General features: G+C 44.8%; 4 protein-coding genes and 3 non-coding genes across 8 annotated transcripts; 3 read left to right on the forward strand and 4 right to left on the reverse strand.

Annotated features, from left to right (window-relative positions):
- Positions 1-4,113: 4,113 nt before the first annotated feature.
- Positions 4,114-23,573, reverse strand: C2H2orf49 (chromosome 2 C2orf49 homolog). The gene is made up of 4 exons (XM_029057273.2): positions 23,445-23,573; positions 16,538-16,704; positions 12,287-12,653; positions 4,114-8,300 (listed from the first exon to the last, which is right to left on the reverse strand). Exons 1-4 carry the CDS (start codon positions 23,538-23,540, stop codon positions 8,244-8,246), a joined length of 687 nt encoding a protein of 228 aa, XP_028913106.1. The 5' UTR covers positions 23,541-23,573; the 3' UTR covers positions 4,114-8,243.
- Positions 23,574-26,204: 2,631 nt separating this feature from the next.
- On the forward strand, positions 26,205-92,485 carry TGFBRAP1 (transforming growth factor beta receptor associated protein 1). The gene is made up of 13 exons (XM_029056609.1): positions 26,205-26,268; positions 45,304-45,465; positions 50,176-50,874; positions 59,840-60,034; positions 61,161-61,315; positions 70,173-70,255; positions 71,026-71,367; positions 77,398-77,455; positions 79,805-79,948; positions 82,753-82,899; positions 84,220-84,379; positions 87,541-87,974; positions 89,571-92,485. The coding sequence occupies exons 3-13, from the start codon at positions 50,193-50,195 to the stop codon at positions 89,745-89,747; spliced, it is 2,577 nt and encodes an 858-aa protein (XP_028912442.1). The 5' UTR covers positions 26,205-26,268; positions 45,304-45,465; positions 50,176-50,192; the 3' UTR covers positions 89,748-92,485.
- Positions 92,486-105,146: 12,661 nt separating this feature from the next.
- GPR45 (G protein-coupled receptor 45) lies at positions 105,147-142,208 on the reverse strand. Of its 2 annotated transcripts, XR_005659785.1 has the most exons (4): positions 142,000-142,208; positions 135,063-135,177; positions 107,409-109,003; positions 105,147-106,301 (listed from the first exon to the last, which is right to left on the reverse strand). XR_005659785.1 is itself a non-coding variant. In XM_029048759.2 (3 exons), the coding sequence occupies exon 3, from the start codon at positions 108,733-108,735 to the stop codon at positions 107,602-107,604; it is 1,134 nt and encodes a 377-aa protein (XP_028904592.1). In that variant the 5' UTR covers positions 108,736-109,003; positions 135,063-135,177; positions 142,000-142,208; the 3' UTR covers positions 106,548-107,601. The 2 variants fall into 2 exon arrangements, 1 of the variants encoding a protein (XP_028904592.1); XM_029048759.2 differs by lacking the exon at positions 105,147-106,301 and having other exon boundaries at positions 106,548-109,003.
- LOC114809723 lies at positions 131,528-131,665 on the reverse strand. The gene has a single exon (XR_003757500.1). It is a non-coding gene; the product is annotated as a small nucleolar RNA SNORA7 (small nucleolar RNA).
- A 30,748-nt stretch (positions 142,209-172,956) lies between the features above and the next one.
- On the forward strand, positions 172,957-173,094 carry LOC114809682. The gene has a single exon (XR_003757459.1). It is a non-coding gene; the product is annotated as a small nucleolar RNA SNORA7 (small nucleolar RNA).
- Positions 173,095-177,744: 4,650 nt separating this feature from the next.
- Positions 177,745-255,525, reverse strand: MRPS9 (mitochondrial ribosomal protein S9). Its single transcript, XM_029057776.2, has 11 exons — positions 255,361-255,525; positions 238,914-239,093; positions 215,345-215,407; positions 215,220-215,250; positions 210,003-210,082; positions 198,376-198,461; positions 193,570-193,645; positions 190,829-190,988; positions 189,848-189,956; positions 184,002-184,171; positions 177,745-177,945 (listed from the first exon to the last, which is right to left on the reverse strand). The coding sequence occupies exons 1-11, from the start codon at positions 255,508-255,510 to the stop codon at positions 177,854-177,856; spliced, it is 1,197 nt and encodes a 398-aa protein (XP_028913609.1). The 5' UTR covers positions 255,511-255,525; the 3' UTR covers positions 177,745-177,853.
- A 30,121-nt stretch (positions 255,526-285,646) lies between these two features.
- LOC114809945 lies at positions 285,647-285,784 on the forward strand. Its single transcript, XR_003757716.1, has one exon. It is a non-coding gene; the product is annotated as a small nucleolar RNA SNORA7 (small nucleolar RNA).
- The last annotated feature ends 2,574 nt before the right edge of the window (positions 285,785-288,358 follow it).

The following is a 288,358-nucleotide window of genomic DNA, read 5'->3' on the forward strand; positions in this document are numbered from 1 at the left end:
CTGTTCTAAGCACTGGGGTACATAGAAAGCTGATTAGGTTCGACACAGTCCGTCCCACGTGAAGCTCAGTCTTAATCTCGATTTGAGGTAACTGAGGTGTAGAGAAGTGACTTGCCCAAGGTCACCCAGCTCACAAGTGGTGGAACCGGAGTTAGAATCCAGGTCCTTCTGACCCTCAGGCCTATGTTCTATCCACTAGGCCACACTGCTTCTCATCACACTTCCTTGCTGTGTGACCTTGGGTGAGTCACAACCTCTCTGCCTCAGTTTCCTCATCTGTAAAATGGAGTCACGACCTGATCTCTTTTATTTTAAGCCAGGTAGGACAGGAGCTGTTTCCAATCTGCATATACTTCAGTACCCCAATGCTCAGTACAGTGTTTGGCACAAAGTAAGGGCTTAACAAATTCCATAATTATCATTCATTTGGGAAAAACGAAGCCACCAGTATCTTCAAGGTAGACCCGGCAGCGGCCTCTTTTCGATCAAATGCTGTTTCTGTCATCTTATTTTGGACTGCTGTGAGCTTGAACCCATAGGCCTGCCCTCAAACCTACCTTGAGGATGCAGTCATTGATATTGCTGCTCATTCTAACCAATTTTCTTTCAAGATTTGCGGTCAGCTGGTCTTGCTGACTGTTGCCATCAGAAAGCGGAACATTCCTGGGTCTTGCCTTTCAAGCAGCTTCAGTCTAAGAGGTGCAAGGATGGGTGAAAAGCCTGATGTGTGCAATCGGGCAGGAGTCCAGGCTTCCCCGGGACAGCGCTCATAAAAAGCGAGGGGTACATGCCTCTAGGTGCCTGAGACCAGCCCTGAGCATCTGAGATGGGTTTGTCTTGCCCCAGTTTGGGGAAAAACTACAAAATATGACCTCACCTGAGTATTGAATCAAAATCTGGTTTTTCTATCGGCATGCATTACACATATCTGCTAAAACGAACTGTCCTGGAACTACTGTGAATCCTAACACCGTCGGATATTTTCCTGAAGAAATGCTTATTCTGTGAGGCATTACCCCATACACATCTGCTACAGAAGGCGGCCGGTGGTGGAAGTGAATGGCAGGAAAACCCTGTATTTATCATAAACATAAAAGGGAGCTACGGGAGAAGTGCAGACTCAGTTAAGTGTCCCAGATGGAAGTAATCTGTTACTAGGGGGCCTCCTCAAGAAGCAATTTGGGCTGGTAATTACCCCTCATGTTCTTTTAAAAGGACAAGAATGTTCTGGTTCTGCGGCACTGTGGAGAGGCGTACAATCTTTGGAATGCTTTGGCTTTTACAGACTTAAGAGTTTAAAGGTTATTTCCAAATCATCCTCTTTTCCAAGCACGACTTGTTTTGGAAGTTGACAGTCTCAAGCTTATTCATAGTAATCTCTGTCTCCCCCTCTAGATGGTAAACTCGTTATAGGCACGGAATCTGTTTGCTAATTCTTTTGAATTGCACTCTCCCAAGCGCTTTGTACCATGCTCTACACATAGTGAACGCCTAAGAAATATCGATTGAATCATTTCATCCCAGAGCTTAGTACAGTGCTCTGCACAACACAGTAAGCACTCAAAAAAAGAGTGATTTATGGGTCAGAAGTTTCCGCGTGACAGGAATGAAAACCGATGGAGGTTTTTGAGAAGGGGGAAGATGTGTACAGAATGTTGAGAAGCAGCGTGGCTCAGTGGAAAGAGCATGGGCTTTGGAGTCAGGGCTCATGAGTTCGAATCCCAGCTCTGCCACTTGTCGGCTGTGTGACTGTGGGCAAGTCACTTAACTTCTCTGTGCCTCAGTTCCCTCATCTGTAAAATGGGGATGAAGACTGTGAGCCCCACGTGGGACAACCTGATTCCCCTGTGTCTACCCCAGCGCTTAGAACAGTGCTCGGCACATAGTAAGCGCTTAACAAATACCAACATTATTATTATCATTATTATTATGTTTTCAAAAAGTGATCCTGACAACAGTGAAGTGTAGACTAGGGAGAGAGCCTGGAGGCAAGGAGGATGGCCACAGTAGTCAAGCCAGGACAATTGCCTGGACCGGAGTGGGGGCCTTTTGGAAGAAGAAGGGGAAGTTTCTGGAAATGTTAAAGGAGAACCGACAGGATTTGGTGACAGACTGAATTTGGGCTTGAAAGAGAGGTAGGGGTCAAAGACATAGCTACAATTCCAGGTTTGAGATGAGGGAGGATTAGGGTGCTGTAATCAATCAATGATATTTACCCCTCAAGACCGTAAACCCCCAGCAGGCAGGGAACATGCGTACAATTGTTGTACTGTACTCTCCCAAGCACTTATTACAGGGCTCTGCACATAGTAAGAAGAGGCAGCGTGGCTCAGTGGAAAGAACCCGGGCTTTGGAGTCAGAGGTCATGAGTTTGAATCCCAGCTCTGCCACTTGTCAGCTGTGTGACTGTGGGCAAGTCACTTAACTTCTCTGTGCCTCAGTTACCTCATCTGTAAAATGGGGATTAAGAGTGTGAGCCCCACATGGGACATCCTGATTCCCCTGTCTCTACCCCAGCGCTTAGAACAGTGCTAGGCACATAGTAAGCGCTTAACAAATACCAACATTATTATTATTATTATTAGTAAGCACTCAACAAGTACCACTGACTACCTGACCCCTTACTGAGTACAACCCACTGCCCTAAGCACTTGGGAGAGAACAATGTAATAGAGTTGGTAGGAGCTTACAATCTAGGAAGAGTATTCATTCAACTGTATTTATTGAGTGCTTACTCTGTGCAGAGCACTGTACTAGGTGCTTGGAAAGTACAATTCAGAAACAGAGACAATCCCTGCCCACAATGGGCTCGAGGTCTAGGAGCGGGGAGACAGAGATCAAAACAAGTAAACAGGCAAAGAAGAGTACAATATAATAGAGTTGGTAGACATGATCTCAGTCCCCAAGAAACTTACAATCCAGTGGAGAGAAATACAGACTTTAAAATAAGTTACAAACGGGAAGTGCAAGAGTACTAGGATTTGTACAAAAGTGCTGTGTCACAGAGGGGTATCAAAGTGTTCAAAAGCAAAGCAATGAGGAAATTAGATGGAGGAAAGGACTTGCGGGAAAAGATGAGTTCAGTTTTGGACATATGAGCTTGAGGAGGTGGATGGACAGCCAGAGATATCCTTTATATTAATGCCTGTTGACTTGTTTTTGATATGTATAGATCTGTAATTCTATTTATATCAATGCCTGCTTACTTGTTTTAATGTCTGTCTCCCCTCTTCTAGACTGTAAACCCCAATTTGGGCAGGGAATGCCTCTTGTTGAACTGTACTTTCCAAGCTCTTAGTACAGTGTGTTGCACACAGTAAGTGCTCAATAAATATGACTGAATGAAGGCAGGAGGAAATACAAGGTGGCAGAGAGGGTCCAGGGTTAACAGGACAGATTTGGGAGTCATCACAGAGAGGTCGTAGTTGAATCTGCAAGAGTGGATCAACTCCCCAGGGAAGTGAGTGTAAACTGAGTTCCAAAGGAGACCCACAGTTGGGGAGTGGGAGAGCAGGGGAAGAGATGGTATTTGACAAAGATGATATGCCGCGGAGGTAAGATGAATCTCTGCAATATATGCCTATCGGGAACCACAAGTAAAATGAGGAATTTTTAAATCTCCTTTAGTAACCCACAAAGGCCTTCACAAATTAGCAGAGTGTAAAATCTGCGGGGGAAAACTTGAATTGTTAAAGAAGAAAATGAAAAGAATCCCAAAGGAATCACATTGTCCATGTTTTTTAGGCTTTATACCAAACTAAAATAATCAAGTTTCAGTAATAAAGTGATCAAGAGAATACAGCAATGTCTCAAATTGAACTAGTATACCAAGAGATTTTCACTTTTTTATGTAGGCAAATGAAACACTCCTATATGCTCAGTTATAATCTTTCAGGATACATAGAACACTGGCAGCTTTAGTGTCTCCTAGGACTATCCCAAGGTAGAAACCTTCCAAAGAAGTGGGACAAAAACCACTTTTAGATATTGAGGTGTAAATGTATTAAACTAGATGAAAAGAAACACTTCCGAGCATCTTAAATAAAGGGGATATTCCAAGTAGTTATTCATGTCGCTCTAGCAACTGCTCTTCAAATAAATCTGTCCCCAAGATTATTTTTGTTCATTTTATTTAAATAAGGATATGGCTACTTAAAAGACAGCTCTTTACATACAAAAATGTACATTACAGTGTTAAACTTTGCTGTACAAAACCTGTGCAAGGGTTAAAAGAGCACACTGAAAAATAAGAAAGAATAACCCAACCACTTTTTACAGCATCTAAAATAAACTGAACTCCACAGTTGTGAACAGGGAAGCTCTTTGGGACATCTCTCTCTACAATCTACTGTCTGATACTTTCACTTCATGTAACTTCCAAATAGGTCGTTTCTGAACAAATTTTCAGACCACCTGTCCATGCTACCTTCTGGCGCTTAAGTCAAGGAAAAAGTTAGTGCAAAAAGGAAGTTCAATGATGAAAAGCTCAAGTAGTGACAATCACATCATCTTGTTGGAACTCCTCAATGAGCCAGATTTTCCCAAGCCTAAGCTCTCATAAATTTGGGGCCACAGACGATACAGGTTAACAGTTTCAGGCCATGACGGAAATTTATGCAATGAAACTGGAATTTACTAAATGGTTGCCGGGGGCTTAAAGGAGGCGGGTGGGGGGGAGGTGGGGCAACATGAGCTGAGCCAGGGTTTTCCTCCCTAGGAGAAGGATGGGACTTTCAGCTTTGAGGTAGGAGGGGAAAGGGGGCTTCTGTCCTCCTCTGACAGTCCTGAGCACTAGTCCAAGCCAAGGCCTTTTATCTACCAATAACCCAGGGATGGCTAGAAACTGGGAGGATCTGCCTCATAATGGCCCACAGGGTTTAGCAGTGAGACCCGATAAAACTGGCTACTGGGGGGAAAAAAAAGAGCTGGAGGCCTAAACCAAATTGTTTTGGAGCTTGTTTCAGCCATCACAAGGAGAGGTGAAAGCACACTGCAGAGAGGTTCCAGACGTGACTTCCCTCTTCACTTTTCTCCCTCACTCTGTCCTTTTATAGGTACCCTCAGGAGAAAAAGTTCTCTATTGACTTCAAGAGAAACAGCAGGCAAAAGTGGTAAGATGTGGTGAGTGTCTTGTGTTCAGTTTATGAAGAGAAGGGCATGACACGCATTTCCATTTTGACTTCACCACTAAGATTCAATCAGGAACAAAAAATACACATAAAGAGTTCATCAATGAGCTCCCAGTTGAGCATTTACCTTCGAATGACCATAACAGCAACTTCAATGTGAAGCAAAGTTTTGTTACACAGTTCAGCTGTTTATTACCAACTTAATCTGCATGTTAAATACACGAATAAAAAATGAATTTCATTTTGAATAATAAAAGCAATAGAAAAATGTTTTTCCCGGCCAAGAACTGCCGGCGGGCTAACTTTCACTGAAATGGCCAAGAGAACAATGCAGCTGAGAGGAGCAGGTCTACGGCACACAAAATATAACGTATCCTTCTCTCTGAGCTCACTGCCAATCTCAGGATCCCTAAATGTCTAGGGTTGCAACAGATCCTTGAAAGCCAGATATCACCTTTCAGATATTCACGGCCCGTCTTCGAGACTGTTGATTACCGAATGGACCAGGAACTGAACCCAGTTGGTAGCAGTGCCGTTTGGAGGGAGGCAGGCAATGGGGGATGGGACGACAAGCAGTTCTTTGGCCATTTCCTTGCAGTTTGAGGTACCCGGTCCCAATATCTGATAGGGGCAGAGCAGAACCTCCACTTCTCAACCACTTGGTCATGGTAATGGCCAGGCCTGCAGTTTAAAACAGAACACCGCCAGATGCCGGAGTAGCACGTGGGTAAGTGGCCTAAACCGCAGTGCCTGCTTCCCTGCTTCCTCTGCCTTGGACTGTTTGAAAAAAGACCCTTCTTGCCCCGGGGTACATCCAGCAGCCTCAGCGTCCACCGTCACCCTCAGATGCCATTTTTTAAAAATCCGAAGGCGATCATACGGACATTTCGTCACCCCCCCCACAATCTGGAAGACAAATCGACTTTAAAAGAAAAATGAAAGTGGGTTAGGGGCTTGCACTTACCTGCCAAGCTACTCGTTAAATATTTTACAAGACTTCTTAAGAGCCACCCACCTCGGATATAGCAGAGAAAGAAGCTTCTCTACAAAATTTGGAAAAGCCAACTTTGAGTTGAAAGTGAATTCTACCAAGCAGAAGACTCAAAGGGTGAGACCCAAGATCAGGCGTGGAAATGCAAGTCACCATGGGAAGCTTGGGGGGAAAAAAACCTCCCCACAGCAACGAAAAATGAAGGTGATGGGTGATTATAAATTCTCTAAAACCATATTTAGTCACTAATTGCCCCACTTTTTTTATAGAATTTTGGCATCTCCCAAACAAAGGGAGGGCTACTTCACAGGGAATTAAGTCTTACAATAGAGGGAGCAGTAAAATATAGAGTAAAAAAAAAAAAAAAGAGGTAAGGAGGGGAGACTGCCTCTCCTCTACTGCACTCTGAAAAGTACTGCATACAATGAATCAATCAGTGGCATTTACTGAGCTGTTACTGGGTGCAGAACACTGCACTAAGCACTTGGGGGAGTACACTACAACAGAGTTGAAAGACCTTTTCCTTGCCTACAAGGAACTCCAATAATACCGCCCTCCTTCCTCTCTGAGTGCAGTTTTAAATAATAAACTCCCCATCTCCTGCCTGCCTCGATCTTGACTTTATGGGTTTTTCACACTCTGGTCCTTTCTACTCCCACCACAAATGTGCACATTAAAGAAAAAACAAAAAACCTTTCAATAAACAAAAAAACCCTCAATAAACCAAAAAAAACCCCTTCCCCTATGGATGAGCCTAATTCCATGGCATTAGTTCACTCTGACCCCTCTCGTCTTCCTTCCTTGGGGTGCACGTCTATCACTGCTTACAAAAATACTTTCTTTCCTTCAAAATTTGGGGATGGAGGGGGTCTACAAAGAGGGAGAGGGGAGTGAGGGGGTTATTTGGTGGAGGAAATTAGACAAGTATGGTCATTTTTCAAGAGGGCAATTACCACATGGTTCCTCCAACATCCTGTTGCCACTGTTGGAGACGGAATCCTGGGCTGAATGGACCGCTGGGATCCGACCCAGGACTGGCACGGCTCATGGGTTTATATTATCATCCGGATCACAGAGACGGGGGTCTGTACTACCACCAGCAACTCCTTCAGTGATAGAATCACCCCCATGGGGGGCTATAGAAGAAACAAGATCTTATTGGCATCTGATTTTCCAGTGGTGCTGCTCATCTATTCTCCTTATTATCAATTCTGATATTCGCTCTTGTGTTATTTGCTCTTATTCTGAGGAAAAAAACGCATTATTCTGCACCCCTGTATTTTTTCATTCTGACTATACCCTGTGGGAAAAAGTCCACCAAATTAAGCAGGGGAAAAAAGGGAGAAGAGTGAAAATTCCAAGACACTGTTTCCAAAACGATTTCCAAGCTTCGGCCGGATGTGACTGTTGACAACCTCATTTTTGTGAATGCCACAGAAGTGAACAATTTACTGGAAAGAAAAAGTTCCAGAATGCTCTCAGAAACCTTATTTCTAACTAAATCGCCATAAAGCGAGTCTCGGGAGCTTGTTTAGAACAAGCTTTCGCTGTCCAATAGTCTCGGAAGTATGCGATTGGGTGCTGGAAAGCTTTTCAAATCTGTTCTTCCTGGTTGAGGGAGGCGAGAAGGGACCGACTTTGGCAAAAGCCAAGAAAAACGAGCTGAGCGAAGGGGTGACCGGAACAACTGAGGCAATCAAGTCAGGGGACGGGGGCCCGATTAACTTTTGACTTGCCTGTTGGATGCTGTAATGGATATGGGTGGCTCCCTTGAGGGAATGTTAAAATGGATGCTCGCTGAAGAATATGAGGAGGCTTTATGACAGATGTGCAGGGGCTACTAACTGAAAGTCATTAGTTATGTATTATTTTTAGGTGAGTAATAAAGAGAACACCAATCTTATCTTATTTACTACCGGTGAACAAGGCAGGCTGGTTAAAAGAGAGTTATGGACTGTTATATTTCTTCGTACTTATCCGCAAGGTTGTTTTAAACCTCTGAGGAAAATTCACGGCACTCTATCCCTGCAAATGTGGTATTTTCTGCGGTCAATAAAACCTGACCTATTCCTTCTGAAACCTACTGCTACAGAGTATATTTACATTCCCGGAAGCCCACTCGTTTAGGGCCACGTGACATGTTGAATCTTCCTCTTGGCTTCCGTGGGCTTCAGGTCATTCTGGAAAAGAAGGGAGTCACAGGAGAGAGTCAGTCACATTCCAAGAGCAGAATGCTCCAGAATTCCATATTTACTGCAGCTCTCTCCCGCCGCCTGGTGGGGAAAACTGTTCTGGAATGCTGGGAACCCGTTGATCCCGATCTCCTAATACGGTGGAGATTGTGTGATGCCTTCATTTAACTTGGTGTAAAGGAAAACTGGCACAGCGCTCACCGTGTCCAACGCTGCGCACACATACAGCTGCTCCTCCTGACACCATGCCTTGCTGTAACCAGACGTACCTGCGCTTTCATTCATTCATTTAATCGTATTTACTGAGCGTTTACTGTGTGCGGAGCACTGTACTAAGCGCTTGGAGGGTTCAATTCGGCAACAATCCCTACCCCACAATGGGCTCACAGTCTAAAAGCGGGGAGACAGACAAAACAAGTAGACAGGCATCAAGAGCATAAATATAAACAGAATTATAGATATAACAGTCAGAGAAATGCTCCCTAATTCTACTGCCCATTCCAGCCGAAATGCTATAAAGCATGTTTTCTGGGCTTTTCCATCGTATTTCTTAAGAGCTCACTATGTGCCAGACACTGAACTGTGCACTGAGGTAGATAATCCGGTTGGACACAGTCCCTGTCCCAAATAGGGCCCCCAGTCTTAATCCCCATTTTACAGATAAACTCCCTGAAGCATAGAGAAGTTAACTGACTTGCCCAAGGACACCCCCAGCAGAAGACTGGCGGAACCAGCATTACAACCCAGGTCCTCTGACTCCCAGGCTCATGCTCTTTCCCCCAGCAGAAGACTGGCAGAGCCAGCATTAGAACCCAGGTCCTCTGACTCCCAGGCTCATGCTCTTTCCCCTAGGCCACACTGCTTCTCTAAAACAACGGAATGTACTGTATTAGCCTCCTCTCGGGGTCGCACCGGGAGAGTTTCCAGTACTCTACCAGGGTCAACTATGGGAGGGAGAGTCAAGCAGAGCCATTTCCACTCCTAGCTTGGGCAGTGGCTAGCGAGTGGAAGGCGATCTGCTACAAGTCAAAACTCACCTGTGCTGGGCAGCAGCGGCACAGGAGAGAGTCGAGGGCAGAGACTCAAATTTACCACGCAGAAGGTGGCAACGGTAAACTACTTCCGCATTTTTACCAAGAAAACTCTATGGAGGTGGAACATTCTGGGAGAGATGTGTCCTTGGCGTCACTATGGGTTGGATACGATTCGAAAGCGTAAGACGACAACTGTATTAGCAGAAGGCGACCCTCGTACCTAAAATCTGGACAGTAGACGTTCACTAAATATCATTGATGGAGTAACTGAACTCACAGCTTCCCCCCACGCATCTGGTCTTGTACCAGAAGAAGCCGCACTTTTCAGCCACTGCTGTTTTCAGGCATGCCAACTCCCAAACAAAATGAAACAGAGGCCCAACACCTCTAACCGAAGGTGCAAGGGATACAAGAAGCAGTGTGGATTAGTGGAAAGAGCCTGGGCCTGGGAGTCAGAGGACATGGGTTCGAATCCCAGCTCTGCCACATGTCTGCTGTGTGATTCTGGGCAAGTCTCTTCACTTCTCTGTGACTCAGTTACTTCATCGGTAAAAGGGGGATCGAGACTGTGAACTCCATGTGGGACAGGGACGGTATCCAACCTGATTATCTTGTATCTACTCCAGCAATTAGAAGAGTACTTGGCACATAGTAAGCATTTATCTACAAGAATTTTAAGAATGATTATTATCATATGAAAATGAGCTTCCATAGGCACACCAACAAGGAAAGCTCCTTTTTCAGAAAAGCACCGTTTCCTTCCATTTAAAAGAAAGAAATCAATCGTATTTATGGAGCGCTTACTGTGTACAGAGCACTGTGTGCTTGGGAGAGACCAGTATGACAGAGTTAGTATGTGGATTGACTCTTCTAAAGGGAGAAGCTGGCCAGAAACTCTTATCAATGGGAAAAGTGGTAAGCACCCAGGAGAGCTTCAGTAAAGGCCAAGGGCCTGAAAGCAAACAATCTCAATCAGTTGATGGTACTTATTGAGTGCTTACTGCGTGCTAAGCACTGTACTAGGCAGCTGGGAGGGAGCAGTACTGTAGACAGACACGGTTCTGTGGCCTAGGGGGAAAGATAACGGGCCTGGGAGTCAGAGGAGCTGTGTTCTATGGTTTCTAACCCCGGCTCTGCCACTTGTCCGTTGTGTGATCTCGGGAGAGTCACTTCACTTCTCTGGGTTTCAGTTACCTATATGTAAAATTAATCGATCACTTGTATTTATTGAGCGCTTAGTGTGTGCAAAGCACTGTACTAAGCACTTGGGAGAGTACAACAGAACAGAGTTGGTAGACACATTCCCTGCCCACAACTTGGGGATTGAGACTGTGAGGCCCATGTGGGACAGGGACCACACCCACCCTGATTAGCTTCTATCTAACCCAGTGCTTAGTACACTGCTTGGCACATACTAAGCACTTAAATACCATTTGAGAAAAAAAGGTAAATTGGAAGGCAGAAACTTATTAGTCATCCAGTCCTCAAACTTTGGTCTCTGGACAAATATTTTAGATTAATGTCCTATTATTTAAACTAACATTTTAGATTAAATGACATGCAGCAGACAAGTGGCGGAGTGCCCCCTCCCCGCCCCACAGCACTTGTGTGCGTTACATATTTATAATTCTATATATTCTATTAATGATGTGTATATATCTATAATTCTCTTTATTTTAATTGATGCTATTGATGCCTGTTTACTTGTTTTGATGCTGTCTCCCCACTTCTAAACTGTGAGCCTGCTGTGGGCAGGGACTGTCTCTACCTGTTGCTGAATTGTACTTTCCAAGTGCTTAGTACAGTTCTCTGCACACAGTAAGCGCAGAATATATACGAATGAATGAATGAACCCATGAGCTTCTGGCTCCCAGGCCCGTGCCCTTCCCACTACCCCAAGCTGTTCCTCATACACCCACTCTAAATATAGCCAGGCTAGAGAGTGAATGAGGAATGGTGTGCAGCTTGACCTCTTTGCCTTCAGGACTGGGCCATATGGGGGGCTAATAGCCTCAGAGTCATCCCAACAGCCCAGCCCTATGACTGGAGAAGAGGTGGGTGACAGAGGGAGCAGGAACTTTCAAAATACACTCGGTCCTACTGAAATACATGCATTCTTACTCACTGTGGAAAAAAAAATCCGCCACGGCAGATTTAAGGAATATGTGACCATGGAGCACATCTGTCTAGATACAGCACGATGTGGTGTCGGAAGAAATGCTTGCATGTAGGTATGTAGATTTGCTCATGGGGCGGTGTGGGGGTGGGGGTGGGAAGCCTCCAAGTGAACATTCCTTCACTTGGGGTTCTTTATAGGAGAATTGGGTGTATTTAGGTTGGGAGAAATACTGCTGTACCTGGACCAGAGACATATTTTTAAGTTAGATTTTAGTATGTTTGTTCTCGCTCTGGATTGGAAACCACTTGAAGGAAGAGACTGTCAATTTCCACATTTTGGCATTAATACCAAGCACCTAGTACTTGCCCAAAGAAGGTGATCAACAAATATTAGTGATCACAATGTAATTACAAGTGGGTTACATTTTGAGGAGCCAAAGGACAGCTGAAACCCAGAACTCACACCTCATAAATCTAGACATCCAGCACTAGGAACTCTGGATATTAAAACCAAAATATCCAAGTAGGTACAACTCCAGGCAGAACAAAAAATCTGTGCAAAAAAGAGGGAGGTCTAGAGAGCAAGTTTTCTGTAACTTTTCGCATGGTGTTCCATTTTAAAGGAAACTGGAAACTTCTGAGTTAGTCACACTGACAAAAGAGACACTAAACACAAAGTTTAACAGGAGGCCCTTGTGAAAGCGTGATGGGAAAAATGAAGAGATAAAAAGTGACGCAAAGGGAACCAGGGGTGCCTTTTCTCCTGCCCTCGTCCCTTCAGGGACCCCACCCTGGCCCGGCCAGAGCTCCTCTCGCACGTACCACTGACTCTACTTCTTCTTTGGGAGCGGCCCTCTTCAATTTCACGACGGCAGGGCTGCCGACCGGAGACGATGGAGGGGATTTCACATTAGCCAGCGAACTCCTTCCAGTCCCTACGTCGTGGTTCTGTTCGCTGCCGTTTGGGGTTGGCACTTTAACGTCCGTAGGTAAGACGGAGGGCGAAACGGAAGGTGACGAGGGATGAGAGAGCTTGCGGAGGGGGTGGCTGGTGGTGTGCGTCGAAGGTGGAGGCTTCAGGCGATCGTTGGCCCCGTTCTCTGTCTTTTTCACTTTAATGCTTGTACTGGTTGAGCTTCCATCGAAGACGATGAGAGGTCGCTTCCGCAGGCCTCCCACTGCCACGTCGCTGAAAGGAACGAGATAATGAGTATTATTCTCCTTACAGTCCCTGATATAGCGTATTATTTCAGTAGTGGTTAAGCACCTACTATGTGCCAAGCGCTGGACTAGCCACAAGACAATCAGGTTGTGTCCGACCTGATCAGCCCATATCTGCCCCAGCGCTCAGAACAGAGCCTGACCCATAGTAGCGCTTAACAAATACCATCATCATTATTATTAGACACAGTCCCTGTCCCCCATGGGGCCGGGAGAAACAGGCACTGAATTCCCATCTCACAGATAAAGAAACTGGAGCACAGACAAGTGACTTGTCCAAGGTCATGCAACAGGCAAATGGATGAACACCTGAAAAATTGCATCCCGGATAGGGAGTTGTTTCATTGAAATAGCTAAAACACCTGTCCAGCACAGAAGCCCAAGCAGAGCCAGCACAAATTAAAACAGGCATAGAAAACTAGTTGTACTAGCTTCAAACCTATGAAAAATCCTCACTCTGAGCCTGAGAAACCACCAAATACAGCACCTTATACCCTTCTGCTAACTGTGGTGGACCAACTTGAGAAGACCCAATTTGACAAGTCAAATATAAGCCCAACTCTGCTGGTGGTTAATCTGGGGTAAAACAGATGGAAATAAAGAATCAACCATTCCTTCTGTAGGCTCAGGGCTTAAAATATACATGGGGCAGGAGAGTTGGGTTGCAGTTCGTTTCTTTAAAAAAAGGTTTGAAAAACCTGAACTATTATTTTTCCAAAGATTCAGGGGTTCCTAAGAAGTAATTTTCTAAAACTACCCAGTGCTAGGTGCAGTTTACTGAATATGGGGTAAAGGCAATGCTGTTTCCTTGATGCTCAGCTAAAGAGCATGAGCCTGGAAGTCAGAGGATGCTCCGCCACATGTCTGCTGTGTGACCTTGGGCATGTCACAATTTCTCTGTACCTCAGTTCCCCCATCTGCAAAATGGGGATTAATACTGTGAGCCCCATGTGGGACAGGGACTATGTCTGACCTGACTGCCTCCTATCTACCCCAGTGCTTCGAACAGTGGTTGGCACAGAGCGAGCATTTAACAAATACCACTATTATTATTATTACTACTAAAAATACTCATGAACAAACTGGGTCCTGAAAACAGTGGCAGAAGACATGGAGGGGGAGGGGAACCAAGCAGGGCAAGCGAGTCAGCTGTTGAGGATGCAGCTGAGAGAGGGGAGAGTAGAAGCTTTCCCAACATCCCCGCTGCCCTTCCCACTTCCTGGGCTGTTGGGAAAGGGGAGGGATCAGTCGGAGACCCCCAAGGCTCAGGGGAAGATGCCCCGGCCGTGGAGGATATTCCTAGTAAGGACCCCCACCCACTCTGGGGCACCTCTGGCAGTCAGGGCTATGGCTGAGCAGAAAGGGGTGGGGTGGAGACCCCAGGTCAGCCACCGGGCCCCATCGCCTCTTCCCTCCGACGTCCCAGGTTACAGAGGTTAGGCCCAACACTTTGGCCACAGGCACAAGACTCCCTTGAGCATAAGGTGCTCAGTCTCACTTACAAAGGGAGTCAGAAGAGCTGGGATTTAATTCCAGCTCCGCCAATTCTGTGCTGTGTGATCTCGGGCAAGTCACTTAACTTCTCTGGATCTCAGTTGCTTTATTGGAAAAATGGAGATTCAAAACCTGTTCTCCCTCCTACTTAGACTATGACTAGCCTCATGGGGCAGGTAATTGTCGTGTATCTGTCCCAGGGCTTAATGCTGAACAAATACCATAATAATAATTTTGATTATTTTTCATCAAAATTCTACCCTGTAGTAAGGCCTCTGGATTTGCAATGGGTTGCCAATATCCCACCCCTCCAAAAATGATATTCTACACCTATTCTTTCTTCTCCAATTTTGAGACATTTAAATAGTGTAAACGTTCGGGATGCTGATATTTGCCCAACTGGCAGCACTGAGGAATGACTGCTAAGGTGTGGTGGGGGAGGAGTGGGGTGTTCCATTTTTTTTTTATGTTGCTGTAGTATTGGAGAAGCAGCGTGGCTCAGTGGAAAGAGCCTGGGCTTGGGAGTCAGAGGTCATGGGTTCTCATCCCGGCTCTGCCACTTGTCAGCTGTGTGACTGTGGGCAAGTCACTTCACTTCTCTGGGCCTCAGTTCCCTCATCTGTAAAATGGGGATGAAGACTGTGAGCCCCATGAGGGACAACCTGATCACCTTGTGTCCCTCCAGTGCTTAGAACAGTGCTTTGCACATAGTAAGCACTTAACAAATACCAACATTATTATTATTATTTATTTAAACACTGATTCATGAACCATGCTAAGCAATGGGGCTGATACATGATAATCAGATGAGACGCAGTTCCTATCCTACAAGAGGTTCTCCATCTAAAAAGGTTGGGTACACCTGAAAACAGCCATACATTTTTTATCTCAATGTCTGTCTCACCCTGTAGACTGTAAGTTCCTTTGTTGGCAGGGAGCGTATCTATCAGCTCTGTTGTACTGATCCCCCCAAAGTGCTCAGTCCAGTGCTCTGCACACAGTAAGTGCTCGATAAATGACACTGGTTGATACGGTGACCAGGGATCCCACCCTCATTTTGCAGACGGTGACAAGGCAGGCCAGGGAGAGCTGGAATTCTACTCTAGGCCTCCAGATTCCCGTGCTCTACTAGCCAACCCCCTCTTCCCTGTGGCTGGACTCAGGGTGAAGGGACTGGAGGTTCCCAGATGAACGTGCATGTGCCAGCAATAACCACAGACACTGTCCACTGAGCATCAGGGGCCTTTCGCTTACCTGACCAAGTGGATCTGGAATTCCCATTGTACAGATGAGATAACTGAGGCACAGAGAAGGTAAATGACATGCCCAAGGTCACACAGCAGACAAGTGGCAGAGCCCAGGACCTTCTGACCCCCAAGTCTGTGCTCTAACCACTAGGCCATGCTCCTTCTCCAGTTTTGATTAATAATAATGACAGCATTTGTTAAGTGCCTACTAATAATGTTGGTATTTGTTAAGCGCTTACTATGTGCAAAGCACTGTTCTAAGTGCTGGGGGGATACAAGGTGATCAGGTTGTCCCATGTGGTGCTCAGTCTTAATCCCCATTTTACAGGGGAACTGAGGCCCAGAGAAGTGAAGTGACTTGCCCACAGTCACACAGCTGGCAAGCGGCAGAACGGGGATTCAAACCCATGACTATGTGCTATGTGCCAAGCACTGTTCTAAGCACTGGGGTAGATACAGTGTAATCAGGCTGTCCCACGTGGGGCTCACAATTTTAATCCCCATTTTACAGATGAGGTAACAGGCACAGAGAAGTGAAGTGAAGTGATTTGCCCAAAAATCACACAGCTGACAAGTGGTGGAGCTGGGATTAGAACCCACGTCCTCTGACTCCCAAGCCTGGGCTCTTTCCACTAAGCCACACTGCTCCTACAATGTGATGTAATGTGATTCAGAGGTGTGACTACACCTGAGGGAACCTAACAGGAAATTTTCTCTAAAAGACATGAAGCCCCTCCAGTTGGATTAAAAATGATTTTGTAATTTTTTTCCTCAGGGAATTTTTCACCTCCAAGAAGTAAAGGCTCTGTTCTACAAACCCCCTAGACTACCTGCTTTCAGTCATTCAATCGTATTTAGTGAGCACTTACTCTGGGAAGAAGACTGTACTAAGCGCTTACGAAAGTACAATACAACAATAAACAGTGACATTCCCTGCCCACAACGAGCTTTCGGGCTAGTTGGTAGATTCTAGAAAAACCGTTGCCACTCATGATGAAACTCAATGTAGCATTTTTTGTCCCAGTTATTGCCGAGTGGATGGATAAATGTGAAACTAGAGTGATTTACATGGCCCAAACTGTAATAGGATGAACAAACGAACAGACAGTACCTTTTACTCTCATTTTTCGATTCCTTTTGCTCTCTTTTCTTTTCCATCATTTTACCCCATCTACTCTTCGGCAGATCCCTCTGCGGCAAAGGGATTGCGTGCTGAACGTAAAGGTCCGTAAGTCCATCTTTACTGCTCTTCGTATCGTTTTCCACAACTATGTTCTTCTGTGGGCCAGAAAACAAAGCCATGACTTTAGAGAGAGAGACTGCCAAGTCAGTTCTCTTCATTCAACAGAAACACTAGGTAACATGAACAGAAACAAGTTGAAGACTCTTTCATAATGAACCCAGAAGCGATCTTCCTAATTGCTACCACGCAGACCATCCTTCCTGCCAGGAGGCAAATACCACCCAAAAGGCACTGAGTGAAGAGATCCTATTCCTGAATGTTCAAAGGATTTGAGGGGGAAGGGGTTTCCCACTAAGGGGAAAGGCATGAAAAAGCTCCAGGGATGCCCACCCACCTCCACATCAAAGAGAAACTCCTCACCAACTGCTCAAAGCGCTCGATCAGCTCGCCCCCTCTTACCTCACCCCATCACCCACTACAACCCAGCCCGTTATACTCCGTTCTTCTAATTCCAACCAACTCACCGTATCTCGATCTCATCTATCTCACTGATGACCCTTAGCTCACTTTTTACCTCTGCCCTGGAACTCCCTCCCCCTCCGTATAAGCCAGACCACCACTCTCCCCACAATCAAAGCCCTCCTAAAATTACATCACCTCCAAGAGGCCTTCCCCGACGAAGCCCTCGTTTCTCCTACGCCTTCTCTCCTGTGTCACCTATGTATGCTCTTGAATCTGCACCCTCAGCCTCACATCACTTATGTACACATCCTTACACCCTGCCATTCACCCATCTGTAATTTATTTCAGGGTCTATCAACCCTTCTAGACCGTAAGCCCCTTCTGGCGGGGATCGTGTCCACCGATCCTATTGCATTGTATTCTCCCAAGTACTTTGTACAATGCTCTGTACACTGTAAGCACTTTTTAATATTATTCAATCAGCGGGTAGAGACCGGCGAGATACCTTGGAAAGTTTCACCTTCGAAGGGTGCGAACTGAGGGTCACGAAATCGTGGCGGTTCTATCTTCACAACGTCTCCAGGATCCACCCCTTCTTCTCCACCCAAACTACCATGACGAGCCAAGCGCTTATCGTATCCTGCTTGGACTTCTCAACAGCCTCCTCGCTGACCTCCCCGCTTCCAGTCTCTCCTCGCTCTAACCATCTGCTGCCGGGCTCATTTTTCAAAAACTCATTCGGTCCACATCTCCCCACTCCTCAAAAACTTCCCATGGTCGCCCGTCCACCTCCGTATCAAGCGCCTAACCTCAGCTTTAAGGTACTCAATCAGTTCTCCCCTACTCTCTTACCTTGCCGATCGCCTACGACTCAACTCGAACACTTTGCTCCTCCAGCACCAACCTACTGACTGTAACTGGATCCCATCCATTTTGTCACTAATCTCTTGCCTTCATCCTCCCTTCCATTTATATCTAATAGACCATCTTTTTCCCCACCTTCAAGCCCAAACTACAACCATATCTTCCAAAGGTCTTTCCTGACTAAGCCCTTATTTCCCCTATTTCTCCTGTGATCTAGGCACTAGGATTTACATCCCTTAAGAACTAGAAGGGAACTTGAGAATCTAGGCGCTAAGATTTACATCCCTTAAGAACTAGAAGGGAACTTGAGAACCCCATTCTCAGTCCCACAGCACTGATGCTCATTGCCATAATAATGTCTGTCCCCACGCTAGACTGTAAGTGCCTTGTGAGAAGTCAGTGGGCCTAAATAAATAAATGTGCCAAGCACTGTACTAAGTACTGAGGTAGATACAGGATAATCATGGGGGATCCAGTCCCTGTCTCGCATAGGGCTAACACTCTAAGTAGGAGGGAGTAGGAGTTCATCTCCATTTTACAGATGAGGAAACTGAGGCCCAGAGAAGTTCAGTAACTTGCCTGTGGTCCAACAGCAGACAAGTGGCAGAGCCAGGAGTAGAACCCAAGTCTTCTGCCTCGCAGGCCCACACTCTTTCCACGAAGCCATGGTACATCTCTATTGTACTGTACTCTCCCAAGCACTCGGTACAGTGTTCTGCGTACAGTAAGAGCTCACTAAACACCTAACCCTAACCCGACCTCACAGGGGTATTGTGAGGAGTAAATAACTAAGTAATGTAAGGTGCTTGGGTAATAAAAGCGGCCCCCGGAAACACAGGTGTTAAACACCAGTGACTGATTGAAGTGTGCGCTTTGGAGTCAGAGGTCATGAGTTCGAATCCCAGATCTGCCACTTGTCAGTTGACTGTGGGCAAGTCACTTCACTTCTCTGAGCCTCAGTTCCCTCATCTGTCAAATGGGGATGAAGACTGTGAGCCCCCCGTGGGACAACCTGATTCCCCTGTGTCTACCTCAGCGCTTAGAACAGTGCTCTGCACATAGTAAGCGTTTAACAAATACCAACATTATTATTATGATAAATGGTTTTGATTTCTGACACGCAAATCTGTGGTCTCCATCTTCCAGCGTCTGGTGTTGCAATGTTGCAACTGGGCCTTGATGTTTATTACTTCACTCCCACAGCTTTAACAATCACTTTTACTTGGCTGACTCCCAAATCCACCTTGCTGGTCCAACCTCTTTCTCAAAAATCTTGCACCTCCTCCTACTTCTGTACATTAATAGCCCACTGACACCTCAAGCTCGACGTGTCTGAAACCGAACTCAAGTTGCTTCCCAAATTCTCTCTCCATCTACCTTTCCCATCACAGTTGACGACACCCCCACCTCCCATCTCAAGCCTGTTAACTTTGGAATTATCCTCGCTCTTTCAGGCCCCAAATTCAATCCTGTCGCCAAACCTTGTCAGTTTTTTCTCCCCCAAACTTCCCGCATCCATTCCTTCCTCATTAACCAAACTGGCCCAAGCACTTATCTCCCAACTAAATTACTGTACCAACCTCCTCAGTGACCTCCCTGCTTTCAGTCCATACTTCACTCTGCTGCCCAGACCAATTCCCCACACCTGTTCTCCCTCCTACTTAAGACTGTGAGCCCCCATAAGGGACAGGACTGTGTCCAACCTTATTAACTTATAGCTACACTAGTGCTTGACACATAGTAAGCGCTTAACAAGTACCATAAAATTAACAAACAAGTCTCCTGCCTCCTCTAATATTTCCAACATTTGCTCATTCCGCTCAGCAGCGAGCAAAATTTCCCATCCCATGGACTTTAAAGGCACTAATAGCCTGGAAGCTCCTTTTGGGCAGGGAATATGTCTGCCAACTCTGTTGTACTACACTCCCAGGCGCTCAGAAAACACCGCTGATGATGAAATCAGCAGTCTCCCCTGCCCCCCACCACGTAAAGATAATAATGATGATGGTATTTGTTAAGCGCCTACTATGTGCCGAGCGCTGTTCTAAGTGCTGGGGTAGACAGAAGGTAATTAGGTTGTCCCACGTCACAGTCTTCATCCACATTTTACAGATGAGGTAACTGAGGCACCGAGAAGTCAAGTGACTTGCCCAGAGTCGGGATCAGAACCCACGACCTCCGACTCCCAAGCCCACGCTCTTTCCCCTAAGCCACGCTGCTTCCACATTCCCCTGCTTAGTTCCTTTCACGGCAAATCCCACTTTGGCCTTCTTCTTCATCCCTCCAACAGCTGAGCTCTTGTTCCCGTCCAACTTTCTGCCTTAATTAATTAATGTTGGTATTTGTTATGCGCTTACTATATGCCGAGCACTATTCCAAGTGCTGGGGCAGATCCAGGGTAATCAGGTTGTCCCATGTGAGGCTCACAGTTAATCCCCATTTTACAGATGAGGTGACTGAGGCACAGAGAAGTGAAGTGACTTGCCCACAGTCACACAGCTGACAAGTGGCAGAGCGGGGACTCGAACTCATGACCTCTGACTCCCAAGCCCATGTTCTTTCCACTGAGCCACGCTGCCTTCCCCCTTGACGGCCGGTTCTGCCCATCTTCAAAACCCTTCTGAAATCGCATCCCTTTCAGGAGGCCTTTCCTGATTAATCTCTCATTCCCCACTCTATTCACCCCCACCTAAATTCCCGCTTCGGCCCCTCTGTGCACGCCCTCCCGTTGCCCTTAAGAAGGTATCTTTTCAGAGAAGTGGCGTGGCTCAGTGGAAAGAGCCCGGGCTTGGGAGTCGGAGGTCATGGGTTCGAATTCCAGATCTGCCCCTTGTCAGCTGTGTGACTGTGGGCAAGTCACTTAACTTCTCCGTGCCTCCGTTCCCTCATCTGTAAAATGGGGATGAAGACTGTGAGCCTCATGTGGGACGACCTGATGACCCAGTATCTACCCCAGCGCTTAGAACAGTGCTCTGCACATAGTAAGCACTGAACAAATACCAACATTATTATTATTATTATTTTCACTTTACCCCTTCCCACCGAGGGCAGCCACCCACACCCACTGGCATGGAGGGAGTGTGCTGAGGGGCATGGGGAGGCTACATGGGCTGGGGGAAGGGAGGAAGGATGTCACACGGGCAGGGAGAGGCCTCAATTAGAGAAGCAGTGTGGCTCAGTGGCAAGAGCCCGGGCTTGGGAGTCAGAGGTCATGGGTTCGAATCTCAGCTCTGCCACTTGTCAGCTGTGTGACTGTGGGCAAGTCACTTCACTGGGCCTCAGGTCCCTCATCTGTAAAATGGGGATTAACTGTGAGCCTCACGAGGGACAACCTGATTACCCTGTATCTACCCCAGCGCATAGTGAGCATTTAAATACCAATATTATTATTATGAAGGAAGGGCAACCGGCTGGGCGACCTGTGGAGGGTGAAGATTCACTTAACTTTCCCGTGCCACTTAACTTCACTTTTCTTCAACTCCCTTCTGCGTTGCCCTGACTTGCTCCCTTCATCCTTCACCCCCCTCCCTGGCCCATAGCGTTTATGCACACACCTGTCGCTCACTTATAGTAGCGTCTCTCTCCCTCCACCTCTCTAGAATGTCAGCTCGATGTGGGCAGGGACCGTGTCTGTTGTATCGTTACACTGTCCTCTCCCGAGCACTCAATCCAGCGCTCTGCTCCCAGACTGAGCTCCCCCTTTTTTCCCTCGGCTCCCTCTACCCCCCCTTCACCTCTCCGCAGCTAAACCCTCTTTTCCCCCCTTTCCCTCTCCTCCTCCCCCTCTCCCGTCCCCTCCCCTCAGCACTGTACTCGTCCGCTGGACTGTCTCTATCTTCATCCCCCTATTTATTTTGTTTAATGAGATGTACATCACCCTGATTCTATTTATTTGCCATTGTTTTCATGAGATGTTCTTCCCTTGACTCTATTTATTGCCATTGTTCTTGTCTGCCCGTCTCCCCCGATTAGACTGTAAGCCTGTCAAACGGCAGGGACTGTATCTGTTGCCGACTTGTCCATTCCAAGCGCTTAGTCCAGTGCTCTGCACATAGGAAGCGCTCAATAAATACTACTGAATGAAAGTAAGCGCTAATACCACTGACCGACGGAGCCTCCGTCACCTCACCTGTAAAAATGGGGATTAAGATTGAGAAGGGGATGGGACCAACTTGTCTTGACTCGCGCTTAGTACGGCGCCCGGCAGAAAGGAAGGGCTTAATAAATAGCATTTAAAAAAAAAGGGGGGAAAGGGACTGTGTCCAACCTAATTACCTTACAGCTACACCAGCGCTTAAAACAGGGCTTGGCACATAGTAAGCGCTTAACAGATACCATGAAATAAACAAACGAGTCTCCTGCCTCCTCTAATACTTTTAATGGTCGCTCATTCCTCTCGGCCACGAGCAAAACTTCCTGTCCCGTGGACTTTAAGGCATTAAATGTCCCCCTCTCGCCTGGAAGCTCCTTCTGGGCAGGGAATATGTACAACTCTGGTGCACTACACTCCCAAGTGCTCAGTAATAATAATAACGTTGGTATTTGTTAAATGCTTACTAGGTGCCAAGCACTGTTCTAAGCGCTGGGATAGATAAAAGGTAATCAGGTTGTCCTACGAAGGGCTCACAGTCTTCATCCCCATTTTACAGATGAGGAAACTGAGGCACAGAGAATACTAATGATGGTATTTAAGCGCTTCCTATGCGCCGAGCACTGTTCTAAGCGCTGGGGGAGACAGAAGGTAATCAGGTTGTCCCAGGTGGGGCTCACAATCTTCATGCCCATTTTCCAGATGAGGAAACTGAGGCACAGAGAATCATCATCACAATGATGATGATGGGATTTGTTAAGCGCTTCCTAGGTGCCAAGCACTGTTCTAAGCGCTGGGATAGATAGAAGGGAATCAGGTTGTCCCAGGTGGGGCTCCCAGGCTCCACCCACATTTTCCAGATGAGGAAACTGAGGCACAGAGAATCATCATCACAATGATGATGATGGTATCTGTTAAGCGCTTCCTAGGTGCCGAGCGCTGTTCTAAGCGCTGGGACAGATAGAAGGTAATCAGGTTGTCCCAGGTGGGGCTGACAGTCTTCATGCCCATTTTCCAGATGAGGAAACTGAGGCACAGAGAATAACCATAATAATGGTGATGGGATTTGTTAAGCGCTTCCTAGGTGCCAAGCATTGTTCTAAGCGCTGGGATAGATAGAAGGTAATCAGGTTGCCCCGGTGGGGCTCCCGGGCTTCACGCCCATTTTCCAGATGAGGAAACTGAGGCACAGAGAACCATCCTCACGACGATGATGATGATGGGATTTGTTAAGCGCTTCCTAGGGGCCAAGCACGGTTCTAAGCGCTGGGATAGATAGAAGGTAATCAGGTCGTCCCAGGTGGGGCTCCCGGGCTTCGCGCCCATTTCCCAGATGAGGCGGTTGCGGCGGAGAGGATGATCACCGTAACGGAGGCGATGGTGCCTGTTAAGCGCCCGGTGCCCCCGTCGGCCCCTCACCTGCTCCAGGGTGAGCAGCAGGAAATCGTGCGACAGCAGCTCCGGGTGCAGCAGCAGCTCGGCCGCCGGGACCGCCCGGCTCCAGCACGACGCCATCGGCCCCTCCGCCGCCCTCCCCTCCCTCCCACAAGGCACCGCGCCAGCCCCCTTCCCCCCCCCCCCCGCCCTTCACAGGGCCGCGCGCCCGCCGGCCTGTGCGCGCGCCCGCCCCCTCTCCCCTCCCACAAGGCCCCGCGCCAGCCCCCCCCCGCCCTTCACAGGGCCGCGCGCCCGCCGGCCTGTGCGCGCGCCCGCCCCCTCTCCCCTCCCACAGGGCCGCGCGCCCGCCGGCCTGTGCGCGCGCCCCCTCTCCCCACCCACAAGGCCGCGCGCCCGCCCCCTATCCCCTCCCGCCAGGCCGCGCGCCCGTCCCCTCTCCCCTCCCACAAGGCCCCGCGCCCGCCAGCCTGTGCGCGAGCCCGGCCCGCCAGGCCGCGCGCCCGCCCCCTATCCCCTCCCACCAGGCCGCGCGCCCGGCCGGCCCGCCCTCCCCTCCTTCAAGGCCTCGGGCCCGCCCCCTCTCCCCTCAGGGCCGCGCGCCCGGCCGCCCTCCCCTCCTTCGAAGCCGCGCGCCAGCCAGCCCGCCCCCCCCCCCCCTTCATACAGGGCCGCGCGCCCGCCCTCCCCGCCAGGCTGTGCGCGAGCCCGGCCCCCCTTCCCACAAGGCCGCGCGCCCGCCCGGCCCGCCCTCCCCGCCGCCAGGCTGTGCGCGAGCCCGGCCTATCCTCCCATAAGGCCGCGCGCCAGCCCGCCCTCTTCCCCTCCTCCCTCCCCTCACAGGGCCGCGCGCCCGGTGGCCCGCCCTTCCATAATAATAATGTTGGTATTTGTTAGCACTTACTATGTGCAGGGCACTGTTCTAAGCGCTGGGGGAGATCCAGGGTCATCAGGTGGTCCCACGTGAGGCTCACAATCTAAATGCCCATTTTACAGGTGAGGGAACTGAGGCACGGAGAAGCGACGTGACTTGCCCACAGTCACACAGCTGACAAGGGGCGGAGCCGGGAGAGAGGAAAGGGGCAACTCAACCCGAAACGATTGGAGGAATCAGAGAAGACATAAACAAATGAGGAATAACATATAACATATAAACAAATTGGAGGAATCAGATAAATAAAATGCTGCAAAAGGGGAGAGGTGATCGGCTGTGCGGGCTGGGCCTCCACAGGCGAACGGTCCTGCATTCATCCATTCATCCATCCATTCATTCAATCGTATTCATTGAGCGCTTAATGATGATGATGGCATTTGTTAAGCGCTTCCTATGTGCCAAGCACTGTTCTAAGCGCTGGGGGGATACAAGGTCATCAGGCCGTCCCACGTGGGGCTCACAGCCTGAATCCCTATTCTACAGATGAGGTAACTGAGGCCCAGAGAAGTGAAGTGACTTGCCCAAAGTCACACAGCTGACAAGTGGCAGAGTCGGGATTCGAACCCATGACTCCCAAGCCCGGCCTCTTTCCACTGACCCACGCTGCTTCTCGCTGCGTTTACTATTCATTCAATAGTATTTATTGAGCGCTTATTATTCATTCAATAGTATTTATTGAGCGCTCACTATGTGCAGAGCACTGGACTAAGCGCTTGGAATGGACAATTCGGCAATAGGGGCCACCCCTGTCCAATGGCGGGCTTACAGTCTAATTGGGGGAGACGGACAAAAACAAGACAACATAATCACCACAAAAAGAATCAAAGGGATGTACAGCTCATTAACAAAATAAATAGAGTAATAAAAATATACACAAATGAGCACAGTGCTGGGGGGAAGGGAAGGAGCAGAAGGTGGGGAGAGGGACGCATGCGCGCACGCCTCCCTCAGGCCTCTTCGTCTTGGGGACGGGGGGAGAGGGAGGACGCATGCGCACACGCCTCCCTCAGCCCTCTTCGTCCTTTCTCCCGGCGCTGCGGTGGGGCGCATGCGCACACACCTCCCTCAGCCCTCTTCGTCCTTCCTCCCGGCGCTGCAGTGGGGGGACGCATGCGCACACGCCTCCCTCAGCCCTCTTCGTCCTTCCTCCCGGCGCTGCAGTGGGGGGACGCATGCGCACACGCCTCCCTCAGCCCTCGTCGTCCTTCCTCCCGGTTCTGCGGGGGGACGCATGCGCACACGCTTCCCTCAGGCCTCTTCGTCCTTCCCGTTGCTGCGGGGGGGACGCATGCGCACACGCCTCCCTCAGACCTCCGTCCTTCCGCCCGGCCCTGCGGGGGGCGGGGCGCATGCGCGCGGGCTTCCCTCAGCCCTCTTCGTACTTCCTCCAGGCGCTGCTGGAGGGAGCGCATGCGCACACGCCTCCCTCAGCCCCCTCCGTCCTTCCTCCCGGCGCTGCGGGAAGGAGCGCATGCGCACACGCCTCCCTCAGCCCCCTCCGTCCTTCCTCCCGGCGCTGCGGGAAGGAGCGCATGCGCACACGCCTCCCTCAGCCCCCTCCGTCCTTCCTCCCGGCGCTGCGGGAAGGAGCGCATGCGCACACGCCTCCCTCAGACCGTCCTTCCTCCCGGCGCGGCGGGAAGGAGCGCATGCGCACACGCCTCCCTCAGACCTCCGTCCTTCCGCCCGGCCCTGCGGGGTGGCAAGGCGCATGCGCGCGGGCTTCCCTCCTTCCTTCCGCCCGGCCCTGCGGGGGTCGGGGCGCATGCGCGCACGCAGCCGACCGGAAGTGAAGGCGGCGATGACGGGCAGGGGCGGGGGGTCGAAGCCTCCTGAGGAGAGGCGGCGGTGGCGGCGGAGGAGGAGCCGGGCCTGAGGCGGCGGGAGCCTAGAGCGACGGCAGGCGGAGGCCCGGTGAGTCTACTGAGACCTCACCTCCTCCCAGAGGCCTTCCCAGACTGAGCTCCCCTTCTCCCTCTACTCCCTCTACCACCCCCCCTTCACCTCTCCGCAGCTTAACCCTCTTTTCCCCCCATTTCCCTCTGCTCCTCCCCCTCTCCCTTCCCCTCCCCTCAGCACTGTACTCGTCCGCTCAACTGTATATATTTCCATTACCCTATTTATTTTGTTAATGAATTGTACATCGCCTCGATTCTATTTAGTTGCCATTGTTTTTACGAGATGTTCTTCCCCTTGACTCTATTTATTGCCATTGTTCTCGTCTGTCTGTCTCCCCCGATTAGACTGTGAGCCCGTCAAACGGCAGGGACTGTCTCTATCTGTTGCCGACTTGTTCATCCCAAGCGCTTAGTACAGTGCTCCGCACATAGTCAGCGCTCAATAAATGCAATTGAATGAATTGTCCCCCCCAAGCGCTTAGTACAGTGCTCCGCACATAGTAATCGCTCAACAAATACTATTAAATGAATGAATTGTCCATGCTAAGCGCTTAGTCCAGTGCTCTGCACATAGTAAGCGCTCAATAAATACTATTGAATGAAGGAATCGTCCATTCCAGGCACTTAGTCCAGTGCTCTGCACATAGTAAGCGCTCATAAAGACTATTGAATGAAGGAATTGTCCATTCCAAGCGCTTAGTCCAGTGCTCTGCACATAGTAAGCGCTCAATAAATATTGAACGAAGGAATTGTCCATTCCAAGTGCTTAGCACAGTGCTCTGCACAGTCAACCCTCAATAAATACTATTGAATGAATGAATTGTCCATTCCAAGCGCTTAGCATAGTGCTCTGCATATAGTCAGCGCTCAATAAATTTATTGAATGAAGGAATTGTCCATTCCAAGCGCTTAGTCCAGTGCTTTGCACATAGTCAGCGCTCAATAAATACTATTGAATGAAGGAATTGTCCACTCCAAGCGCTTAGCACACTGCTCTGCACATAGCGCTCAATAAATACTACTGAATGACTGAATTGTCCATTCAAGCGTTTACTATACAGTGCTCTGCACATAGCGCTCAGTAAATACTATTGAATGAATGAACTGTCCATTCCAAGCGCTTAGTACAATGCTCTGCACATAGCGCTCAATAAATGCCATTGAATGAATTGTCCATTCCAAGCGCTTAGCACAGTGCTCTGCCCATAGTCAGCACTCAATAAATACTATTGGATGAATGTCGCCGTCTTGGTGTGGCCAGTCCCCCTCTCCCCTCTGCGCCTCACACACCTTCCTTTGCTCATCCAGTTGAATTTCTTCAGCGCTCCCTCCCTGCAATCCCACAGCAGCTCACCTCCTCCAGGAGGCCTTCCCAGACTGAGCCCTCCCTTCCCTCTGTTCCTCCTCCCCTCCCCCTTCTCCCTCTGCTCTGCCCCCTTCCCCTCCCCACAGCACTTGTCTATATTATTTATTACTCTATTCTGTTAATGATGTGACGAGATCTATGATTCTACTTATCTTGATGATAGTCATTCATTCAGTAGTATTTATTGAGCGCAATTTGCAGAGCACTGTACTAAGCACCTGGAATGGACAATTCCTTCATTCAATAGTCTTTATTGAGCGCTTACTATGTGCAGAGCACTGTGCTAAGCGCCTGAAATGGACAATTCCTTCATTCAATAGCATTCATTGAGCGCTTACTATGTGCAGAGCACTGTGCTAAGCGCCTGGAATGGACAATTCCTTCATTCAATAGTCTTTATGAGCGCTTACTATGGGCAGAGCACTGGACTAAGCACTTGGCATGAACGATTCCTTCATTCAATAGTATTTATTGAGCGCTTACTATGTGCAGAGCACTGGACTAAGTGCTTGGCATGGACAATTCATTCATTTAATAGTATTTATTGAGTGATTACTATGTGCGGAGCACTGTACTAAGCGCTTGGAATGGACAATTCCTTCGTTCAGTAGTCTTTATGCGTGCTTACTATGGGCAGAGCACTGGTCTAAGCACTTGGAATGGACGATTCCTTCATTCAATAGTATTTATTGAGCACTTACTATGGGCAGAGCACTGGACTAAGTGCTTAGGATGGACAAATTGGCAACAATTAGAGACAGTCCCTGCCCACTGACGGGCTTACAGTCTAATCGGGGGAGACAGACAAAAACAATAGCAATAAATAGAATCAAGGGGATGTACATCTCATTAAAACAATAGCAATAAATAGAAACAAGGGGATGTACATCTCATTAAAACAATAGTAATAAATAGAATCAAGGGGATGTTAATGAGTGGTACATCCCGACATCCAACTACTGGTTTTGCTCTGCTGTCCGTCTCCCCCGATTAGACTGTGAGCCCATCCCTGGGCAGGGATTGTCTCTATCTGTTGCCCAATTGTCCATTCCAAGCGCTTAGTACAGCGCTCTGCACAGAGTAAGCGCTCAATAAATATGATTGAGTGAATGTCTCTGCCCAACAACGGGCTCCCAGGCCCATGGGGGGAGGCAGCCAGCAAAAGAAAACCAGTATTCGGAGCTGGTTGGAGGGGGACGTGGGGGGCGGGCGGCTGTTGGGGCTGGAGGGGAGGAGGGGACAGGATGGACGGTCAGCCGCCGGACAGTCCTCCGGCCGGCCCTGCTAATCACAGACCACACCGCTACGGGACTCCCTGCCGTCATCTTAGCCCCCGAGCCCCTTGTGGGGCACGGATTGGTACTCTCCGTCCCCCAATTGTACATTCCAAGCACTTAGTACAGTGTGCCGCACACAGGAAGCGCTCAATAAATATGACTGATGGATCTGCACACAGTAAGCGCTCAATAAATACGATGGCTCGATTGATCTGCACACGGGAAGCGCTCAGTAAATACGATGGATCGATTGGTCTGCTCTCGGGAAGCGCTCAGTAAATACGATGGATCGATTGGTCTGCGCACGGGAAGCGCTCAGTAAATACGATGGATCGATTGGTCTGCGCAAGGGAAGCGCTCAGTAAATACGATGGATCGATTGATCTGCGCAAGGGAAGCGCTCAGTAAATACGATGGATCGATTGGTCTGCGCATGGGAAGCGCTTAATAAATACAATGGATCGATTGAGCTGCACACTGGAAGCGCTCAGTAAATATGATTGATCTGCTCACAGGAAGCGCTCAAAAAGTACGATGGATCGATTGATCTGCACACTGGAAGCGCTCAGTAAATACAGTTGATCTGCTCACAGGAAGCGCTCAATAAATACGATGGATTGATTGATCTGCACACTGGAAGCGCTAAGTGAACACCACTGGTGCCTTGGTGCTGATCTGGGCTCTGCCACTTACCTGCTCTGTGACTTGGGCAAGTCTCCTCACTTCTCCGGGCCTCGGGTTCCTCATATGCAGAATGGGAATCCTATACTAGTTGCTATGGTTATTATGGTATGTGTGAGGCGCTTACTATGGGCCAAGCACTGTGCTAAGCGCTGGGGTAGTTACAAGGTAATCGGGTTGTCCCACACGAGGCTCATAATCTTAAGCTCCATTTTACAGATGAGGGAACTGAGGCACAGAGAGGTTGTGGCTCGCCCAAGGTCACAGCAGACAATGGATCGGCTCTGTTGCCGAACTGTCCATTCCAAGCGCTTAGTACAGTGCTCTGCACATAGTAGGCGCACCATAAATACGATTGAACAGGCAGCCAAGCTGGGATTAGAACCCACGTCCTCTGACTCCCAAGCCCGTGCTCTTGCCTCTAAGCCTCGCTGCTTCTCCTCCAGTGCTTGGCACATAGTAAGCGCTTAACAAATACCAACATTATTATTATTATTACAGTTCTCCCTCATACTTCGATGGTCAGCCCCAGGGGGGGCCTGATGATCTGCTCTAGTCTTGGCTCTGCCACTTCATCTGCTGCGTGACCTTGGGCAAGCCACTTCTCTTCTCTGGGCCTCAGTTGCCTCGGCTGCAAAATGGGGACTCAATACCCGTTCTCCCTCATACCTGGATGGTGAGCCCCGTGTGGAACCAGATGGTCTTGTATCTATCCCAGGGCTTGGCACACAGCACGTGCTTAAATACTTATTAGTTACAGTACTATTTATTAATAATGTATATTTATCGCCACTCGCCTGTCGTGTGACCACGGGCAAGTCACTGAACGTCTCTGGGATTCAGTTTCCTCATCTGCGAAATGGGGATTCGGTACCTCTTCTCCTTCCTCTTTAGAGTGGGAGCCGCATGTGAGCCCTGATTATCTTCTCCTCCAGGGCTTAGTACAGTGCTTGACAGATAGTAAGCAGCCTGGCTCAGTGGAAAGAGCCCGGGCTTGGGAGTCAGAGGTCATGGGTTCGAATCCCGGCTCCACCACTTGTCAGCTGGGTGACTGTGGGCAAGTCACTTCACTGTTCTGTGCCTCAGTGACCTCATCTGTAAAATGGGGGTGAACTGTGAGCCTCACGTGGGACAACCTGATGACCCTGGATCTCCCCCAGCGCTTAGAACAGTGCTCTGCACATAGTAAGTGCTTAACAAATCCCAACATTATTAAGTGCTTAACATACCACAACTATATTTGCAGAGAAAATAAGTGCAGTTGGTTGCTGGGTTGAAATTTGTTTGAGAGGGAGAGTATTGCACTAGGAGGTGTTTCGTCCCTTTGTTTACAGGGAAGGCAAATGTTTGAGCGTGATTTTAGTTATCCAAGTGCCAGAGTGTAGCCTGAGCAAGAAAGTGACTGCCTGATGCTTTAGATCGCCGGTCGGATCTATCCGGTTGGATTTTTAATGTGGAGGCGGTGGAATTTTATGACCCAAAGAGTTTTCCCTTTTCCTGATGGACTGAGGCCTATTCTTCCCAACTATTCCCCACATAATCTCAAAAGCCAGTCATAGTTCTCAGCTCTCCAGGATCTCTTGCATGCGTACTTGTCTTGACAAAAGGAAAATATTCTACTTCTGAATTTATGTATTTGTATTGATGTCTCTCTCTCCCCTCTAATACTAATAATAATGATATCTAAGTGCTTACTATGTGCCGAGCACTGTTCTGAGCGTTGGAGTACATGCAAGATAATCAGGTCATCCCACCTGGGGCACACAGTCTTAGTCCCCATTTTACAAGTGAGGTAACTAAGGCACGGGGAAGTTAAGTGACTTGGCCAAAGTCAGACAGTTAAGTGGCAGAGCCGGGATTAGAACCCACAACCTCTGACTTCCAAGCCCGTGCTCTTGGCCACTAAACCACGCTCTAGTCTGTAAGCTCATTGTGGGCAGAGAATGTGTCTATTGTTTTATTGTCCTCTCCCAAGTTCAGTTAGGGCTCCATAAATCTGATCGATTGAACTGTATTAAGCCTCTGAGAGAGAACAGTGAAATTAGCAGTTATAATCCCTGTCCTCCAGAAACTAGCAGGGGAGACTAGAGATAGGAGGAATTAATAGAGTATATAAGCTCTGTGGCATAGTGGGTAGAGCACAGGCCTGGGAGTCAGAAGGTCATGGGTTCTAATCCCTGTTCTGCTACTTATCTGCCATGTGGCTTCGGGCAACTCACTTCACTTCTCTGTACCTCAGTTACCTCATCTGTAAAATGGGAGGCTGTGAGCCCCGTGTGGGAAAGGGACCGTGTCTAACCCAATTTGCTTGTATTCATCCCAGCGATTAGTACGGTGCCTGGCACATAGTAAGCACTTAACAAATACCATTATTATTATTATTATTGCTATGTATACAAGCGTTCCAGGACAGTTGCGAGAACTGAAGGGCTTTAGGCAGCAGTTGGGGGTTGCAAGATGGAGAGGTGAGAAAATGGGGAAGGCCTCCTAGAGGAGACGCAATTTCAGAAGGGTTCTGGAGATGGGGAGAGCTGCAGCTTGTCAGATTTGAAGAGGAGGGAGCTCCAGGGAGAGGGACTGGCTTGAGCAAGTGAGGTTGGTTTTGGGGAGAGCCAAGAACTCAGAGCAGTGAGAAGGAGAGCTTGAGAATGAATGGAAGGTGCCTCAAGAAAAGAGCCGGCTCTGGTTGCATATTTGGAAATGTCACATAGGTCTCGAAACTTATTTATTTTTATTAGTAGCTGCTTGCTAGCAGTTGTGCCAGGTCAAAGATAGAAGCCAAGTGTAAACTCCCTGTAGGCAGGGAGTGCGACTTGGTGCTTCAGTTCTGCTTTCACAGACATTTGGTAGAGTCCATTGCTCCGTGGGAGCTCAATAAATATCGCTTCCAGCTATATATACAACTGCTTCTCCTACTGCTGAAAGATCCTCATGGGCAGGGAACGTGGCTACGAACTCCGTTTCCTACGATATTTCTAAAGTGCTTATTATGGGCCAGGCGCTTTACTAAGTGCCGGAGTAGACTACTGAATACAGCCCATGTAGGATTTATGATATTAATCCCTATTTTACAACAGTTATGTTTACTCCCCTACTAAGCTCTCAGTACAGTTTTCTGCAAGCAGTAAGCGTTGAATAAATGCCACTGATTGATTAAGCATACTTATGGACTTGGCTCCATTTCAGAGGCTAGTAGAGTTGCAGGTCAGCTCCTAACAGTGTGGGCCTTGAACTGAATTCACTTCCAGGAAAGGAATTCGCGGGACAGAGGGTCATGAATCAGTCTCTAATGCCACATAGTAAGCCTGTAAACGGCAGCATTTGCGGTTACCAATCAACAGGTGAAAGTCAGAGGGCAGTCTGAGCTCCCAAGCATCGGAGCCAGGTTATATGGGACAGAGAAGTTCTGTTTACTAAAAAGGAGAGTGGGCATTGTGAAAACTCTAAAGCCTTGATCCCTGGAATGGATTCTGTGTGGTTGTTCTGGTGTTTTGAATAATTGTTTAATGTGAAATCTTTCAATAACTGTTTCTAAATTGCCTACCCACCCCCTTAAGCTCTTTGAGAGCCTGGGCCATGTATAATTAATTTCTCTGTATATTTCCATTGTCCGTTACTTTGCACAAAGTGGCTATGCGATAAATAATTGGCAGCACTAAAAAGGTAGATCTCTATAAAACGATACCTTTAGAGATGGTAGGAGTCAGTTATTCTGAGTTCTGGAATATAAGCAGAGCACAGTAAAACTGTGTTCGTTGATAATCTCTAAATTTCATTTAGCAGCATTATTTATTAAGAAGAATTGTATTGGTTAAACACTCTGTGCTAAGCTCAGCAGTAGGCATAATCAGATCAAAGATAGTTCCTATCCCACATGGAGCCGAGGGTCTAATGAGGAGAGAGAACAGGTATTTAGTCCCCATTTTACAGAAGAGGAAACTGAGTCACAGAAAAGTTGCATCTTGCCCAAGCTCACACAGCAGGCAAGTGGCAGAGCCAGAGTGAGAATCCAGGTCTCCTGATACCAAGTGCTGTACTTTTTTAAAAAAAATGTACTTGTTAAGTGCTTACTCTGTGCCAGGAACTGTATTAAGCGCTGGGATAGATACAAAATAACCAGGTTGGACACCGTCCATGTCCCACATGGGGCTCAAAGTCTTAATTCCCATTTTACAGATAAGGTAACTGAGACACAGAGGAGTTAAGTGACTTTCCCGAGGTCACACAGCAAGACAAGTGGCAGAGTCAGGATTAGGACCCAGGTTCTGCGATCCCCAAGCCCATGCTCCTTCCACTAGACCACGCTGCTTCCCCTAGACCTGCTGAGAAGCGCAACATTAATTGCGTTAAATTTCACTTTTATTTCTTTCCTTACCTTCTTGGTAGTGGACTTAATGGGCATTAAAATGGCCCCAAAACAGGCCACAAAAGAGTGAGAAATTAATACAATCAGCCCTAATAATTCTCTTTTTCAGGCTACTCCTCTGCCTCCCATTCTCTATAGGAGTCCCTCAGATCTGGGTTTCCTTCTATTGCGCATCTACCCCCACTCCCTTAGAGAACTCATCCACTCCCACAACTTCAGCCACCATCCCTATGTGAATCATTCCCAAGTCTACCTCTCTCCTTCTCTGCAGTCTCACATTTCCTCCTGCCTACAGGACATCTCCACCTGGATGTCCTGCCGACACCTCAGATTTAACACGTCCGAAACAGAGCTCCTCAGCTTCCTGCCCAAACCCTGTCCTCCCCATCTTTCCCATCACAGTAGACAGCATCACCATCCTCTGTCTCACAGGTACATAACGTTGGCATTATCCTCAACTTATTTCTCTCATTCATCCCACATGTTCAATCTGCCTCCCTCCACGTCACTAAAAATCTTCCCTTTCCTGTCCATCCAAACTGCCACAGTGCTGATCCAAGCACTCATCCTATCCCATATTGACTACTGCATTAGCCTCTTCACTGATCTCCTTGCCTCCTCTCCCTCCCCACTGCAGTCCTTATTTTACTCAGTTTCTCCACTCAGGAACCTGTAGTGGCTGCCCATCCACCTCCTCATCCAACAGGAACTCGTCGGCTTTTAAGTACTCAGTCAGCCTGCCCCCTTTAGCTTGCTGATTTCCTACTACAACCCAGCCCACACACTTTGCTCCTCTAACTCCAACCTACTCAACTGTACCTCAGTTTTGTCTACTTCATCGGCGACCCCCTTGTCCACGTCCTCCCTCTGGCCTGGAGCTCCCTCTCTCTCCATATACGACAGACCACCGCGCTCTCCACCTTCAAAGCCGTATTAAAATTATATCCCCTACAAGAGGCGTTCCCCAACCAAACCCTCATTGCCCCTGTTTCCCTCTCTTCAACATCACTTATGTGCGCTTGAATCTGTATCTTTTAGCACTCGATATTCACCCCACCCTCTGTACTTATGTACATGTCCATAAATTATTGTGATGTCTCTCTTCCCCTTTATATTGTAAGCTCCTTGTGGGCAGGGAATATGTCTACCAAATTCATTCATTCAGTGGTATTTATTGAGCGTTTACTGTGTGCAGAGCCCTGTTCTAAGCGCTTGGGACAATACAGCAATAAAGAGAGACAGTTCATGCCCACAGTGAGCTCACAGTCTTTTATTGTACTCTCCCAAGTGCTTAGTACCCCTCCCCATCCCCAGGCCAACCAATACTTATTTACAAACATACATAGAAATATGTTTACGTGGAGCATCCCACGAAGATCTTAGGCTGGGGTACATTCAAGGATACCCAGAAACCCACCTAGGAACAGACATCACGCAGACTGGAATACAGGGGAACACATCCACAGCAACACACACAGCCACAGAAAAACACGCATGAACACATGCATGCACATGGAGACAGTAGTAGTGTAGGGCCAACAACCTGTGCAATAAAAATAAGGAGAAAAGCCACTAGAGTTCAGGAAACCCGAGAGAGAGAGAAAAGTCACTCATGCTAACCCTGGGCAGAGAAGGGCATCCTCAGATCCAATAAGCCTCAAGATTCAGATTTCTATTGTTCATTCATTCAATAGTATTTATTGAGCGCTTACTATGTGCAGAGCACTGTACTAAGCGCTTGGGATGAACAAGTCGGCAACAGATAGAGACAGTCCCTGCCGTTTGACGGGCTTACAGTCTAATCGGGGGAGACGGACAGACAAGAACAATGGCACTAAACAGCGTCAAGGGGAAGAACATCTCGTAAAAGATTGTGTGCATAGGCCCCTATGATTGGAAAATATTTTCCATTCTGCTGGTTCTTAGTGGGATATGATTTTTGATGAGAATGAGGAAAGCTGTTATAACTGAATTTATTTAAAAATTGCATTCTACCACAATCTTTTGCACACTCGGCGATTTCAAGTCAGTGAGTTATCATGAATTGTATTAAAGCAGAAGTGCTGTGACTCAAGGGATTTCCTGGCCACCTGTCTACTTTCTTCCTCCCTCTACCCCCCATTCATTACCTACTTCTCTTCCCTGCCTTTACAATTTACAAGCTGACTTGATCATGCTGAAATGAGCCTAGCAAGAATGTCAACAAATCAGTGGTATTTATTCAGCATCTACTGTGTTCAGAGCACTGTACCAGGGGCTTGGGGGAGTACAGTGCAATAGAATTGGTAGACACATTCCTTGTCCGCAAGGTGAAATGAGGCCAGCAAGAATGTCAGTCAGTAGTATTTACTGAGTGCTTACTGTGTGCAGAGCACTGTGCTAAGCACATGACTCAATCAAGCAAATCTTCTTACCAACACTGGTCTCCATGTCATTATAAGGCTTCATTTCCCCCACCCAGAAGTCCACTCTCTTGGCCACGTATCATGTCCCTTTTCTTCAGAACTCTATTAAAAAGCCAACTTCCCAGATTTTCTTCTGTTTCCCAAATTCCAGTTACACAGTAACATTTGCACGTAGCATCTAGGCTGTATATCGATATTGTTGCATTTCGTGACTTCTGTCATTTTGTCATGTTGCTGCCACTCTCTCCCAAAGGATGTGTGGGCTGCAGCAACTCAGTTTTCTCTCTCTCTGTCTCTCTGTCTCCTTGCATCTTTTGTTTCCTCCTCTTGAAGTCCATTGATGATCCATGCCATCCATCCTGATCTAGCCCACCTTTATGATTAGTAGTCCCATAGTAGAAAACCTCAATTTTATTTAACCACTAAATCCCTGCAAAGAAATGTGGTGAGGCAAGATGGGTGCTTTTCTCTGTATCCGTTTCAGGTTGTGGATTAGTATATGATTATTATCTTTCCTGTGTAATTTAATTCTCACTGGTGAAGGAGAGTTGGGTTAGTGGATGGAAGAAATATTTGTCCAGTGTAGCCAGACTCATGGAAGACTCCTGGCTTCTGGCGAGTGATCAATCCAGCTTTCTGGGGCTTCCTATCTAAGCCTTTTTGTTGAGCTCAATTCCTTTTCATTATGCTGGCAGTTTGATTCTATGTAGGATGCCAGTTGTATTTCCTGCTGGCTTAGATCATGCTTTGAGGACTAGGTGTCATCAAGGAAGTCAAAGTAGAACCTATTCCTGTTTATGACCAAAGTAGAAAAACAAAACCAGTCCTGTAGTGTGGTAAACAAGGAGAGTATAGACTGTGCACAAATAACTTGAGTTCAAATGAAACAGAAATGCCATTCTACTTGTTTCAAGGGCTCGAAAAAGTGATTCTCCATTTCTAGAAAATTATCATCGGCAGTGGTGACGAGTGCTTGCTATGTGCAGAGCATCAGACTATTTGGGAGAGTACAGGAATAATAATAATGTTGGTATTTGTTAAGTGCTTACTATGTACAAAGCACTGTTCTAAGCGTTGGGGTAGATACAGGGTAATCAGATTGTCCCACGTGAGGCTCACAGTTTTAATCCCCATTTTACAGATGAGGGAACTGAGGCCCAGAGAAGTTAAGTGACTCGCCCACAGGCACACAGCTGACAAGCGACAGAGCCGCGATTAGAGCCCCTGACCTCTGACTCCCAAGCCCGGGCTCTTTCCACGGAGCCACGCTGCTTCTCCTGTACTGCTGTCCTGTACAGTAGTTGTACTGCTGCTACAGTACAACTGAGTTGTCATGCACATTTCCTGCTCACCACGGGCGTAGTCTAGAGGAGAGAAAACATTACTCATGGGCATCTGAAGTTAAGCGAAAAAAGAGAAAATAGCAATCTGGCTCTCTTTGAAAGGGAGAGTGACCTACCTGCAAGGTACCCCCAGAGGCTACTGTCCTTAGGATGCTGTGTTTCTTTTAAATCTTATTGAAAACAAGATTTCAATAAGGGAAGACTTTCCCTCCTGTTAGTCTGAACGGTTGCAGAGGCCAGTCGTGACACTGTGATTTCATCATAATTTATTATTATTCGCCTTTGTCTTCCTTTCTTTCCTTCAATCTGTGATCCCTCCTCCTGCTCACCTCATCCCTCTCTCTCACAAGCTACCAACTTTTCCTCTGGACTCCCATTAGAATTTGCAGGGGAACAGCAGGAGTAACACTGGTGAGATGGTCTGAGTATGCTACACTTAGTAAAGCTATGGGCAGCAGCAAGATGCCAGCGTGCTTGCCTCCCTCCCTTTGCTGCTTGTAAGCTACGATATAAATCCCCTTATTTCACATCCTACTTTGGTGCTGTTTCTGTGTGCTTCAGTCCCTAAATTGCCATGTTGTCCTACCATAGGGTCTTAGATATTTCTGAGGAACCTGCTGCATATAAACAAAGCCCAAGCCTGGTTTCTGTAAAATCCACAATTCCAGTCAATCATTTCAAAACCTAATTTTGCCAATAACCACTGCAGTTTTAATTAATACCAAGCTTCTTCTCAGATTGAGTGGTCTCTAGGAAAATTCTCATTTGTTCTTTCCTGATTTTAAGGTGTTCTGGTTTTACATTATAATCCGTCATTCAGGTTGGCACAAGAACAGATAACTGAACAGCAAATCACAGTTTTCTCTAGCATAGTTATTGCAGTTCAGCGAGATTTACTTCTGTGGGTGCTGCTTAAATTGTGCAGTTGTTCTTGTATTTTCACTAAGGACATTACGTCAGGCTATTGAGGAGCTAAAATTCTTCTGTCATTTACCAGAAGTGAGGATCCCTTTCTTAACTCACTGTCCCCTGAATTCTTGGTAATTGGAAATTGCGAAACCTTCTCAGTTTTTTCTCCCTATTAGAAAATCTGAAGGATATAATTTTGCATTCCCCAGAAATGCTAAGCTACAACTCTTTGGAGGCCTTATGGGAGCCTTTTCTAGAAATCCTGTTACTTCTCTCCTATGGAGATGTTCATTCAATAGTATTTATTAAGCGCTTACTATGTGCAGAGCACTGTACTAAGCGCTTGGAATGAACAAGTCGGCAACAGATAGAGACAGTCCCTGCCGTTTGACGGGCTTACGGTCTAATGGGGGGAGACGGACAGACAAGAACAATAGCAATAAATAGAGTCGAGGGGAAGAACATCTCGTAAAAACAATGGCAACTAAACAGAATCAAGGCGATGTACATTTCATTAACAAAATAAATAGGGTAATGGAAATATATACAGTTGAGCGGACAAGTACAGTGCCGAGGGGATGGGAAGGGAGAGGGGGAGGAGCAGAGGGAAAGGGGGAAAAGAGGGTTTAGCTGCGGAGAGGTGAAGGGGGGTGGTAGAGGGAGTAGAGGGAGAAGAAGAGCTCAGTCTGGGAAGGCCTCTTGGAGGAGGTGAGTTTTAAGTAGGGTTTTGAAGAGGGGAAGAGAATCAGTTTGGCGGAGGTGAGGAGGGAGGGCGTTCCAGGACCACGGGAGGACGTGGCCCAGGGGTCGACGGTGGGATAGGCGAGACCGAGGGACGGTGAGGAGGTGGGCGGCGGAGCAGCGGAGCGTGCGGGGTGGGCGGTAGAAAGAAGGGAGGAGAGGTAGGAAGGGGCAAGGTGATGGAGAGCCTCGAAGCCTAGAGTGAGGAGTTTTTGTTTGGAGCAGAGGTTGATAGGCAACCACTGGAGGTGTTTAAGAAGGGGAGTGACATGCCCAGATCGTTTCTGCAGGAAGATGAGCCGGGCAGCGGAGTGAAGAATAGACCGGAGCGGGGCGAGAGAGGAGGAAGGGAGGTCAGAGAGAAGGCTGACACAGTAGTCTAGCCGGGATATGACGAGAGCCCGTAGCAGTAAGGTAGCCGTTTGAGTGGAGAGGAAAGGGCGGATCTTGGCGATATTGTAAAGGTGAAACCGGCAGGTCTCGGTAACGGATAGGATGTGTGGGGTGAATGAGAGAGACGAGTCAAGGATGACACCGAGATTGTGGGCCTGAGAGACGGGAAGGATGGTCGTGCCATCCACGGTGATAGAGAAGTCTGGGAGAGGACCGGGTTTGGGAGGGAAGATGAGGAGCTCAGTCTTGCTCATGTTGAGTTTTAGGTGGCGGGCCGACATCCAGGTGGAGACGTCCCGGAGGCAGGAGGAGATGCGAGCCTGAAGGGAGGGGGAGAGGACGGGCGGAGATGTAGATCTGCGTGTCATCTGCGTAGAGATGGTAGTCAAAGCCGTGAGAGCGAATGAGTTCACCGAGGGAGTGAGTGCAAATGGATAACAGAAGAGGGCCAAGAACTGACCCTTGAGGAACTCCAACAGTTAAAGGATGGGAGGGGGAGGAGGCGCCAGCGAAGGAGACCGAGAATGACCGGCCAGAGAGGTAAGAGGAGAACCGGGAGAGGACGGAGTCCGTGAAGCCAAGGTGAGATAAGGTATGGAGGAGGAGGGGATGGTCGACAGTGTCAAAGGCAGCAGAGAGGTCAAGGAGGATCAGAATGGAGAAGGAGCCATTGGATTTGGCAAGAAGGAGGTCATGGGTTACCTTAGAGAGAGCAGTCTCGGTAGAGTGGAGGGGACGGAATCCAGATTGGAGGGGGGCTAGGAGAGAATGGGAGTTAAGGAATTCTAAGCATCGATTGTAGACGACTCGTTCTAGGATTTTGGAAAGGAAGGGTAGTAGGGAGATAGGGCGATAACTGGAGGGGGACGTGGGGTCAAGAACGGGTTTTTTTAGGATGGGGGAGACGTGGGCATGTTTGAAGGCAGAGGGGAAGGAGCCATTGGAGATTGAGTGGTTAAAAATAGAAGTTAAAGAAGGGAGGAGGGCAGGGGCGATGGTGATGTGTATTTCTGAGGCTTATTTTTAGTGTAGCCTTGCAAATCAATGTATTCTCCTGGCTGCACTTTGCCAAATCTCCAATGCCTGTGCCATGCCACTGAAGAAGGAGACCTGGCTGGCAGGGCAGTGGTACCAGGCAGAACGGTAGCCATATTCCAGAAGTTATGCCCCTTGGGCAAGGAGGAGAAAGGGGAAAAAAAATTGATGGATATGGGTTTGGTGTTTTGATTCCTGAAGAGACAGATAGCCTGTACCTGTGGAAAAAGCTCATCGGACTGTCACCTGGGAGGTTTAGTAAAGGGGGGATATTTTGGTAAGGGAGTGGGCATCGGGGTAAATGTTTGATTTCAGTGAAACAAAGTCCTTGATCCACTGGAAGCAGTGGAAAGGTCTGTAGCATGAAGGTTTGACTAAATAGCAGTAATGATAATTATGGTATTTAAGCACTTACTTTGTGCCGAGCACTGCACGAAGCTCTGGGAGAGATACAAGATAAGCAGGCCGGACACATCCCTGACCCATTTGGGGCTCATAGTCCAAGTAGACTGGGGGGGTAGGATTCAACCATCGTTTTACAGATGAGGAAACTGAGGCCCGGAACTTTCCCTGGGTCACACAGGCAAGTGCCGAATCGTTCATTCCAAGCGCTTAGTACAGTGCTCTGCACATAGTAAGCACTCAATAAATACTATTGAATGAATGCATGAAAAGGGGCAGATCCGGAATTAGAACCCAAGCCCTCTGACTCACAGGTCTACACTCTTATCATCTAGGCCACGCTGTTTCTCGAGCCATTCAAGATGGAGTTCTGAGGACTGACTTGTGCTATTCAGTCGTGTCTCCTGCCAAAAACAAAGTGAGCATCAATCAGTCTGTGGTATTTATTGAGCACTTTATTGTGTGCCGAGCCCTGTACTAAGCACAGGGGAGAGTGCAGTACCACAAGAGTTGGTAGACTCATTCCCTGCCCTCAAGGACCTCAGAGTCTAGACAGGAAGACAGGCCTTAATATAAATAAATTACAGATATGTATGTAAGCGGACTCTATGTATGTAAATCAAAGGACTGAGAGGCAAGACAATGGGGGTCAAATGATGGAACCAAGATAAACTTAGATAGCCTTTCATTCAATACTAATAGATTATTAGTATTATTATATTATAGTATATTATAATATACTACTAATAGTATAGTAACTAGTAGAGATAGACTCTCTGAAATACAATGTTAAAATTCAAGGGCACTGTCAAGAAAGAGTGCTAAATGAAGAGCATTGTAGGTGGCATCCATGTAGTAGGGGAGAAACATGTTTTCAGTCAGGACCAGTGAGTATCTAAAATGATTCTTTTGTTGTTGTTGTATTCAGCACTTACTATGTGCCAGACACTGGGGTAGATACAAAGTAATCAGGTTGGACACAGTCCATGTCCTACATGGGGATCACGATCTTAATCCACATTTTACAGATGAGGTAACTGAAGCACAGAAAAGTGAAGTGACTTGACCAAGGTCACACAGCAGACAGTCCCTGGCACATAGTAAGAGCTTAACAAATACCATAAAAAAATTATAAACAAAAACAAACAAAAAACCCCAGCAGAATATTCAAGGAACTGCTCTATCTGGAGTTGAAATTGGATAACTATAAACAGAGCCAGAAGAAATGCTTTAATGATGCAGTTCTGCAAACATCAATGATAGAGCAGCGGCATTTGAAGGAAAATAACAAGCAGGTCATCTTGGCTTGTAGCATACAGAATGAGGTGACTGCCTTGGAGAAAAGATTTTGAGAAAATCATGGCACCAAGGAGAAACAAAATGAAAACAGCATCAGCATCAGATACTATAGGTAACAAATGGAGTAACATAACGGGGAATAATTTTACATACCCATTGCAAACAGGTCATAGCCACACAGCAGACAAGTGGTGGAGCCGGGATTAGAACCCAGTTCCTTCTGACTCCCAGGCCTGTACTCCATCCACCGGTGGTTGCCTATCCATCTCCTTATCAAACAAAAACTCCTCACTATTGACTTTAAAGCTCTCCATCACTTTGCCCCCTCCTACCTCACTTCCCTTCTCTCCTTTAACATCCCATCTCACACAGTTCGGTCCTCTGGTGCTGACCTTATCATCGTTCTTCGATCTCGCCTGTTTCATCACTGACCCTTGGCCCACGTCCTATCTCTGGCCTGCAACGCCTTCTCTTCTCAAATCCGCCAAACAATCACTCTTCCCCCCTGCTTCAAAGCCCTACTGAAGGCTCACCTCCTTCAAGAGGCCTTCCCAGACTAAGCCCACCTTTCCTTAGCACCCCCTCCCTTCTGTGTCACCACAACTGACTCCTTTTGTTCCCCCCCCAATCCCCACCCCATGGTACTTATGTATATGTGCATACTTCTATAATTCTGTTTATGTTGATGCCTGTTTACTTGTATTGATGTCAGTCTCCCCTCCTCAGACTGTGAGTTCATCGTAGGCAGGGATTGTCTCTCTTTATTGCTGTACTTTCCAAGTGCTTAGTACAGTGCTCTGCACACAGTAAGTGCTCAATAAATACAACTGAATGAATGAACTAAGGTCACACTGCTTGTTGTTCACCCGGCTTAGTGGATAGAGCATGGGCCTGGGAGACAGGTCATGGGTTCTGGTCCCGGCTCTACCACAGGTCTGCTCTGTGACCTTGGACAAGTCACTTCACTTCTCTCTGCCTCTGTTACCTCATCTGTAAAATGGGGATTGAGACTGAGAGCCTCCATGTGGGACAGGGACTCTGTCCAACCTGATTTCATTGTATACACCCCAGCACTTAGTACAGTACCTAGCAGATACTAAGCACTTAACAGATACCGCAACAATTATTATTATTATTATTATTAATCAGAGCTTTTTTCATTTGTCAGTTTACCTTCAAGGGCCTGGGCTCATCACTTCGTTATTCTTCATCCTGCCCATCAGCTTGAGTCTTTGGTTCGCTTTCTCGCAACAGCAGTTTTTGATCCCCTCTCTCCTTTATAAGCGTAATACTTTAGGCTGGGTGGCAGGTCAAGCAAGATGGGTGAGTCATTGGGTGTGTGCACTGTTAGTTTGCTTTCAGAGCCCATGAGTTACATACGGGAGAGATTCAATCGAGATTATCATACTGGAATTTTCCTCATTCGTGTTCACGTTTCCTGTCCCTGATTCAGCCCCAAAAGTCATGTTTTATCTTCCCCCAGGAGTATAGTGGCTCATTGCTTCCAACTACTCAGGCCCTCCCATCCAAGTCCACATTGGCCGTTGTTCATAAGAGACCAGAGCAAAGGTGGGTGGGTGGAAGTGACATTGGGGTGGGGAAATTGGTCTCAGTGTTGGGTGGCCCTAAAAAAGGGGTGACTTTCCTAAGGAGAGTAGTGTAGTACAGTTTATCGGGACTATTGTGTGCTATTTATTTTGTGCTGCCACAACAAATAAAGGTTAGAAGAGGCCTGGAGAAGGTATAAAACAGGGCAGTTAAAATAAAGGGGGTGTGGGTCAAGTTCCATGTGAAGAGTCTGAAAAGGTTAGGACTGTGGTCTGGAATTTGTTCCCAAAGGAAGTTGCTCTAGTAGAAAGTATCTGGTTCAAGGGGGATTTGGATAAATTCATGAATGATTAATCTGTAATGGGCACTCATTAGATGGGGTCGTTCATCCATCTCTAACCCGAGAATGGAGGTCCAGACCATCATACTGTCCTCCAAGCATAAAAGCAGCATGGCCTAGCGGAAAGAGTGCTGGCCTGCGAGTCAGAGGGACCTGGGTTCTAATCCCAGCTCCACAACTTGTCTGATGTGTGACCTTGGGCAAATCCCTTAATTTCTGTGCCTTAGTTAACTCATTTGTAAAGTGGAGATTAAGACGGTGAGCCCCGAGTGGGACATGGACCATGTCCAACCTGATTAGTTTGTGTCTATCCCAGGGCTTAGAACAATGGCACACAGTAAGCACTTAATAAATATCAATTTTTTTTTAAGCCATTGTCTTTCCAAGTTAAGGGCTGAACCCTGAGCTGACTCCGCCATCCTTCTGACTTAAATGGCGTTCGTGTTATGGTACTACGTTTGTGGCACTAGAATAGCACTGTTCTGGGAACTGGAAAATTTTCATTCTATTCTTTATCTGTCGTGTTGTTTCTGGTCAGTGAACGTGTATCTCACACACATTCTCTTCACAAATCTATGGGCTCTGTTAGACAGGGATCATATCTACTAACTGTACTGAACTCTCGCAAGAAGTACAGCGCTCTGCACACGGGAAGCACTCAATGAATGCCCCTGATAATGTGCTTTGTCCCTTCCACTTACTCACTGGTTGTACCCCACACCCTCAGAGGAGCATGGCTTGCATGGAAGAGAGTGGATGAGCAAGCCACTAGCACCGTTATCCATTTCCCTGTATGTCTTCTTGGTCCCGAAATCTCAAGAGGTGAGGCTCGGGTGCCTTTCCCGATGGTGGCTCCATTATCGTTATCCTGTTTTTTGTTCTAGGATTTTCTATTTCACCAGTAAAATGTACCCATATTGTTTATCCTGGCTATTTCTGTTTTTAGTCTGCGGAAGAACTGTCTGGGGTGGAACCCATGCCACAGTTTGGATCACCGAACTCCAGGTGAAGCTTGAAGCTTCCCTCCTGACGATGGGCAGCTTTCAGCTACAGTGACTTGGAAAGGCAAGACTGCAAGAAATTGATTTTTCCCAGCTCCGATTCCTAGGTAATTAAAATTATTTCAAGTTGAACAAGCAGTGAAAAAACGGACATGGGTAAACTGGCTGGTGAAGAAACGTTGTGGTCCCTTGCATTGATTAGCAGAGACGTTCTTCTTGTAAGGCTTTTCTTTGGAATCTATTAGCTCACTCGCTGGCATGGCTTCAACTGGAATATAAAACAGTGTCATTTGACTACTTTTCCTGTTGTAGTGGGCTATTCCACAGCAAAATAAAGAACTCATTCAGTATAAAACTTTAATCTCCCAAATCTGCCCTGAGGAGGATAGCTGATGGGGGAAAAGGGTTTTTTTTCCTTTCTTTCTTTCAATCTGCCCTTAGAAAATTGTGTTTTTTATTCTATATCATTAATACCCATAGATGGATCTTCCTGCTTTGACTGCATCCCTGTGATGCTTGTACACTTTTGGACTCTTGGTGTAAACTGTGGAGTTCTTCGGTTCAGAGGTGACACTGAAGCCTGTGAGATTGTGTTCTCCAATGAACGTGTCACCAAGAGACTTTTTCACACTTGCACCCTGTGTCCATAAAGATTGAGCAGTGCACATTTTCAGACTGCGTGTCATTTGTGGTGAGCATTGCTGAACCAGTGGCTCAGTGGGGAAAGGTTTGTCCTTCTTCTATAGGAAGGACACATTAGGAATCTTAATCCCATGGCCTTGCCAAGTGAGGTGGAAGAGAGCTGAAGCAGCAGGGGTGAGATGTAAAAGAAGAGGCTTGGACTAGGTTAGCAGAAAAATTCTTTGGACCAGAAAATCTGTCTATATGCGGGGCACTTGAAAAAGCTTTAAGTGGAGTCAAATACAGTGGGGTCAGTTACAGAGCTCCATCATACCTGCAGCCTGAAGATACAGCCCTTATGATTCGGTACTTCGACAATCCAATGCATCAGTGCAAGATGCCAAAACAGGTGAATTAAGTTATGATCTCTCCAGCACCGGTTGAAACTTCAAGATTAAAAAGTGTTGCATCAAGTTTTCATTCATTCATTCAGTAGTATTTATTGAGCGCTTACTATGTGCAGAGCACTGTACTAAGCGCTTGGGATGAACAAGTCGGCAACAGATAGAGACAGTCCCTGCCGTTTGATGGGCTTACAGTCTAATCGACGGGCTTACAGTCTAATTTAAAAAGGCAGGTGAATTTTAATAAAATAATTGAAGAAGACTGAGTAGTTCAGAGGGATGAAGAGGTGTTCAGAAGGAGCTGGTCTGCTTCAAGACACCTTATGAAGATAAAACAAAGGCTGTTGTGCTCAACACACAGTAAGTGCTCGATAAATATGACTGAATGAATCTAAATTGGATAGACGACTTTTCCCTTAAGGTTGAAAAGCACCATCACAGTCAACAGAACGGCAAATTTTGCAGTCTCCTGAAGAGAAACTGTAACTCCGCCTTTAACATTGTGATGTTGCATATGTGAATTTCCACAGTAAAGATTACGCAATAGTGGTGGTTAATGTCTAACTTTATAAGTACATAAAGGAATTGAATATTTTTCCAGAGTTTTGGATTGGATTGCAACATGTAACTTATGGGAAAGCACATTCCACGATTTTGCCGTTCGTGATACGAGGACCGTATCGGCTTTATCGTGATATGACTCTACTTTCTTTTCAGTGATAAAATGTTAATTAAGCGGATTATGAAATTCATTCTTCTTTGGCCTGTTTTTCCCTTTTTGGTGTGTATTAGGCCCTAAGTGGTGAGATAAATGCAAGATAATGAGATTGGCCCCAGTCCCTGAGGTAGGCAAAGTGGATTTCTTATCCCCATTTTACAGGAGAGGAAACTGAGGCTCAGGCGAATGAAGTGATTTGCCCAGGATCACCCAGCAGATCAGTGGCAGAGCTGGGAGTAGAACTCAAGCCTCTTGACTCCCAGCCCTGAGCTCCTTTCACTAGCCTTTGCTGACTCCCTTGTGCCCATATCTTCCTCAGTATGAATAAGAACTACTCATTGACTCTTAGAAAATTAATCACAGGGTCTATTGATTTCTACTTTCTTTGTTTTAGTAAATGAAGATCTTTCTCGATATTGATACAGGAAACCATACTTCTTCTCTTCAGGACTATCTCTGCATAATAAATGACAGTTTTACCTTTACTTTGCATCAGTTGTCAAATTACATCCCTGAACTTAATTATCAGGCTAATCTATGTAAATAGGATTGTCAGCAGGTTGGTGTTAACCATATATGTCCAGTTCCACTCATGCTCACTCACCTCTTGTGAGTCCCCTTTATCAGTCAATCATTCAGTCAGTTGTATTGATTGAGCACCGGTTGTGAGTGCAGGGCATTGTACTAAGGATGTGGGAGAAAACACATTGGAATAGAAGACCTAATCCCTGCCCTCAAGGAGTGTACAGTCTAGCTGGTGGAGACCAACATTAAAATAAATTACGAATAAGAGGACCAACAGAGTATAAGGAAAGGTACATAAGTGTTGAGGGGGATGGAGGTATGGTGAGTACATAAGCGCTTAGGGGGTGGGGCTGAATGGACTGCACAGAGACCTTAGGCAGGAAAGGGTTCTTGGGGGAGATGTGATTTTAGCAGGGCTTTGAAGATGGGAAGAGAGCTATTCTATTGGCTGTGAAGGGGAAGGAGTTTCAGGCGGGGCATGAGCAAACGGTCAGTCAAAGTGAGGAATATTGAACAGGTTGCTGCAAGAGGGTTAGAGTTTGCCGGCTGGATTATACCAGGTGAGGAGCAAGGATAAGTAATGGGGAGAGAGCTGATTGAGTGTCTTAAAGCTTTTACCTCTACTTATTGGGAACTGCTGCCAACCACTCTGCCTCTGAGCAGTGCCTCCAGACTGTGCCACCCGCCCCTCAGGTCTGGCAAGTCATGCCCCTTCTCAGTTGCCCTGGAATTTCAGCCCAGACCCTCAGGCTTGGCACCTACCTGGAGCAGATGATCCAAGCCCAGGGAGTCTTGGCATCCCCACCTAGGCTTCTGGCCACCAGCAGCTAGCTCCTCAGCCTCCGCCTCACATCCAGACCATCTATCTAGGGCTGAAGTTCCAGTGCTCCTGGGTCCACCTTTTCTAGCCATTACCCCTCAGCCTGTCATGCCAGTTCCCAGGACCACACCCCACTGCCTCTGCTCCCAGTTGTAAGCAAGAGCTGCGGCAACCTAGATAGCGAGCCTCGGCTGCCTCTTCCACATTATATTCATTCAGTAGTATTTATTGAGAGCTTACTATGTGCAGAGCACTGTACTAAGCACTTGGAATGGACAAATCGGTAACAGAGAGAGACAGTCCCTGCCCTTTGACGGGCTTACAGTCTAATCGGGGGAGACAGAGAGACAAAAACAATAGCAATAAATAGAATCAAGGGGATGAACCTCTCATTAAAGCAATTATACTAGTGTGACTGCTTCTTTGTGAAGTATGACGAAGGAGACCAGGAATCATCACCATTAGCTGCATTTATTGAACACCGACCGTGCACAGAACTGTCCTTGTCATTTATTTTGTTTCATGTTTTTCCCCGGGTGTCCGTGGCCCGTCTTATCTCCCCCAGGCTTTGTTCTAAGACTGTGAGCCTCTTGAGGCCCAGAAGACCACATCTAGACTCACACCTGTACATTTTTCAAAGTGCTTTGCAAACAGGCTCTTAATAAGTGCTATTAGTATTATTACTACAACCGCTTCTCTAGGCGCTTGAGAAGTACTCAAAAGAAGATTATAATACAATCTATGTTCTTAGGAAGTTTATTTAATAAGGGAGATGTGGATAGAAATTGGCTCTTCTACAGTAGTGAGAAAATGAATGAAGTGATAAATGCCTGGAAAGTACAGATGAGTGCTAAGGGGGCTGGACCTGGCAGAGAAGGCTTCCTGGAGGAGGCGACTCTTCTTAGAAGATCTTTCAAGGAGCATAAAGATGTGATTTGGTGAAACCGAAGGGGTTGAGTGGTCTCAACAAGGGAAGGGTGTGAGGAAGAACTGTGAGCGAGGTAAAGTTAGGAGGTGTGTTTCGGTGTATTGAAGGAGAATCTTATATGTGGATTTCAATTTGGGTATAAAAGGAACAGATTAAAACTTGTTGGTACACTGGTATTTACTCTCTGCTCTTCTAAACTCCACTTTTGCTTGCAGATTATTTACTAAATTGTTATGTCTACCAGGCTCAATTGTAAACTCTTTGAGGGAAGGAATCATGACTCCTGTTTCTGTTGTACTCTCCCAAACTTTTAATACACTAATCTGCACTCAGTAAATACAACTGATTGGTTGACCAACAAAGGAGCTGGAATTTTGTGGTGTTCAAGAATGGGGTATGAGCCGCTATTAGACTAATTTAATAGGGATGGGGGGAAGGGGAGACTGCTACCCCTTGCTCCTCTGTTTCTGGAAAGCTAACTGGATTCTGTCCAACAGAATTTGCCCTTTTGGTGATTCTGAAAGGAATCGGGTCCTCTCCCTGAAAGGGAGAGGGTGGGAAAGGCAGGATTCTCCTTTCAGAGAATCAAAACTGTAATTATATCCCCTGCTCCTTTGAAACTTAAGCAGAAAAGGGCCCGTTCTTGGAATATTCAGCTTTATTTAGCCCTTAAAAGTGGGACGAGTGTTTCTAGCGGCGCCTGTAACCGTGGAGAGAGGATGTACCTGAATCTTGATCCAAAAGTTAGCATTTAAATCTGGGTTGCTGCTGCTTACGCCTTTTGCATTTCTCTCCTCGCAGATCCCCCTGTCGGCAAAATGAGCGTCAAGGCCTTTAAGCTGGTTTCTGTCATCGAGCGGGAGCTGCTGATGGGCGACAAAGATCGCATCAACATCGAGTGCATCGAGTGCTGCGGGAAGAACCTTTACATCGGAACTAACGACTGCTTTATCTATCATTTTCTGCTGGAGGAGACATCGGCCACCGGGAAAGTCACTTTTTCTGCCACAAAGCAACGGCACAAATACCTGGGCTTCAAGAAGCCGGTGAACGAACTGAAGGCAGCGTCGGCCCTTAACCGTCTGTTGGTGCTCTGTGACAACACCATCATGTTGGTGAACATGATGAACCTGGAACCCATTCCTACGGGGGCTAGAATCAAAGGCGCGGTGACGTTTGCGCTGAACGAAAACCCCGTGAGCGGAGATCCCTTCTGCGTGGAGGTGTGCATCATCTCTGCCAAACGCAGGACCATCCAGATGTTCATGGTCTATGAGGACCGGGTCCAGATCGTCAAGGAGGTGTCCACCCCGGAGCAGCCCTTCGCCGTGGCCGTGGATGGCCACTTTCTGTGTCTGGCGCTCACCACGCAGTACATCATTCTGAATTATAACACCGGAGTCTCCCAGGACCTCTTCCCGTATAGCAGTGAAGAAAAGCGACCCATCGTGAAACGGATCGGGAGGCAAGAGTTTCTGTTGGCAGGACCAGGAGGGTTAGGTGAGATCCATTTTGGCTGCTTACCTGCTTGGGGCTGGGCTTGAATGGCTCCCCCCCGCAGGGGTGCACTAGTTCAGTGGGAAATCGAGTAAGCATCAGTCTTCAGGGCACTTGGTATCATTGAACCCTGAAATTGGTACCATTTGTCCTAGCTAATTGGACGTGTTTCTCTGTGAACACTGGAGTACATTAAGTTCCAGATGTTCTCCTTTATGGTTTGGATCTGTTTGTGTTTGATTTGGCTGCTAAAATCAGATTACAGGAGGAGGAGAATTAGGCTCAAGAGTCAAGTCACTTATCCGTCTAAGTTAAGCACCTTGGGAAGAGCATTCAGTCTCACACAGTTGGGGGTTTAAACTCCTACGAAGCACTTGAATAATCCTCTGGTGGTGTGAAAGAGTTAAGACTTTTCCTTTTGAGTGTAAAACTTATTTCCAGGGAGTAAGAGTCTTGTACAACCCTTTAGTTTCCATTTTCATTCTCATATTTTTTCCAGCCAGAAATTTTTTAGTAACGAGTCTCTTAAAAATGTCCTGAGAGTGTTATTCTGTGTATCTGAATGTTATCTTGCCCTCGTACAAAGTGTTCCTCGGAAAGGAAGGGCTGTTGTGGCAGTTATTGGGAGGTTTGTTGGGTAAACTGAGTTGACCAGCGCAGGGAATTAGCGGAAGTTAGCCTGGAGGGGAAGTCTGCTTAGTATCGTAAACGTTTGGAAAAGCAGAAGGATATCAAATGAACAGGGTACAAAATCATTTTTGAGTGAGCAATGGTTGCATCTTCTTTGTGCGTGTTCCTTGTTCTCGTTGAAGAATTACACTTCAGGTGCTTTGTTCCATATTTACCTTTCTTGATAATTTGGAGGCTCATGGGTCCCGAGCGGTAATTTCAGTTGCAGATGTCTCATTCACTCTCCAGCCATAAAATCCATGAAGTCTAAATTAATAGTCAATCACAGTCAAAAGTATGTATTGAAGACCTATTATGTGCAGAGTGCTGTACTGAGAGCTTGAGAGTGCAGTGGCAATTAGTAGACATGATCCCTGCCTTCATGGGTGTTAGAATCTAGCCAGGGAGACAGACGTTAAATAAGCAACAGGCTGGGAGTGTAATAGAGAATAATCAGTCAATGAGTGGTGTTTATTGAGTACTTACAGTGTGCAGAGAACTGAACTAAGCGCTTGGGAGAGGACCGTACAAAAGAGTAGCCGTAGGCGAAGCCTACCTACAAGGAGCTGACACACATGTACCCACAAGAGTTTGCAGGTCTCCAAGTGCTTAGGTGTCCTTAAAAGTAATGAAGTGGAAGTTGAAAGGGAAGGGGAAAATGGTCATAAAATAGGGAGATTAGGAATGAATTGGGGGAAGGCCTCCTGAAGGCTATGGGATTTCAGAAGGGGGAGATTAGAAATTAATTGGGGAAGGCATCCTGGAAGCATATGATTTCAGAAGGTCTCTGAAGCTAGGGAGAGCTGTGGTCTGCTAGATGTGAAGGGCACAGGGAGTTTCAGGCAGGGGGTAAGATGGGAGCAAGAGATTGTCGGGTGAGAGAGGAGAGTGAGTAGGTTGGCTTGAAAAAAATGAAGCGTGCTAATAGGGGTGAATTGAGAGAAGAGCAAGGTTAAGAAGCAGTGACAGAGCTGATTGCGTGTCGTAAACCCGTAGTCAGGAGTTTTCACTTGATGTGGAGCTGGTGAGCAGCCATTGAAGATTTTTGAAGGGCGGGGTGGGATGGAGGTGGAGGGTGGCAAAATGCTGTTTTAGAAAAACGATGTGGACAGAAGAATGAAGCATGGACTGGACTGGAAATGGGAGAGACCAAAGACTGGGATGTCAGCAAGGAGACTGATGTTCAGTTGCCTGGGGCCAACTTGGTACCCATCTGGATGGAGACAGAAGGGCAGATTCTGGAAATGTTGTGAGGGAAGACCCAACAAGTTATGGAGACAGGTTGATTATGGGAGTGGAAAGAAAGAGATGATATCATGGTTTCGAGGCTTGAGAGATGGGAGATGGTGGTGGTGTCAGTTGTAATGGGAAAGTTTCAATAGCTATCTTCCCTGTTCACGTGAGGGGAGTTAGTAAAGCAGTTTCATTTTCATGGTACTATTCCTTTTCATGTTGCGGTGTCACTTTAAGTGTTCCCTGTAATGCTTTGGGCCTAAGATGAATATTTTTACCAAAAAACACTCATCAGAAAACAGTCGACCCATGTAGACCCACCTACCACCCAGCGTGGACAATTTCTTTTCTTCTTTCCACCTCACTTTTCTGCATGGTTAACATTTACATTTTATGAAACTGGAATAGGAGACTAATGTAAAATTGGTAAAATAGCTTTATGGGTAATTAGTACAGTTTTGCTAGTTAATTTCTTTTTACTTGTGCTCTGTCTCCTCTGAGGTTTAATCACCATTAAATTAATATTTTCAGAACTCTTGTTTCCCCTTAAATAAACTATTGTTAAATGGAGGCGGCAGTATTACCTAGTGGAAAGACCCTGAGATTGGGCATCCAGAGAACAAGTTCCAATCTTAGCTCTGCCACCCCTGCTGGGTCTATTTGAACAAGTCTTTTAGCCTCAGCTTCCTCCTCTGTAAAATGGATATCAAATAGATTATGAGCCCCTGTGGGGACAGTGACCGAGTCCAATATTCTCTCTACCCCAGAGCTTACCACAGAGTAAGCTCTTAATATATGCCATCATTAAATAGCAATCATATGGTAGTTCTTAATCTCCTTTTTATTTTCATGTACTTAAGCCTCATAAAAATGCACCATTTTCTCGTCATGAACGAACAAATCGCATTGTTGTCTCCCTGTCCAAGTTACTCAGATGTGCCAGGCAAAACATTTCTATCCTTTATTCTGGCTCACTTGATTCCCCCTTCGCTTGAAAGTTCTCCCTCTTACAATTTCTCGCTTTCGGGTGAAGTTTTCCTGATTTCCTTTGAGATTAATTCTTGTGATCATTTTGTTGGCTACTGGCCCAGTGAAGCACACTTTCTCCTACACTTGATTTTGTGATGCTCTGTCTTGCCCGCCCTCCTCCTCCTCCCAGCTTGGATAGTTATTGAGACGTGTTTATCCTTATCTTTGCCCTTCTGGACTTTTTCTTGTATAAGGATGTCCTGTTAGAAGCTTGCTTTAGTACTCTTTCAATCAGTTGTATTTATTGGGCACTTACTGTGGGCAGAACACTCTCCTAAGTGCTTGGGAAAGTATAGTTGTCAGAGCTTCTTCTGTTCTACCCCCCCCCCCCCCAAGCCCCCTGCAGTTGTGTATATAGGTACACATCTATAATTCTATTTGTTTACATTAATGCCTGTTTTACTTGTTGTGTTGTGTGTGAGTATACAGCTCTAATTCTATGTATTTTTATTGATGCTATTGATGACTGTTTACTTGTTTTGATGTCTGTCTCCCTTCTAGACTGAGAGCCCTTTGGGGCAGGGATTATCTCTCTGTGTTGCTGAATTGTACTTTCCAAGCGCTTAGTACAGCGATCTGCATACAGTAAGCGCTCGATAAATACGATTGAATGAATGAATGCAATCAAAGAATGTAACAGATTTGGTAGACACATTCCCTGCCTATAAGGCGCTTGCAGTCTAGAGGGCGAGACTGATGTTAATATGAGAAAATAAATTACAGATATGGACAGAAGTGCTGTGGGGATGAGGAAGGAGTGAGTAGTAGGAGCAAATCCAGGTTTAAGGGCCACGCAGAATGGTGTGGGAGAAGAGGAAATGAGGGCTTAGTCAAGGAAGGCCTTTTGAAGGTGGGGAAAGTAATTGTCTGTGGGATTTGAAGAGGGAGGGAATTCCAGGCCAGAGGCAAGATGCTGGCGAGAGGTCAGAGATTGAGATACACTGAGTAGGCTGGCATTAGAGGAACAAAGTATGCAGGCTGGCTTGTGTAGGAGAGCTGCAAGGTGAGGCAGGAGGGAGTAAGGTGAATGAGTGCTTTAAATTCATTCAGTCGTAGTTATTGAGCACTTACTGTGTGCAGAGTACTGTAAGGAGATTCTGCTTGATGCAGTAGTGGGTGGGCAACTCCTGGAGACTCTTGAGGAGTGAGGAAACATGGCCTGAACGTTTTTGTAGAAAAATGATCCGGTCTGTAGAGGGAAGTATGGACTGGAAGAGGGAGGCTGACACAGTAATCAAGGTGGGATAGAGTAAGGGTTTGGATTCATTCATTCATTCAATAGTATTTATTGAGAGCTTACTATGTGCAGAGCACTGTACTAAGCACTTGGAATGTACAAATCGGCAACAGATAGAGACCATCCCTGCCCATTGATGGGCTTACAGTCTAATCGGGGGAGACAGACAAAAACAATAGAAAAAAATAGAATCAAGGGGATGTACATCTCATTAAAACAATAGCAATAAATAGAATCAAGGTGATGTACATCTCATTAACAAAATAAATAGGGTAATAAAAAATATTGGCAGATGAGCGGACGAGCACAGTGCTGGGGGAGGGGAGAGGAGCAAAGGGAAAGGGGGGGGAAAGGGGGCTTAGCTGAGGGGAGGTGAAGTGGGGGGTAGAGAGGCAGCAGAGGGAAAAGGGGAAGCTCGGTCTGGGAAGGCCTCAGATTAATGTGGTAGCAGGTTGGCTGGCTGGAGAGGAAAGGGGGGATTTTAGGATGTCACAAAGGTTGAATAGACAGGGTTTGGTGACCAATTGAATACGTCGTTTGAGTGAGCGAGAGAAGTTGAGGATAATGCCAAGGGCTTGTGAGACAGGAAGGGTGGTGGTGCTCGTCTGCAGTGAAGGGAAATCATGGGGAGGACAGACTTTGGTCAGGAAGACAAGGAGTTCTGTTTTGGACATGTTAAGTTTGAGGTGTTGGGACATCCAGGTAGAGATGTCTTGAAGGCAGGAGGAAATGCAAAACCGCAGAGAGGGAGAGAGATCAGGGCTGGAGATGAAGCTTGGGAAATCATCTGTATAAAGGTGGTAGTTGAAGCCATGGGAGCAAAGGAGTTCTCCAAGGGAGTGGGTGTAGAGGGAGAGTAGAAGGGGACACAGAACTGTGGCTTGAGGAACTCCCTCAGTGGGTGGAAGGCAGAGGGGGAGCCCGCGAAAGAGACTGAGGAGTGGCCAGAGAGAGAGGAGGAGAACCAGGAGAGGACACTGTTAGTGAAGCCAAGGTTCAATTAATGTTTCCAGGAGAATGGGATGGTCGACTATGAAAAACGCATCTTAAAGGTCAAGGAGGATTAGGATGGAGTCAAGGCCGTTGGATTTGGCTTTCTTTGCCACGCTTCTGTATTTTAATTTCAGTATTGCTTACAACTTTCTCTCAGTTGGAGATAATGCTCATGCCCACTTTACCCTGACTTCAAGCACCTTCCTTCCCCTCCCCCTCAACCTTTGAAGTATCTTGACCGAATTAACCAGCAATATTAAAGCCCAGTCCAATTAGCAATAGATAATGACATTTCAATTTAGCGTTAGAGAGAATTCTGTTAGCACAAAGTGCCCTTTTTCCTATGAGTGTAGCAGATAATACTTTGAAAATTAAGTACTCCTGGTAGTCCTATAGCACGAGGGTTGCAGTCTTACATAAAAATCAATGTGTGAAGTCCAAAAGGATCATGTGGTCAGGAGAATGCTCCCTCATGCTCCTAATCGCTTTCTAGCAAAAAAATAAAATGTATACATAGATATATATGTATATATATATATATATAAGATATGCCTTAAGGCTAAATTGAGTGTCTTTACATATGTACATGTAAAAACAATCATCTAATTCAAAGTATTTTCTTAGTGATGCATATTACTATTTGATCATGTTACCATATTGTGTCTATCCCTTTTCAAATATATTTATATTTTGGTCCAATTTTTTGGATTTAGGGACCACATTCATGCACTTTACATGATTTCCTTTGGAAACTATACTTCATTAAGTGCTCTTTTAATATTCTTTCCTTGGAACCAATTAAGAGCACAATTGGGGTAGAGCTAAAGGGTCTACCCATTGGTTCCATTCTTGGTGCTCGTCTTTTTATTCTTTTGCACTTTCTTCAGTTTTCTGCTATTTCTCTGTACATTTGGTTACCAGTTTAAGCCTGAGCCAATTTGGCAGGGAATGAGGGGAGGGGGTGAAGATGACTTGCAGAACTCAATTGCTCTTGGTGTTTTCTTTTTTGTCGGGGCATTCCTGTTTTCATAGTACCATAATTAGATTCCAAAGAGTGATAATTTGAAAACCTGTTTTCATTTCCTAAAACTCTGCTCAGTCTTCGAAAGCCCAACTCAGTCCTGTGTGTTGCTTCCAACATCTTAGGTATCCTTAACAGAATATTTTTCTCTCCCTTTCTCCCTCTATACTGCCTTTTAATGAATAACTCTTTGCCTCCACTTTATAATTTCTGCCATTTACTCCAGTTGCTTTCATGTTTCTTAAATCTTCACTTTGTTCCTCTGCCTCTCTATCTCCTAGAAGCAGGGCCAAATTTATTCTTAACAATCACTGTTTTTCTGATCTTAATACCTTGTCTCCCTTCCTGTCACAAGCAGGGATGGTACTTTCCTGTGTTTAGTCTTTTCTACCAAATCAGCAAAATAGCTTCCTCCTTTCATTTTTGTCTCCAAACGGTTTAAAGAGAAAGTTCAGTGTCTCTTTCCCTCAGACCTTCACCTATGTTCTTTCCTCTACCCTCCTACATTACTAGATTGAAAAAAAAACAATTTGTTCTCATTTTTGCTTCATCTTTTTCTCCACTTAGTTTAAATATCTACTGTAGCATGTTTGGTCTTTCATTTTTTTTTTTAATTGGCATTTGTTTATCAGTTAGTGGTATTTATTGAGCACTTGCTGTGTGAAGTGACATCCTCCCTTTTCATATTGGACAGATAATTACTTTCCCCACCTTCAAGGCCTTATTGTAAACCAGTGAGAGCAGGGATTTTCTCTCTTTAATGCTGAATTGTTCTTTCCAAGCTCTTAGTACAGTGCTCTGCACATAGCAAGCACTCAATAAATACGATTGAATGAATGAATGAAGGCGCAGCTCCTCCAACTATCCCCACCTTCAAGGCCTTATTGTAAGTCCAGTGAGGGCCGGAATTTTCTCTCTTTAGTGCTCAATTGTTCTTTCCAAGCTCTTAGTACAGTGCTCTGCACATAGTAAGTGCTCAATAAATACGATTGAATGAATGAAGGTGCAGCTCCTCCAAGAGGATTTCCCTGAATAGGCCCTCCTTTCCTCTTCTCCCATTCCCTTCTACGTCACTCTAACTTGCTCCCTTTATTCACCACCTACTCCCTCCAGCCCCACAGCACTTATATACATATGCATCATTTTTTCTGTATTAATGTCTGTTTCATCCTCAAGACCCAAGCTCACTGTGGGCAGGTTATGTGTCTGTTGTGTTGTACTCTCCCGAGCACTTAGTATTTATTTATTTAAAATAAATGCCCTATTTATTTTGTTAATAAGGTGTATATCTCCTTGATTCAGTTTATCTTGATGTTGTCTTGTTTTTGTTTTGTTCTGTTTTGCTTTGCTCTCTGTCTCGCCTGTTTAGACTGTGAGCCCGTCATTGGACGAGGATTGTCTCTATCTGTTGCCGAATTGTATATTCCAAGCACTTAGTACTGTGCTCTGCACATAATAAGTGCTCAAAAAGTACTATTGAATGAATGAATTCAGTACAGTACCCTGCACACAGTAAGCCCTCAGTAAATACAACTGATTGCAGGGCTCTATACTAAGTGCTTGGGAGAGTACAGTACAGTAGAGTTGGTAGGCATGTTCCCTGTCCACAACAAATTTACAATAATAATCTGGGTATTTCTTAAACACTTGCTGTGTTCCAAGCACTATGGCAGATACAAAATAATTGGGTCCCAATGTGAGGCTCATAGTCTAAATAGGAGAGAACAGATGTTGAATCCCCATTTTACAGATGAGGGAACTGAGGCACAGAGAAGTTAAGTAATTTGCCCAAGGTCACACAAAGAAGGTAAGTGATGCAACTGGGATTAGAACCCAGGCCCTCTGGCTCCCAGGACATGTCCCTGAGCAGTCAAGCACTTACTGCATGCCAGGCACCGTATTAAACGCCTTCTACAAGTTAATCAGGTTGGACAAAGTTCATGTCCCATGTGGGGCTCACAGTCCTAATCCCCATTTTACAGACAAGGTAACCGAGGGACAGAGAAGTGAAGTGACTTGCCCAAGGTCACAGAGCAGACAAGTGCCAGAGCCGAGATTAGAACGCAGATCTTCTGACTCCCAGACTCAAGCTCTCTCCATTAGGCCACACTGCTTCTCTTTTGTGGAAAAGTGCTTATGTGTATTTCAGGTGTATCCTTTATGTGGGCCAAGTGCAGATTACTGTGGATTTTCTGCATGCTGGTTATCTATGATGCAGTTCCTTCCCTGCTGCGAGATTGTGAGCTAAAGTTTTCTAGCTTGGGTGGTGAGTGGAGCTTGTGATGTGCCGCTCTGCTAAGCACAGTGGGAAGGTTGGAGACTTTTCAACCTCCATTCAGTCATTTTTATTGAGCTCTTGCTGTGTGCAGAGCCCTGTACTAAGCGCGTGGGAGAGTACAACACGACAATAAGCAGGTACTTGCCCTGTCCGCAAGAAGAGTGTCACCTGTGCCCAAGGCTCAGGCATCTCGCCCGGTCAGCCGAGCACCCCCAAAACAGTCACTATCATCACGAAAGTTATTCTTCAATTTTCTGTGCTCTTTACTTTTTTTTCCCACTCACCTGGACTAGAGTAAGGCCAGATAATTGAGTACACTCCTTTTGGATTTGCTGACTGCTACTAAAAATATGACTTGTTTTGGGTGCGTGATCGTTGATTGTTCTTTACAGTCGCTAACATTTGGCAGATATATCCTAAAGAGGAAAAATGGCTAGTTGGAAGACTTGGAAAGAACTCAAACTGCTCTTCTGGGTTCCGATTGACCTTTTTCTCTTTCTCTCCCTAGGCATGTTTGCAACTGTAGCTGGGATTTCCCAACGTGCCCCCGTTCATTGGTCAGAGAATGTGATTGGTGCCGCCATATGCTTTCCGTATGTAGTAGCTCTAGACGAGGAATTTATTACAGTGCATAGCATGTTGGACCAGCAGCAAAAACAGACCCTGCCTTTTAAAGAAGGCCACATTTTGCAGGATTTCGAAGGTATTAGACAATACACAATGAATGCCAAAAAACTGATTTCTTTTGGAAGAACAGTTGGCTTCTCTGGGGGCCCAAGTTTGCCTGATAGAAATGATCATATGTATTCACTATTCACTTTCTTCCCAAGGTTGGGAGGATACACAAATTATGTGATCTTATGACTGTAACTTCTTCTATGCTCTGCTGTTATCATTTATAATGCACCTTGATTGGATTCCAAATCCTTCTTTGACTTAGCAGCATATGGTTTATGAATAACTCACATCCTATAAATCAACCTTAAATATAGCAGCAGCATTTACTAAAATAAAAATATTCTGATTCCCCAATCTTCTTAATCACCTTGTAGAGTGTATCCTGTACACAATATTTAAGGTTTCAGTAGCTGGGGATTTTGAATTTGTCATCATTTGTGGCTCATTTTGCACAATGATACCGTGTCTTATGCTTCCCTATGTTCTAGGGGAAAAAGACCTTCACGGGGATGGAAATCAAACTTTAATGCGATCAAATTGGTATTCTCTTTCTACGTGGATAAACTAGAGACCTGCCCAGATAGTCCGTTAAGAACACACGCTGAACCCATAGACCACCCACCTGTACCAGCACCAGCCCTGCAAAAATAAAAGACCTGCTTGTGTGAGCCCCAACTTTGCTGTGGGCCCTCACACGTGGCTGGGTAAACTGTTGGTCTATCTGGGTGGGGCAGCTGCCTCTTCCCTCCTACCTGTTCCCCTTGGCAGCATAGAGCTGCCAGGCCCTGACCTCTAGGGTAAAGTGCTTGGACGGGCTGGGGGTGGGAAGGAAGAGGTGGAAAAAAAAGAAGTCCGGCCATGACTTACCCTGGGCATCCTGGCAGCAGCAGCTGTTCTTTAATTCATTCCACACGGGCGACCTTACCCGCACCCAGCCCGGATCCGCATCTCGGTATTAATTAACCGACGTGACCCACAGCTTTGCTTCCCAGTACCTGTGGATCAGGTGAAGTATGATATGCAGTCTTCTGGTATGAACTTGAAGTTAAAGCGAAATTAACCCGTTTGAATCAAAGGCTCTTCAGCGTTATATAAAATATCTTTTCCCCCTTTTCCATACCAATTCCTCCTTCCTTTGCTTTCTCCATTAGGAAGAGTAATTGTAGCCACCAGTAAAGGAGTATACCTCTTGGTTCCATTGCCCCTGGAAAGGCAAATTCAGGACCTGCTGGCAAGCCGGCGAGTGGAAGAAGCTTTAGTTTTAGCAAAAGGAGCAAGAAGAAACATTCCAAAAGAGAAATTTCAGGTGGGTGGAGCCCAGATGGATAGGAAAATATGTCTACAACCCTAATGAAACCTAAATCGGAAAGCATTCTGCTCCTAATAATACTGAGAATAATTGTATTTGTTAGACACCCACTATGTGTCAAACCACTCTTCTGGGATAGATAAAAGGTAATTAGGTCAGACCCCATCTCTGTCCAATATGGGGCTCACAGTTTAAGTGGGAGGTGGAACAGATATTGATTCCCATTTCATTCATTCAATCATATTTATTGAGCACTTACTGTGTGCAGAGAACCGTCAATCCATGGTATTGGAACGCTTACTGTGTTCCACTGTAACAAGCACTTGGGAAGGTAAAATACAACAAACTGATGGTCTTGTTCTCTGCCCACAAGGAACTTGCGGTCTAGAAGGGGAGTATTCTCTTTTACAGATGAGGAAACTCAGGGACAGAGCAGTAAAGTGACTTGCCCAAGGTCACACAGCAGGCAAGTGGTGGAATCAGAGTTAGAACCCAGCTCCTCTGATTCCCAGGCCTGTGCTCTCTCCTCTAGGCTCTATTGTTTTTCGTTCTCCTCATTCTTTTGTTGGACTCTCAGGGACTTTTCAGTGCAGGTTGGGTATGTCAGAGGGGAAAATCAATCAACCACTGGTATTTATTAAGCACTAATTGTGGGCAGAGTGCTGTACTAAGCACTTAGAATACAATACAACAGAATTGGTTGACTTGTTCCCTCCCCACAGTGAACTTGCAGTGTAGAGCCAGACATTAAATAAAAAAGTTAGACTGTGAACTTGTTGTGAGCGGGGATTGCTATATTGTACTTTCCCAAGCACTTAGTACAGTGCTCTGCATACAATAATCTCTCAATAAATACGACTGAATGAATTACGGATCTGTAGGTAAGTGTTGTAGAGCTGAGGATGGGGTGAGCACCAAGTGCCTAGATGACGCAGGAGGAGGAAATATTTATGGCAGCTATGGAAAAAATGTAATGTTTGGCTTGGTATATCCGAGGGTAGAAACTGAAAAGGGGAATTAAAATGAAGGAAGAAATTAGGGAGAAGGCCTGTTGGTTTGTAGAATGAAACTCCCAGTTTTGAGCTGAGGCTAAAGGTAGAAGTTAAGGGTTATACCTCCCTAGAGTGAAATGTTGGTCAGCACCTTTCAGTTTTGGCAGCTGTGGGAGTTGGAAATCTCACAAAAACGTTTTGTGGCCAAACTTGTCACATTAGCATTCAGCAGCCATCACCATGCTTACAGTTTGAAGCACGTCACTTTCTCAAGGTTACAATTGCCTGCCTTACACCATTCTTGCCGAACTTCCTCTCCTCCAGCATGCGCTCGGCAGCACCATTAGTCATTTGCTCCCCTGACCGATGCAGGAGATGGTGTCCTCTTCAGCTTCCCAGAAGTCTGAATTGCATTCCGAGCAGCGAACTGAGGAGCAGCACAGCGAAAGAATTAATTGGAGAGTAGGACAAGGCTGTGTCAAATCTATGAAAATAGGAATGAAAGAGAAATATATAAAACGGAAACGGAGTAGGCAAAGCCAGGGAGAATCATTTTTCCTGAGCATGAATAGGCTTCTTTATTGTTTAAATCTCTTAATGCCCATCATGCACTGCTCAACTTTGTTTTAAGATCCTTTTACTGTAATACTAGCCTAAAACATAAGGATTGTGGATTTCCATGTTATATTTTATAAACAGGTGCCACTCTTCATTGGTCTTCCAGTAGAGGAGAATAGACCCGTTCATGAATACCTAATTGGGAAAAATAAAAAGTAGATCTTAGAAGGATTCGTCCTGGCCTGGGGGGAACTGAAAGATAGGGTTTCACTAAAGAAGACTGGCTCTCTGCCGCCTAGTCACAGGGGCTGTCGACCTTCTTGTAGAGAAGAGCAAAAAAAAAAAAATGACATCGCACTGTGCCCCGCATAAGGTAATGGTACGTGGCCATTTCATAACAACAACCGATGCTGCCGGTGCGACCAGCTCTGTCACGTTGCCCTGTCCCCACACTCTTTCAGTCTGAGCTAGGAAGAGGAAGGAAAAGGGGAAGGAAGCAGAAGGGAGCGGTGGGCAACAACCCTGTATTAGCGTCAGCATCCACATTAAAAGCTTCCCTCATCCTCACCTGGTCTCTTATAGCTGGAGCTATAATGGGACGGGCTGGACGGTGTCACAAAGCATGCCATAATAAAGCATTTGAACTCCAGACAAATCTGAAACTGCAACGCCCCCCCCCCACCCATCCCACAGGAGTGGATGAGAGGATGCAGCCCTTCCTCCCCTTGCCCCAGGCTTTCACAGAGAGAGCATTAGGGTGGGGGACAGGTGGAAGGGAAGTAGAAGGGAGGTGCCCAAATCCGTCTCGCAAGTGAGTGGCAACTGCTCTCTTGGGACCAGAACAGGTCCAGCGCTCTTTGCGACCGTCGCCCAAGGGGGCGGGACCGTGGCCGGCCAGTCCGAGGGAGCTCTGGCCTCAAAATCGTCGACCAAGTACTTCCCACGGGAGAGGCGGGGAGAGAGACTCTCTTAGCCACGTTTGGTTTCAGAGAGAGCCAGCTACGGCTCCCGGGCCTTAAGTTGGCAGCCCCTGGCCGAGGAGAGGGAACCCGAAGATAGATCCAGGAGAACAGGAAAAGCTTCAGAGATCTCTGAGCCAGTTTTCTTTTGCAGCAATCGGTAGTGTTTATCGAGCACTTACTTTTTGCAGAGCACAGTACTAAGCAGTTTAGAGAATAAAACACAGTTGTATTGTACCGTTTCTACCTTTGAAAATCTTACAGTCTAATAAGGAAGACAGTCATTAACATAAAGGGAAGCTACAGAAAGGTACATAAAGTCAGTGGGGGTGGGGACTAAGTCTATGGGTGTGATAGTAGTCAAGGAGAGCTTCTTGGAAGGAGATGATTTTAGAAGGGCTTTTAAGATAGGGAAAGTGCTGGACTTCTGGATATGTAGTGGGAGGGAGTTTTAGGCAAAAGGGAGGGTGTGCTCAAGGGATCGGAAGCAAGCTAGGTGAGTAGGCTGTATTATTGGAGGAATGATTACAACCCAGTGCAGGCTGGGTTGTAGCGGGAGAGGAATGAGGACAAGGGGGAGAAAGCCTATTGAATGCCTTGAATTTCCTAGTAAGGAATTTCTGCTTGATATGGAATTGGTAGGCAACTATTGGAGACCTTTGAGGAGTGGGGAAATGTCCACAGAGCTTTTTGTTGTTGTGTCTGGTTTTCTTAGGACAGTGATTTGGGAAGTAGAGTGAAGTGTGGACCGGAGAAGAGAGAGAGAGGGGCTGGAGGCAGGGAGGCCAGCAAGGAGTGGTCGAGGTAGGATATGACAAGTGCTTGAACCAGTGTGGTAATTTGTTTGTGTCACTGCTGAAGCAGTGATAATGTAGCAGCACATGGAGAACTTATTTTGGTTTAGAGAAAGGCCAGAAGGTAGTTGTGCAGAGCCAAAGAAAACCAGGCTGAAAATAGCAGTAAATTTAAGAGCAGCTGGGTCGATCGAGTGGCTAGATGTGATAATGGGTGATGAAGAAAGTTAGAGTATTGAGAAAGGGAAGTTGGAGATTTAGGTGGTACATTTGTTTTTCTCCCTTTTTAGGTTGAATACTGAATGCAATTCAGATTTCTCATCCCTTGCAGCAAACTGAAGCGCATATGTAGGTTCCACGGTAAAATAATCCTTTTTGAAAAGCTCAGTAGGAAATCTTTAAAAAGCCTCATCTCTTGCCAGGATTTGGGCATAATGTGTTAAACACAGAGGCTAGCACACCACTTAAAGACTCAGTCTTTTGACTGCAGTACCATTCAGAGAAATACTATTAAAATCTTAAAAAAAAAAAAAAATCCTGGCATACCGCCAAGACCCCAGGCAAGGCATTGCAGAAGTGGTGAAGTTATAGTATTTAGTCTCATGGAATAGAAATTTTACCCCTTTGCATTTATAGAAAGTACATTTTGTTAAGTCATTCAGTCAATTGTATTTGTCGAGCGCTTACTGTGAGCAGAGCACTCTACAAAGCACTTGGGAGAATATAATATACAGACACATTGCCTGCCCAAAGGGAGCTTACAGCCTATTAGTGAATATGGTGGATTTCTTTTTGGCCGTTTCGATCTTCACGTGAAACGCTTCTTAAATAGTTTCCAACACAAGCTTCAATATGCATTTCCTGGGCTTGACAGATCAAGTCATAAGTTACTGTGAATTTTTAAAATTTACTTTGTCCATAAATCTTGCACCCTGTTTTACAACCATCTTACCCAATTTCCCCCCCAAAAATACCATTCTTTGCAAGTTCAAGCCTGTCAAATCAAGTCTGTGGAAATAATTATCCCACCCATTCCTCCCCTCCCCTCCCTCAACACCCACATTATTAGCTTTAGATTGAACCAGAGATGCTAAGTGTGTGCATGGCTGGATGTAGCTCTTCCTGTGACATGCCTGAATCTGTTAATCTTCTAAATCTCTCCCTTCTTCCTCCTCCCTTACCTGGTCTTTGCTCTCCTCTCCCCCAACCATCCAGAGGTATTTTAAAATAGTTTCAGTTATGGACTCAAAAATTCTTCTGCACCTTTTTAAACCCTCTACTCCCTGGGCTCACTTTTCTCTCCAAACAGTGGTATTTATTGAGCACTTACTATTGCTGCGGGCAGGGAATGTGTTTGTTATATTGTAGTGTTGTACAGTAAGCACTCGGTAAATATGATCGATAGTAAGCACTTTAAACCAACCTTTAATAATAGTGATGTTTAAGAGCTTACAGTGTGCTTAGAAGCACGAGGGTAGATACAAGATAATCCAACTGGACCCAGTCCTTGTCCCACAAGGGGCTCACAGTCTAAGTAGGAGGGAATAGGATTTCTTCCCTATTTTATAGGTTAGGAAACCAAGTGCCAGATAGGTTGTGACTTGCCCAAGTTCACACAGCAAGCAAATGGCAGAGCCACGATGAGACCCCAGGTCCTCTGACTCCCAGGCCCGTGCTCTTTCCACGAGGCCGCACTGCTGCTGCTTCTAACCCTTTCGTCCCCTTGTATTTTATGAAAACTGCCACGCTTTTTCAGTTATTCTTTCTGTATCTTCCAAAATAAATATCCCGAGAAACCTGCATGCTAATTTCCTCGTGGAAAATTCACTTTTAGCTCCCGAGAGCATTTGACAGGGCAGGTGGGGAAGGTATCCTGCTTCATCGCCTTGCCATCATCTAGAATGCAAGGTGCTCAGGAGCATGAATTAACAAGTGTGTTACCAGGAAAGGATTCCTTAGCTCATGCTGCCATCGTGTGGCTGTTGTATGTGCCCCTTGGAAATTCACAGTCCTTGCTTCTGAATATCTGAGTTGAAATATCCAGTTCCCCAATTCTTTACCAGTTTCATTACCAATATTTAGCTGCACCATTTTGAACTGGGTTTCGGGTTCCATCTAAAAACAATAGAAGAAAGCATTCCTGAACTTAACAGTAAGCAACAAAACACAAAAACAGCCTCATGTGTAGCATACAGAACCTTGTAAGTCCGCTCCAAAACTCTTCAGGGAAAATTTATTTTTCCTGTATTTTTTCAAGCTTCCACTGCCCTCACTGAGACTGTAAGTCTCTGACCCTTTCAGGTATACTTTAGCCACCCCAATACCCTTTCAGTAGCAGTATCCCGACTCTTGAGGATTATTCTCTTCATTTAGTGAGGGTTTGTTTGCTTATGGTATTTGTTAAGCACTTACCTTGTGCTGGGCACTGTAGTAAGTGCTGGGGTGGATGCAGGCTAGTCAGGTTGGGCAAAGCCCATGTCACACACAGCTTTAACCCCCATTTTACAGAAGAGGTATCTGAGGCCTAAAGAAATGAAGTGATTTGCCCAAGGTCACAAAGCAGACATATGGAAGAGCAGACATATGGAAGAGCAAGGATTAGAACCCAGATCCTCTGCCTCGCAGGTCCGTCCATGCTCTCTTTACACTAGGCCACTCTGCTTCTCTGGGTCTGTTTCTAAATCTGGAATATCACTGTATTCCCGCAGTATGAACAGTAAGTAAAGATAGTGGGTAAAGTCGCATTTATTGCAGACATATCTTTTGCCTTATTTTGGGAGAGAGAGGAGGGAATTAAGGTGACACTTCAAAGTGCTTAAGATTGACGCCTCTCAAGATAAATGGATCTGCTGAATAAATGAGCATTTTCCAGCATATCCTAGAAAATAATGCAACAATACAAGGCCCAGGCATAGTAGAATTTAATCAAATCCTGTTTTGGAGAGGGAGAAGTATGTGGCTGTAATCACTGAGCTTGCCATGGAGAACAGTATTCCTCCCACCTTGTTTTCTCTGTAACCCTAAATTGAATGATCACTCTTACATATTTATGGGCACTTAAATCTGCAGGCTAATAAGTCTGAACCCACCAGGCAAGTTCCTCAAAAATATGGTCATCCTCCTCAGTGGTATTTATTGACCGCCTATTAAAATGTGAAAAGCTGTGTAATCAATCACTCAATCAGTCATATATATTGAGCGCTAAGTGCAGAGCAGTGGACTAAGAGCTTGAGAGAGTGCTGTGCAATAAAGTTGGTAGACATGTTCCCCATCCACAAGGAGCTTACAGTCTTCCGAGGGAGAGGGATATGTACATAAGTGCTGTGGAGTGAATAATAGGTGCAAATCCAAGTGGAAGAGTGACACAAAAAGAAGTGGGAGAAGAGATGAGGGCTTAGTTAGGGAAGGTTTCTTGGAGATGTGCTTTGACTAAGTCTTTGAAGGTGGGGAGAGTGATCGTCTGTCGGATACAAAGCGCGAAGGAGTTCCAGGCCGGAGGCAGGATGTGGGCAAGGAGTTGGCGGTGAGATAGATGATTGAGGTCCAGTGAGTAGGTTGGCATGGAGGAGTGAAGTGTGTGGGCTGGATCGTAGTGGGAAATTGGGGGGCAAGATAGGGAGCAAAGTGGTTGAGTGCTTTAAAGTTCATTCATTCATTCAGTAGTATTTACTGAGCACTTACTATGTGCAGAACATTGTACTAAGTGCTTGGAATGTACAGTTCCGCAACAGATAGAGACAATCCCTGCCCAATCACGGGCTTATAGTCTAAACAGGGGAGACAGACAGCAAAGCAAAACAGAACAAAAAAAACAAGACAACATCATTAAGAAGAATAGAATCAAGGGGATGTACATCCCATTAACAAAATAGGGTAATAAATAATACGCACAAATGAGCACAGTGCTGAGGGGAAGGGGAGGAGAGGGGGAGCAGGGGGAAAGGGGGGGCTCAGTCTGGGAAGGCCCCCTGGAGGAAGGGAGCTCTCAGTAGGGCTTTGAAGAGGGGAAGAGAGCTTGGCAGAGATGAGGAGGGAGGGCATTCCAGGACAGCGGTAGGATGTGGGCCAGGGGTTGACGGCAGGATAGATAGGTGTGAAGGGGGACAGTGAGGAGGTGAGCAGCAGTGGAGCAGAGTGTATGGGCTGGATAAAGAGAGAAGGGAAGTGAGTTAGGAGGGGGAAAGGTGATGGAGAGCTTTGAAGCCAAAGAGCTCTGAAGCCAAAAAAGTATTAAAGTCTATGGTAAGGGATTTCTGTTTGATGTGGAGGTGGATGAGCAACCACTGAAGGTTCTTGAGGAGTGGGGAAATATGGAGTGAATGTGTTATAGAAAAATGATCTGGGAAGCATTCCCGCCCAATCTCTGTTCTCCCCGTGACTTTCCCATCACTCTAGACAGCATGACCATCCTCCCTATCTCACAAGCCCATAACCTTGGCATTATCCTCTACACATCTCATTCAACCCACGTATTCCATCTGTCACTTAGTCATGTCAGTTCAGCCTTTACAGTATTGCTAAAATCCTCCCCTTCTTCTCCATCCAACCTGCTACCACGTTAATCCAAGCACTTTTCCCATCCCACCTTGACTGCTGTATCTGCCTGCCTTCGGTCTTTCCGCACTTCAGTCCATACTTCACTCCGCTGCCCAGATCACTGTTCTACAAAACCATTCAGTCCAAGTTTCCCCCCTCCTCAGGAACCTCTGGGGATTTGCCCATCCACCTCCACATCAAACAGAAACTCGGTACCATTGGCTTTAAAGCACTCAGTTGCTTTGCCCCCTTCTACAACCCAGACACACTTTGCTGCTCTAATGCCAACCTACTCACTATACCTTGATCTTGTCTGTCTCACCCCCGACCTCTCGTCCTACCTCTGGCCTGGAACTCCCTCCCTCTTCATATCCAACAAATGTTCACTCGTTCACTCTCCCCACCTTTAAGGCCATATTAAAAACACATCTCAGAGGCCTTCCCCCACTGAGTCTTCACTTCTTCTCCTCCCAGGCCCTTCTGTGTCACCCTAGGATCTGCGCCCTTTAATCACCCTACCTTCAGCTCAATAAATACTGTTGAGCTCAATAACAGTGCTCAATAAATACTGTTGGTTGGCTGGAAGACAGAAGACAGGGAGGTCAGCAAGGAGGCTGATGCAGTAATCAAGGCGGGATAGGATAACTGCTTTTATCAACAAAGTAACAGTTTGGATGGAGAGGCAAGGGTAGATTTTCATGCTGCTTTGAAGATAGAACCAACAGGATTTGGTGACAGATTGAATATGTGGGTTGAATGAGAGAGATGTGTCAAGGATAATGCCAATACTGTGAGATGGGGAGGATGATTGTGCTGCCTACAAGCTACGGGAAAGACAGGGAGGTCAGAGTTTGGGTGAGAAGACGACAAGTTCTATTTTGGGCATGGTAAATGGGAGGTGTCGGCAGGACATCCAAGTAGAGATGTCCCAAAGGCGGAAGGAAATTTGAGACTGAAGAGAAGGAAAGTTTTGTCATGAGCTTAAAATTAAAGTAACCTCCTTTTTTTCCCCTAGGTAATGTACCGAAGGATCCTGCAGCAGGCAGGATTTATACAGTTTGCCCAGCTTCAGTTCCTAGAAGCTAAAGAACTCTTCAGGTAATTGTAGGTGCTGGAAACAAAACTCTCCTCCCACTGACCCCTACTGAAATAAGTGGGTTCCACTGTTCCGAAACAAAAGGTAGTTATTCCTGAAATGCCAGAAGGAAGTCGCAGGACTTAAATATTAGTAGAATTGCTTAAAGTTGCTCACCTACAGCACCAGGGAAGTAAAGACACTCATCCTCCACCCCCGAACCTTTTTCAGCTTTTCCCACGAGGAATATAAATAAAGGTGACTCTGGTCTTGAGAAAAGGCTCTAGGAGTTGAGATTGTAGCGAGAAGACTAAAGAATTATTTTGCCATGGTTTATCATAGAACATGAACACATTTTCTTTAACCTGAAGGCCACCGTTCACAGAGTTCAGAGCAAAAGGAAGCAGACATAGTTGCAATGAGAGAGTTCCATTCTTAATAAGGAAGAGCTTCCTGACCTTCAGTGTGAAACCCGTATGGCTTCTAAGGGAAGTCTTAATGGCTCCACCTTCTAGAGATGTTTAAAAATGACTTGGGCGCCAGCATGCTCAGAGACGTGGGAATGGGTCAAATGATCTGGTCCTTCCAGAACATACAGTTTCATACTCCAGTTTTGAAAGGGTGTGAGGTGATTGCCTCACAAAAAGTCTCTGTGAGGTGGGCCCCTTTTAAACACATTTTTGAGGGCCATAACAATGTGCACGACTGCACGCCGCCTCAGAGTTATTTTTGTGTGCCTATGTATACTCTCTCTTTCTTTTTTGCTTCATTTAGTTTGACACTGTAATTGCAGAACCAGCCAGCTTGATGTCCGGGAGCTGATCTCTCTCTACCCCTTCCTGTTGCCCACTTCCTCTTCATTCACCCGGTCTCACCCCCCCCTTCACGACTACGCAGACCTGAACCAGCTGACTCAAGGGGACCAGGAGAAGGTGACCAAGTGCAAGAAGTTCCTCATGAGCTACCTGAACGAGGTCCGCAGCACGGAAGTGGCCAACGGCTACAAGGAAGAGGTGGATACGGCGCTGCTCAAGCTCTACGCCGAGGCGGACCACGAGAGCCTCCTGGACCTTCTCGTCACAGAGAACTTCTGCCTTTTAACGGACAGCGTGGCCTGGCTGGAGAAGCACGGGAAGTGAGTGCTTTCTGCCAAGGGGTTTCTCCTGCCACTCCTACGTGTCAGGGACCAGAGGCCCCGGGTGGAGGAAGGGTCGGTGCCTCGTCGCTCGCTCAGAGGACAGGTTTCCGGACTCGATGGGATCACCGAGCGGAGCAGCTGGCTCGGCTCAGTAGTACTCCCGAGATGGCAGAAGGGCCATGTTGGTGATTCAGGTGGAGCCGAGCGCAGGTGGGAGGGGATGGCTTCACGGTGGGTCTGACGTCTTCAGTTACAGGGGTCCGTTGCCCGGGCAATCAGTCTGCCTGGCCAAGACCTTTGGTCATTCAGTCACCTCTCTGTCTAGGACTTAATTCCTCCCAAAGATTTAAAGGGAGGGACAGGTGATGAAGAGCAGATGCCTGCCGTAGGCCACCAATTTCGGGGACTAGCTTGTATTTATTTGTCTTGTCTTATGCTGTCGAGTCATCTCCGACCTATAGTGACACCATGGACACACCCCTCCCAGAACACCCCACCTCCATCTGCCATTATTCTGGTAGTGTATCCATAAGTTCTCTTCATAAAAATCCGGAAGCGGTTTACCACTGCCTCCTTCCGGCAAGTAAAATTGAGTCTCTGCCCTCGACTCTCTCCCATGTCACTGCTCCCCAGCACAAGGGAGTCTTGACTTGTATCAGGTTGCCTTCCACTCGCCCTCTATATAATACATCCTTTTAGCCTTACTTTTTCAGAATGGTGAAGGTTGCTTTAGGAGATAGTTTGGAATCATGTTATTGAAGAGCCCTTAAGACAGTGCTTTGCACACAGCATGCGCTCAGTAAATACAGTTGAATGAAGAGATAGTTCATTGTTAGTGCTAACATTTATTCAGGCTTACTCTGTGCAAAGCCCTAGAACAAGGGAGAACTCCACAATCAATCAATCTATATAAAATGAGCCCTCATTGTGTGCGGGCCACTGTCCTAAGTGCTTGGGAAAGCGCAATACAATAGAGTCTGTAGATACGTTCCCTGCCCACAGGCCAGTTTACAGTTTAGAGGGGGAGACAGACATTAATCGAAATAAATAAATGACGGGTATGTACGGAAATGCTGTGGGACTGAGGGAGGGGTGAATAAAGGGTGCAAATCCAAGTGCAATCCACAGAAATCAACTGAGATCAGGTCCCTGGTTCCCGGTGGTCTGCCAGCATAAGGAGGGTCCAGAGGAGAAAGGGGGCAAGAGCCCTCATCCGACAGTCCAACGGTCTGAGTTTTCATCCCAGCCATGTCCCAGGCCCAAAGGCCTGGTCTGCCTGGGACAGGAGCGGGTTTGAAAGAAACTTTCCGGTGAGAAAAATTCCCCCTTTGGCTCAGACCCCAACATGAAGACCCCACCTAGGATCTCAGCAGTCAGGTCGGGCAGAGAGCACCAAGTGTATTGGAGTCGTGTTCCACTGGCCAAGCTCAGAGTCCATCCCGCAGCCTTGCTGTTGCTGTATCTGCCTGCTTTGACAGAGAGCATCCCGGGCCTTTTAGCCCCCAGCCTGGGTTCGTGTCCTGCCGGTCCCCAGGAGAGGTCTCAAAAAAATTCCCAGAGCCCGGGCAGACAGATTTGGCAACACCTACTGGGCAGACTCTCACCTCCATCAGGACATATACCCAGAAACGTAGTCTCCCAGCAAAATACCTCATCTCCACCAGTTCAGATGAACTACTGCAGTAGTGACCTGAAACGAAGCTGTAGTATAACAATAATGATGATGGCATTTAAGTGCTTACTGTGTGCAAAGCCTGTTCTGAGCGCTCAGGAAGATACAAGGTTATCGGGGTGTCCCAAGTAGGATTCACAGGCTTTTTTTTACAGATGAGGCAACTGAGGCACAGAGAAGTGAAATGTCTTGTTCAAAGTCACAGAGCTGATAAATGGCAGAAGCGAAATTAGAACCCACGACCTCTGACTCCCAAGCCCAGGCTATTTGCATGAACAAGTGTGTGTGAATTCTGTAAGAATTTTTTCAACTTGCTTCCTTGCAGCTCTGCTTGTCCAGTTCTGGCCAGTGGGTAGCTTTTGAGAAGCAGCGTGGTACAGTGGAAAGAGCGCGGGCTTGGGAGTCAGAGTTCATGGGTTCGAATCCCAGCTCTGCCACTTGCCAGCTGTGTGACTTTGGGCAAGTCACTTAACTTCTCTGTGCCTCAGTTACCTCATCTGTAAAATGGGGATTAAAACTATGAGCCCCTCGTGGGACAGCCTGATTACCTTGTATCCCCCAGCGCTTAGAACAGTGCTTTGCACATAGTAAGTGCTTAAAAAATACCATCATTTATTTATGTAAGAGAAGCAGCGTGGCTCAGTGGAAAGAGCATGGGCTTGGGAGTCAGAGGTCATGGGTTCCAATCTCGGCTCTGCCACTTGTCAGCTGTGTGGTCTTGGGCAAGTCACTTAACTTCTCTGTGCCTCAGTTCCCTCATCTGTAAAATGAGGGTGAAGTCTGTGAGTCCTATGTGGGACAACCTGATTACCTTGTATCTACCCCAGCGCTTAGAACAGTGCTCGGCACATAGCGCTTAACGGATACCAGCATTATTATTATTATTATTATTGTCTTTTCATCTCTGTCTCTCACTCCCCCTCCAGGAAGAGTTGATCAATCAGTGATATTTATCGAGCGCTATACTAAGTGAATGTTGGTATTTGTTAAGCGCTTACTATGTGCCGAGCACTGTTCTAAGCGCTGGGGTAGACACAGGGGAATCAGGTTGTCCCACGTGGGGCTCACGGTCTTAATCCCCATTTTACAGATGAGGGAACTGAGGCACCGAGAAGTTAAGTGACTTGCCCAAAGTCACACAGCCGACAAGTGGTAGAGCCGGGGTTCGAACCCATGACCTCTGACTCCAAAGCCCGTGCTCTTTCCAGTGAGCCACGCTGCTTCTCGTGCTTGGGAGAGTACAATGTGACAGAATTAGCAGACCCGTTTCCTGCCCAAAACAAGCTTATAGTCTAGAAGAGGCGGTGAGGAAGCTCCTACACCCTACCTAACTCTTGAGGATGCTGAGGGGAAACCTCTGTGAAAAAGTTCTAAAGTTTTCAGAAGTAAAGTGATCCAAAAATTTTCTCAAATTTTTCAAATTTTCAAAATTTTCTCAAGCTGTTCTCTGGAATCTATCACTGAATAATAGTAATAATAATGGTATTTGTTAAGCTCTTATTGTTGGCCAAGCATTTTATTAAGCACTGGGGTAGATATAAGAGATGAGAAGCAGCACGACATAGTGGATAGAGCTCAGCCTTGGGAGTCAGGTCATGGGTTCTAATCTCTGCTCCACCACTTTCTGCTACATGACCTTGGGCAGTCACTTAACTCACTATGCCTCAGTTACTTCATTTGTAAAGTGAGAATTGAGACAGCCCCACAGAAGACAGGGGCTGTCTTCTCGATTTGCTTGTATCCACCCCAGCACTTTAGTACGGTGCCTGGCACACAGACCCAGTCCCTGTCCCATATGGGACTCCGTTATTTATATTAGCGTCTGTTTCCCCTTCATAACTGAAAGCTCATTGTGGGCAGGGAATGTGTCTATTAAACTCTTACTATGGTGTTCTGCACACAAGTGCTCAATGAATACAATTGACTGACTCACTCACTCACTCTAAGGGGGAGGGAAAACAGGTATTTCCTCATTTTACAGATGAGGGAACTGAGACACAAAAGGTAATAATTTTTGTTTTTAAGCACTTACTATGTGCAAGACACTTTTCCAAGGCCACAGAACAGACAAGTGGCAGAGCCAGAACGTAGGTCTCTGCTTCCCAGTCCTGTGTTCTTTCCACTAGGCTATGAGGCTTCACCTTACTCATCCCTCATTTATACAATATAAAAATTTGTGCAATTCCATTTCTGGATCAGATTGTCTTTTCCAGCTCAGATTTTGTCTCTGGCAATGTCATCAGGTAACCATTTAATGCTGGACTTCCAACATAACTGATTATAGATCATTCAGCTCTTCTCTAGACGGTAAACTGGTTGTGGGAAGGGAACATATCTACCAACTCTTTTGTATTGTACTCTCCCAAGTGCTACACAGTGCTCTTCATTCAGCACTCAATTTATACCATTGATTGATCCATGAATATATCGAAACCCCTTGGATTTGCTGATAGTTTCTGCCTGAACAGTGTCACATGGAAACAAATATTTATCTTCCACCCATTGGGGGAAAAAAAAGTAACTTTTTTTTTTTTTTTAAACCTTCCACCTTCAAACTTTGTCCTGGTGATGTGGGATTTGATGTTTTGAGTTGGCCCCCAACCCTTCATAATTTTGTATACTCTAATCATGTCTCTCCCTTCTTAGCCTTCATATTTCCTGACTGAACAGTCCTAATCTTTTTAGTACATCCCCATTTGGAAGAGCCAGATGGTGCTTCCTGTTGTTAATAATGACTGACAAAAGGTTCTTTGTTTCTGAAATGAGTTGTGATATTTCTTTGGCTAAGGAGAGTTTTATGGTTCAAGATTCTAAAGATCCACAGATGAAGGAAACTGTATATTTAAACTATTAAAACTAATACTGTAATGATAGATTCCGTCGGTTATTAAACCTAGTTCGGGGGAAGAGAAAGTAATATTTCTAAAACTGTAGCTTGTGGTTCATATTCTGTGAATGGAATGCAATTTTTTCTGAGTTATTGAAGAATATCTAATGCTTATACTTTGTTGGGGGGGGGGGGCGAGTGTTTTTTGTTTTATGGTATTTGTTAAGCACTTACTATGTGTCAAACACTGTTCTAAGTGCTGAGGTAGATGCAAGTTAATCAGTCCAGATATAGACAGGCTTGTCCCACATGGGACTTACAGTCAAGTAAGAGAGAGAACAGATATTGAAACTCCATTTTACACAGTTGAGGAAACTGAGGCACAGAGAAGTTGTTATTTGCCCAAGGTCACACAGCAGGCTATGATGGAGTGTGGGTTAGAACTTAGGTCCTCTAGGTCCTGTACTGTCTTTGAAAATGGGAGGTTAGATTGACAAGTGACAGGATTATGTGTAAAATACTCTGAAGCTTTAAGGCAGGTTAAAATGATTCTTATAGCTATTTTAAGTGGCATCTAATTAATAAACGTCAATGAAGCTGAGGTTAGATAATGTTTCCTGCAGAAGGGGGTATAGATGACCTCCTCCTACAACTCATTCCTCACACTCTTCTCCCCTAACACCACTGATATTGTCTGTACCTTGGTCTCGTCCATCCCCCCTCCGACCCCACATCCTCCCTTTGGTCTGAAACTCCCTCCCGCTTTGTATCCAACAGTCCACCACTCTCCCCAACTTCAGAACCCTTCTAAAATCATGTCCTCCAGGATGCCTTTCCAGACTAATCCCTTAACTTCCCCATCCACCCTCCCCTCTGCGTTTACTAGGAACTTGTACCCCTTAAGCACTTTGATACCCTAGCCCCACAGTACATATATAAATATTCATATTCTCTATTACCCCATCCCTAATCTGTTTAATATATGTCTTCCCCTGTAGACTGTAAGTTCCTTGTGGGCAGGGATCATGTCTACCAACCAGGTTGTACTTTCCCAAGTGCTTAGTACAGTGCTCAGCACACAGTAAGCACTCAATAAATACCACTGATTGATTGTGACATTCAAGATTGAGTTTGTGTGTCCCATATGTTGCTCGGAGAGGATTGATATTTATCATCTCTATTCAGATTAAGGGAAGAATTCTAAGGAAAAGTGATATGGCGTAGTGGTTGGTGCTTGTTGGGGCTTAAACTTTTAAACCAATCCCTACCTAGTACACGACAGGCGATATATTTTTAAAATAACAGATGGCACTGGGATTTGGTGGTTTTCTCCAACAGTTCATAATCAAAGCTGAAGAAAGCTCAGTCTGTGGTATTGATCACCCGTTCTGTGTCAGAATGATAGGCCGTAGTCTGTATGTCACACTCATTCAAATTATTTTAACTCGTAAACTTCTGTAAACCCAGGTTAGGTCGGAGTAATTTCGTAGCATCACAAATAATTTATGCCACCTGTTTTTTCTTTCAGATATTTTGCACTTGGACTCCTGTATCATTATAATGGTCAGGATGCTGCAGCAGTTCAGGTTAGTTTAGAATGAGAACACAGCCTTATGATGTGTTTTTCCTAAACCTCCAAGCTTTAGTTTATATTGCTTGAAAGTAGGGATAAAACCCATGTCCTTTTTTAGTTTTAAGGTATTATTTTTGTCTCACAAGACTTGAAAATTCCTAGAAAAATAAGGCCCAGCTTGTCTTCCCTCTAACTATGCCCACCACATATTTTTTAATTCCCAGCGATAGTAAATGGAAATGGAGCCAGTGAAAGCAGAACTGTGAACTTCAAAGTGTTATTTCTACCTTGTGTAAAGACTTGGGACAGCCCTATTGTAGCAAAGCTGAAGTCCCTGAATAACAATTTTCAAACATCCACTGTGCAGTGCAAAAGGTTGTCATACCTGTGAGTGTCAATTCCCAGGATATTTCTGATGCTCCCATCATAGAACTCCTCTTTTTCAAAAAAACATAAAACAAAAAACCACCCTCCAGTTCCACACTAATATTTATTGGATATGGCGTCCTTTGTCGGAACTGTATTCTTGCCTCTGATATGGAGAGGGATAGTTAAATTTCAAGTAGGCATCCAGGGGATCTCATTTGCTTTCTTTTGCAACAAAGAGAGGATTACAACTTTCCGATTCTCAGGGGAGAACAGTACATGTTTGAATAGTTTCATGTCCTTACAAAACCTTTCTTTTTAGTAGGCAGATATTTGACTCTCCTGATCCAAGGTTTAGTAATTTGTCCACATTAATTTTTTAAAGGAAAGAGTGGGAGGGGCACTAACATCAGGTAGCAAGATTTTTTTTTAATTACTTCCTGAAAGGTAGATTATAGGTCTCGTCTTATGCCGTCGAGTTGATTCCGAGCCATAGCGACACCACATCACATCTCTCCCAGAACGCCCAGCTCTCCTTCTGCAATCTTTTTGGTAGTCTGTCCATAGAGTTTTCTTGGTAAAAATATGGAAATGGTTTACCATTGTCGCCTTCTGCGCAGTGCCAATGCTGCCCAGCATGGGTAAGTTTTGATTTGTAGCATATTGCCTTCCACTTGCTAGCCACTGCCCAAGCTAGGAATGGAATGGTTAGGCCTCTGCTTGACTCTTTCTTCCGTAGCCGAGACCGGTAGAGTACTAGAAACTCTCCATGTACGACCCTGAGAGAGATAGATTATAGGTTCCGTGCGCATGTGTTCCGGCTTAATTGAGACCACTCTGGATGTCCCAGAGGATTTTAGGAAAATAGATGTATCGTGGAATTTGGATTGCTTTTTGTTAAATTGGGGAGTTTACTTTTTACTTTGCCCTGATCGTGTTTGAGTGGGCTGGAACATGCCCAGTTTTGTTCCTGTGGCATTCTGGGACTTGAAGTATCTCTTTCTACATCCTGGGAAACCTTAAACCCATACCCCCCTCACCCCTGCCCACTAACTCTCACCCTGCACCATTCCCATAGTTGCTGAAGGGAAAGGATAGACATTGGAAGGTTGGATGATGTCCCAGACGCCACTTTCAACAAAAATAACCTAATCAGTATAATCAAATAAAATATCATCACCTCACAGTGCATGTCTCACCGAAGTCATACCTAGAGGGCTCAGAGCTACAAAGCTTTCAACCACAGCCTGCTAAAGACCTGGTGTTGGGCTCAAGAGGTCACAGCCCCTTGCTCCTCCTTCCCTCCAAATCTATTTTGTGAGTCATCCCGGCTCCTAAGTCAAGTCCCACTAGGAAGATGAGTAGTTCCTGAAATAAACCTGAAGAGCTGAAGCAAAGTTTCCTCCCTCTTTTCCCCATCTCTGATCATTTTTTTGGCTTTCATGTTAACATGAGTTGGGAAAAGATGAGATAGCAGCACTCTGCCATTCCTACACCCATTTAGATGTTGATGATTTCACCCAAATGCTCGGAGTTTGAGTGTTGGAAGAAACATTACCTACTAGTAGTTGACTAAAATTAGCAAACTTGGGAGACAAAAACCAAGTTATTCTCTAAACTTCTAAAGCCTCTTGCTTGCATCAGCAAAGGGTGGGCTTTGGTTTTTAAGGTCAGACTTTTTATCCAAAAGCCAAACACCCATCCACTCTCATCAGCCATAGCAAGAGCACCTATTGCGGGCAGATCACTCCTTTGGGCAGCTGCTGTTGGCTGCGCTGGGAGCCCAAATCAGAAGTAAGACCGTTCTTTCCTCTTGAGGAGTGGGTTAGCAATTTTTGCTAACCCTAGAATGTTAGAGAGTTCATGGGAAGACTTGCAGGTTTATAATAGAACTATCCAATATGGTAATCCCAGTTTTTCCGAGCTGGGGAAAAAAGTAGGCAGGTGTGGGCTATTGACTGCAGAGATTTCACTAGGTATTTTCTTTCTTTCCCAGTTATGGGTGAACATCGTTAATGGTGACATTCATGATGCGACCCGTCCAGACCTCTACGAGTACATCGTTGACTTCCTTACCTTCTGCTTAGACCAAGAACTCGTGTGGAAATACGCCGAATGGGTGTTGCAGAAAAGCGAGGAGGTTTGTGGAGTTTTTTTTTCACTCAGTAGAATTGATTAGGCACCTACCGTATGCAGAGCACTGCGGCATTTGGGAGAGGACAATGAAAGTAAAATTCCTGGGCCCTTGCCCTGTAGGATTTTACAGTCTGAGAATAAGGAGGGGGTGGATGGGGCAGAGGGTTGAGGGTGGGTACAGAAATAAAGATGAAATGATAAAAAGTAGAATAAGAGAAAAACCAAGAGTGATAGTAAAGTACAGATAGGGGAGCAGTTTTCAGGCTTCTCACTGCTCTGGCCAGCTAGTCCAGAGTGTAGCAGTCAAATAGGTACAATTTCCCCGACTTCCACATGTTTCTCTACTCTTCCTGCCCCTATGTGGTGGCCGCCGGGCTGTTTCTGGGAAGGGGTGGGCCTCGATGGGCTGCACACTCCGTTAGTTAAAGGAGCAACGGAGCCCAGGTGGTGATCCAGCTTCTCCTCTTCCTGCCCAGATATTGAGATTGAGGGTAGAAAGGGGAAACTCCTCAAGTCTCTGCAGGCACAGGCAGGCCAGAGGTTAGGAAGCAGCCCAGCCTGGATGGCCCAACCACCTAGCTGCACGTTTGATTTCTTTTGGGGTATGGGAGTGGGGAAAACAAATTTATTTCAAGAAAGTCAGTTGGGGTGTTAAAGTCATAAGTTATTTTCTGGCTACTTGTTTCATTCTCTTTTTTTCTTATCAATCTGTCATATTTATTAAGCACTTACTATATGTTGAGTACTGAACTGAGCTTGGAAGAGTACAGTACAACAGAATTGGCAGACATGTTCCTTTCCCATAACTAGTTTACATTTAATGCCTTTTTTAGCACATACTATGTGCCAGGCACTCTACTAAGCACTGGGATAGATACAAGATAATCAGTTTGGACACAGTCCATATCCCATATGGGGCTCACTGTCTTAATCCCCATTTCGTAGATGACATAACTGAGGCACAGAGAAGTCAAGTGACTTGCCCATGGTCACACGGCAGAAGAGTGACAGAACCAGGAATAGAACCCAGGTCCCGTGACGCCCAGGCTCTTTCTACTAGTCTCTGCTGCTTGTCACCTTCTTCTGTGCAGTGATCTCCAGTGCTTGTTTTAGAGAGACTTGGGTGGACTTACTGGCAATTTTTGACCCAAATCTGCAGACTGTGCCTGTCTTGTCATTTGCCCTCCCAAATCACTTTCTTGTAAAATATTTAAAAATACTGTACTCTGACTTTCCTTTATTGAGATCAGAGGCCAGAAGAAACCCTGCAGTAATAATGGTAATTATGGTACTTATTAAGTGCTTACTATGTGCCAAGCATTGGGGTAGATACAGGTTAAGCAGGTTGGGCACAGTCTCTGTCCCACATGAGCCTCACAGTCTTAATCCCCATTTTACAAATGAGGTAACTGAGTTCCAGAGAAATTAAGTGGTTTGCCCAAGCTCACACAGCAGACATGAGGGAGAGCTGGCATTAGATCCCAGGTCCTTCTGACTCCCGGGCCCATGCTCTATGTACTAAGCCACCCTGTTCTCAAAGGGTGCGCAAGTTCAGACTGATTGAGCAAAAATTACCTTACTGAGAAGGGGACAAAGATCTGAATTCTTTAGCATGAGGGTTTTCTGCTGTCTTTTAAAATAATAAATGTAACACTGGTGTTTATTAAGCACTTATAATAATAATAATAGTGGTACTTAAGTGCTTACTGTGTGCCAGATACCATGCTAAGCACTAAGGTAGATACAAGATAATCAGATGGGACACCATCCCTGTCCATGCAGGGCTCAAGCCAGGAGGGAGGGAGAACACGTATTTTGTCTCCAAACGAGGGCACGGAGGGAAAGAGAAGAAAGTGACTTGTTTAAGGTCATACAGAAGGCAAGAAAGAGCTGAGCTGGGGCTAGAATCCAGGTTTCATGACTCCCGCACTCATGCTCTAGACCACTAGACCACGCTGCCTCCTAACTACACAGTATTCGCTATTTCTCACTATGCACTGAGGAATTGCACCACCTTTGGCTGGAGCACACTGATAACGCATCCCACATACCAAGTGTTGTAATGCAGATCTGGCCCCCCCACCTCCTCTCTCTGACTTTGCAGATAACACTTTTCGCCTTTCCCGTTAGTGGGCTCTAGGAGGAAAGGTCCCCATTCTGAAGGCTGAGCCCTCAGGCCACAGTAATGGGGCGGGGAAGATGAGGCAGAGTAGATCCTCTCTTCCCGCCCACTTCCTAATCAGTGGCAGCCCCTTCCCGCAGACATCATTGCGGAAAAAAACCGCCAGTCCTGGTGGTGGAGTCAAATGCAGTCCCACTGCCGTAGCAGGTGATACAGCAGTGTATGTTTAACTGTAATTTTCCAATCTGTGCTTCAGCTGCCCAGTCGGTTCACAGGCACAGGGGAGCACCCCTCATCGGCATTCCCGGTTGGCAGATGAAATGCTCTGGGAATGTTTTACTCAAACTCCTGACTAGAGAAGAAAGTGTAGGAAGGGGGTTGGTAGCGCCATCCTGACAAACCCAGGGTCATTACAACTAGCGCATTTGGAAATGACACTCTGATTCTTTGCCGGTGATCTCTTTTCTGGGCTTCTCTCCTTGCCTTTATGAGATTCCATTTAGAGACTCTCCAGCTTCCTTCAAACCTGAGGGTTTTGTGTGTTTGTGCATGTGTTTGAAGTAGTCTTCCTACATAATTTTTAATGCCACATCTGTGCGATTCAGGAATTTTGAACTCTAATGCTGTAGGACTGTTTTAGAGGCTCTTGTGGCTCATACAGTGTCTAAAATGCAGTTTCATTTCAGGTTGGCGTTCAGATTTTCACCAAGAGACCTTTGGAAGAACAGCACAAGAACAGTTTTAACCCAGACGATATCATCCACTGCCTTAAAAAATTTCCTAAATCTATTATAAAATATTTGGAACATCTAGTTGTGGAAAGAAAAGTACAGGTAGGTATGCAAAACTCTTAAAATCAAGCTCCCCTCATCGAAGAGGAATAGGGAGATTTTACTAGATGACATTTCCGTGAAACCACTTGTGGGAAAATTGACTCCAGGAGACTTAGTGTGACATCCGGTCTTGGGTGGATGAGTTTTCCAGTCTCTCTTCTTCTTTGCTCAGCCTACCTGTTTTTCTTCTTCTCTCTCTTTCCCTAGATGTTATTTCAAAGGAGGAGAGTGGTAGTGTCTCTCAGCCAATGAGTGGTAGTGTCTTCAGCCAAGTCACCGTAGCCTTCCATTGTTCTACTGAGCCATTTTAAGGGCATTCATTATGGGTAGGGCAAAGGTGCCTTTGGGGCCATAAGAGCCTTCCCTTCCCCCACTGCTGTGGGCTGGGGGTCGCATGGGAATGAGCTCAGGAGGGGCACCACCGAGGCCCTGACCAAGATCCAGGCCTTTCCCTCTCCTCCATTTTCATGCACACTGGGGTCCAGCTGGTCAGTGACCCACTAAAAGCTGGGAAGACCAGCCACAGGTGTGGGGGTTGCCCAAGATCTTTTACATCAACCCTATTTCCTCCAGGTTCTCCCTGTCCCATTACTGCCAGACACACTGCTACTCTGGGCAGCCTTACTGAAAACCTCAGCACCATCGAAAGCGGGAAGAGTCGGGGATGTGACCAGACCCCTGCCCTGGAGCTTAAAATGCCCTACCTTCATTCCAGCTAATCCCTTTCAAAGGAAACATTTCTCCCAACAGTGTTTCTTTTTAAGTTTTTTTAATGTTACTTGTTAAACGTTTGCTATGTGCCAGGCACGGTACTAAGAGCTGGGGAAGGAACAAGGCAATCAGGTTGGGCACAGTCCCTATCCCACTTGGGGCTCACAGTCTTAATCCCCATTTTACAGGTGAGCTAAACAAAGCACAGAGAAGTCAGTCAGTTGTATTTAGTGAGTGCTTACAGGATGCAGAGCACTGTACTGAGTGCTTGGGAGAGTAGAATATAACAATAAACAGACACATTCCCTGCCTACCGTGAGCTTACAGTCTAGAGTTTAATTGACTTGTCTAGGGCCTTCTGACTCCCAGACCCACACTCTATCCACTAAGCCATGCTGGGCATCTCAGTTTTGGAGCTTGTGGAAGATGTATGGTCCCAAGGTTTGGGTTCATTGTGTTTTATCACACCCAGTCCACATTTTATTGCAGGCTCTTAATAAAAGTTAATTAGTTGAAGATGAAATGCACTTGAACTATGGGGACTTTTTTCTTTCAGTTCATTCTGCGGTTGGTCATTCCTCTAATACTTTGGGTTTTCGATGGTTGCAGAAGGAAGAGTATCACACCCACTTAGCTGTTCTGTACCTGGAAGAGGTACTTCGTCAGGCACCCATGGCCAACGGCAACTCCGTGGAAGTGAGTGAAATGCAGGTGAAACTACGCAGTCTGCTTCAGAAATCGGATCTGTACCGCGTTCACTTCCTGTTAGGTAAGAGCAATCCGTACCCTCTTTATGAATAGGTCTTTTCGTGGAATGGAGGAGTAGGGAGGGCAGACAATCCAGGGAGTCTTGTTCAGCATTTGCACAACATTACTCTAAATGCCAGCATCGTGGTTAAATGTGTGGAGCTCCTATTTTGGGGTTTTTCTGACATTTCCCCTTTCTCGTGCACACTGGCGATATTGAGCGAGAAACAGTATCAGATGCTTCATAAGAGCAACATGGCAGCACAACAAAGGACGGTCTTTGTTGGTGCCTGGTGTTGTCAGCACTGTCTTCCTCAGCTAGGCAGGCACCCATGGATGAACTTCATTGTCAGTCCCATTTCCTTCGAAGATATGTTCCATGACTACAAGAGTGAAAAATAAATGAGCTTTGGTGCTTTCGATTTGTCAATCAGTCATATTTAGCACTTACTGTGTGCAGAGCACTGTACTAAGCATTTGGCAGAGTACAATATAACAGAGTTGATAGATGCCCTACCTATAAGGAGTTTATAATCTAGAGGGGAGGAGCGTACATTGTAGACGGCCTGCTTGTCCAAAAGGAAAGCTGTAGTATGAAGATTTGGGAACATTTAGCTGTTGTGGATATTGCCAATTTTTTTTTTTTTTTTTTTTTTTGCCTTTTTAACAACAGGTATTTAAAGCACTTTGGATTATGTTTGGGGACTGGAAAAGAGTTAGAAGGGACATGACCAACCCCATCCAGATCATCTGTCCCCTTTCCTGACAAACAGTGGTTACTTAGGCATCATTCATTCATTCATATTTATTGAACGCTTACTCTGTGCAGAGCACTGTACTAAGCACTTGGGAGAGTACAATACAACAATAAACAGACACAAGGTGGATGCTTCAGTGGGAAGAAGATCCCATAATAATAATGGTGGTATTTGCTAAATGCTTATTATCTATGACGGACTATTCAAAGCACTGTCTGGGGTAGATTAAAGTCAGTCGGGTTAGACATAGTCCCGGTCCCACATGGGCCTCACTCTCTAGGGAGGAAGGAGAGCAGGTATCAAATTATCCTTATTTTACAGGGGAGTAAGCTGAGGCACAGAAAAGCTACATGACTTGCCCTAAGTCACACAGAAGAGAAATAAAATGGCAGAGCTGGGATTAGACCCCAGGGCCTCTACCTTCCAGACTCTTTCCCTTAGGCCATACCTCATTTTTTGTCAGGTTTACAAAGTTGGTCGTATAAAGGTTATGGTGCCATGCCTCTGTTGAGCTCCCAATAAAGATAAGCCTCATAATGTCAGGTTGCACGGATTTCAATTATTATTGCTTATCCAGATTACAATAAAGTTATTGCCTTTATGGTGTTTATTTCCTCATTTATATTCTAGTATCCTTTGAAATGGGAAGAAGGCAGGTAACCTACCTCTGTTACGTAGAACATAAATCCATAAAGCAGTGCAGTTCCTGGGACAAATAAATGATTCAGCTGGCCCGTGATTTGACTTCCAACAGGGATAACAGGATGAAAGAAGCAACGTGGCTTAGTGGATGGAGCAAGGGCCTGGGAGTTAGAAGATCATGGGTTCCAATCCCAGCTCCACCACTTGTCTGCTGTGTGACCTTGGGCAAGTCGCTTCATTTCTCTGGGCCTCAGTTCCCTCATCTGTAAAATGGGGATTGAAAAAAATGGGGATCGAAACTGTGAGCCCTACATGAGACTGGGACTGTGTCCAACTCAATTTGCTTGTATCCACCCCAGCGCTTAGTATAGTGTCTGGCACATAGTAAGTGTTAAATACCATTTTAAAAAAAATGTGATGGGTGGTTTCCTGGAGAGTTATTCTCTTGGCACCTGTACCGTTTTTTCCTGTAGCCCCCCCGAGCCTTTTGTCTATAGACAGATCCAAACTCCGTGGGTAAAAAAGAGCTTCCTTTAGTTCCAAACTTACAACCATCAACTTTCAGTGGGTTCCTTCTTGGGGTAGTGGGATTTGGGGAATAATTCTGTGTTTGAACTTCACAAAATCATGATAGGTGAGAGCAGAGCCATCCTAAATGCCCTGAATCTTCACCATTCCCCTGATCATTTGGGTCCCGCTTCTCCGTTCCTTCTGCAGCTGTAGTCTCCCCTTTAAGATGCAGCAGTCAGGACTGCTGGCACTCTTCCATCAGCTGGTGTTCCACAATGTTCGCCAGTGGCAGACTTGAGACTGTGAGCCCCATGTAGGACGGGGACCGTATCCAACCCGATTCTCTTGTATCCACCCCAGTGTTTAGTGCAGTGTCTAGCACATATTAAGAGCTTAACAAATGCCATTACTATTATAATATGCTTATAATTATTATTAAGAATAACTCTTGTGTTTTCTTTTGGCTTCTGCCTCCTCCCTGAGGATGGCCAGGACTTCGTTGGCCTTTTAGGCTCATGCCAAACAACCTCCAAAGCCTAGAGATGGTTTGTTCAAAGCCCCCAGCTAGTTGCTTCTGGATTAAAAAACGAATTTCTCCTTTTTTCCATTAGACTCTAAAAGCATAGGCGCTATAGGAACCGAGACCATCTTGGGAAACAATGTGGGAATAAATGTCTAAAATCATTGTTATTTCCTCCAGACAAAAGTGTCCACTCAAAATCACCAGAATGGGAGCCTCAAGCTTCTTTGGTTCTCCCTGAGAACCATGGAGAATTTTTTTACCCTTCTGGTTTGGGGGAATGGAGGAGAGTTTTGGGTTCTGGAGAAACCAGGTGAAGGGCCGAATGAGCTGGGGAAGGAAAATTGTCCATCTGAGATCAGGAAGGAGCTGCACAAAGAGCTCATGGTTTATTTTGGGGGCCTAGACTCCAAGCACAAAAAAAAGTACAGGAAAACTTTTGGCTTGGTCATCTAGACGGTGTTGTTGTTGTCTCATGCTGTCAAGTCGCGTCCGAGCCACAGCGACACCATGGACATATTTCTCCCAGAACACCCCACCTCTGTCTGCAGTCATTCTGGTAGTGTAGCTGTAGAGCTTTAGGACTTAGCATTATGAGTGGTCTTCCCGAGGGACAGATTTCCCACTCGTCTAATCCTGAAAAAGTTGACCTGCGGGCAGTTTGAGTTGGCTCCAGGGAGAACAGAAAAGTGGATATTGTCCAGTTAAAGTATTGCTTGCTGCTGTTTAAAAAAAGCTGGTTTTCTTTGTCAGATAAAATTCAGGGAACCAGTCTCCACCTAGAAGGCGCCATATTGCACGGGAAGTTGGAAGAGCACGACAAAGCTCTGCACATTCTAGTCCACAAGCTAAAGGACTTCTCCGCTGCTGAAGATTATTGCTTGTGGCGCTCGGAAAGCAAAGATCCACCCTACCGACAGCGGCTCTTCCACATGCTGCTGTCCGTGTACCTCGCCCCAGGACCTTCTGCCTCGGAGCTGGTCCAGACTGCCGTCGACCTCCTGAATCACCATGCCGCCGAGTTCAACGCAGAACAGGTCTTACAGCTGATTCCCGACACCTGGTCCATACAGCTCCTCTCTCCCTTCCTGGCCGGAGCCATGAGGGAAAACATTCACACCCAGAGAATGACTCAGGTGGCAGCGGGCTTGGCCAAATCTGAAAACTTAATCTACAAGCATGAGAAGGTGGGTGGGTTGTCTCCTCAGCAGCTATTATCAGCTTCTTGAACAGAGGGCTTCTTTGTTTTGGGTTAAAAATGCTGAGTGTTGAGAGAACCCGATCCTCGGATAGTTAAAGAATGGGTTCCCCCCAAAAAGGGACAGTGGGGTGATGAGAAAAGAGCATGGCAGAATCATCGTCATAAAAATAGTAATACTTTCAATAGGGTATTTGTTCACCGCTTGCTATGTGCCAAGCACTGTACTAGATAATCGGATAAGCAGATTAAGCACAGACCCTGTCCTGCGTGGATTTATAGTCTAAATTGGACTATAGAACAGGTATTTAATCCTCATTTCACAGGTGAGAAAATTGAGGCCCAGAGAAATTAAGTGATTTGCCCAGCAGATAGCATAACTGGGATTAGAACCCAGGTCATTTGACTCCCAAGCCTGAGCTCTTCCCACTAGACCGCGCTACATCAGGATGGCATGGCAGGCAGAGTCACAGACATCTGCTAGGCCAAAATGACTCCAGGGGAACAGCGGGTGGAAGTCCCCGATTTATGTCAGCCATTCTCTCTCCACACGTGGACTCCCCAGAAGCAGCGTGGCTTAGTGGAAGGAGCCTGAGCTTGGGAGTCAGAGGTCATGGATTTTAATCCCGGCTCCGCCACTTGTCAGCTATGTGACTTTGGGCAGTCATTTAACTTCTCTGTGCCTCAGGTTCCTCATCTATAAAATAGGGATTAAGACTGTGAGCCCCACATGGGACAACCTGATAACCTTGTATCTACCCTAGCGCTTAAGAAGAGTGCTTGGCACAAAGTAAGCACTTAACAAATGCCATCATTATTATTATACCTGATGCTTCTCTGGTAGGAGTCAGTCGGTGAGGCTAGTGGACCGGTTTTCCATCTCTGGGAACCTCAAATTAAGATTTTCCAAGGAGCAAATGAACAGACTGAACTCAGTTTCCTTAGTTTTCTCTCTTACTAGGGTCCCAACCTTTCCTGATTAGGGCTCCACCAGCAGCCTGACCAGTAATGTAATGTACCTTATAAAAATAGCAGGTACTGATACAGTGGTGTTTTGTGTGTATGTGTGGTACGCATTCTTGTTCATCAAACCTAAAGTGTTTGAAGGAGAAGCACTGTGGTTTAATGAATAGAGCACAGGCCCAGGAGTGAGAAGGATCTGGGTTCTAATGCCGGCTCCGCCACTTGTTCGCTGTGTGACCTTTGGCAAGTCTCTTCCCTTCTCTTCAGCTCAGTCACCTCATCAGTAAAATGGGGATTAAGAAAGACCATGAGCCCCAGATGGGACCTGGGCTTTGTCCAACCTGATAAACTCGTATCTGCCCCAGCACTTAGTACAGTGCCTGGCACATAGAGCTTGACAAATAACAGTAAACAAAAGAAAATGCAATAGAATTAGTAGGTGAGATCAAGCCAACAATCTAGACACTGAAATGCCTTGCAGATGGAAGGAGAAGTGACTATGGTATCTGAATTAGTGTTTATTTGGAAGATTTGATGAGAAAGCAACCCACAGTATCTAAGAGGTAAATCAGAGGTAATAATGAGATCACACAAGGTGTCGGACTTTGTTTCTTCTTTGCAGATAAAGCTGAAGGGAAGTCCAGTTCTGCTCTCAGAGAAGAAGCTCTGTCAGATGTGCCAGAATCCCTTCCACGAGCCTGTTTTTGTGAGATACCCAAACGGGACTGTGGTCCACACCCACTGTGCTGCGAGCAGACACACGAACCCTAGCTTGAACACATCCAGCAATCGGACTTGAAAGCCACGGCCCAGGATGCTCTGGATGTGGGAATTCTCCCTTTTTACCTGTGTGCCGTTCAAAGGGAGCGAATGGCCGTGGTTCCCAACGAGGATGAAGAGATCACACCCGAGGTTTATGGGAGGATTTCAGGAAATGTGAAACGTGGGCCCTTAGCTGCTGGTCCATTTCTATGAATGTAAATGAAAAAACACTTTAGCATTAATGGAAACATTCAGGAGTTTACCCGTCCATAGTCATCAAATGCAAACAATTACTTTCTTCTAGAAAAAGAAAATGAGCCTTTCCTTTGCTATTACAGCAAACAGTGGGGAGTTGGGATTGACACACACAAATCTCATGGGGTTTTTTGTTCGGTGGTTTTTTTTGTTTTGTTTTTTGAGGGGCGGGGCAAAGAAATCTGCATTTGCACTGAAAACATCTGGCTTGTAATGTGACCTTAATGATGGGAAAGTTAATCTCTCTGACCCAACTAATGGTCACTGAGACTCCCATAAAGGAATCTGGGCTCCCAGTGTGCTTACTGATCATGCTAGCAGTGGGGTGTCGGCCATGCTCGAGGACCATATCAATTTTTCCAGGAGTGCGTTCAGGCTCCTTCTGGACTCTACATAAGGTTGGCCCTTGGCAAGCCCCTTTCTTCTTTCTTCACTCTCCCGCTCCCTTCTCTTCCTTCCACATCCCTGCCCACCATCCTCCGTTGTGTAGTCTGACCAACCCAGTTATCCACGGTCCTGTTTCTGACCCCTGAGTAATTTATCATTGAGTGCTGCAGGTAAGAGGTGAGAGTTGGTGGAAATGGATTCACTTACAGTGAAGTGGCTTTCAGTATTCATAAAGATAACAGCGCTAATATGGCCATGTTATAGTGCAGTCAAAGCCCTAATGGTATTACTTCATTTACTATCAACTAATCTCTTGATGATTCCCAAGTTTGATGGGAAGACTTTGCTTTGTCTTTAGGTCATGTGGGCTTTAAGTGTTTCTTCTGCTCCACACCAATCTGATGGAACTTGTTAGTCAAATTAGGGGTGACTCTTCTTGCTTGCCTCCTCGCCATCGCTTTGAAAATTAAAAGGAAAGCACTCGATGGGGCCAACCCCATATTGTTTCCGTGGGATGCCGGTTTTGACCTGGGAAAAACATCTCCCGGAGGCTGCACTTGCACAGATGGAGAAATATTTACCGTGAGCATTTTGCCCCCAACACCGTAGAAAAATATCACAGCCTTACCTCTCAGTAGCTCGACACTTTTCTTAAATTTATTAATAAAGCATGGAAATGTCTATTTTATTCAAAAAGGATTTGTAATTCATTGTGTGTTCCTTCACTAACATAACTGGTGGTCTGAAACAATGATTATAACACCCCCTTGACCTTATTCCGGATTTATGACACTAAAAGGACCTGGTAATAAAGAAAATTATGCACCATTATTCTGTTCTGTAAATATTAATCTACTATTTGAGACACATGATACTGAGAAACCTTTTTTTATATTTTAGACCGTGTTTGAGTTATAGCAAATTTGTTCCCTGTAACGCTGAAGGCAAATTTCTAATCATGGTTGATATTTCCCCATCTTGTTAATGTCTGCCCATTCTGTGATTTTCCCCCTTCCCCCAATACACACACACACACACTCCCCCACCCCCCGGTTATACTGAATAGACCAAAATTAGCTGCTATTATGTTCTCCCTAGCTGTAGCCCCTTTCTCTGTAGAATAAATGATTAAGAATTTTGCTCTGCAGCTTTGACTTGGACACTTTGTAAATTGATTTTGTGATGAATTCAGAGCCCGTCTGTGACTTTTTGCCCAGCTGATGACTAGGTAGCATACCAAATGGTCATATCTTAGCACTGCACCCTGGTTAGGATTCGTGGATTTGAATGCATATTTCTAGAAGAACCAGTGGTGGCATATGCCTCATTGCACCAGGAAGTCCTCTTCTTGTACATGAAATCAGAGTGTTGAAAAGCCTTTTGCGGTTGTACAGCCAGATCTGACTGGAGGCTGCCCCCTTCAATGGTCACGGGGCATCATCCATCTTCACAACATCCCTTGGGGTGTGAAGGACAGAAAACCATCGCAAGTTCTTCGATTTTAAAATTTCAAGTCTTGGCAGGAAGAATGTTGCCTTTTTACGTTGGAAGTACCATTCGCTCTCACTCCTGGTAGTATCCTCTCTCATATTTTTTAAATTAACGAGGCAATACTTTCCAACAGGATACCTGCTGCTTTGCTGCTGCCGCCCCTGCTGTTCCAGAGCAATTAGAGCCATCCGTCACTTGTTTCAATTACTGTCTAGGAAGCCATTCTGGGTCAGGCAGCCCAGTCTGAATCTGTTTAGGTGAATATTACAGAGGCAGTGGCGTGTAAGTGTGTGTCAGTGGCCGCTTATTTGCTCTCCCCCGGGGAAGTACTACTGTTAAAATATCACACGTTTGCTGTTGAGCATCTGATTCGACGGTAAGAGCTTATGCCAAAGAACATTTTATAACGCACGGCTAGACTTTTAGAAAGAGGGGGAAGGGGCGGCTGCTAGCTGTGATGTGTTTGTACATTTCTGCCTGATGGCACGACTCAACTCCTGTGTTATGCTTGCTCTGCTTATATCCTTTACCTGAACGCTCTGCTTCTCAATAACAGCCTGGTTGTGTTGGTGCTTAGAGCTGAAAGTATGTAGGATGTACTAATGCTCACTTTTGGGTTTTATTAAAAGTCGTCTAATTCTTGTTTTTTTCTGAAACCTTTCCTTCTGGGGGCAGTAATATTTTTTTCCTTTCCAGGGCACCTCTAAGGAGTTAATGTTGAGCCTTTATTGGCCTTAGGGTGAGAGAGGTTGATTGGAACTAATTAGCCTGGCTCTATACCTTGTATTCAGTGTCAAAGACATGTAAAGAACTTAGGAAAGAATAGTCTAGACTAGCCTCACCAGCATTTATTGAGTGCCTCTGGTGGGTCTAATGCCTTGGAGGCATTTGAGAACAGCAGAGAAAACTAAGATGCAATCCTTGCTCTTGAGGTGCTGACAATCTGAACATGTTACCGTTTCCGTGGTTCTGGGTCCTTTTATTCCCAGAGCTCACCAGTTAGGGTCACGTGATAAAGAAATACTTCCTTGAATTCTGTGGTACCTTTCCTTCCAAGTAAATCGAGCTTTTTCACCATCTGTTCTTCATGCCAACTATGGGAGGGAGGCACAGAGGTATCGTCAGCATTGTACGGGAGACAAAGTTGGGATCCAGAGAGGTGGTGGAGTAATGGGCCCAAGGCTTGTTGGTTAGGCTGTCAAGAGGCAGAACTGGATCTAAAATCTAGCTCTCCTGATTTTTCTGATCCAGGTGTCTATTCTTTTGGATTTAGGAATCCCACAGGGGATGGGGAAAAACATTGGAAACTAATGGTTGCTTTTCCTCTGGAGTCAGATTGCTCGAGTCTTTCTGCTTTGACTCCTTTTTAGAAAACAGAAAAACCTGGTTTGTGTATCTTGTCTTGGTATTTCTGGAATGGTTTTCCAGGACAGGCAGGGCAGAGCCTCCATAGGCTCCTGGGCTTTCTTTGCCGTGGATCCATTGGTAGGAGCACAGCTTGGACTAGTGGAAAGAGCAGGAGTCTGAGAGTCAGAAGGACTTGGACTCTAATCCCGGCTTTGCCAGTTGCTTGCTGGGTGACCTTGGGTGAGTCACTTCACTTCTGGGTACCTCAGTTTCCTCAACTGTAAAATGGGTTTGATTATGAGCCCCATGTGGAACGAGAACTGTGTCCGACCTAATTAATCCGTAGTACCTACACTCAGAGCGGTGTTTGACACATAGTAAGTGCTTAGCAAATACCATTAAAAAAAATCAGGAGACCAAGGCCCTAGTTCCAGCTCTATAGGGCGCTGCCGCACTGCTGGGGCAGTGCATCTACTGAGGGTTTCTGAACAAAGAACCACCTAGGGCACTCTGCAAGGTGGACAGACCCAATAAGAACCTGAAAAGCAGCTGGCTAATGTGGGCAGGGAAGACTGCAAATGTTACCAAGACGACCACCCATCTCCTCGGTTGGCACTGGCACATGCTATGGTCACTTCAGCCATAAATGGGTTCCCTATGGTGCTTTTGCTTTAGGCTCCATCACTACCTGCTTGCTACTCTGAGACCCAATGGGAACATGGAAGCAGCATTGTGTAGTGGATAGAGGCTGGACCCCGGAGTCAGAAGGACCTGGGTTCTAATGCCAGCTCCTCAGCTTGTCTGCTGCATGATCTTGGGCAAGTCACTTAACTTCTCTGTGCCTCAGTTACCTCATCTGTGAAATGGGGATTAAAACTGTGAGCCTCTAAGTGGAACAGGGACTGTGGCCAGCCTGATTAGCTTGTATCTACCCCAGCGCTTAGTACAGTGCCTGGCACGTAGTAAGCATTTAACACATATCACGTTTTTCTTAACAGATTCCACAAATTGAGTGGCAGGGGCAAGAGCGGGCCATTCGTGCTGCGCAAACTACTAAAGCTCTCATCAGCTCCCCGATGCGGGTTCTTTGTTCTGCAGTCCCAGGATAAAGGCTCGGCTCCATCTTTACAGCCGTGGGAAGAGTATCGGGGGGTGGGGGCACCTCCAACCAGAAAAAAGGTGGAAGGCTTCGATTAGCCAGGAGGGCGTGGGGTGGAGGGAGAGAAGGAGGGAGGGGAATTTACTGCAAGGGAGAGTCCCTTACAAACACAGCACGCCTCTCCTGTCCGCAGCAAACGTGGCTGTCAAACTAGTTGGATTAGACTCTAGAAAAGAGAAGCCCGAGAGGGAACTGATAACCAAGGATTCCACGGGAGGATGCTGGTTCAGTTAATAATAATAATAATAATGTTGGTATTTGTTAAGCGCTTACTATGTGCCGAGCACTGTTCTAAGCGCTGGGGTAGACATAGGGGAATCAGGTTGTCCCACGTGGGGCTCACAGTCTTAATCCCCATTTTACAGATGAGGGAACTGAGGCACAGAGAAGTTAAGTGACTTGCCCACAGTCACACAGCTGACAAGTGGCAGAGCTGGGATTCGAACTCATGAACCCTGACTCCAAAGCCCGCGCTCTTTCCACTGAGCCACGCTGCTTCTCCAGTTGCACTCCATGTGTAGTGGGAATTCTTCAAGAGGCCCTGGAGTTAAAAGCAGGAAAGATTTCCATTGGACATAAGGGTTTTCACATCAGGTGGATACATCAGATTTAGAGACAGCGATGTGGAGCATCCTTTCCCTGCGGATATTTAAAAAGAGAAGAGAAACCTATCTGTCCTGGATGCTTTAGTTTCAGCCCCTGTCTAGAGGCAGCGGGCTGGAACAGATGACCCCTTGACCCCCTACCCAATCCTATTATAGGGAGGAATGAAAGAGGACCAGGTTGAGATATAGAAAAGGAAAATATCTCAAGGAAATCTCACGCCGCTTCTCAAAATCTACCCCCTCTACCTGAGCCTCCAACCCCATCCCTTCATACCTTATCAAAACATTCACCCCCTCCCTGACTGTCATCTTCAACTGTTCACTTGCTAATGGCTTCCTCCTCACTGATTTCAAATATACTCATGTATCCCTGTAACCTAAAAAAAAAAAACACCCTTGACCCCCACTTCTCCCTTCACTTACCCCCCCCATGCCTCCCTTCTTCCATTCATCACTCCTTAAGTGAGCTGTCGGCTTCTGTTCCCTCCACTTCCTCTCCAGTTCTCTCCTTGACTCCTATCTGGCTTCCGGCCCCTTTGCTCCACGGAAACTGCCATCTCAAAGGTCACCAGTGATCTTGCCAAATCCAATGGCTTCTACTCTATTTTAATCCTCGTCGACCTTTCACCTGCCTTCAGTCCTGTCACCCACCCTCTTCTGGAACCACTATCCAACCTTGGCTTCACCAATACTGCCTTCTCCTGGTTCTATCTCTCTGGGTGCTAATTTTCTGTCACTTTTGTGGGCTACTCCTCTGATTCCCACCTCCCAACTCTGGAAATCCCTCAAAACTCGGTTCTGGGTCCCTTTTATTCTCCAACTACACCAACCCCTTTGAGGAACTCACTCATGTCCATGGCTTCAATTACCATCTCTATATGCATGATTCTCAAAGCTACATCTCCAGCCCTGATCTTTCTCCTTCCCTACTATCTCATGATTCCTCTTGCCTTCTGGATATCTCTATTTGGTAATCATGCCAACCCCTCAAAGTTAACTTATAAAAAAACAAAACTCCTCATTTTCCCATCCAAACCCTGACTTCCCCTGACTTTCCCATCTCTGTAAACACCACCACCTTTCCTGCCTCACAAGCCTGTAACTTTGCATCCTCCTTGACTCATACCTGTCATTCAACCCATATTCATTCATTCAATAGTATTTATTGAGTGCTTACTATGTGCAGAGCACTGTACTAAGTGCTTGGGATGTACAAATCGCTAGCAGAGACAGGCCCTGCCCTTTGATGGGCTTACAGTCTAATCATAATGTTGGTATTTGTTAAGCGCTTACTACGTGCAGAGCACTGCTAAGCGCTGGGGTAGATACAGGGGAATGAGGTTGTCCCACATGAGGTTCACAGTCTTCATCCCCATTTTACAGATGAGGGAACAGGCACAGAGAAGTGAAATGACTTGCCCACAGTCACACAGCTGACAAGAGGCCCAAATCACCAAATCCTCTGAGTTGTACCTTCACAGCATCACTAAAATCTGCACTTTCCTTCCATCCAAACTGCTACCACATTGATCCAAACACTTACCCTACCCCATCCTGACTACTGCATCAGCCTCCTTGCTGACCTCCCTCCTCTTGTCTTCTCCCCCACCCCCCATATCCTTACTTCACTCTGCTGCCTGGACAATTTTTCTAAGAAACTCTTCAGTCCCCATGTATCCCCACTCCTCAGAAACTTCCAGTGGCTGCCTATCCACCTCCACATCCAGTGGAAACTCCTTACCATTGGCTTTAAAGCACTCAATCAATCAACTTCCCCCCTCTTATGTTACCTCACTAAAATTCCTTCTACAGCCCAGCATGTTCACTTTGCTCCTCTAAACACCACCCTATTCACTGGTTTCAGATCTCGTCTATCTCTCTGCCGACCCCTCACCCACATCCTACCTCTGTCCTGGAAATTCCTCCTCTTTCATAACCAAGAGATGATCACTTTTCCTTCCTTCAAGGTCTTATTAAAATCACATCTCCTCCAAGAGGTCTTACAATTGATTGACTGTGGGCAGGGAACATATAATAATAATGGTATTCGTTAAGTGCTTACTATGTGCCAGGCACTGTACTGAACCCTGGGGTGGATACAAGCAAATCAGGTTGGACACAGTCTCTGTCCCACACAGCGCTCACAGTCTCAATCCTCATTGTACAGATGAGGAAACTGAGGCAGAGAGAAGTGATATCTCCAAGGTCACATAGCAGATAAGCAGTGGAGCCGGAATTAGAACCCATGACCTTCTGACTCCCAGGCCTGTGCTCTACCAGCTACGCCATGCTGCTTCTCACTCCATGTCTACCAACTACATGTCTACTAACTCTGTTTGTACTCTCCTAAGCACTTAGGACAATATTCTGCACATAGAAAACTCTCAATAAATATGATTGAGAACAGAATCTCCGGTGAGCAGGAGATGCTCAAGCCAGAGTTTACATAGCCTTTGTGCTCTATTTCCCCAGTAAAACCTGATATTTGGAATCTTGGAAATAATGCTCCTGCAAATTAAGGAATACCCAAGCTTCCTCCAAAAAGCACCTGTTTTTACTTCTGCCAAACTACCTCATTGCTGCTGGGTTTGCTAATATGTTTATGCACCTGCAATGCACCTCTGTGTCCTTGGTTAATCTGCCATTGATCAGACCACATTAAGGGTTCTTTAATTAGACGTGGGACTCTTTCTGTACATCAATATATCCGAGGCAGTTAATTAACAATAAAACACGTCATTGTATCCACCACCTTATCTGTGATTTCACAAAACAAATTGGGAAATGAATCTAGGGACAGGAACACTCTCCCATTGCTGTTTGGAACTTACATAATGAAGCAATTTTCAACCATCTCATTTTTATTCAGCTGTTAGGGAAAGTCATCTCTGGCCTTTTCGTTCCTTATGCTCTCGTGCCAATGTGAGTCCTCAGAACATGCTACCTATATAACGAACGTATTTATTAAGCACTTACCATGTGCCCAGCACTGCTAAGTACCAAGATAATCAGATCAATCATTCCATGGTATTTATGGGGCAGTTACTGTGTGCAGAGCACTGCACTAGAGTTGGTAGACACCATCCCTGCTCACAAAAAGCTTTCAGACAAGAGAAGCAGCATGGTGTAGTGGATAGAGCGTGGGCCTTGGAATCAGAAGATCATGGGTTCCAATCCCATCTCCACCACTGGTCTGCTGTGTGACCTTGTGCAAGTCATTTCACTTCTCTGGGCCTCAGTTCCCTCATCTGCAAAATGGGGATCCAAACTGTGAGTCCCACATGGGATAGGGACTGTGTCAAACTCAATTGCTTGTATCCACCCCAGCACTTAGTACAGTGCCTGGCACATAGTAAGTCCTTTACAAATAACACAAGTATTATTATTATTATTATTAGAGAGGGAGACAATAAAATCAATCACAGATAAGTGCTGTGGGGCTGAGGATGAGTTGGATGTTGAAGAGATGAAGGGGTGCAGAGCCAAGTCCGTGATGGACAAATAGGGAAGTGAGGGGTTAATGAGGAAAGGACTCTTGAAAGAGATATGATTTTAGCAGGGCTTTGCAGATGGAGAGTGAAGTGTTGAATATGAAAGGGGAGAGAAGTAATGGGTCCATAGCAAGACACACAAGATGGAGATATGATGAGTAGGCTGGTTCCAGGTCTGAGGTGTGTGGGTTGGCTTTTAGGAGATCAGGGAGACAAGGCAGGAGGGGGCTGATTAAGTGCCTTAAAGCCAACGGTAAGGTGTTTCTATTTGATGCAGAGGAGGATGGGTGACCACCGGAGGTTTTTGAGGCATGCAGACATGTGGACTGAATTTTTGTTTGGTTTGTTTGAAGAATCTTGCAAGCAGCAGGAATGAAGTATGGACTGGAGAGGGGAGAGACAGAAGGCAGGAAGGTCAGCAAGAAGGTTGATGCATTAGTTGGGGGAAATGAGAGGTAGCAGTTTGGTAGAAGATCAGATCCAATCCCTCTTCCACACAGGACCCACAATCTAAGAGGTATCTGCATTTTATAGATGAGGAAGCTGAGGAAAGTCAAGCTAGGTCTAGGGCCAGGTTGCTTCACTTTAGGAGGCACAGAAAGGCAACGTTTCATGAACGGAGAAGAAAGAATCCTCCCACAGTCCTCCCAGTGAGTAAATGCTGGTAATATGCTCTAGCTCTCCAGCCTCCAAGGATGAGGCATTGACCCACAAAGGCTAGGCTGGCCCCTGCCTCAGTTTGATTAAATGGGTTCTAATCCCATTGGGTTCTAATCCCGGCTCTGCCACTTGTCAGCTATGTGATCTTGGGCAAGTCACTTCACTTCTCTGGGCTTCAGTTCCCTCATCTGTAAAATGGGGATTGAGACTGTGAGCTCCACGTGGGACCTGTTGGGTAGGGATCATCAAGCACTTAGTACAGTACTCTGTACACAATAAGCGCTCAGTGAATATGATTGAATGAATTTGTTACCGAATTGTACTTTTCAAGCACTTTGTACAGAGCTCTGCATACAGTAAGCGTTCAATAAATACAACTGAATGAATGAATGAACCCAATCTGCTTGTATCCACCCCAGCGCTTAATACAGTGCTTGACACATAGTTAAGTGTTTAACAAATACCATTATTATTATTATTATTATTAAAGATTAAATTGAGTTGGAACATCCGATTGGGTCTAAAGCTTCTTCAGCCCAGGGGCAGACTCATTCAGGGGCAGTAGGGTTCTTATCGATGAATATTTGAGGCATTGTTGAATTTGGTACTTGGAGAATTTGGCAGTTGACCAAGGGAAAAATCTCCTAGTAACTGCTAATAAGGTTGGATCTGTAGTGATGCAGTCATTTGTCTAACCCAGGGGTGATGTTATTGACGAACTCTATGTTAAGAAAACTCTACATTGTATAAAGTGTACATGTACTTTAGCCAGGTCTTCACGTGTGCATCTAATCATTTCTTCGAGCACCACATTGTGTTCCATCCTGAGAAGCAGCATGGCTTAGTGGAAAGAGCATGGGCTTGGGAGTCAGAGGTCACTCACTCATTCATTCAATAGTATTTATTGAGCGCTTACTATGTGCAGAGCACTGTACTAAGCTCTTGGAATGTACAAATCGGCAACAGATAGAGACGTGGGTTCTAATCCTGGCTCCGTCACTGATCAGCTGTATGACTTTGGGCAAGTCACGTAACTTCTCTGTGCATCAGTTACCTCATCTGTAGAATGGGGATTAAGACTGTGAGCCCCATGTGGGACAACTTAATTACCATGTGTCTCCCCCAGTGCTTAGAACAGTGCTTGTCACATAGTGAGTGCTTAACAAATACCATCGTTATTATTATTGTTATTATCCAGGTAGAGATGTATTGTTGGAAGAACAGTCCCTGATTTGGCTGTCACGTTCTCAACAAATATCACTCGGAAAGCAATCATTCCGGCAGCACTATGCTAATCTGGGGGAGAGAAAACACAGCTTTTGATGGCAGAGATCTCTTCCTAACCACTAGGCAGTTCCCACTGCTCCTGGTCATGAAGGATTTTCTTCATCCTAGGAGTGCCACTGTTTCATTTCAACCTCCAGTGTCATTTTGTGTCCAACCCACTTTTCTAAAGCAATATGGCCCTGTGGTTAGAGCACGGACCTGGGAGTCAGAGGCAATGGGTTCTAATCCCGGCTCTGCCGCTTGTCTGCCTCATGACCTTGGGCTATTCACTTAACTTCTCTGGGCCTCAGTTCCCTCATCTGTAACGCTGTAAGACTGTGAGCCCTATGTGGGATAGGGACTGTGTCCAACCCAACTTCCTTGGACCTACCCCAGTATTTAGAACAGTGCCTGGCACATAGCGCTTAACAAATACCATAATTATTATTACTTTTATTTTGCCACCTAGAGGAAAATCCATGAAGAATTGAAAGGGATCTAAGTGCTTGTTTATTATTTCCCTTTCAGAGTTTTTGAAAGATTCCCCCACCTCCACCCTCAAAGACTGGAGATGGGATGGTGTGGCTTCGATTTGTGTAATGCCTAATTTTTTTAGCAGTGAGCCTTTCAAATTAAATCAGCTTTCAATCATGAAATTTATTGTGCTGATACTAGGGGCCAAGCCCATGAGGGACAAGGACCATGTCCAGTCAATCAGTGGTATTTATTGAGTGCTTACCGTGTACCGAACACTGTACTAAGCGCTGGGAAGAGTAGAATACAACAAAGTTGGTACACATTCCCTGCCCAAAACGAGCTTACAGTCTAGAGGTATTTATAGTCTTACTAGAGGGACTTGGAATCATGGTCTAAGGCCTCTTGAAGGAAGTCCTCTCCCAGTGCTTAGTGCAGTGTTCTGCCCACATTAAGTACTTAATAAATACTATTACTACTACTAGTAAGTCCTGGCATGGATGCAAGGTAATCAAATTGAAACGAGCCTGCCTTGGGAATTCCTTCAGAAGCTACAACTTCTCAATATCGAAATCGGGCCAGTTTCTTATTTCATGCCAGCCCTCTGAGGAGGAGATGGTTAAAGACTGGAACTGCTAGTGACTGAAAACAGAGTAGGCCTTCGATAAGTTGGGCAACATGAAAACGGAAGCCATATGTGCTAAAGCGAATGCCACCAAAGCTGTACTCGGAGTTTGCCAAGGACTTGGAATAGCCTCCCTGACGTCACCACAACGGGAAAGGAAGGTAAGATATGGGCAGGAATGATTAGCTCCCATTTTAGAGGTCAGGAAACCAAAAAACATAGAGAAGCTAAGGGATTGCCCAGAACTCTTTTGCAAATTGACAGGGAGCCATATGTGTCCTGGATGCTCTGTCTCATGTCAAGTTCGGGGCAGATATTTCCTCAGATTTGACACCAGGGCTTCTAGAGGAAACAGGTGGCACCTGTTGGAGCAGGGCCGTTTCTAATCCACGTAAGGCCAACCTGGGCACACTTGTCGGGGGCTTCACTCACAGACTCCCAAGATATAGTCTGGCACTGGGTAAGTAATAAATGTCTACAGAGCCAACCTCCCCCTGATAGGAACTGTCCTGGATCAGAGGATATTCAATCAATCAGTCAATCAATCATATTTATTGAGTGCTTACTGTGTGCAGAGCACCATATTAAGTCCTTGGGAGAGTGATAGTCTGTCGGATATGAAGAGACAGGGCGTATTAGGCTAGAGGCAGGACACAGGCGAGAGGTCAGCCATGAGATAGACGAGATCAAGGTACGGTGACTAGGATGGCTTTAGAGGAGTGAAGTGTGTGGGCTGGGTTGTGGTAGGAAATCAGGGAGCTAAGGTACGAGGTGGCGAGGTGTTTGAGTGCTTAAAAGCCTTTAATGAGGAGTTTCTGTTTGATGCGGAGGTGGATGGTCATCCATTGGAGGTTCTTGAGGAGTGGGAAAACACTGGCTGAACGTTTTTCTAGAAAAATAATCCAGGAAGCTGAGTGACATAAGGACTGAAGTTGGGAGAAACAGGAGGCAGGGAGGTCAGCAAGGAAGCTGTATTTTTTAAATGGCATTTGTTAAGTGTTTATTATATGCCAGACACTGTACTGAGTTCTGGGATAGATACAAGCAAATCAGTTTCGACACAGTCCCTGTCCCTCATGGAGCTCAAAGATTTACTCCCCATTTTACTGTAAGCTGTGGGCAGAGAACTTGTCTACCAACTCTGTTATATTGCACTCTCCCAAGCGCTTAGTACAGTGTTCTGCACTCAGTAAGTGTTTAATAAATATGATTGATGCAGTCATCAAGACGGCATAAGATAAGTGCTTGCTAAGTGCTTACTTTGTGCCAGGCATTGTACTAAGTACTCGAGTGGATACCGTTTGGTGGTAGCAGTTTGGATGGAGAGGAAAGGGTGGATTTTAGCGATGTGATGGTTGAACTGACAGGATTTGGTGGCAAATTAAATATGTGGGTAGAATGAGAAAGATAAGTCGAGGATAACTCCAAGGTTATGGGTTTGTGAGACAAGGAGGATGGTGGTGCTGTTTACAGTCATGGAAAAGTCAAGGGGAGAACAGGGTTTGGTTGGGAAGATAAGGAGTTCTGTTTTGGACATGTTTAATTTAAGGTGTCAGTGGAACATCCAAGTAGAGATGTCCTGAAGGCAGGAGGAAGTGTGAGACTGCAGAGAAGGAGGGAATCATCTGCAACAAATGGTACCTGAAGCTCTGAAGCTATTGGAGGAAATGATTAGGGAGATGACACTTGATGGTTTCAATTTAATCAATAAAATATGTGGTCAGGTCACTGGGGCAAGAGATGAGGGAGGCAGTCGAATGTCTGAAACAACCGACCTGGGAAACAGGCATGGGAGTCAATAAGGATGGAGAAATAATGTTGCTGGATTGAGGAGAGGGCAGAATTAAAGTGGACAAGGATGAATTTGAGGAGGACGAAGTTGGCCTGATATCTGGATTTCTGCCAGCGGCGCTCTGCAGCTTATGCACAGGAGCAGGGGAAGGGGACTGTGGAGGTGATCCGGAGCCGTGGGTACAAGATGAAGGGACACTTTCTCATACTGGAGCCAGGGATTCCATAGGCCACACTTGGCTGAGGCTGTGCAGGAGTGAGATGGGGAGGGGATGGCCCGGGGGGCAGGGAATCGTTGGATGGGAGTGAGCTGATTGGGGCTGCTTCACCCTTGCTATCTCTTCAGGGAATAATAACTCTGGCCTGTGTGCCCCAAAAATGTCCAGGTAAAATATTACCCTCATCCCATGGATTTAAGGTGTTCGGCCTCCTTAGAGGATTGAAAAACTTTCAGTGGGTCCATTGCTGACTTGCACTCTAAGAGCTCAGCCACTGGTTGAGATCTGTCCTTTCTGGCTCCCCTTCTTAACCTTTCCATCTCAATTCCCCTTTATCCCAGCCCTGTCTCGGCTGGAATCAGCTGTGTTCTAGCAGATAATTATAATTCTGGTATTTGTTAAGCGCTTACTGTGAGCCAGGAACTGTACTAAGCACTGTGGGGGATACAAGCAATGTCATCCTGAGGAGTGCTGGGCCCTGCAAGACTGATTGACAGGGCATGTAACTGGATCTCCAATTACCAGCCTGCACCTCATGGTGGAACACATGTGTGGGAGAAGCAACATGGCCTAGTGGATAGAGTACGGCCTGAGAGTCACAAGAACCTGGGTTCTAATCCTGCCTCCATCACTTGCCTTCTGTGTGACCATGGGCAAGTCACTTCACTTCTCTGTGGTTCAGTTCCTTCACCTGTAAAATGGGGATTAAGACTGTGAGCCCCATGTGGGACATGGACTGTGTCCAACCTGATTAGCTTGTAACTACCCCAGCGCTTAGTACAGTGCCTGGCATGTAGTAAGCACTTAACAAATACCATTTTTAAAAAAACAAGAAAAAAAGGCCTGCGCTCCCACCTTGTGGTACTCTATGAGATCTAGGCAGACAGATTGTCACAAAACCATGCTACTTGGATCCTCTCAATCCTGTCTCTGACTCCTTGTCTTATGCCATCGAGTTGTTTCCGAGCCATAGCAACACCACGGACACATCTCTCCCAGAACGACCCGCTCTCCATCTGCAATCATTCTGGTAATGCATCCATAGGTATTTCTTGGTAAAAAATAAGAAAGTGGTTTACCACTGCCTCCTTCCATGCAGTAAATTTGAGCTCTGCCCTTGACTCTCTCCCATGCCCCTGCTGCCCAGCACAGGTGAGTTTTGACTTGTAACAGATTGCCTTCCACTCACTAGCCACTGGCCAAGCTAGGAATGGAATGAGTAAGTCTCTGCTTGACTCTCCTTCCCATAGCCGAGACTGGTAGAGGACTGGAAACTCGCCAGGTGTTTCCCTGAGAGGGGCTCTGACTCTTAGTCATAATATAATAGCATACTATTAAACTAGTATACTATATTAGTGTACTAGTATACTACTAATACAGAGCACTGTATTAAGTGTGGAAGAAAACATACAAGTGGGATTTAGATACAGCCCCTATCTCTCTGGGGGGTGGGTGCTCACAACCTACTGAACCACACTGTCTCAGTAGGTATCCATCCATCCTCTTAGCTTAGTCCATCTTCCCTCTTGGTCTGCTGGTTGTGCATAGTCTCAAATTGTGATTTGCCTGTGTTATAAAAAAGTATGGCATCGGATGATCCCAGTGCTGCCTTTATATTTGGACGGATAGGTAAGTAGGACATTTTTAATAAAACATTTTAGACATAGTGTTAGAACAACAATACTTTACTCAAAATGTATACAAAAGTATTTATTCTAGACAAAAGTGTTACTCTGAACGTCTTTTACCAATACATCTCAGAACATCACTTGTTGGAAAAAACAGAATTTCCCTTACTCTCCATGGACACTGTTTGTTTTTTTAATGTCCTGTATGTCCTATTCTCTTTTGCAGTCTATCTCTAGAGAATAAGGACACTGAAATTGGCATCATTCTAAACATCTCTGTGCCTCAGTTCCCTCACTGTGAAATGGGGATTAAATCCTACTGCCTCGTACTTAGACTGTGAGTCCTCTGTGGGATGGGGATTGTATCCAATCTGGTGATCTAGTAACCTCAGTGCTTAGTACAGTGCTTGGCACATAGCAAGAGCTTAACATAGTAACAATTCTGAATGCTGGTGCTCTTCCAGAATGCCTAAGCTCAGCCCACTGGCAGGATTAGAAGGGAGAGCTGGAGAAGTACATAGTTATGTTTCAGTCACTCATTCAAAGGACTTGAACCGAATGTATTTGGGTCAGTAGGTAGAGGTAAAGATATGCTAGTAAGGATGGTATTTTTAGAGGTAAAAGTATGCGAGGTCTCTATCTTTCTGAGGGTTCTGCCATTTTGTGTGGATATAGCCAGAGGGGGGCCTAGGAGCGGGGAAACAGCAACTGAGAATTTTTATCCGGAGTCCCACAAGCTTAGATGAGGCTAAATGAAATCCTTTTCTTTATAAAGAAACATAAAATCCCCACTGGATCTTGTTTATTGCCCAACCTTTCCTGCCTTCTCCTAGGAGAGAGGATAAAGTGATTAAGAATACTTTTGGATTACCACTTAAAAAAGGGCAATATTCCTACTTGAATTCCTATTTCATTTTATCATTTGATTCCTATTTGAGGGCTAATCATGGCCACAAGTTACGTCTAAAAGAGCACTTTTATGACAAGTTCTGGAAAACTAGGTGAAGCTTTGTGGCTGCATGCTAAGCCCTTTTGGAACTACATTTTAAGTACATCCAAATAGGTGTGAGTCCTTGTGACCCAAACCCAGAAATGCACAATCCAACCTCTGAATCTCTTGCAGCCCAGGGGTGAGGGGCGAAGAACTCCTTGGCAGGTGGCCTCTTAGGGTCCTCCAGGGGTCGAGTGGGATTCCTGCAGGAGGAACAGCAGGCTGTGATTTGGCCTAGGCAGGGAGGAGCTGAGCGAGGCAGGCAAATCGTATGAGTTAGACAATGAGGGTTCTAATTTCAGCTCCACAATGTGTCTGTGTGACCTTCGGCAAGTCACTTAACTTCTCTGTGCTTCACTTACCTCATCTCTAAAATGGAAATTAATACTGTGAGCCCAACGTGGGACTTGGACTGTGTCCAACTTGGACTAGCTTCTATCTACCCCAGCACTCAGTACCGTGCCTGGCCTATAGTAAGCACTTAGCAAATATTATTTTTTAAAAAAATAATATCCCCATAGTAGTAGTTTCTCATGTGACATGAATTTGGAGCTCATCAATGACTCAGGGTGCAAGACCAGGACTCAAGGACTGTCACCCCTGAGAGCTGAAGGGATGGATCATGTATGTCAGCTGGGCAGCGTTCACATAGAGGATCATGGATTCGTCCCTCTTGAGAATCAGGAATGGCTTCAAATACAAAGAGTTCTAATAGTGTGGGTAACAGGTATTTGAGGATAATTAGGGAAGGAAGCAGGAGAAGAAAGTGGAAGGGAAGGAAAAACATGGGGGAAAGAAGAGCGGGGGAGAGGAGGAGGAGGAAAGGAGAGAAGGGAGGGGATCGGTGTACTCTGAAAGCAGGCAGTGAGGGACTGTGTACCTACCTCAGCTTTCCCCAGATGTTGGAGAGGGCACAAGGAGGTGTGTGTGTGTTTGCATGTGCGCACATGCATTTGTGTGAAAACAGTTTCTACTGAGGTAAACATGTAGCTGAATGTGATGGGCCTTATTTCATTGGTTTCAAGGAAAAAATAACCCTTTCAAAAATTCTCCATCTTGGGCATCCTAGGTGAGGAACTGGAGAAGGAGGAGGTTGAGTCATCTTCTCCACTGAGAGAAAAGATGGAAAATAATGAGAAAGGGATTAGTACCCTGTAACGGCCCTGACTATACTGAGCTCCTCCACGATTTTCAGCTTATTACAACTGGGCACCAACTGTCCTGTTTGGCTGAGAATTTACGTGACATCTCTGCAGATGGGGCAGGGATCTAGCATTTAACCATTCTCTTCCCCCAAAACCATGTGTTACCTCTCTGGGGTGAGCCCAGTGAGACCAATGCTCCTCAGGTCCGGCACAGGGGGCAGTGAGATGAACTGAGAGCCCAGAGAGGGCTCTGGGCGTAAACGGCCATGGCGGAGACCGCTCTTAAGGTGTTCAGGGAATGAGGAGAACCAGAGTGAAATGGCTCCTCTGCCTCGCCGCCTCCACCCCGGCTCTTTTCCTAAACGGCCGACTGGTGCTCCCCACACACGTAGATGGTACTTGGGTGGATCCTCCTCTTGGTCCTCCCAGGCACCCTGGGAGAGATTCTGAATGTATTGGGCAGGAACTCCACACAGGCCTCCCGGAATTTTTTAATTCTCCAACAGTAGATCACGGGGTTGAAGACGGACTTGAGGTAACTGAGCCCCAGCATGTACGTGCCAGTAGCGTAGAAAGAAGAACCATAGTAAAATCTCTGGCTGAACACGGACAGCAGGCTGAACACCGTGTGAGGCAGCCAGCAGAGGGAGAACCCCACAAAGAGGATCAGGATCGTCATGAAGGCCCTGGTTTTGAAGCTCACGTCCACAGCCGTCCGGCGAGACCGCCGCAGGCCGGTCGGGCTGGCGGGGCCCAGGTGGAGGCCGTCAGGCGCGTGGCGGCTTAGGGGATGGTGGTGGTGGATCCGGACCACATTCCTCCGCACGGTGTTCAGGATGCACAGGTAGGTGTACAGCATGATGCCGAAGGGCACGAAGAACACAGCCGTCACCAACGTCACCGCGTAGGCTCTGTTGGCGGGGAGCTCTGTGTACCCGAGGACGCACTGGGGAGCCCGGGCCGGCACTTCCACGAACGCCCAGCCCGCGAGCGAGGGGAAGGAGATGCAGAAAGACAGGGCCCAGGAGCCGGCGATCAATACCTTGGCCCGGCGTGGGGTGAGCCTGTCTTGGTGCTGGACGATGATGAGGAAGCGGTCCACGCTGATGATCAGGAGTATGGCCACCCCTTCCAAGACGAAGAACCAGAAGAGCGTGGCTGAGATGCGGCAGTAGGGTGCCCCAAAGTTCCAGGTACCCGTGATGAGGGTGATGGCGGTGAAGGGCAGGCAGAATAAGGAGAGCAGGATGTCTGAGAAAGCCAACGTGCCCAGGAGGAGGTTGATGGCTGAGCGCATGGCGGGCTTCTGGTACACGAGGAGGCAGACGATCGCATTGCCGAGGAATCCAACCGCGATCATCACCAGCATGATTATTGCCATAGGTATCCGGAGCGGAGCGGGCAAAGTGGAGGATCCGAAGTCTGGCGGGGGGGTGCTACCATTCAGGGGGAAGGAAGCGTGTGTCTCTAAGAAAGTGCTGTTGCAGGCCATCACTGGGATGAATCCGTCCTCAGGATGGCAAAGGGGGAGAGTTTTCCCATGATCCTTTGGGCAGCTGCCATTATCTTGTCTTGCCTGTTGGCTCTTTTGGAGGGTCTAAGTTTAGGGAGCTCTATGGTCTCTTCACCGTTAAAAGAACTCTCTCTCTCTCCTTCTCTCTTCCAGAGCTGTTTCAATCTCTGGAGATTTCAAATCACAAACCTTAGCAAGACTTAGCAGGATTGATTGTTGAGGCATCCTCAGCTCCTTTCTCTGGAACCTGGAGATGAGAAGAATGAGAAGAGGAGGTTCCATTCAGAGTGCACAGTTACCTCATTTCTCTGCCTAATGAGCTCGGGGCCTTCGTGGAAGCCCAGCAGTGGAGTGGAGAAAAGACATGTTTGCTTAAGATACTCCCACCTCCTTACAGTGTGAGTCCCACAAAATTCAGTTTTGGAGCCTCTTCTAATTCATCTACATTCAATCAGTGGTATTTATTAAACACTCTGGACAGAGCACTGTACTAAACGCTTAAAAAAGTACAATATAACAGAGTTGGTAGAGATGTTCCCTGGCCACAACAAGGATACAGGATAGAGTTCTCCCTTGGAGAACTCATTTGCTCCCACAGCTTCAACTACCCTCTCTACACAGATGATTTCCAAATCTTCCTTTCCAGCTCTGACTTCTCTCCTTCTCTGCAGTCTTGCATTTTCTTCTGCCTTCAGGACATCTCTACTTGAATGTTCTGCTGACAACTTAAACATGTCAAAAACAGAATCCCTCATCTTTCTGCCTCATATCCTGTCCTCCTCTCGACTTCCCCATCACTGTAGACACCACCACCACCCTCCATCTCTCACAAGCCTGTAACCTCGGCGTTAGCTTTGACTCATATCACTCAGTCAGTTTGCACATTCAACCGGTCACCAAATCCAAATACAAGGTCTGTAGAAGTCGGATTGTTTGCCTCAGAAGAGAAGGCTGAGGATATGGAAAATAAGTCCACCAGTTATCTTCCCTGGGTGGAGAGCAAGGATTCCTATTTATGGGGGAATATCTAAACAGGGAAGGCTGCTGACTGTTCAGAATGGGCTCCCAAGGCAGTTTAGCAATCTTCTGTTTCAAAAAGCCTTTAAGAGGAGAATTAGCTTTCCAAGCATCCAGAATCATTTAGGTTAGGTTCTAACCTAGAACCTAGAAGGAGACAGGTGGATGGATTAGATGATCTGTCCCAACCCCTAATCCTTTGGGAAGGCCAAAGACAGACACTTTATTGGTTCTTTGGCTCAAGATGAAGACTCGATATTAAACTCAGGACAGTGCACAACTATGAATGCCTGAGACCCTCATCACCAAAGAGCAAAATTCCCTAACACCTTCTAAAAATTAATCTTCTGGGCCTCCTGGAAAATTATGGAACACCAGCATCTCTGTTTCTTTGGAGAGGTCTTGACATTTTCTACGACCTTGTCCAATAATACCTGTCTTGGGCCCATACTGGAGTAAATGGAGAACGAGGGGGACCAGGCGGTAAGATCAGGAGAAAGTTTACTGCCTGAAACAGTACCATTTAATGGCCAATTAGCGATGTTGCTACCAAAGTCACCTCAAGTGCTCTTTCAAAAGTTATTGATTTGAAAATGCCAAACTTACAAAATACTGCTGACAAGTTTTGGGCAGATGAGAATGACAGAATCAGCTCTTTGTTCCGGAAACAGCTTGAATCTGTCATTACCTGCAACCCCATCACCTGCTTTACTCACACAAATGATCAACCAGATGGCCTTTTTCAATTTCAATAACTTTATTGGCAATGAAAAGGTGTCCAAGAGCTGCCAAAAGTCGTACATTGAGTAGCTGTGTTTAGGAACAGGTGTTATGCCATGTGTCCCAACTTGCAGTGGAGGGCTGATTCTACATTCCTTAACTGAGACGAAACTCCTAGAGGCAAATTTTCTTAAGAAAGGCCAATGAACCAGGCCTTATAAATTGACTTCTATTCCGTACTCCAAAAGCTTATTTAAATATCAGCTCAAAAAGCAAAACAACACAAGTATAAGAAAGGAACCTAGATTAGAGCAGATTGAAGAGGTGTGTGGCCTGTAGGGGCCATATAGGGAAGGCTATTTCAGCCTTTGAATTTAGGACTGAGTAGCTATTTACCATTCGACTTCTACTGCAGTTACCACCTGCAAACAGCATGGCCTTTCATTCAATAGTATTTATTGAGCGCTTACTATGTGCAGAGCACTGTACTAAGCGCTTGGGATGAACAAGTCGGCAACAGATAGAGACAGTCCCTGCCGTTTGACGGGCTTACAGTCTAATCGGGGGAGACGGACAGACAAGAACAATGGCACTAAACAGCGTCAAGGGGAAGAACATCTCGTAAAAACAATGGCAACTAAATAGAATCAAGGCGATGTACAATTCATTAACAAAATAAATAGGGTAACGAAAATATATACAGTTGAGCGGACGAGTACAGTGCTGTGGGGATGGGAAGGGAGAGGTGGAGGAGCAGAGGGAAAAGGGGAAATGAGGCTTTAGCTGCGGAGAGGTAAAGGGGGGATGGCAGAGGGAGTAGAGGGGGAAGAGGAGCTCAGTCTGGGAAGGCCTCTTGGAGGAGGTGATTTTTAAGTAAGGTTTTGAAGAGGGAAAGAGAATCAGTTTGGCGGAGGTGAGGAGGGAGGGCGTTCCAGGACCGCGGGAGGACGTGACCCAGGGGTCGACGGCGGGATAGGCGAGACCGAGGGACGGCGAGGAGGTGGGCGGCAGAGGAGCGGAGCGTGCGGGGTGGGCGGTAGAAAGAGAGAAGGGAGGAGAGGTAGGAAGGGGCAAGGTGATGGAGAGCCTTGAAGCCTAGAGTGAGGAGTTTTTGTTTGGAGCGGAGGTCGATAGGCAACCACTGGAGTTGTTTAAGAAGGGGAGTGACATGCCCAGATCGTTTCTGCAGGAAGATGAGCCGGGCAGCGGAGTGAAGAATAGACCGGAGCGGGGCGAGAGAGGAGGAAGGGAGGTCAGAGAGAAGGCTGACACAGTAGTCTAGCCGGGATATAACGAGAGCCCGTAATAGTAAGGTAGCCGTTTGGGTGGAGAGGAAAGGGCGGATCTTGGCGATATTGTAGAGGTGAAACCGGCAGGTCTTGGTAACGGATAGGATGTGTGGGGTGAACGAGAGGGACGAGTCAAGGATGACACCGAGATTGCGGGCCTGCGGGACGGGAAGGATGGTCGTGCCATCCACGGTGACGGAGAAGTCTGGGAGCGGACCGGGCTTGGGAGGGAAGATGAGGAGCTCAGTCTTGCTCATGTTGAGTTTTAGGTGGCGGGCCGACATCCAGGTGGAGACGTCCCGGAGGCAGGAGGAGATGCGAGCCTGAAGGGAGGGGGAGAGGACAGGGGCGGAGATGTAGATCTGAGTGTCATCAGCGTAGAGATGGTAGTCAAAGCCATGAGAGGGGATGAGTTCACCGAGGGAGTGAGTGTAAATGGAGAACAGAAGAGGGCCAAGAACTGACCCTTGAGGAACTCCAACAGTTAAAGGATGGGAGGGGGAGGAGGCTCCAGCGTAGGAGACCGAGAATGATCGGCCAGAGAGGTAAGAGGAGAACCAGGAGAGGACAGAGTCCGTGAAGCCAAGGTGAGATAAGGTATGGAGGAGGAGGGGATGGTCGACAGTGTCAAAGGCAGCAGAGAGGTCAAGGAGGATCAGAATGGAGTAGGAGCCATTGGATTTGGCAAGAAGGAGGTCATGGGTGACCTTAGAGAGAGCAGTCTCGGTAGAGTGGAGGGGACGGAAGCCAGATTGGAGGGGGTCTAGGAGAGAATGGGAGTTAAGGAATTCTAGGCATCGATTGTAGACGACTCGTTCTAAGATTTTGGAAAGGAAGGGTAGTAGGGAGATAGGACGATAACTGGAGGGGGAAGTGGGGTCGAGAGCGGGTTTTTTTAGGATGGGGGAGACGTGGGCATGTTTGAAGGCAGAGGGGAAGGAGCCCTTGGAGATTGAGTGGTTAAAAATAGAAGTTAAGGAAGGGAGGAGGGCAGGGGCGATGGTTTTAAGAAGGTGAGAGGGAATGGGGTCCGAGGCGCAGGTGGAGGGGGTGGCACTTGCGAGGAGGGAGGAGATCTCCTCTGAGGATACTGCAGGGAAGGATGGGAAAGTAGGGGATGGGGCTGTTGGGGGGGAGGGGAGAGGCGGAGGGGTGACTTTGGGGAGCTCAGACCTGATCGTGTTGATTTTCGTGAGGAAATAGGTGGCCAGATCATTAGGGGTGAGAGATGGGGGAGGGGGAGGAACAGGGGGCCTAAGGAGAGAGTTAAAGGTCCGGAACAATCAGCGGGGGTGACGGGCATGGGTGTCGATGAGGGAGGAGAAGAAGCTTTGCCTGGCGGAGGAGAGGGCAGAGTTAAGGCAGGAAAGGATAAATTTGAAGTGTGTGAGGTCGGCTTGGTGCTTGGACTTTCACCAGCAGCGCTCAGCAGCTCGAGCATAGGAGCGTAGGAGGCGGACGGAGGAGGTGATCCAGGGCTGTGGGTTAGTGGAGCGAGAGCGGCGGAGGGAAAGGGGGGCGAGAGAGTCGAGATGAGTAGAGAGGGTGGAGTTGAGAGCGGAGACCTGATCGTCGAGAGTGGGAAGAGAGGACAGGGCGGCAAGGTGAGGAGAGATGCTATTGGAAAGACGGATGGGATCGAGAGAGCGGAGGTCTCTGTGGGGCCGTAGCGAAGATTTGCAGGGGGAGGGAGTGTGAGAGATGAGGCAGGTGAGAAGGTTATGATGGTCCGAGAGAGGGATTTCAGAGTTGGTGAGTGAGGAGATAGTGCAGCGGTAGGAGATGACGAGATCGAGGGTGTGACCGAGTCGGTGAGTGGGCGCGGTATGGTGGAGGAGGAGGTCGGCAGAGTTGAGGAGGGATAGCAGGCGGGCGGTAGAGGAGTCGTCGGGTACATCCGTATGGATGTTGAAGTCTCCAAGGATCAGAGTGGGCAGAGAGAAGGAGAGGAGGAAGGTGAGAAAGGGGTCAAGGTGGTTGAAGAAGTCGGAGGTGGGACCGGGAGGGCGGTAGATGACGGCGACAAGTAACTGGAGTGGGTGGTAGAGGCGAATGATATGGGCTTCGAAGGAGGGGAAGGAGAGGGAGGGGGGAGGAGGGATAGTGCGGAAGCGGCATCGGGGCAAGAGGAGGAAGCCGACGCCTCCTCCCTTACCGGTGAGTCTGGGGGAGTGGGAGAAGGAGAGGCCTCCGCTGGAGAGAGTGGCGGCGGAGACCGTGTCTTCGGGAGAGAGCCACATTTCCGAAAGGGCGAGGAGGAGGAGAGAGCGGGAGAGGAAAAGGTCATGGATGAAAGGTAGCTTGCCTGTAATAGAGCGGGGGTTCCAGAGGCCACACTTGAAAGTAGCTGTGGGTGCAAGGGGAGGAGGGGGGAAGGGCGGGGGGAGGGGAGGGTTTGGATGGGAAGGAGGTGGCGGGGCCCTGGACGAGGAGAGGGGGATGAGGGGTGGCGGTGGGACAAGAGGACTGGGATGGGGCATGGGTGGGGAAGAGAGAAGGGGGGAGGATGTGAAGAGGGGGATTGGTGGGGGGAAGAGTAGGGGGAGGGGGAAGAGGGGTAGCGCTGGTAAAGTGGGGTTCTAGGGCGGGAGAGAGGAGGGGGGGAGGAGACAGAGGAGAGAGCGGGAAAGAGCTGAGCGAGACAGGGGAAGGGGAAGGGGAAGGGGAGGATAGGAAGGGGCGGGAGGGGGGAGGGAGGGAGGAGGGACATGGCGAGGCCAGAGAGGTGGGTGGCAGCACTGACAACAATAAACAGTAATAAACGAAATCGGTAATATAGCAACATGATACAATATGATACAATACAGTGGTGCTAATATAGCAACATGATACAGTATGATACAATATAGTCGTGTTAATAAAAGGGGGTGATGACCAGGGTCGGGGGTAGACTCGATTAAGGGGCGACCTGATCAAATTCAAAATCTGACGACAATAATAAAAAGCGAGATCGCAAATATAGCAATATGCTACAGTAAGGCACACTACAATAGTGTTAATAAGCAGGCGATGACCAGGGTCGGGGGACGAGCCGACCCTACCCAATCAGACTCAAAGTCAAGCGGCCAGTGGCCGAGAGAGTCCCAGAGCTCATGACCAAATAACCCTGTGGCGGCGGGGGAGCCCTGAGGTTGTCCGGGGTGGGTGGCGGCCGTAGGCGGCGGCTAAGGTAAGGTAACATGGTGAGAACAAGGACGTCGTCGCCCGGGGCGGGGGCGGGAGGGATGAATCACCTCAAGAGGGAAGAGGGAGTGAGGCCTTCCCAAAATGGCCGCCTCAGGCAGAGTGGGGGCTTCCTAAAATGGCCGCCTCGGGCGGAGTGGGGGAGCGGTTGGGGAGCACAATGTCCCCGGGCCCGAGCAGGGGGACACAATGTCCCCCGAGGACACAATGTCCTTGGGGCCGAGAAGGGGAGCACAATGTCCCCAGGATCGAGAAGGGGAGCGCAATGTTCCCGGGCCCGAGCGGCGGCCTTGTGGGTAGAGCATGGGTCTGGAAGTCAGAAGGACCTGGATTCTAATCCCCGCTCTGCCACTCATCTGCTGCATGACCTTGAGCAAGTCACTTCACTTCTCTGTGCCTCAGTTACCTCGTCTGCAAAATGGGGATTAAGACTTTGAAGCCCATGCGGGAAGGGACTGCATGCGGCTCACAGTCTTAATCCCCATTTTGCAGATGAGGTAAGTGAGGCACAGAGAAGTTAAATATCTACCCCAGCACTTAGTTCAGTGCCTGGCACATGATAAGCACTTAACAAATACCACTATTATTATTATTGTTACTCTCAACATCGAAGGGCAAGGCAAGATCACAAAGAATGAGATCTTGGGACTCAGAACACTAGCACCTAAACAACACCAACCTTTCTAGGTGGGGTGGGTGGAGAATGTACAACAGCAGGACACTGAAACAGCCACTCTATGGTGAGCTGAAATGGGGTGGCCATGTGCAAGGTGGACAGGAGCCCTTAATGACAGAAAACAAGACCTCAAGTATCATCAGCAAAATATCAATCAACCAAAAGTATCTATTGAGTGCTTACTCTATGCAGAACACTGAACTAAGCATTTGGGAAAGTTCAATAAAACAGAGTTGGTAGACGTGATCCACAAGGAGCTTTACAGGCTACAGGGGGAGACAGGCATTAAAATAGATTAGGGAGAGGGGAAATAGTAGCGTATATTCATTCATTCGTTCAATCGTATTTATTGAGCGCTTACTTTGTGCGGAGCACTGTACTAAGCGCTTGGAAAGTACAATTCAGCAATAAAGAGAGACAATCCTTGCCCACATAGGGCTTACAATCTGGAATCTGTTGCCAAATTGTACATGTGCTGTGCACATAGTAAGTGTTCAATAAATACTATTGAATGAATGAATGGAAAATTTACCTAAGTATTGTGGGGTTAGGGATGAGTATAGAAGTTTTTAAGGGGTACACATCCAGAGGGGAGAGTGGATAGGGGAAATAAAAGGCTGAGTGTGGGAAGGCCTCTTTTAGTAGATGTGATTTTTTAGGAGGGTTTTGAAAGTAGGGAGAGTGGTGGACAGTCAGACAGGAGTCAGAAGAGGAGACAGTTGGGCCGAGTCAGAAATATTTTAGACGGGAGGCTCTAACCATAGTGAGCACTCAAATATCATTGAGTGACTCCCGGAGATTGTGACATCAAGAAGACAAAATGATACTAATACCAGCTGCTTCAGTTAGCAAATTGAAGCCTTAGAGTAAAGAGAAATCATTACGTGCACACGGCTGGGAATGTACCATTAGTCACACACTATTGCCATTGGCCACTGATAGCATCACAGTAATGACCTCTTCCGACCTCTTTAGCCTCCTCAAACCTAAATGATTTTATTTATATCATAAAATATTTCCCTCATATCAGTAGGCTTACATTATTTATTGTGCCCCAAACAACCTTATTTTTATCCTATTTTTTAAAAAATATAGTATTTGTTAAGCTCTTACTATGTGCTATGTACTAAGCACTGAGGTAGATGCAAGGTGGTCAGGTTGGATACAGTCCCTGTCCCGCATGGGGCTCACAGTTTTAATCCTCCTTTGACAGATGAGGTTACTGAAGCACAGTGAAGTGTCTTGCCTAGGGTCACACAGCAGACACATGGCAGAGCCAGCATTAGAACCCAAGTCTTTCTGAATTCCAGGCCCTTGCTCTAATCCATTAGGCCATGCTCCTTCTCTATCTTATGGACCAAGAAGTCATTTCAATGGCTTAGCTTACTGTATTGTACAATGAGGCTTGAACAGAACAGAGCTGCTTAGTGTACATAGCCTCAACAAGAATCAATCTAGAAATCAGGGGAAATCTAAAACAGCTCCTCCTTTTTTTAAAATGGTATTTGTTAAGTGCCTGCTACATGCCAGGTGCTGTTCTAAGCGCTAAACTCCTTTTCAGAGGAGTTAAATAGAACAAATTTATTGGATTTAAAGGTGTGCCTTTTCCAATTTTACTTCGGCCTTCTTATGGTGAATGGCTAATCTGGAAGACAATTTTCCCTTCTGAACTCTTTTAGAAGGTGCATGGTGGAGTGTTTTTAAAAATCTCCAAATCGTGTATGAAGATCCCCAAACAAGAACAAAGCATATGGTACTTGCTTAAAAATGGAATTAGCTTCACGTTTGAAACAAAATCTGAGACAATTAGCACCTCCCCAAGATCTTGAAAAGTCAGAGCTGCCAACGTCCTGTTTCTGCTGGCAGAAAGCACCCCGAAAGGAAGGGAGAGCTTAGGACAGCTGCAATGTCACTTATTCTGGCAAAGAAACTAGGGTATTGGCAGCACAATCTTCTCAGGACTTCAGAGGAGTCATTTTGGGAAAGTAGGAGCTTTTTACCTCTTCAAAGGAACAGCTGTGGATTCCTCTCCCTCTTCATTGAGCCTTTCCAAAAAAAATAATTTTTGAATTATAAAGGCCAACTGAAAAAGTTTTGATATTTCTGAACGGAATCCACATATGGCACTTATTTTTCATGTGTCCTGGTAAAAAGTAGGCACTGCGGCACATAGTAAAGTAGTTCTATCACATTCAGGAGTGGTCTTATCGGGGCAAAGTTCCCCATCAACACCAATGCCTATGTTTGCTAAGTGTTCACAGTGAGGAGAGCACTGAAAGGGGTGGAGGGAATGCCAGGGGGAGGAAGAGAGAGCTCTGAATTGAGCACTTACAAAACAAACACTAGAAGTCAAAGATTCCTCCCTTAGACCAAAATTTCCTTTGCGCCTAAGAAACTATGAGCATCTGCAGTGCTATTACTAACCAGGATTCAGTGTCAGAATGGCAACCCACTCGTTACATCATGTGAAGCTGACCTTACAGGAAGCAGGGGCAATTGTCTCTTTCCTTCCCATACATGAAAATCTTCCATGGATGTATGCAGCTCCTAGGGAGAATCAAGACCATTTATATTTCCATGTCTTTCTCCTTAGAAATGCCTTTGCCAGTTACTTCAATCAATCAATGGTATCTATTGAACGGTTACTGTGTGCAGAGCACTATACTAAGTGTTGGAATCAATCGATCGATCGATGGTGTTTATTGAGCACTTACTATGTGCAGAGCACTATACTAAACGTTTGGGAGTGTAAAATACAACAGAATTAGCAGACAAGTTACCTGCCCATAACAAGCTTCTAGAAGGAGAGTGCAATAGGGAAGGTAGACATGATACCTGCCCACAAGGAACTTACAATTTATTGGTGGAGATAGACATTGTTACTAACAAACCTGCTGAATTATCTGTTGCTAGACCAAATTTTAAAAAGGCTAACTGAAGTAATGTAATTTCCTAATATTCTGTCAACAGTTTTTTCTTAACATGATGCATTGAAGCAAAAATACATCTAATGATAATTATTTCCACTAAACCATTATTGGATGGAGAACACAGATAATATATATTGGGGAGGAAAACAAAATTGTTTCCCAAAAAACTTTACTTTTTTTGTTCCTTTCTGACCCCTCTTGCTTTGCTTAGCATCCTTACTTTATCCCTCTAGATCGTAAGTTTGTTGTGGGCAAGGAATGTGTTATATATAACAATAATAATAATAATTATGATGATGGTATTTGTTAAGCACATACTATGTTCCAAGCACTGTTCTAAGCTCTGGGAGGTGGGATAAAAGATAATCAGGTTGTCACACATGGGGCTCACAATCTTAATCCCTATTTTACAGATGAGGGAACTGAGTCCCAGAGAAGTGAAGTGACTTGCTCAGAGTCACACAACTGACAAGTGGCATAGCCAGGATTAGAACCCATAACCTCTGACTCTCAAGCCAGTGCTCTTTCCACTGAGCTATGCTATACCCTCCCAAGCACTTAGTACAGTGCTCTGCACTTAGTAAGCGCTCAATAAGAATGATTGATTATCACAGAGAGGAACTTAAATAGGGGTATTTCTCCAAAACAAAAATGGTCATGTTTGAGTCTTCTATTCCACATGACAGGATGAAACACTGTAAGATCGTTATGGACAGGGAATGAGTCTGCTAATTCTCTTGTACCATGCTCTCCCATGTGCTTAGTACAGTGCTCTGTATATAGTAAGCAGTACAGTGCTCTGTATATAGTAAGCAGTCATTAAATGCCAATAATTGAAAGGTTCACCACTGAAGAATGTTTTCCTATTCTCAGGTCTCCAAAACTGCTCTAATGAAGTGTTCTGGTCATGACTGCATTTTCTCCAGTTTCATACAGTTGTATTCAGTTCTAGGCCTCTCCTTGAATTACTGAGGACTCTGAGGCACATTATTCCACCTAATAAGGTTCATTCCTCTGGAACATAAGAGTAACTCTGTTGTACTCTACTCTCTCAAACATTTAATACACTGCTCTGCACACAGTTAGTGCTCAATAAATACTACCGATTGACTGATTGCTCTGCCTGGAGCAGTGCTCAAATACTATCAAATGATTGGAGATAGCAATGACTGCCTAAACACTTAAAGAAAAAAGAGTAAATATCCACTGTTCGGAAAAGTACTAAAACCAGGAACTGTGTCATTCATAATCATAATAATAATTTTGGTATTTGTAAGCACTTCCTATGTGCAAAGCGCTGTACTAGGCACAGGGGTAGATACAAGATAATCGGGTTGGACACAGTCCCTGTCCCACATGGAGCTCATAGTCTAAGTAGATGGGGAAACCGGTACTGAAAGCCCATTTTACAGATGAGAAAACTGAGGCCTTTGCCTCAGATCACTCAGCAGGGAAGTGGTAGATCTCTAATTAGAACCCAGATCCTCCAACTCTCAGGCCCGTGATCTTTCTAGTAGGCAAAGCTGCTCAGCTTCTCATCATTTTAGAACTCAGGAAACCACCTAAGCCATTAATTATGAGCTCTTCTCTCAACTGCATTCTATCCAGCATTTGAATTGACCCCTGCCACAGCTACAAAAGAAAAGAGACCTAAAAATGCATAGTTCAAATCACCCCAGGTCCACCGTTATGCCCTAGCCAGGAAGGGTTCTGTTCTCCTTTGGGTCAGAGTCTAGGCAGGGAATGTGTCTGTTTATTGTTGCATCGTACTCTCCCAAGTGCTTAGTACAGTGTTCTCACATGGTAAGGCCTCAATAAATACAACAGAATAAACAAATCTTCAGGATTCATCACCCCATTAAGGATTGACCAGGGACGGGAAAGAGAGCCAAAACGCTGCCTAAGGTGGCCGGAATCTACAATCTGGGATTGATTGCCTGCAGTAGTCACACTGGGTTAAGGACGATATATTTCAGTAGACTGTCTCCGCAGCCCCCTCAAGGTGATGGTGAGATTTGAATGGAGTGGAAACTGAGAGTGTCTTCCTTTCCTGACCCCATTTTTTTTTCATTTGCAATACTTATCCAGGAATCCAGCTTCCTGAGCCCAACATAGAACTAGGGCATTTGAGAGTCAGATGCTCAGATTTCTAATAATGCAAAACATATTTCTCATACTCAGCTTTCCTTCGGGGAGCCTCAAACACATTTCTTCCTGAGCACGCACAGGTCATTTTGTTCAGAAATGGACTTGATTCAAAACAGTTGAAACATTCGGCCAAGCTGCAGGGAACCTCCACTGCTTTCTGTTTTGGTGATTTCCTGTCAGGCTGCATCAGGTTGCCAGTTCTCACATCCTCAAATAGGAGGAAAGGTTTGCTATCATCCTGGCAACTTGGGCAGATCTCCCTGAAATAACTTCAAGGCTTTAACTTTAGACTTCAATAACTTTAGGCTTCAAGGTTCTCCATCACCTTGCCCCCTCCTACCTCTCTCCTCCCTTCTCTCTTTCTACTCCCCACCCCGCACGCTCCGCTCCTCTGCCGCCCACCTCCTCACTGTCCCCCGTTCTTGCCTATCCCACCATCGACCCTTGGGCCACGTCCTCCCGCTGTCCTGGAATGCCCTCCCTCCTCACCTCCGCCAAACTAATTATCTTCCTCTCTCCAAAGTCCTCCTGAGAGCTCACCTCCTCCAAGAGGCCTTCCCAGACTGAGCTTCCCCTTTTCCCTCTGCTCCCTCTGCTGTCCCTCTACCCCCCCCTCACCTCCCCTCAGCTAAGCTCCCTTTTCCCCCCCTTTCCCTCTGCTCCTCCCCCTCTCCCTTTCCCTTCTCCTCCCCTCAGCACTGTGCTTGTCCGCTCAATTGTATATATTTTTTATTACCCTATTTATTTTGTTAATGAGATGTTCATCACCTTGATTCTATTTATTGCTATTGTTTAGTCTTTCCCTCCCGATTAGACTGTAATCAGTGGGCAGAGACTGTCTATCTGTTGCCAATTTGTACATTCCAAGCGCTTAGTACAGTGGTCTCCACATAGTAAGTGCTCAAATACTACTGAATGAATGAATAACACTTTATTGCCTGGCTAATCATCATTTCATAGCCTGGACTTTTCCTCTCTTCCAACAGTACTGATTCAAGAGTACTTTATTGCGCACCTCATGGGTGAGAAACACTATAATGAAAAAGCATGGCCAGCACCTTTAATAGGTTCCATCAAAATACAATGTTGAGAGAGAACTTAAAAGCTTCAATTCTCAGAGGGAATAATGCAAAGGACGCTGAGTTCCCAAGATTGCATCAAATTGACTCAAAATATAAATCTATTGTTTAAAAACGATAAAATAAGAAAGCAGCAGGGCCTAGTAGAAGGAACATGGGCCTGGGAGCCAGAGGACCTGAGTCCCAGTCCTGGCTTCTGCACCTGCCTTCAGTGTGACTTTTGAAACTCATTTAGCTTCTCTGAGCCTCAGTTACCTCAACTGTGAAATGGGAATTAAGACTGTGAGCCCCATGTGGGACAGAGACTGTTATTATTAATAAAGATGGATGAACAACCTTTGAAGGTTTTTGAAGAGTGGGGAGTTGAGGACTGAACTTTTTTTAGAAAAAGAATGAAATAAGGATTGGAGTAGAGACAGGAAGTACAGAGGTCAGCAAGGAGGCTGATTAACTAATCAAGGCACAATAGGATAAATGCTTTGATCAATATGGTAGTATTTTGGGTGGAGAGGAAAGGGCTTATTTTAGTGATGTTGTGAAAGTAGAACTGACGGGATTTAGTGCCAAATGTGTGGATTGAATGAGAGAGAGGAGCCAAGAATAATGCCAAGGCTTTTGAGACTGAGAGGACGGTGGTGATATCTACAATGACGGAAAAGTCATGGGGAGATTAGGGTTTGGGTGGGAAGATGATAAACTCTGTTTCGAACATGTTGAATTTGAGGTGTCAGCAGGGCATTCAAGAAGAGATGTCTTGAAGACAGAAAGAAATGCAAGATTGAAGAGAAGGAGAAAGATCAAGGTTGGAGATGCAGATTTGAGAATCAATCTCTTAGAGATGGTAGTTGAAGCCATGGGAGTGAATGAGTTCTCTAAGAGAATGCATGTGGATGGAGAATAGACGGGAACACAGAACTATGCCTTGAAGTACTCCCCGAGTTAAGGGGTGAGCAGCAGAGGAACCCACAAAAGAGACTACTCTCCCAAGCATTTAGTGCAGTGCTTTGCACATAGTAAGTGATCATAAATACCACTGACTGATTGAGACTGAAATGAGCAGCTAAAAAGGTAAGAGGAGAACCAGGAGAGGATGGTGTCAATAAAGACAAGATTGGATAATGTTTCCAGGACTAGGGGGTGGTCGATAGGGGAAGCAGAATAGCCTAGTGGAAAGAGCATGGGCCTGGAAGTCGGAGGACATGTGTTCTAATTCCGGCTCCACCACTTGTCTGCTGTGTGACTTTGGACAAGTCATGTCACTTCTCCATGCCTCAGTTACCTCATCTATAAAATGGGGATTAAGTCTGTGAGCCCCATGTGGGAAAGGGACCGTGTCCAATCTGATTACCTTGTGTACCTCAGCGCTTAGAATAGTGCCTGGCCCGTAGTAAACACTTAACAAATGCAGCAATTATTATTATTATTAGTGTTGAAGTGTGCTGAGAGGTCAAGGTGGATTAAGGTGAAGTAGAGGCTGTTGGATTTAACAAGAAGGAAATCATTTTTGGCCTTTGAGAGGGCAGTTTCAGTGAAGTGAAGGGGGTGGAAGCCAGTTTGGAGAGGGTCAAGGAGAGAATTGTATGCTTAGAAACTCTCTAATGAAGTTCAGACAAGAAAATTGCTGGGAAGGAAAAAAAAAAAACATGAATCAATAAGCAGAGGCCAATGGGGCAAGTCATTTAACTTTGTTGTGCACCAGTTACCTTATGTATAAAATAGGGATTAAGACCGTAAGCCCTATGTGAGACAGGGATTGTGTCCAGATAATCATGTATCTACCCTAGTGCTTAACAATGGCACTTGACACATTGTAAGCCCTTAAAAATACCATTAAAAAAAAGCAAACAAACAAAAACCTTAATCTAGGTAGACAAATGCTTTGGTGGTCTGGTCTAAGCACTTGGTATAAAGTTGCCTTATTCCCTAAACAATCCAGGCAAATACAACTCTGTCAGAAAATCTCTATTTGACTCTATCTGAATTTCTTTAAATTGTAGTATCAATTAAAGTCTAACTCTGGCCATTACTCTGTCTGGGAAACTCTCTCAACCTTGATTACCATGGCTTTTGAGAGCTTCTACTGGATCTTGGCCTCATTTAATAATAATAATGTTGGTATTTGTTAAGCGCTTACTATGTGCAGAGCACTGTTCTAAGAGCTGGGGTAGATACAGGGTAATCAGATTGTTCCACGTGAGGCTCACAGTTAATCCCCACTTTACAGATGAGGTAACTGAGGCCCAGAGAAGTGAAGTGACTTGCCCACAGTCACACAGCTGACAAGTGGCAGAGCTGGGATTCGAACTCATGACCTCCCAAGCCCAGGCTCTTTCCACTGAGCCACGCTGCAACCCACTTGGTTGTTTTGGGCTGAATTGGGTATGAGAAGTTCACCTGTTTTTCTTGCCCAGTGCATAAGAACAGGATGTACCCATTTGTTCAATCATTTTTATTGAGCACTTACTATGTACAAGGCATGTGACTCACAAAGCATGTGATTCTAACAATAGTTACCCCTATTTGCTAATGTGATCAAATAGCATTGCAATTTGTGACAATAATAAAGAATTCTGGATTTAAACAAATGTTAACATGCATATACTTAAAAAGAGTTATTCTCACCACAAACTTTGCCTATGTCCACTTGGTGCTCACCCAAATCCAGATGCATCAGCACTTCTAACTTTATAGTCAGATTTAAGTTCTTGCAATGTTTGCTGCTTGCCGCACCTGACTCTGAGTAAAGAGACAACAGGTGGCTATATGCCAGGCTTTGGATTAATTAATAATGGTATTTGTTAAGGGCTTACTATATGTCAGGCACTGTAGAAGGTGCTGGGGTGGATACAAGCAAATCGGGTTGAACACTGTCCCTGTCCCAAATGGGGCTCACAGTCTTAATCCCCATTTTACAGATGAGGTAATTGAGGCTTGGGCCTCAGAAGTGACTTGCCCAAGGTCATATAGCAGACAATTGACAGAGTCAGAATTAGAACCCATGGCCTTTAGATTCCGAAGCCCGGACATTTTTGAAGAGTGGGGAGATGTGCAGAAAATGTTTTAGAAAAATGATCTGGGCAAAAGAGTGAAGCATTACAGACTGGAGAAGGGAGAGACCAGGGGCAGGAAGATAAAGAGGTTGCTGGGGTAATCAAGGTGAATAACAAAAGTGCCTGGACTAGCATAGTAGCCATTTGGATGGAGAGCAAAGGGTTTGGTCTGGAAATATTGTCGCGGAAACACTAACTGGATATGGCGATAGAGTGGGGTGGCAGCATGGCTTAGTGGAAAGGGCATGACATTGAGTGACAGGAGAGCCAAGATCTACTACCAGCTCCGTTATTTGCCTGCTGTGTGACCTTGGGCAAGTCACTTCACTTCTCTAGGCTTCAGTTGTCTCATCTGCAAAATGGGGATAAGATGTCCATTCTCCTCCCATCTTAGACTGTGAGGTCCCTGGGGGACAGGGCCATGTTTACTCTGATAATCTTGTATCTACTCAACGGCTTGGGACATGGTATGCACTTAATGAATAATATTATTTATTATTACTGTTATTGATTATGGAGCGTGAAAGAAAGGAAGGCATCAAGGGTAATGCTAAGATGAGGAGTTCTGTTCTGGACTTAACTGAGTTTGAGATATCTGTGAGATATCCATGTACAAATGGCCCAGAAGAAGGAAGAAATGCGAGATCACAGTGGAGAGAAGTGGGGCTAGCAACTCATCAATATAGAGATGGATTAGCTCCCCAAGGAAGCGATTGTAGATGGAGAATAGAAGAGGGTCCAGAACTGAACCCTGAGGGACTCCTACAGTTGAAGATATGGGAGGCAGAAGAGCTAGAGAAAGCAACTAAGAATTGACCAGAGGTAGGAAAACCAAGGCTAAAACCATGGTGAAATGGTGTTTCCAGAAGAAGGGAATGGTCCACAGAGTCGAAGATAGGGCAAGGAAGATTAGAGTAAAGTAGAGCCAAATTAGGTTGGGTGATGAAGAGGTAATTGTGACCTTGGAGAAAGTGGTCTCAGTGGAGTGAAGAAGAAAGAATGTGAATTAAAAGGATTCCTCATTCTTTACTCTCCAGTTTATAATAATTTTTAAAAGATATTTGTTATGGGTTTACTATGTGTCAAGCAGTGCACTAAGAGGTTGGACACAGTCCATGTCCCAGCATGGGGCTCACATTCTGATTTATATTAATGTCTGCCTCCCCCTCTAGACTGTAAACTCATGGGCAGGGAATGTTTCTACCAACTCTCTATTTTATACCCTCCCAAATGCTTAGTTCACTCCTCTGCACACATAAAGTGCTCAATAAATGTGACTGACTGATTAATTAATCCCCATTTTATTGATGAGGTAACCAAGGTACAGAGAAATGAAGGTACTTGCCCAAGATAACACAATAGACAAATGGCAGAGCCAGAATTAGAACTCAAGACCTCTGACTCCCAGGCCTGCAGTCTTTCCACTAGGTCACACTGCTTCTCACAAAGATAACTGGGTTGGACACAGTCCCTGTTCCACAAAGAGCTCAAGTCTTAATCCACATTTTATAGATGAGGTAACTGAGGTGCAGAGAAGTGAAATGACTTTCCCAAGGTCACACAACAGACAAGTGGCAGAGCCAGGTTTAGAACCTAGGTCCTCTGATTCCCAGATCTGTGCTCTATCCACTAGACCATGTTGCTACTTGAATATTTATCAACATTTCCCCCTATAGAATTCTCCCACCTCAGTTTCACAGAACTTTCCCTTCCTTTAAAATGCTTCCCCAAACCACCTCCTCTAGGAGTCTTCCCTGATAATCTCCTGGGAATGTCTTTTCCTCGGCCACTTATTAGTGACTCACCCACCGATGTTTATGATTTGTGTCTACTCGTTACATTTTATTCTACTGATTTTTTAATCCATTTATATCTGCTCTCTTTCCCGGTAGACCATAATCTCCCCTAGGGCAGAGAAAATGTTTTAATCTTGTTCTGTGTGCCCTCAAGCACCCAGTACAGACCTCTGCACCCAGTAGCTGTTCTATCAATGCTGCTGACACAGATGTTGATAATCAGCGCTGCAACTATGCATTTTAGGGCCCAGGGAAGGAGAACTTCCCTCCTCGCCTCCACATCCCGACTACAAGGAATTTGATGAGTCCAAGGAGGGAGACAGTTCAAGGAGTGGAATGACTGAGCCAGCAGATAGCTCTGCTCTCTCTCTGCACGCCCACTTAACATGAGGGTTTCTAAATGCCAACTATTCTACCTCCTTGTCTTCAGATCTTCTTTCCAATTACTCGATCAATTAGTCAATCAGTGGTATTTATTAGTGCTGACTGTATGAAGAGCACTGCATAAGTTGCTTGAGAGAGTAAAATACAATAGAGCTAGAAGACACAACCCCTCTCAGGGTCACACCTGGAGAGTTTCCAATACTCTACCAGTCTCAACTATAGGAGGGAGAGTCAAGCAGAGCCATTTCCATTCCTATCTTGGGCAGTGGCTAGCGAATGGAAGGCGATTTGCTACAGGCCAAAAATCACCTGTGCTGGGCAGCAGCGGCATGGGAGAGAGTCGAGAGTGAAGATTAAAGTTTACTGCACGGGAGAAAGCAATGGTAAACCACTTATGGATAAACTTTATGGATACACTACCAGAATGATTGCAGATGGAGGTGGGGCGTACTGGGAGAGATGCGTCCATGGCATTGCTATGGCTCAGAGATGACTCGACAGCATAAGACAAGACGACAGGATGCCTTCGCTCAAGGAGCTAACAGTCTTTGTGTGCAGAGTTCCACATCCCTGGTTTGGGCATCGCTGACGGAATAGATTTCGGTTCAAGTCAAGTAGCAACAACCGAACACACATGGCACGGTAAACTGAGAAGCAGAGGTAGAAAAAACCAAGTTGAAATATATCTAAGGAAGAGAGGGGAGTAAATAAGCTGCACGACTTTGCAGAAAGAGCATGGGCCTGGGAGTCGGGGATCTGGGTTCTAATCCTGGCTCCACCACTTGCCTGCTAGGTGACCTTGGACAAGTCATTTAATTTCTCTGGGTCTCAGTTTCATCTGTAAAATACGTCTTCTACTTAGACCGTGAGCCCCAATGGGACAGGGATGACATCTATTCTGATGATCTTGTAACTGCCCCACTGATTCATACAGCACTTGGAACATAGTAAGCACTTAACAAATACCATTATTATGGCTAGTTATTATTGAACAAACTCCATAGATTTTGACCTTTTGGGAGCCAATCCTGAAATGCGGAGTTCTCTTGCCCCCCAGCCTCTCCTCTTGGGGCACATTGGTGACTGTTGGAGCCATGACAGACCTCAATGGGATCCCTTTGAAACGATTCAAGTCCTGGTTTTTTTTTATGGTGTTTGTTAAGTTTTTACTCTTCTCAGGCACTCTACTAAGTGCTGGGGTAGATACAAGCTAATTAGGTTAGACAAACTACCTCTCCCCACATGTGACTCACAGCCTTACTTATCATTTTATAGACAAGTTAACTAAAGCCTAAAGCTCGCCCAAGGTCATACAGCAGACAAGTGGCATAGCCGGGATTAGAACCCAGGTCCTTCTGACTCCCAGGCTTGTGCTCTGTCCACTGGGCCTCACTGTTTCTCTATCACTGAGGGCAGTAGACCTGACGAGTGCTACTCTTTTGACTGGATGGCACTGACCACTGCCGAGAGGTAAAGAGGGTTTTTGATTACAGAGAATTATAATAGTGGTACCTGTGATTTGCAGAGCACTTGGATTTTTCCAAAGCGTTTTCATGTCTATCTCATTTTATCCTTAGAACACAGGTGAACTAGGGAAAAGATGGGAGAATAATAGAGATGAGGACACTGAGGTTCAAAGATGCTAAATGATCAATCAATAGTATCTATTGATCATTGATTATGCAGAGCACTATACTAAGCCCTTGGGAAAGTATGGGGGAGTTGGTAGACATGATCCCTGCCCTCAAGGAGCTTGCAATCCAGTGGAGGAGACAGACATTAAAATAAATTATAGAAAGGGGGAAAGCAAGAGTGTAAAGCTATGTATTGGTTTAAGGGGAAGTGGGTGTGAATACCCAAGCCAGTCAGCCAGACAATCGAACTTATTGAGCACTTACTGAGAGCAGACCACTATACTAAGCACTTGGGAGGTACAATATAACAATAAACAGACACTGTCCCTGCCCAAAACTATCTTACAGTCTAGAGGAGCTTGGAGTCTCCAGGGCTTAAGTAATGTACAAGGACCCGAGTGTCAGTTACGGGGGAAAATGGAATTGAAGGGAGGATGAAAGATAAATGAAAGAAGGCTTCCAGGAAGAGATGGGAATTGCTCCAGGACCCAGGGCAGATAAAAGACAGAGCTGGGGCCGGAACCCAAGCCTCCGAACTCTCAGACCCACGCATTTTCCACAAGGTCAAAGACTAAATTGCTTAGGGGCAGATCGAACAGGTTGAACAGAGTGTAATGGTTGATTTCTGAGCTCCTTTCATCAACAACATCATCACCATCAATGGTATTTACTGAGCACTTAGATTGCGCAGAGCACTGTACTAAGTGCTTGGGAAGGTATAATATAAAGAGTTGGTATGATGCTTTTATTTTCCCAAAGTGGGCATTTGTGCATCAATTTGCATTTTATCATCAATTTGTGCATTTTATCCCCACCACATGCCTGAGGTATGGAGAGGCAGCTATTACTCTCCCCACTGTAAAGGTGAGGAAAGTGAGGTGCAGAGTAGTCAAGTGGCTTGCCGGAGGTCACTCAGCAGGCAAGCGGCAAAACTGGAACTGGTATCCAGGCCTCTTAACCCCTCAGACCCATAATCCTTCCATTAGACCAGGCTGCACGTAATGGGCAGAGAAGATATCTGCTAATTCTGTTGTAGTATACTCTCCCAAGCACTTAGTACAGTGCTCTGCACATAGTAAGCACTCAATAAAAATGACTGATGGATTGACCTCACTGACCATTGACAGTTTGGGTTTTTCCAGTCTCCAGATCTCCCTCCTCCCTGGCCCCAGGAATCCTCACAGCGGCCCCCAAAGTCCTGTCAGGATGTCAGCCAAGTGGCAAGAGCAGCATAGGAAGCTCCCAGCAATCCAGAGAAGAAGCTGCCAATCAGGTGAACTCCAGGTCAGTCAAGAGCCTTGCAGGAGAACGAAATCTCCTGATCAAAGATCTTATTTTTCAGGGGGTGAAGCAAATGACTTTTCAGCTAAACTGGATATAGTAGGGTCATAAATGAAAACGGTATGGTGGAGAACCTATGTGGCCCAGTGGAAAGGCCTAGGAGTCAGAGAGCTTGGGTTCTAACCCCACCTCTGCCACTTGCCCGCTGTATGATCTTGAGCAAGTTACTTAATTTCTCTGAGCCTCAGTTTTCTCAACTGTAAGATAGGGATTAAAGGCCTGCTCTCCCTCCTACTTAGACTGTGAGCCTCTAGATCTGATCTGATTAACTTGTAACTGCCCCAGCATTTAATACAGTCCTTGGCACATGGTACGCACTTAACAAATACCACAACAATAACAATAATAATAACAATTCTAGTTTTTATTACTAGGATTTGGTGGTTTGAGGGTCAAAGATTGTCTTGGCCTGGGAAGACTAGGTTCCAGTTGCATTTCATTGGGCTGCTTGGGATTTCCCCCGCATCATCAGGCATGACCCAGTCCCGACAACGGGCCTGCCTAGAGCTCCATACAAATGATGACAGTTATCCATAAGAAAGCTAAGAGCAGACGGCACCTGCACTTTTTCTGTGCCTCTCTCCCTCCCCCTGCCACCCCTCCCGAAAGAAGCCATCTTCCATCATTTGGGCCAGGCACCACATTTCTGGATCCTGATAGTTCTGCTGTCTCCTACCTTGCCTCCCTCCCAAAAAGCTACCAGAGGGGGACCTCAGGGCTATACCTTGATCATAATAATGATAATAATAATAATAATAATGGCATTTGTTAAGCACTTACTATGTGCAAAGCACTGTTCTAAGCGCTGGGGAGGATACAAAGTGATCAGGTTGTCCCACGTGGGGCTCACAGTCTTAATGCACATTTTACAGATGAGGTAACTGAGGCACAGAGAAGTTAAGTGACTTGCCCAAAGTCACACAGCTGACAAGCGGCAGAGCCGGGATTTGAACCCATATGGCCTCCACTAAGATATTCAGAGGGTCCCAAAAGGGAGTTAGAATTGGTCAGAAGGCATCTTTGTATTTGCATGCCATCTGAATATGCTACAAAGAGGTAGTGCCTTCTATCTGTTAGTGATATTCAAGTTCAAATGGTGTTTGTTTAGCCCTTACTTTGTGCTAGGCACTGTACTATGCGCTGGGGTAAATACAAGGTAATCAGGTTAGACAAAGTCCCTGCCCCACATGGGGCTCACATTCTTAATCCTCCTTTTCCAGTTAACTAAGGTACAGTGAAGTGACTTGTCCAAGGTCACACAGCAGACCAGTAGCAAAGCCAGAATTAGAACCCAGGTCCTTTTGACTCCCAGAGCCGTGCTCTAACTACTAGGCAACACTGCTTCTCTATCACCGAGGGAAGTCGACCCTACAAGTGCTTAGGATTTCATTTTCTTCTTTCTTTTTTCCCCTCTCTTTGTCACCAGTGATAACTGTCTTATCTTATGCTGTCGAGTCATTTTCGACCCATAACACCCCTCCTCTGTCTGCAAACGTTCTGGAGTCTATGTATGGGTGAGTTTTGACTTGTAGCAGATGGCCTTCCACTCGCTTGCCACTGGCCAAGCTAGCAATGGAATGGGTAGGCCTCTGCTTGCCTCTTCCTCTTGTAGCCGAGACTAGTAGAGTACTAGAAACTCTCCAGGTGCCATCCTGAGAGGGATGATAACTGACCCAAATCCATTAAACCAAAAGACTGAGAGAAGGATAGTGGGACAATAAGAGCAAGGAAGCAGAAAGTTACCACCCTCATCCTCTTGCCAACCTTCACTGCGCCAAAGAATACACTTTACATTTTACTTTTCATCAGCTTCAGAGGGATTAGCCTTCATCAATTCAGCTCAAAAAAAAAATACACCAAGGTGCTGAAATTGTTGAGTTCAGCCTAACCCCTTTTTTGTGCTTTACCCAGGCAAAGAGACCATGAAATCAAGCACCAGAATCCTGCACAATTAGTAAATGGAGGGACAATGAAAAGCCTATTAATAAACTTGAGACAGACTTAATACCACATAATTGGTACGCTTGAACCAAAGGCAGAAGAAAACATGTAATTAAATTTGAATACATTAGGCAGAGATAAAAATGATCTAATAATAGCTCAATCTGTCCTAAACAGAAAGATTATAAAATGCCATCCTTTGGTTTGGGACAAGGAGAGGAGGCAGAAGGAAAAATATTCAAGAACAGGAGTGAAGTGCTAACTCACCCATCTAATCCTGGACGGGCACAGAATCTTTTTACTCTGTCATGGTGACCACAGAGAATACAGGGAAGAAGTGTTGGTCTGTGTCTAATCTCATACCGCCCTTTGCTATCATTTAACTCTCACATTAAAATCTACTGCCAAATCCTGCTGGTTCTCCTGCATATCTTCCTGTTCCATCCTTTCCACTCCACCTAAATTACTTACCTTCCTCCTCCCTCTCCCCCTGCCCCCACCTTCCAGTACAGGTTCTGGTCAGTCTGGTCAGTTGCAAGTAGTGAAAGAGTTGGGGGAAAAAGTCAGTTAAAATATGTGAATTCTCATACTCTTCTCCATGGTAGCCAAGGGAAACAGCATGTCTTAGTGAATAGGGCACAGGCCTGGGAGTCAGAAGGACCTCGGTTCTAATCCCCGCTTCACCATTTATCTGTTGTGAGACCTTGGGCAAGTCAATTCACTTCTCTGTGCCTCAATTACCTCATCTGTAAAATGGCCATTATGACCATGAGCCCCATTTGGGACAGGGATGGTGTCCAATCTGATGCTTATTCATTCATTCATTCATTCATTCAATAGCATTTATTGAGCACTTACTATGTGCAGAACACTGTACTAAGCACTTGGAATGTACAAATCAGTAACAGATAGAGACAGTCCCTGACCTTTGACGGGCTTATAATTACTCCAGAACTTAGAACAGTGCTTGACACATAGTAAGTGCTTTACAAATTCCATTTTTTAAAAAGTAATAATAATGATGGTATTTGTTAAGCGCTTACTATGTGCCAGTCACTGTACTAGGCACCGGAGTGATACAAGCAAATCGAGTTGGACACAGTCCCTGTCCCACATGGGGCTCCCAGTCTCAATCCTCATTCTACAGATGAGATATCTGAGGCACAGAGAAATGAAGTGACTTGCCCATGATCACACAGCAGACAAGTGGCGGAGTCAGGATTAGAACCCAGGTCCTTCTGATTCCCAGGTCTGTACTCTATCCACAATGCCATGCTGCTTCTCTACTTAGACTGTCAGCCCCATAGGGCACCTGATCATCTTGTATCTACTCCAGTGCTTAGTACAGTGCTTGGCACATAATAAACATTTAACAAATACTATAATTATAATAATATTAAGAACCATATTTCCCCAGAAGCCGCCATTCACCAATCTCCTTAAAGTCAAATCTACTGGGCTCTATTATGTTCTATTCCTCTTTGACCATTCTTCCTCCTGCATCGCTATGGACTTTTTTCTCCTTGAACCATTTTTAGCCCTTGGTTTTATGAATACAGTACTCAACTGGCACTCCTCCTAGTACCTAGTACGCTGCTCCAAGAAGCAGCGTGGCTCAGTGGAAAGAGCATGGGCTTTGGAGTCAGAGTTCATGAGTTCGAATCCCAGCTCTGCCACTTGTCAGCTGTGTGACTGTGGGCAAGTCACTTAACTTCTCTGTGCCTCAGTTCCCTCATCTCTAAAATGGGGATTAAGACCGTGAGCCCCACGTGGGACAATCTGATTCCCCTGTGTCTACCCCAGCGCTTAGAACAGTGCTCGGCACATAGTAAGCTCTTAACAAATACCAACATTATTATTATTCCTACTTCACTGACTGTTCCCTCTCAGTCCGGATTTCTCTTACACCTCGAATTCCCTAACTGTGGGTTAGCTGGGTTGTAGGACTCCATCTCTTCTCACTCTCCACTCACTCAGTAGGTTCATCTGCTCCCATAGCCTCAACTATCCCATAGTGAAGTGGATAGAGCATGGGCCTAGGAGTCAGAAGCTCATGGGTTCTAATCCTGGCTCCGCCACTTGTCTGCTGTGTGACCTTGCACAAGTCACTTCACTTCCCTGTGCCTCCGTTACCTCATCTGTAAAATGGGGATTGAGACTGTGAGCCCCATATGGAACAGGGACTGTGTCCAACTCAATTTGTTTGTATCCGCCCCATTGCTTAGTATAGTGTCTGGCACATAGTAAGCGCTGAACAAACACCATAATTATTATTGTTATTATTATAATTATTAACTACTACCTCTACATGGACAACTCTCAAAATCAACCACTTCATCGCCAACCTCTCACTTGATCAACAATTCCATGTTTCCTCTTCCCTCTAGCACATTGTTGAGCACATATGCTATGCATGGCACTGTACGATATGCTGGAGAAAGTTACAAAGATGCTGAATCAGTCATGGGCTCTGGCTTAGAGTCTAGGAGTGGGGAAGGAAGAGGAAGATACAAAAAGGAAAGCAATGACAGTTGAGAACTTTCTCAGTTACCTCCCTTCAAGGTTTTATGATGTTTAGTGAAGGAACGTGACTAAGTCTAGGAGATTAAAAAAAAAAAGAGTCAAACCCTACAGCTCAGGGAACATGTCTACCACCTCCATTGTACTGTACTCCCCCAAGTGCTTAGTACAGTGCTCTGCACACAGTAAGCACTCAATAAACATCATTGATTGATTGAAACAAAAGTATCTTAAGTGTCACTCAAGTAGCGCTCGACAAATTATTAAAACAGCAGCATATAAACCCCAAAATGGTGTGGCGATTCTGAGATAGCTCTATTCTGGGCATTACTTTTGCTAAACAAAGAACCTTAGTTTGGAAGCACAGATGCCTGGAAGAGCAGCATGGCTGTCGAACTGTTTTTTGCTCTTTATAGAAGCAGCAGCCGAACTATATAGCAACTTCTCTTCCCATAAAGAGTGCTAGAAAATTCCTTCATCCTATTGAAAGACAAGAGACACCACTGACAGATTGTCGGGAATATATAGGCAGCTATCTTTTCCATTTAGCCTTTACATAGTTGCTTCCATACTCATCTGTCAGGAGAGGAAAACTTACCCGGGATGAGGATGAAAAGTTTTCAGCCTCCTGGGTTTCTGAGCTATAAATATCTGTGGAGTCAGCTACCATCCATGTGTAGGAGATGGGGGAATGATGAAGAAAGCAGGAAACTCTAGTGACAAAAACAGAAAATTTCTGCTGTGAGTAGGATTCCAATTATTTTCCACCCTTTTCTGTAGGCCCCATGATGCAGGCTTCTTACAGTCTACCTTCTCACCAAATGATCGGCAAGGAGTTACCGTTTTCCCTCTTGTTGTGCTTACTGTGGTGGCTGTGATCCCAGCACCTGAAGGCGACAAGAGAAGGCCCAGATTCACTCCTTTGCCACCAGGTACCGTCAACAAGAAGTGTTACACTTTCCCAACCTTCAAAGTCTTAATAAAATCACTTCTCCTCCAAGAGAAGGCCTCCAAGAGACCTTCTCCAACTAGGTCCTCATTTCCCCTACTCCCTTTCCTGTTTGCATTGTCTGTGCACTTGAATCTGTATACTTTAAGGACTTGATATTCACCCTACCCTCAGTCCTCCAGCATTTATGTAATGTGGCCTAGTAGATTGATAGAGCACGGGCCTGGGGGTCCGAAAGACCTGAGTTCTAAGGCCGGCTCCGCCTCTTGTCTGCCATATGACCTTGGGCCACTCAATAATAATTAATAATGTTGGTAAGTGTTAAGTGCTTACTATGTGCAGAGCACTGTTCTAAGCTCTGGGGTAGATAGAGGTTGCCCCACATGAGGCTCACAGTCTTCATCCAATTTTACAGATGAGGTAACTGAGGCCCAGAGAAGTTAAGTGACTTGCCCACAGTCACACAGCTGACAAGGGGCAGAGCCCCATGTGGAACCTGATTCCATGTGGAGCCCCATATGGAATCATGTGGAACCTGAGTCTCTTGTATGTAACCCCAGCATTTAGAATAATAATAATAGTAATGATGATGGCATTTGTTAAGCGCTTACTATGTGCCGAGCACGGTTCTAAGCGCTGGGATCGATACGAGGTAATCAGGTTGTCCCACGAGGGGCACACAGTCTTAATCCCCACTTTACAGATGAGATAACTGAGGCACAGAGAAGTGACTCGCCCAAAGTCACATAGCTGATCAGTGGCAGAGCCAGGATTAGAACCCACGATTCCTGACTCCCAAGGCCGTGCTCTTTCCACTAAGCCATGCTGCAGAACAGTGCCTGGTACACAGTAAGCACATAAATACCATTTTTAAAAATCCAAAGTTTATTTTAATGTCCATCACTCCCCTTTAGACTGTAAGCTTGTTGTGGACAGGGAAAGTGTCTACCAGTACTGTTGTCTCATAAAACCCCAAGGCCAGAGTTCAGTGCTCTGCCCACGGTAAGCACTCAGTAAATTCCATTAATTGATTGATTCCCTTTCCAGCCTCTGAATCTTTTCAGCTGTGGGTCAACTGAAAGAAAAGTTTGAATGAAAAGTGGAATGGGATTGATTGAGCCTTCCAGGATACTGCTGGGCCAGTATTGTTTGTTGTTATATTGAACTCTCCCAAGCGCTTAGTACTGTGATTCGCACACAGTAAGTGTTCAATAAATACGATTGAATGAACAAGTGAATGGTGATAGATTCAATCACAAGTCCCACCCCAGGTTGGCTCCCCGAACCCCGTCCTGGTTCAGTGCCATGAGGTGAGGATGACCACTTCTACAGGTTAGCTCTTCCCCCTCCATTCTCACCGTGCGGCTGGGAAGACTTTGTGGGCAGCCCTATCCACGACTCAACATTTCGCAAATGATCCTTCAAAATAATTATCCATCAGTGGCATTTATTGAGCATTTACTGTGTGCAGGGAGCACTGTACTGAGCACTTGGGAGAGTACAGTACAAGAGAGGTTGTAGACATGATCTCTGCCCACAAGGAGCTAACCGTCTAGAGACCCCCTTTGCCCTAAGGGAAAACCATCAATCAATCAGTGATATTTATTGAGTGCTTACTATGTGCAGATCACTGTACTAAGTGCTAGGGAGACACTTAGTACAACACAACTTGGTTGGCAGACATGTTCCCTGATCAAAATGAGCTTACAGTCTAGAGGACAGGAAATAGGAAATGGGCCGGGGAATATCACAAATGGCAAATAGGACTTCTTGAAAGTTTTCCTCACCAAAAACAGATTGTGTTAGTTCTAGTGGATGCTTCGAGGAAAACATACATACAATTTTTCTCAACATATGGAACACTGAGGAGATCTCAAGAATGCCTCTGCCATCTCCACCTTCAATAAGAAAAAGGAAAGAGATCAGGTTGGGACAATTATCACTGCCAACAAGATCCTAGCCAGGGTGGGCCTGGATCAGTTACTAAAGAATTCCTTTAACTGAAAGCTCCTGAAATCACAATGTGGTTTCAGACCATTTGGCCACTTGTCTGACGTGTGATCTTGGGCAAGTCACTTGACTTCTCTGTGCCACAGTTACCTTGTCAGAAAAATGGGGATTAAGATTGTGAGCCCCATGTGGAACATGGACTGCGCCCAACCTTTTACGTACCCCAGCACTTAATATAGTGTTTGGCACATTGTAAGTGCTTAATGAATGCCATTTTTTTTTAAAAAAGACCACAGAATGGCACAGCGGGCATGATGATAATAATTGTGCTATTTTTTAAGCTTAACAAATACCATAAAAAAAGAAAGTAGCACCCAGCATTGCAAGTCTCAAAACATATCAATACAACAATGGATGGAATTTTTGTTTGCACGATTTGACATAGATTATGTCTCCACATTGACCTACTTCATAGGGGAATTTCATCGTCAGGGATATCTTCTCAAAAAACGACAGCTGCACTGAGCACTGCACTGCCCTGCTCTTTGTATCTGACTGGTCTTCCTGAAGGTAGTCTGGACCCAAGTAGGGGAGCCAAATGGATTTCTCTGTAATAATAATAATAATAATAATAATAATTATGGTAATTATTAAGCGCTTACTATGTGCTGAGCACTGTTCTACACGCTGAGGTAGATACAGGGTAATCAGATTGCCCCATTTGAGGCTCACATTTTTTAATCCCCATTTTTATAGATGAGGTAGATGAGGCACAGAGAAGTTAAGTGACTTGTCCAAGGTCACACAGCAGACAAGTGGTGGAGACAGGATTAGAACCCACGACCTCTGACTCCCAAGCCCAGGCTCTGTAGAGCTCCAGGCCCTAAGGACTTCTTCAAGTAGTAGTGGTTGTAATAGTACTTATTAAGCAATTACTGTGTGCAGAGCAATGAAGTAAGCACTGGGAAGAAGAAAACTACTCAGGTGAGAATTAGATGTGGTACCTGGCCTTCCGGAGGGTTACAATCCAGTCAGTCAATTATATTTATTGAGCACTTACTGTGTGCGGAGCACTGTACTAAGCACTTAAGAGAGTACAATATAACAATAAGCAGACACATTTCCCTGCTCATAACGAACTTAGAGCGGGAGACAGACATTGATATAAATAAATAAATTACAGATATGTACATTAGTGCTGTGGGGCTGGGAGGGGGAAATGAATAAAAGGAGCAAGTCAGCATGGCACAGAAGGGAGTGGGAGAAGAGGAAAGGGAGGCTTAGTCAGGGAAGGCCTCTTGGAGGAGATGTGCTTTCAATAAGTCTTTGAAGCAGGGGTGGGGAGAGTCTCTAATAAGGCAGGAAGGGATTTGGTGCAAACCTAATAGAAAAGATGGAATACTATGAATGCAAAACAGCATGTAAAAGATAAAGCCCTAGATACATTTTTCCTCATCCAACACAGTCTTTTCTTTCAGGATTCATACTGATGGTCTTCCCAAATGCTCCCTTTCATGTCAGGATCGGGGGACTGTTTTGAATCAAGGATCATACATGAGTTTTACCACTCCACTACTACTAATAATATTAGTGGCATTTGTTAAGCACTTACTATGTTCCAGGCACTGTTCTAAGCAGTGGAGTGGATACAAGCAAATCAGGTTGGACATAGTCCTTCTCCCATGTTGGGCTCACAGTCTAAATCCCCATTTTACAGATGAGGGAACTGAGGCCCAGAGAAGTGAAGTGACTTGCCCAAGGTCACACAGCAGACAAGTGGCAGAGAGCCAGTCACATAAAGTATGGGTGTGATGGGCAGGTGCCAGGATAGGGTGGTGAAGACCAGCCTCCTGCCCCTTGGTGTCAAGATTGTCCTAGCTAAGAAGGCAGGAAGACTTGGGGAAAGGGGGTAAGAGAGGCAGAAGTAGCTGAATATCTGCCCCTGGCAGTTACTCAGTCAATGAGGTTGCTGTCCACTTGATTCCCCCCACAGCAGACCGGGTTTTGTTCAACATCCCTAACTCTGTCCTTTGGCTACCTGCTCGCCCATGAATTTATCTAAATCCCACTGATATTTTCTGCTGCACAGCTTCCTGTAGGAATGGATTTCACATATGTACCCCCATGCTGGCTGGCCAATCTAGGTTCAAAACAACTCAACGGGGAAATCTTGATCTAGTCCTCCCAGAAAACGAAGTCTTATCCTGGAAATATTTTCAACGTCACCTGGTCAGACTTCAAAAGTTGTCCTCATCAAGCACCTTTTGGAGGAACAATCTCCAGGGTTTTCTTTCATATAAAGTCACTGATTTCCTACTGCAACCCAAACAGCATACTTTGCTCCTCTAATTGCCAACCTACTCAACGTACCTTGATCTTGTCTATCTCACCACTCACCCTCTTGTCCATGTTATCTCTCAGACCTGGAACTCTCTCCCCCTGCATATCAGGCAGACCACCACTCTTCCTGCTTCAAAACCTGCTTTCAAAACCATCCTAAAATCACATCTCTTCCAAGGGGCATTCCCCAGCTGTGTTCTCATTTCCCCTACTTCCTCTTTTCTGTGTTGCTATTAACTTTGTTCCGTACCCTTTAGGCACTTGATATGCATCCCTCCCTCAGAACTATGTACCTATCCTTATTCTCGGCCATTTCTCCTAACCATAATTCATTTTTAATATCCGTCTCTATACTATAAGCTCTTTGTGGGCAGGGAACATGCCACCAACTATATTATATTGCCTAAGTACTAAGTACAGGTCTCACTAAATTCCACTGATTGATCTAAGACAAAATTAAGCACATTTGCAGCTTTAGGAAAACACAATGCAATCTTTCTGAATGATAATCATAAGCTATGAGAAGAAATAATTCAGTTGGATAGGTTCTTGAGCCTAAAAATAAAATAATTAGTAAGTAGTCATTTCCTGGACAATGACCCAATGGCCACATTAATTTGGAGGGAAAACAAGGTGAAACTCATGATTTCTGAAATACTAATGCACAGGGAAAAGCCTTGACTTGCACGGTTTGCCAGTCAACCATTTTTCTTTTAGTACTGCAACTGATTACTAGTTGGATTTCGTTTTATGATATTTGTTCAGCGCTTACTATGTGCCAAGCACTGTACTAAGCTGTGGGGTGGGTACAACCTAATCACATCCCACATGGGACTCGCAGCTTTAATCCCCATTTTACGGATGAGATATGTGAAGCACAGAGGCGTTAAGTGACTTGCCCAAGGTCACGCAGCTGACAAATGGAGCTGGGATTAGAATCCAGGTCACACTGACTCCTGGGCCGTGTTCTATCCAGGCAATTCTGACTCCCAGGCCCGTGCTCTATACACTAGGCCATGCTGCTTGTCGAAATTCAATCACTGTCGGATGAAACAATACAGTCAGATAACATGGCTCAGGGATGTGCCCTTTGTTCTCCATTTCTCTCCAGTAATCATGAGAATCAACAGCTCTCTGAATGCCCAGCACAGGTTCTCGGCCTCCGATACCAATCAATCGATCAACCATATCTATTGAGCGCTTACTGTGGGCAGAACACTGTACGAAGCGCTAGCCCAGACAGGTCCCGAAAGTGATGATGCTATTTGTTAAGCGCTTACTACGTGACAAGCACTAAGCATTGGAGTTGATACGAGGTAATCAGGTTGTCCCACGTGGGGCTCACAGTCTTCGTCTTATTTGAGAAGCAGCGTGGCTCAGAGGAAAGAGCCCGGGCTTGGGAGTCAGAGGTCATGGGTTCTAATCCCAGCTCTGCCACTTGTCGGCTGTGTGACTGTGGGCAAGTCACTTAACTTCTCTGTGCCTCAGTTCCCTCATCTGTAAAATGGGGATTAAGACTGTGAGCCCCACGTGGGACAACCTGATTCCCCTATGTCTACCCCAGCGCTTAGAACAGTGCTCGGCACATAGTAAGCGCTTAACAAATACCAACATTATTATTATTATTAATCCCGGCTCTGCCGCTTGTCAGCTGTGTGATCTTGGGCAAGTCACTTCACTTCTCTGTGCCTCAGTTACCTCATCTGTAAAATGGGGATGAAGACTGTGTATCTACCTTGTATCTACCCCAGCGCTTAGAACAGTGGTTGGTATATAGTGAGCGCTTAACAAATACCAACATTATTATTATTATTGTTATCCCCATTTTACAGATGAGGGACCTGAGGCACAGAGAAGTTAAGTGACTTGCCCAAAGTCACACAGCTGCTGAGTTGCTGGAGCTGGGATTAGAACCCACGACCTCCGACTCCCAAGCCCGGGCTCTTGCCACTGAGTCACGCTGCTTCTCCATGGCTCAGCATACTGACGGGCTCAGATCATCATTCATTCCACCGTATTTATTGAGCCCTTACTGTGTGCAGAGCACTGTTCTAAGAGCATCGGATCCCCGAAGCAGGACCCGCTCTCTGAGATCCCTCTAGACCGTGAGCTCTTTGTGGGCAGGGATCGTCACCGTTTATTGCTCTGTTGTACTTTCGCAAGCGCTTAGCACAGTATCCTGCCTATAGTAAGCGCTCAACGAATACGATGGAATGAATGACTTCTCTCGGTAGGCTAGGAGAGTTGGTCGCGTAAGCTCCCTGGCGCATCCCCCACCCTCCATCATATAACGAACCTCTCGATTTTTCAGGCCTATTTAGCGGTCCCCGGTCCTGTCGGGTCCGTTCCTGTCCCGCCCCGTCCCGGAGGGAATCCCGGGCCCCGAGGATGGGCGCAGGCCCTGGGGGGGGGCCCGGGTCCCCCCCCAATCCCGGGGCTGGGGGCGCGCCATACACTCGGCTTGGATGCTGCCCGGGATGGGCATCAGCCGCCCCGGAGGACGGAGGGGGAGGACGAGGAGGAGGGAGAGGAAGAGGGGGAAGAGAGGAGGAGGAGGGGGAGGAGGGGGAGGAGAGGAGGGGAGAAGAGGGGAAAGAGGAGGAGGAGGGGAAGGGGGAGGAAAGGAAGAAAGGAAAGAGGAAGGGGAGGAGAGGAAGGAAAGGAAGAGGGGAAAGAGGAGGAGGAGGGAGGGGGGAAGAGAGGGGGAGAAGGGGAAGAGGGGGAAGGGAAAGGGGAGGAGAGGAGGAGGAGAGGGAAGAGAGGAGGGGGAAGAAGGGAAAGAGGAGGAGGAAGAGAGGAAAGGGGGAGGAGAGAAGGAGGAGGAGGAGAGGATGGGGGAAGGAGAGGATGGGGGAAGGGGGGAAGGGGGGAGGAGGAGGGGAAGAGGAAGGAGGAGGAGAGGGAGGGGAAGAGGGGAAAGAGGAGGAGGAAGAGAGGAAAGGGAGAGGAGGAGGGGAAGGAGAGAAGGGAGGAAGAGGGGAAAGGGGGGAGAGGGGGAGGAGGAGGGGGAAGAGAGAGGAGGAAGAGGGAGGAGAGAGGAGGAGGGGGAAGAGGGAAAAGAGGGCGAGGAAAGGAGGAGGAGGGAGAGGAGGAGGGGAAGGAGAGGAAGGGGGAAGAGGGGAAAGAGGAGGAGGAGGAAGAGAAGAGTAGGGGAGGAGAGGAAAAGGAGGAGGGAGAGGCGGGGGAAGAGGAGGAGGTAAGAGAAGAGAGGAGGAGGGGAGAAGAGGAAAAGGAGGAGAGAGAGGAGGAGGGGAGAAGAGGAAAAGGAGGAGAGAGAGGAGGAGGGGAAGGGGGGGTGGGGAGGGGAAGATGGGAAAGAAGAGGAGGAAGGAGGGAGGGCGGGGCTACATCCCATTAGCCCTCTGCTGCGGCCCGGGCCTCCGACCCCCCCAACCCCCCATCCCTCGGGCTCTTACCGGCCTTGCGGGGGCAGGGACCAGGGGGCAGGGGCAGGGGGCACGGTGGGTCCGGGCGGCGGGGCCAAGGGAGACCCAGGGGGGCGCCAAGCCCGATGCTCCGGAACCCCCAAGCCCACCAGCACCCGCAGGAGCTGGAGGAAAAGGAGCAAAAGGAGGAGGAGGATGGGGAGGAGAGACAGGGGGAGGGGGGAAAGATGGGGAGAGAGGTGGGGGGGACTAGAGGGAGGAGGGAGAAGGGAAGGCGGATGGGAGGGGAAGGGGAGGAGGAGGAGGGAGAAGGGAAGGAGGAGGAAAGGGAAAGGGAAGGAGGAGGAGGAAGGAGTGGGAGGAAGGGGAGGAGGAGGAGGGAGAAGGGAAGGAGGAGGAAAGGAAAAGAGAAGGAGGAGGAGGAAGGAGTGGGAGGAAGGGAAGGAGGACGAGGGAGAAGGGAAGGAGGAGAGAGAGGGAAGGGAGAGAGGAGGGTAAGGAAGAGGGAGGGAGAGAAGGAGGGAAAAGAGAGGGTAAGAAGGTGGGTAAGGGTAAGGAGGGTAAGAAGGGAGGAGGAAGGAAGGAAGGACTGGCGACAGTCTCCGTTACTCCCCCTGCAGAGATCCCGGGAGGGGCCACGGGGATCCCACCCTTCTCAACGGTTTCCCCCGGGCATCCACATCCCCCTGGGGACCCTGAGGGTACTGGGGCGGGACAGAGGGGGAGGGAGAGAGGCCTGGAGGGGAGGGTCTAGACTGTAAGCTCCTTGAGGGCAGGGAATGTGTCTATTTTTTGTTGTATTCTATTCTCGCAAGCACTTAGTACAGTGCTCTGCACACGGTAAGCAAGCAATAAATACAACCGAATAAAGGGAGTGAATGCTACCATCTCCTCAGCATCAGCATCAACCCTAGTGTCCCCCCTTACCCCATCCCCTGCTAGCTCGGGGGTCTGAGAAGCCAAGGGCAACCCAGGGTGCCAGCCTCATGGGTGTGGGAGAGACTAGAGGTTAGTCATGGGGCATGAGGAAGAGGGCAAATAGTTGGACAAGTAGACTTTAGGGTGGTCGGGGGTGGAAAAACTTCCACATGAGGAGACTGAAAAGGGCTCTGGAGGCCCGGAAACAGGAACATTGAAGGGGAAAGGGGTGGGAGTTTAGGGAACCGGGAGTGCCAGGGGAAGGGGAGAAAAACACAGAATTACTCTTCCCCAAATCCCACAGCACCAGGAGGAGGGGTCACAGACAGAAGATAAGGTTGGATGAGATTCACCATCAAGAAGTCCTAGAGTGAAAATTAGCTGTCTTGGGCTGCTTGGTCCATTCCTAACTATGAGGGTGGATGTCCAGGGTGGCAACCTCCAAGGTGTCCTGTCAAAGGCAGAGTCCCAGACTGCACTGGCCTTGGGGCTGACCCAGAACAGAGCTCTATATTCTTATGTATTACATGCACACATCAGTTATCTCAGGTTTGAGATTGGCAGCAATTGATTTGGGCATCTCCTCCCAGTAGACTGTAATCTTGTGGGGAGTGAATGTGTCTGCTAACTCTATAGTACTATACTCACCCAAGAGCTTAGTTCAGTGCTCTGCACATAGTTAATCCTCAATAAATACCACTGATGATGATAATGATGATGATGAAGATGTATCTGGAAAGAATTCTGAGACAACTGGGACAATACAGATCTGACCTAGTGTAGCCCTACCAACTAGAGGAATAGTTTTCACTAGGATTTACCAATGGGCATGCAATAGAGAGGTTAGCCAATGATAACTCACATGAAAATCTGCACAATGGCGGAAGGTGGTCTCAGTGCCCTGTGGTATGGAGTCTAAAGTTCAATACTTTTCAGAACCAATCAATCCATCAGTGATTTCTATTGAGCACTTCTGTAGAGCACTATACTAAGAACTTGGAAGAATATAATAAAATGGTTCAATAAATCAATCATATGTAACTGTAAGCCCTCTCTAGGCTGTAAACTCAATGTGGGCAGGTGGACGCTTCTACCAACTCTAACAAGTGGTTATATTGTACTCTCTCAAGCATTTAGTACAGTGGTTCTCCACACAGTGAGTGCTCAATAAATACAACTGATTGATTGAAAGCTTACTGTGTGCAGAATCACTATACTAAGTCCTTGGAAGAGCACAGTATAACAGAGTTGGTAGACACATTCCTTGCCCACAAGGAGTTTACACGAACTGATGTTATTGGTCAGCACTGCTTGATCTTTCTTTTTACTTTTCCTTTTTACTTCCTTCAAATGACCAGATCCTGACCCCAAGACTGAGGTAGATATGCTGAGACTCAGAAGGCATGTCCCAATTCTTACACTGGCCTGCTGGAGAACCTTGGACAAGTCACTTTCCCTCTCTGGGCTTCAATTTCCCATCTATAGAATGAAGAGAAAAATGCCTATCTCTCACAACCTCACGGACTTGGGAGTCTGAGGACCTTGGTTCTAATTCCAGATTTGCCAATTGCTTGCTGTGTGACATTGGGCAAGTCACTTAACTTCTTTGTGCCTCTGTTTCCTCAACTGCAAAATGGGGATTAAATTCTACTGCCTCCTCCTGAGACCATGAGCCACATGCGGGTGAGGGACAGTGTCCAACCTCATTGACTTGTATCTACCCCAGCGCTTAGAACAGTGTTTGACGCAACATAAAAGTACCATAAAAAAAAACCCCTCACAGGATGACCTGAGGACAAAATGAGATAACGGATTTTAAAGTATTTGGGCAAAATTCAAGGGATTGTAGGATAAGAGTAAGAAATTGCCACTGAGATTACAGAGAAATGAGAAGGGGAAATGACAAGGCTTTCTAAGGCTGTTAAATTTCCCAGTTAAATGTTGCTACCAAAACCAACTGAAAAAGCAGGTACAGTAGTAAGTGCCTTCATACATGAGGTGCTGGGTCCCAGATCCTGTATAAAGCGTATGAGATTGACAATTTTTTTTCTGTAGAAACTACCCAGCAACAAGAGTGTTAGAAATTGGAAGGACAAAGCCAGAGGATTCAGGTGGAGTGCACTATAATAGGATATCAGCAGTTAGAATGAAGACAAACAAAATTTTGGGTGTCCTTTATAAGGGTATTTGTTAAATGCTAACTAGGCATCAAACACCATTCTAAACTATTGGGTAGGTTCCAATTAATTAGTTTGGACACAGTCCCTGCTCCACATGAAGCTCACAATCTAAGTAGGAGGGAGAACAGGTATTTAATCCCCATTTTAGAGTTGAAGAAAGTGGAGCACAGATAAATTAAGTGACTGGTCCAAGATTACATGGCAAACTCGGGTTCAGATTAGAACCCGAGTCTCTATATCCCAGGCTCATGCTCTTTCTACTAGGCCATGATGCTTACATCATCTCTTTGAAGACAGAAGCTGACCCTCTCAAGGATAGCTTAATTTCTAGCACAATATGGGCCCATCTAGCTAGACATTTTTGATGAAATCTTGGACACTGAGACCTTCTAAATTGGAAAATCCTCAAGAGCAAACACTGTCCTGGATTTAGGTTGTGCTCACCAAAGCATATTGTGCAGTGCTGAACACACAGTGGGAGTCCAATACACAGTAGGCCCTTAAAAAATACGATTAAATGAATAATCCCAAGATTGTATGATTTTTCCTTTTCTCCTGTGACTTTGAGAGGCGGGGTTAGAAGGGAAAGTAGTTTGGGGATTAAAGCCCCCAGCATCTGAGACATCTGAGTCCCAGAATGCAAAGAGTCTTGTATGAAGCGCAAACCAGCCTGGGCATTAGTAAGGGTAACTGGGATCCATTTAGGAATGTTCTTTTCCTTTCAAGGCCCAACTTGCCACAGTCACAAGAGAAATGAGCAATGTTTGGTAACAATAATAACAATTATAGTAGCAATAATAATAATAAAATTGACTTACTTTGTGCCAAGCAACAACAGACAAGTGGCAGAGCTGGGATTAGAACCAAAGTCCTCTGACTCTCAGGCCAGTTCTCTTTCCACTAGGCTATGCTGCTTCTGTGTTCATCCACATCTATGCCCTGGGCTGAATTTACCATCCATGGATCCTTGTTGAACCAATTAATTGGTGTTATTTATTAAGAGCTTATTATGTGCAGAGTACTGAATTAAGCTCTTGGGAAAATGCTATACAATAAAGTTGGTAGACTCAAACCCTGCCCTTGAGGAACTTACAGTGTAGTCGAGGAGACAGAGAATAAAATAAATTACAGGTAAGAGAAATAATAGAGTATAAGGGAATGTGCATAAGTGCTCTAGGATTGTGGGACTGTGGATGAGGTGACCATCAAAGTGCTCAAGGTTTACAAACCCAAATGCATAGGTGACACATAAAGGAGGGTGAATAGGGTGAATAGATTAATCAAGGAAGGCTATTTTTTGGTGAAGATATGACTTTAATAGGGTTTAAAAGATGGGGAGAGAGATGGACTGTCGGATACAAAGAGGGGAGGGAGTTCCAGGACGGAGTGGGGATGTGAGCAAAGGATCGAGGACGAGAGAGATGAGATCTAGGCACAGTGAGCAGGTTATTGTTAGAGATGCAAGTCGTAGTGGGACAAGATCAAGTTAGGTAGGAGGGGCATAGTGCTTATTGTGCTTAACCCATGGGGGACACTTTATCCAAAGAACCATTTCCTGGACACCAAGAACAGGAAACAGGTGGGCAGGAACAAGTCCAACAACCAATCAAGCAATCATATTTATTTAAAGCCTACTGTGTGCAGAGCACGGTACACTAAGTGCTTGGGAGAATACACTAAAGCAGAGTGGGTAGACACATTCCCTGCCCACAAAGAGCTTATATTCTAGAGGTTACCAACTCTGATATATTGTGCTCTCCCAAGTGTTCAGTACAGTGCTCTGCACATAGAAAGCACTCAATATATCACATTAATCGATTGAAAACACATGCGGAGGAACTGAAAACACTGGAAAGATTTAAGTTCATCTGAAAAAAAAGATAAAAGTTACCATAACCCTTTCAGCAGCTCTATTATTTTCCACATGCACTAATTCAGCATCTTTAAAGGTCCGACCTCAGGGCCAAAGGCAGATTTTCTGAATATCTGTCATAGAACTCGGAGATTGTTACCTCAACAACAAAAAATTCATTGTGCTTGGCTGACTGTCTGCCTAATGTGCTAAGAACAAATCTGAGAAGTAATAAAAATGTAATAATAAACCAGTTCCCATTTGGAGAAATTCAGAGGCGAGACCCATTTCAAACCAGCCTTGCGCTAGAATCACACACATGTACACAAATAAACTCCGTCTCGGCTTAATGTTATTTGAACAGGACACTTAAAATCACATTGAGGAAAATGTGACTCACAATTAAAATTTTACATTGTACTTTAGCCTGCCAGATTTGTTAGTGGGTTTTTCACGGCTACTCATTATAAATAATGACTCTAAGGCACATTCTGTAACTAGAGCACGTTAACGGAGAGACCATTTTGTTCCAAAGATACTCTCTGCACATGAGCTGAGGTGCTGATTTGGACCTTTTTTCCCCTTGATTTTTCTGCTGCTCATCTTGGCACAGAGCAATAAAATGAGTAAATGGAATGTGGAGGGAAATGGAAGTTACAGCTGCTGCTCATTCAGAAAAGGGTCTAAAATTCAACTCTGATCAAAATACCTTTTTTCCTCCTCCCTTCAGACATCTGCACTAGCAAAGTGACTTTTAAACTTGCAAAAGAGAACTCTTAACTCTACTGTTTCATTTTTAAAGGCAATTTCCAATGTGTAGAACCATGCCACATTCACACCTAGAAGGATGAGGACAGTCAGAGGTGCCTTACATCCATGAGAGCCAGAGGGACAATGACTTCCATAGCTTTTAGAGCTGAATTCTCAGTCTCACTCAACCCAGGTCTCTGAGAAGGCCTGAGAGTTTCCAAACTGTGCCAAAATGGCAGTTTTTAGTATGCTGGCTCCTTCATTCATATTATGTGATCCTCCTAAAATCCTTGCTTATTTTTCAAGCAGTTCTGATCTCTTCATCTTAGGGTGGATGGAACTGAGTAGGAGAAGGAACACAGAAGGGCCCCAAGGATGATCAAGAGGAAGGAAAAGATTCTGAGTGAGGGTAAACTGAAGAGATGACAGTGGGAGGGGTCATGATTGAAGTTTACAGAATCATGAAGGATGACGTCAGGGCAAAGATGGAATTATTAACCAAATCTTACTACAACAGAATGAGTGGACACATATGGAAACTTGAAAGTCAGAGGTTCAAATAAAGCTAAGGAGACACAAAGGGTGGTAAACACATGTAATTCATTCCCTCAGTCAATCAATGGTACTTATGGAGCACTTACTGTGTGCAGAACACTGCACTAAGCACTTGGGAAAGTCCAAGACAACACAGTTAGTAGACACGTTCCTGTGTGCAGAGCACTGTACTAAGCGCTTTGGAGAGTCCAATACAACACAGTTAATAGACACGTTCCTTGCCCACAGTGAGCCAATAGGAAACACATAGGATTTTCAACTCGGAGTTAGACTAATGGAAATGATTTCTGCTAGTTTGCCTAACTAATGCCATTTAGTAGTTTTCATCATTCTTAAAGACAGAGACAGAGACAAAGAGAAGGTGGAGAGGCATAGAAAATCAAAATTTGATTCTGGTCAATTAGACACCAACCAATTCTGCTTTAGCTCTTAACATGACTTCTTGAGTGCATTAGATCAGACCTTAATTCTGTTTGCCTTTCTTATTAAATTACCTTTGCGGGGAAAAACTGGGTGGGTTTTTCTCAAGGTGGGAAATGATGAGTGTTTGGATCAATGAAGCTGCAGTTTGGTTAGAGAGGAAGGGTAGAATAGCCAGATCAAATGTGTGGGTTGAATGAGACAGATGAGTAGAGGAAAATGCCAAGATTACAGATATGTGAGACTAGGAGGATGGTGGTGTTGTCTAGGGTGACAGGAAAGCTAATGTAAGGACTAGAGCTGTATGGGAAGATGAGGAGTTCTGTTTTGGACCTATTAAGTCTGACATGTCGGCGGGACATCCAGGTAGAGATATCCTGAAGACAGGAGGAAAGGCAAAACTGCAGAGAAGGAGAGGGGTCGAAGCTGAAGAGATAGATTTGGGAATCAACTGCATAGAGCTGGTACTTGGAGCCATGGGAGTAAATGAGTTCTCCGAGGGAGTGGGTGAAGATGGAGAATAGAAGGGGACTCAGAACTGAGCCTTGAAGTATCCCTAGTAGGAGGGTGGGAGGTAGAGGAGGAGCTTGCAAAACAGACTATGATGGAGTGATCAGAGAGATAGGAGGAGATACAGAAGAGAACAGTTTTAGTGAAGCCAAGGTTAGATAATGTCTCCAGGAGAAAAAGGTAAAAAGGTGAGGAGCAGTGTGGCCTAGTAGAAAGAGCACTGACCTGGGAGTCAGAGGACCTGGTTTATAATCCCTGTTCTGCCAGGTGCTGGCTGTAGGACCTTGGATAAGTCACTTAACCTCTCTATGCTTCAGTTTTCTCATCTGCAAAATGGGGATTTAAAATCTCCTACGTAATCTGTGAGCCCCATGTGGGATAGGGACTGTGTCCAACCTGATTAACTCATAGCTACCTGAGCATTTAAGATGGTGTTTGACCATGGTAAATGTTTAACAAATATCTTCATGATAAGATGATCTCCTACTGCAACCCAATACACACTTCTTTAACCCCAACATATATTCTGTAACTCTATCTCATCTGTTATATCACCAACCCCTTACCCATGTCCAACTCTGGAGCTGGAACTCCCTCCCCTTTCTTATCTGACAGGCCACCATTTTCCCCATCTGCAACACCTTTCTAAAATTACCTCTCCTCCATGAAGCCTTCCCAGACTAAGCCCTTTATTTTCCCTAACCACCTTCCCCTCTGCGACAACTATGAACTTGGTCATGTATCCCTTAAGCACTTTGATAGTCACCCCCTACAACATTTATGTAAATATTCTTATACTCTAATAATTTCTTTTTGTCTAATTTAGTTTAATGTCTGCCTCCCCCTCTAGATTGTAAGCTCCTTGTGGGCAGACCGAGTCTGTGGTATCATACATTCCCAAGGACATAGTATAATGCTCTGCATAGAAGTAAGCACTCAGTAAATACTATTGATTAATTGATAGTTTAAGATTGTAGAGCTAGTCATGGTTTTTCAGATAAAGACTTCATGGATTTCCCTGCTTTCATTTGCAGGTCAGACTAAGTGCTGCCCATTTTGGGGAGGGTGGAGCAGGATGGGGAGTTAAAAGAATATTTTCAAACCAGAAGACAGCAGGACATTTGCTAATCAATGGTATTTTTTGAGCATTTACTTTGAGCATGTCTAACATGCCTTTCAGATCCCACATCACATAGAGAAGCAGCATGGCTTAGTGGCAGGAGCACGGGCTTGAGAGTCAGAGGTCGTGGGTTCTAATCCCAGCTCCGCCACTTATCAGCTGTATGACTTTGGGCAAGTCACTTAACTTCTCTGTGCCTCAGTTTCCTCATCTGTAAAATGGGGATTAAGACTGTGAGCCCCACCTGAGACAATCTGATTACCTTGTATCTACCACAGTGCTTAGAACAGTGCTTGGCACATAGTAAGTGCTTAACAGTTACCATCATTATTATTATCATTATTACCTCCATGATCGGGCTCCAGGCCTATATGTAGTACTCTGATATATGGCTGGCTGTGAACACATGTATTCTTTTCACCATATTTTTTCAGATCTCCCAATTAAATGGTCAGTTTGGACTCTCTCTAAACTGTCCCCAACGATGTGTCTGCAGCTTTCTCGCAAAGTGAATTAAACCCTTAATGCTTATTGCCCTGTATGCAAATCTCCTGCCTTAGTGGCTTTTAAAGACCCCTCTTGCCTGCTACATCCTCCCTCATCTCCATCATTAGCATTACCTTATCTCCTATATCTGTCCTCCTGTGGTTTCCTTCAGTCTTGGAAGGTGAAGTGATCCTGTCACTTCAACACTCTCAACTTTAACTCAGTCAATCGTATTTATCGAGCACTGACTGTGTGCAGAGCACTGTACCAAGCACTCGGGAGAGTACATTATAGCAATAAACAGACACATTCGCTACTCACACCGAGCTTACAGTCTAGATGACTTCCTCTGCCTTCAGGTCTGTAAAGGCCAAAGACAAACTCAAATGATCACTCCTCTAGCCAACCCTTTCTGACTGAGTTCACCATCTACATGCACTACTGCCACCCAAATAATCAACTTCTATCTCAGTACTGATGAATTCTCCTCAGTCAGTCAATCATATTTATCAAGCACTTATTGTGTGCAGGGCACTGCACTAAATGCTTGAGAGAGGACAATATACAACAAATGCATTCCAGTCTAGGGGACTTCCTCTTCCTTCAGGCCTGTAAAGGCCACCACCAATCTCAAATGACCTCTCCTCAGTTTCATTTTTCATTCACTCTCTTCTCCTGCTTCATATCTAAACTCTTGACATGAAGTGTGGGTAAAATGATCACCTCATAGTCCTCCATTCCCTCCAAACTAACTTCTCTACCACACCAACTCCTGGGCTCCAATTTCTCCCAGCTTCACATTTTTACTTGGCCTAACTCTATCTACCAAACTATATCTTTTCCAGTCAACAAATCCCTGATCATTGGCCTTCCTATCCTCTGTTCCATGAGGCTTCTCACCACTTCACTGCTTCTACCCTCTTCCCTCAATTTTGAACATCAAAGAAATCATCCACTTAGAGGGGAAGTTGCATCTTCATGCTTTAGGGAACAGACGAGGAGTGATTTTCTTCACCGTTTTTCCTGGGCAAGCTGCTGACCTGAATGAACACTCAAACATTCTTGGATGTTCAAATGTTGTGATGCACAAGTCAGTAAGACTCTCAGAAACTTCGTCCATATGTGTAACAATATGTTTCCTGTCAAAGAAGTCAGTCAGTATTTATGGAGCATCTTATGGGTGCTTGAAGGAGATGGGGACTTTAAAAAGAGGATTTATATATATGTGTGTGTATATATATATATATATACATATATATAAATAGGATATTTTTACAGTGGACCTAAACCAAACCTAGGCTTATGCACCGGTAAATTTTTTTCTCCCATAAAAAGATTTAGTCTCTAAGAATAATAATAATGATGATGATAATAACAGTATTTGTTAAGCACTTACTATGGGCCAAGCACTGTTCTAAGTGCTGGGATAAATACAAGGTATTCAGGTTGGATACAATCACTGTCCCACATGAGACTCACAGTCTCAATCTCCATTTTACAGATGAGGAAACTGAGGCATGGAGAAGTTAAGTGACTTGCCCAAGGTCACACAGCAGACAAGTGGCAGAACCGGGATTAGAAACCATGACCTCTGACTCCCAAGCCCGTGTTCTTGCCATGCTGCAGTTCACTATGCAAATTGCTTTTTTTCTGGGTATTAGAAATGGAGTAAATTTGAAGCATTTGTATACAGATCAATATAATATTTATAATATAAATATGTGTGTGTGTAGTGTTAATGTGCATTGCTTGTTTTAATCCTCATTCATCTACTCAATTTTCCATACTCCTGCTATTACGATCTGTAGCTTTTTTCCTTCTGTTCCCACTATTTGTAAAGATGCTTTTCTGTTTTAGGGCCCCACTGGATTTTAAACTCCTCACAGAGAGGAGTCTAGTGAAGTAGTTCAGGGAAATAGCAAAGCCTAGTGGAAAGGACACAAGCCTAGGTGTCAGAGGACCTGGGTTCTAATCCCAGCTCCACTACCTCTCTGCCGTGTAACCTCAGGCAAGTCAAGTAGTAGTAATAATAATAATAGTGGTATTTGTTAAGCACTTACTCTATGCCAAGCCCAGTACTAAATGCTGGGGTAGATACAAGATAATCATGTCCCACAGGGAGCTCACAATCTAAGTAGGAGGGAGAAGAGATAGTGAATCCCCATTTTGCAGATGAGGGAAATGAGACACAGAGGAAGTGAAATGACCTTCCGAAGGTCACATTGCAGACAGTGGCAGAGCTGGGATTAGAACACAAATTCTCTGACTCCCAGGCCCATGCTCTTCCCACTAGGCCACACTTTCTCTTAAGCACTTAATAACAATAATGTTGGTATTTGTTAAGAGCTTACTATGTGCAGAGCACTGTTTTAAGCGCTGGGGTAGATACAGGGTATTCAGGTTGTCCCACTTGGGGCTCACAGTCTTAAACCCTATTTGACAGATGAGGTAACTGAGGCACCGAAAAGTCAAGTGACTTGCCCAAAGTCACACAGCTGACAGGTGGCTGAGCCAAGATTAGAACCCATGACCTCTGACTCCCAAGCCCGGGCTCTTTCCACTAAGCCACGCTGCTTCTCTATGCTTCCCTACTTAACTTCTCTATGCCTCAGCTATCTCATCTGTGAAATGGGATTAAATCCTCCCTCCAATTTAGACTAGTGAGTCCCATAGGGGTCAAGTACTGTGTCACACCTGATTATTTTGTGTTTACCCTAGCACTTAGTACAGTGCCTGGCACATAGTAAGTACTTAACAAGCACCACTGGAAAAAAAGTCATATCTTTTCCTTTCGTTGCATTCTCCCTCACTACTGTGTTTTGCTCAGAATAGGTACTCAAATAATTATATTGGATGGCGGGTGTAATTTTCACTATTAAAAAAAGACAGATGACTGTTTAATGAGGTAGACAAATCCTCCAATAAACATATAGATTTTAATGTAGAGCCTTCTTCCACATTTTCTAACCAACTTTAACTGCTTGGTACCAGTGAGAGATCTGTTGATGCATCTCATCATTCAGATAAATTGCCAGAAATGAAAGCTCTGTTCTGTAAGGTCCCCACCATCATCATAAAAGAACACAAATCTCAAATCTATTTTCAAGCTAATTGTAAAACAAACATTACTCACCTATTTGCATGTGATCAGAATGCTGCTTGAATAAAGTGATTTCATTTCTAGCAAAATGGATTGCAAAGCCGACTGAATCCAGGTCCAGATTACCTGTGAAAGAGGGGAAGGAGGAGGTGGGGGGACATGAATCAGAGTACTTAATTATAACGGTACAAGTGGCCTAGTGGATGGAACATAAACCTGGGAGTCAGAGGGACTTGGGTTCTAATTCCAGCTCTGCCACTTGTATGCTGTGTGACCTTGGGTAAATCATTTCACTTTGCCTCAGTTAACTAATCTGAAAATGAGGATTCATTCATTCATTCATATTTATTAAGTGCTTACTGTGTGCAGGAGCAGTGTACTAAGCATTTGGGAAAGTACAAAACAACAATAAACAGTGATATTTCCTACCTACAGTGAGCTCCACAGTCTAGAGGGGGGAGACAGACATCAATACAAATAAATAAAATCATAGATACATACAGATACAGGTGGGGCTCAGGGGACTGAAGGGGAGAGCAAAGGGAGCAAGTCAGAGCGATACAGAAGGGAGTGGGAGATGAGGAATAGTGGGACTTAATCTGGGAAGGCTTCTTGGAGGAGATGTATCTTCAATAAGACTTTGAAGCGAGGGAGAGTAATTGTCTGTCAGATTAGAGGAGGGAGGGCAATCCAAACCAGAGGTAGGATGTGTTTCCAGGAGTCGGCAGTGAGACAGGAGAGAACAAGGCACAGTGAGAAGTTTAGCATTAGAAGAGGAAAGTACCCAGGCTGGGTTGTAGAAGCAGAGAAGTGAGGTGAGGTAGGAGGGGACAAGGTGATGAAGTGCTTTAAAATCAATGGTGAGGTGTTTTTGATTCAATGTGCCAGACACTGTATTAAGTGCTAGAGTACTGCCCTGAACTTGCAGTGCAGTGCTGCTAAGGTACCAGACACACATGCAAGATGGACCTTTGAAAAGGTGAGTTTCATCCTTAAACCTGATAATGAAAGCGGTGTCAGTTGAGCAAGTAGAGGAATGCCCGCTGAGAGTGTAGGCAATTACTCTCCCCCACCTTCAAAGTATTATTAAAAGCACATCTCCCCCAGAAGGCCTTCCCTGACTAAGCTCACCTTTCCTCTTCTTCCATTCCCTTCTGCATCATCCTGACTTGCTCCTTTTGTTCATTCCCCCTCCCAGCCCCACAACACTTATGCAACTCTCTGCAATTTATTTCTTTGTATTAATGTCTGTCCACATACACACCCCTTACCCTAGACTGTAAGCTCTCTGTAGGCAGGGAATGTGTCTGTTTATTGTTGTATTGTACTGTCCCAAGTGCTTAGTCTAGTGCTCTGCACACAGAAAGCACTCAAACATGACAATGAATATGGAGATGGATAGGCAAGCACTGGAGATTTTTGAGGAGGGAGGTTACATGTCCTGAACATTTTTGAAGAAAGGTGATCCAGGCAGTGGAGTGAAGTATTGACTGGAGTGGGTAGAGCCAGGAGGTGGGGAGGTCAGCAGGAAGGCTGATGCAGTAATCTAGGCAAGATAGGATGAGTGATTGTATTAACATGGAAGCAGTTTGGATGGAAAGGAAAGGGAGGATTTTAGCGATGTTGTGAAGTTGAAACTGACAGGATTTGGTGATGGACTGAGAGAGGAGTCAAGGGTAACACCAAGGTTATGGGCTTGTGAGGCGGGAAGGATTAATACCATGAACCCCTTGTAAGACATGAACTGTGTCCAACCTGACTATCTGGTATCTACCCCAGTACTTAGTACAATGCAATACTTCACTCCGCTGCCTGGATTATCTTTCTATAGAAATGTTCAGGGCATGTCACCTCCCTCCTCAAAAATCTCCATTGCTTGCCTATCCACCTCCATAGCAAACAAAAACTCACTATTGGCTTCAAAGCTCTCCATCACCTTGCCCCTTCTTACCCCATCTCCCTTCTCTCTTTCTACACCCCAGCCCACACACTCCGCTGCTCTGCCACTAACCTTCTCACTGTGCCTAGATCTCACCTGTCTCGCCACTGACCCCTGGCCCAAGTTCTACCTCTGGCCTGGAAAGCTCCCCCTCCTCAAATCCACCAATCACTCTTGCCCCCCTTCAAAGCCCTACTGAAGGTGCACCTCCTCAAAGAAGCCTTCCCAGACTAAGTCCCCTTTTCCTCAGCTCCCCCTCCTTTCCGCATCACCTCAACTCGCTCCCTTTGCACTCCCCCTCCTCTCCCTGCCTCACAGCACTTATATCTCCATATATAATTCTATTTATTTATATTGATGCCTGTTTACTTGTTTTGATGTCTGTCTCCCCACCTCTAGACTTGTTAAGCTTGATGTGGGCAGGGATTGTCTCTCTTTATTGCTATATTGTACTTTTCAAGCACCTAGTACAGTGCTCTGCACACAGTAAGCACTCAATAAATACGATTGAATGAATGAATGAGATGTGAACTGAACTTTTTTTTAGAAAAATGATCCAGGCAGCAGAGTGTAGTAAGACTGGAGTGGCGAGAGACAGGAGACAGGGAGCTCAGCAAGGAAGCTGATGCAGTAGTCCAGGCAGGAGAGGATCTGTGTTTGGATGAGTGTAGTAGCAATTTGGATGGAGAGGCAAGGGTAGATTTTAGGCTGAGAAGAGAAAACTAATGAGATTTGGTGACAGATTGGCTATGTAGGTTGAATGAGAGAGATGAGTGGAGGATAATTCCAAGTTTATGGGTTTGTGAGATGGGGGATGGTGGTGTTTGTAGTGATAGGAAAGAAAGGGGGAGGGCAGGATTTGGGTGAGAAGATGAGGAGTTTTGTTTCAGACATGTTAAATTGAAGATGTCAGCAGGACATGCAAGCAGAGATGTCCTGAAGGCAGGAGGAAATGAAAGACTGCAGAGAAGAAAGATCAGGACTAGAGAAGTTGATTTGGGAATCATCCGCACGTAGATGGCAGTGGAAACCATGGAGCGAATGAGTTCTCTAGGAGAGTGGATGGAAATGGAAAATAGGAGGAGAACCAGAACTGGGCCTTGAAGCACCTCCACTGTTAGAGGGTGGGAGGGAAAGGAGGAGCCTGCAGAAAAGCCTGAGAAGGAGTGACCAGAGAGGAAAGAGGAGAAGCAGGAGAGGACAGTGTCAATGAAGTCAAAATTAGATAATATTTCCAGAAGGGGGAAGTGGTGCACAGTGTTGAAGACTGCTAAGAGAATGAGAAGGATTAGGATGCAATAGGGACCATTAGATTTGGCAAGAAAGAGATCTCTGATGTCCTTTGAGAGAGTAGTTTCCATAGAGTGGAGGGTGCAGAAGCCTGGTTGATTCATTTTAAGTGCAGAGCCCCTGTTCTGTGAGATGGTTGCACGTCTCCTCAGTCAAAAGTCTATCAAAGAATTTGAATCAATGAATGGCTAGAAAAAGCACTAAACCGAGTTCATGATACCTATTTTGGAAAATGAATCCCTTAGTTTATTTTGGTGATCTTAGCTTAGATTGGGTGATCAATATCAAAATCAACCTCCTGACCCAAGTGTGCCCTGCTGATCATGCAAAGTGGCAGCCTGTGGCAGACTTGAATTTTATCCTCATAATAATAATAACAATAATAACACCAAAAATGATAATAATAATAAAAGCATGCTTACTATGTTCCAAGCACTGTTCTAATCACTGGGTTAGACACAAGGTTAACAGGTCAGACACGGTTCATGTCCCACTGGGGCTCATAGTCTAGGCCGGAGGGAGAACAGGTATTGAATCCCCATTTTACAAATGAGAAAATTGAAACACAGAGAAGTGAAGTGCAGTGCTCAAGGTCACCCAGCAGCAGGCCAGCAGTGGAACTGGGATTAGAACCCAGTTCCTCCGGCTCCCAGGTCTGTGTTCTTTCCAATGGGACATGCTGTTTCTCCTCATACAAAATGGCTACCATGATACAACTCTCAGTCACAGCAGATGATTGAAGCCCCAAATTTTGGTGTTCCCTGCAATTTGTCAAAATTTGGTTTTGAGTCTTGCATTGGTATAAAAAAAGTCCAAGTTGTTTTTGCTGACCAAACGTGGACAATCGCAACATTTTCTTCATGGAGAAAGGCAGCATGACCCAGTGGGAAGACTATCGGCCCAAGAAGTGGGAGCTCTGGGCTCTAATTCTAATTCTGAACTAGCCTGTTTGGTTACTTTGGGAAAGTCACCTACTCGCTCTGTATTTCAGTTTCATCATCTGTAAAATGGGGATAAGATACCTGCTCCCTCTGTTAAACTGTGAGTTAATCCAAGCATTTATCCTGTTCCACTTTAATTACTGCATCAGCCTCCTCGCTGACCTCCCTGCCTCCTATCTCTCCCCACTCCAATCCATACTTCACTCTGCTGCCCAGATCATTTTTCTACAAAAAGGTTCAGAACATCTTTCCCCATTCCTCAAGAACCTCCACATCAAACAGAAACTCCTCACCATTGGCTTTAAAGTACTCCATCACCTTGCTACTATCTCAACTTGCTATTCTCCTATTACAACCCAGCCCAGAAACTCTGCTCCTCTAATGCTAACCTTCCTACCATATCTTAATCTAGTCTATCTCGTCGCCGACCCCTCTCCCACATCCTGCCTCTGCCCTGGAACACCCTCCCTCTTCATATCCAAGAGACAAATACTGTCCACACCTTCAAAGCTTATTGAAGGCACATCCTCCTCCAAGAGGTCTTCCCTGACTAAGCCCTCTTGCTCCCTTACTTGCTCCCTTTATTCACACCTACCCCTATTCCCACAGCCGTCTGTCTCCCCCTCTAGACTGTAAGCTTGTTGTGGGCAGGGAAAGTGTCTATTGTTATATTGTACACTCCCAAGCACTTAGTCCAGTGCTCTGCACACAGTAAGCACTCAATAAATGCAACTGAATGAATGGTCCAATCTCCTTATAATTAATAACAACTATGATATTTAGTAAGCACTTTGTGCCAAGCACTGAACTAAGAACTAGGGTAGATCAATCACACTGCACACCTGCTCTGCACACAGTTAAGAGCTAAATAAATATGATTGAATGAATGAATCAATGGTATTTGTTGAGCTCTTATTGTGTAAAGAGCACTGTACTAAGCGCTCGGGAGAATACACTACAACAGAGTTGGTAGATACGTTCCCTGTCGACAAGGAGTTTACAGTCTAGATATAAGACAATCAAGACAGACACAGTTTCTGTTCCACATGGGGCTCACAGTCTAAGTAGAAGAGAGTGAGGGTTTAATTCTTCACTTTAAAGATGAAGAAAATGAGGCACAGGGCAGTTAAGTGACTTGCTCAAGTTCACACAGCAGGCAAGTAGCAGAGCCAGGATTGGAACTCAGGTCCTCTGACTCCCAGGCCCATGCTCTTTCTACTAGGCCAAGCTAATTCTCTTGTATCCCAATACTTGACCCATAGTAAGTGCTTAATTAAATAGCATAACTAACTCATGGGTGCAAACTCATTTTAAAGTTTCAGATTTCAGCTTTTCACTTTGCCTAGGGGCATCATGGTCCTGCCTCTTTAAAGGAGTTTACCTTGCGATTACCTCTGGGATGCAGAATGTATGGAAAAAGGAAAAAATGTCACTTGGCATTCTCTTGAGAGTAAGAATCCAGACTTCCACTTTTCCAGAGATTTTAACAGCTGGATTCAATCTAAGGGTTGTATTCATTCTCAATATATAGCAGAGACTCTAGGGTCCTCTATAATCAAATAAGTGAAGAAAAGATATTAGATACGGTTCCTGCAATTCAGCGACTATGCTCTTTTCGGGGGAGAATGCGGAGCAGTTGGAGGAAAATTTCCTGGATCTCACTCCATTCTTAAAGGGATTATCCTCACCAGCTTTTTTTTTTGCAATTTAATGACAAATGGCTTGAGCACCAGCATCCTTGGTCTCAACTGAGACCTGCTTTCTTTGTCAATGCTGTGGGGGGTCTTCCGAGTCCAGGAGACAGTATATTTTTTATAGTACTTGTTAAACATTTATTATGTGTGAGAAACTGTACTAAACTCTGGGGTAGATGCAAGCTAATCAGGATGTACACAGTCCATGTCCCACATGGCGCTCACAGTTTTAATCCCTATTTCATAGATGAGGTACCTGAGGCACAGCAAAGTTAAGTGACTTGTCCAAGGTCACACAGCAGACAAATGGTGGAGCCGGGATTAGAACCCAGGTCCTCTGACTCCCAGGACCAAGTTTTAGCCACTAGGTCACGTTGCTTCTCATGATCCTGACTGGTCAAGTGGCCCCGTCTCTGGCTATTGGAGATTGTACTGGCATCGGCCAGGGTGGCAGAATGATGGGGAAGGAGGACAAGAGGAGGAGGAAGTTTGTCAATCCGACCGACCTCAGGTATCCAAGTGGTGTTTGGCTTCAAGAAAAGTTCCCAAGGGTGGCTCTGCTCTGAGTAATTCTCTCTGAGCACTGAGCCTTTGACTTGCGTGGAGAAGAACCATGAGCGAGGTAACATTCTCTCCTCAAAACATATTGAGGCTTTGGCTGGCAGTTACTGTTAATACAATCATTCATCCTACTCCTCCTGGATTACTGCATCAGCCTCCTTGCTGGCCTCCCAGCCTCCTGTCTCTCCCCACCCCAGTCCATCCTTGACTCAGCTGCCTGAATCATTTTTCTACAAAAACGTTCAGGACACGTCACTCTGCTCCTCAAAAAACCCCAGTGGTTGCCCATCCACCTCCAAATCGAACAAAATCTTCTCACCATTGGCTTTAAAGCACTCAATCACATAGAGCCCTCCTGCCGCACTACTCTCCTACTACAACCCAGCCCTCACATTTCACTCTTCTAATGAGAATGTTTTCACTGTGCCTCTGTCTCGCTTATCTCTCCACCAACCCCTCACTCATATCCTGCCTCTGGCCTGGAATGTCCTCCCTCCTCAAATCCGAAAGACAATTACTCTTCCCTCCTTCAAAGCTTTATTGAAGGCACATCTCCTCCAGGAGGCCTTCCCTGACTTAAGCCCCCCCCCTTCTGCATCACTCTAACTTGCTCTCTTTTCTCTTCCCCCTGCCAAGTCCCACAGCACATATGTACACATCTGTTATTTATTTGTATTGATATCTGTCTCCCCTCCACTAGACTTTAAGCTCATTGTGGGAATGTGTCTACTGTAGTATTTTACTCTCCCAAGTGCTTATCACAGTGCTCTGCACATAGTAAGTGTTCATAAAAAATGACTGAATGAATGGCTGCAGCTGTGAATGTATGACTCAGCCATGAGGAGCACAAACCTCCACTCCTCTAGCCACAACACCCTATTGTTCTTTTTGTCTTATTTCTTTTATTTATCATTGTCCTTGACTTGGGTTATTTCTGTGTTTATTGTTTCATCTTTCCTTGTGTCTGTTGCTGGTCACTGTGCCAATCTCCACTCCACCCCTCCCTCCTTGTCCTTAGATTGTGATCCTTTTGAAGTCCATGGACCCTAATTCTCATTTGGGTATTTTTGTCTTAGTGCTTAGTACACTGCTTTGCACAAGGAATTTGCTTAATAAATACAATTACCACTACTGAGAGGAAGGGCCAAACTTAGATGTAACCCCATATCTTCATTTTGAAATGCCAATTCGAGTTAATGCAAATGGAAAAAATTACATTTTTGGTTCTGAAAACAGACTTCTAACTTAATTATTTTGATTATCTTGAAAATAGACTTCTAACAATTATTTTGATTATCTAAGTCTTTAACCTCATTAAACTACAACTCTAAGATTGTGATCCCTCCCACATCAACTTGCTTTTCCCCAAATCAACTGATTTAATAGCTACTGAAATGATGCAGTAACCTTAAATTCAAATAAGAACATATGAAAATCGTTAATCTAGAATCTAAAAATACTATCTTGCAAATGAGAAAAGGCTAGAAACTAAAGTTGATTTACTCCACTCAGGGCTTCCAAATGTAGCTAACACAAAAAGGAATCCTTTTTGACTTAGAGACATTTCAAAGAGGGATGATTTCACCATTTCCCTCTCAATTTCTTTATTAGAATGTAAACTACCCCATCTTGTGGTAAAATCATGGTATTAATGCAGAGCAGAAATCACCCCTTTAAGTCAAAAAATAAAGTTTTAGGCTTAATTTCTCTCACTTCAAAATTGTTGTTTCCTTTCTCTTTCACTGCGTCTTATCAAGCAACTCTACCCTTCGTTGTCAAACCTATCAAAAATACAAAGTGTAATATAACGATTGGTAATAAATCCAAGCAGCATGGGGTAGTGGATAGAGCACGGGCCTGGGAGTCAGAAGGTCATGGGTTAATAATAATAATAATATTGGTATTTGTTAAGCGCTTACTATGTGCCGAGCACTGTTCTAAGCGCTGGGATAGACACAGGGGAATCAGGTTGCCCCACGTGGGGCTCACAGTCTTAATCCTCATTTTACAGATGAGGTAACTGAGGCACCGAGGAGCTAAGTGACTTGCCCAAAGTCACACAGCTGACAAGTGGCCGAGCCAGGGTTCGAACCCATGACCTCTGACTCCAAAGCCCGTGCTCTTTCCCCTGAGCCACGCTGCTTCTCGGTTCTAATCCCAGCTCTGCCACTTGTGTTCTATGAGACCTTGGGCAAGTCACTTCATTTCTCGGGGCTTCAGTTACCTCATTTGTAAAATGGGTATTGAGACTGTGAGCCCCGCATGGGACAGGGACTGTGTCCAACTCGATTTGCTTGTATCCACCCCAGCGCTTAGTAAAGTCCCTGGCATACAGTAAGTGCTTAACAAATACCATCATTATTACTAAATGAATGGGAAGCACCATGGTCTTGTGAAAAGAGCACAGACCTGGGGTCCAGAGGACCTAGGTTCTAATCCCTGCATCGCCACTTCTCTGCTGTGTGACCTTGGCAAGTCACTTCACTTCTCTGTGCCTCAGTTACCTCATCTGTAAAACGGGGATTCAGACAGTGAGCTCCATGTAGAACATGGATTGTGTATAACCTGATTAATTTATATCTACCTCAGTGCTTAGTACAGTGTCTGGCACATAGTAAGCACTTAACAAATGTCATTTAAAAATGCAAAAAATGATGTTATGTATTCTGTCCATGTGACTTTTGAATGCAGTGTCAGATGTTTGACAGTCCCTGGGGTACATCCAAGATATGACACATTTGATTCATTTTGAAATTTGCCAGACCAGACACTTCCTATGTAGTGAAACAAGCAGTGATGGACACAATAGAAGACAGTGGGAATCCTAGCATAATATAATTTTTTTTAAATTACATTTGTTAAACACTTACTATGTGCCTAGCATTCTACTAATTGCTGGGGCAGGTACAAGGTTGGACACAGTCCATGTCCCACATGGGGCTCACCATCTTAATCCCTAATTTACAGACGAGATAACAGAGGCACGTTAAATGACAAATCCAAGGTCACTCAGCAGGCAAGTGGCAGAGCTGGATTAGAACTCAGGTCCTCTGACTCCCAGACCCATGCTCCTTCCATTAGTCCAGTCAGGTTTCTTCTGGCTTGGAAGCGTATGAACTCTCTAGAAGTCCAAAAAAACCCACTAATTTTCCAGTGATAAAATCAGATTAGTTATAATTCCGGGCCACTCTTGATACTCAAATCACAGAGCAGAATTGATCAGTGAGCTAAGGGACATTAGAATTACTCTTTTAGAGTACAAGCCTGTAAAATGAGAACTACCTCTTTTTAGAGTGGGACTCAAAGAAACTCAGAGAGAAATACAAAACTTTTCATTCCAGAATTGATCAGTGAACTAAGGGACATTAGAATTACTCTTTTAGAGTACAAGCCTGTAAAATGAGAACTACCTCTTTTTAGAGTGGGACTCAAAGAAACTAAGGGAAAAATACAAAACATTTCATTCCAGAATTGATCAGTAAGCTAAGGGACATTAGAATTACTCTTTTAGAGTACAAGCCTGTAAAATGAGAACTACCTCTTTTTAGAGTGGGACTCAAACTCAGAGAGAAATACAAAACTTTTCATTCATTCAATCATATTTATTGAGCACTTACTGTGTGCAGAGCACTGTACTAAGTGCTTATTTCCATTCCAAGCCCCACACATCATAGTATTTCCTGTGCTTAGATATCTCACGCAGTTCTGATAACATGAAGGAGGTGTTAAAAAAAAACAAAAACATTTCTTCAAGTCACTAGGGGCCTAGACCAAGCTAGAAAATTCAGAAAAAGTGCAAAAATGCAATCCACTCTGTATTTCAGGTGACACGTCATTACTCAAATAATACTGAATGAAACGTCCATTCTTGAATTCCTACTCTTTTCACTCCCCCCAGCCAGACTATCTTTATTCTTTCTGATACTGTAACTCCTATCTCAATCCTGCTTTTGACTCCTTAAGATCTTGGGTCGAGTAATTAGTTATTTCATTTTCTCCATCCTTAAAATAATGCTCAAATACTTTGCATACATTGCATGTGCGATAAGTTCTCAAACTGATTTTTGAACGGGCTCACTAAATGAAAAAGCTCACTAATGAAAAGCATAAAGTATTCATGCTTTCATTACCTTTCTTTGAAAAAATCAGACAAATTTGATTTACAAATTCAACAAAGCTGTTATTTATATAATAATGTGTCTACCAATTCTGTTATAGTGTCATATTGTACTCTCCTGAGTGCTTAGTACAGTGCTCTGCACACAGTCCTCTAGACTGTAAATTCGCCGTGGGTAGGGAATGTGTCTGATAATTTGTTATATAGTATTCTCCCAAGTGCTTAGAAGGGTGCTCTGCACACAGGGCTCAATAAATACAACTGATTGATTATTGACCCAAAGTAAACATGGTACTTGAAGAATATTCCCAAAAGACTGAAGTTGTGAAATTGGTTAGTCATGCATGAATTTGTTGAGTGATAGCAGAAAGGAAAAATACCTATTGCAGTACTTCACTCTCATTCTCCTCTTTTGGTTTTTGGAATCCAACAGCATTCCTTAACTTAAAATCTTTTAAGGCTTTCCCTGGAATTATTCAGTGAACTCTTTTTAACCTTCTTGAGGTATTTAAGTGAAATTTACTCTGTGGAGAGGCCCACTTTCATTCGAAGACTTTTCTCTTTCACTCTAAGTGGTAATAACTACCAACTGGTTTTATATATCATCTGAAAATTCCTTCCTAGAAATAGGTCACCTAAGAGAGCAGTATAGAAGTAATAGGTTAGCACTGCACTAATTTATAAAAAAAATTACATGCACTTGAAAAGTGGAAAAAAATTGCAAGATGATAAAAATTTAAGAATAGACTTCTTAAAAGAACAAGGGATATGATCAAAGAAATTTACTCTGGTTAGACCATATAATTTAAGGATAACCATGTAATTTATGTCACAGTAGTTATGGTTGAAAGGTACTTTTATTCTAAGCCTTTTATTTACTTGTCCAAATGAAAATGCTGCCAAAGAAATGTTGGCAGTGTTTCTCTGGGCCTGTGGTAATGTTGATGATAAATTCTGGCATTGTGAAGTTGTCTGTCATATATTTGTCTGCATGGCTTTCAACAGCAGAACGTGAAAATCTCTACTGATGGGAACAGCATACCTGCTAGGAAAAGATGGTGAAAATTGACAAGAAAGGAAAACTGGTAAAGGAGAGTAACAATTTTAAGTATCACTATATGAAAACCAAGTCTACTTAGAGAAGCAGAAACAAAAATGCTGCTTTTGATTTTATCCCTGGTAGAATCTCAATGGAGCGCTATAGTAAAATGAGCATATCAGCTTACAGGCAAGAACACTGGAAGAGAAACAATCTATCAGTAGCATTTATTGAGAATTTTACTGAGTGAAAAGCAGGGTCCTAAGTGCCTGGGAGAGAATTTCAGCAGAGGGAAGACATTGATCCCTGCCCTAAAGGTGCTTATGAACTTGTCGGGGAGAAAGACAGATAAAAGTGATTTCAAAGAGTGCAAGCAGGAGGAAGAACAACGATAGAGCAGAGAAATTGAAAGTCAAAATAAACACACACTAAATAAAAGTATACAAGCTGAAGATAGGAATAAAATACGTGATTGTTAAAGTCGTGTTGTGAATTGTCAATCATATGTATTGAGTGCTCACTGTGCGCAGAGCACTGTACTAAGCACCTGGGAGAGTATGACACAAAAATAAACAGAAATATTCCCTGCCCAAAATGAGCTTACAGTCTAGAGGGGGAGACAGACATTAATATAAATAAATTACAGATATGTACATAAGTGCTGTGGGGAAGACATAAAATAATAATAATACATAATATTTGTTAAACAATTACCATATGCCAAACACTCCCCTAAGCGTTGGGGTAGATGCAACAGGGTCAAATCAGACACAGTCTCAATTCCTGCCCCACATGGCGATCACAGTCTAAGGAAGAGGTAGAAAAGGATTGAATCTCCATTTACATATGAGGAAACTGAAGCACAGAGAAGTGAAGTGACTTCCCCAAGGTCAAACTTCAGGCAAGTGGCAGAGCCAGGATTAGAAGCCAGGCTCTCTGGCTCCCGGGCCTGGGTTATTTCCATGAGGCTCTTAGGAGGATTTTGAAAATGGGAAGAGTTTTGATCTGGTGGTTTGGGAGGAAAAGGAGCTTCAGGCTAAGGAAACAGCATTCATTCATTCAATTGTATTTACTGAGCACTTACTGTGTGCAGAGCACTGTACTAAGTGCTTGGAAAGTACAACTTGGCAACAAATAGAGACAATTCCTAACAGCATGATCTGGTGGCAGCAGTGGCAGAGTGCAGTTAGAAAATGAATTTGGGAGGACTGAAGAGAGCCAGTATTTTGATAGAGAGACCTGGTGGAGACACCTGAAGATAATGTGAAGGAATTTTTCTTGGTACCGAGGGAAATGACTAGCCATTGGGGGGTTTTGAGGAGTGAAGTGTGTCAAACGATGCTTCAAGAAAGACGTCTGGGCAACAGGTGAACTGAGCAGCAGTAGGAAGTTGACACTGAGATGGGAGAGGCTGGAGGAAGGGAGACCAGTGAAGAGGACGATGCAGAATTAACTGGATATCGATCATTTTGAATTGAATTGATAAGGAACTCTCAAAGGAGTTCCACTCTCCCCAAGGTCACTAATGATCTCCTTCCCAAATCTAATGGACCCTACTCTATCCTAATCTCCTTCGACCTCTTCGCTGCTTTGGACACTGTGAACGGATTCCTCTTCCTGGAAACATTTTCTAATCTTGGCTTTTTTCCTGATGCAGTCTTTCCTGATTCTCCTACGACCCCTCTGGCCAATCTTTTTCAGTTCTTTTCCATTCTTTTCTCCAGATCTTCCACAGCCTCCGATCCTTAACTCAAGCTTCTGTTCTGGATCCCCTTCTCTTCTCCCTTAGGAAACTCCTCCACTCCCAGGACTTCAACTAATGCCTCTAATAATAATAGTAATAATTGTAGGAATAATAATCAACATGTTTGTTCAGCACTTATGTGCTAAGCACTCTTCCAAGTGCTGGGGCGAAGCAGCGTGGCTTAGTTGCACGAGCACGGGGTTGGGAGTCATAGGTTGTGGGTTCTAATCCCACCTCCACCACTTGTCTGCTGTGTGACTTTGGGCAAGTAACTTAATTTCGTCCAAACTGCTACCACATTAGTACGATCACTAATCCTATCCTGACTGGATTACTGCATCAGCATCCTTTCTGATCACCGAACCTCCTGTCTCTCCCCGCTTCAGTCTATACTTCACTCCGCTGCCCGGATTATCTTTCTACAGAAATGCTCTGGGCACGTCACCCCCCTCCTCAAAAACCTCCAGTGGTTGCCCTCCAACCTTCATATCAAGCAAAAACTCCTCACTCTTGGCTTCAAAGTTCTCCATCCCCTTGCCCTCTCTTACCTCACCTTCCTTCTCTCCTACAGCCAGCCCGCACACTCCACTCCCCTGGAGCTCACCTCCTCACAGTGCCTCTTTCTAACTTGTCCCACCATCGACTCCTGGCCCACATCCTACCTCTGGCCTGGAATGCCCTCCGTCCTCACATCCACCAAACTAGCTCTCTTCCCCCCTTCAAAACCTTACTGAAAGCTCACCTCCTCCAGGAGGCCTTCCCAGACTGAGCTTCCCTTTTCCTCTCCTCCTCCTCCCCTCCCCATTGCCCCTACTCCTTCCCTCTGCTCTAACCCTCTCCCCACTCCACAGCACTTGTATATGTACATATTTATTATTCTATTTATTTTATTAATGATGTATATATATCTATAATTCGATTTATTTATTTTGATGCTATTGTTGCCTGTCTACTTGTTTTGTTTTGTTGTCTGTCTCCCCGCTTCTAGACTGTGAGCCCGTTGTTGGGTAGGGACTGTTTCTATCAGTTGCCAAATTGTACTTTCCAAGCACTTAGTACAGTGCTCTGCACACAGTAAGCTCTCAATAAATATGATTGAATGAAAATGAATGACTGAATTCTCTGTGCCTCAGTAACCTCATCTATAAAATGGGGATTAAGACTGTGAACCCCACGTGGGACAACCTGATTACCTCGTATCTACCCCAGTGCTTAGAACAGTGCTCGGCACATAGTAAATGCTTAGCAAATACCTTAACTATGAGAAGCAGCGTGGCTCAGTGGAAAGAACCCAGGCTTGGGAGTCAGAGGTCATGAGTTCGAATCCCGGCTCTGCCACTTGTTTGCTCTGTGACTGTGGGCAAGTCACTTCACTTCTCGGTGCCTCAGTTACCTCATCTGTAAAACGGGATTAAGAGTGTGAGCCTCACGTGGGACAATCTGATTACCCTGTATCTACCCCAGCGCTTATAATTATTACTATTATTACAAGTTAACCAGGTCAGACAAAGTCCCTATCCTACCTTAGGCTCACAGTCTAAGTAGGAAGGGGAAGTATTGAATCTCCATTTTACAGATGAGGAAACTGAGGCATAGAGAAGTTAGATGATTTGCTCAAGGTCATACAATAGGCACTAGAACACAGGTCTCCTGACATCCATGCTCATGTTCTTTCCACTAGGCCAATCTTGTTTCACTATATAGATGACTTCCAAATGTATCTTGCCAGTTCCAACTGTTCTCTCTCTCTGCAATCCGCTTCTCTGAGAAGTATAGCCTAGTGAAAAGACCACCGGGTCTAGGAATCAGAGGACCTAGGTTCTAATCCCGGCTCTGCTAAGTACCTGCTGTGTGACTTTGGGCAAGACACTTCTCTGAGCCTCAGTTCTCTCATCTGCATAATGGGGATCCAATACCTGTTCTCCCTATTTAGACTGTGAGCCCCATGTAGGACCTGATTATCTTGTATTTACCCTAGAGCTTAGAGTAGTGCTTGGCACATAGTAAGCACCTAACAAATACTATTACTACTATTATTATTATCATCATTATAATTAATCCCACATTCCTTTCTACCTCCAGGACATCTCTATATCGATGTCTCACTGGCACCTCAAGATCAATGTGCTCCAAACTGAAATCCTCATCTTCATCCCCCAAACCTGATAGATTGAGGTGAGAGCGAGGAACAGTGAGTAGGTCGGTATTAGATGAGCAGAATGCATGGGCTGGGGTTTAGTGGCAGAGGAGGAAGGATAATAGGGGAGAAAGCTTACCGGGTGCCTTAAAGCCAGTGGTGAGGAGTTTCAGCTTCAGGTGGAGTTAGATGAGCCTTAAGCAATATGGCCTAGTGACAGGAACACGGGCTTGGGAGTCAGAGGATGTGGGTTCTAATCGTGCTCTGACACTTGTCTGTTGTGTGACCTTGGGCAAGTCACAACTTCTCTGTGCCTCAGTTACTCCATCTGTAAAATGGGGATTAAGACTGTGAGCCCCACATGGAACAACCTGATTACCACATATCTACAGTGCTTGGCACATAGAGTAAGCACTTAACAAATACCTTAATTATTATTATTATTATTAAGGGCAACCTTTGGAGGTACTCAGAGGAATGAGGAGACATGTGCTGAACATATTTTAGAAAAATGATCCAGGCAGCAGAATGAAGTATGGATTTGAGAGGGGAGGGATTGGAGGCAGGGAGGTTAGGGAGGAGGCTGATGGAATATGACAAGTGCTTGAACCAGTATGGTAGCAGTTTGGAGGAGAGGAAGGAAATAATTCTGGAGACATTATGTAGATTAAACAGATTTAGTCGCTCACTGAATACATGTACTGAAGGAGAGAGATAAGTCAAGTTACCGGCTTTGTGAGATAGGAAGGAGAGCTGTCAATTGTGACGGGAAAGTTGTGGGGAGGAGAAAGTTGCGAGGAAAGATGGGAAATTAATTCAATCCTCTGCACACAGTAGGTACTCAGTAAATGCTACTTCTTGATAAAAGAGTACTGACAACTGTTCAGACCAATTAGGGAGGCAGAAGAAAGTAATTTCCATTTTTTTTACATGGAGAAATAGAAATGGAGTAGATGTTTTCCGATCATGGCTCAATGCTGATGAAAACATGGATTCTGTCACTGGTGTTCACAAAATACAATTTAATAAGTAGATAAAGAGGGATTTGATACACGCATTTGGTTGTTTCCAACATGAAACATATAACTCTGTTACACCGGACTTTCCCAAACACTTAGTTCAGTGCTCTGACCACAGTAAGTACTCAGTAAATACGACTGATTGACGTAAAGGCCAAAATGTACTGTGGGATTGCAGAAAATTCTGGACTTTGGAATCTCCCTATTTAAAACTGATCAGCTTATGGGTTTCTCCCTGTTTCTTACCCTATTTTATCACCTGCTCTGAAGCTCCTTCTTACCTCCTTGTAATGGGGCATTCAGACATCACACTGTAAAGCTGGCTTCTTTGAAGATTCTGAAGTCCAAGAAAAATGAAAAAAGATTTAGTTTTTCTGGATTGCTCATCCAAAAAAGAGCCACCCACGGACCTGTTTTCAATGAGTTTAAATACACCCGATTCTGCCAAGAATGTCTGTTTTCATGATGTATAGAACACTGTTAGGGAATTAGGGAATGTTCATCCAACAATCTGAGTCTGCTTGGATGCAGGACGCCATAGTGTTGTAATGCCTTTGGCACCCGTGTGCCGTAGATACCGTGAACACTCAAAAGATACTACAGAGAAGCAGTGTGGCCTAGTGGAAAGAGTACAGACCTGGGAGTCAGAGAACCTGGGTTCTCTGCCAGATCTGCTGGGATACCCTGGGCAGGTCACGTAACTTCTCTGTGCTTCCATTTCCTCATCTGCAAAATAGGGATTTAATATATGTTGTGTCTAGACTGATTATCTTGTGTCTACCCCAGCACTTAGTATAAAGCTTGGCACAGAGTAAGCATTTAACAAATACCACAGTTTTTATTAGAAATACCCTGAGTTTTCCTTACTGTGGAGTTTGGTAAGAACGCAATCCCTGTGTTTTCATTAGAACACCCACTTCCTTGGAGAACTCATTCGCTACCCCTGCCATTCTATGTGGATGATTCCCAAATCTACCTCTCCAGTCCTGATCGAGAGACTGCAGCCTCACATTTCCTCTTGCCTTCAGGACGTCTCTACTTGGATGTCCCCAGGACACCTCAAACTTAACATGTCCAAAATAGAACTCCTCCTCTTCTCACCCAAACCCTGTCCTCCTTTTTCCCCTCACTGTAGACAACACCACAATCTTCCCTGTCTCACAAGCCTGTAACCTTGAAATGATACTTTACTCATCTCTCTCATATTTACATTCTCATAACCCTCATATTCAGACTGTCATCGATCCTGTCGGTTCCACCTTCACAAAACCGCTAAAAGCCATCCTTTCTTCTCCATCCAAATTGTTACTATGTTGATCCAAGCACTTATTCTATCCCACCTTGACAACTGCATCAGTCTCCTTGGTGACCTCCAAGACTCCTGTTTCTTTTTACTCCAGGCCATACTTCACTCTGCTGTCTGGATCATTTTTCTAAAAACAAACAAACAAAAAAACAAAACAGTCCACATTTTCTCACTCCTCAAGAATCTCTCCCCCTCTCAGGGTCTCACCTGGTGAGTTTCCAGTACTCTACCAGTCTTGGCTACAGGAGGGAGAGTCAAGCAGAGGCCTAACCATTCCATTCCTAGCTGGAGCAGTGGCTATTGAGTGGAAGGCAATCTGCTACAAGTCAAAACTCACCCATGCTGGGCAGCAGCAGCATGGAAGAGTCAAGCATGGAGATTTGAGTCCACTGCGCAGAAAGCGGCAATGGTAAACCACTTCCGTATTTTTATCCAGAAAACTCACTGGATACTCTACCCTCTACCAGAACGATTGCAGATGGAGAGCAGGGCGTTCTGAGAGAAATGTGTCTGTGGTGTCGTTATGGGTCGGAAACGACTCGAGGGCATACGACAAGAGAAGAACCTCTAATTGCTGCCCATCCGCCTCCACATTAAACAGAATCTCCTTACTATAGGCTTTAAAGCACTCAATCAGCTTGCCTCCTCCTATCTTATCTCACTGATTTCCACATTAAACAGAATCTCCTTACTATAGGCTTTAAAGCACTCAATCAGCTTGCCTCCTCCTATCTTATCTCACTGATTTCCTACTACGATCCAGTCAGCTCCCTTTGCTTTGTTAACAGAGGCTAGACACTGAGGTGGCGGGGTCCTAAAGTCGATGCAGGGGAACTATGGGGGATAACAGAAGGAGCTGAAAAAGGGAATACAGCAGGCCGTTCCTGATAGTAACACAAAAACCAGGGACCAGGACCCAAGTGATAGTAAATGGAACACAAAAAGTGGATGTGTTCAGGGTAGTTATCAGCAAATCCAAGAAGGGACAACCAGGCTCCAACAGAGAGGTCATCCCATCATCACCAGGAAAGCTACTAAGATTGGTTGTATTGAAGGAGCAGTGAAATATTCTCTCATCAGCCCAAGAGAACACTAGCAGAACCAGCCAGGACCCTTTTGCAAGAGCTGCACGGACTCCCAACCAGGAGACACCCCCATCCTGAAATATGCAGTCACCCCTCAGGAACGCCCCACATCACCCAGACTGACATAAGAGGCGAGGATGTCCCCTTCAGAGCAGAACCGGGGAGTATAGAAGGATCCCGGGGGACAGTGGTGCTGGAAGAAGTATAGAAGGATCCCAGGGGACAGTGGTCTTTCCTCTGCGGACAGGAATCCTTTAGCCCCTAAACCAGTGTACGTGTGAACCAGTAAACTGCATTGTGTCACACTGTCTCACTCTTGAACTGGTAATTATACTAGGACAACGGGTGGGTTCTTTCCTTTTGGGGAATGTTCTCTTACAGAAAACCCTGTATGTTGTCGATGGTAGGCGGTGGTCAGCAATAAGCTTCTCTAATGCCAACCTATTGTTCCTTTATTTTGCCTCTCACTCCTGACCCCTTTGTCCACAATCCTCCCACTCGTCTGGGACTCCCTCTTCCTTCATATATGACAGACCAACATGCTCTCCACCTTCCAAGCCTTATTAAAATCACATCTCCTCCAGGTGGCCTTGCCTGACTAAGCTCTCATTTCCCCTACTCCCTCTCCCGTCTGTGTTGCTCTTCCACTTAAGAGTTGTACCTTTTAAGCACTTAATATTCACCCCACCTTCAGCCTTATGTCATGCATGCACATACCCATAATTTATTTTAATGTTTATTTCAATGTAATCAGGTATAATCTCTACCAACCCCGTTGCACTCTCCCAAGTGCTTAGTACAGTGCTCTGCACACCTTAAGCGTTCAACAAGTACCCAGTGATTACCTTGAGGTGTCGATCTCAATTTTTTCATTCATGACCACATCCTGAAAGCATATCTATCAACCATTCAATTGTTAACATCTTATCATCAGTAGTGAGATCTTGGAAAATGAAGAATAGTTATGTACATAAGCAACAGAAGAAGACACATGGCCCCAACTGTCAGGGGCTTTACTATCTAAAGAGAAGACAGGTAGATACATTATTGACAAATAGTAGGAGCAGGAGGAAGGTCATGGATGCAGCTGGTTTCAGCAAGGTGAATATATATATAAATATATATTTTATATATATGAAGTAAATAAATAAGTGATTGAGTACCTTCTAGAGCCATTAGCCCCTCTCAGGGTTGCATCTGGAGGGTTTCCAGTACTCTACCAGTCTCGACTACGGGAGGGAGAGCCAAGCAGAGGCATAACCATCCCATTCCTAATTTGGCCAGCGGCTGGGGAGTGGAAGGCAATCTTCTACAAGTCAAAACTCACCTGTGCTGGGCAGCAGCAGCAAGGGAGAGAGTCGAGGGTGGAGACTCAAGTTTACTGTGTGGAAGGAAGCAATGGTAAACCGTATTTTTACCAAGAAAACTCTATGAATACACTGTTAGAATGATTGCAGATGGAGAGCGGGGCGTTATGGGAGAGATGTGTCCACAGTGTTTCTATGGGCCGGAAACAACTCGACGGCATAAGACCAAAGCAGTTAGTGTTAGTCAATTGCATTTCTTGAGCTCTTACTGGATGCAGAGCACTGTATTAAGTGCTTGGGAGAGTACAACAGACATTCCCTGCCTACACCGAGCTTACAGTCTGGGGGGGAGGACAGACATTAATATAAATTAACAGATATGTACATAAGTGCTTTGGGGCTGGGAGGAGGGAAGAATAAAGGGAGCAAGTCAGGGTGACATAGAAGGGAATGGGAGAGGAAAGGAGGACTTAGGTAAGGCCACAGTACAATGGACCCAAATTCAATCCAAGAAGAGGACCAAAAATACATACCTGGATTAACCTGGACCCAGAGCAATATCTACCATCAGTCTTTATATAGCAATATAATAATAGTGGTATTTGTTAAGCACTTACTATGTGCCAAGCACTGTACTAAGCACTGGGGTGGATCCAAGCTAATTGGGTTGGACACAGTCCCTGTCCCATGTGGAGCTCAATCCCCATTTTACAGATAATGGAGGCAGAGAGAAGCGAAGTGACTTGCCCAAGGGCACACAGCAGACAAGTGGCAGAGCCGGGATTAGAACCCATCAACATGCGACTCCCAGCCCCACGCTCTATCCACTTGCCAAAGAGAGGCGTACATAACTGTTAAAAATGTCTGTTGGGTGGATGCAGCATAGAATTTTCCACGTACATATTGAAGTGCCTAGCAAAGCACTTCAATAAACATTACTGATGGCAGTGATGCTCTCTAGACTAGACTAGAGCTATCTATCTCCAATAGTTCAAGTAGAATCTGGCACACATCTTGGACCGTTGCCGTCGGCCAGAGAAAAACACAGAACAAGGGAATCAGGAGACCAGGATTCTAGACCTGCCTAATGTGGGTGAAGACCACGTGTATAATCCACAATGTGGAGCACCCCTCCCTGCCTTCTTGTTTGTGGTGCTGCATAAGTAGTTAGCCCTATAATCGATTCCTCTGCACAAGATTCTCAGTCTGCACGTGTCAGGACTAATCTTAACCCATCATTTCTCAACCGGGAGCAGGCATCATTCCACAGACGAGAGATGTAGTACAGCCATCGATATTACTGAGTTGTGCAATTCACATTAGGGATTTTAAAAAATAGGACAAGGTAGATATTCTCATAGACATTTCAATAAAGTTAGAATGCTATTAAAGTTACCAGTTTCCTATGCTTTCTTTTCCTAGCTCTCATCCTTTTCCAAAATGAAAAAAAGTTCAGTGATTGCCAAACCTCTTTATCGAGGACCAGTCCTACATTTTAAAAAATGGTATTTGTAAAGCACTTCTATGGGCCAGGCACTGTATTAACCACTGGGGTAGATACAAGCTAATCAGGTTTGGACACAGACCATGTTCTACATGGGGCTTACAATCTCTATTTTACAGATGAGATACCTGAGGCACAGAGAAGAGACTGCCCTAGGTCACACAGCAGACAAATGGTCGCTGACATTAGAACCTAGGTCCTTCTGACTCCCAGGTCTGTGCCCTATCCACTACACACGCTGCTTCCTGACCAAATGCTTGTCACATTTCCTAAAATGTGGCTGAATCTTGAACAGTCAGTGACCCTGTGGGTTGGACTTTCTCAGACTTAAATGCAAAGGCATTGCGAATGTAATAATAATATGGTATTTGTTAAGCGCTTACTTTATGCCAGGCATGTACCAAGCCCTGGGGTGGATACAAGCAAATCAGGTTGGACACGGTCCCTATCCCATGTGGGGCTCACAGTCTCGATCTCCATTTTACAGATGAGGGAACTGAGGCACAGAGAAGTGACTTGCCCAAAGTCACAGAGCAGACAGGTGGCGGGGCCAGGTTTGGAACCTATGACCTTCTGACTCCAAGGTCTGTGTTCCATCTACTATGTCATGTTGCTTCTCTGTGGAGGACAGCCTGAGCACCTCAGTAAGAGTTTGCCCGCTTTGGTCTAAGGTGACTCAGAATCAGGGTGGGAAAGAAATGCTAGTTTAAGATCTCTGTCCCTTCCATCTAGCCACAACTGTGCTGCCTCTCCTGAGCGTCCAGATGGATCAGAAAACCCAGTCCACAAGGGAGGACTGTGAAATCGGCAGGGTAGAAGCAAGGGAACTGATTTTCTGGCAGCGACTGGATGCAGAGTCAGGTAAGGCATATGAATCCTGGGCTAAGCCAGTCACAGGCACATGACGTATCTCTGGATTTTCCATATCACGGTAGCTCGGAATCAGGTGTACCTCCATATTATATTGCGATGAGGTATCAACGAACATACCAAATTAATTTTTCTGTGCAAGCCATGAGCCATAAATAATGCTGTTCTGTGAAAAATTTTCCTAGAGTTTAAAAGTGAACTGAAAACAGGATCAACAGAAATATGAAAACTTTATTTTGAATAAATTTATGAAATGAATATTTATGACTGATTCTGTGCATGCTGCAAGAAATCAGGCAGGTCTGTCTCCTCTTTGGTCTCTACCGCTTCTTCCAGGTGAATTTCCGGCGGGCTCCTTCTTGTCCTGGCTTCTTTCGTTCTCTCACTCTTGGATCAGTAGTCAGCAATCCGGCTATACCAAAAGAGACAATTGATTTATGAAATACGGAATCCATATACTGCCTAGAGAGGGAGGCAACACGTAGTGAGTAGACAGTAATTCTGGGGTATGAAGAATATGAACAGATAGCAAGGAAGGAAGCATCCAGACATATAATAATCTAACAAACTCCTTTACATTTTCCCAAAGTTAATTTTCACTCTATTCAGACTCTATTACTGCTTCTAAAAGGCACTTCTGTACCACTAGTTAAGGGGTTTATTTCCTCCCCTCCAGCTAATATCTTCTCTCTTTGAATGTTCTATTCAAGATAAAACTTCTTGCTAAAGCCTATAATTGGGTGCCCTTTAACATAATTTCTGAATGAATGAGAATAACAGTATCAGATACATCAGACCACAAGATACACTTCAAAGCAAACCAAAGAACACCTCTCTCTCTAGATGGTAAGCTACTTGTGGGAAAGGAACTCGTCCACCACCTCTGATATACGATATTCTCTCCAGAACTTAGTACAGTGCTCTGCACATAGTAAGCACTTAAGGAACACAAGCCATAGACTGATTGACGAAAGCAACCTGGATGTTAAGTGCAATCGGCTCTTCCAGTGACCAGGGTTCTGGGGCTTCTCTGGCTTCCCTCCCAGAATGGAGCTAAGTTGCCAGGATGGACCAGGCCCTGGATGGCCCGAGACAACAGCAATAGTAAAGACTATGGCTATTTTTTATTTCTTTATGATCCAACAGAGCAGGCCAAGTTCCATAAACTGAAGAGGTGCCAACCAATGACAACATGATATGGCCAAGAGCCACAGACCACAAAAAAATTCCTTTAACTGGCATGTCTGGGGAGCAGGTGATGGAGGCAAGAGGGCACTTCCAGGGAGGGCATCTGGGGGAGGGAATAATAATAATAGTAATAATAACAATAATAATAATGGTATTTGTTAAGCACTTACCACGTGCCAGGCATTGTACTAAGCCCTGGGGTGCGGGGGTACAAGCAAATTGAGTTGGACACAGCCCCTGTCCCTTGTGGGGCTCACAGTCTCAACCCCCGTTTTACAAATGAGGTAACGGAGATACAGAGGAATGGAGTGACTTGCCCAAGATCATTCGATCTAGCTGGAGCTGAGAACCACGATGGCTCACTGCCACTCACCACCATGGTAAAAAAATGAACCACACAGTATGTGTGGCCTTGAGTTGCGGGTTGGCTGTCTGCCCCATATGAGATATACATATGAAAAAATAATGAAAAATGATCTTATGATCAGATCAGCTGCTGCTGCTGCAGCTCCTTTCTTTCTTGAACACCCTATCCCTGTCATGTCCTCAGTCCCCTCCCTCTGGTCACCCTGCCCCTCTCATCCAACACCCCTTCCTAAATGCTGGCCCCCGCTCAACTCACTCTCATCCATCCCTGACATTCGGTTCCAGCGCCATCCCTCATTCCCCTCCCCGCAGTTAAAATATTTCTTTTCTTAACCTTTAAAAACTCTTGGAGCAATCATGGATTAATCATCAATCAATCAACGGTATTTATTGAGTTTTCTATGTGCAGAGCACTGTGCTAACTGGGAGAGTACAATACAACAGAGTTGGCAGACACGTTCCCTGGCCACAAAGAGCTTACGCACTAGAGTGGGGAGACAGACATTAATATAAGTGAAATATAGATACGTACGTAATTTCAGACATGTACGTAAGTGCTGGGAGGCCGAGGGTGGGGTGACTATGAAGTTCTTAAAGGGTACATGGTCTCCATGCCCAAACTACTGTCTACTGTGTGGCCTTGTGCAAATCACTCAACCTCTTCATGCCTCAGTTCCATCTGTAAAGTGGGCATAAAAATACCTGAATCCTACCCCACAGAGGTGTTGTGAGGCATAAAATAACTAATGTAAGAGCTTTGGCAATAAAATGGAGGAAGCATGGGCCCATGAATCAGAAGACCAGACTTCTGATCCCAGCTCTGCCACCTGTCTGCTGTGTGTTCTCGGGCAAAACACAACTTCTCCAATCTGGTTTCTGCCCCCATGACCCATGGAAACTGCTCTCTCTAAAGACACAAATGACCTTCTTCTCGCCCAATCTGACAGCCTCTACTGCATCCTAATCTTCCTAGACCTCTCAGCTGCCTTTGACACTGAGAACTACCCCATTCTCCTTGAAATATTACTTAACCTAGGCTTCGCTTGACACAATCCGCCCTTGGATTCTCCTATCTCTCCAACAGCGCCTTCTCAGTGTCTTTCGCAGACTTCTCCTCTGCCTCTCACCTTCTGACAGTGGAGGTCCATCAAGGCTGTCTTGGGTCCCTTCTGTTCTCCATCTACACCACTCCCTTGGAGAACTCAGTCGCTCCCCATGGCTTCCACTGCTATTTCTTTATGGATGATTCCCACATCTACATCTCCAATCTTGATCTCTCTCTTTCTCTGCAGTCATGCATTTCTTCCTGCCTTCAGGACATCTCTACTTGGATGTCCCATTAACACTTCAAATTAAACATGTGTCTAACAGAATCCTTCATCTTCCCAGCCAAACCCTGGCCTCCCCAACTTTCCCATCAGAGTAGACAATACCACTATCCTCCCTTTCTCACAAGCCCGTAATCTTGGCATTATCCACAACTCGTCTCTCTTACAACCCATACACTCAATCTGTCACCAAACTCTGTCAGTTCTACCTTCAAGACACTGCTAAAATCTGCCCAATTCCCTCCGTCAAACTACTGCTATGGTGATTCAAGTATTTGTCATATCCCAACTTGACTACTATATCTGCCTCTTCACTGACCTCCCTGCCTGTCTCTCCTTCTCCAGTCCATAGCTTCACTCTGCTTCCAGAATCAGTTTTCTAAAAGAAAAGTTCAGTTCATATCTCCCCATTCCTCAAGACCCTCCAGTGGTTGCCCATCCATCTGTGCAAACAGAAATCCCTTACAATCAGATCGCATCCTCTTACCATACCTTACTGATTTCCTTCTAGAATCCAGCACTCACCCTTTGCTCACTGTGCCCCCATCTTGTCTATCTCGCTGCTGACCCTTTGCTCACATCTTCTCTCTGGCCTGGAACTCCCTCCCCCTCCCAATACAAAAGACCAGCACTCTTCTGACCTTCAAAGACTTATTAAGAGCACATCTTCTCCCAAGGGACTATCCTTAATTAAACACTCTTTTCTCTGACTCCCTCACTCTTCTTCATCACTTATGCAGTGGATTTGTACCTTTAATTACCTATAATTAATTTACATTAATATCTGTCTCCCCCTTCAGACTAAGTTAATTGTGGGCAGGGAATGTGCCTACCAACTTTTGAATTGTGCTCTCCAAGCAGTACAGGACTCTGCATACTGAAAACTCTCAATAAACACCATGGATTGATTGATTATTGCTCCATGACAAACAGGAATTCTAATGATAGCTACTGATTTTTATGAACATCTCCAGTGATTTTAAAGTCATTTAACAAAAGAAACATTTTAACTGTATGCCTAGAATTCCTTAACTCCCATTCTCTCCTAGACCCCCTCCAATCTGGCTTCCGTCCCCTCCACTCTACCGAGACTGCTCTCTCTAAGGTCACCCATGACCTCCTTCTTGCCAAATCCAATGGCTCCTACTCCATTCTGATCCTCCTTGACCTCTCTGCTGCCTTTGACACTGTCGACCATCCCCTCCTCCTCCATACCTTATCTCACCTTGGCTTCACGGACTCTGTCCTCTCCTGGTTCTCCTCTTACCTCTCTGGCCGATCATTCTCAGTCTCCTACGCTGGAGCCTCCTCCCCCTCCCATCCTTTAACTGTTGGAGTTCCTCAAGGGTCAGTTCTTGGCCCTCTTCTGTTCTCCATTTACACTCACTCCCTCGGTGAACTCATCCGCTCTCACGGCTTTGACTACCATCTCTACGCAGATGACACGCAGATCTACATCTCCGCCCCGTCCTCTCCCCCTCCCTTCAGGCTCGCATCTCCTCCTGCCTCCGGGACGTCTCCACCTGGATGTCGGCCCGCCACCTAAAACTCAACATGAGCAAGACTGAGCTCCTCATCTTCCCTCCCAAGCCCGGTCCGCTCCCAGACTTCTCCATCACCGTGGATGGCACGACCATCCTTCCCGTCCCGCAGGCCCGCAATCTCGGTGTCATCCTTGACTCGTCCCTCTCGTTCACCCCACACATCCTATCCGTTACCAAGACCTGCCGGTTTCACCTCTACAATATCGCCAAGATCCGCCCTTTCCTCTCCACCCAAACGGCTACCTTACTATTACGGGCTCTCGTTATATCCCGGCTAGACTACTGTGTCAGCCTTCTCTCTGACCTCCCTTCCTCCTCTCTCGCCCCGCTCCGGTCTATTCTTCACTCCGCTGCCCGGCTCATCTTCCTGCAGAAACGATCTGGGCATGTCACTCCCCTTCTTAAACAACTCCAGTGGTTGCCTATCGACCTCCGCTCCAAACAAAAACTCCTCATTCTAGGCTTCAAGGCTCTCCATCACCTTGCCCCTTCCTACCTCTCCTCCCTTCTCTCTTTCTACCGCCCACCCCGCACGCTCCGCTCCTCTGCCGCCCACCTCCTCGCCGTCCCTCGGTCTCGCCTATCCCGCCGTCGACCCCTGGGTCACGTCCTCCCGCGGTCCTGGAACACCCTCCCTCCTCACCTCCGCCAAACTGATTCTCTTTCCCTCTTCAAAACCTTACTTAAAAATCACCTCCTCCAAGAGGCCTTCCCAGACTGAGCTCCTCTTCCCCCTCTACTCCCTCTGCCATCCCCCCTTTACCTCTCCACAGCTAAAGCCTCATTTTCCCCTTTTCCCTCTGCTCCTCCACCTCTCCCTTCCCATCCCCACAGCACTGTACTCATCCGCTCAACTGTATATATTTTCGTTACCCTATTTATTTTGTTAATGAATTGTACATCGCCTTGATTCTATTTAGTTGCCATTGTTTTTACGAGATGTTCTTCCCCTCGACGCTGTTTAGTGCCATTGTTCTTGTCTGTCCGTCTCCCCCGATTAGACTGTAAGCCCGTCAAACGGCAGGGACTGTCTCTATCTGTTGCCGACCTGTTCATCCCAAGCGCTTAGTACAGTGCTCTGCACATAGTAAGCGCTCAATAAATACTATTGAATGAATGAATGAACTGTAAAACAATTTCCAAGTCTTTAAATACATCAAAAATCAGCCAAGTGATCTCTCCAATACCTCTAAATCACATGCTTATTTCACAAACCAAATGAATGAGCCTCTGGCACTCCCTCCCCATTGAAAATACCACTAGACAGAACTTCCAACAACATTCAACTGCTTCCTTTTTCTAGCTCGTGATGGCAGAGATTTAAGACAGAACATGATGGTTTTAACTTTTTTTTTAAAAAAATATATGGTTTTGGTTTAATGCTTACTACATGCCAGGCACTGTTCTGAGCACTGAGGTGGATACAAAGTATCTAAGTGGGAACTGAGGCACAGAGAAGTCAAGTGACTTGCCCACAGTCACACAGCCGACAAGTGGCAGAGCTGGGATTCGAACTCATGAGCCCTGACTCCAAAGCCCATGCTCTTTCCACTGAGCCACGCTGCTTCTCTATGCCTCAGTTCCCTCATCTGTAAAATGGGGATGAAGACTGTGAGCCTCATGTGGGACAACCTGATTACCCTGTATCTACCCCAGCGCTTAGAACAGTGCTCGGCACATAGTAAGCGCTTAACAAATACCAACATTATTATTATTTATTATTAAGTTACAAGTTAATCAGGTTGGACACAGTCCATGTCCCACATCAGGCTCAGTCTTAATCTCTATTTTACAGAGCAGGTAACGGAGGCAAAGAAAAGTGAAGTGACTTGTCCATTGTCACAGAGCAGACAAGAGATGGAGCTGGGATTAGAACCAGCTGACTCCCAGCCCCATGCTTCTTCCACTACGGCATTCTCCTTCTCAGCCATGAACATAATGAAAATTCAACCAAGTCACACATGAGGAGATAGTTATGAGATAATAGTCTAAGTACTTCTAGGCACATGACCCTTTCTTCTCTTGTGGATTGGGGTACATACCTTGTCTCATCCACTCCACCTCATCTTCGCTGACAAAGCTGCATAAGGCTTTTGCCGAAGCCAGGCGTACTGCTCCAGCCTGGGCAGACCGTCCCCCGCCTGTCACTGTGCAGGTCATATCGTGTTTTCCAAGTCGGTCAAGAAAGTGGAAGGGAAACATTAACTGTTCTCTGAAAAAAAACACAGCAAAACATAAACATGTCAGATTTTAAGCTCCTTATGGGTAGGAATTGTGTCGACTTGTCTCCCCCTCTAGACTCATTCTGGGCAGGGAGTGTGTCTGTTTATTTTTATATTGTACTCCCCCAGGTGCTTAGTACAGTGCTTTGCACACAGTAATCACTCAATAAATACCATTGAATGAATGAATTGAATGGAATGACCAACTCTATTCCCGTTGCTCTGCCCACACTGAATGCTCAATAAATACCACTGATTGACTGATCGATTCAATAAGAAATCAACATACTTAGAACCTGCTGGGGAAAAAAAAACCCCGCCAAATTGGTGGCTGTCATTTTTCAGTGCAAGCCAATTCCACAAAACTCAAGTCGATCTAGTGCGTTTCCCAGACTACTCACTTATTTTCCTATAAATCTGAGGCTGGCAAAGGAACAGGACAGAATCACGGTCTGGTATATAGCACCCTAGATAGTGAATTATGAGGCCAGCGTTCTATTCCGAGCTTCATCGAGCAATGACAAATCACAATCTTTCTGGGCGTCGTCATGTGATCTGTAACACAGCTTACTTCTTTTCCTATATCATGTGGATGACGTAGGGATTATGAAAAATTGGAACTCAGACTCTGTGAGTACCAGGTCAATCTTCCCAGAAGCAAGTTTAATTCCAAAGGACCCTCAAACACCTCATTTTCATTGGTTAGCAAAGCAGGTAGGACAACTTAGGAGGCTACTCAAATTTGGAATTGTCTATCTGTTGGTTCTTGTCCTCTGCAGCCTCCTTTAGAGAAGCAAGATGACTCATGGAGCACAAAAATAGCTGAGGCCCAGAGAAGGCTGAGAAATGTAAAATTAGGGCAGGGCAGAGATGGTATCCAAATGGATTCCTTTGTATCTACCCTAGAGTTTAGCTCACAGCCAGTGCTTATCGTTACTATTACGATTTAATAACACTGGCCTGGGTTCACGAGCCCCCGCTCTCCTTCCGCCTACTTCCTTCCCTCTTGAGGGCTTCACGTCAGAGGAGGGAGAAGAAAATGGAGAAGGAGGAACGGGATCTATGCCTTCTCGTTCCCAAGGACCCAGGAGGCAGCGGAACATTATGTTAAGCAACCCTTTCCACCTCTTCTCAAACTGCCCGCTTTGATCCAGGTTAATTTCTGAGCTAGTTCAATAGCGGGAAGCTGGGGGCCAGCTCCGGGACTAAGTCAGTCAGTCACGGGAAGGGACTAGGGCAAGCTCCGTTCCAGAATTTGACCTGTGCATGCAGTGGGCCCTGAATAAGTGCTGACTGACTGTGGTCCCACTTGACTGCACTCATGAAAAGAGGGTGCACAAAGGTTAAGATAGAGGGAATTAATCAATCCAAACTCCTGTAACTACTGCATAACCTTGCTTTCCCTAGGAGCTACCTCCAAAGAGTTGTAGTTTAGAAAGATGCCTAGAGTCAAGCCTTCCGGAATGTGATTTCTCTCTGTATTTTGGGTAAGACCGCTGTGAGGGGATTAGGAAATATTCCTCTGATAATGACAATTTCAGTGTATGCAAGCGCAGAGCACCAAAGCGTGCACAATACAACACAGGTTTTTCTCAATGTTGAGTGCTTCAAGAATGTCACCTGCATTATGGGAAAATTGGCCTCTCCTGGGAAAATGCTACACAGTGGCAATAATAATAAAAGGCCCAATACCCTTTAAAAGAACTGCCCCTAAAAGAACTAGAAGGGTTTTAATTTACCATTAAAAAAGACTCAAAAAGCTAACGATCTTAACATCTAAATTACAAAGAATGATTTCTTTTATGGCTTCAAGTACCAACAATTAGATCCAAAATTTATTCTTTTTTTTTTAATGGTATTTGTTATGTGCTTACTATATGCCAGGAACTATTCTAAGCGCCGGGGTAGATACAAGGTAATTCAGTTGGAAATAGACCCTATCCCTCATTGGGTTCACAGTCTTAATCTCAATTTTACAGATGAGGTAACTGAGGCACAAAGAAATTAAGGGACTTAGGTTTTGTGGCAGATTTTTTTAAACGGTATTTGCTAAGCACTTATTAGGTGCCAGGCATTGTATTATGCCCTGAAGTAGACTAAAGCTAATCAGGCTGGACCCAATCCATATCCCACATGAGGCTCACAGCTTTAACACCCATTTTACAGATGAGGTAGTTGAGGCCCAGAGAAGTGAAGTGACTTGCCCAAGGTCACACAACAGACATGTGATTAGAACCCAGATCCTCTGACACCCATGTCCTGTGACTCTTTCCACTAGAGAAGCAGCATGGCTTAGTGGAAAGAGCAGGGGCTTGGGAGTCAGGTTGTGGGTTCCAATTCCGCTCCCCCACTTGTCTGCTGTGTGACCTTGGGCAAGTCACTTAACTTCTCTGGGCCCCAGTTACCTCATTTGTAAAAATGGGTATTAAAAAATGTGAGCCCCACGTGGGACAATCTGATTACCCTGTATCTACCACAGCACTTAGAACAGTGCTCTGCACATAGTAAGCATTTAACAAATACCATTATTATTATTATTATTATTTAGGCCTTGTTGCTTCTCAATTTTCCAATCATCAGTTGTATTTACTGAGCACGGAGCACTGGACTAAGCAGGGGTAAGAGCATAAAAGACATTGAAGATCAGAGCCTTTTCAAAGAGCATATGATGGAATGGACAAAGCAGGAGGGCACAATTTATAAGATCAACGTAAATACAATATATACGTAAATGCTGAGGTTGGTTGCAAATACAAGACTGCTAAGTGTTGCTGTTGAATGATTGCTAGACTCAGATTTATGAGACTGGAGCCATTTTACTAAAATAAGATGAATGAAGAGCAGAAACACCTCTCTGCCAAAAAGATATTCAAACGAAATAAAGACGATGTGAAAACGAGCCAGAATCCACATGGGAACCTTGCCCGAGTCCTTTAAAAAGCTGTGAGGGACTCTGTGAATATGGCTGAGAGTACTTTCAAACACAGCGGTTGCAGCAAATAACATTTTACTCGGAAGATTTGGCGAAGGGAGGAAAGCAAGCAAAAAACCTCAGATTTAAGAGCAGCAGTGTAGCCTAGCGGAAAGAGCATAGGCCTGGGAGTCAGAGGAATTGGGTTCTAATCCCAGCTCCACCACCTGTCTGCTGTGTAACCATGGGCAAGTCACTTCACTTCTCAGTTACCTCAACTGTAAAATGGGGATTAATGGTGTAAGCCCCACATGGAACGTGGACTGTATCCAACCTGATTAGCTCAGTACAGTGCCTGGCACTATGTAAGCATTTAGCAAATACCATTAAAGAAAAAAAAAAAACAACCCGTAACAGCTAAAATAGGTCATGGGTTCTAATCCCGGCTCCGCCACCTGTCAGCTGTGTGATTTTGGGCAAGTCATTTAACTTCTCGGTGCCTCAGTTACCTCATCTGTAAAAAGAGGATTAAGACTCACATGGGACAAACTAATTAATCTGCATCTACCCCAGCACTTAGAACAGTGCTCGGGCACATAGTAAGCGTGTAACAAATGCCAACATTATTATTAAGACAAACTGCTGTGGTACACTACTGCACTGTCTAGCAATGACACAGCTTGTAGAAGGGGAAATTAACTGGGGAAGGCTTCCTGGAGGTGGTGGGAGAGGTGGGAAGCTTTGAAGTTGGGGAGAGCTGTGGCCTCGGAGTTATGATGGGGTAAAAAGTTTCAAGGCTGGAGGGACAGCGAGAGCAAGGGGCCAAGGATGGAAGACTGGTGAGTGAGGTTCCATAAGAAGCGATGTGGCTTAGTGGAAAGAGCCCGGGCTTGGGAGTCAGAGGTTATGGGTTCTAATCCTGGCTCCGCCACTTGTCTGCTGTGTGACCTTGGGAAAGTCACTTAACTTCTCTGTGCCTCAGTTACTGCATCTGTAAAATGGGGATTAAGACTGTGAGTCCCATGTGGGACAACCTGATTACCCTGTATCTACCCAGGGCTTAGAACTGTGCTTGGCATATACTAAGCACTTAAGAAACACCATAGTTATTATTATTATTAGAAAGTAAACTCGCTTGGCAAGGGGAAGGGTATGGAAGGTGAAGGGAGATGAGATATAGGATGGGGAAAGCTGGTGGTAAGGAGCTCCTGCTTGATGAGGAGGGACCGGGGGAGCCCCTGAAATTTTGAGGGGAGGAAAGATAGGTGCCGAGTGAAGTTTTAAAAAGTTGACCCAGATGCCCAAATGCAGTACAGACTACAGAAAGGAGAGACTGGGATGTCGGTAAGGAAGCTGACACAGTAGCCTTGATAAAAAATGATAAAGGTTTGAATCAGAGTGGAGGCTGTTTGGAAGGAAAGGGCAGATCCGGAAAATACTCCGAAGACCAACTGGCAGGATTTAGCAAATTGACCTAATGTGAGAGCAGAAAGATTGGGTAAGAGTCGAGAATGAGGTCAAAAATGTGGGCTTCTGGTACAGCAAAGTCAGTGATGGGGTCGACAGGGATGGGGAAGTCATGAATGGGCTCTGAGGGAAAGACGAGAAGCTTGGTTTTGGACTCATATTAACACTGACCTTTCTCAATCAATTCACCACATTCCAGTCACATTAACTTAACACCCAATCGGAAACTTAGGCGGTGGAGTGGAAAGAGTACAGGCCTGGGAACCCGAACACCTGGGTTCTAGTCCAGGCTCCACCTCTTATCTACTCCATGACCAAGGCCGAGTCTCAGCTTCTCTGTGCCTGTGTTTCCTCACCTGTAAAATGGGAACAAAATGTCTGCTCTCCTTCAAAGACTGTGAGCCCAGGTATGGGGCCGGACCTATGTTAAATCTGATTACCTTAGAGCTAATCCAGTGTCTAAGCTTGGCACTTTGCAAGTGCTTAATAACCATTATTATACACATTTTGTATTCACATATATTTATCTACAAATTTATTTGGCCATTCAATTAATTATTAAGGTATTTCAACCCGATACATTTGTACTGGGGGCCCTACTATATGCTCACTCCTCTTTCTCCTTCCACTATTTGTAAATAATTTCAATTTCCCCAATTAGAACACAAGCTTTTTTTTTTTTTTTAAAAAAAAAAAAGGTATTTGTTAAGCTCCTACTATGAATAGGCTTACTCTGTTAAGTGCAAAGTTAAAAAAATAACTTCAACTGGCAGAAATTCAGATTGCAGCCTGAGAGGGGCACTGGACCCCTGAGCCTGGATGGAATTTCTGGGAGATAGGGTTAAAACACCCTGGCGGGGCTTTTTGTTGCTGCTGTTGTTTTTTTGGTACATTTGTCAGAGTTCTGCAAAATCTTCAATAAAAATCTACTGGTCTTTACTTCCACCCTGCTCTTTTAGTGACTCCACATACTGGCCGAGTCATTCTAAATATGCCCCCATCCCCATCCCCCCCAAAAAACCAAAGAGAAGAGGATGGAAAGCTGCTCTCATAAACCTTCGATGGTTTAGAAAGGAAGTCTGGAGATACAGTTTTGTCAAAAATCTTGTCAAAAATCTTGCCCAGCTTCTTAGAGTGCCATCCACAAATTTAATCAACTCTTTAGTTCAGATTTTTAAAAATCTTCCCAGAAAAATGATCTCCACCGTTTTTTATTTTCCCTGAAAATCTTCCAGCAAATGAAACACTTTTTTGAAAACGCAATTTACGAATAGTCATCAAAACTCACCTGTCCTGGGTCACTGAAAAGTAGAGCAAATAATCTGCTCCATTTATTTTTATTTGTCCACTCCCATTTTCATAAAGTATTGCCTTTGCTACTGCAGTTTTTCTTTTACCTTTAAAAAACAATCAAACTCCATTAGCATTCAGCCTTTTGAAATATTTAAAGTATTTTGAAAATATCCTAACACATTAAAGCAAAATGCAGAATATAACATTTAACATTTGTTCAAATGCAAGTAAAAGGGCATGCAGCCCGATTCTGGATTAAATTACTCTCCATAACCCAAAGTCTGCAGGTTGGCATATTTATTTCTCTTCTTTGCCAATTCATAAAGCACAGTTCTTTAAAGCCCACAAAAAAATAGCTATTTAAAAAAGTTTTTAATATATATGATTCCTATTAAGAAAAATAAGGTATTTTTTCTAAATAAAAGGAAATAAATCTTAGAAAATAATTCAATGGAAAGGGGTTCGCAGGACAGAGTTTTAATATGTGTGAAAAATAAATTGAGGTCTTAAATGTCATCATAATTGGCCAAAGTGAATGAAATACTATTGTTTATGATTTAGTTTCTCATTTTTAGAAGGGGTTTGCCAATAACCAAATGCCTGTAAGTCACTCTGTGTCAGAAAGCTGAGTTTGTAAGAGGAATTGTATTTAAGATATAGATCTACAAAGTAGCTACACTCGACTTGTAGAGAATTTAGCATCATACCTAGAAATTCATTATGTACATTCACTATCCAGATCATTTCCTGACACTCCCACCCAAAAATGAGCCTCGCAATAACCACAGTAACAGCAAGCGTAATAGACCAAATGGATTTCCATACTCCCCCTCTGGGTCGTGATAATATCCAGGTTTTCCCACACAGAGAAGCCACCCAAGTCAAAAAGAACATTAAATTACATGTCAGTGATGAACAATACGTTGTGGAACTTCTCAACTGTCATTATTGGTTTTGTTTCAGTGAAAATCATTACCTTCACCAATGCTGAAAGCTCTTCCTTGCTCATCATATTGCAGAGGCTCTATCAGATGTTTCTTGGACTGAATAGAAACACTTTTGCGAAACCTCTGCACATAGTCTCCTTCACCTGGGAATGTCGATAACCTTTCTAGCAGTCCAATGAGCTGCTTATGCTGTAAACAATAAAAATTCATTAGAAGAGGCAAGTGTAATTGCATTTGCTAAATTTTTCTATTTTTAAGTATTCGATCTTTCCGATGTCTCCTTTCTTGATGAAACCTGACAGGGTGACATTTTTGTATCTTCATGCTGCTTTTAAAGACAGCATGCAGATGCATCACGTTCTAGGTGCCTGAAGACGCAAATCATATCTTTCAGGAAACAAAAAATCTTCTTTGTACTGTGGGGATTAAGAGGTCAGACTACAGCATGTAACAATTTTCAAAGGAAGCATTTAAGTGGACGTAAATACGGTTCCAATTATTTTACTAGCAGTGCAGCAAGAAACACTTTGTATGTTCTCCAAGTAAGCTATATACAATGAAATGGAAATAGTTTAATTTTTGCAAGAAGGAAACTCTTCAATTATTATACTTCATACTACACTAGGCAAATTTATTTTTGGCTGTTCAAGCTGTGTTACTTTAATGTTTATGATTTCCTTTAAAACTGAACAATCAAGCTATTTAAAATTTCAAGAGATACTTGACTTAAAGGGCAACCTCTTGAAATAAATTATCCCTGCCACTCTGTACATTTTTTTTAATAGTTCCTGAACATGTGATTAGAAAGTAAACAACTTGGCATTAACCCCTCTGAAGTGGAAACCAGAACTGTCTGCTTCAAATTGTTTGTGCAAACTTAGTCTCAAGTTCCCAGGACCAAAGGAACGAGGAGTTAAAAATGCAACATCACCTATTACAACCTCATCAAAACCACACCACGCTATTCCTCTTTTATAACTTTTGAGATATTTATAAGACTGTACTTTAGGGCAGGGAATGTGTCTACCAGCTCTGACATATCATACTCTCTCAAGCGCTTAGTATGCACTGCTCTAGGCACAGTAAGCACTCAACAAATATTAATGATATCAAACGTCCCTGAGTTCAAGCCTCCAAAAAGAGAGTTGCTTAGCTTTGCAGGGGTGAGGGGTGGGGGAATAAGGGGATAAAGAGAGGGCAGCATCAACCTCACACTCTCCCATCTCTGCTCAGGGAAGGCTGACGCTTGTGTGTGTGGGTGTTTGTGTGTGTGTGGGGGGAGAGGACGTGTGTGCATTCAAGTGTGCATACGCACGCGCATTCATGCCCTCAATCTGTGCCTCTTCTCAGCCTGGGTCCAGGTCAGGGCTCCTACTCTCCCTGCCTGTTTCACAGCACAGTTCCCATACAAAATATAATCAAAACCCTTAAAACTCTAGCCCCGCTCAACAAACATTAAAGAGATGCAGTGGCCACCAGAGAAAAACTCACATACTTCAGAAATTACGGTCTAAAAATAATAATAATAATAATGTTGGCATTTGTTAAGCACTATGTGCAGAGCACTGTTCTAAGCGCTGGGGGAGATACAGGATAATCAGGTTGTCCCACATGAGGTTCACAGTTAACCCCCCATTTTACAGATGAGGGGATTGAGGCACAGAGAAGTGAAGTGACTTGCCCACAGTCACACAGCTGACAAGTCGCAGAGTCTGGATTCGAACCCATGACCTCTGACTCCCAGGCCCGGGCTCTTTCCACTGAGCCATGCTGCTTCTCAAAGATACTGTGTTGCTTCCCTATTTCAATTCAAGGCATCTTGGAATGTTTAAAACCTCAACTACCATCAGAATGATTTTATACACTATTCTAGTTGGTCCCAAGAATATGGTGTGGACTGGAGAACTCTGTAGACCTGGACTAGTTGACTTGACCTACCCCACCAGTGACTTGCTTGGTAACCTTGAACACATCATTTAGTCCTTCAGCATCTCACTTCAATCTTACATTTGTGGGAAAAATAGGAAAACGACGATTCCAGCCTATCTTATGGAATACTGTGGGGATAAATGGAATTATAGTTGTAAAAGCTACTTAGAAGAAAAGCATTAATAGTAGGTATGAATATTACTGCATGTGATATTAACCACTTAGTACACTGCTCTGCACATAGTGAGCACTCAATAAATACGACTGAATGAATGAATGCTTTAGATGGGCCCTCTTTGAAAAAGCTGGATGAGTTGATCCCCAGCAATATTATTGTTATTAACGTTCGACTGCTTTATGCTCGATTTGAACACAGAAGAGAGGTGGTCATAATGTACCACCGCAGAGATCGGAGAAAGGACAACATTTTTCTTCACACATACGTATTTAGCAACGTTCAACAACAAGGACAACCAGAAAAGGTAACGCAATAGACCCATGATCTCAAGCTACCGTCTGTACAACCAAACTACGGGCGGTTTGCCCGTGTCCCTAGCTTTTGTTGCCACATAAGGGAAGCTAACCGTTGAGATAACGGGCTCGATGGGGAGATGGAAAGAGTCATTGGCGACACTCCTCCACACCCACGTTCAGAGTGTCGCTTCCCTGATCACAGACGAGATGCCACCGTGGCAGAAATTGATGAGAGACATTTAAAAGGAAGTAAGATTCTCTCTCGAGCACCTGCCCTCTGAGGAGTATTTCTTTTGGGATCCTAAATACAGCAAGTGTCTGTGCCTGTGACACAGGTCTCCTTAAATTAAAAAGATTAATTACTCACATCTTGATCTGACAGTTTTTCCACTAACATTTCTTCCAGTTCCTCCTTAATCAGCCATCTGCTGCCAATCAGGTCTCTGTTAAAATATCACATATATTCTCTTTTTAATTAACCATGCAATTAGAGTTATATCACAAAGGACCACACATAGAGTCATGCATGATTCAGAACTACATTTTTACACTGTAAAGGAGAGTGATTTTCTTCAATATCACCCTGTTCAATGAGTATTGGGAACATTTTACAGATCTGCAAACATCTACTCCAGGTAAGCAGTCTAAAATCTATCAAAATTATGTACCCAGAGTAAATGCCATGATTGTGTTGCTCACATTTTCCAATAAAAGCATCCTGTGTTCACATGGAATATCTTTTCGCCTATTTATAAAATAGTTAGAAAACTCTTCTCTGAGCTCAAATTTGAAATGAGAGGCCAAATCCAACAAAGATGAAATGGTGGGGACAAAAATCAATCATCACAGCTACTATCAGGATGAAAGAAATTTAAATCTATTATAATGAATACTTCATTCATCCAAGGATCCGAAAAAGAAGACACCACTTTACTCTACATCCTGCATTTTAAAGACACCTAACAGCTAGAAAAAGTACACAGTATGGCAGACCTAAATTAATTGGGGGGAATCAAGCGGCTTCAGAACAAGGATAAACTGAAAAGTGATCACGGAGGTTCAATCTGGAGTGACAATGGCTAGAAGGCAAAACTGAAGGTTTGAGAATAAAGAGTATGGATGGAGCGGATGAGGAATTGTTCACTCACAAATACAAAGCATCCACTGAAGTTTCAAGGTAACTGGTTCATGACAAACAAAATGACTGCCAAGAAGCACTTGGAATTTGTTACGACAGGGTGTTGTACTGGCGGAAATGATAAATAACTTCAAGAAGGGTTTAGACACATTCATGAGGTACCGACAGGTTTAACGGAGGGACAAGTATGGACTGATTGATGGAAATGTTTTGGCACGTTTTGGCTCAAGAAGAACCATGAGAAACTAAACACTGCATCAAATTGGACATTACATTCTCACCATGAGTATGAATGCCAAGAAAAGCTATTTACAAGCCTCCTTTGGAATCTCTAAAACAAATATTGGGCTGGACAGAGAGGGCCATTTGTCTTGAACTTATAGTTTATTCAGTTGTCATGTTAACTATTTATATGGCAGTAGAGCAAATAGAAGTAGAAATAAACAGAGTAGAAATAAAAGTGAGAAGCAGCATGGACTAGTGGAAGAGCATGGGCCTGGGAGTCGGAAGGACCTGGGGTCTAATCCTGGCTCCACCACTTGTCTACTGCGAGACCTTGGACAAGTCACTTAACTTTTCTGTGCCTCGATTACCTCATCTGTAAAATGGGGATTAGGACTGAGAGTCCCATGTGGGGCAGGGACTGTGTGCAACCTAATAACCTTGTATATTTCCCAATGCTTAGTACAGTGCCTGGCACATAGTAAGTGCTTAACCAATACCAAAATTTTTATTATTATTGTGTTTCTCTGTTATTTTTATTGTGACAATAAAGATAGCAGTAATAATAATAATGATCTTCTAGACTATAAGCTCATTGTGGGCAGGGAATGTGTCTACCAACTCTGTTATACTGTTATATTGGAGTCTCCCAAGTGCTTAGTACAGTGCTTTGCTCAGAGCAAGTGCTCAATAAATACAACTGATTGCTTGTTTGATGGATCCTATACTAACAGCTGGGGTAGATACAAAAAATCAGGTTGGACACAGTATGTGTTCCATGTGGGGAGAACATGGAGGAGGGAGAATAGCTATTGAATCCCCACTTTTACAGATGAGAAAACTGACTAAGGTCACCCAGCAGGCAAATGGCAGAGCCGGGATTAAAACCTAAGTCCTCTGACTCCCAGGCCTGTGTTCTTTCCACTAGACCACCCTGCGTCGTTTTTTTAGCATCCTTAAAAGATGAATTTACATCTTCTCAAATTAAAAAAACCCTCAAAATAAAAGCTACTGTAGGTTTTTAAAAAATTTCCGCACACCACAGTTTATACAATGGAAAGCTAATGGTATCAGAACCAAAACTAGTTTGAATAATTGGAAAAGAAGGTCCGCTCACTGAAAATACATTAGTCTCCAACTGTATTCCATTCTCTAAACTTCTGCTGCTCTAAACTGGTCTATGTCCCAGTTACAGAGGATTTAATGAAATGATTAACTTTTCTATTTTCTACAGAAATTAAAATTGTAAAGCAGCTACTTCTATAATTAATGCCCTTGTGCCTTGTATTTACCCCAGCACTTCAATAAGTGCTTAGCACAAAGATTTAAGAAATACCATAACCGGCTAACAAAAATATCAAAGGAGATGAATATCAAAGGAGATGCTCATAGAATGAGACTGTCAGAGGGATCGGAATTCAGACAGACTGTTTAAAATTTTTTTTACATTGCTCACCTTTGTTTTTTCTACAAAGCATTTGTATTCTTAAGTTTGTGCTACATTACTACACTTTATTTTTTGGGCAACCACCACCATCCAGGGTGGTGTCTAAATATATGCCTATTTCTACAGATTTAAAGGTGGGGGGGAGTTAGCCATCTTCTTCTCTTACATCTATATTTCCCACTTCCTCCCTCTACAATTCCCTCTTACAAAATGTACTGTATCTCAAAGTCCATGAAAACCCTTCCACTTTCAGCCTATTCCTAATTCCACTGGGGTACTGACTAAAGCAAATTTCAGCAACCGCTCTTCTTGGGGCAAAGGGAAGTGGAGAATGAGAATTTCTGCCTGGCTGCTGACAGTGGGACCATCTGTCAACAGAGCCTGGTCCCGACTCAAACCCGCGTTCCAGGGGCATTTAGACCATCCTTTGGTGCTTCAAAGGTTCCCAAAGACCACTTAGCAGCTGGGCATATTGGTGTTGGCACCTGACCAACTGTTTAGATTTATGGGTTACCCCCGGGCGTACCTGTCTGGTGGCTGACAATGCCCTACTTATAGCTAGAGTTGAAAGCTAGTCAAACTCCTCCCTTGTTTGTAACCTAGTCAGGATTAAACAGAGTGCTATACTGATCATATCGTGGTTGGGTAGGGATTGTCTCTATCTGTTGCCGAACTGTACTTTCCAAGTGCTTAGTACAGTGCTCTGCACATAGGGAAGTGCTCAATAAATACGGCTGAATGAAAGAGGAACAACCACTAGGAGGTTCTAAGATAGCAAATGTTAAACTATTAATAATGAGGGGAAAACGCATAGATAATGATTGATCACTGTTCTCCTTCTGACCTGATTTATATACTTGAATGCATTTCAAGCTTTTTTATTTTTTTTTGGGGGGGTGCCTTTCTAGCACAAAGAAAATAAGTATTGCATTCACAAGCAACTCAATAAAGTCAGTAGTTATCAAAGGGATTCTCTGCTAGTGAGTTTGCATGTGAAAAAACACAAGTATGTCTAACATTTAGGCACCTCTTTCATGTTAAGCCCTGATGTAGACATGGGTTGCGGGGTAGTGGGGAGAAGGGGAGTGGAATTGCAGAGAAAAATGACATTTGCTCTCTGCATTTAAAAAGTATACAATCTAATGACTTACATGAACATGCAATTAGACCAGAAGTGCGAGTTCTAAAGTGGAGAGGGGGTATGATAAGGTAGTGGGAGACGGAGGAGACAGGGGATTTAGTAGACTGATGGTTGAAGGGGCTGGAAATCCATGGTCAAGCACTTTCATTTGATCTTGTTGTTGAGAAGCAACATGGAGCTTCAGAGGCTTCTTGAAGAGGAAAATGAAATGATCGAATTGATGCTTGAGAATCATGTGATTGACTAAGAGATCTTAAAATAAGGAAATGCTAGAGGGAGGCATTTAAAATAAATTATGAAGCAGTGAGGCCTAGTGGAAATAGCACGGGCCTGGGAGTCCAAGAACCCAGCTCTGCTCCTTACCTGCTGTGTGACCTTGAGCAACTCAACTTCTCTGGGCCTAAATTCCCTAATCTGAAAAACAGAGATTCACTATGTCCTACTCAGACTGTGAACCCCACATGGGACCTATTTATCTTGTACTTAGCCCAGCGCTTACCCAATACCACAATTATAATCCAGCTATGTAATCATTAAGAGTCTGTACTTTGATTGTAACTATTGGCACTTGACAAAACATGGATCACAAAGACTCATCCACAGTGATCTAACTGCAGCAGATGAATGAACCAACAACATGATTTCTAAAGCACTGTAGAGCCCGGAAGGGAACCTTGACACCCACACGTGGTTGGCCTACTCAATACTGGGATGGCAGCTTTGGCAGCCCATCACAACGACCACATACCTCAAGCAGCCCACCAGCTGTCATGAGGGGGGACTTCTGGCTCACAGTTTCCAAAACAACATGGAAGTAAGTGCCTTAAGAAGCCAAAATACGAACCCAACCCTGGCCACCCTGCCAAAAATGGAAAGGGTATAGGTAGGGACCAAGTCGAAGAGGTAGGTAAGTCTGAAGATCATTAATTTGCCAACTGGCCAACTTACGGCAACGGGTGCAGAATCTGTTCAATGGAGCCTTGGGAGAGAAAGGGGTTGACTCATGCCTGAATTCACCATTTAGAGATGCTAATTACAGGCATGTGAATCAAATTTGGCAGAAAAAGTCTCATGCAGCGGCAACTCAACTAATTTCAATACTTTCCCTCATTTTGATTATCGAACAGCGATAGAATGATAAGGAAGGCACACAGGAAAAAAGTTGAATAGTGCATAAAAAAAGCTGTGTTGCATTAGCTTGTTATAGGTCATATGGGAAACTTACCTAGGTTTATGTGTTTCAGACAACAGACCTTGAGCTCTCAAGTCATTCTGGTGTTTCTGAAGGCTTAGTAGTTTCCCATACACTTCCTGGGACACAAGAAAACGTGTTAAAATGGGTTCTAAATGCCAAAATTGTCAACGTCACTCATCTATCTGGTATGACAGTCACTTGTCCTATAATCTGAGTTTTCATTATGTACTTTGGATAGAATGTGATATTGAGCACGAGACAGTCAAGATGTGTATTATTAATAATAATGTTGGTATTTGTTAAGCGCTTACTATGTGCAGAGCACTGTTCTTAGCACTGGGGTAGATACAGGGCAATCAGATTGTCCCACACGAGACTCCCAGTCTTCATTATTATAATTATTGTATCATTATTATGGTATTTGTTAGGCATTTACTATGTGCCAGGCACTGGGGTAGATACAGGGTAATCAGATTGTCTCACATGAGGCTCACAGTCTTCGTTATTCTTATTGTATCATTATTATTATGGTATTTGTTAGGCATTTACTATGTTCCAGGCACTGTACTAAGCACTGGGGTGGATACAAGCTAATTGGGTTGAACACAGTCTCTGTCCCACATGGGGCCCTCAGTCTCACTCCCCATTTTACAGATAAGTTAACTGAGGCACAGAGAAGTTAAGTGACTTGCCCAAGGTCACACAGCAGATAAGTGGTGGAGCCAGGATTAGAACCCCTGACCTTCTGATTCCCAGGCTTGCGCACTATGCCAGGCTGCTTCTCTGAGTCTTCCTTAACACAAGATTCTTCAAGAATGAAACCTCCGTATTATTGGAGAGGCGACTCAGAAGGACCTGGGTTCTAATACTGGTCCCGCTTCTTGCTCAACAACAAGATCACTTAACTTCTCTGTGCCTCAGTGACCTAATCTATTAAATGAGAATTAATACTGTGAACCCCATATTGGACATGGATTGTGTCTAACCTTATTAGCTTATATCTATCCCAGCATTTAATACAGTGCCTGGCACATAGTAAGAGCTTAACATCTACCATAATTTATTGAAATTTCCTGAGATAACTTCTTTGAGGAAAACAGAACTGAGGATTTTTTAAAATTACTGAGCTATCAAGGCCATCCATCCATCCCAAAGAAAATCTAGTTATATCTAGAAATATTTTTATTCTGCTTTTTAGTAAATACTGTAAATGTCTACACAACCGTCATTTCAAAAAGATTAGTGCAAAAAGTTGGGGGCTTCCTATAAAACCCCACAAACAATTTCACAACCTAAGCAATATACACTTATACTTTTATGGAATTGGGAAAAATGGTAGGATCTTAAATATATCTTTTCCCGGAGCCATTTATCAATACTAAATCTATGGCAAAAGATTAAGATAGTAAGAACACCTTTAGCAACTTTTAGAGAACACTAAGCTCCTGCCTTTCTTAGAATAACTCTCTACACCCATTGAGGAGCTACTTGAAGACAAAATGCATTAAAAAACCTGGATAATATTCAAGAATCTATTACACAATTTATCAGACTTCCAAGCAATTTCCTATGAGGTGTTCTAGAAGTTCTACAGCTAAAAAACCTCAGATTACCTGGGCTGTGAGCAAAGGTTTATCAAATATAAACTTCCCTTTCCTGAACTTGAATCAACACACACATTGCCTATTCTTATTCATTTTGATATTTGAGCTACGGACAACAATCCCAATGGATCCTCACATCTTAAAAGCCTCCAGAAATTTAGAAGACACAATTTTAATTAATGCTTGGAATGGTTACTAGGAAAATTAGATACGAAATTAATGATTTTACCCACCTGACACTCAGTGTGATAACTAAGTAAATAAGGGACACCCTAAATTTCTTTTAGAGAATATGATTTTTCATTGCCCCGGATTCTAATCTCGGCTCTAAATACCTGCTCTGACACCTTAGGGAAGTCGATTAACTTCAGTTTCCTCGTCGGTGACCTGGGATTCAATACCAGTTCATTCAAATCAAATGATCAGTGTGGTATTTTTTGAGGGCTTACTTTATGCAGAGCACTGTCCTAAGTGCTTGGGAGGGTATAACACAATAAAGTTGGTGGAGAGGATTCCTGGCCACCAGGAACTTACAATAGGGAGAAGACAAACATTGAAATAAATTCAGAAAGAGGAAATTGCAGGATATACGGATAAGTACATGATATCATTCCAACCCTCAGCATTTGAGTTCTTTTCTGCATAAACAACACTGAAGGGAGAGAATAGGGAAGCAGACTAGCTTAATGGATCCAGCACAGGCCTGGGAGCAGAGAACCTGAATTTGAATCCCAGCTCTGCCACTTCATCATCATCTGTGGTATTTATTGAGTGCTTATTGTATGCAGAGCACTGTAATAAGCACTTGAGAGAGTACAACAGAATCGGTAAACATGTTCCCTGGCCACAATGAGGGGAAGACAAACATTAACATAAATGATTTATAATATACAGCTTACAGATATGTACCGAACTGCCAAGGGGCTGAGAGTGGGGCACATATCAAACGTCCAAAGGTCACAGATACACTTGCCTGCTGGGGAACCTTGGATAAGTCACTAAACTTCTCTGCGCCTCAGTTTCCTAAACTGCAAAATGGGGATTCAATGCCTGTTCTCCATCCTACTCAGACTGTAAGCCCCATGTGTGATAAGAAATGTATCTGGCCTAATTAACTTGTATCTACCCCAGTGCTTAGAACTGTGCTCAACACATATTAAGCACTTCAATATCATTTTTAAAAAGTGGGGGAAATGAATGCTAGGAAAGGTCTCTTGGAGGTGATGTGATTTTCAGATTGGTTTTGAAGGTGGTCAGAGTGGCGGTCTGATATAAAGGGGAGGGAGTTCCAGGCCATAGGGAGGGTGGGGGCAAGGGGATCAGCGGCAAGATATATGCGATCAAAGTACAGTGAATAGGTTGTCATTAGAAGGATGAAGTTTCAAGTTTAGATGGTGTAGGGGATCAGTGAGGTAAGGCAGAAGGAGGAGCACTGATCAAGAAGCTTAAAGCAATAATAATAAATTTCTGTTTGATGCAGAGGCAGATGGGCAACCATGGGAAGTTTCTGAGGAGCTGGAAGACACAGGCAGAACGTTTTTTTAGGAAAATGATCCAGGCAGCAGTTTGTAGTAAAGACTGGAGTGGGGAGAGACAGGAGGAAGGAAGGAAGCAAGGAGACTGATGCATTAGTCAAGGCGGGTTGTAAGTGCTTGGATCAGCAGGGTAGCAGCTTGGATGGAGAGGAAAAGGCACATTCTAGAGATGCTGGGAAGGCAGAACAGACAGTATTTGGTGACACACAACGTGTGGACTGAAAGAAAAAGATGAGGATAATGCTAAGGTTACAGGCTTGTGAAATGGAGGAGCATGGTGTTGCCTACAGTGATGGGAAAGTCAGAGGTAGGACGTGGATTGGTAGGGAGATAAGGGGTTCTGTTTCGGGCACATTTGATTTGAGGTACTGGTGGGAGAAGCAGCGTGGATCAGTGGAAAGACCCTGGGGTTTGGAGTCAGGTGTCATGGGTTCGAATCCCAGCTCTGCCACTTGTCAGCTGTGTGACTGTGGGCAAGTCACAACTTCTCTGGGCCTCAGTTACCTCATCTGTAAATTGGGGATTAAGACTGTGAGCCCAACGTGGGACAACCTGATTCCCCTGTGTCTACCCCAGCGCTTAGAACAGTGCTCTGCACATAGTAAGCGCTTAACAAATACCAATATTATTATTAACTCAAGTAGAGATGTTCTGAAGGCAGAAAGAAATGTGAGACTGCTGGAGAGGTAGATTTGGGTGTCATCTGAATGGAGATGGTAGTTAAAGCTGTGGAAGTGAATAAATTCTCCAAGAAAGGGAGTTATAAGAAGAATATAAGGGGTCCCAGAACTGTACTTTGAAGGATCCCCACAGTTAGAGGTCTAGAGGAAGAGGAGGAGCCTGTGAAAGACTGAAGAGTAGTGAGCTAGGGCAGGGTCATCGACGCCAAGGTTAGATGTTTCCAGGAGAGGGGGGAGGTCCTCAGTGTTGAAGGGAACTGAGAGGCTGAGGAAGATTAAGATGGAATGAATAGGAACCATTTGATTTGGCAGAAAAGAGGTCACTGGTCACTGGAGTGAAGGGGGCAGAAGCCAGATTGCAGGATGTTTAGTGATTTGGAGGAGAGGCTGTAGAGAACATAGTCAAAGGATTTGGAGAGGAATGGGTAAGATGGAGATGGGGCATTAACCGAGGGTGCCTTGGGGATCAAAGGAGTTTTCTTCAGTATAAGGGATACCTGGGCATATTTGAAAGCTGGGGGGAAGGACCCATTGAAAGTGAGTTTTTTTAATGGTATTTGTTAAGCACTTACTATGTGTCAAGCACCGTTCTAAGCAGTGGGGTAGAAACAAGTAAGACTAGTGGACACCGTCCCTGTTTCAAATGGGGTTCACAGTCTAAGTAGGAGGGAGAAATGTTACTGAATCCCCTATTTTACAGTTGAGGCAATGGAGGCTCAGGGAAGTTCAATGACTTGCCCAAGATCACAGAGTGCGCAATTGGAGCAGCTGGAATTAGAACCTAGGTCCTCTGACTTCCAGCCCCGTGCTCTTTCCTCTAGGGCATGCTGCTTCTCTCTTGAAGATGGGAGTCAGGGAGGGAGAAAGGGAGGGGGCAAAGTGCTTTAATGAGAACTAAGGGATGGCTTCAGAGCTGCAGGCGGTTATGATAGGTTTGGAGAGGAGCTAAGAAATCCCCTCTTGAGATACTGCTCCCACTTAGACAGCCAGCCCCATACAGTACAGGAACTGTGTCTGAGTTGTCTTGTGTCTACCCCACTGCTTAAAACAGGGCTTGGCACATAGTAAGTACTTACATATCATTATCATCATCTCTCCCTTCGCAAGGTGTGGAAAAAACAAGTCAATCGATCATATTTACTGATTGCTTGTTTGCAGAGCACTGTACTAAACACTTTGGAGAGCACAATATAGCACAGTTGGTTGACATGTTCTCTTTCTGCACGACCTTAAAAAAGTAGCTAGGGTCTTCTTAGTGTGGGCCACGAAGCAAGCAGGTGCCAAAATGGCAAAATAGATTTTATTTTTTAATCCTTACTACCAGGACGATTACAGTTAATTTGGTCATTTATTATACACATGCATTTATTTCTATCTTATGATCAGAATTATGAGTTTTGAAGACCTATAGTAGAAACCTGCAAAATACCAGAACAAGAAACCTGGACAATATACGTTATACATAATAGGTTATATCATATCGAGACCTTATATTGCCCAATCCCAAATACAATAATAATGAAGTAATTGATTACTCTCTGAATTCACAGGGATCCCGTGAGCATAATAATTGCCACTGTTCCACACTAAAATCCTAAAATGCATTTTTGTGCTAAATCCAGACTAAATATTAAATACTTAATAAATAAACCAGACTTAAATATTTCAAGGAATTTTTTTACTGGTGCTGTTAGCTCCCCAAGAATGAGGACCTTGTGTTTTATATCTATGTTTCCAAGCATCTAGTTGAGTGCTCTGAGTGCTGGGTGCTTAATAAATGTTGTGCTGATGAAGCTGATAAGCATAAACCAGGTCTCTGGCTTTTGAATACATCATTTTTAATATATCTGCACTTCATTAATACACTTTGGAAATAAACATTTTTGGAGACATAATACATACTGAATGGCAAAATATTTTGGGGAACTGCCTGTCACTTCAAAAGCAGCAAATATATTTCCCAGCACTTGGTGAACAATCTGATTCTTTGGATAAAAATAGTCTGGAGTCCAACTATTATCATTTCATCAAAAACTAAATAATTATTTTAAAATATCTATTAAGCACCCAGTGTTCTATAAAGTAAGAACACATACCCTTAAGGGAACAGCAAATGATACGATATACTTTATCACTTTTTCCTCGTTTAAGATCTAACTTGATTGGTTAAAAGGACATAATCCTCTGACTGGATTCTATAATCTCAAATCCCCAAAGGCATTCAACTAATCTAAATCAAAAGGATTTGGAGAAGATAAAATAAACTTAGAAGTATCATCCTTGATAATGTCTGTTATTTTGGGGCCTCCACTTAATTTGTGAGGGATATTTGAGAATCAGCATGAACCCTTCTACATTAAGTTTATATACTGTATTTAATAGTGTGTATTTCAAATATGACAGGAATAACCCAGATGTGAAATGCTGAATCATTAATCACAGCCATGATTAATATTTCATAAAATCAAAGCAAGCCTATCCACCCCTAGTGTCATCAGATTTCCATAATATACAAGTCAAATTTAGAAGGTGTCTAATTTGAAAATACCAGATGCTCATGTTGAGAAAAATGAAAATATGCCTGAGATCACAAGAAATTATAATTTTCACCTAACATGAATTCAGTTTTATTGTTAAAATCTGTATTTGTGGTATTAATCATGCGCATAATCCAATTTTACCACAAGTAAAATTTTATGGCACAAAAAAGAAACCTGCTTTTTCATTTCATAATTCAAATCAACAGCTAAACATATTGGGTTAGTACTGCTTCCTTGGGCAATTAATTTTTCTTCTAAAACATCTGAGTTTGAGTTTTATTTGTTGAAATATTCTTTCATAAACTATGCAACTTCACATGAAATAGTCTCATTTTAAAATGGGCTCTTTCTGTACAGATTTATGTTTAGATGGATTTTTTTTGTTTGCTTATACCAAGGAAAAGAAAAATCAAATGAACATTGGGGAAGTTTGCAGTACTTACTGGTTTGAGTCCTAGATTGAGCTGTTACTTTACAGTTAATTTATTGGTGCTCCAGAATAATGCAACAGAATTCAGGAATCTTGGCTCACCATATCTGTTTGCTTCCCTCCTACCACATTTCTTTCTGATACATAGCTTTTGAGTCAGTTTTCACCTTGTTGCTAATTTTTATTTCTGCCACCTTCACACCTCAATCTGAGCTGCCTTACCTACGCAGAGTTCTGGAAGAATTTACTTTATTACCTTTCTCCTCCTCTCTTCCAGTAAGTGCACGTTTGTTAGTTTATAAAGCACAGATTTATGATGAAAAAAATCACATGCTGTTTTTATGCTTCAAATAAATTTAGGACCAAACTCTCTCTTTTTCCAGGGTAAATCCTTCAGCGTTTCACTTTGCACAATCTTTTCTCAGAGAGGAGCCCTGAACTAATCCAGGGTCTGCCACTCCTCTGTGTGACCTCAGGCAAAGTCACCTAACTTCTCTGTGCCTCAGTTATCTCATCTGTTAATGGGGATAAAAATGGTGAGCCCTATAGGAAACACTGACCTTGTCCAACCTAATTATTTTCCTCACCCAGGGGCTTAGTACAGTGCCTGGCATCTAGTCAGTGCTTAGCCAAGATTATTAAAAAAAAACAAAAAAAACCATACACCATACTAATAAGCAACATCTAGTCCTTCAAATTTCTGATTAATGATGCCCATCTGCGCAAAATTAAATAAATTTGGTATCGACATTTTAGCATTAAATAGGAAGCTTGAATTGAGAACTGCTAGCTCCAAATGATACACTTGAATAAGAGGCATCAGATAAAAACGCGTGAATAAAAATGCTACCGTTTTATGAAATTTAAAATTGGCTTGTAATTCTCACAATAGAGATGAAGGTCATATTGAAAAATATAAAATATCCACCAGAAATGAACAAAGAATGCTTGTAAGTTCATTGTGCACAGGGAATGTGTTTATTGCTATATTATACTTTCACAAGCGCTTAGTACAGACCTCTGTACACAGTAAACACTCAATAAATACGAGTGATGAATGAAGTCAACTTAGCTCATTAAAGCCTTAGCTGAACAGAGCAGTAAAAAGTTGTTTAAATACATACAACGAGGTACTCATGACTTTTAGTGCATATCAGAAACAATTTTTGGTGCAGAGTTTTTGAGTTTGGAGTATTTGCAAAACGTCAGTAGAAATCATTCACGTAAGAGCAAATGCAAATGGTAAAAAAAAATACTTCAAGAATAGCAACTTCTATTACTGAATTAATTACTGAATTAACTCCTGCTGCCAAGAAAACAGTCTTAAAACAGCATGCCAAGGTGTTTCAGCAACACTACAAGTTTTTTTCATAAGCACTTTACATAGTTGTGAAGTAGCTATTTCCCCAAATCTCCCTGTGAGGTAGGTCTATGTTATTATACCTTTACAGGCAAGGACACAAATACACACATTTCAATAACTCTCAAGGTCAGATAGATTACTTGAAACACAGCTGAGACAAATTCTCAATTCCTATTTTGGTACCCAACTCAACAGAACCTTGATGTCTCACCGGTTGGGTTTGAGGTTTTTCGATATTGCAAAGCACTGACTGCAAAGTACTACTTCTGAACACTAAAGGCCTCTAACCTAACAAAGGAGATCATTTTTACTCATGTTGGGATATTCCTAATTGCTAAAAGCTTCACTCCAGGAAGAACAGACAGGTGGATAATCTTCCTGATAGTTTTCTAAATAAGTTATTTCTGCTTGTTATATGGTTATTAGAACTCACCTGTTTTGTCCACATTCTTAATGAAAAACTTTTACCAACTAAGATATAACTTAGTAGCAAACATCACTCATCTTGCCCCTCCCCAAACACACCACCATTGCAGTTAACATATCTTTAGTTTCTAGCAACAGATTACTCGGACCGGCAAGCTACATGGGTCATTTGTGCATAAACAACTGCCTTTAGATTTATGAGTGCACTTCCACGTAATATTTTATTAAGGTAGCTATTATGTTTGCATAGAAGACATGAGGAGGGATAACCATGCCAAATTTAAATGAAAAATACAACTTTTAATGGGTACAAGGATGTACTTTTTAAAACAAAGATTCATCATTATTGCACAACTAATAAAGCAAGGAACAGGCTGCACCACAATGAAAAATGATTCGCAGCAGAATGAGTAAAAAAAACCCCAAAAACTGCTATTCATTTTGGACCTGCTTCCTTATTAAGAGATTTGGAGGCCAGCTTGTGAAAATTACATGGAACTCTTTAGGTATTCTAAACTTTAAGGTATTCTAAGGTGCCCATTATTAATGCAAACAAAGAATTTAGATATATTTAATGATGGCAGCAGTTAATTCCATCCACTCTTCTCCCCTACCCTCAATCTAGAAGACACTAGCCTGTCTGGCTCAGTCTTGGGGAAGGAAGGGCAAAGGAAACAAAGAGAACACCCTGAAAACAAAGATTACTCACATTTTAGCAAACTTTCTATGTGAATCAGTGACTTGAATGCAAACTGCATTAGTAAACAGTGTGGTGAAACGTATTTATTCACCAATTCCAAGTCACATTTTTGATTAGCAATAGCTAGAGAAATTCAGTCATTCATTCACTCGTATTTATTCATTCACTCGTATTTATTGAGAGCTTACTGTGTGCAGAGCATTACTAAGCGCTTGGAAAGTACAATTTGACAACAGATAGAGGCAATCCCTAACCAACAACGGGTTCACAGTCTAGAAGGATGGGAGCATGAGGATGGGAATACAGCTGGACTTCCTACAGTTTGAAAGGTATGGTGCTACACTGATCGGCCTGCACAATTGAACTAAACCTTTTTTGTATTCAATTCCTCTCTCCATAGCAATTATTTTTAAAACTCCAGAAAAACAGCACTTTATGTGCTAACATCCCATTTTTCAGTAACCATCTGAATTGGCTTGGGTTGAAAAATAAATCTGTGATTCTCCTGGGTACATCAGTGTTCAACACCACATTTTACAACTACTTAACACCTACTATCAATAACTGACTTAAAGAGTTCTGTTTAATGAAAGGATTAAAATACGTCCACACCCCTCCTATATGCCATATCGGCTACCAAATGAATTAGTGTCAAACAGACTCAATTTGAGGGTAGACTCAAAGGATCTACTCTCAAAGACTGGTATCTTTCTTGGGGGATGTTAACACACCTTCCTATATGATGCAGGAAACTAAAAATAAAGTTATGTTCTCTGGAAAATGTGTAATTTCTTCATTATGATGGAATGCAACAAAACATCTTGCCCTTGGGTTGCTCTGTTTCAGCCAAAACAAATGCAAATGGCTTGTCAGATGACAGCTGTTTGATAAGACTCCTCTACAAGACCTGCATGCTTTACTTTTTTCCGTGAAACTTGGGATGAAAGGCAGAAGGCAGGAAGAGAATTAATGTAGCATACAGTCTAAAGGCAATGCTACAACCGTGATTAAGTAGAAAAGTTAAAAGGCACAGATTTTCCACAGCTTCGCTGCGTGCAACCCATCCGTGTAACAAGTTGACAGGCCTAGCGCGTCAGCTCCATCATCCTCTCCGACAGCTAAAACGCAGCACTGCATCCCTTTTCAGAGAAAATTTGCGTCTGCACCATGAAGCGTTGTACATTATTTCTTAGCACTGCGGGGGGCTCAAGTCCATATGGAACCTTCACAAATATTACCACAGATCAAACCCGCGGCGTTTGGAGGCAGATTTGACATACCTATTTAAATGAACAGCAGGGGTTCCCGGGCCGCCTCAGGCTGTGCGGGGAGAAAACCTCAGTGGAAAGCCTAAGCTGCAGCTCCATTACTCAGCAAAGACACTCTCTCCATTTATCATTCATTTCATTTCTGCCAGGGCAAGAAGCTCATTTGCCCAAGGTCAACAAAAAAACGAAAAAAGGTTTTGTTCCTCCCCTCTACCTCCCCCCGCCCCACACACATACACCCTGCAAGGAATAAATGTACCTGACAAGTGGGGATTTTGTGCTTTGGGTTTATGGAGCACAAATAAACAACAGCTAACTCTAAAAAGCCCAATAAGACCCAAATCTAAATGTAAAAAAAAGCATGATGGGACCACGAGCGAGGAGGGTAAGACCCCACCCCAAACATGATTTTCTCACTTTTTTGAAAAGCATGCAGTGAGTGAAGGAACATCTGAAAGAAGATACCTAAAGTATTCCAATGCAAAATGCTTTCCGACTGCCACAGTTGAGCATTGATATACTTTATGGCTTTCCCACAAAAATTTTGAGGTGTAAGAGTTGTGATTTATCAATGCATCTGAAAGGACTGTGTGGGGATTTTTAGTCTATAGATGATGGGGTAAAGACGAGAGATTTAAAAAGACACACACACAAGCTTAAATTTACAAAAGGAGAACGTTTTATATAAATGATGCCCAAGTGTAATTATGGATAGCTGTCCATGAAAATTGACCTCATTTCTTATGATTCTTTTGACTTTCCTCTACTAATTTGTTAATAGAAATATACTATCCTTTGTATTTTTTATACCCGGATAAAATAATAAGAGTAATTATGGTACGATCCCAATAAACTACTGGTACACAAATTACTGAAACTCTTAAACCAATTTTATAATCGAGAACTAAATATTGAAAGGAAAATCAAGTCATTCAGATATCATCTTAAGGAAAATGAGTGGCAAAAATACTAAATATTCAATGAATCTCATGTGCATTTGTTACCGTTCATTATGCAATTACTAGGTAAATTTGGAAGTTTCTGCAAGAAACCTCTGTTATAAGTTACTTGGCTCACAGTTAACCACACTTATAGATTCTTATGTACTTACGTGCATTAATGAATAATATGACTGCTTGCCAGTATAAAAAAGAAAGTGATGAGGACGGCCATCTTCTCCCCATTGGATTGCTAATGAAAATCCAAATGAAACAAAAAAAGCACCAACATAGACTGTTAAGGCCACTTTAAAGGGAATTTTAACCCAAAATGTACAAAAGACATATGGAAGCTATTTTAGCTAGAAAATTAATGACAGAACATTTTTTAATTTTATACAGGTCTCTGATTTTATAAGTGACTTCAAAGTCTGGAATTACAAAAACATTAGATAATTCAAACGACTGCTGTCACTCAATAATAATAACTGTGGTATTTGTTAAGCGCTTACTGAGTGTCTGGCACTGTACTAAGCAAATCGAGTGGATATAAGCAAATGGAGTCGGACATAGTCCCTGTCCTGCATGGAGCTGACAGTCTTAATCCCCGTTTTACAGATGAGGTAACTGAGGCACAGAGAAGTGAAGTCACTTGCCCAAAGCCACACAGTAGACAAGTGGCGAAGCAAAAGCAACCATAATTAAATAGGTACCATATACTTAATGCGACCCTGAAGTTGTCAAGAAATTCTGCACAGGTCTATAAAAACAAGACAGTGCTCAGCTGGCTTTGGGTGAGGTTATGACCCGGCTAGTGGAAGGGAGCCACAGGAGATGGCTTCTTCCAATTTTCCCGAAACCATTCCCATGCTCTGCAGATGTACCCATTTACAAACTCACAAACTCCTAAATAATTGCTCTTGGAGGAAAAAACTGTGATTAAAAAAAAGTATTATCACATCTTCTGACTTGTGAGGATGTTAACCAATACAACAGTTAAAGAAGATGTTTTCAAATTTACAGATCACCTTTCCTTACACATCTTAGGGCATGAGACGAATACTCTATCTGGAGATGCTAGAGAACAGGATAAAAACTAATTTTCCTTGAATGGCTTAGGTGTAACCATACCAGAACGTAGGCGAGAATTTAGGAAACCTCTGGGAGGTCCCGTCCTAGTTTAAGATTTGATTCCATCCCCCAAGAAAACCTCTTTCATTCCAAATGCTATAGTCAATCAATCAATCAACCAACCAACAGTATTTACTGAGTGCTCACCGCATGTAGAGCATCATGCTAAATATTTGGGAGAGTATACTACAAATCACAGTGGGCAGGGAAACCTGCCTACCAACTGTTGTATTATATTTCCCAAACACTCGGTAAACTACTCTGCACACAGCAGGTGCTCAATAAAGACAGTGATGATGATGGTCACTGAAGATGGATAAACAGAATTGGTTGACATGTTCCTTGCCCACGGTGAGCTTACAGTCTAGAGGGGGAGACAGATATTAATAGAAAAAATTTATAGATGTGTGCATGAGTGCTGGGGACAAGTACCAAATGCAGACATCCAACTGCAAAGACAAGGCAGGAGGGGAGAGAAAGCTGGGGAAAAGAGGACTTAGGGAAGGCTTCTTGGCTACACACGAAAGTAACCACCGCCAACACTAACTACTGTATTTACCACTCTATAAAACACATGAGACTAAAAAACGGTACTGCCGGGTTTCCTTCTTTTCAAGGACTGGTGAGTCTTGCACTGGGTCTTCTTACGCAGCCAGATTCTGGAACTACCACCACTGTTTTTTGCAGCTTCCCCTGAGGCAAACTTACACCACAGTTAGAGTAGAATGAAGGACACTGAAATACCCTGCTTGCATTCACCCCAGCGCTTAGTACACTGCCTGACACTCAGTAAGCCCTTAACAAATACCACAATTATTATTATATTCCATCTGCCTGTCCTATGTACTTCCTAGAAATGAAATTCAACTTTGAATTTATTCTTCGAGTGCATGTTATCACCTACCACGTTGTGGGTAGGGAGCATGTCTATCAACTCTGCCATACTGTAATAATAACAGTATTTATTAAGTGCTTACTATGTGTTGAACATTGTTCTAAGTGCTGGGGTTGGGGGGATACGTGGGACTCACAGTCTTAATCCCCATTTTACAGATGAGGTAACTGAGGCACAGAGAAGTTAAGTGACATGTCACACAGCTGACAACTGGCTCTCTCCCAAGCACTTAGTAGAGTGCTCTGCACACAGTAAGCACTCAATCGATATCACTGATGGATTGATAGTATTGTGCTCTGCAGTAAGTGACCACTCAACAGATGCACTCCTGCTATTACTAATTCATGACTGGTGGAGAGCAAGCAGGCAAAACCTCTACATTCCTATTTCTTTTGCAGATCTTCCAAGGGGATAATTTGTTCAACTAGGAGAAAAATTCTTACTTCTACTTCTAGGCTAATTTATTACGAATATTCAGAGGGATATTTGAGTTACAAGAGAAAAAAGAATACTGTCCCATTTATTTTCATCCACAACTCATTATTATTTTCTACCTTGTAATTCTGTGAAGTATTTACATACTGATGGACAAGTTTCAATGGAGCTAGAATTGACAAAAGGAAAAGGACCAGAAATTTCAGTATCTAACTAGAAATTTCAATTTAAGCTTCATTCCCTCTTTGTCCAGAAGAGTTTTGGAGTGGTCTATATTACTTATTTTAGCTTTAAGCAGCTGCTGCTTCTTTAATACTGTGGATGATCTCACCTCTGGAACTGCAAAAGCTTGCACAGGATCAAAAATGATTACTCTGGGGTTCAAAACAAAAATTGATTTCCATATAATGGAAAGCATGACATACTTTGTCCAAGCGAACCAATTTAGAAACCAGAAAACCTGTATACCATATACTTAATCTGGAAACATGGGCGAGTTCCAACTGCTGAAAGCTAACGAAGTTTTGAGTTGTAATGTTTCCATGAAAGATAACTCGCAACTGCCCTTCAAAGTTAGCCTTTGAAAATGAACACAACATCAAAACTCCCACTTTTAAAGGGCCCAGTCGACTGTCCTTTCTTGCTGTGTATAGGGAAGCACATTCCAAAACTTTGGCCCACAAAAAAAGCTTGGATTTCCCCACAGAAATTGTGGTCAACAATATTCAATGTAGAGTGAACCTTGCAATTTAACCTGACTTAATTACTAAAGAACACCCTCCTGGACTTTAACAAAAAGATCTGGATTTAATATTGATGAATGTCTACCGGTGTCTATCCAGTGCCTGAGAAGATGGGGCCTGATGAGATAGAGAAAGCAGGAGAGTGAGAAGACTGAATACTGAAGGTTTGTGCAAGTAGTTACCTTTTATATCATCAAGGGTGATCAAGCCTCATGAACCGAAGAATCGCAAAACACAAAAACAACATGGCCAAGAGCCGTGGATCACCCCATCCCCCCACTAAAAAAATTTTATTTAAAAAGAGAAAAATTCCTTTAACTAGAAAGGTGAGGAGGTGTTCTGGTCATTGCTCCCCTCCCTGATGCTGCTACCTTTAAAGGGGCTGGAGCAGAGGCACGCTGCAGTCTGTCGTCATGGGGGCCAAAACTTTCCAAGGGGAACTGTAGCTCCAAACTGTGAGCTGCTTGGGGGGGGGGGGAGAACATGTCTACCAACTCTGTTATGTTTTACTCTCCCAGTGCTCTGCGTACGGTAAGCACATCAATAAATATGATAGATCAATTGGAAGAGTCACTTCGGCAAGCACGTTACCTAGTTTTTCCACCGCGAGAGGACCAGTAACTGAAGAAGATCCATATGGGACTCAGGAGCTGAAGTTTGTGATCTACATTATATATGCAGGCCAAGGCAAACATCAAATTTGTGACATGAATCCCTGTAGTCTTAGAACCTCCAGACCCAAGCATGAAGGTCCCTTCTCCCTCGTTTCCTCCCCTGACTACATGTCTGTTAGAGAAGCAGCATGGGAAAAGTGGACGGGCCTGGGAGTTAGAGGATATGGGCTCTAATAATAGCTCCACCACTTATTTACTGTGTGACCTCGGGCAATTCACTTAACTTCTCTGTGCCTCAGTTTCCTCATCTGTAAAATGGGGATTCGATACCTGATCTCCCTCCTACTTAGGCTGTGAGGCCCACGTAGGACCTGATTATCCTATATCTTCTCCAGTCCTTAGTACAGTTCTTGGCCTGTACTAAGCAATGTACTGTCTCTCTTCACTCCAGTCCATACTTCATTCTGCTGCTGGGATCATTTTTCTACAAAAACATTCAGTCTATGTTTCCCCACTCCTCAAGAACCTCTAGTGGTTGCCCATCTACCTCTGCATCAAACAGAAACTCCTTACCATCAGCTTTAAAGCACTCAATCCCCTCGCCCCCTCTTACCTCACCTTGCTGCTCTCCTACTACAATCCAGCCCGCCCACTTCAGTCTTCTGGTGCTAACCTACTCTCGATTTCGTCCATCTCACCCCCCATCTCTCACCCACAGCCTGCCTCCGGCTTGGAATGTCCTCCCTTTCCATGTCCGATACCTGCTCTCTCACATTCAAAGCCTCCTCCAAGAGACTTAGCCAGATTAAGCCATTTCCTCTTTTCTTGCTCCCTTCTTCGTCACCCTGATTTGCTCCCTTTATTCACACTCCCCTCAGCCCCACAGCACTTATGTACATATCTGTAATTTATTTATTTATATTAATGTCTGTCTCCCCCTATAGACTGTGAGTTTGTTTCGGACAGGGAATGCATCTATCAACTCTGTTCTATGGTACTCTCCCAAGAACTAAGTACAGAGCTCTGTACGCTGTAAGTGCAATTTATTATACGACTGACTGATTGGGATTTGGTAAGCGTTTAACAAATACTATCGCAAATGTTATGCCTCTAACAGGAAGCTGTTTCTAGAAAGGGGGCTGTCGACACTGTTCTTTTAAAACTGCCATTTTTTGGGAGTGGAGGAGGGTTAGGAGAGAGCAGATCCAGAGAGATTTTTGCTATGGTGAATAATCTACAGACTTAAAAGTTTACACTCTCTGTTGTGATACAGTTTTATTTTTTTTATTATGGGGGAAGTGCTCTTGGGCTCGGACTTGAAGTGGGCTCTAACTCAATAGAGAATTCCTGTTCTACACTGCTTCTAGGGAAAGGTTTCCTCATTTACCTTATTGCACCGGCATAAAAATAAAACATAAACTAAGACCGTTTCCTACAGGCAGCTGGGAAATAGACCTATTTAGGTAGTAATCATCACCGCTTTTATCATTGTATTATAAAATGATTCAGCAACACATTTTATTATCTCAAAATGAATGATGTCTGTAAAGAATGAAACTGAAGCCCACTCACCTCTTTGCTTGGGAAAAATATCATCAGGGTGCTGTTAAAAAAAAAAAATCCAAATGTACATTAGTGCGATTTCTCCAATAAGAAAATCTTTACGAAATATCAACTATATTAAATGACTTTCCTACCTTCATTATGGGTCGAGCCCTTTTCTCAAACAAACCGCTTGGGAAGAGGTAGGTAATAGCTCTCTGTAAATAAACATGGAAAGATTAGATGGGAAAATTATTTTTTTCTCTACAATAAATCAGCAAATCAAAGCATGTGAAGTTTAGGCTAAGCACAAAACAGACGAACTACATTATTTCCACTTTATTCATGGAAGAGAGAAAAAGTGAGGGGGGAAAAACATCCTATTTTCCATCATTCTTCTCAAACTGGCCTACTCACCGTGCCTTGTTCTCATCTCTCCCGCCCCTAACCTCTTGTTCACATCCTCCACCCATGATTAGAACACCCTTCTTCTTCACATCCAAGAGACAACTGCCTTCCCAATCTCCAAAGCCCTCCTGAAATGACATCTCCCCTTGGAGGCCTTCCCTGATTTCACTCTCTAAGGTCCCTAACACCTATCCTGCAACTGCCATCTCAGTTATCTTGAGCCAAAGTACTTTAGTACTCACGACCCACTCCCAACTCCTAACTGTAATTTACAATCTATATTTTAAGGGACTTCCCCCCCAACCATCTGACAGTTGAGTAAACCACCGGTAACCCTTGCTGCCTTATCACTGAGATCACCCCAAGCCCCAGCTCCAGACCCACCCTGTGTAAATGAGGCACAGAGGGATTAAAGCTGCAGTAGCAGGTAGCCTCTGCATATTTTGGAAGATGCCTTTTCCACCAGACATCTTGGACTCTACACCTTTATCTTATCTTTTATGTTATTCTGATATTACAGTATTTCATTTTTCTTGACGTGTCGCCAAACCCTGCCCCATCCTTTTTCCAACTATGAGCCTCTGGAAGGTCAGAGGCTCTGTCTCACTCTTTATTTTTTTTCCCCAGTGTTTATCAGTGTTCTGCACAAAGAAAGTGCTTAATATGATTTCTACTACTACTAGACTCCTCGGGGGCAGGGAGCATGCATACAAATTATACTGCAAGCTTTCAAATGTTTAGTATAGTATTGTCACCCGTCACCGGGGATGGGTTCGTGTAGTAATGGTGATATTTGTTAAGTGCTTATTGTGTGCTAAACACTGAACTAATAATGATAATAATAATGGCATTTGTTAAGCATTACTATGTGCCAGGCACTGTACTAAGCGCTGGGGAGGATACAAGCAAATCAGGTTGGACATAGTCCCTGTCCTACGTGGTGCTCACAGTCTCAATCCCCATTTTACAGATGAGGTAACTGAGGCACAGAAGTGAAGTGACTTGTCCAAGGTCACAGAGCAGACAAGTGGCAGAACTGGGATTAAAACCCATGACTTCCTGACTCCCATACCTTTGCTCTATCTACTACACCATGATGCTTCTCAGCAGTGGTGGTATTCGTTATGTGCTTACTAGGTGTCATTCATTCATTCATTCATTCTATTGTATTTGAGCATTTACTGTGTGCAGAGCACTGCACTAAGCACTTGGGAGAGTACAACAATAAACAGACACATTCCCTGCCCGCAGTGAGCTTGCAGTCTAGAGGACCGTCAAACACTATATTAAATGCTGGGGTAGACACAAGATAATTAGGTGAGACTCAGTACCTTGTCCCTCATAAGGCTCACAGTCTAAGGAAAGTCTAGGTAATCTTTATTACAGATGAGGAAATTAAGGCACATAAAAGTTAAGTGACTTGCCCAAGGTTACAGAGCTGGCAAGTGGCAGGGCCGGGTACTCTAACTCCTAAGCCCATGATCTTTCTGTCAGGCCAAACACAGAGCAGGTGCTCAGTAAATACCTTTGGGCTGATGGATCGTTTGTGCACTTATCCTCTGGCTACAGGCTTGCTTGGTCTGAGAAGTCAGCAATTCTGGAGTCCACTTGGCAGTGGGGGCGGGGATGGAAAGGAGGAGACAGGTGAGGGGAGTAGAAGAGAACCCACTCATTACCTGTAACAAACTCTCCTTTATCCAAGTATACACAAAGTATTTCCTCACTACAAAGAAAACTTCATAGTTGATGTTATGATGGGGTGGGATCTGAACTGGTCATTTGTACAATTTTTGACTACACATATACCCATTTAAAAATTTCCAAGTAAATGAACATCACACCAACTTTTACCTTCAGTTCAAAAATTCAGACTTGGCAGTGACAAATCTGAATTAGCAAAAGTCTAAACTGTAGAAGTATTTTCTTAAAATGCAGTTTTTATTACTGTATTGGGTTTGCTTCTGTGCACCTTACCCTCTTAATGCCTGCCATGGTCTTTCTCTAACCATCTTTTAAAAATCTGTTTATGGAGCCCCGACATAAGAGTTTACAGGAAAAGACCATTGTGATCTCCTTAAGCGCACAATATAGTGCTCTGCCCATAACAAGTGCTCAATAAATGCCAATGATTGATTCTCCTTCCCTAACCTTTCCTCACTAACTATGCATATTATTCTGTTGCCAGTTACATCTTGTACCCTTGTAAGCACCTGATATCCCGGCTCCGCAACTTGTCAGGTGTGTGACTTGGGGCAAGTCACTTAACTTCTCTGTGCCTCAGTTACCTCATTTGTAAAATGGGGATTAAGACTGTGAGCCTCACGTGGGACAACCTGATTACCTTGTATCCCCCCCAGCGCTTAGAATGGTGCTTGGCACATAGTAAGTGCTTAATAAATGCCATCATTATTATTATGATTATCCACCCCACCCTCAGCCCCACAGCACATACATACATATTATATCTCTCCTCCTCTAAGACTGTAAGTTCCTTATGGGTAGGGAACAGGTACCAACTCTGTTGTTGCTGTATTCTCCGAAGCACTTATTGTGTGCAGATTTGACTGACAGAGTTAATGGAGTGTTCTTTTAACCTCAGTTTTGATGAGCAGCTTTCTACCTTACACCAAAACCTGCCTTCTTTTGGCAGCTTCATTGGGTAAAGAAGAAGGTAGAAGCACCATGACCATATTATTACTAATTCCACATTAGTGGGATCCAAATTAATGAAGTTCTGCTGTACATTCAACTTTAATTACATCAAATTTTGCTAATAGCAACAGGGAATATATATCTCAGTACGGTTGACATAACATGCCACATTGCTTCAGTTAGGTTGCAATATGCTTTTGAAGTGTCTTATCTGTATGATATGAAGCTGTCTTTTTTCAGTTGGCCAAAAGATAGTGCTTGTGCCCTCTGGTGCCAAATGCATTATTCCAGGACCAGTTCATTTCCTCTGAGTTTTAACATAAAAGTCTGGAGCATGGAAGCCCTACTCTCATACCTAGATACTGGCTTTTACTGACTGTGGGCAAGTCACTTAACTTCTCTGTGCCTCAGTTCTCTCATCTGTAAAATGGGGAATAAGACTGTGAGCCCCACGTGGGACAGACAACCTGATTCCCCTGTGTTTACCCCAGCGCTTAGAACAGTGCTCTGCACATAGTAAGCGCTTAACAAATACCAACATTATTAAGAATAAAGAGGATTCCTCAAGAGCTATGTTCAGCCCTTGCATTTTTAATTATTCAATATCACAATTAATAAATGGTATTCAGGCACTTACTGTGTGCCAAGCACTGTTGTAAGCACTTGGGAGAGTACACTAAAATAAATTACACTGAAACACATGCACTGTTTATCAATGAAATGTATAAGTGCTATTTCTTTGACGGTATATTTCTTATGAGGAGTTTAGCAAAGTCACTGTAAAGTTTATTCTCAGATCTTCAGGTTACATAAACAAGTTGCCAAATCATCACCAAGATCATCATCAGTGGCATTTACTGATCGCTTACTGGTGCGGAGCACTAAACTAAGTACTTGGAAGACTTCAGTACAACAGGAGTTGGTAAGCAGATTCTCGGTTCACAACTAGCCAAGAGGGGGAGTAAGACAGTAACATATATCACTTCTAACATATAGTTAATATATTATTAAGAACCCATGACGTGTTTTCGATAACATTAAAGGAATGAAGTATAGTCTAACTGAATTTTTTAAAAAATGGTTAGTAGGTTTTGTTTAATGTGAGAGGCAATGAAGACCTTGGAAATTTCTGAGGCAAGTAATGCATTTTGATGACCAATTCTATTTAGTTGCCATTGTTTTTACGAGATGTTCTTCCCCTTGACGCTGTTTATTGCCATTGTTCTTGTCTGTCCGTCTCCCCCGATTAGACTGTAAGCCCGTCAAACGGCAGGGACTGTCTCTATCTGTTGCCGAGTTGTTCATCCCAAGCGCTTAGTACAGTGCTCTGCACATAGTAAGCGCTCAATAAATACTATTGAATGAATGAATATGTCCAATGGAAAATTTGGGGAAATGAATGAAGAGAGGAGGGGGGCCTAGGGAATAGAGGCTAAAAGAGAAGACTACTAAAGTCAGAAGGTGATCAGAACTTGCCCCTGTGTGGGATTATAAGGGACAGAGAAAGGGGCATTTAAAGTACTGAGGATTAACTGTTTTATGGTTTGTTTTATGGTATTTGTTAAAATAATAATAATAATAATGTTGGTATTTGTTAAGCGCTATGTGCAGAGCACTGTTCTAAGCGCTAGGGGAGATACAGGGTAATCAGGTCATCCCACGTGAGGCTCACAGTTAATCCCCATTTTACAAATGAGGTAACTGAGGCACAGAGAAGTTAAGTGACTTGCCCAGAGTCACACAGCTGACAAGTGGCAGAGTTGGGAGTCAAACCCATGACCTCTGACTCCGTAGCCCAGGCTCTTTCCACTGAGCCACGCTGCTTCCTTTTGTTCGAACAAGTGATTTAATAGCAGAATTTCAACAGACTGACAGACGGGTAAGTGTAAGGGTATACAAGGTGCAAATAAGAGAGGAGTCAATCAGTAACATCAAGGGTGCAAGTCTGTGGGCAGGAATAGGGCGACATTGACCGGGATGGAAAAGTTAGGAAAAAGCCAGAGGACTAGGGTTCTACTCCCAAGCTCTACCACTTGGCTGTGTGACCTTGGGCAGGTCACTTCACTTCTCTGTGCCTCAGTTCCCTCATCTATAAAATGGGGATTAAGACTGTGAGCCCCTCGTGGAGCCAGACTGTGTCCAAACTGATTAGCTTGTATCTACTCCAGTGCTTAATATAGTGCTTGGCACATGGTAAGCGCTTAACAAAAAAACCATTAAAAAAAGTGGATAGGGTGTAAGTGGGAAGATGAGGAGTCCCACTTTCCCCAGCCTTATTCTTGCCAGCCTGGTTGACCTGGGCTGCCCAGCCACTCCTTACTTCCCCTTCCAAGGCACTGCAGGCTAGACAACCACGGACTCTCTCCCTATGGTCCGTAGTAAGAGCTTAACGAATACCAGAATTATTATTATGGCCCTTGACCTCCAAGCCCCCGGCCAATGGGTCCTCAAGTAGCTGACAGCTGTCCCACTTCTCGGAAGGCCTCCCCAGCCCGGTCTGGTAGCTACCGTCTCTGTGGACCTTGGGGATGTCCCTGTGTCCACCGGACATGGTCCCACCAAATGGGAGAGGAAGCAACGGCAAAATGGGCCCCGCCCCCGCTGCTTCTTTCACTAATCCGCAGTCATCTGCTGGGTGGGAGGGGGCCCTCTAACCCCCGTCCCCATCTGGCTCTTCAGTTCCAAGGGTGAGGAAGCGGTGGTACTGTGAATCCTCAACTTTCAGAAAACTGTAGACTGCAGCTGCTGCCATGACCGTTCAGTGCTGAGCTGTAATCTCTGCACCTCTAGCCACAAATGTCCTGACTCTTTTGTTCTATACCTTCCTGTTCTTCTCTTTTTATGTTGTTTTTATGTTATTACTGTTTCCCTCTTCCTTATGTGTTTGTTGCCCACCTCCTCTCCCCTCTCTTACTCTCAGATTGTAAGTTCCTTGATGGCCAGGGACTCTGTCTAATTCTCACTTGCCTGAGTCTTCCCTCCATTCTGTACAGCACTCTTCCCGCAATAAACACTAATGCCTACTATAATGATTACTAGTGCCATTTTCTGGCTGCCTGTCAGGGGGCTCATTGAGCCCAGTCTCAATCCAGCAGAAAGCAAAGTATCTCCCATGCGGCTAAGTGGAAAGATAAACTGAAGAGGCAAGAGGCTGGAGGCAGGGAGGTCAGTGATTATGGAGCCTCCATTGAAGAACAACATTCATTCAATCATATTTATTAAGCACTTACTGTGTGCAGAACACTGTACTAAGCGCTTGGGGGAGGACAAAACAACAATAAACACATTCCCTTCCCTCAATAAGCTTACAGTCTAGGGCTGGGGGGAGACAGGTTTTACTATTAAAAAAAATTACAGATATGCACATAAGTGCTGTGGGGCTAGGAGGGGGCAAGTCAGAGTGATGCAGAAGGGAGTGGGAGAAGAGGAAAGGGGGGCTTAATCAGGGAAGGCCTTTTGGAGGAGTTGTGCTTTCAGTAAGGCTTTGAAGGCAGGAGAGAGTAAATGTAGGATGTGAGGAGGGTAGAGGCAGTCCGTGAGCCAGAGGTCGGCTGCAAGACAGGTGAGGTGGAGGCACAGTGAGAAGGTGAGCATTAGATGACCAAAGTGTGTGAGCTGGATTGTAGTAGGAGAGTACCGAGGTGAGGTGTTGGAGGGGGCAAGCGTGGAGGGCTTTAAAGCCAATGGTGAACAGTTTTTGTTTGATGCGGAGAAGGATCATAATAATAATTTGGTATTTGTTAAGCGCTTACTATGTGCCAACCACTGTTCTAAGCACCGGGGGCAACCACTGGAGTTTTTTGAGTGGGGTGACATATTGAGAAGCAGCTTGGCTCAGTGGAAAGAACACAGATTGGGAGTCAGAAATTGTGAGTTCTCATCCCGGTGCTGCCACTTGTCAGCTGTGTGACTTTGGGCAAGTCACTTAACTTCTCTGTGCCTCAGTTACCTCATCTATAAGCTGGGGATTAAGACTGTGAGCCCCACGTGGGGCAACCTGATTACTTTGTATCTACCCCAGCACTTAGAACAATGCTTGGCACATGGTAAGCGCTTAACAAATACCATCATTATTACTAGTATATCCTGAACGTTTTTGTAGAAAACGGGCAGCAGAGTAAAATATGGTCTGGGGTGGGGAGAGGCAGGAGGCTGGGACAATGAGCAGGGAGGATGATGCAGTAATCCAGGTGGGATAACATCCTCTAGACTGTGAGCTCGTTGTAGCTCTCCCAAACTCTTAGTACAGTGCTCTACACCTTGTGGCAATACCCTCATTTTTAGAGCCAGGACTAGAACCAGGGCTTGAGGGAGAAAAGTAAGGAGGACAGCAGAGCGCTTAATATAGTGCATGGCCTATACATATTAAGCACTTAAATACCATTAAAAAAAAACCCATATGAGTGAATGAATTAGCTCCCTAAAACAGTGTGTTTAACTCATGGTTAAAAAGTGAGAGGAAGAAGAGGAATCAAGAGACAAAGAAGGAATGATCAGGAAAGAGAAAGAGAACTAGGAAAATAAAGTGTTAGGAAAACTAACATTGGAAAGCATTTTCATGAGAAGGACATGGAGACTTTATGGTATTTGTTAAGTGCTTACTATGTGCCAGGCACTGTACTAAACTCTGGGGTAACTACAAGCTAATCAGATTGGACACGGTCCTTCTGACTTGGGTTCTAATCAGGTTCACATGTGTGAAAAGTAGCCAGGCAGGAGGTTTTCTTTGAATTACTGGCGGTGGTGTGGGTCAATGGATCCCAAGAGGTTAAGTAGTTACAGTATTATTTCCCAATGCACTTGGATTTGCACCCCGTATTTACTCTACCCTCAGCCCCAAGCACTTATATACACATCCATAACTTCTTTATATTAATGTCTGTCTCCCGCTCTGGACTGTAAGCTCCTTGTGGGCAGGGAACATACCTACTAACTCTCTTATACTGTAGTCTCCCAAGAGAGCTCAGTATAGTGCTCTGCACAGAGTAAGTGCTCAATAAATACTATTGACAGATTGGGTGCAATCAAGAGTACTGTGTGCTTAAAAAGGACAAAACAATGAAGTGGTACATCTTCTGTCCACAAGCCTAATAAAGGAGACACATAAATACCTTCACATAGTTATCAAAACAGAATGTGTCACTGAATAAACACACAAAAGTCCTGAGGTTGGGTAGACCGCAAGCCCGTTGTGGGCAGGGACTGTCTCTACTGCTGAACTATACTTTCCAAGCACTTAGTACAGCGCTCAGTACAGCGCTCTGCACACAGTGTCTTATGCTGTCGAGTCGTCTTCGACCCATAGCGATGCTATGGACACATTTCTCCCAAAAAGCCCCACTTCCACCTGCAATCATTCTGGTAGCGTATTCATAGAGTTTCTTGGTAAAAATATGGAGGTGGTTTAGGTTTCCCATTGCATCCTCTGTGCAGTAAACTTGAGTCTTCACCCTTGATTCTCTCTTATGCCGCTGCTTCCCAGCATAGGTGAGTTTTGACGTGTAGCAGATTGCCAACCACTCGATAGCCACTGGCCAAGCTAGGAACGGAATGGGTAGGCCTCTGCTTGACTCTCCCTTCTGTAGTCGAGACTGGTAGAGTGCTGGGAACTCTCCAGGCTGCACACAGTAAGCGCTCAATATATACGACTGAATGAATGAAAATAAAAGTGCTAGATATGGCTGATGGGTTTATATGACTAGAGATGCTGCGAATTGATCTGAGAGAGCTTGAGGGAGGAAGTGAGGCTTTAAGAGGGTTCTGAATGTCAGGGAGAGCTGTCATTTGTTTATTTGGGGATGGTGGGGGAAGAGCCTTGAGGGAGGGAATGGAGAAGGGAGGGCACAGACTGCAAGCTCCGCTTAGTACAGTGATTTCTACACAGTAAGCGCTCAATAAATGCCATTGGCTGTGATTGGTTAAAAGATTATCTTGGGATAATTGAATTGATAAGTTGGGGAGAGTTGGTGATGCCTTGAAGCCTAATGTGAAGAGTTTTTCCTTGATGACTGAACGAACCAGGAGGCCAATGGAGGCTTTGGGGGAGAGGTAAGATGCATCTATGAATGAGGTGGTTAGTGGAGAAGCTCCAGGGGTGAGTTTTTGCTTGATGTGGAGGGAAACGGAAAGTCAGTGAAGGATTCTGAGGAGTGCAGAGATGTGCACCAAATAACGCTTCAAGAAGATGAACCACACAGCTGGGTGTGGTACAGATTGGAGAGCTGAAAGGTCGGCGTCAGGAAGCTTTGGTCCTACTAAGCTTGGAAAAGACCATAGCTTGAACAAGGGTAGCAGCTGTTTGCAGGGGAAAGGAAGAGGTGGATCCGGGCAATGTTCTGGGAAAACTGGCAGGATTTTAGGTAGAGTGAATGTGGGAGCTGAAGAGCAAGGAGTTGAGGATGACACCGAGAAGGCAGGTTTCTGAGACAGGGAAGATGGTGGTATTATAGATTGAGATGGGAAAGTTAGGAAGAGGAATGGGCTTAAGGGGACAGATCAGCTTCAAGGTAAACCCCTACAAGTAAGAATTGGAAGCACAGGCAAATATATAGAGAACATTTCCTCCTTCCCTCTATCCCTTCCTGAACCCGCCATCAGCCCTACCACAAGGACCTTACTTCAAGGGCCTAGTGAGGTGAGTTCACATTTTTCCTTATCTCTAACTACCCCCTATTCCTAGTCTCCTTATTTCTGATAGGGAGGAGCTTGGCTTTTTCAGTGAAAAACTAAATTTTAAAATTAAATTTAAATTAAAATTTAAAAACCTTTCTTCATGTGCACCTAAGTAACTTTACCAAAGTACCATTATAACATGTTTTCAATTTCAGAAGATTAGAAAGATGTGTCTTCATTAGGAAACACTAACTGGCCCTTTATTTCTCACAACAGCTTGATATATTTATTATTCTGTGTGATTTATAAGGAAGTGCATATTGTTACTATCAGGAATAATAATAAAGTAGCACGCAATTTCGTTTTTATGGCATCTTTCGACTAGCCCAAAATGCCTTTGAGAGATTGAGAAATGTAGACTAACAGACAATAGTTTTTTGATCTGAATTCTGAAACAAAATTGGTTCATTAAGAGGAAATTGGCAGGTGCTGGAGAAAAGTGGCCAGATTACACAAAACAGGAATGAATGAAGCTGCACAAAAAGAGGGTGGGAGCACTTGAACTGAGACCAAATAAGCCCTGGAGAAAATTACAGTATATAGAACATCCAGATGAAGAACATAACTGAGAAAGGTGAGTGACTGAAAGCTACTTCGGTGATAATCACACAAGGAAGCGGCCTTTCTGGCGGTAATGACCGCAAATTTGCTACAATCAAAACTGAACTTCAATGGGGAGGGGAGGTGACCGCTGCCCAACCTAACAACTCAAAACACCCAAGCAGTTTGACAGTAAAGGGAAATTGGATCTGGGATGAGATAGTTGGTAGGGTGCATATTCCACAACCAGGAGGTGGCTGATATTCAAAGTACAGTTGGAGGAGGAAAGAGAAAGAGAGAGAGAGAGAGGGAGAGACTGAGTGAGCACAATTCTTTCAAAGGCTGTGGGTTCACTGATCTCTCTGAATCACTTGTATTTGAATTCTAAACTATTTAACCAGAAAAAAATACCTGCTATTCACTACCAGGCTAAGCTCAGCCCCCTTTTTTTCTCTCTCTCTCCTTCCCAGCCTCCTTCTGCCTGGTTTCCCAATCCCCCAGGCCCTCCCCTTCTTCCCAGGATTGAGTCTGGACTCCCAAGGGGCTGGTTTTGTGGCAGGGGTAGCAAGTAATCTTCCTGAAAAGCCCTGCTGTTTTCTGGGCGGAGTGCTTGCTACTCCCAGCGTGTTAGGGAAGAGCTCACACTTGGCTGCACATTCTCTTTTTCATAGGTAGCATCTTCTTCAACTAATGGCTAGCTTTTTTTTTTCTTTTCAGAGATAAGCACATAAGTGACCTTAGATCTGTCCCCAGTACATAGCAAACACACCCCAACCCTTTAAAATTCTTCCTGGGGGAGATCTACCTGCTTCTGTTGCTAACATCTCTATAACATGGGACAAGTCATTTCTCGCTTCCATATTGGACAGCCTGCCAAATATACGACTCCACTTTTCTAAAATCTCTCATGGCTTCCTATTTCCCTCTAGTAGAAGCCATGAAGCAATGACTTTCAGATCATCTACTTGCTCCCAACTTCTTCTCTATCCTCCCTGTTCATCTGCCTACCTTTGAGCCCAAATTCTTCCAGCCTCTCAAACTAAATGTCCTCTTTCTGTACTTCCTTCTCAACTCTCCTGTCTCTAATCCACTGCCCATGGCTTTTCCCCTGCCTGGATCTCCTTAATAATAGATTATAAACTCCTTGAGGTCAAGTATTGTGTCTACCAAGACTAATGTATTATATTCTCCCAAATGCTTAATCAATCAATGGAGCTCCTTGTGGGCAGAGAAAATGTCTATCAAATCAGTTATTCTGATCTCTAAGTACAGTACACACAAAATAAACCTTATTGATAAAAATAATAACAACAACAACAAATAGTACTTTGGTTGTGATTACATAACTCTGTTAGTAGGGAGGCAGGGCTGTGTAATCACCTCCTTCGATAGGTCTAAAAAACTAAATTAAATTTTCATCTGTCTGGGATGGTGTAAATATGATCAAGTCTGAAGGTAAAAGAATGATCTGACTTTCATGATCCCTTACAGCCCTATGACTCCGCAAGTACGTAGTTTACAGGCAACGACGAATAAGAATAACATACACAATCAAAACTGGGGAAGACTTAGAAATCCCAAGGGAGGGATGAAAGCAAAAGTACTTGAAGCAAAAGCACAAAAGATTGTTCCTTTGAAATTCATTATTTTGAGCACATTTCTCACAATTATTATTTGGTGAATTCAATGTAATGGCCAAATCAGAGAGCCCTGAGCACAGCACTCCCAGGTTTGACTGCTTCCCTCTTCCCAAACCACCAGCACCACTGCACCTCCTTGTTGCTTGAGCAGAGGCTCTGGGTGAGATTTGCTTGCTTCGCTGGCTATTGTGCAGTCCACGTTATTTTCACGGCACTTGTTAAGCGCTACTACGTGTCAAGCACTGTTCTACGTACTGACGTGATACACTCTAGATTGTAAACTCAATGTGGGCAGGGAATGTGTTTATATTGTACTCTCCCAAGCACTTTGTACAGTGCTTTGCACACAGTAAGCACTCAATAAATATGACTGAAACTTAATCAAGGTGGATACAGCTTCTGTTCCAAATGGGGCTCACAGTCTATGTAGGAAGGAAATTTAAGACTTGTTGAAGATTCCAGATACACTTGCTTTCAAATGGGGATGTTTACTTATTTATTTTTTTAAGAGAATATCCATTTTGCTCATAAGGGGACCTGTCAAACACTCAGCACCAACACAACCAACGTAACACTAGCAAAACCAAAGCTGGATTCCTGACTGCCTTGGGGCCTAGTTGGCATCAACTCCAACCTCTGCTCCTGCCCCTGATATGGCATGGATCACGTCTAACTCCTGGGTTTTATTTCTCAGTGCTCAGAACTACAAGGGCAGCAGCTGGATGGTTGCGGTATGAGGTGCGGACCCATGTCTTGCGGGGCCCGGCGGCCCACTACAGCTGGGGATTAGGCTGCAAGCCCAGAGCCTGCCCCTGCCCTCCCCTTCCTCATCCCTGGGGCAGAGCCTGAAGCACAACAGTAACCATAAGGTCAAAATGGAAAGGGGCCAATTATCAGATCAACCTCCTTGCTGACCTCTCTGCCGTTCTCTACTCCAGTCCATTCTTCACTCTGCTGCCCGAATCACTTTTCTAGAAACAGTCAGTCCGTGTTTCCCCACTCCTCAAGGTCCTCCAGTGGTTGCCCATCCACTTCCACATCAAACAGAAACTCCTTACTATTGGCTTTAAGGCACTTGATCTTCTTACTCCCTACCTCACCTCGCTGCTCTCCTACTACAACCCAACCCACACAGTTCGCTCCCCTAGGCCAGCCTACTCACTGTATCGATCTCATCTATCTTGCTTCTGACGTTCTCGTCCTCATCGTGCTGCTGGCCTGGAATGCCCTCCCTCTTCACATCAGATAGACGATCACTCTCCCCACCTTCAAAACCTTATTAAAAACACATCTCTTCCAAGAGGCCTTCCCAGACTAGGTCCTAATTTCCTCTTCTCCCACTCCCTTCGGTGACACCCTTGCATTTGTTCCCTTTATTCACTCCTCCCTCAGCCCCAAAGCACTTATGTATGTATCTGTAATTTAGTTATATTAATACCTGTCTCCCCTTCTAGACCGTAGACTCACTGTGGGCAGAGAATGTGTCTACCAACTCTGTTATAGTGTACTCTCCAAAGTGCTTAAAACAGTGCTACGCACACAGTCAGTGCTCAATAATTACAACTCAATGATTGAAAGGGGGTGAGAGAACCCACCTAACAGTGATGAGCTGCCTCAGACCCAGATTCCCTACCTCTCTGTTCATTAGTGGCACAGACGACCTGTTGTCCTTGGGGAGAACAAATGCAGAAGTGCTCCAAGAAAGATGTCTTTAACCCAAGTCACCCCACTGAGCTAGTAAACGCCCACCTTAGATACGGTATCACGGAAAAATAATCAGGTAATTTTCTGCAAAAGATTATAAGTCTCTAATAAGACCACTGATGACTGCTGCACATTTTTAAGTAAACAGGTTGCTTACACAGTGGTCTTGGGCACGGAGTGAGTTTAAATTAGATCGTTCATGTTAAGTAAACCAAATGTAAGTAACTATAATAAAGAAAGGTGTCAACTGGATATTAAATGAGTCCAAACTCAGAAGTTATTGCAGTGAGGATTACACCAAGTAGTCAGTAAATTGCCAATAAACATTCCAAGACTGAAACAAACATCTACTTGAGAATGCAGAGCATTCTGGGGCTAGAATCCTGAAGACTAATTGGTACTCTTAAAAGGCAGAAGAAAACTGCTCCAGACATTTGCATTCTACTCAAGCTGGGCATACACTTCTTTTGAGCAGAGAGTATGGGATAGAAGATGGAGAAGAGGAGAAAAATGGGCAGAGTGCATTCTACTTTCCAGATTTCAGAAGGAGATTTGATATGACCTCATATTCATTCATTCAACAGTATATATTGAGCGCTTACTATGTGCACAGCATGGTACTAAGCGCTTGGAATGTACAATTTGGCAACAGATAGAGACAATCCCTGCCCGACGGGCTCACAGTCTAATCAGGGGAGAGGGAGCTTGCCATCTTATAAACTGACACAATACCTCGCTACTTACAAAATAAAACCAGTAATAATAATGTTGGCATTTGTTAAGCGCTTACTATGTGCAGTAGTTCATGGTATTAGATATTTTAGTCAACAATTTAAGTCCACACTAAAAGTCAAGAAGTACCTTGGACATCATTAGAATACAGATTCTTTAAACAAAATTGAATTTTTAACTTCTGCAATACATTAAAAAATCTCAATAAGTTTCAGGAGAAAAAACTTCAGTGCTTTCCCACATCTAAAATACTAAAAGAGATTTAAATGTCTTTGGAAAAAAATCATTTTCTTTCAATTTCTAAAATTATCCTTGGGGACAATGTCTCACAGATCATTTTAAAAAGATACTTGCAAATAAACAAGAATCAGTCAATCACAGTGATTGAGCACTTACTGTGTGCAGAGCACTGTATAAGCACTTTGGGGAGTATAATACAACAAGAGTTAATAATTGGATTATTAACAATAACAACTGTGGTATTTGTTAAGCACTTACTACGTTCCAGGCACTGTACTAAGCACTAGGATACAAGCAATTCGGTTTGGACACAGTCCTGTACCACATGGGGCTCAGTTTTAATCCCCATTTTACAGATGAGGTAACTGAGGCACAGAAGTGAAGCGACTTGCCCAAAGTCAAACAACAGACAAGTGGCAGAGCCGGGATTAGAACCGAAGTCCTTCTGACTTCCAGGCCCATGCTCTATCCACTAGGGACAGACACATTCCCTGTCCACGACAATCTCACCGTCTACTCACATGGCTTGTGTTCAGTATTTGGTAAATCAATGGCAAACTGCTTTTCTCTTTTACCCAGGTCTTCTATACCATGGAGGTGCATTTTTGCCAAGTCCCATATAAAAACAAAAACTTCTGATGTTGTAAATACCGTTTCTTCTTGCTCCATTTTTTCATTCATTCAATAGTATTTATTGAGCACTTACTATGTGCAGAGCACTGTACTAAGCGCTTGGAATGAACAAGTGGGCAACAGATAGAGACAGTCCCTGCCATTTGACGACGGGCTTACAGTCTAATCGGGGGAGACAGACAGACAAGAACAATGGCGATAAATAGAGTCAAGGGGAAGAACATCTCGTAAAAACAATAGCAACTAAACAGAATCGTGGCGATGTACATTTCATTAATAAAATAAATAGGGTAATGAAAATATATACAGTTGAGCAGATGAGTACAGTGCTGAGGGGATGGGAAGAGAGAGGGGGAGGAGCAGAGGGAGATGGGGGGAAAAGAGGGTTAAGCTGCGGAGAGGTGAAGGGGGGGCGGTAGAGGGAGTAGAGGGAGAAGGGGAGCTCAGTCTGGGAAGGCCTCTTGGAGGAGGTGAGTTTTAAGTAGGGTTTTGAAGAGGGGAAGAGAATCAGTTTGGCGGAGGTGAGGAGGGAGGGCATTCCAAGACCATGGGAGGACGTGGCCCGGGGGTCGACGGCGGGATAGGCGAGACCGAGGGACAGTGAGGAGGTGGGTGGCAGAGGAGCAGAGCATACAGGGTGGGCAGTAGAAAGAGAGAAGGGAGGAGAGGTAGGAAGGGGCAAGGTGATGGAGAGCCTTGAAGCCTAGAGTGAGGAGTTTTTGTTTGGAGTGGAGGTTGATAGGCAACCACTGGAGGTGTTAAAGAAGGGGAGTGACATGCCCAGATCATTTTTTCAGGAAGATTAGCCGGGCAGCGGAGTGAAGAATTTTTGTAATTGGGCTCAAGTTGTTGAAAGAACTGTTCACCGTTCCCGAGCAGTGTGTTAACCAAAACAGAGCAGCAGTGTGACCTAATGAAAACAATATGGGCCAGGAGTCGGGAGATCTGGGTTCTAGGTCTGGTTCTACCACTTACCTGTTGGGTGACCTGGGGCAAGTTACTCTCCTTCTCTGTGCCTCGGTTTGGTCATCTGTAAAACGGGAATGAAACTCTTGTTCTCTGCCGTCCCATGTGGGACAAGGACTGTCTCTTGATCTGATGATCTATGACAGCGCCGTGCACGCTGCTTAGTCTATAGTAAGTGTTTAATGAAAACACACCACTGTGGGAGAAGTGAGTGCAGTTCAACATTCATCTAATGAACAGGGGAGAACTGACGAATTTCCTCAAATGATGAAAATCAGATGCCTTTAACGGAATCCAAAACAATATAAATTCATCACAGCATGGGGGATACTGATTAATGGAAAGATTATTTACATTTCAAATTTACACTCCAGGAGCAGGTAACTGACGATTTCCTGAAAGTACAGTGTTTACTACACTCTTCGGCTCAAAAATCACAGACTAAAAGGATAATAGACTCAACCAGGGAGAAGCACTGGGTCAGGACTGCAATCTCTATTAATTAGGTATCCCAGCTGGGCAGTGGGTATGCAGCTGTTAACTTGATCAATGACTTACCTAAATGTCATCTCTACTGATTCGCTTATAAATTACCAGCAAGTGAGACTAATGTACAGGTGCTAATTTATTTAAACTGTTCTCTGCAGTTCTACATCGCTTTATAAACTGCATCTGGCACCTAATGTTAGCTGTCAGTTGTACTTAGACATGCCTGTCCTAACGACTCTGTTCATTAGAAATGAGCACAAATTATGAAATATTGTGAAAAATGATACATCAAATGGAATGGGCAAAGCAAATCAATTAGAGAAACTTCATACAGCATATTCACACTTAGGAGAATAAAACATCCGTTTCAGAGCAAGGTCTATAATACCAATTAAAAAGTAATTGGTAGACTTCCTCAGTGTTATATATCAATTTGCTGGCTTTTTTCCTGAAATTCAATAGCAACGTACAGCTTAACTTTTAATTCCGAATAAAGGCATTTGTAAATGGCAACTGTAAATTTAAGACTCTCAATGTGATTAAAATGTCTTTAATTACCATTTCCAACAGAAGTACTGCAGTCTTGGATTTTTTTTACAGAAAAAAAACCAAATACCAATAAAATGTGAACCAAGGGCAACATCATAGAAGCTCTATTTTCAAAATGCCCTGCCCCCAAACTGATAATCAATAAGTCAATCACATTCATTCAGTGCACACTGCGAGCAGAGCACTGTACTAAAAGCTTGGGTGAGTACACTATAACAGAACTGGAAGACATTCCCTGCTCACAACAAATTTATTGCACAGACATGAAACTACACAAAACACACTAACGAACACACTAATAATTCTCTCCTGCCAGGCAATGAGGCTGGTATTTATTTATATTTAACCCAAACTTAATTATGCATAGCAGATACTACTTTTTGCTTGACGTATTTGCAGCACCTGACGGAAAGTAGAAAAATTAAGCATGGATCCTGATGGAAAGTAGAAAAATTAAGCATGGATAACAGTTAAACTTGAGTGCTGGGCAGGGTGCTCTTCTCTTTCCTCTGAAAATTTCAAAAATTAAAGTTTCAAGTTTGTGGGTTTTTTTTTTTTAAATATTTGTTTAAGCGCTTACTATATGCCAAGCATTGTTCTAAGCACTGAGGTAGCTATAAAGTAATCATGTTGGACACAGTCCATGTCCCACACAGGGCTCAGTCTTAATCCCCATTTTACAGGTGAGGTAACTGAGGCACAGAGAAGTGAAGTGACTTGCCCACAGTCACACAGCAGACAAGGGATGGAGCCGAGATTAGAACCAAGGTCCTTCTGACTCCCAAGCCTACGCTCTATCCACTCTTTCTAAGCTCAAGCATTTTCACTACAAATATTCCCCAGGCCAGCAAGGAGTTGGGAGAGGATGCAGGGAGGCTGGGGGTGAAGAGGAGATCCTCCAAAGACTATGAATGAACTTCAGGTTCCAAGATGCAGTGTGGCCTAGTGGATAGAGCAATGGCCTGGGAGTCAGAAGGACCTGGGTTCTAATCCCAGTTCCAACACTAACTGCTGTGTGACCCTGGGAAAGTCACTTCATTTCCTCTTGTGCCTCAGTTACCTCATCTGCAAAATGGGGATTACGACTGTGAGTTCCATGTGGGACAGAGACTGTATCCAACCTGATTAGCTTGTATGTACCTCACTGTGTAGTACAGTGCCTGGCACATAGTAAGCACTTAAATACCATGAAAAAAAAAGTCCCATCTGAGAACACTGGTGATTGGAAGGAGGGTGTGGGGAGGGGTGGAGCAGAGTTAGTTAGAACTGCCTGAGATGGAACTGCTTTCAAGCCAAAAAGCAAGTGGTCCTAGGGAAAAAAAAGTCAGAGAGGTGGTCAGGATAGACACCTCTGTAGGGCCCAGGCTTGATTTTCAGTAGTAATTCAAACCATTAAAGTGAGGCCTCACATCCTTCTGATTATTTTAAAATTTGGAATTTTAATCAGAGGTCAGAAAAGTTCCTCAGAGGTAACTGAGTTGTTGAGGTCTAGCAAGAAGCAGTCCACTCAGGACCCTATTTATCATGACTGTAGTAGGGTGGAACAGTTAGGTAGAAAAGTTGGAAACTGACAGGTTTTTTCTTTTTTTTTTTTTCACTCAATGGCAACAAGCAAAAGTAGATATAATCTATTAGTCAATGGCATTTATTGAGCACTTACTGATAGAACGTGGTAGCAGGGTGGAATCATCTTTCAAGGGGTTCCATTTTAATTGGACAGAATAATTTTTTTTGACCATGTCCCAAAAGCACCATGCTTGGAATCAATCCTGCCAAGGATATTAATCTTGCCTTGCGGGGAGCTTTTAAAAATTAATCTGCCACAATAATTTAGCAGTCCCACAATACAGCACAGCCTCCTCTTCTAGACATATCACCAGTGTAAAGGAAGACAAGCATTTGCCTATGGCATATATCTTCAACAGCACACATATGAGCAAAATTTCCCATGAAGTTTGATGAAATAGAAGAGGGGATTTTCAAAGTGACATTCTGTACACTCATTAATCACCTTAAATGGAAAGGATTCACTGTGGGTAGGGGGTGGGGAGGGTGGGGTGTGTATGGGTGTGTTTTTAAGTAAATAATCCAAAAGACATGGAGTCATCTTTCCTGCTGATCTGACAGGCGGAAAACTGGATGAGGCATTAAATGTGTCCCAAGACGGGAAAAAGGTAATTTGATGACACTGAAAAGTAGGATGCTATTCATATGGTTTTTCTCACTGTCTTTATAATTCATTCATTTATTCAAAAGTATTTATTGAGCACTTACTATGTGCAGAGCACAGTACTAAATGCTTGGAATGTAAACTGTGAAAAGTTGAGTGGGGCAGGTCCCACTTATGATGGAAGGTTAGAAAACCAAACTAGAGAAGTAAAGGAATCAGAGACTTCTTAAAAAGTTGGCCATTTAAATGAACAGGGCCAGATAACACTCATCAAAGGTAATGAAAAGATGGGTGGATGATATTCGAAAGGGAGAAGGAAGTGTTTGAGAATTGTGGGTAAGGACAAAATGTGCTAATCTTTAAAAAATGGTGGGCAGGTGTTGGGGGAGAGGGAGATCTGGGCAATTACATGCTGAAAAGTAGCATAGCTTTATGAACAGGGCACAGGCCTGGGAGTCAGAAAGCCATGGGTACTAAGCCTGGCATTGCCACTTGCCTGCTGTGTGACCTTAGGCTAGTCATTTCTCTGTGCCTCAATTACCTCATCTGTAACATGAGAATTAACTGTAAGCCCCATGTGGGACATGGAGTATATTCAACCTGATTTGCTCATATCTACCCCAGCGCTTAGCTACTATGCCTAGCACATAGTAAGTGCTTAACAAATACCATTAAAAAAAAGACCAGCCAGCTTAACATCAGATATGTGGAAAATTATTAAAATACATCATCAAACCATTTGCAGTCACCTAAGATGGCATTTAATATGCAACCAATATGACTTTTCAAACAGCAAACTGTAGCAGACTTGGTCACGCCAGACCAACTCTTTTCTGGGATAAAAGTTACAGACCTAATAGGCCGGGAGAAACATAAATGCAATATATCCAGACTCTGGAAATGTTCTGATTTTGTCTCACATAACATCTTCATCAATAAGCGAGGAAAGTCTGGCCTTCAGGTGAGTGCCCAGCTAGCTCATTACACCCCAAAGAGTAGTCCTCGATGACACTGTCAACCAAGCAGTTCATACCTAGGGGTATCCCACAGGGCCCACTACTAATCGATATTCTTTACTGATGATCTGGAAGGATTGAAAACACTGTATCAGAATTGCAGGTGAAATAAACTGGAAGAAGTTGCTGGTGTTTTGGTGGAGAGGAATAAAATTTTAAATGAACTGAAGAGCATATGTGGAAAAAACAACCCACAGATACAGGCTACAGAAAAGCTCATTATGCACAAGAAAACTGTCAGGGCTGTTCCCACCAATCCTTTACTTTACACCAGGCCATTCTGAGGAAAGGGATGGAATGAAAAGCAGGAGCAAGGAGTTTTTGCGGGAGCTGGAGCCAAAAGGAAGAGCACGGGTGGGGCATCACTCCAAGCCTTTTTGGTACCTTTTCCTCATCTATATCCAGTGTAATGGCCCTGCCCACCCCAACTTAATTCCAAAAATAAACAGGAATATGACATGCAAAAAATGGGAACCAAGCCTTCCATTTGTCTCTGCTCTCTGGTCAGGGTCATTGTTAGTGTGTTGAGTTTGGTTCACGTGCATCTGAACTGTACTTTCCAAGTGCTTAGTACAGTACTCTGCACACAATAAGCACTCAATAAATATAATTGAATGAATGAATTTCTTCAAGTATGTGAAGAAACTGAGGTAGATCCAGAAGAGATCAATTAAAACTTTAGACTAATTTTAAAAGAGCCCTACAAACATTCATTTTGATACACAACACCCACATCCCTAGTCCCGAAGCGTGTCAACTTGGTATTAACCTTGCCTCCTCACTGTATTTCAAGTCTCACATTCAGTCTGTAGCTAAATCCTTTAATGGCCACCCCCCCAGTCCAGGTCCTAGCCCACAGAATCAGCCTCCTCACTGATTCTTCAGCTACCCAGATCACTTTCCCTAAAACGTCATCCTGCTTATCTTTTCACTCCTTAAAAGCCTTGAAGGATTACCTAATTCCTTTCTGGATCAAACAGAAACTACTGCTTACTCTTTCTCTTTAAAGCCAAAATCACATCTTTAGGGAGCCCTACAGGATGAATCTCCCATTCCTCAGACCCAGATACGCCCCAGCTAACCCATAAGCACCTTTTGTCACCTATTCACACCTTTCTGTAACACCTAACTGTTCACTCTACTGCTTCTTCCTCCCTGTAATTCATTTGTCTCCCCCATCCCCACCACTCCCAGATTGTAAACTTGATGAGGACAGAAATCTATTACTGTCTGCTACTTCTGCTTTACTTCCCCAAGCACTTAGCACAGTGCTCTGCACACAGGAGGTACTCAATAAGTAGTCCTGAATGCTTACTCTTTCCCCCATCAACTCTTTTCCCCCTACAACCCAGCTTTGTTCTTCACACATAAATCTTCTCACTGTGCCTCATTCTCATGCCTTTTGCCTCCCCTACAAATTTGCCGGCCCACAATTCAAAGCTTTTCTGAAATCCCATCACCTGCAAGACTAATCCTACTGATCTTTTCTTCCCCAGGTCAGATCTTCCTAACACCCACTGTAACTTTTTTGCTCCCTCTATTTAAGCACTTTTTAATGATATTTGTATCCTCACTATGTGTCAGGCACTTTACTAAATTCTGGGGTAGATACAAGCTAATGAAGCTTGGACACAGTTGATGTCCCATGTGGGGTTCACAGTCTTAATCCCCATTTTACAGTTGAGGGAACTGAGGCACAGAGAAGTTAAGGAATTTGCCCAAGGTCACACAACAGATGACTTGCTCTCTCTGTTCTCCACCCCACCCCCATCCCCAAAGCATTTATGTACATAGCTGTAATTTAATTGTATTGATTTTTGTCTCCACCCCTCTAGACTGTAAACTCATCATGGGCAGTAATGTGTTTACTGTTGTATTGTACTCTCCCAATCACTTAGTACAGTGTTCTACACACAGTGAGCGCTCAAAAAATACAATGAATGAATGAAAAGTGGCAGTGCTGGCGTTCTTCTGACTCCCAGGCCCTATCCACTTCCTTCCATTTTTTTTCCTATCTGTAACTTTGTTTTCCCACTAGACTCTAAACTCCTCGAGGGCAGGGTTCACTTCTACCAACTCACTGTTCTCTCCCGGACACTTGGTAGAATGCTTTGCACATAGTGAGGACTCAATGAATACCCCGGATTGACTAATAAGCTTCATCCTTTTTGCAAAGTTATACCATAGCATGGATTTTCATGAAAACAAAGATTAAATTTTAAAAATTTCTCATTATATCCCTTTTACAAACTCAGTATAAATGTGAATTCCTTTCCCCAAAGGAATGATCTTGTATGATCTTTAATCTATCGCAAGATTTAGTACAATCCCGGGCACATAGTGAGCACTTAAATTCAAATACATAGTATTAACAAATACCGTTAAAAACCTCCTGGGTGTGGCAGGCCTTGTTGCTATGCACGTAGCAAGAATAAGTTACTGCAGGAAGATAGTTCTCCAAGACACTAATGAGCACATAAAAAGAAAGAAATGAAACTAAAATGTATAGATTTTATTCTGCATAATATTCTATATCTTCTGAAATGACATACTGCCAGTACTTTTACTCTACCTTGGTGATGAAGTTGAGACCGTTAAGATGATGTGACTTGAGCAGAAACAATTTTATTCAAGTGTTCTGGATAATGTGGAGATTATATTTGACATTTTTTTATTAGAATAAGTTGCCATTTTTACTGAAGTTTCTATAGCACTCATTCACTAGATCTCTCAGAGCACTTTAAATTATGGGAAGTGAAGTGAGTCCAGTATTTTAACAGAAGGAGCAACCTAGCCAAAGTTATAGAGCAGGATAACAAGGAAACTCAAATTCAATTCCAGACCCATGCTGAAACTAGTGGAAGTGACTCCTCTTTAATGATTCAGTTGAATATTCAAATCACAAAAAAAACATTGATTTATAGGTTGCTTAGAAGACTTTCTGCAATTCGTGTGGCCAATGATTTTGCTATTATGCAAGAAAGCCTGATCAACAGGTAAGCAGTGGGTAAAGCATTTCAAAAGTTTGGTGCACCTTATAACCCTAAATCAAAATGATTATCCATCAGAACCTAAAAACTGAATCCACCAGACTTCAATGTCACATGACAAGGTGAGACCGCACTCAAGGGCAGAGGTGGTCTCCCTATCCTCAGCTACTAGTGGCGATGCTTGCCAGTGCAGAGTGGCATTTTTCCTTATTCTGGCAGTTTGATTAAAATTCACAGAGAGCTGTGGGGCTCACGCTGAAGTAAAGTGCTTGCAGTATCTCCAACTCTACAGTAAATTACTTCAACAGAGCAACTGTACTTACATCGATATCCTCTTGGGTAAAAGTTTCTGGATCCTCTCCCATCATGTTGGCCAAATGCCTCTTTCCAATGTTGAACTCTTCAATCTGTTTTTTAATGAAAGCCACTGTATATGCTTCATGTCCCGAGGTTGCAACGTTTCTCTTGTACAGTGCTGGCCTGGTATGTATTTGTTTTAATATCTAGCCAAAAATAAAAAGCAAAAAGAAGAGCATATTTAAATTATCCCTGCAGCAAACAGCCAACTCAAACCAAACAAGTAATAAAGACACTTATCTTTACGTAAGATACATAATAAATGGGGAGATTGGATATAGCTCATTTGGACTGTAGACTGTAAGCTCCTTGTGGGCAGGGTTCATGCCTGCAAAACTTGTACTCTCCCAAGTATTTAATATAGCGCTCTGCCACCAGTAAATGCTCAGTAAACACCAATGTTGCTTTGACTGACCTTTTTTTCCTCCCCCAGCTACTGAAGACATCTACCATGCTGTATTTTAAGTGGTTTAACTTTAAACATAAAAATATTCTAAGTGCTGTACTACCTCTACTCTTACTGCAAACACCCACCTTTAACGTTTGGATCATTTTTGTTAATTTTGAAAACGACAAAAAGAATGCTACTAAGCAGAATGATACCCGGACATACAGAGATTCAAGACAGAAGGAGTAGTGTGCAAATACAGTTACGTAGTTTTCTTGTATCCTAACAAAAAGAATACCAGCTTATCAATGTCGGTCTCCCCCTTGAGACCATAAACTCACTGTGGATAGGGAACATGAACACGTATACTAATTCTACTGTATAATACCAAACAAGAATAGTTATGGTATTTGTAAAGCACTTACTATGTGCCAAGCACTGCTCTAAGCACTGGGGTAGATGAAAGGTAATCAGACTGTCCCAGGTGGGGCTTACAGTTTTAATTCCCATTTTACAGATGAGATAAATGAGGAAGTTAAATGGCTTGCCCAAGGTCATTCAGCAGAATATGCCTCGGAGCCAGGATGAGAACCCACGTCCTCATTTCCGAGGCTTAGTTCAGTGCTCTGCACACAGTAAGCGCTTCCGAATTCCCGTTTGAATCATTTGATTGGTAAATCCACAGTGAACAACTGAGCTCATTTCTACCTGTGACTAAAGTAAGTTAGGGAATTTAAAGGGGAAGATTATCTCACAACCACCATGGGACGATTCAACCCACTGAAGCATGATGATTTGCTCTAATGAATCATGAATGCATTGTGAATCTCAGTCCTCTCTCAGATCACATCACATGCAACTGTGGGGAACTGATGTTCCCTTCGGTTGCCAGCAGGGCTATACTACAGTGTCATATCTCCAGAGGAGACAAGTTACTGTTCAACTATCTGGCTCCTAGACGTGCTTCTGGGGTTTGCATGTGTGATATCCTTGTCTGGTAGATACAAGGCCGAAATCATGGTCTCATCCCACCTCAAGAAGGTGAGGGAAGGCTTTCCCCTTTGAAGAAAAGCCTGTTCTCGTCTTCCCTTGAAATCTGTCCTAAAAGTCTAGACTCTCTTCTGCAAGCGCTGCTGTGCAGTTCTCCTCTTCTTACAGGATTATGTGGGCACCCCACTTTATGAGGGATACTTGCCTAGTGAGGACCTCCCTGGAAAGGAGCTTCCAGAAGGGGAAACCCTGAAATAATATTAACAGGATTGCCCTCTCAACAGAGCTTCTTCCAGGAAGTGATTTGTAAATGGGCACTTTCGTCAGATGGTGTCTCAACTGGGGTCTTCTAGATTGTAAACTGGTTGGGACAGGGAATGTGTCTACCAACTACGCTGTCGTCATCATCATCATCAGTGGCATATATTGAGCATTTACTATGTGCAGAACTCTGTAATAAGCACTTGGAAGACTGCCCTACAACAGAGTTGGCAAACACATTCCCTGCCTACAAGTTTATAATCTATGCTGATTTACTCTCCCACATGCTTAGAGTGCTCTGTTTTGTTTGTGTTTTCAGTATTTATTAACTACACAGCGAGCACTGCTCTTAATGCTGGGGTAGATACGGATTAATCAGATTGGCCCCAGTCCCTGCCCCACAAGGGGCTCAAGTCTAAGTAGAAGGGAGTAGGATTTAATCCCCACTTTACGGATGAGGTAAGTGAGACACAGAGAAGTGAAGTGACTTGTGCAGGGTCACAGAGCAGACAAGTAGCAGAGCGGGAATAAGAATCCAGGTCCTCTGACTCCCAGGCCCTCGTTCTTTCCCCAGGCCATGCTGTTCACTCATACTTTCAAGTGTAGGGCTCTCATGAACAGATAGAGGAAATCTCAGTCCTCTGGACCTTAAGCTCATTGTGGGCAGGAATGTGTCTGATGTTACATTTTAGTCTCCTAAGTGCTTAGTACAGTGCTTTGCATACAGTAAACACTCAATAAATACGACTGAATGAATCGCTGTCAGAAGGATTAGGAGGCACGGCATTCTTCTGGAAGAGACCCTCTCGATGTTCTCTTTCCTTCCCTTTGGAGAAAGATTCTCATTAACCAGAATTCCTGTGAAGTTCAGTTGTCCAATTGGTAAAGAGCAGTATTTTCTGTAGGTTCAGTTTGGCCCAGAAGGCATGAAGAGGGAGCACAGTTGATTGTAGCTCTTCCTGAGCCTAGAGTATACTCATTTATCTAGATAGAACACGTGGACAAAACCTTTACCCTCAAAGAGCTAACGATTAATGGCATCTTTCCGGCAGAGAAAATGGCAGTTCTCAAGTCTATTAGCAGAAGGTGCCTTTCCCTTGAATAGGTTGCAAAAAAGAATACTTGGAAAATTACTGTGACACAGCTACGCAAAAAAATGAACTCAAAATGATCGGTACATTACTTACACTGGTGGTTGATCGCGTGACCACATGTATTTTTCATCAGTTTTTAAAATACGTTTTGGCCTTTTACAGATATATTGAAAAAATATTAATATGCTTTTTATATTATTCGCTAAAACCTCTCAACTTCCTCATTTGACAACACCATTCTTCTGATAACTGAAACCTGTAAACTTGGCATTATTCATTCAGTCAATCATATTTATTGAGCGCTTACTGTGTTATTACTGTCAGATGGTGTTACTGTGTTATTCTTGACTCTTCACTGTCATATTGCTCACATCTAATCTACTGCCAAAACCTACTGATATTGCCTCACAAGGCACTTCACAGGCCCATCCCTCCCCCTCTACCCAACAAGCTACTACTCTGGCTCATTCACTCATCACATTGCACATATCTGTAATTTTATTTATCCCTTTGCTCTTCCCCTCTCCCAGCCCCAAAGAACTAATGTACATATCTGTAATTTTATTTATTTGTATTGATGTCTGTCTCCCCAACTCTAGATTGTAAACTCCTTGTGGGCAGGGAATGTCACTGTTTATTGACGTATTGTACTTTCCCAAGTGCTTAGTACAGTGCTCTGCACACAATAAGTGCTCAATAAAAACAAATGAATGAATGTATTGTATTAGCCTCTTCCCTGCTGTCCCTGCCCCCGCCTATCTCTTCAGTCAATACATTTGCTGCTGCCCAGTTCATCTTCATGATATGTCACTCAGCACATCTCCCTGATCCTCATAGCCCTCCAGTGGCTACCCATAATAATAATAATAATAATTATGGTATTTAAGTGCTTACTATGTGCCAAGCACTTTTCTAAGCACTGGGGTAGATACAAGGTAATCAGGTTGGACCCAGTCCCTGTCCCATATCAGACTCAAAGTCTTATTCCCATTTATAGATGAGTTAACTGAGACGTAGAGAAGTGACTTGCCCAAGCTCTCAGCGGATAAGTGGCCAAATCAGGATTAGACCCCACGTCCTCTGACTCCCAAGCCCGTGCTCTTGCCATCTCCCTCCCCATCAAGTGAAGTCTCTTGACATTACTTTAAGGATCTCTACCAAGTCCGTCTGCCTTACTAATCAGTTCTCCTCATCCCCTACTCCCCTGCTTGCACCCTTCATTTGCCCCAAGTCCATCTCCTGTCATTCATTCATTCCTATTTACTGAACACTTACTGTGTGCAGAGCATTGTACTAAGTGCTTGGAAAGTTCAGTTCAGCAACAAAGAGAGACAATCCCTGCCCACAATGGATTTACAGTCTAGAATGGAGGAGATAGACATCAAAACAAGTAAACAGGCATCAATAGCATCAATATAAATAAATCGAATTATAGATATGTACATATATATATACACAAGTCGTGTGAGGTGGGGAGGGGGGAAGAGCAAAGGGAAAGAGGGTGATGGGGAGGGAAGTGGGAGCTGAGGAAAAGGGGGACTTAGTCTGGTAAATCTTCTTGGAGGGGGTGTGCCGTCAGTAGGGCTTTGAAGGGAGGAAGTGTGATTGGTGGATTTGACGAGGAAGAGCATTCCAGAACAGAAGTAGGACATGGGCCAGGGGTCAATGGTGGAACAGGTGAGAACGAGACACAGTGAGGAGGTTTAGCGGCAGAGGAGTGGAGTGTGCGGGCTGGGATGGAGGTGAGAAGGGAGGTGAGGTAGGAGGGGACAAGGTGATGGACTAGCTTTGAAGCCAAAAGTGAAGAGTTTTTGCTTGATACAGAGGTTGATAGGCAACCACTGGAGACTTTTGCAGACGGGGGTGATATTCCCAGAACGTTTCCATAGAAAGATAATCCGGGAAGCAGAGAAGTATAGACTGAAGTTGGAAGAGACAGGAGACTGGGAGGTCAGAAAGGATGCTGATGTAGTAAGCCAGTCGGGATAGGATTAATGATTGTATTAACGTGGTGGCGGTTTGGAGGGAGAGGAAAGGGCGGATCTCAGTGAATGTTGGGAAGGTGAGATCGGCATGCTTTGGTGACGGACTGGACTCAGTCCCACCTTCACAACATCACTACAAACCGTCCTTTCCTCTCCATCCAAACTGCTACCACAATAATATAATCACTCATTCTATTCCAACTGTGTAAAAGAATCAGCCTCCTTGCTTTCCTCCCAGCCTCTTCCCACTCCAGTCCATATTTCACTCTGCTGCCTGGATCATTTTTCTACAGAAAAGTTCAAGGTATGACATCCCACTCCTGAAAAAACTCCAAGAGTTGCCCAATCATTGCCCAATCACCTCCACATCAAACATAAACTCCTCACCATTGGCTTTAAAGCACTCCATCAACTTGCTCCCTCCTACCTCACCTCACTACTCTCCGACTACAGCCCTGCCCACACACTGCACTGCTCTAATGCTAACAGTCTCACTGTGCCTCGATGACACCTATCTAGCCACTGACCCCTTGTCCATGTCCTGCCCACCCTCCTCAAATCCGACAATTACTCTCCCTCTCTTCAAAGCCTTATTGAAGGCACACCTCCTCCAAGAGGTCTTTCCAAACTAAGCCCTACCCTTTCCTTTTCACCCACTCCCTTCTACGTCACCCTGACTTGCTCCCTCTTTTCTTTTCCTATCCCAGTCCCAGAGCACTTATGTACATATCTGTAATTTGTGTATTTATATGTCTGTCTCCCCCACTCTAGGCTGTGAGTTCATTGTGGACAGGGAATGTATCTGTTTACTGTTGTACTGTACTCTCCCAAGCACTTAGTACAGTGCTCTGGCACACAGTAAGCGCTCAATAAAAGTGACTGACCGAATGAATGAATGGTCCACCCTCCTGCCTCCAACCTCCTTGCTCACTTTGTACCCAGGGTCAGGAATTCCCTTGGTCTCAATATCCACCAGACCCCAGCCCTCTCCATCTTCAAAAACTTTCTAAAATCTAACCTACTCCAATAAACCTTTCCCTGTGTGTGTTCAGACAGACACACACACGTACACATATATTTGACAGTTCAATTCTCCCTCCCAGTTGGAATGTAAGCTCCTTCTCGGCAGGGAACAAGTCTTGGGCTTCTGTTAACTCTGACAATCATGTGTTCAATGAATACCTTGCTGATGTTACTGCTATTTCCTGTGGGAAGCGAAACTTCATTTAGCACTCTCTCACTAACACTCCTATTTCCATGGGATCCAATTAAGAGTGCTGAGATATAACAGCATATGTATACCTACACGCAGCTCCATGAGGGAAAGGAGGAGGCCATCTTTTCCACAGGATGGACGGACTGCCGTACCTAGCCCGACCTGGCCTTTGACTGGCCTTTGGCAGGAACTGATGGTACGGTAACTACTCAGTTTGCTACTCCTTGCTGGCAAACTGCAGCTCTCAGTAATGACGGTGGTGAGCATGCTATTTCTCGAGCACTTACTATGTGCCGGGCACTGTACTAAATGCTGGGGTGGATACATGCAAATTGGGTGGACACAGTCCCTGTCCCACGTGGGGTTCAGAGTCTCAATGCTTACTTTACAGATGAGGTAACAGACCCAGAGCAGTGAAGTGACTTGCCCATGGTCACACAGCGGAGCCGCGGTGGGAAGGAGCCAGGATTAGAAGCCATGACCTTCTGACTCCCAGGCCCAGGCTCTATTACACCACACTGTGCCAGTGTGGACACAATGTGGACCCCAGAGTGATATGAGACGAGCCCCACCCCCGGCTCCTTGGAATCCTCTCCTGGGCAGTCCGGCAAGTGTGGCAAGTGTTCTCTCCTGACGGGAAGGACAGAAGCACCAGCAGCAGCAGCTCGCACCTCAGCCAGTCCCCAGGTCCACCATGCAGCCGAGCCGCTCCTCCGGTAACCTGCCCCAGTCTCCACTTCACATCGGCCCAGGCCCTCCATCCCAACCGCCCCGCTCCGCAAGCAGGGCAGCAGCAGCATGCTGCCTGCACGAAATGCGGAATACTGGGAAGGCCGGAGTTGTGGATGTAATAAAAACAATAATAGCGGTATTTACTAAGGGCTTACTCTGTTCCAGGACCTAGGTAGATACAAGATAATCAGGTCGGACAAAGCTCCTGTCCTCCACCTTACATTTACCTACTTGTTGCAGGGTTGTATTTTCCTTGTGAGTTGTTGAGGGTGCATATTTTCCTTGTGAGTCTGTCGCCGGTCCCCTTTCCCGTCTGCCCCTGGTCCCTGTCTAATTACCAGCCAGGGATTCTCTCCAGGCACATAGTGCAGTTGGCTTTAGGTGGAGTAAAAGCTCAATAGATATGACAGCTACTACTGCTGTGGGGGTGAAGAGGGTATGGACCTCAGGAGCCACTGTGTAAATGCTGCAGCGCTAATTCAGCTGATCTGCCTTGCTCCCATGCTTGGCTAGTGATGGCAGCAGGGCAAGAGGGCTACGTAGCCCCACCACATACACAACTTTTTTTTTCTTTCTCTTCATTTCCCACCCCTCCTTCTCTTCTTTCTGCTCTTACTCTTCTGCCTCGACCCCCTTCTCCTTTCCCCCCTCCCCCACTCCCTATCATCCCTAAGTCTCCTAGGTTGGCTTCACTTTCACAGTCAATCAACCAACCAATGGTATTTATTGAGCATTTACTGTAAGCAGAGCACTACGCTAAGCATTTGGGAAAGTACAATACAACAGAGATGGCAGACACGATTCCTGCCCACAAGGAGCTTAAAGTCTACAGGGATCAGAACATCTTCCCAAATACACATCTTATATTTCTGAGATGTCAACTGGATTTATGCATTGTACTCCATTAGATCCTGTGAATGCCTCATAAAACTCACTGTATTCTTAACCACTAGATCCGGTGTGTTCCTCCTAGACACTTTTTTTTTTTTACTTAAGATCAATCTCTTCTATACCAGTTAAGGCCATAAATAAGTCTCCATAAAATTGAGCTTTGTCAATTTTAATTTCCTGGCCCTGTTATAGAATATTCCAATTAATTCATTCAATTCAACTGTATTTATTGAGCACTTACTGTATACAGAGCACTGTACTGAGTGCTTGGGAGAGTACAACAATAAACAGACACATTCCCCACCCACAACGAGCTCACAGTCTAGAAGGGGCGAGATAGACATCAATATAAACCTACAGATATGCACACAAGTGTTGTGGGGGTGGGAGTGCTCTGCACATAGTAAGCACTCAATAAATACAACTGCATGCATTAGAGGAGCGGAATGTGTGGGCTGGGTGGTAATTGGAGAGTAGAGAAGCAGCATGGTTCAGTGGAAAGAACCCGGGCTTGGGAGTCAGAGGTGATGGGTTCGAATCCCGGCTCTGCTCCTTGTCAGCTGGGTGACTGTGGGCAAGTCACTTAACTTCTCTGTGCCTCAGTTCCCTCATCTGTAAAATGGGGATTAAGACTGCGAGCCTCATGTGGGGCAACCTGATTACCCTGTATACCCCAGCGCTTAGAACAGTGCTCTGCACATAGTAAGCGCTTAACAAATACCAACATTATTATTATTATTATTATTAGTGAGGTGAGATAGGAGGGGGCAAGGGTTTGGAGTGCTTTAAAGCCAATGGGGAGGAACTTCTGTTTGATGTGGAGGTGGATGGGCAACCATTGGAGTTTTTAGAGGAGTGGGGTGACATGTCTTGAATGTTTTTGTAGAAAAATGGTCCAGGCAGCAGCGTGAACTATGGACTGGAGTGGGGAGAGACAGGAGGCAGGGAGTCAGCAAGGAGGCTGATCCAGTAATCAAGGCGAGATAGGATAAATGCTTGGATTAACGTGGTAGCAGTATGAAGAGGAAAGGGCAGATTTTGGCAATGTTGTGAAGGTGGGACCAATAGGATTTAGTGATGGATTGAATATGTGGGTTGAATGGGAGAGATAATGTCCAGGTAACAGGCTTGTGAGACAGGAAAGACGGTGGTGCCATCTATAGTGATGGGAAAATCAAGGGAAGGCCAAGGTTTGGGTGGGAAGATAAGGAGTATTGTTTAGGACACGTTAAGCTTGAGGTAACAGGAGGACATCCATAGATGATGTCTTGAAAGCAAGAAGAAATGCGAGACTGCAGAGAGGGAAATGAAAGGTGAGAAATTTGCAGTTATTTTCAATTTAAACTACAGTATGTGGAAAGTGTCATATAGTTGCCAATAGTAGGCCTCACAAAACACAATTCCAGTAAGTCTGATCATCTTTAAGCACGTGCAGTATACAAGAATCCCAAGTTTGAAAAGTCTCACACTGACCTAACCTGTGGGTTCTTTTTATGAAAAGCAGATGGCATATTGTTTATATACTTGGCAGTCTGCAAATTCAAAATATTGATAAAAACACGTAAAATCAGTCAGCCTGGAGTTAAGCAGCTACTAAATTTATAGAGGCTTTGAAGATTCCACACCAAAAAAATAGTGCTTCTCTTCATCACTTTGAGATGGCACTAATTACTTGGATTTGAACTATCCATATTCTCAGATGATAGTATCGTGACTATTTCTGGGATGGGGCTTTACCTCTTTATTCTACCAAAGTGTACTGTTTTATCCGGTTTCAACTGAAAGCCCAAGATTGGAGGTACAGTTCTTTTGGCTTTCTCCTTTCATGGAACAGTATAAAAAAGACTAAACAGATTTATTTCTTTTTTTGCAAAGATAATCCGTGGATTCGACAACTGTAATTTCAATCAAGCAGTCTGCCAGAAAAACAGACACTTCATTGACGGAGCCGTAACGTCCCAATTTTGGTCAGTTGCCAATTTCACCATCTATGTTATTTGTCCTGCGTCAGTACTAAAGAAGTCTGCTTACAGTTTAACTACATCATAAACTGAATTGGGAAAAGCAATGCACTAATGATTAAAAGTTTACAGTAAGTCAGTCCAAGAATAGAGAAGGGCAAAGAATGGCGCCTGAGGAAAAAACATGGAGATGGAGTAAAAAGTAATTCAACTCTGAGTTAATGGTTATTGAGACTGTGACCCTCTGGCCCCCAGAAGGAAAATAAGAAAAATAATCAAACAAAAAACACAAATTTCAGTTTAGGCGGTATCCTTCTTCTGTGAAGTTCCAGCACTTCACATATAATCATCTCACTTATCTTTACATTAGTCCTCAAGATAGCCCCCATTTTAATGTGTAGGATGTCTTTTTTTTTTTTTATAGTATTTGTTAAGCACTTACTATGTGCCAGGCACTGAACACTGGGGATACAAGCTATTTAGATTGGACACAGTCCATATCCCACATGGGCCTTACGATCTCAATCCCCATGTTTCAGATGAGGTAACGAACACAGAAGTTAGATGACTTGCCCCAGGTTACACAGCAGGAGAGAGGAAAAGCCAGCGGCTTGAGAACCCAAGTCCTGCTGATTCCAGGGCATGGGTTCTACCCACTAAGCCATGCTGCTTCTCTGGGGAATTCCTCCCTGAGGCTGCAGCAAAAAATATGCTACCCCCTAAAAAAAGTTTCCTACATTTTCTTCAATACAGAGTGTGGTCACAACTCTGTACAACTAGACCAATTCAAAAGGAACATTCCCAAAAAATGACCTGGAAAGTTTTAGCCTCTAAAATCTTTTCTTCAGAATCAAAGCTCTTAGGAGAAATGAGTAGAATAAAAACCAAACTCTAGGCATGTTTTACCAGTTCATTAATATTTTTACTTCCCTGACACTTGCCCCAGGCCAAAATATTCATTTCTCTTGGATTTGTTTTCTTTAGAAGTAATTAGTTATGGGTAATCAAATCATCAAACCATCTCTACAGAATTAAGTTTAGTATTTCTTAATCTACGCTTTGAACAAACTTAAATACCTTGCATCCCCTCACTCTATCTCTTGAGTTCTTATATATATTAACATTCCTGAATGTCTCAAACATTTTACACAACTTTCAAACAGATTAATAACAGCAATGATAATTGCATTTAAGCACTTACTACGTGCCTGCATTATAATGGGGTAGATAGAAGACAGTTCCTGTCCCACATCGGGTTCAAAGTCTTAACCCCCACTTTACAGTGAGGTAGCTGAGCTATAAAGAAGTGAAGTGACTTACCCAAGGTAACACAGCAAGTGGCAGAGCCAAGAATAGAACCCAGGTTCTCCGACTCCCGGCCCCGTGCTCTTTCTAATAGGCTAGGCTGCTACTGACAGCTTACTATGTTCATTCATTCATTCAATAGTATTTATTGAGTGCTTACTATGTGCAGAGCACTGTACTAAGTGCTTGGAATGTACAAATCGGTAACAGATAGAGACAGTCCCTGCCCTTTGACGGGCTTACAGTCTACTCGGGGGAGACAGACAAGAACAATAGCAATAAATAGAATCAAGATAGCAATCAATAGAATCAATAGAATCTCTACTATGTGCAGTCTGTACTAAACGGTTGGGGGAGACCAATATAACAGAAATGGCAGACACGTTTCCTACTAAGGAGCTTGAAAATAGTCTCTTAAAATAATACCTGTTGCGAGGGGTGCCTCATGTTAGATAGGAGCCATGAGTTCACATACATGTATGTGGGCTACATATCGGTGGGATTTGACGAGGGCTTTCTGTGTGCAGAGCACATAGTAGACAGTGTCACACAATTAAATTTATGAATGTGAAGCCAAGTGAAAGACCAATCAATTAATGGTATTTATTGAGGTTTTTACTATGTGTAAAGCACTGCATTAGGTACTTGGAAGCATACAATACTACAGAGTTGGCAGACCTGTACCCTGCCCATAACAACCAGTTTTGGCTGATATTCCCAACCACACCCTGAAGCTTGATGTGTTGATTTTTTTTTGCTGTTTGCAGGACAGGAGTTAGAAGTTTAATCCTAAATCATTCCATGCATCAAGCAGTTCTGATCCCACAACCACACAGGAAAGCCATTTTGTGTGCCATTTTTGTTTGCAGCTGTGATGGCCGGACACACTGGGGTTGTGGGAGATCTCTGAGCAGGTCAGACTCCCAGAGACCATCCCAACAAAGCCGAAATTCTCACGGAGCTAGTAATAACCGTGGTACTTGTTAAGTGCTATGTGTCAAGCACTGTACTAAGCGCTGGGTAAGATCCAAGGTAATCAGGTCCCACATAGGCCTTACAGTTTAACTTGGTGGGAACACAGGTATTGAATCCCCATTTTAGAGATGAGGGAACGGAGACAAAAAGAAGGTAACTTGCCCAAGGTCACACAGCGGACAAATGGCAGAGCCAGGATTAGAACCCAGATGCGACTTCCAGGTGCGTGTTGTTTCCATTAGGTCACGTTGCTCCTCTAGTGTTAATTTCCAAGGGCCTTGGCTCTCTTATTGCCTGGTGGCTCGGGCTCCAGTTATGTTTAATTGTGGTATCTGTTTAGCGCTCCCTTTGTGCCAGGTACTGCCCTAAGCACTGGGGTGGACACAAGAAAATCGGTTGGACACGGTTGTGCTCAGTGGAAATGCAGCTACAAATTCCGGAATGGACTTACCCCCATGAACTATAAAAACCTCTTTCCGGACAGGTCCTGTTCCAGAATGTCTTTGAAAAATCAGCCAATCCAACTATGCTAATCAATTATTATACTAATGATCTCTACCACAGGACAGAAGTTGCTAGGTGCTGGTGTAAGAAAGGCAGCAGGGAAGAAGGGATGGGGCTGGGTGAGGTAGGTGGTGACCCAATAAATAATAAGGAATAAAGGATAAAGGAATATCCTTCAGAATAAAGGAAGGGAAAGCAGGAAGGTCAAGTGAGAGATCTGGATGTCGGATGGCCAACTTGACCACCTTTCCTTGGCTGAGCAGGAGAGAAACCTGGTCCAAAATGCCCCCAAACTATTGGATCAGAACATGTGCTGAACACCCCCGCTGCTTTAATACAGTAGACAATTCATTTTGGATGTTTAGTGGGTCTGTCCAAGCCCCACCTGAAACAATTCGGTCTGGTTCCAAGTCTGTGCCGTTCTAAAACAACAAACTCAAGGGATAGAAGCTTTTTACCCAACAGATTATTTGAATACTACCAGCTCCTTAGATTCTCCTGCACCAGCACTTACTTGTGCACTGCCAGCTCACGAGTGTTGATACCTAAAAGGATGCTTTGGTGGCCTGTTTGGCTGAAGCAGTGTGGGCTAGCGGAAAGAGCACAGGCCTGGGTGCCAAACGACGCATCTGTTTTGTGACCTGGGCATGTCACTTAATTCCTCTGTCGCCTCAATTACCTTATCTGTAAAATGGGGATTAAGACTGTGAGCCCCACGTCAGATACGGATTGTGACCAACCTGATTAGCTTGTATCTACCCCAGCGCTTAGTCCAGTGCCTGGCACGTAATGAGCACTAAACAAATACCATAAAAAATGTTCCCTGATACTGCTGTTGCGAAATAATCCTGAGATTATTAATCACTGATATCTTCACTTTATAGTTAAGGAAAATGAGACACAAGAGAGCGATCTGGACGGGATCAGAACCCCACCCAAGGCCCAGTTTTGGTTTGACATACATCTAAAATCATCCTGATGTCGAACCCCAAATCCAGAAGCTGCCAGAGGTCACTATGTGAGTTAGAGGAGATGCAAGGGGTTCCCCCTGCACGGATAGGCCCAAAGTTAAACTAAGAGAAGTGGCGTGGCCTAGTGGCTAGAGCAAGGGCCAGGCATCAGAAGGACCTGGGTGCTAATCCTGGCTCTACCTCTCATCTGCTATGACCTTGGGAAAGTCATTTAACTTCCCTGTGCTTCAGTTACCTTAGCTAAAACATGGGGATTAAAGCATGAGAAGCAGCGTGGTTCAGTGGAAAGAGCACAGGCTTTGGAGTCAGAGGTCATGGGTTCGAATCCCGACTTTGCCACTTGTCAGCTGTGTGACGGTGGGCAAGTCACTTTACTTCTCTGTGCCTCAGTTACCTCATCTGTAAAATGGGGATTAACACTGTGAGCCCTACGTGGGACAATTTGATTCCCCTGTGTCTACCCCAGTGCTTAGAACAGTGCTCTGTACATAGTAAGGGCTTAACAAATACCAACATTATTATTATTATTAAGGCTGTGAGCCCCACGTGGGACAGGGATTGTGTCCAAACTGCTTGTATCTATTCCAGTGCTGAGAATAGTGCCTGACACATTGAGCTTAATACCATAAAAATTTTTTTTAAAACCCAAAACATTGCTGGTTCATGCTCCCCTTTCCCTCCCTAAATGACCTTGACCTGTTGTAAGACTGCACAGTTCCAGTCAGTCAAATGTATTCAGAAATCGTACGGCTTAGTGGATAGAGCACGGGTCTGGGAGTTGGAAGAACATAGGTTCTAATCCCACTTCCGCCACTTGCCTGCTGTATGGCCTGGGCAAGTCACTTCACTTCTCTGTGACTCAGTTACCTCATCTGTAAAACAATAAGAATTAATAGTAATGATTGTATTTGTTAGGTGCTTACTATGTACCAGGCACTCTAAGTGCTGGGGTGGATACAAGCACATCGGGTTAGACAGTCCCTGTCCCACATGGGGCTCACAGTCTCAATTCCCAGTTTACAGGCCCAGAAAAGTGAGGTGACTTGCCCAAGGTCACACACAAGACAAATGGCTGAGTCGGGATTAGAACCCATGACCTTCTGACTCCCCGGCCCGTGCTCTATTCACTATACCATGCTGCTTCTCTTGCTGTTTGGGATTAAGACTGTGAATCCCACGTGGGACAAGGTCTGTGTCCTACCTGATTTGTTTGTATTCATTCATTCATTCATTCAATAGTATTTATTGAGCGCTTACTATGTGCAGAGCACTGTACTAAGCGCTTGGGATGAACAGGTCGGCAACAGATAGAGACAGTCCCTGCCGTTTGACGGGCTTACAGTCTAATCGGGGGAGACGGACAGACAAGAACAATGGCACTAAACAGCGTCAAGGGGAAGAACATCTCGTAAAAACAATGGCAACTAAATAGAATCAAGGCGATGTACAATTCATTAACAAAATAAATAGGGTAATGAAAATATATACAGTTGAGCGGACGAGTACAGTGCTGTGGGGAGGGGAAGGGAGAGGTGGAGGAGCAGAGGGAAAGGGGGAAAAGAGGGTTAAGCTGCGGAGAGGTGAAGGGGGGTGGTAGAGGGAGTAGAGGGAGAAGGGAGCTCAGTCTGGGAAGGCCTCTTGGAGGAGGTGAGTTTTAAGTAGGGTTTTGAAGAGGGGAAGAGAATCAGTTTGGCGGAGGTGAGGAGGGAGGGCGTTCCAGGACCGCGGGAGGACGTGGCCCAGGGGTCGACGGCGGGATAGGCGAGACCGAGGGACGGTGAGGAGGTGGGCGGTGGAGGAGCGGAGCGTGCGGGGTGGGCGGTAGAAAGAGAGAAGAGAGGAGAGGTAGGAAGGGGCAAGGTGATGGAGAGCCTTGAAGCCTAGAGTGAGGAGTGAGGAGTCTAGTTTGTATCCTCCCCAGCGCTTACTATGTGCTTGGCACACGGAAAACGCTTAACCAATACTTTGGTTATTAACTGTATTTCCTGAGTGCTTACTACTAATAATAATAATGTTAGTATTTGTTAAGCGCTTACTCTGTGCAGAGCACTGTTCTAAGCGCTGGGGGAGATACAGGGTTATCAGGTTGTCCCGCGTGAGGCTCACAATTAATCCCCATTTTACAGATGAGGGAACTGAGGCACAGAGAAGTGAAGTGACTTGCCCACGGTCACACAGCTGACAAGTGGCAGAGATGGGAGTCGAACCCATGACCCCTGACTCCGAAGCCCAGGCTCTTTCCACTGAACCATGCTGATGCCTGTCTACTTGTTTGTCTTGTTGTCTGTCTCCCCCTTCTAGACTGTCAGCCTGTTGTTGGGCACGGATTGTCACTATCTGTTGCCGAATTATACTTTCCAAGTGCTTAGTACAGTGCTCTACACACAGTAAGCACTCAATAAATATGACTGAATGAATAATGATGGTATTTGTTAACTGCTTACTATGTACCAAGCACTGTGCTAAGAGCTGGGAGGAGGGGGGGAAATACAAGGTAATCAAGTTGCCCCATGTGGGGCTCCCAGTCTTCATCCCCATTTTACAGATGAGGTAACTGAGGCCCAGAGCAATGAAGTGACTTGCCCAAGGTCACAAAGCAGACAAGTGGGGGGGCCGGGATTCGAACCCACGACCCCTGCCTCCCCAGCCTGGGCTCTTTCCACTGAGCCACGGCTATTTGTTAAGCGCTTACTATATGCAGAGCACTGTTCTAAGCGCTGGGGTTAGATACAGGGGAATCAGGTTGTCCCATGTGAGCCTCACAGTCTTCATCCCCATTTTACAGATGAGGGAACTGAGGCACAGAGGAAGGGAAGTGACTGGCCCACAGTCACACTGCTGACAGGTGGCGGAGTGGGATTCGAACCCATGACCTCTGACTCCCCAGCCCAGGCTCTTGCCACTGAGCCACGCTCTACCCGGCGCAGCCTCCCACCCCCCCCCCCCCGCCGCGCGCCTGCGCGCGCGCCCCCTCCCTCCCTCCCTCCCCCACGTGACCTGGCCCGCGAGGCGGCGGCGTGCACGCGCCCCGCGCCTCCGCTCTCAGATGGCCCCGGCGGTCCGGGGCCGAGAGGACGGCCGGAGGCCGCTCGGGTTCCCCGCGGCTCAGTCCGGGCCGCCTCCCCCTCGCCGCAATGTACCTGAGTCCCGGCGGCCGGTCGTATCCTAGCCGCTTCCCAAACGCCCCGGTTCCGCGCCGCGCCGCCCCCACGGAGCAGGAGGAAACCTGCAACAGCCACGGCCCCGGGAGCCGCCATAGCGGCCGAGGGGAGGGGCCTAAGGGCGCGCATGCGCGCAGACGAGGGAGGGGAATTGCCTCGAGGAGCGGGGCCTACACTGCGCATGCGTATAGACGAGGGACGAGAATTGCCTCGGAGCTGGGGGGGAGGGGCCGAAGGCTGCGCATGCGTGTAGACGAGGGCAGGGAATTGCCTCGGGGAGCGGGGCCTAAACTGCGCATGCGTGTAGACGAGGGCAGAGAATTGCCTCGGTGCTCGGGGGGCGAGGCCTAAGGCTGCGCATGCGTGTAGACGAGGAGAGGGAATTGCCTGGAGGAGCGAGGCCTAAAGCTGCGCATGCGTGCAGAGGGGGGCAGAGAATTGCTTCGGAGCTGGGGTGGGGGGGGAGGGGGCGAGGCCTAAAGCTGCGCATGCGTATAGACGAGGGCAGAGAATCGCCTCGCAGCTCGGGGGCGGGGTTTAGGATTGCGCATGCGTATAGACGACGGCAGATTATTGCCTCGGGGGCGGGGCCTAAAGCTGCGCATGCGCAAACGAGGGCAGGGCTTTTTCTCAGAGCTCGGAGGGGGAGGAAGGGGAAGAAGGTGGAAATTAATCAGGTGTTAACACTTTTGCAGTGGGCGCAGAGAAGACTGAAATCTTAGATCATTTTCCTTTCCTGGGATCGATAATCCAATAGATCAGAGAAGCAGCGTGGCTCAGGGACAAGAGCAGGGGTTTGGGAGTCAGAGGTCGTGGGTTCTAATCCCGACTCCGCCACTCATCAGCTGTGTGACTTTGGCCAAGTCACTTCACTTCTCTGTGCCTCAGTTACCTCATCTGTAAAATGAGGATGAAGAACTGTGAGCCCCACGGGGGACAACCTGTATCTTCCCCCAGCGCTTAGAACAGTGCTTGGCACACAGTAAACGCTTAATAATAATAATGTTGGTATGTGTTAAGCGCTTACTATGTGCATACCAACATTATATGTGCAGAGCACTGTTCTAAGCGCTGGGGGAGATAAAGGGTCATCAGGTTGTCCCATGTGAGGCTCACAGTTAATCCCCATTTTACAGATGAGGTAACTGAGGCCCCAGAGCAGTGACTTGCCCACTGTCACACAGCTGACAAGTGGCAGAGGCGGGATTCGAACCCATGACCTCTGACTCCCAAGCCCGGGCTCTTTCCACTGAGCCACGCTGCTTCTCTTAATAATACCAACACTATTATTAATAAATAATAAAGGAAATAGTAGCCAAGAAATACGCCAAAGATTAATGTGAGGAAGACCCACTCTGAAGAACCTGGAAAAAGTCATAAAATGTGTGACGATGTAACTATTGCCACAAAAATACAAATTCGTCAACTTTTGTGTTTCCAGGGACGATGTTGGGATCCGAAAGCTGGAGGGGGAAAAAAAAACAGGATGGAAAAAACATTGGTTCTTTTGAAATGTGGTGTTGGAGAAGGCTTTGGCGAATTCATTCATTCATTCAACAGTATTTGTTGAGCGCTTACTGTGTGCAGAGCACTGTACTAAGCGTTTGGAATGGACAATTCAGCAACAGATAGAGACAGTCCCTGCCCATTGACGGGCTTACAGTCTAATCGGGGGAGACAGACAAAAACAATAGCAATAAATAGAATCAAGGGGATGAACATATTAAAACAATAGCAATAAAGAGAATCAAGGTGATGTACATCTCATTAACAAAATAAACAGGGTAATAAAAATATATACGACTGAGCGGACCAGCACAGTGCTGAGGGGAGGGGAAAGAATACCTTGGACTGCCTGAAAAACAAACGGATTTTAAAGCACATTAAACCAAAGTGGTCTTTGGGGAAGAGCGGGGCTTAGTGGAAAGAGCGCTTAGAACAGTACTTTAAAATTAAGCGCTTAGTACAATGCTTTCCACATAGTAAGCACTCAATAAATACGACTGAATGAATGAATGAAGGCCAAATGACCTGATTTAGATTAGCGTATTTTGGATACATAATCAGGTGGACGAATTCTCTGGAGAAGACACTAATGCTAGGAAAAATCCTAGGAAAATGTGCAAGAGGCAGACCAGCAGCTAGATGGTTAGAGATCATAGCAACGAAAACGGAAGAACCATTGGAAAGGTTGCGGATGGTGGCAAAGGGCAGGATGTTCCGGAGAAAGTATATCCAAAGGGTCGCTATGAATCAGAAACAACTCGACGACACTTAATAATAATTTATGGAGCACTTATGGTGTGCAGAGCATTTCCCCAAGTGCTTGGGAGAGTACAATACCACAGAGTTGGACTATTACGCTTCTGGTAGTCGCACGGCACCTCCTTCATTATCATCAATATTTCATATCATCAACACTATCATTCATACTTCACTCCACTGCCTGGATCATCTTTTTACAAAAATGTTCAGCACGTCATCCATCTCCTCAAAAATCCCCAGTGCTTGCCCATCCACATCCTTATCAAGCAAAAATTTTAAAGTTTTCCATCCCCCGCCCCCTCCTACCCTTGCCTCTCCTTCTCCATCCCGGCCCACACACTTCACTCCTCTGGGCCTCGATCTCACGCCCTCGATCTCACCCGTCTCGCTGCTGACCCTTGGCCCACATCCTGCCTATGGCCTGGAACGCCCTCCCTCCTCAAATCCACCATATAATTACTCTCCTTCCCTTCAAAGCCTTACTGAAGGCACATCTCCTCCAAGAGGCCTTCAGAGACTAAGTCCCACTTTTCCTCATCTTCCACTCCCTTCTACATCGCCCTAACTTTCATTCATTCAATCGTATTCCTTCGTTCAATAGTATTTATTGAGCACTTATAGTGTGCAGAGCACTGTACTAAGCACTTGGAAAGTATCATTCAGCAATAAAAAGAGACAATCCCTGCTCACAACTGGCTTACAGTCTAGACTTGCTCCCTTGCCCTTTCCCCATCCCTGCCCCACAGCACTTAGATATATATCTGTAATTTCATTTATTTATATTTATGTCTTTATATTGATGACTGTCTCTGCCACCATCCCCCCCCCCCCCGCCACCGCCCACACTGTGCTAAGCGCTGGGATAGATGATCTTAGAAAAGCAGCGTGACCTAGTGGATAGAGTATGAGACTGGGGGTCAAAGGGACCTGAGTTCTAATTCCTGCTCCGCCATTTGTCTGGTGTGTAACCTTAGGCAAGTCACTTAACTTCTCTGTGACTCAGTTGCCTCATCTATAAAATGGGGATTGAGACTGGGAGCCCCATCGAATTGTACATTCCAAGCCCTTAGTACAGTGCTCTGCACATAGAAGCACTCAATAAATAGGATTGAATGAATGAATAAATGTGGGACAGGGACTGTGTCCAACCTGGTTATCTTGTATCTACCCCAGCATTTAGTACAGTATCTGGCACATAGTAAGCACTTAACAAATACCACAATTATTATTTTTATCACAATTTAATCAAGTTGGATTCAGTCAGAGTCCCACATAGGGCTCCCAGTCTCAATCCCCATTTTACAGATGAGGTAACTGGGGCACAGAGAAGTGACATGCCCAAGGTCACACAACAGACAAATGGTGAAGCTGTGATTAGAACCCAGGTCCTTCTGACTCCCAGGCCCATGCTCTATCCACTAAACCACACTGCTTCTCAACCATATTTACTGAATGCTTACGGTGTACAGAACACTAAGTGCTTAGGAGAGTACAATATAACAGAGTTTGTAGTCATGATCCTCACCCACAAGGAGCTTGCAGTCTAGAGGGAGAGGCAGACATTTATATAAATAAGTAAATTACCAATACACACACAAGCCCTGTGGGCCTGAGGGTGGGGTGAAGAAGGGTGCAAATCGAAGTGCCAGTGCAAGGCAGAAGGGAGTGGAAGAAGAAGAAATGAGGGCTTAACTGCGGAAGACCTGTTGGAGGAGATGTGATTTTAATTAGAGAAGCAGCATGGCTTAGTGGATAGACCATGGGCCTGGGAGTCAGAAGGTCATGGGTTCTAATCCCACCTCTTCCACTTGTCTACTGTGTGACCTTCGGCAAGTCACTTCTCTGTGCCTCACTTACTTCATTTGGAAAATGGGGATTAAGACTGAGCACAATGTGGGATGAGGACCGTGTCCAAACCAGTTTGCTTGTGTTCCCCCCCCAGAGCTTAGCAGAGTGCCTGACACATAGTAAGCGCTTAACAAATACCATTATTATTATTATAAGATTTGCCGTTGGCCCCACTTTCTCCTCTATCCCTCTAGACTGTAAGCTCTTCATGGGAAGGGAATTTACTAATTCTGTTATATTGTATTTTCCCAATCGCTTAGTACAGTGCTCTGCACACAGTAAGCACTCAAAAAATGTGATTGATTGATTACCCCTTCTACACTTTTCCATTCTTTCCCTTTCTTGTCCTATGTCCCATTCTTCCTTTTTCTCCCGTCTCATTTCCTTCCTCTTCCTCTTTCTCACTGTCCCTAACCTTTTTGAAGTCCCATCCCATTTTGGCCTCATTTCTAGGAGATTAGATTTCATTCAAACCTTTCACAGAAGATAATAATAATGTTGGTATTTGTTAAGCGCTTACTATGTGCCGAGCACCGTTCTAAGCGCTGGGGTAGACACAAGGGAATCAGGTTGTCCCACGTGGGGCTCACAGTCTTAATCCCCATTTTACAGATGAGGTAACTGAGGCACCGAGAAGTTAAGTGACTTGCCCAAAGTCACACAGCTGACAAGTGGCCGAGCCGAGATTCGAACCCATGACCTCTGACTCCAAAGCCCGTGCTCTTTCCACTGAACCACGCTGCTTCTCCATATTCAAATACATGTTCTCCCCCCTATTTGACTATGAGCCCCATGTGGGACAGGGACTGTAACAAGCCCAGTTAACGTGTATCCATCCCCAGTGCTTAGAACAGTGCTTGACGTGTAGTAAGCGCTTAAGAAACACATTAAAAGAGCAGAAACCTTCAGTTGGAATGCGCCCTTTCTTGCAATAGACCCCAATGGCTTTCCTAGAGTCCTTGTAAAACTACACCGAGACATTTAAAGTGATTTAGCCGGAGATGCATTTTTGGCTCACAAAATTTCTCTTTTGAACTTCTGTATCATCGTTACAAAATATGCTTAACGTGGCGCACAAGTAATACCATTCTACTAATATCAGCCCATTTAACCAATATATTAGTTAAGTCTGAAAAAATAATAATTAGTAGAACTTTCTCCTTTGTTGAATTTCGCTCTCTCAATATGGTAAAATAATACGACTCAAAATGCTTGCTCTGTCTACCAAGAGCTGTCAATTATGTTTGCTATAAAAGACACAGCACTTAGGGAGACGTCAGTCAACTCTGTTGTGAGAGACACTTCAAGAATCATTACTCCAGTCACAGTTATCAAAAGTACAACAAATTTACATGAAAGCAAGAATGCGGAGTACCATTTGTTGGATAATGAAAGTGGTTTCCAGCATGTACATAAACATAGGGGAAAGACTCTAAGGCGATGCTTTCATGAAGGCTTCATATACAGTGTATTCTAGAAATGTAATTTTATGGTATTTGTCAAATGCTTACTATATGGTACTCTCCTAAGTGCCGGAGTAGATAGAAGTTAATCAGGTTAGACACAGTCCATGTCCCTCGGGGGACTCACAGTCTTCATCCCCATTTTAGAGATTAGGTAACTGAGTCACCCAGAAGTTAAGTGACTTGCCCAAGGTCACATAGCAGACAAGTGATGGAGCCAGAATTAGAACCCAGGTCTTTCTGATGCCGGAGCTATGCTCTATTCACTAGGCCATGCTGCTACTCTATTTGTAGGGTAACAGTTGAGGCTACTAACACCTTGATCTGAGAAGAAGTACCAGGTCAATTTCCTCCATTCTGGAAATTCTGCCCTGAACATCAGATGAATTGGGGACCATACAGAGCACTGTTCTAAGCGCTGGGGTAGGTACAGGGTCATAAGGTTGTCCCACGTGAGGCTCACAGTTAATCCCCATTTTACAGATGAGGGAACTGAGGCACAGAGAAGTTAAGTGACTTGCCCACAGTCACACAGCTGACAAATGGCAGAGCTGGGTTTCGAACTCATGACCTCTGACTCCCAAGCCCGGGCTCTTTCCACTGAGCCACGTTGCCTCTCTACAGTGCTTTGCACTGTGCATCAGACAGTACATCAGACAAATTAATTGCTCTCCCCCACTTCAAAGCCTTATTGAAGACCTATCTCCTCTGGGAAGCCTTCCCTGACTGAATCCTCCTCTCCTCTTCTCCCACTCCCTTGGCTCTTCCTTGCTCCTTCATTCATCCTTTCTCCTTTCCCCACAGCATATATGTATAGATCTGTAATTTATCTATTTATTTCTATTAATCTCTGTCTCCCCCTATAGATTGTGAGCTCATTGTGGGCAAGTAATGTGTTTGATGTTATATTGTACTCTCCCAAGAGCTTAGTACAGTGCTTTGCACACCGTAAGTGCTCAATAAATATGACTATTAATTAATTAATTTGCACACAGGAAGCACTCAATAAATACAATTGAATGAATGAATGAGGTGATCCAGTTTTCCAACATCCAACAAGGATGTAACAGAGTTGGTGGACACGTTCCCTGCCTGCAAGGAGCTTAGTGTGTAGTAATAATAATAATTGTAATAATGATGATGGTATTTGTTGAGTGCTTAGGATGTACCAAGCACTGTTCTAAGCACTGGGGTAGATACAAAGTAATCAGGTTGTTCCACGTGGGGTCTTAATGCCCATTTTACAGATGAGGGAACTGAGGCACAGAAAAGTTAAGTGGCTTGCTCAAGGTCACACAGCAGACAAGCAGTGGAGCTGGGATTAGAACCCATATCCGCTGACTCCCAAGCCCGTGCTGTCTCCGCTAAGTCATGCATATATATATATGAATATATATGTATATCTGACAGACCACAGCTCTCACATCTTCAAAACTCTTCAAATCGGTTGTCCTCCAGAAGACCAATTAATTTCTCCACCATCTGATTTTATCCCCAAACCACCAGCCAGCACAAGGCACCAACCAACGGTCACTTGTAGTCCTTTTGTACATATTGGTGAAGCAGCATGGCTCAGTGGAAAGAGCACGGGCCCTGGAATCAGGACTCATAAGTTCGAATCCCAGCTCTGCCACTTGTCGGCTGTGTGACTGTGGGCAAGTCACTTAACTTCTCTGTGCCTCAGTTCCCTCATCTGTAAAATGGGGATTAAGACTGTGAGCCCCTATGTCTACCCTGCTTCCCCTATGTCTACCCAGCGCTTAGAACAGTGCTCGGCACATAGTAAGCGCTTAACAAATACCAACATTATTATTCTCTGTAAATTACTTTAGTGCCTACCTTCCCTGCTAGCTTGTAAGCTCCCTGAGGGTAGGAATCATGTCTAATCCTTCTACTGAACTACCCCAAGCATTTAGTACAGTGTTCTGCACACAGAAGGTACTCAGTAGTAACTATTGATAGATAGATGGGGGCCAGAGTGTTTGTCCTTAGTCACTGAAATGCTACCTCTGGCCACCCATGACTACTCCAAGGTTGAGTGAAATAAGTCCCATCCCTCAATTAATCAGGGGTATTTATTGAGCACTTACTAGGTACAGAGCTGTGTACTAAGTGCCTAGGAAACTACAACATGAAGGTAGCAACAAGTGCCCCCTGATCTCAAGCCTGAAATCCAGTCTGCTGATCAGTGTAACACTTGTACCCCACAATTGCCCTTATTATCCAGTACTTTTCTACTTGCAAAACCCTCTCTACAAGAGTGAGCTTATGGCAAATTAACAGTAAACTCACTGACCATTCATTCATTCATTCAATAGTATTTATTGAGCGCTTACTATGTGCAGAGCACTGTACTAAGCGCTTGGGATGAACAAGTCGGCAACAGATAGAGACGGTCCCTGCCGTTTGACGGGCTTACAGTCTAATCGGGGGAGACGGACAGACAAGAACAATGGCACTAAACAGCGTCAAGGGGAAGAACATCTCGTAAAAACAATGGCAACTAAATAGAATCGAGGCGATGTACAATTCATTAACAAAATAAATAGGGTAACGAAAATATATACAGTTGAGCGGACGAGTACAGTGCTGTGGGGATGGGAAGGGAGAGGGGGAGGAGCAGAGGGAAAAGGGGAAAATGAGGCTTTAGCTGCGGAGAGGTAAAAAGGGGGGTGGCAGAGGGAGTAGAGGGAGAAGAGGAGCTCAGTCTGGGAAGGCCTCTTGGAGGAGGTGAGTTTTAAGTAGGGTTTTGAAGAGGGAAAGAGAATCGGTTTGGCGGAGGTGAGGAGGGAGGGCGTTCCAGGACCGCGGGAGGACGTGACCCAGGGGTCGACGGCGGGATAGGCGAGACCGAGGGATGGCGAGGAGGTGGGCGGCAGAGGAGCGGAGCGTGCGGGGTGGGTGGTAGAAAGAGAGAAGGGAGGAGAGGTAGGAAGGGGCAAGGTGATGGAGAGCCTTGAAGCCTAGAGTGAGGAGTTTTTGTTTGGAGCGGAGGTCGATAGGCAACCACTGGAGTTGTTTAAGAAGGGGAGTGACATGCCCAGATCGTTTCTGCAGGAAGATGAGCTGGGCAGCGGAGTGAAGAATAGACCGGAGCGGGGCGAGAGAGGAGGAAGGGAGGTCAGAGAGAAGGCTGACACAGTAGTCTAGCCGGGATATAACGAGAGCCCGTAATAGTAAGGTAGCCGTTTGGGTGGAGAGGAAAGGGCGGATCTTGGCGATATTGTAGAGGTGAAACCGGCAGGTCTTGGTAACGGATAGGATGTGTGGGGTGAACGAGAGGGACGAGTCAAGGATGACACCGAGATTGCGGGCCTGTGGGACGGGAAGGATGGTCGTGCCATCCACGGTAATAGAGAAGTCTGGGAGAGGACCGGGTTTGGGAGGGAAGATGAGGAGCTCAGTCTTGCTCATGTTGAGTTTTAGGTGGCGGGCCGACATCCAGGTGGAGACGTCCCGGAGGCAGGAGGAGATGCGAGCCTGAAGGGAGGGGGAGAGGACAGGGGCGGAGATGTAGATCTGCGTGTCATCTGCGTAGAGATCGTAGTCAAAGCCGTGAGAGCGGATGAGTTCACCGAGGGAGTGAGTGTAAATGGAGAACAGAAGAGGGCCAAGAACTGACCCTTGAGGAACTCCAACAGTTAAAGGATGGGAGGGGGAGGAGGCTCCAGCGTAGGAGACCGAGAATGATCGGCCAGAGAGGTAAGAGGAGAACCAGGAGAGGACAGAGTCCATGAAGCCAAGGTGAGATAAGGTATGGAGGAGGAGGGGATGGTCGACAGTGTCAAAGGCAGCAGAGAGGTCAAGGAGGATCAGAATGGAGTAGGAGCCATTGGATTTGGCAAGAAGGAGGTCATGGGTGACCTTAGAGAGAGCAGTCTCGGTAGAGTGGAGGGGACGGAAGCCAGATTGGAGGGGGTCTAGGAGAGAATGGGAGTTAAGGAATTCTAGGCATCGATTGTAGACGACTCGTTCTAGGATTTTGGAAAGGAAGGGTAGTAGGGAGATAGGACGATAACTGGAGGGGGAAGTGGGGTCAAGAGTGGGTTTTTTTAGGATGGGGGAGACGTGGGCATGTTTGAAGGCAGAGGGGAAGGAGCCCTTGGAGATTGAGTGGTTAAAAATAGAAGTGACCAGAAACAGGCCTAACGTAATGAACTTTATCCCCCTACCTTCCACTTTCTGATAGTTGTTATAGGTTAAGCAATTAAATATTAAAAATGGACATGCTGTAGTTGTTTCTAGACTAAATAAAAGGCTTTATTTTCTGGTATTGATGTTATTTTTTCCCAGGATTACATTCACTAAGCACTTTCCTAGAGGGAGAAGAGGAAGTTAAAAATATGTCCAGCTGTCACCCAGTAAAAATGGTTTATTGAGACAATAAACAAAATGACATGAACAAGTACTAAAATTTTAATTAAAATATGATTTACAAGGTTGACAGAGATTGTTAGGAGCATTCCTATTGCCAAGAAATATGATTGCCTTGGGTTTATACAGGAGAAGCAGTGTGGCCAAGTGGAAAGAGCATGGGGATGGGAGTCAGAGCACCTGAGTTCAAATTCCTACTCTGCCACTTACCTGTGTATGACCTTGGCCAGTGACTTCACTTCTCTATGCCTCAGTTCCTTCATCTGCAAATGGAGATTCAATACCTGTTCTCCCTCCTACTTAGACTTTGAGTCCCATGTGGTAGCTGATTACCTTGTAATCTACCCCAGCTCTTACTAGAGTGCTTGGCATATAGAAATAGTATTTAAGTGCTTACTATGTGCCAAGCACTGTTCTAAGCGCTGGTTTAGGTAGAAGGTAATCAGGTTGTCCCACGTGGGGCTCACAGTCTTCACTTCCATTTGACAGATGCGGTAACTGAGGTACAGAAAAGTGAAGTGACTTGCCCAAGGTCACACAGCTAAGTGGCGGAGCCGGGATTAGAACCCACGACTTCTGACTCCCAAATCCATGCTCTTTCCACTGTACTGTGTTAAGTAAGCACTTAATAAATACCACAGTCATTATCAGCATCTTTGGAATCCTCAAAAAAACCTAGTTTGACTTTGTGATTTCTCAGCCCTGGGAACTGAGTCACTGGAATACGCTTTCCTACTTCCAAAAGCATAAAAATCTAAAATTTTAAATTGTAAATTTAAAATCTAAAATCTAAAATTGTTTAAAAAACAATTCCAGCACATTAGATTCACACTTTTGGAAGTCCAGTGACCCCCCCAAAAAAATTTGGGACCTTTTCTGATAAAGTTCAAAAGACAATCGTAGCCATTTTAATCTTTTTATATAATGACAATATAGTCTCATAATCCACACTCTTTAACAAGATCACCTCATAGTGAGTTTAATACATTTTAAAACAAGAGTTAGATTTAAAATTTTATAACAAAGCTTAAAATTTAATACTAAAAAAAAGAAAATAGGAAACACCCCCTGTACTGTAGACTTGAGTTTAATCAATCAAATCAATCAGTAGCAATTTTTATAGTATTTGTTAAGCACTTTCTATGTGTCAAACACTGTTGTAAACGTTGGGTTAGGTACAAGTTAATTAGGTCAGAAACAGTCGCTGTTCCACATGGGGTTCACAGTCTAAATAGGAGAGAGAACAGGTATCCCCATTTTACATTTAATCCCGTCTGTGCCATTTGTTAGCTGTGTGACTGTGGGCAAGTCACTTAACTTCTCTATTCCTCAGTTACCTCATCTGTAAAATGGGGATTAAGCCTGTGAACCTCATGTGGGACAACCTAATTACCTTGTATACCTCAGCGCTTAGAACAGTGTTCTGCAGATAGTAAGGGCTTAATAAATACGAACATTATTACATTTGAGGAAACTGAAGCAAGGAGAAGTTAAGTGACTTGCACAGGGCCACCCAGCAAACAATTGGCAGAGCTGGGATTAGAACTCAGTTCCGTCTGACTCCCAGGCCCGTGCTCTCTGTGCAAGGCTAAGCTACTTCTCCAGTGAGTCCCTCACTTCTGGACCCTGACTCCTTTAGCACCAGGTCCTGTCCCTCCATCTTGCTATTTCCTGGTGAAACACATATCCTCACTGGATTAAGCTGTGGTGGAAGAAATGACTATATGGTCATCCCCTCTGAACTTCCTCCTCCTGGGTACTATCAGACACTGATATTCCAGCCACCTCAGTCAGGCCAGGGGCTGTGATTGGTGGAGAAATAATCATAATAATAATAATAATAACACTTGGTAAGCATTTACTGTATGCCAAGGACTGTTCTAAGCCCTGAGGTAGATACAAGTCAATCAGGTTGGACATAGTCCCTGACCCACTTGGGCCTCACAGCCTAAGTAGGAGGGAGTAGGACTGAACCCCCATTTTACAAATGAAGTAACTGAGTAACTGAAAAGTTAAGTGACTTGCCCAGGTTCACGGCAGACAAATGACAGATCCAGGTGGTGAGAGTGTGCTGCTCAGTTATTAAGCAAGAAAGGATCAATGTACTTGAGTGAGCCAATCAATCAGTCATATTTATTGAACGTTTACTTGTGCAGAGCACTCTACTAAGTGCTTGGGAGAGTACAATATAACATAACAGCCACATTCCCTGTCCACAGTGAGATTTCTTGGACTTAGTTTGAGTCAATCCTAATTAGTGTGAGAGCTCGTTAAAAAGAGCAAATATCTTATATTCTCTCACATTCATTCCCACTTTAGACACTGTCCCGCCCCGCTAAATTAGATGTGGGAAAACTAAGGTCCACACATCAGTAAGAATTCACCTGACCTGAGCCAGTGAGCCAATGGTCGAACTGGAAAAAACCCAGGAGTCCCTACTTCCAATCCTGAATTCTTACCTTCTCTTCAGTCCCATATCTCTTTCTCTCTGTAAGTCATCTTAGCGTATTTGTCCTGCTGTCACCTAAAACTTTAAAATTTTCCCCATTTAGCACCTACTGGGAACAGTTGTCCCCCTCATTGCAACTGGAGACAATGAACACCAGATGCCTCCAGATTACAGTCAGCCATAGTTATTTATTGCCCCAAGAGGTCTCATTTTCCCTCTCCGCCCTCCCCTCGGCGTCGACTATACACTCGACTGTGTACCCTTTAATCACTTAAGTGCACCCCAGCTCCACAGAATTTATGTACATATCCTCGCACTCTACTATTTCCCTATCTGTAATTTATTTTAAAGTCTGTCTCCCCTGTAGACTGTAAACTCCTTGTGGGCAGGGATCATGTCTACCAAGCCTATGGTATTGTACTCCCCCAGGCACTTAGTACAGTGCTCTGTACACAGTAAGCACCCAATAAATATCATTGATTGATTGATCGATCAAATCAATTCCACCAGCCCCCACTCTATTTAGGGATGCTGCCCAAAGGGCTCTCACCATGATGACCAGGCCACAGTGGTAACTGATTCCGACTCCTTGGTTCAGTCCTCTCTAAAACGCTTCTGGCTCTTCTTGGTCCTGTCTGGTCCTTGTTAACGGCTTTGCCATCACCCCAGTTCCTCCCTCTCCCATCCTTCCTCTGGACAGCTCTCTTATAGTCTCTCATATGTTGAGGCCTGTTCCTGTGTTCAGTAGAAGTCACTTCTTGTGGATGGAATTATCGGCGGCATTCATCCTCCTTCCTCTATGACATTTGTATTCATTCTCATAACTACCTCTTAGTAGGCATGTGCTAATTTATAACCCTACCTTTATTCTATCTAATGATAATAATAACTGTGGCATTTAATAAGCATTTACTATGTGCCAAGCACTGAAGCAAGTGAAGATACAGATATTCAGGTCAGACACAGTCCCTGTAACACACTGGGCTCACAGTCTAAGGAGGAGGGAGAGCAGGTATCGAATCCCCATTTTACAGATGAGAGAACTGAAGCACAAAGAAGTGAAGTGATTTGCCCAAGTCACACAGCAGGCAAATGGTGGAGCAGGGATTAGAAACCAGGTCCTCTGTCCCGCAAGGCCCAAGCTCTTTCCACTGGACAACACTGCCCTTCCACACTTATCTATTTAATTTCTCATCTTTGCCTAGCTCCTTTATCTTGTTTCAGTGCCAGAAATCTGTGACTCCTTCTTCTCCTAGTCTCTGTTTCCCATCCTCAATATTAACCTTTTCAATCAGTCAATCAATCATATTTATTGAGAGGTTACTGGGTGCAGAGCACTATACTAAGCTCTTGGTAGAGTACAGTTTAACAGAGCTAGTAGAAACATTCCCTGCCCAAAGTGAGCTTACAGTCTATGGGGGGAGATAGACATTAATATAAATAAATGTATTATTTATTCATTCATTCATTCAACTGTATTTATTGAGTGCTTACTATGTGCAGGGCACTGTACTAAGTGCTTGGAATACACAATTTGACAACACATAGAGATGATCCCTGCCCAACAACGGGCTCACAGTCTAAACGGGGGAGACACAACAAAACAAAACAAGTAGTCAGGTGTCAATACCGTCAAGACAAAATACAAGTCATTAACAAAATAAATAGAGTAATAAATAATATATACAAATATTATATATTTGTGGGGAGGGGAAGGGGGAAGAGCAGAGGGAGGGAGGAAGGGGAATGGGGAGGGGAGGAGGAGCAGAGGGAAAGAGAGGGCTCAGACTGGGAAGGCCTCCTGGAGAAGGTGAGCACTCAGTAGGGCTTTGAAGAAGGGAAGAGAGTTAGTTTGGTGGATGTGAGGAGGGAGGGCATTCCAGGTCAGTGGTAGGGCAAGGGTCAGGGGTCGAGGGCGGGACAGGTGAGAATGACGGATAGTGAGGAGGTTAGCAGTAGAGGAGCCGAGTGTATGGGGTGGGCTGTAGAAGGAGAGAGGGAGGTGAGGTAGGAGGGGGCAAGGGGATGGAGAACTTTGAAGCCAAGAGTGAGGAGTTTTTGCTTCATGCGAAGCTTGATAGGCAACCACTGGAGGTTTTTGAAGAGGTTAGTGACATGCCCAAGTGATGAAGTGTGCAGGCTGGACGGCTGTCTCAGTAGGGAAGGGTCAGCCAGATATGTACACAAGTGCTATGGGGCTGAGAGAGGGGTGAATAAACATGCTTGTCCTAGTGCAAAGACAATACAAAAGGGAGTGGGAGAAGAGGAAATGAGGGCATGGTTGGGAGAAGCTTCTTGGAGGAGGTGTGATTTAACAAGGTGTGGAAGGTGGGGAGAGTGGTCGTCTGTCATATATGAAGGGGGAGGGAGTTGCAGTTCAGAGGGAAAAAGTGGGTGTCAGCAGTGAGATAGATGAAATCGAGGTAGAGTGAGTAAGATGATATTGGAGTGACTCTGTAAAAATTTGCTAAGGATCCAACACAGCACCAGACACAACAAACGACAAGCATGTCAATATGATGAGATTGGAAAAGGGTCACGCATACACCTGTCAGTGAACACCATCATCAGTTGTGTCTTCTCTCTCCCATGTATTCAAATTTTGAATACACTTTATAAAGAATTTAAAAAATTTGAATAAATACATCACCATTGGATTGTGAGCTCCTTGAGGGCAGCGATGTGTCTACTAACTCTATTGTATTATTCTCTCCCAATTGCTTAGTACAGTGTTCTACGCACACAGTAACTGTGATACTGTAGGACATCCCCTTCTCCTCAATACATTATCCAACCTTGGCTTCGCTGACTCCGTCCTCTGTTGTCTCCTGGTTCTCCTCTTATCTCTCTGGCTGGTCATTCTCAGTCTCCTTCATGGGCTCCTCCTCCCCCTCCCATCCTCTAACTGTAGGGCTCCCTCAAGATTTAGTTCTTGGTCCCCTTCCATTCTCCATCTACACGCACTCCCTTGGTGAACTCATTCGCTCCCACGGCTTCACCTACCATCTCTATGCAGATGACACCTAAATCTATATCTCCTCCCCTGTTCTCTCTCCCTTCCTCCAGGCTCACATCTCCTCGTGCCTCCAGGACATCACTACTTGGATGTCCTCCTGCCACCTCAAACTCAATATGTCCAAAGCAGAGCTCCTTATCTTCCCTCTCAAACCCTGTCCTCTCCTGAACTTTCCCATCATTGTAGGCATCACAACCATCCATCCTGTCTCACAAGCCCATTACCTTGATGTCATCCTTGACTCTGCTCTCCCATTCATCCCACACATCCAATCTGTTACCAAATCCTGCTAGTTTCACCTTCACAACATCGCCAAGATCTGCCCTTTCCTCTCCATCCAAACCACTACTACGTGTACAATCTCTCATCCTATCCTGACTGGATTACCGCATCAGTCTCCTTTCTGATCTTCCAACCTCCTGTCTCTCCTCACTTCATTCTATACTTCATTCTGCTGCCTGGATTATCTTTCTGCAGAAACAATCAGAGCATGTCACCCTCCTTCTCAGGCACACCTCTTCCAAGAGGCCTTCCCAGACTGAGGACTCTTTTCCTCAGCTCCCCTTCCCTTCCAGGTCACCTCAACCCACTCCCTTTGCCCCTCCTGCCTCCACCCCATAGCACTTATGTATGTACGTATATACTGTATCTATAGCATGGTTTAGTGGAAAGAGCACGGGCTTGGAAGTCAGAGGTTGGGGGTTTTAATTCCGGCTCCGCCATTTGTCTGCTGTGTGACCTTGGGCAAGCCACTTAGCTTCTCTGTGCCTCAGTTACCTCACCTGTAAAATGGGGGTTAAGACTGTGAGCCCCACGTGGGGCAACCTGATTAGCTTGTATTTACCCCAGCACTTAGAACAGTGCTTGGTACATACTAAGCACTTACTAAATACCATAATTATTATTATTGTTATTTATTTATATTGATGCCTGCTTACTTGTTTTGATGTCTGTTCCTTCCCCCATGCTCCCCCCTCCCCCCCAACCTGGCCTCGGCTCTAAGCCCATTGTGAGCAGGGACTGTCTCTCTTTATTGTTGTATTGTACTTTCCAAGCACTCAGTACAGTGCTCTGCACACAGTAAGCGCTCAATAAATACAATTGAATGAATGAATGAATGAATGAATAAATACCATTATTGATTGACCTACTGATGGATCACCTTTTCCTTCCCTTGTTCTTCATAGCCACTAAGAAGGTTCTGCATATATTTGTACTTTGGAAAATGTGAACCTGTTCCAAGAATTTGCAAAGAATTTGCAAGTGCTGTCTGTGGTGGCTTTTTAAAGTGAGTTTACAACTCTACACCTCAATACCTGGAAGCAGAATCACACTTTTGTATCTCAAGAAGAAAAAAAAATACTCCTGGAGAAGCTCTTGGATTTTACATAACTGCCCTATTTAGTGTCATATATATTCAAATTATAGTTGTAAACTAGTGTTTAGGCAGGTAGCCAATATATAATCACTAGCATTATGTCTTAAGTAGTAATATAATGGGGTTTAATGTGGTGATTGAAACTTGACCTATTCAATTTGCATTTTGTACGCTGCAGAACATTAACTATGTTTGCGTCTCTGGAGAAATTGAGGATTGTAAAGATTCATTAAATGGAGCCCAAGCACCTACTTACCTATTGCTGCAGCAGCATGACAACTTCCTACGTTGATCTCAGGAGGCTGAATCAAGAATGTCTAAGACAAATCATTCATTCAATTCAATCATATTTATTGAGCTCTTATAGTGTGCAGATCACCGTACTAAGTGCTTGGGAGAGTGCAATATAACAAAAATAAGACCCTTTCCCTGCCCACAACGAGCTTACAGTCTTGGGGGGAGACAGACATTATTATAAATAAATAAATTACAGATATGTACATAAGTGCTGTGGGGTATATACATAAGTGCTGTGAGGGTGGGGTGGGGAGATGAATAAAGGGAGCAAGTCAAGACCATGCAGAAGGGAGTCTTACAAGCATCAACCTTGACTCTGCTTGCTCTCTCATTCACCCCTCATATCCACTCCATCATCAAATCATGCCAATCTCACCTTGACAAAACTGCCAAGATCTGCTCTTTTCTCTCCATCCAAAGGGCTAATATGTTAGTACAATCACTTCTCCTATCCCAACTGGATTACTGCATTATCCTTCATTCTGACCTCCCAACCTCCTGTCTCTCCCCAAGTCAGTCTATACTTCACTCTGCTGCCCGTATTATCTTTCTACAGAAACATTCTGGGCATATCAACTCCCTCCTCAAAAATCTCCAGTGGTTGCCTATAAACCTCCATATCAAACAAAAAGCTCCTCACTATTGGCTTCAAAGCTCTCCATCACCTTGCCTCCTCTTACCTCACCTCCCTTCACTCCATCTACAGCCCAGCCTACACACTCTGGTACTAACCTTCTCACTATGCCTCGTTCTCACCTGTCTCACCTTCGACCCCTGGCCCACATCCTATCGCTGGCCTTGAACGCCCTCTCTCTTCACATCCACCAAACTAGCGCACTTCCCCCGTTAAAAACCCTGCTGAAAGCTCACCTCCTCCAGAGTTCTTTATCACGGGACAGCCAACAAAGACAGCCGCAGGTGGATGCATGGAATTCGCAGCTAATGCTCCTTACCATTTGCCTACAACTACTATGGTCCACTGCTGCTGCTGCTGCCAACAATATTGTGGGATAATTCCAAGGGTTTTCGCCATGCACTGCCTGTGTTTCTTTTAGACTGTAATCCCTATGTGGGCAGGGATTGCCTCTCTTTATTGCTGAATTGAACTTTCCAAGCAATTAGTACCGTGTTCTGCACACAGTAAGCGCTCAAAAAATATCATTGAACGAATGAATGTTTCACTGGATTAATCATTTAGTACAGTGCTCTGCACACAGCAAGCCCTCAATAAATAACCCTGACTGTTTGGAGCCCAGACATCTTCCAGATTGGGAACCCCTCAAGGTGCCACCTAAAGGAAGTCAAAGCAGGTGACACCAGTCAGCTTTCTTCCTGGACTATGGGCAGATTCTGCCTCTACTGACAGAGCGGGCCTTTGACTACAACCAGTAATGAGACTATACAACATAAAAACTACCCCCTGCTATATTTAAAACAGAATATGTTCCTAAGAGTCTGAAGTAATGAGAAACCTCTAAATAGTGTCAGTCAGCCTGAAATCCTTTCCCCCTCCCACCTCAAGTCTCTCAGTCGAGAACCAATCACTGCTGATTTTCCACCTCACCACTCAGGCCCTCAGAAAGCACTTCTGACCATATCAATTTACGTATTCTTACTCAGCCACTTATCAGTCAATAATAAGGTTGGTATTTGTTAAGCGCTTACTATGTGTAGAGCACTGTTCTAAGCTCTGGGGTAGATAGAGGATAATCAGGTGGTCCCATGTGAAGCTCACAGTCTTAATCCCCATTTTATAGATGAGGCCCAGAGAAGTTAAGTGACTTGCCCACAGTCACATAGCTGACAAGTGGCAGAGCTGGGATTTGAACCCATGACCCCTGACTCCCAAACCCAGGCTCTTTCCACTGAGCCATGCCACTTCCCAATAATAATTATGGTGCTTGTTAAGCACTTTCTGTGTTCCAGACACTGTACTAAGTGCCGGGGTGGATACAAGCAAATCAGGTTGGACACAGTCCCTGTCCCATGTGGGGCTCACAGTCTCAATCCCCATTTTACATATGAGGTAACTGAGGCACAGAGAAGTGAAGTGACTTGTTGAAGGTCGCACAGCAGGCAAGTAGCAGAGCCGGGATAAGAACCCATTACCTTCTGACTCCCAGACCCATGCTCTATCCATTATGCCATGCAATAATCAATCATATTTATTGAACACTTACTGTGTGCAAAGCACTCTACTAAGCTCTTGGGAGAATACACTATAATTGAGTTGGTAGACAAGATCCACCCCTCTCAGGGTCGCAACTGGGGAGTTTCCGGTACTCTACTAGTCATGGCTATAGAATGGAGAGGCAAGCAGAGACCTATCCATTCTATTTCTAGCTTGGGCAGTGGCTAGTGAGTGTAAGGCAATTTGCTACAAGTCAAAACTCATCCACGTCGGGCAGCAGTGGCATGGGGAAGAGTCAAGGGCAGAGACTCGAGTTTACTGCATGGGAGAAGGCAGTGGTAAATCATTTCCATATTTTTACCAAGAAAACTGCAAGGAAACACAGCCAGAGTGATTGCAGCTGGAGAGTGGGGCGTCCCAGGAGCGATGTGTCCGTGGTGTTGCTATGGGTCGGAAATGACTCAAAGGCATAAGACAAGACACATTTCTTGCCCACAAGAAATTTACAATCTGGAGGATATATCTGTCTTTTCATTATCTTTTTACTCCAATGTGTAAATTATCTGTCTCTGTCTCCCCATTATATAGTAAAGTCCTTAATGGCAGGGAGTGTATCTTCTACCTCTTTTGCCCACATCTAGCGCTTACTACAATGCTCAGCACCAAATAGGTACTCAGAAAATATACTGATTGACTCATTTGCCACTTGATTAACATAAGCATATATTTAACCAATCGAGCAAACACATTTGCATTCAGGAGCCATTCTGTGAAAATAAGGCCCCATTGTGATTTTAACTGTAATTGTTGCAGTACATTTTTCTTGCTACTTATATGGCTTTCCAATTGTTTTTGCTGTAGTGATTCAGTCACTGGGATATTCTCATCACATGTTCTACACATGTCTGTGCCCATGTGAAATAACAGCTGTTCCCCAAATGGGTCAAGGTTCCCAGTCTTCCCCTTCCTCCCTCTTCCCCACGTCCCCCTTTTTATGGTATTAGTTAAGCACTTATTGTGTGCCAGGCAATCTTTTAAATGCTGGGGTAGATACAAGCTAATCAGGTTGGACACAGTCCATGTCCCACATGGCGCTCACAGTCTTATTCCCCATTTTACAGTTGAGATAACTGAAGCACAGAGAGGTTAATTCATTCATTCAATAGTATTTATTGAGTGCTTACTACGGGCAGAGCACTGTACTAAGCTCTTGGAATGTACAAATCAGTAACAGATAGAGACAGTCCCTGCTCTTTGACGGGCTTACAGTCTAAATGGGGGAGACAGACAGACAAGAACAGTGGCAATAGATAGAATCTAGGGGATGAACATCTCATTAAAACAACGACAAATAAATAGAATTAAGGTGATGTACATTTCATTAACAAAATAAATAGGGTAATGGAAATATATACAGTTGAGCAGACGAGTACAGTGCTGAGGGGATGGGAAGCGAGACGGGGAGGAGCAAAGGGAAAGGGGGGAAAAGAGGGTTTAGCTGCAGAGAGGTGAAGGGGGCTGTAGAAGGAGTAGAGGAAGAAGGGGAGCTCAGTCTGGGAAGGCCTCTTGGAGGAGGTGAGCTGTAAGTAAGGTTTTGAAGAGGGGAAGAGAATGAGTTTGGCAGAGGTGAGGAGGGAGGGCATTCCAGGACAGCGGGAGAGCGTGGCCCAGGGATCGACAGCGGGATAAGCGAGAACGGGGGACACTGAGGAGGTGAGCAGCAGAGGAGCGGAGCGTGCAGGGTGGGCAGAGGAAAGAGAAGAGAGGAGAGGTAGGAGGGGGCGAGGTGCTGGAGAGCCTTGAAGCCTAGAGTGAGAAGATTTTGTTTTGCGCAGAGGTTGATAGGCAACCACTGGAAGCTTTTAAGAAGGGGAGTGACATGCCCAGAGCATTTCTGCAGGAAGATGAGCTGGGCAGCGGAGTGAAGAATAGACTGGAGCGGGGAGAGAGAGGAGGAAGGGAGATCAGAGAGAAGGCTGAAACAGTAATCTAGCTGGGATATTACAAGAGCCCCTAACAGTATGATAGCCGTTTGGGTGGAGAGGAAAGGGCGGATCTTGGTTATATTATAAAGGTGAGAGCGGCAGGTTTTGGCGACAGATCTGATGTGTGGGGTGAACGAGAGAGCCTAGTCAAAGATGACACCGAGTTTGCAGGCCTGAGAGACGGGGAAGGATGGTCATACCGTCGACAGTGATAGGGAAGTCAGGGAGAGGACAGGGCTTGGGAGGGAAGATGAGGAGCTCGGTTTTGGTCATGTTGAGTTTTAGGTGGAGGGCAGACATCCAGGTAGAGATGTCTTGGAGGCAGGAGGAGATACGAGCCTGAAGGGAAGTGGAGAGGACAGGGGCAGAGATGTAGATCTGTGTGTCATCTAATAATGTATTTTTTTGTTACGCGCTTATTATGTGCCAAGCACTGTTCTAAGCACTGGGGTAGGTACAAGGTCATCAGGTTGTCCCACGTAGGGCTCACAGTCTTCATCCCCATTTTACAGATGAGGTAACTGAGGCCCAGAGAAGTTAAGTGACTTGCCCAAGGTCACACAGCTAACAAGCGGCAGAGCCGGGATTAGAACCCATGACCTCTGACTCCCAAGCCAAAGCTCTTTCCACTGAGCCACGCTGTCATCTGCATAGAGGTGATAGTTGAAGCCATGAGAGCAAATGAGTGCACCAAGGGAGTGAGTGAGTGTAGATGGAGAACAGAAGAGGGTCAAGAACTGCCCAAGGCCACGAAGTAGACAAGTGGTAGAGCCAGGATTAGAACTTAGGTCCTCCTGACTCCTCGGCCTTTGCTCTATCCACTAACCCATTCTGTTTCTCATGCCACTCCAGACTGTGGGGAATGTCACTGTGTACTGGGCTTTTCACTGCCACAAGTGACCCAGCAAAAACATAGTCTGGGGTTTGATTCTTTTCGGGTGTGACATTTTGATGTGCTACCTACTGAGATTCGTTAATCACCATGAACTAGTATTGTGAATGCTGAAGGATTACAGGCCCAAACCCTAAGAGAAATCATGATTTGGACCACTCAGAATTTTCATTAAAAAAAATGAATGCCAAGAGGTGCTCAGTCAATAGTATTTACACTGACATTAATTATGACGCATTCAGTAAGTTTTTTTCATTATTAATAATAATAATAATGATGGTATTTGTTAAGTGCTTACTATGTGCCAAGCACTGTTCTAAGTGCTGGGGGAGATACAAGGTTATCAGGTTGTCACAGTCTTAATCCCCCATTTACAGATGAGGTAACTGAGGCACAGTGAAGTCACTTGCCCAAAGTCATAAACAACTGACAAATGGCAGAGCTGGGATTGTGAACCCCCGTCCTCTGACTCCCAAGCCCGTGCTCTTTTTCACTAAGCCACCCAGCTTTATCCCTCATTGTAAGCCACAATATGTACTGAGTATCACAGTGTGTGACAGTGTGGCCTAGTGGAAAGAGAACAGGCCTGGGAGTAGGAGGACCTGGCTTCTTAAATCTGGCACTGTTACCTGCCTGCTGTGTGACCTTGGGAAAGTCACTTAACTTCTCTGTGCCTCAATTTCCTTATCTGCAAAATGGAGATTCAATTCCTGTTCTCCCTCCTACTTGGACTCTGAGCCCCATATGGGATGGGGACTATGTCCAGCCTGATTAGAGAAGCAGTGTGGCTTAGTGGATGAGCCCAGGCTTGGGAGTCAGAAGTCGTGGGTTCTAATTCCGACTCTGCTGCTTGTCTGCTGTGTAACCTTGGGCAAGTCACTTAACTTCTCTTTGCCTTAATTACCTCATCTGTAAAATGGGGATGAAGACTGTGCTCCCCACGTGGGACAACCTGATGACCCTGTATCTACCCCAGTACTTAGAACAGTGCTTGGCACATAGTAAGCACTTAAATACCATAATTATCATACCCATCCTATACTAGCACTTAGTACGGTACTTGGCACATAGTAAGGGCTTAACAAATATCATTATTGTTATAATTATCATCATCATTATTATTATTATAACAGAGCACTGTACAAGATATATGGAGAACATACAGAAGAAATAAAAACCTTTAAGGAGTTCACAAGTTAATAGGGAAGACAAGGTGACATTGATAAATAAACAGTATGAAAGTTGAAAGTGTGAAAATAGATACTAATAACTGCAAAGGGATAAATAAATAACAAATAAATAAACAGGTGAACATGTAGAAGAGGTGAGGTGCCTGAAATTGTGTTCCAACTAAGCATGGTAGGGTCAAAAATTTTGGGTATGACTTTGGGCAAGTCACTTAATTTCTCTGTGCCTCTGTTTCTCAGCTGTAAAATGGCAATTAAATATCTGTTCTCCTTCGCCCTTAGGCTGCAAGCCTCATGTGGAACAAGCCTCATTTGGAACAAGAACTGTGTCTGGTCTGATTGTATCGCTATTGCATGATTGCATGTATTTCTATGTGCTTAATGCAGGGCTTGGCACATAGAAAGTGCTTAACAAGTGCCACAGTTACTGTTACTCGAAGGCTGAGTAGACATGATTCCTGCCCTCAAGAAGCTTACAATCTAGTAGGGAAGATAGATACTAAAATAAATTCCAGGTGAGGGGAAGCAATAGCGTATAAAGTCATGTACATAAGTGCTATGTGGAGAGAGAGCTGGATGGGTCCCTACATATGTATTCAAGTCCACCGAACTCAAATGCAAAGATCTCTACAGAAACGTTTGTTTTGTTTTCCCTCTCCAAATATGCTTATTTCATACCAGCGTAGTGAATGGGGGTGGGAGGGGAAGGTGGTAATTGTGAAAATTATCTTCAGAAATCAGTCTTTTAATCACAGTTATTTTTTGAGATGAGTGTTTGCCTCAAAGCCCAGTGATTTTCCCAGTTATCTATGTCCTATTACCCTGAACTGCATGAACACACAGCCGCAATGAGTCAGAGAAAAAGTCTTTCCTTTTACTGTGCTCTTAGAATAACTTCACATGCTGTAGAAATTTCTAGACTGAGTTTTTAGATGTGCAACAATATCACAATTGCTCCTGCCTGAGATTTAAAATAAACATTATTTTCACCAAAGAAAAAACTGGTTATTTGCATTCAGTCTCTGTCTGCCTAGGAATCAAAGGGTAATTAAAGGGGCAGCTGCTAGTAAAACAGCAATATGTCTGCAATACCTGAAAAGCAAGATAAGACATTTTTTAGTCTATTGGTTGATTAGATCTCTTTCTCATCCTTTCACTTTTATTATGAATTAAATATGAAATGAGGTTAAATATTTTTAACATGTCGATGCACTCTGTACTTTTCGGAAGATAGGAATGTTCTGTTTAAGCAGACATTATGAATTTTGTTGTAAAATTTAGATATCATTTGAGAGGAGACGTTTGGACAGAGACTGAAACAACTTTTTGAAGGCACATCTCTTCCAAGAAGCCTGTCCTGACTAAAAGCACCTCTCTTCTCTTTTCCCACTCCCTTCTGCATCGCCCTGACTTGCTCTTTTGATTCATCCTCCCTCCCAGGCCCACTGCACATATGTATAAATCTGTAATTTATTTATTTATTTATATTAATGTCTGTCTCCCCCTCTAGACTGTGAACTCGTTATGGTCAGGGAATGTGTGTGATTGTTCTTATATTGTACTCTCCCAAGTGCTTAGTACAGTGCTTTGCACACAGTGAGCACTCAATAAATATCACTGAATGAATGATATCAGAATAGGAAGAAAGCAGTCCAGTGGAGAGCATCTTATTTTTCTCTGCTTTTACTACTCACTCATTCTGCATGTGATCTTTTGGAATCCATGGCCCTTCCCACTCTAAGCTGTAAGCTTGTTGTGGGAGGGGAGCATGTCTACCAACTCTGTTTTTATTGTATTGTACTACGGAGAGCTCACCTCCTCCAGGAGGCCTTCCCAGACTTTTCCTCTACTCCTCCTCCCCGCCCCATCGCTCCCACTCCCTGCCTCTGCCCTACCCCCTTCCCCGCCCCACAGCACTTGTGTATATTTGTACATATTTATTATTCTATCTATTTCATTAATCATGTGTATATATCTATAATTATATTTATCTATTTTGATGCTATTGATGCCTATCTATTTGATTTGTTTTATTGTCTGTCGCCCCCTTCTAGACTGTGAGCCCGCTGTTGGGTAGAGATTGTCTCTATCTGTTGCTGAATTATACTTTCCAAGCGCTTAGTATAGTGCTCTACACACAGTAAGTGCTTGATAAATATGATTGAATGAATGAATGAATTTAATAGTCTCCCAAGTGCTTAGTACAGTGCTTTGCATACATTAAGCCCTCAATAAATGAATGAATGAATGTTGACTGAGAAAAAACTGAAAAAACTGAAGAATCCTAAACTTTCCCATTTAGGATTCTTCACTTAGGAAAGACTAAGGTTGAACAAGATCCCGTTTGAAGTTTATAAAGGCTTCAAGCATGCTTCTTGAGCCCCAGAGCAAAGATAAAGGCTGGTACCAGGACCTTGGTCTCCTCCATCGCCGCCAAGAAAATCTTCCTTGGTTTTACTAATAATAATTGTGGTATTTGTTAAGTGCTTACAATGAGCCAGCACTATTCTAAGCTCTGGATTGGATGAATGATGATTGGGTTGGACACAGTCCCTGCCCCACATAGGGCTCACAGTCTCAATCCCCATCTTAAAGATGTGGTAACTGAGGCACAGAGATGTGACTTGCCCAAAGTCACACAGCAGACGAATAGTGGAGCCAGGATTAGAACCCAGATCCTTTTGATGCTCTCTCCACTAGACCACGCTGCTTCTTATTAATAATAATAATTTCATTATTTGTTAAGTGCTTACTATGTCCCAGGCACTGTACTAAACACTGAGGTGGATACAAGCAAATCGGGTTGGATACAGTCCCTGTCCCACATGGGGCTCACAGTCTCAATCCCCATTTTACAGGTGAGGTAACTGAGGCCCAGAGCAGTGAAGTGACTTGCCCAAGGTCACACAGCAGACAGCTTCCCTCCTCCAACCAAGGATCCCTGCTCCCAGCATGCTCTGGTGCTGCCGAGGCTGGGATAAAAGCTGCTCCTGTACCAAAAAACCCAGAGAAAACTGGTTATATGCCCTGAACTCTGTGCCTCTAGGAGTTTGAAATTCTGCTCCTCTAGCCCTACTGAATTTGTTTTCATATTGTGAATTTTTTATGGTATTTGTCAAGTACTTCCCATGTCATACATTGTTCTAAGCACTGCGATAGAGTCAAGCTAATTAGGTTGGATATAGTCCCTGTTCCACATGGTGCTTGTATTCTAATTCAAAGGGAGATCAGAGGCACAGAGAAGTTAAGCAACTTGCACAAGGTCACACTGCAAGCATTTGGCATAGTCAGGATTAGAACCCAGATTCTCTGATTCCCAGGCTGGTGCTCTGTCCACTAGGCCATGCTGCTTCTCTTGTTTGAGATGTGTTTTAAAGTTTCATCATTCCTGATGTGTTGATCTCCAGCCCCTTCTTCCCACTTATAATCAAAGTGTGAGTCCCCTGAGAGACCAGGACATATCTAATTCCCACCTGAATATTCTCTCTCAATTTTTAGGACCGTACTCTGCACAAGTAAGCGCTGAAGAAATACTATTAAACTAGTACTGTACAACATCCTTCCATGAATTTTGTTCATCAAATTTCCCACTACTAGAATGAAGGAAAACCCTTTGAAGTGTGAAAAAGATTGGTGCAAAACAAACAAAAGCCAAAGCCAAAGTTGTTCAGGGTGAATATATCAGCAGTTTCAAGAAATTCACAGATGAAATCCATAGTGGGCTAATTGAAGAAAAGTTAGGCCAGTTAGATATTAGATAAAGAGATAAATTATATAGTATCATAGAGTCAAAATGTAAATAGCCATCATTAAAGACACTTTTCTTAATGGTATTTGTTAAGCGCTCACTATGTGTCAAACACTGTTCTAAGCACTGGGGTAGGTACAAGTTAATTGGGTCAGACACAGTCCTTAGCCTGCGTGGGGCTCACAGTCTAATGAAGAGGGAAAACAGATTTTTAATTCCCATTTTACAATTGAGGTAGGATGTAGGCCAGGGGTCAGTGACAAGACAGGCAAGACTGAAGCAGAATGAGAAGGTTGGAACTAGAGGAGCAGAGTGTGCGGGCTGGGATGTAGAAGGAGAGAAGTGAGGTGATGTAAGAAGGGTAAAGCTGATGGAGACCTTTAAAGCCAGTAGTGAGGAGTTTTTGTTTGATACGGAGATGGATAGACAATCAATGGAGATTTTTGAGAAGGGGGGTAACATGCCCTGAACATTTCTGTGAAAGATAATGTAGGCAGCAGAGTGAAATATGAACTAAAGTGGGGAAAGGCAGGAGGTTGGGCGGTCAGACAGGAGGCTGATGCAGTAATCCCCTCGGGATAGAATGAGAGATTATACTAACATGGTAGCAGTTTGGATGGAGAGGAAAGGGCAGATCTTAGTGGTGTTGTGAAGACTGATAGGATTTGGTGACAGACTGAATATGTAAGGTGAATGAGAGAGCAGAGTCTAGGATGACACTAAGGTTGCGGGTTTGTGAGACGGAAAGGATGGTAGTGCCATCCACAGTGATGGGAAAGACAGGGAGAGGACAGGGTTTGGGAGGGAAGATAAGGAGCTCTGCCTTCAACATGTTGAGTTTGAGGTGGTGGGAGGACATCCAAGTAGTGATGACCTGGAGGCAGGAGGAGATGTGAGCCTGGAGTGAGGGAGAGAGAACAGGGGAGGAGATACAGATTTGGGTGTGATCCATGCAGAGATGATAGTTGAAGCCATGGGAGTGAATGAGTTCTCCAAGGGAGTGAGTGTAGATGAAGAATTGAAGGGGACCAAGAACTGAACCTTGAGGGAGCCCTATAGTTAGAGAATGGGAGGGGAAGGAGGATCCCATGAAGGAGACTGAGAATGACCATCCAGAGAGATAAGAGGAGAACCAAAAGTGAGTGCTTTAAAGCCAGTGGAAAGGAGTTTCTTTTTGATGTGGAGGAGGATGAACAACCACTGCAGGTCCTTGAGTGGGGAAACACGTACGACAGCTACAATTCTCCTGTAATCTTTTATAAGTGTATTATTTCTCCTACTCCCATTGTATAAATGCAATTGAGATTGCAAGTTCCTGGAGAGCAGGGTGGTGACTGACTTTTCTCATGCATATGTTCCCAAGCAATTAGTACAGTAAGCTCACTGTGGGCAGGAACATGTCTACCAACTCTATTCCATTGTGCTCTTCCAAATAGTTAGCACAGTGCTCTGCTCACAGTAAATGCTCCATAAATACCGTTGATTGATTGGTTCTATTTATATCCCCTTGATTCTATTTATATCCCCTTGATTCTATTTATTGCTATTGTTCTTGTCTGTCCATCTCCCCCAATTAGACTGTAAGCCCGTCAAAGGGCAAGGACTGTCTCTATCTGCTACCAATTTGTACATTCCAAGCACTTAGTACAGTGCTCTGCACATAGTAAGCACTCAATAAATACTATTGAATGAATGAATGAATGGTTGATAAGTTGTCCTATACAGAGCTCTGCTCACAAGAAGGTGCCCAGAACAGTGCTCTGCTCATAGTAGGTGCTCAGTAAATATTACTGAAGGAATAAATGAAGAACCTTGAGATCTGGAAACAAAGACCACTGATCAATGATTTCCTGTTGTCCATGCTTTCATAAGTGAGTGAATGAGTGAGTGAGTGAGTGAGTGAGTGTGTGTGTGTGTGTGTGATTGCTGAATAATCAAAAAAGTTTGAAAATGGTGAAGCTTGTTTTACTGTGGTGCTCTTCTCTCTAATATTTGGATTTCTTTTGACCTATCAGTCTCATGGGTACTTAGTTGTATAGATTATGCAGTTTCAAAAGCTCCTTTCCAGTCAGTTTGTTCTAAAATGCTCTATCCCTCCCATGGTTATGCTTGATATGGATATTATATGAGTTTATACGGGCAGGGAAATAGCTATTATCTCAACCTGACAGTAAAACAGTTGATTACTTCCTGAAGTACCTCTTTAAATCAAGAATCCTCCCAATAAAATGTCTTTTAAAATTCCTTTTAATCTCAGAACATACAACAGTTAATCAGCTTCAATAAGCTACCTCAGCCATTACCACACGAAAGGCTGAAATGGATCTTGTCTCTGTGCAATTTGAAGTTTAAGCTTTCAGTGAAATGGTCGTGAAACACCTGACTGGTTTAGGGAGCCACACGTTTACTTAAAAGTGAAAAAATGTGGATTTCGCTCCCAGTTTGGTCCGTGATGAAAGGTCCTTGGCCACATGACTAGAGTATGTTTATGAAGTGCACTGAAAACTCTACATGAAAAGTGCTTCCAGAAGTACAAGGTGTGACCATAACATCAGATTAATGAATCTCTATTTTAGTCATTTATAATTGAATAAGAAAGTCAAATTGCTTCTGGGTGATATGACTGAAAATTGAGGTGTAAACCCCAGGCTGCTTGATGCGGCTACTAAATAATGTTTTCAGTCCTCTATTCTAGACTAGGCATTGCTCATTTTTTCTGGGATTTTAAAGGCTGATAAATTTCTTCTGTACAATTGGCAGCATGGGTTGCTCAGTCTAGTAGAAATGCTGCAGACATTTTGCCAGGGAAACATTGGTGGTTTTCATCACATGGGTGTGTGGGAGGTGTACCCAATCAAACTTCCCACACTGAACCGTGTGGGAGCTCCCCACTTATTATAATTACTATTATTAATACTACTAATAATAATAAAATAATGACATTTGTTAAGCACACTTACTATGTTTCAAGCACTCTGCTAAGTACTGGGATAGATACAAAATAATCAGTCCCACATGGGGCTCACAGTCTCCTTCCACTTGGTGCTGTCCTCTGCTGCCCATCATGGCTTCCTTAGTCTTACCCACAATACTCTGGGGACAGAGCCAGCCCAGCTAAAAATAATAGCTATCACTGTGTTTCTACACTGGAACTCAATCTAGACCCCTGCATGCTTTATTAAATAACACATAACAACTTCATATGAATTAACTGTGTACTGTACAGTGCTCGCCCCTCTCAGAGTCGCACCTGGAGAGTTTCCAGTACTCTACCAGTCTTGACTACAGGAGGGGGAGTCAAGCAGAGGCATACCCATTCTATTCCTAGCTTGGGCAGTGGCTAGTGAGTGGCAGGCAATCGGCTACAAGTCAAAACTCACTTGAGCTAGACAGCAGCAGCATGAGAGATAGTCAAGGGTGGAGACTCAAGCTGACTGTGTGGAAAGAGTCAATGGTAAACCACTTCCACATTTTTACCAAGAAAACTCTATGAATACACTACCAGAATGATTGCAGATGGAGGTAGGGTTTTCTGGGAGAGATGTGTCCGTGGCATCACTATGGGTCGGAGACGACTCGATGGCATAATACAAGACAAGTACAGTGCTCTGCTTACATTAAACACACAGCACTTAAGAAGTACCATAATGATAACAATTACTATTGTTAATAAATAATTATGATATTTGTTAAACACTTACTATATGCCAGGCACTATAATGAGCACTGGGGTGGGCACGACCATCCTTCCCGTCCCGCAGGCCCGCAATCTCGGTGTCATCCTTGACTCGTCCCTCTCGTTCACCCCACACATCCTATCCGTTACCAAGACCTGCCGGTTTCACCTCTACAATATCGCCAAGATCCGCCCTTTCCTCTCCACCCAAACGGCTACCTTACTATTACGGGCTCTCGTTATATCCCGGCTAGACTACTGTGTCAGCCTTCTCTCTGACCTCCCTTCCTCCTCTCTCGCCCCGCTCCGGTCTATTCTTCACTCCGCTGCCCGGCTCATCTTCCTGCAGAAACTATCTGGGCATGTCACTCCCCTTCTTAAACAACTCCAGTGGTTGCCTATCGACCTCCGCTCCAAACAAAAACTCCTCACTCTAGGCTTCAAGGCTCTCCATCACCTTGCCCCTTCCTACCTCTCCTCCCTTCTCTCTTTCTACCGCCCACCCCGCACGCTCCGCTCCTCTGCCGCCCACCTCCTCGCCGTCCCTCGGTCTCGCCTATCCCGCCGTCGACCCCTGGGTCACGTCCTCCCGCGGTCCCGGAACGCCCTCCCTCCTCACCTCCGCCAAACCGATTCTCTTTCCCTCTTCAAAACCCTACTTAAAAATCACCTCCTCCAAGAGGCGTTTCCAGACTGAGCTCCTCGTCCCCCTCTACTCCCTCTGCCATCCCCCCTTTACCTCTCCGCAGCTAAAGCTTCATTTTCCCCTTTTCCCTCTGCTCCTCCACCTCTCCCTTCCCATCCCCACAGCACCGTACTCGTCCGCTCAACTGTATATATTTTCGTTACCCTATTTATTTTGTTAATGAATTGTACATCGCCTTGATTCTATTTAGTCGCCATCGGTTTTTACGAGATGTTCTTCCCCTTGACGCTGTTTAGTGCCATTGTTCTTGTCTGTCCGTCTCCCCCGATTAGACCGTAAGCCCGTCAAACGGCAGGGACCGTCTCTACCTGTTGCCGACTTGTTCATCCCAAGCGCTTAGTACAGTGCTCTGCACATAGTAAGCGCTCAATAAATACTATTGAATGAATGAATTGAATGAATACAAGGAAATCGGGTGGATACAGTCCTTGTCCCACGTGGGGCTCACAGTCTCAATCCCCATTTTACAGATGAGGTAACTGAGGCTCAGAGAAGTGAAGTGACTTGCCCAAGGTCACGCAGAAGATATGTGGCAGAGCAGGGATTAGAATCCATGATCTTCTGACTCCCAGGGTTGTACTTTATCTACTACACCATGCCAATTGATTGATATACCTAGGAAACCCACTCACACTCTGCTCCCTGTGCTCATTATAGCAATACTTTCAGTTTCTCTGGAACTTTCCTCTTTTAAAGGTATACAAATCTGTAATAATAATAATAATAGTGACATTTGTTAAGCACTTACTATGTGCAAAGCACTGTTCTAAACGCTGGGAAGGATACAAGGTGATCAGGTTATCCCACATGGGGCTCACAGTCTTAATCCCCATTTTACAGATGGGGAAACTGAGGCCCAGAAAAGTTAAATGACTTGCACAGAGTCACATAGCTGACAAGTGGCTGAGCAGGGTTTTGAAGCTGTGCTTCGGGTTCCAAGAGAAAACTGTCTTCTAATTCTGTTGTAATATATTCTCCCAAGTGCTTATACGGTGCCCTGCACTTAGTAAGCGGTCAGTAAATACCAATGATTGATCGATCGATTAGCAGTAAGTGTTTTAATCGGTGAGTGTGTAGCTAATAGGACTATTGTATGATTAACAGCTCTTTCCTCTTCTTTCTGCCCCTTGTCGCACCATTGCATTCATTGCCCACAGTGTCTGGCAGAGGTTTGGTTTCTTCCCCTTGACTAGAGAGGCAGGAAGGGACACCTCAACCCTGCTTTCCAACAATTCTCAAATCAATCAGTGTTATTTATTGCGCATTTGCTGTGTGCACAGCATTCATTCATTCAATTGTATTTACTGAACGCTTACTGTGTGCAGAGTACTGTACTAAGTACTTGGAAAGTACAGTTCAGCAACAAAGAGAGACAATCCCTGCCCACAACCGGCCTCACTGTCTAGAAGCACAGTACTAAGCGCCAAGCGCCAAGAAGCAAGTACTAAGGGAAAGCACCACACGATACAGTTGGTAGTTGCGATCCCTGCCCCCAAGAAACTTATGGTTACAGGGGAGAGTCAGACAACAAAATAAACTATAGATTGGGAAAATAGTAGAGT

This window comes from Ornithorhynchus anatinus, chromosome 2 (assembly GCF_004115215.2).
Source record: "Ornithorhynchus anatinus isolate Pmale09 chromosome 2, mOrnAna1.pri.v4, whole genome shotgun sequence".
Lineage (NCBI taxonomy): Eukaryota > Metazoa > Chordata > Mammalia > Monotremata > Ornithorhynchidae > Ornithorhynchus > Ornithorhynchus anatinus.

What these genes read in the sequence shown, in the direction of transcription:
- MRPS9 (XM_029057776.2), bottom strand. Translation starts at nt 255,510, where the DNA reads ATGCGCGCCCTTAGGCCCCTCCCCTCGGCCGCTATGGCGGCTCCCGGG. An exon ending in AAAAACTGTCAGATCAAGAT is followed by an intron (nt 190,989 to 193,569) that starts GTGAGTAATTAA and finishes TATTGTTTACAG; the next exon opens with CATAAGCAGCTCATTGGACT. An exon ending in GGTGGAGTGGATGAGACAAG is followed by an intron (nt 177,946 to 184,001) that starts GTATGTACCCCA and finishes CTTTTGGTATAG; the next exon opens with CCGGATTGCTGACTACTGAT.
- C2H2orf49 (XM_029057273.2), bottom strand. Translation starts at nt 23,540, where the DNA reads ATGGCGTCGTGCTGGAGCCGGGCGGTCCCGGCGGCCGAGCTGCTGCTG. An exon ending in TGCTGCTCACCCTGGAGCAG is followed by an intron (nt 16,705 to 23,444) that starts GTGAGGGGCCGA and finishes TCTGGCCCACAG; the next exon opens with AAGAACATAGTTGTGGAAAA. An exon ending in TCGAAAAATGAGAGTAAAAG is followed by an intron (nt 12,654 to 16,537) that starts GTACTGTCTGTT and finishes CGTTCCTTTCAG; the next exon opens with CGACGTGGCAGTGGGAGGCC.
- GPR45 (XM_029048759.2), bottom strand. Translation starts at nt 108,735, where the DNA reads ATGGCCTGCAACAGCACTTTCTTAGAGACACACGCTTCCTTCCCCCTG.
- TGFBRAP1 (XM_029056609.1), top strand. Translation starts at nt 50,193, where the DNA reads ATGAGCGTCAAGGCCTTTAAGCTGGTTTCTGTCATCGAGCGGGAGCTG. An exon ending in CCGCGTTCACTTCCTGTTAG is followed by an intron (nt 84,380 to 87,540) that starts GTAAGAGCAATC and finishes TTTCTTTGTCAG; the next exon opens with ATAAAATTCAGGGAACCAGT. An exon ending in TAATCTACAAGCATGAGAAG is followed by an intron (nt 87,975 to 89,570) that starts GTGGGTGGGTTG and finishes TCTTCTTTGCAG; the next exon opens with ATAAAGCTGAAGGGAAGTCC.